The sequence below is a fragment of the Bos indicus genome, chromosome 3 (assembly GCF_029378745.1).
Source record: "Bos indicus isolate NIAB-ARS_2022 breed Sahiwal x Tharparkar chromosome 3, NIAB-ARS_B.indTharparkar_mat_pri_1.0, whole genome shotgun sequence".
NCBI lineage: Eukaryota > Metazoa > Chordata > Mammalia > Artiodactyla > Bovidae > Bos > Bos indicus.
The window spans coordinates 8,747,458-8,995,264 of NC_091762.1; the positions used below are offsets into that span (position 1 = coordinate 8,747,458).

At 42.6% G+C, this 247,807-nt stretch overlaps 5 protein-coding genes and 6 pseudogenes across 17 annotated transcripts in view; 6 read left to right on the plus strand and 5 right to left on the minus strand.

Moving 5' to 3' along the window:
- Window positions 1–2,495, plus strand: part of LOC109556961 (intelectin-2-like) — a 6,984-nt gene extending 4,489 nt beyond the window's left edge. Inside the window, exon 8 of the mRNA XM_019958324.2 lies at window positions 2,240–2,495. Coding sequence (XP_019813883.2) covers window positions 2,240–2,392 — 153 coding nt within the window. The 3' untranslated portion in view covers window positions 2,393–2,495. The remainder of the gene's footprint in view (window positions 1–2,239) is intronic.
- Window positions 2,496–5,491: 2,996 nt separating this feature from the next.
- On the minus strand, window positions 5,492–10,591 carry LOC109556676 (large ribosomal subunit protein uL13 pseudogene; annotated as a pseudogene).
- A 4,213-nt stretch (window positions 10,592–14,804) lies between these two features.
- LOC109556677 (voltage-dependent anion-selective channel protein 2 pseudogene) lies at window positions 14,805–15,395 on the minus strand (annotated as a pseudogene).
- Window positions 15,396–29,857: 14,462 nt separating this feature from the next.
- LOC139180786 (STAM-binding protein pseudogene) lies at window positions 29,858–31,401 on the minus strand (annotated as a pseudogene).
- Window positions 31,402–39,256: 7,855 nt separating this feature from the next.
- Window positions 39,257–48,141, plus strand: LOC109556678 (intelectin-1-like; annotated as a pseudogene).
- A 15,209-nt stretch (window positions 48,142–63,350) lies between these two features.
- Window positions 63,351–68,404, plus strand: LOC139180797 (polyadenylate-binding protein-interacting protein 1 pseudogene; annotated as a pseudogene).
- A 19,541-nt stretch (window positions 68,405–87,945) lies between these two features.
- Window positions 87,946–126,077, plus strand: CD244 (CD244 molecule). 3 transcript variants are annotated; one of them, XM_019987677.2, is made up of 10 exons: window positions 87,948–88,342; window positions 114,525–114,863; window positions 114,953–115,228; window positions 116,984–117,091; window positions 117,536–117,600; window positions 117,737–117,850; window positions 119,789–119,842; window positions 121,543–121,608; window positions 123,461–123,517; window positions 124,812–126,077. In XM_019987677.2, exons 1-10 carry the CDS (start codon window positions 88,282–88,284, stop codon window positions 124,890–124,892), a joined length of 1,221 nt encoding a protein of 406 aa, XP_019843236.2. In that variant the 5' UTR covers window positions 87,948–88,281; the 3' UTR covers window positions 124,893–126,077. The 3 variants fall into 3 exon arrangements, 2 of the variants coding, with proteins under 2 accessions (XP_019843236.2, XP_019843246.2); XM_019987687.2 differs by lacking the exon at window positions 117,737–117,850 and having other exon boundaries at window positions 87,960–88,342; XR_011565081.1 differs by lacking the exons at window positions 123,461–123,517; window positions 124,812–126,077 and having other exon boundaries at window positions 87,946–88,342; window positions 117,737–117,942.
- An 883-nt stretch (window positions 126,078–126,960) lies between these two features.
- LY9 (lymphocyte antigen 9) lies at window positions 126,961–157,788 on the minus strand. Of its 8 annotated transcripts, none has more exons than XM_070783402.1 (10): window positions 157,589–157,788; window positions 148,470–148,793; window positions 142,294–142,569; window positions 141,452–141,790; window positions 140,021–140,281; window positions 138,701–138,808; window positions 137,676–137,729; window positions 133,914–134,086; window positions 133,319–133,390; window positions 126,961–130,780 (listed from the first exon to the last, which is right to left on the minus strand). In XM_070783402.1, the coding sequence occupies exons 1-10, from the start codon at window positions 157,710–157,712 to the stop codon at window positions 130,712–130,714; spliced, it is 1,800 nt and encodes a 599-aa protein (XP_070639503.1). In that variant the 5' UTR covers window positions 157,713–157,788; the 3' UTR covers window positions 126,961–130,711. The 8 variants fall into 8 exon arrangements, with proteins under 8 accessions (XP_070639503.1, XP_019843256.2, XP_070639491.1 ...); XM_019987697.2 differs by having other exon boundaries at window positions 133,764–134,044; window positions 157,589–157,787; XM_070783390.1 differs by having other exon boundaries at window positions 133,764–134,086; window positions 157,589–157,787.
- A 2,794-nt stretch (window positions 157,789–160,582) lies between these two features.
- Window positions 160,583–185,824, plus strand: LOC109578501 (SLAM family member 9-like). 3 transcript variants are annotated; one of them, XM_019987784.2, is made up of 6 exons: window positions 172,427–172,444; window positions 172,676–172,807; window positions 180,357–180,698; window positions 182,858–183,130; window positions 183,856–184,122; window positions 185,403–185,824. In XM_019987784.2, the coding sequence occupies exons 3-6, from the start codon at window positions 180,380–180,382 to the stop codon at window positions 185,480–185,482; spliced, it is 939 nt and encodes a 312-aa protein (XP_019843343.2). In that variant the 5' UTR covers window positions 172,427–172,444; window positions 172,676–172,807; window positions 180,357–180,379; the 3' UTR covers window positions 185,483–185,824. The 3 variants fall into 3 exon arrangements, with proteins under 3 accessions (XP_019843334.2, XP_019843325.2, XP_019843343.2); XM_019987775.2 differs by lacking the exons at window positions 172,427–172,444; window positions 172,676–172,807 and adding an exon at window positions 160,583–160,840; XM_019987766.2 differs by lacking the exon at window positions 172,676–172,807 and having other exon boundaries at window positions 172,310–172,444.
- A 29,629-nt stretch (window positions 185,825–215,453) lies between these two features.
- On the plus strand, window positions 215,454–217,687 carry LOC109556679 (nucleolin-like; annotated as a pseudogene).
- Window positions 217,688–218,460: 773 nt separating this feature from the next.
- Window positions 218,461–234,542, minus strand: SLAMF7 (SLAM family member 7). 2 transcript variants are annotated; one of them, XM_019987798.2, is made up of 7 exons: window positions 234,386–234,542; window positions 226,145–226,477; window positions 225,755–226,027; window positions 225,426–225,542; window positions 224,433–224,536; window positions 220,298–220,360; window positions 218,461–219,468 (listed from the first exon to the last, which is right to left on the minus strand). In XM_019987798.2, the coding sequence occupies exons 1-7, from the start codon at window positions 234,432–234,434 to the stop codon at window positions 219,397–219,399; spliced, it is 1,011 nt and encodes a 336-aa protein (XP_019843357.2). In that variant the 5' UTR covers window positions 234,435–234,542; the 3' UTR covers window positions 218,461–219,396. The 2 variants fall into 2 exon arrangements, with proteins under 2 accessions (XP_019843357.2, XP_019843366.2); XM_019987807.2 differs by lacking the exon at window positions 225,426–225,542.
- Between the last annotated feature and the right edge of the window lie 13,265 nt (window positions 234,543–247,807).

Genomic DNA, 247,807 nt, shown 5'->3' on the forward strand with positions numbered 1-247,807 from the left:
GAAAACTTGATTGGGATGTTTGAATGTAAATCTCCTTCTTTTGCAGGTATTTTGTGGACATACTTTTAAAATTCTTACTATTGCTTTTAAATTGAGATTCAATGGACATAAAACATTTTATTAGCTTCAAGTATATAACATAAAGATTCTATATTTTTATGTATTTTGAAATGATCATCACAGTAACTCTAGTCAACACCCACCACCACAAATAGTTTCAAATTCCTTTGTCTTGTGATAAAAATTTTAATATCTACTCTCTTCGTAACTTTTCAGTGTACAAATCAGTATTATTAACTACAGTCACTAGTCTATACTTTACATCCCAGGACTTAGTTTATAACTGAAAGTTTGTACCTTTGTCCAGTGGATATAATTTCCTGTATTGAAGTCCAATTTATCTGTATTCTCATATATGATTAGTACTTTGAAGCTGTGTTTAAGAAGTATTTTCCTATGTCGAGATCATGATGATATTCTACATTCAATGGAGAAACTTTATTCTTTTATTTTTTCCCAGTATTGAGAAGCGAGCACCGTAGTTGTGGTTAGTGGAGACTGTCTCTGAAGGACATTTATGGCTGGGGGGCAGGAGGAAGAGAGAGTCAGAGCGCTAAGAGCAAGAGTATTCATTCACTACCTTTTCCTTCCACACCTGTCAGTCTGGGAAACGTGACCCTGAAGTCAAGGACATCTTCACTTCCCTGTTCAGTTACCAGTTGTCCATTTCTCAGTCGAGGTGTAATAGCTGTGTCTTCATGGAAGGGTCCCTAGATGATTTGGAGGGTGATGCAGGTGTGGGCTCTGGGAGTAGGGTAGGATGTGTTCCCCCTACACTGGCTTCCAAGGAACCTTATCTTGCTCATTAATGCTCATTTGCATGTACCCTTGCAAGCACTGATTCCTTAAAAATACATGCTAGGGAACCTACAAAGTGCAGCTATTAGAGATGCAGAGCTGACAGAGTCATCTTAAGGAACTCAGACTGAGTGGGAGAGAGATATAAACGCAAGACTGCAATCTCATGTGGTATCGCCTGTGATAGCAACATAAAAAGGGGCTCTGGGAACACAATCCAGAAGCTTCTACCTGTACTAACGGCACACAGTTGATTCTGCAGGAAGGTGACATCTTTGCTGAATATCGAAAGATGCGTGTAGAGTTCAATAGGCAGCAAGGGGCAGAGTAGTGTCCTTGAGCATGAGTGACTGACATGTTCAAAATCACTGGGATTTAATAGACCATGGTATGTTGAGGGGGCAGTGAGCTGTTGTGTAAATTGTATCATGGTATGCACATGGTGTAGAATTAAGAGCTGATGCTGGAAATACTTGCAAGAAGTAGGGCAAAGAGGGGCTTTTGCATTATGTCCAGGACACAGAGTTTATGTTATAGGTGATGGGACACCTATAATCTGATGTTATGGGACACATCAGAGGAGTTTGACCAGATTAGTGACTTGATCACTTTGGTTTAGCAAGGAGGGGGACATGGATTCAAGAGCAGGGAAATAAGAGTCAATGAGACCATGAGGCAGGTGTAAAGGTACAGATGTGAAATAGTGAGGACCTGAGCCAGGGTGGCTTTGATAAATTTGAAAGAGCAAGCATGGATGCATAGACAGTGAAATCAGCAGTTCTTGAAGATTAAATGGACGTGGGGGATGGGAAGTGAAAGAGGCAACAGACTTCAGGGTTTTGTTTTGGGTGATTGGCTATCAGTTAAGATGGGTGACAAGAAGATAAATAGATTCAAGGGCAGCAAGAGAGTGAATTAGTTTTGTTTTGCTTAAGTGGAGTTTTAGATCTAGTGATATGTAGGTGGAGACATTCAGAGGGCAGCTGGATAGGGGGTTTCAAGCCCAGAAAATACCTGGCTGGTCATTCAGATTTAGGAGTATATCTTGGCAATATATGATTATGCTGGTTCTAGCAAAAGTCATGGGTGAAGACAGACCATCATTGTGAGAGTGAGGTGTGGACAGAACTGTGAGCAATAAATAGCCTTTGGGGGATCCATTGAGGAAAAAGGGTGGTTGAGGGGCCTGAGAATAAGCATGAAGGAAGGTAGAAAGGAATTCAGGAAAGCATGGTTTCAGAGTCCACTGGAGGGAAAGGTTTTTTCAGGGGAGGGGTCAAGGCGAGTAGGAAGAAGACCAAACTTACAGGGGATTCGGCCATTAAGAGCTCACTGGTGTGTTTACAGCCAACTCCTCACTGTGTCTTCTCCTGCCCCCCAGCACTGCATCGGTGGAGGAGGATTCTTCCCAGAGGGCAATCCAGTGCAGTGTGGGGATTTCTCCTCCTTTGACTGGAATGGATACGGAGCTCACCAGGGTTACAGCTCCAGCCGGGAGATCACTGAGGCAGCTGTGCTCCTGTTCTACCGCTGAGAGCTGTGTGGTGTGAGGCACGGAACCCAGCTCCTAAGCCCAGACCCTCAGAGATGGAAAAATGGAATGCTAACAAGGAGGGGAAGGGAATAAATTACATCACTTTGTGCACTTTGTGACTCTCACTGTCTTTTAATCCCTTTTACAAATTGAAACCTGGACTGATGTTTTACAATGATGCCTCGTAAGCTGGTGATTTCCACTTTAGAATTCCAGAGTTTGGAACTTCTAGTCTCAGGTATCCCAGACACATATTTGCTTCTCTTTCTAGGGAACCCCTATGGGAGACTGAGGAGCAGGGAAAAATCATTCTTAATTTTACTACCATTCTATTATTGGTTAGCCAAATCAAGCTCTCTGCATGAGTATCTTAAAGAGGAAAAGCTGATTATTATTTAGTTTCAGTAGGAAAAAAAGAAACTGATGTCACAGCTGTCCATTTCCTTTATTCCTCCAGTTTTGACAGTTGGGACAGTGTCTCTAAAATGATTGGGTACTATTTGCAACATCTCTGTTTTGGGGAGGATTCTCACAATACCAAGGAATTCACTGACAGCTGGTAGGGTGTCCTACAACTCAACTCCATTCTGACCCAGTCTACCAGGAGACAGCGTCAGATCCCCATGTGAAGGGCTCAGTCCTACCAGTCTGCCCCTGAATCCCCTACTCCAGACACCGGTTGCAAGTCCAGATTGTCACCTGTGCTTTGAGTGGCTGGCTGTAGATGGGAGGTCCCATTAAATCCCTCCTTGGGTTCAATTAAATTGCTAGAGTGGCTCAAAGAACTCAATGAAACAGTTTATCTACTAGATGATGAGTTTATTAGAAAAGGGTGTAACTCAGGAACAGCCAGATGGAAGAGACAGCTGGAGCCAGTACAGGTGAAGAGCCCAGAGCTTCCTTGCCCTCTCTGAGTGCAGCGTTTCTCCCTAGTCTCCACATATTCACCAACCCTGAAGCTCTCTAAACCATATCCTTTTGGGGTTTTACACAGACAGGTTTGATTAAATCATTGACTAGGGAAATTGATTCAACCTTCCAACCCTTTTCTCTTCAGGAGTCAGGGTGAATGGGCTTGAAAGTTTCAACCCTCTCATTTCAAGGCAGATTCTAACTTCACTAACATGACTGAAGATCTCTGAGGCAGAGTCTGAAAGTAGCCCATTCCAACTGAACTAGAATTGTTGGTTTTTGCAGAAACAGAAGCAGTGGGTTCCGACTGATATTATCTGCGAAGTTCAAATAAGTCCAGCTGGTACCTAGTGCCCAAGCAAGATTCACCCAAGTGTCAAGATAAATTTCTTTTGGATAAATTGATCCTCCAAATTCTGTCCACAGAATCACACCAGAGCTTGTAGCTGGATGTCCCCAGTCTTTAATGCATTGTAAAGTTATCCCTTGTCAGCTTGGATTTGGCACTGTCCCAGGTCATGGGCTGGAATCCAAAAGCTAGACCTCACAGTCAAAGACAGTTGAATCATGGATTGCAGGTTCATCAAAATTCTGGTCAACATCACAAACACACTCTCTTGTAAGAAGACTTGATTTTACCATTTTTCTTTACCACGTTAGTGTGAGAAGGTAGTACCAAACTCAGATTCAAGCTTTGACGAATCTGGTTCTCATTTGTAATTGAATTCTGCATTGTTCTGTGATTGATCATACGGTGTGTGTCTTTGGTCTGCAAGCCACCAGGATCATGACCCATGTATTAGATGATTCGAGTGCTGAGCATGCCTTGTCAGTGCGTCATTTTGCTTTCACATCGTGACAACACCAAACCAAATCCTTCATTGAGAATATCTCTGGCAGATTTGCCAAGGTCAGCATATGTAGATGAATGCACATTGCTCACACACAGAGTTCTGTGTATATGTCTGATGGCAAGACTGTGAGAAGAGGTGGTCCGGTGTCTCCTTGGTGAGTTCTGCAGCCACAGCTGAGGCCATGGGGTTTGCTCTGGGTTGAGCAGCAGCTATCCTGGTTGGAAGGTGAAGTGAAAGCCATGTGGTTGTTCTTGGCTAAACCTGATTTTCATAGTAGTTGGTCAACGATGGTTAATGCACAGTTGACCCTAGAACAATGTGTGGGTTGTGGTCACCAATCCTCCAAACAGTCTAAAATCCACATATAACTTATGGTTGATCATTTGTACCCATAGTTTCTTCATATCTGCAGTTCCTCTGGGTCTGTGTTCCACATCTGCAGATTCAACAAGTCATGAATTGTGTGCTGTGCTGTGCTTAGTATCTCAGTCATGTCTGACTCTTTGTGACCCCATGGACTGTAGCCCGTCAGGCACCTCTGTCCATGGGAATTCTCCATGCAAGAATACTGGAGTGGGTAGCCTATCCCTTCTCCAGGGGATCTTCATGAGTTGTGTAGTACTATATGATTTAATATTGGAAAAAGCCAAAATATAAGTGGATGAGCACAGTTCAAACCAGCTTTACTCATGGGTGAGCTGTGTTTGCTTTTTTCCAGTATCTTCTCTTTTTTTCTCCTCCCTAATAAATCTTTCCCCCTTACTAGCTCATTCCAGATTTCCATCCTTCTCCTTTATCCCTTCTTTCTTACTCCTTTTTGTTACCTTTTGCCTTATTTCTCTCTCTTTATGTCAGATTGCTACAAATCCCAGCTTGAATCTGCTAGATGTGTAAAGCCAATCTACTGATGCAGGATTGTGGTGAAGGAAAGTGCAGCATTTACTGCAGACTCTAAGCAAGGAGTTTGGGTAGCTAATGCTCAAATCCTGGACCCTGAACTCCCAACTGGCTTTCAGGGAAAAGTGTTTAAAGGCAGGATAGGTAAGAGGGTTGCTGTATGCAAGATCAACAGGTGGACACTCTTCTGATTGGTTGTTGGTGGGGTGATTGGGACTCAACATCATCAACCTTCTCCAACTGATCTGGAGCCCGCCCACCTACTTGTGGTCAGCCCCCAGTTACCTTCTTCCATATGTTGTGGGTTTCATTATCTGCAAATCATCTTTAAGGATATGGCTCAGAAGAGATTTGTCATCTGGAAGGAATATGTTTGGAGTCCTGGCAAACTTCTGTTTCTTTTCTCTTGAAAACTCAACAGTCAGTTTTATGGGTCTCAGGCTAGGAATCCCTGGGTCTTGAAGACCTCTGTGAATTTGTCAGTTTTCTTCTCTATGTTCTTTTCAGTTTGCTTCTGTAGCCTCATGAGCTGCTTCCCCCTCCCTCTCTCCACTAATGGATGTTGCTCTTCTTTCTCTTCTCCTCCAGGGTGGCTGCTACTGCCTCATACTTCCAATCAGCCTCATGAGCTAGGTGCCCTAGGCAGGAAAACTTGCACATAGGTGTCAGATGCACATGGATGTCAAGATGTCACCTTGAGGATGGCAGGCATCACTGTCCACTTTTTCATGTCATAGGGTGGTGGGATCCCATCAAGTACCTTGAGGTGGTCCAGAGTGGCCTGGCCTTGCCCCGTCTTGGGGGTACCATGTCTCACACTGTCAGCCAGAAGATGCAGTTGAGGGTTCGGATTTGGGAGGGGTTGGTGTTCATCTGCTTGCAGAGGAAGGCCAGGTACTTCAACTTGTTTCTGTAGAAACTGCCAGGAAATATTGATTCCCCAGCAGTGCAGGAATACCACCTTCTGGCCCAGAAGCACCTTCTTGGCCAGGGTGGCTGCCAGGTAGGCCAGGAGATGGCCTCAGCTATCAAACACCAGGACCTGCCCTTCTGCCGTCTTTGGCAGTTGTGTGGGAAAGAAACGTTTGTTACTTAAACAGGATACTGAGTCTATAGCTGTTTACTTTTGTAATTCATTAAACTATTTATGCTTCCAATCCTTTTCTGTAAGTGTATTAATTTTTTATAATAAAGTATTTTTTTAAACAATAAATCCTAAATAGTTCACAGGGAGAAGCTCGACTGGATGCAAGTTTGGAATGGGGTAGCTTTAAGTCACACTATTCTCTCTCCACAGACACAGACTGACAACTTTTTTTCCTAAAGTAGATTTTGAATTATGCTGTTGTGGACTGGTGATTGGTGATGAATCTAAATTCACAAAAAACAATACTCTCTCATAATCAAATATTTATTTACTCTTTTACATTGACTGTGAGGTTCACAACAAACTGTGGACAATTCTTCAAGAGATGGGAATACCAGACCACCTGACCTGCCTCTTGAGAAATCTGTATGCAGGTCAGGAAGCAACAGTTAGAACTGGACATAGAACAACAGACTGGTTCCAAATAGGGAAAGGAGTCCATCAAGGCTGTATATTGTCACCCTGCTTATTTAACTTATATGAAGAATACGCCATGAGAAATGCTGGACTGGATGAAGCACAAGCTAGAATCAAGATTGCCAGGGAAGTATCAATAATATGCAGATAACACCACATTTAGGGCAGAAAGCAAAGAAGAACTGAAGAGCCTCTTGATGAAAGTGAAAGAGAGTGAAAAAGTTGGCTTAAAACTCAACATTCAGAAAACCAAAATCATGGCATCTGGTCCCATCACTACATGGCAGATAAATGCAGAAACAATGGAAACAACGAGGGACTTTATTTTTTGGCTCCAAAATCACTGCAGATGGTGACTGCAGCCATGGAATTAAAAGATGCTTGCTCCTTGGAAGAAAAGTTATGAAAAACCTAGACAGTATATTAAAAAGTAGAGACATTACTTTGCTGACAAAGTCTATCTAGTCATAGCTATGGTTTTTCCAGTAGTCATGTATGGACGTGAGAGTTGGACTATAAAGAAAGCTGAGAGCTGAAGAAGTGATGCTTTTGAAGTGTGGTGTTGTAGAAGACTCTTGAGAGTCCCTTGGACAGCAAGGCCATCCAACCAGTCCATCCTAAAGGAAATCAATCCTGAATATTCATTGGAAGGACAGATGCTGAAGCTGAAACTCCAATACTTTGGCCACCTGATGCGAAGAACTGACTCATTGGAAAAGACCTTGATGCTGGGAAAGATTGAAGGCGGGAGGAGAAGGGGATGACAGAGGATGAGATGGTCGAATGGCATCACTGACACAATGCACATGAGTTTGAGTGAACTCCAGGAGCTGGTGATGGACATGGAGGCCTGGCGTGCTGCAGTTCATGAGGTCAAAAAGAGTTGGACATGACTGAGTGACTGAACTGAACTGAGCATTCCTCCACCCTGTAAAGATTTCCAGCATGTTCCCCACACAGTCCAGCCACAAACTCTTCCACGTCTCCCCAGCTGAGCCTGTCCTGTACTGGAAGATCTGTTGGCTGCAATCCCCACCTCCTAGCATCTCCCTCGCTTTCCCCAACTCCTCTTCACGGCCAGTGCTTTAATGTTCCTTGCTGCTTCTACAGTTTCCTTCCTAGCTTCTCTCCCTGATTCCTAACTTCTGGTGCACGGGAAGTTCAGAGATGAGAGAAATTGATCTACAGGGCACAAGGGCACAAAATGGGGAAGAGAAAAGTGGAGAGGGCAAGTGCCAGGCGTTCTCATAATCCCACTGACCAGCGGCAGTGGGTTGCTCTTCCTTTCAGGTATGTGAGAAATGTGATGCTAAAGCCCATCCTGACAGCCTGTTTCCAGCACCACTTCTGATGCTTTTTATCTTAGCCTGTGTCCTCCACACATGGAAACCTGAGGCAAAGATGAAAGTGCCAACACACGAGTTGCTATATGCCAATTCAGAAAGATAAGGACCAGGAAAAAAAGAACGCAATGAAGAAAAGCCTCAGGAACTCTGTGATGTATGATCACTCTGCCTGTCTTTCTCTCTTTCTTTGGCAAATTAGAATTCTTTTTATACATACATGCTAAAATACCCACGTGGTTCTGCTGTGTTATTTGCCCTAAAAAGGCAGGGTGAGGCAGAGTGAAGAATCCCAGTGCATCTGAGGGGGGCTTTCCACAAAGTAGAGAATGGTAACCCTGTCCCCAGGCTACTGTCCCTCTTGCTGTTCCCAGTCCCCAATTCCTGCAGCAGGAAACCCCTGTGGTCTGGCCCTGGCACTGGGAGAGTAGAAGGTACCTGAAGGGCCAGGTGAGTGAATGAGGACGTATGACCTTTGAAACAAAAATACTGCAGTGTTGGGAGCGGGCTCTCTGTGGCTCGGGCAGCTGACTGGGCCTCCTGCTCTGTGGCACAGGTGGGTGGGTGTGGGATGGCCACTCCTCCAGGAGCAAGGAAGGCTCTGTCTCAACAGAATACTTTCTCAAAATTGCTTCTGGTACAAAATGAATGTACCGGAGATGTGAGGTGTGGAGCTGCAGAGGCCAGGCCAGCCACCCTCCCCAGACCTCAGGTCATGGCAGCACAGGTGAGGCGGGTGGGGGTGCTGCTGCTCTGGGAGGACTCGCAGGCACATCTAGAAGGAAGCACAGTGAGTTTGTGAGTTTGTGTGTGCATTTAGAGAGAGGGAATACATGATAAGGCAAACGGGGTGAAATACGAAAAAATATAATTCACATTCTTACTAACCCTCCTCCACCCTGTAAACATTTCCTGTGAATATTTATTTTTCAAAACAAAGATGAATTTAGGTAGAAACTATACGGATTTTTTAAAGTAATATTGTTATTTTGGCAATGTTCTGTAAATTTTCAATTATTTCTAACCCAAAAGTAAATAAAAGAAATACATGACAGTGTGGCATGCCACAATTGGGGGTTGGAGAAAGTCCAGTAGTAGGACAGTGAAGCATCCATCAGCCTTGCCTGGGGTGGGGGTGTCAGGGCAGGCTTCATGGAGAAGTTTCAGGAGAGACTGGAAGGATGACGACCTGACAGAGGTGTGTGAGGCCCTGGGGCACCTGACTCAGGTGGGAGCAGGACAGGCTGCAGGGGAGAACCGTGAGGTCCCGTCCATCCCGAGAGTCTGTTAGGAAGGGAGCACTGTGTGTGCTCTGACCCCGCAGGGCTCGCCCTCCTCATGGTGAGTGTCATCTGTGTGCCCAAGAGTGCTGCCTCCTGCCCCTCCAGACAGTCACTCATTCCTTCTCATTGCCGGGGCCGAGCCTCAGGAACCTTCAAGGGAAGACAGCTCGACGGTGGGGCCTGTGGCCCAATGTGGGCTGGGATGGGCAGGGCCCACACTTTGCTCTCCCCAAAGGCTCAGCATTTCACCCACCTCAGACTCTCTGCAGAGGCGGTACTCTAAGTCTCCACCTGGAAGGGAACTCTCTGCTCCTGTCATCTGCGAGGATGGAAGGAGGGAGCTCTCTGTGAAGTGACGAATCTGTTCTGAGTCTGAGACAAGATCCGGGTGTGTGAGGAACCACAATTCCAGCTCCCTGGTCTTAGTCTCAGGGATGAAGAGATTCAGAGAAAGAAATGCATGGCCCCTTAAGGCTTCGTAGGGTTGGATGGCGTGGGGGCTATTTCAGGAGGTTCCAGAATGCCTAGAAAGCCATCACTTTCTGTTGAGTTTTCCTTACTAGGAAGTTGACGGAACAAGATGAGGGCAAGAGAATGAATGGAATCACCGTTTGCATGTCCTTGAGAGGACACGGCCCAGATTCTGCCTCCTGCTGTTCCTCTCTGTGGCCACCAGAGGTCCCAGTGCAGGTAAGTCACTCAGGAGCTGCTGCTTCTTCAGCTCACGCAGGTGTGCACCCAGGTAGAGCAGAGGGAGCAGAGCTGGGTAGGAGGCTGATGTTCTGGCCCAGAGAGGGAGTCGTGCAGATGCAGAGAAGTCACATTTTGCAGCTGACAGAACTGTGGTCTGCGTGCTGCTTGCCTGGCCTCTCTGGATCTGATCTGAAGCTAATGCATGTCTTGGGGCCCCACTCTATGCCTCTGGGTGGCTGAGGGAGCTCAGGGAGCTCAGGGGAGCTATGGAGAAGACAGCGCTTCCTTCCAGTTGCTCCTGCTCCTATTGCCTTGGCCTCGGGGTTCCCAGAAGGAGCTGGTGAGGGTTGTGGCAACGAGCAACCTTGTCTAGTTTTCCATCCTCTCAAGTCCAAAGGTCACAGTAGAAGTAATGATACTTTTTATTTTTAATTAGCTGAGCAGAAGAATGCAAGTGTCAAGCATGTACTAGATCATGGTCAGCTAGTCTTACCCGAGAGCATCCTGACCTTTGTGGCTTCACAGTCCAGTGATGAACTGGTAAAGTGGGCAGGGACTGGGAGGTGATGGCCTGGAAGGCTGGTGTGAGCAGCTTCAGACTGTTAGAGAATTATACTTGCATCCTTTAGCAGCATCCCGTTCTCCTGAGACATTTTGCAAGAGCAGAACCTGTGCCCCTTTCCAATCTTTCCTGCCTCAAAGCAGCAAGGAAACCTAAGAAAGTTGTGGTGAAGCAGGTAGTCAGTAATAAACCAATCCAGGATCCTCTCATTTTAAACACTTTTAAGCTGAACAGATCCCCGTAATGGAGATAAAGAACAGTGCGCCCATCTCTTCTGTTTATCCTGGTGACTCTTGAGCAGTGATGAGTGTAAGATTTTCCCCTTTTTCTAAGCTAAAGAATTAGCCACTCACAGTTTCATAGATGCTGGCAGAAAACAGGAATTTCCTGGCAGTGTGGCAAGGAAATTCATTATTCATAGCAGTCGCCAGAGTTTCAGAATTTTCTTGTGCTGGTTTCCTGAGCCTCAATCCCAACAGAAGAATGGCAAGAGGGCCAGGAGGCAGCTGCACAGAAAGTTTGTTTGCCAAGCAGGCTGACAAATTTGTCTTGTCAAGAAACAGCAAGAGTTTTTCCTATCAGAGAATTTATTCTCTGAAAGATTGGGTCCAGGAGAGGAACTCTGCACTTAGAGAATCTGAATCTCATATAATGTGCAGTGACCATGAGAGAGCAGCCAATGCCCATGTGCTGGAATGAAAGTCACCAGCTGCAACAATGAGCAAGTGAGTTGTTGGACAACACAGACAACAACCTGTCTGTGTGTGTGCATGAGCGGGCACCCACCCTATGGAGTATGATGCTATGCTTCTCCGTGGCTTGTAGTTTTACTCTTTTGCTGATACTTCGTGAACATAATTTTTAAAGTGTTACTATCACTTTTTAATTGAAATTTGATTGACATTTAACATTATATTAATTTCAAGTGTATGCCATAATAATTCTATATTTTTATACACTGCATATGATCGGTATAATAAGTCTAGTCCACGCCCACAAGCATATGTAGTTACAATTTTTTTTCTTGTGATGAGAAATTATCTATTCTCTCACAACTTGTCAATGTACAATATAGTGTTAGTTACCATTCTGTACACTATATCCCCAGGACCTATTTCATAATTGAAAGTTTTTCTCTTTTGACCGCTGGACATAATTTCCTGTACTGAAGTCTAATTTGTTTGTATTCTCATGTATGATTAGTACTTTTATATTGTATTTAAGAAGTATTTCCATATGTTGAGGTCATGAAGTTATTCTCCAATATTCACATTAACTTGTAGAAGCTTTACATTTTTGTTGTTTTTCCAGTCTTATAGAAGAGAGCACCATAGTTGTGGTGACTGGACACTGTCTTTGAGGGTCATGTCTTGGCTGAGGGGGAGGAGAAAGAGGGAGTCAGAGCTCTAAGAATAATAAAGTTCACTTAGCACATCTTCCTCCCACACCTGTCACTCTGAGAAACATGACCCTGAAGTCAAGGACATCTTCACTTCCCCCTGCAATTATTAGTTTGTCCACGTGTCAGTCAAGAGGCAGCAGCTGCGGCCTTGTGGAAGGGCCTCTCGCTTATATTCAGAGGATAATACAGACGTGGGCTTTGGGAGGTAGGGTGTTTTCCCCCCACTCTGGCTTCCATGGAGCTCTATCCCGTGCATCCGTGCCCATTTGCATGTGCCGTGAGCTGTGTGTGTGTGCTCAGTCGTGTCCAGCTCTCTGCAACCCCATGGACTGTAGCCAGACAGGCTCCTCTGTCCTTGGAATTTTTCAGGCGGAAGTACCGGGGTGGGTTGCCATTTCCTACTACAGTGGATCTTCCCGACCCAGGGATCCCACTCCTGTCTCTGGCGTCTCCTGCATTGGTAGGCAGATTCTTTACCACTGGGACACCTGGAAAGCCCCATTTGCATGTACCCCTGCAAAAACTGATCTTTCAAAATGCATGACAGGTACTTACAAAGCAACAGATACTAGACATGCATAGCTGACAGAGTCTTTAAGGAAATCAGATGAAGCGGGACAGAGATATAAATGCATGATGGCAATCTTCATGAGGTACCACCTGTGGTAGCAACACAAACAAGGGGCCCTGGTTTATGAAGATGAGCCATCATCCAGATAGTGAGGTGTGGACAGAGCCCTGAGGAAAAGCATTTATGGGGAAAGGTAGGCTAGCAGCCCTGAGGGTTAATATGAGGGAAGTTGGAAAGGAATTCAGAGAAGTACATGGTTTCAGAGTCTACTGGAGGAGTGGGTTTTATGGACAGGGGAACAAAGCAAAGTAGGAACAGACTAAAGATTCCAGGAACAGACTAAAGATTCTGATTCGAAGATTCAGAGCTTGTTGGTGTCCACAGCCAACCCCTCACTGTGTCTTCTCCCTGCCCCTCAGCACTGCCTCGGTGGAGGAGGATACTTTTCAGACAGCAGTCCCTTGCAGTGTGGGGATTTCTCCTCCTTTGACTGGAATGGATACGGAGCTCACCAGGGTTACAGCTCCAGCCGGGAGATCACTGAGGCAGCTGTGCTCCTGTTCTACCGCTGAGAGCTGTGTGGTGTGAGACGCGGAAGGAAGCTCCTAAGCCCAGATACTCAGAGATGGAAAAATGGAATGCTAACAAGGAAGGGAAGGGAATAAATTACATCACTTTGTGGTTCTGAGTTTCTCTGAATTCATTTTGCAAATTGACTGAGACCTAAACAGAGGTTTTACAATAATGCCTTCTTTGGGTTGATTTCCATTTTAGATGTTCTGAGTTTGGAACTTCAAGTCTTGGGTCCCAGACACAAGTTTGCTCCTCTTTCTTTGGACTCCCTGAGGGAGATAAAGAACAGGGGATGCCATTCCTTAATTTTCCTACTCTACCATTATTGGTCAGTCAAATTAAGCCCTCAACATAAACATCTTAGAGCAGAAAAGATAACTATTATTTAGATTCAGTAGGAAAAAAAGATTGAGGTCACACCTGCTGTGTCCTTTATTCCTTAGGGCAGTGTCCCTAAAATGATTTTAGCACTAATTGCAACATCTGTGTGTTGGGGTAGGTTCTCACAACATCAAGCAATTCACTGACAACTAGCTGAGTGTCCTCCACCTCGACTCAAATTTGACCTGATCTACCAGGTCTAGTCAAGGCTATGGGTTTTCCAGTGGTCATGTATGGATGCAAGAGTTGGACTATAAAGAAAGCTGAGCACCAAAGAATTGATGCTTTTGAACTGTGGTGTTGAGAAGACTCTTGAGAGTCCCTTGGACGGCAAGGAGATCCAACCAGTCCATCCTAAAGGAGATCAGTTGTGGCTGTTCATTGGAAGGACTGATGTTGAAGCTGAAACTCCAATAGTTTGGCCATCTGATGTGAAGAACTGACTCATTTGAAAAGATCCTGATGCTGGGAAAGATTGAGGGCAGGATGAGAAGGGGACGACAGAGGATGAGATGGTTGGGTGACATCACTGACTCAGTGGACATGGGTTTGGGTGAACTCCGGGAGTTGGTGATGGACCGGGAGGCCTGGCGTGCTGCGGTTCATGGGGTCTCAGAGAGTCGGACACGACTGAGCGACTGAACTGAACTGAAGCGAACCAGGAGCAATCCTCAGATCCCCATGTGAAGGCTGCCTCTCGATGCATCCACTGCAGACGCCAGTTGATATGGGGTGACACGAGCACTACTGGGTGGAGGCCAGCCCCTGCTGTGAAACACCGGACGTAGTACAGGACGCCTTCCCAAATGCAGAGTGATCTAGAACGTCAACAGTGCTGTGGCTGAGCAACCCTGGATAGAGGGTTTTGTCTTTACTTTTTTAAAAACAATTTTCACAAAGGTCAGTTTCATTTTGGTGGTTAGTACATTTAACAGTTAAACAGATTTAAAAATGCAAGGTGAATGCATTTAAAAATGTTCCATGAATGCAACATTGATAGCTAGATAGATAACCAATTTTACAAGAGACCAGGTAATATGAAATTGTCTAAACATTTAAAATATGGTTCTTGTGTAGATCATCCTTTGTTTTGATCACTGGCATTCAGGGGTGTGTGGTTCATGCTAAGTCGCTTCAGTCGAGTCCAACTCTTTGGTTTCCCATGGACTGTAGTCTGCCAGTCTCCTCTGTCCATGAGATTCTCCAGGCAAGAATGCTAGAGTGGGTAGCCATGCCCTCCTTTAGGGGATCTTCCTGAGTCAGGGATCGCACCTGCATCTCTTATGCCTCCTGCATTGGCAGGTGGGTTCTTTACCGCTAGTACCACCTGGAAGCCCAGGAGGGGTAGTTAATCCTACTGGTCACAGGGTAATTGTGTTAAGACCCAATCTTCTGATATCCCTTTCCGGAGGTTTCTACAGCTGGATGAACTTCCAACCCCAGAGAAATGTCAAGTTCGTGGCCTCCAGGCAGTATGCTCTTCCTGTTTACCAGGACAGTGTTAGGTTCACACCAGGCACAGAGGCTGAGTATGTCCTCCTCCAACTAAACTAGAGTTGTTGGTTTTTTTCAGAAACAGAAGCAGTGAGATCCAAGTGATATTTAATTGTAATGCCCAAATGAGTGCAACTGGTACCTAACGTCTGAGCAACATTCACCCAAATGTCAAGATGAATTTCTTTCTGATACATTGATGCTTCAAATTCTGTCCCCAGAATCAGTGACATTGTGTTTAGCTGGAAGTCCCCAGTCCTGTAGTGCCCTGCAAAGTTATTCTTTGTTAGCTTTGATTTGGCACTGTCCCAGGTCATGGAACCCAGCAAGCCAGCCCTCACAGTCAAAGACAGCTGAAGCATGGATTGCAGGTCCGGCAAAATCCGCAACATCACAACCAAGGTGTATAGACTCCCTCTTGTAAGAAGACTTGATGTTCCTATTCTTTACCGTGGTAGTGTGAGAAGGCAGCATCGAGTCTCAGACTCAAGCCTTGTCTAATCCGGTCCTCACTGGCAATTCGGTTCTGCCCCCAGAGCTCTGTCAGGTTGCGCTGCTCTGTGACAGGTCACACTGTGTACGTGTCTGCTTTCCAAGTTCCCAGGGGCTTGTGATAGTCGCTCAGTCATGTCTGACTCTTTGAGGCCCCATGGACTGTGGACTGCCAGGCACCTCTGCCCCTGGGGTTCTCCAGGCAAGAGTACTGGAGTGGGTAGCCATTCCCTTCTCCAGTCCCAGGAACTTGACTGGTGTCTGTATTAGATAATCCAGATGTCGAAAACTTTGTGTCTGTGCATGACATTGTTTTCTCATCCAGATGACCTGAAACCAGTCCTTCCTTGAAAATATCTCTGGCAGATTTGCCAAGGTCAGCCCGTGAGAGAGGAACACACATTGTTTGCCCACAGCTCAGTGTGTTGGTTTCAGGACTATGAGAAGGGGTAGTCTGGTGTCTCCTGAAGGTACAGAGTGCAGCCACAGCTGAGGCCATGGGCTTGCTATGGCTTGAGAGGAAGATGGCCTGGAGAAGGGTGAACTGAAAACCTCATGGGTGTTCCTGGCTAAACCTGACTTGTGTGGTGGTTGGTAAGCTACTGTTAATGTACAGTTGACCCTTGAACAACATGTGGGTTGTGGGCACCATTCTTCCTCAGAATCTAAAATCTACATGTAAGTTATAGTTGATCATCTGTACCCCTAATTCCTCCACATCTGAGGTTCCTCTGTGTTTGTGGTCCACATGTGCAGATTCAACGTCATAAATTGTATAGTCTACATTATTTACTATTGGAAAATAAAACCCATGTGTAAGTAGACCAGTACAGTTCAAAGTTGCTTTGCTCCAGGGTTAACTGCATTTGTTTTGTTTTTCTGGTGTCTTCTATTTTTTAACCTCCTTATTAAATATTTGTTCTTACTCAGTTCAGTTCAGTTGCTCAGTCATGTCCAACTCTTTGTGACCCCATGGACTGTAGCACGCCAGTCTTCCCTGTCCATCACCAACTCCCGGAGCTTACTCAAACTCATGTCCATTGTGTTGGTGATGCCATCCAACCATCTCATCCTCTATCGTCCCCTTCTCCTCCTGCCTTCACTCTTTCCCAGCATCAGGGTCTTTTCCAATGAGTTAGTTCTTCACATCAGGTGGCCAAAATTATGGAGCTTCAGCTTCAGCATCAGTCCTTCCAATGAATATTCAGGACGGATTTCCTTTAGGATCAACTGGTTTGATCTCCTTGCAGTCCAAGGGACTCTCAAGAGTCTTTCCAACACCACAGTTCAAAAACATCAATTCTTCAGCACTCAGCTTTCTTTATGGTTGAACTCTCACATCCATACATGACTCTTGGAAAAATCATAGCTTTGACTAGGTGGACCTTTGTCGGCAAAGTAATATCTCTGCTTTTTAATATGCTGTCTAGGTTGGTCATAGCTTTTCTTCCAAGAAGCTAGTGTCTTTTAATATCATGGCTGCAGTCAAAATCATCTGCAGTGATTTTGGAGCCCAATAAAAGAAAAGAAAAGTAGGGAAAAAAGAAAATTTGTTCCTTACTAGCTCATTCCTGATTTTCCTTCCTGCTAATTTATTTTTTCTTCCTCTGTTTATTTTAGTTACCTCTTGCCTTATTTCTGTCTTCTCATGTCAAGGGGTTACTGGACCAAATTTGAGTCTGCTGGCCTGTGTGCAAAAAAGCCAATCTACTGACACAGGATGATGGTGAAGGAAAGTGCAGCATTTACTTCAGGCGACAGCAAGAAGTTTGGGTAGCTAACGTCACCCTCCTCCCCCCACCCATAGCTCTGATCTCCCCACTGGTTTTCAGGGAAAGGGTTTTAAAGACACGGTGAGTAAGAATGTTGTGTGGTGCAGGATCAGCTAGAGGACGTTCTTCTGATTGGTTGCTAGTGAGGTAGTTGAGGGTCAATGTCATCAATCTTCTGGTTTCAGTGATCCGGACTCTACCTGCTTGTATCAGCATATGGTTAACTTTTTCTACCGATTGGAGGTTTTTGTATCTGCAAATGATCTTGAAGGATATGTCTCAAAAGGGATTTGTCATCTGGAAGGAACAAGTTTGGAGTTCTGACAAAATTTTATTTCTTATGGAGGTTAGTGAATCCATAGCATTTGCTTTTAAAAACCCATTAAATGGTATATTTTTGTTTTATATCCTTCTCTGTATGTGTTAATTTTTACAATGAAGTTTTCTTTTTAGCATAAGACATAAAAATTCACTTGGAGAAGCTGGGCTGGATGTGAGGTGAGGAAGGGGGAAACATTTCATTTTCTCTCTATGCACACACATACTGTCAATTTTCTTTTTTAGCCTTAAGTACATTTTAAGTTCTGTTGACAAGGACTCCTCTTTGGTGATGCATCTGAATTAAAAAAAGCAGTAGTCTCTCAGAATCAATTATTTATTCCTTCTTTTGATTCTTCCAAACCTCCTCCACCATCTAACAATTTCCAACCTGTCATTACACACAATCCAGCCTCAAATTCCACCCTGTCTCCCCATTTTAGGCTGTCCTGTATTGGGATGATCCCTTGGCTGCAGTCACTACCTCCTAATATTTCCCTCACTTTCCCCTGCTTCTCCTCATGGTCAGTACTCTTGCTTCTTTTTCTATAGTTTCCTTCTTAACTTTCCTCCCTGTTTCCTATTTTTTGGTGCACAGGGATGTTCAGTGTGAGAGAAATTGATCTACAGGGCACAAAGGCACAAAATGGGGAAGAGAAAGGTGGAGAGGGCAAGCACCCTGCGTTCATACAATCCCACTGGCCAGCAGCTATGGGTCACTCTTCGTTTCAGATATGTGAGCACTTTGATTCTAAAGTCCATCCTCACAGCCTGTCTTCAGAAGCATTTCTTTGGTGTTTATCTTAGCCTGGGTCCTCCACACGTGGAAACCTGAGGCAAAGATGAAAGTGTTAACTCTTGACTGTGGACCTGCCAGTGCAGAGAGATGAGGAGTAGGAAAAAATGGGAGAGATGAAACATATTAGAAGCTGTGTGATTTGTGATCATTCTGCCTGTCTCTTTACACTGATTCTGGAAGAGACATACATGAGGCAGAGGACTGACCCGAAATCTGTCCCAAGTCGCATGGTGCAGTGTCTAGAATGGGACAGTGAGTGGGTGATGACAGCTAATTCCACATGAAAAGCAAGGACAAGCGTGAGAGAAAGAGGAAGGAGAAAAGGTGGGAGGGGTCAGGGGATTGAAAAAAGCAAAGAGAGAGAGAGAATCTAGGGAGAGTCAGGAAAGAGATGGTAAAATTGAGGTCTTGGGAAGGAAGGTCACTGAGGGAAGAGAGGAGAGAGAAGGTCTTCAAATGTCCCAGCGACACCACATGCAGTAGGAACAAGCCGTCCCCACTGAGTTCTGCTCAAACTGCAGACTCATGAGCAACAGAAGTGATTGTTCTTTGTTTCACCAGTGTGTATGGAGTGGCTTATTTTAACTGATCCAACCTCCATGGTGTGGAGTCTGAGCCTGGTGCTCTAGCTGAAGACGTGGGTATTTTGTTGGGACTGTGGATTTGATTCTGCTTTACAAGACCCTTGCTGGCAGCAGTGTGGGGAAGGTGTTGCAGTGGCCAACACCGGACACAGAAGACTAGGAAAGGGCAGGAGGCCGCTTCAGGGATGGAGGCTTCAGCTGGACCTTGACCTACGGTCACCAGCATCATCCCGGAGGATTAACGTGAAGCAATAAAGGTTGTTTCATTCCTGGCCAAAGGCTGATTCAGGAATGGTCATGTGTCCTGTCTCTGGCCAATGAGAAATGAGGAAAAGTGTACTGGGGCCTCTGGGAAAACCTTCATTTCTTCTCAAAAATAGCCAGAGGAAGAGAATCTCCTTTTCTCTCTGGATGTGTTTTAGTCTTGTAGATTATTATAGGTTGTACTTTATTCTCCCGAAATTCATACCAGAATCCTAACCCTAAGTACCTCAAAACATGACTGCATTTGAGGGTCAGGCCTTTAAAGAGATTATGCACTTAAAATGAGCCCATTAGTGTGGGTCTAATCCACTCCTTTATATCCTTAGAAGTGCAAGCACTTCGACAACACACGTCACTAGGGATGCATGCAGAGAGGAAAGGCCACGTGAGGATGCAGTGAGAAGCTGGCCATTTGCACATCAAGAGGAGGCCCCTGAAGGAACTCGACCTGCCAACACTTGCTCTTGGAATTCTACTTTCCTGAACTGTGAGAGAAAAAAAATCTGTTGCTTAAGTTCCCTCCTCCTTATGAGTCTGTGGTATTGTGTTATGGCAAACCTGGAAAGTGAAATTATTAGTCATGTCTGACTCTGGAGTGTAGCCCACCAGGCTCCTCTGTCCATGGGGATTCTTTGCTGTGTGAGGTGGGTCAGATGGTAAAGAATCCGCCTGCAAGGTGGGAGACCCAGATTCAATCCCTGAGTTGGGAAGAGCCCTTAGAGAAGCGCTCAGCAACCCACTCCAGTATTCTTGTCTGGAGAATCCCCATGGACAGAGGCGCCTGGCGGGCTACTGTCCATAAGGGCTGCAAAGAGCTGGACACAACTGAGCGAGCAAGCACAGACCTAGAAAAGTATTGCACATCAGCAGACATTTTAGCCTCAGCCAGAGGATTAGCCAGGGTAGAGAAGCTGAGGGTGCCCAGGTCCTTGAAGACACTGAGCTGGTGCCTAGTCAATCAAGCCTGAAACTGCCTTGCCTCTGAATTTCCTGTTTCATGAGGTGATGTATATGCTTTTTGTTCAAGTCGCTTTGAGATAGGTTTTGTATTAGTTCTAGTTAAAAGCCTTATAACTGACCTGAAAGTGAAAGTTGTTCAGTTCGGTTCAGTCACTCAGTCGTGTCCGACTCTTTGCGACCCCATGAATCGCAGCACGCCAGGCCTCCCTGTCCATCACCAACTCCCGGAGTTCACTCATACTCACATCCATTGAGTCAGTGATGCCATCCAGCCATCTCATCCTCTGTCGTCCCCTTCTCCTGCCCCCAATCCCTCCCAGCATCAGAGTCTTTTCCAATGAGTCAACTCTTCGCATGAGGTGGCCAAAGCACTGGAGTTTCAGCTTTAGCATCATTTCTTCCGAAGAAATCCCAGGGCTGATCTCCTTCAGAATGGACTGGATGGATCTCCTTGCAGTCCAAGGAACTCTCAAGAGTCTTCTCCAACACCACAGTTCAAAAGCATCAGTTCTTCAGTGCTCAGCTTTCTTCACAGTCCAACTCTCACATCCATACATGGCCACTGGAAAAACCATAGCCTTGACTAGACAGACCTTTGTTGGCAAAGTAATGTCTCTGCTTTTCAATATGCTATCTAGGTTGATCATAACTTTCCTTCCAAGGAATAAGCGTCTTTTAATTTCATAGCTGCAGTCACCATCTGTAGTGATTCGTGTCCAACTCTCTGCAATCCCATGGACTATACAGTTCATGGAATTCTCCAGGCCAGAATACTGGAGTGGGTAGCCTTTCCCTTCTCCAGGGGATCTTCCCAACCCAGGAATCGAACCCAAGTCTCCTGCATTGCAGGCAGATTCTTTACCAGCTGAGCCACAAGGGAAGCCCTGCAACTGATCTAGACCTGAACTAATCAAATGTCAGGGGCAGTAAGGCTTAAGGGCAGTGGTGTGGGAAACAGATTAAAGAGGAAGTAGGAGGTAGAATGAATGGGACACAGTCACTGGCTGTGACTGGATGAAGGTGGTTAGAAGGTGTGATGTCCCTAACGTTAAGTGTACCATTTCCCTAGATGCCGTCAACTGTAGTTTGCTCCTTAACTTCACGCTACATAGGGTGAAATGCAGAACTAAATGGAAGATGTCAAAATATGAAAAGTTATGTCTTAGAAGTAATAAAAGAACATACTACAAGCATAAGTTTTCTTTGGAGTTTTCTTCTTGGGCAGTGTTTTCTTTCCTTTATCAATCTGTCTCGTATTTTGTGTAAATCAGTGCTTTGAACCTACAAAGACGGGAAATGTTGGCTTAACAACAACCATAACAAAAGGTTCAGTCTTTTCCCAAGGCTTGAGATATGATCAGTGGTATAATAAAGTTATGTATTAGGTATGTGATACCACTGTGGAGGAATGGATCAATTCTATTATAGCTAAAGGAAGAATCTGAGAACAGAGGAATGCCACTGGAATAGAAATGATAGAGGAAGCTTGAAGCATCAGGGTGGTTTGTACTGACTTACCCTCTGTAGTGTCTGCATTTGTTCATCTGTAGTAAATGTTCACTAGTTTGTGTGAGAAAATGAGAAATTCAAAGGTAAAGTAGTGTCACTGTGAAAACAGTTTATTTCAACTGAAGATTTTTATGTATTCTGAGATGATCATTTCCAATTTTGTTTTTAAAATGTGTTTTTTTCTAGGAAATGGTGATGATGGTCGATGTTCAATTAAAAACATTTTTGTGTGTGTATTTTTCCAGAAAGAAAGATACAAAGAAAAAGCCAAAACCATCACCACTCTTATTAGCCTTGGACTCATATGTTTTCACTCGGAAAATACAGAGGTCCACGAAATTCTCGGATCTGACACTATGCTGAGGTGACCTTTAACATGTGTCTTTTAGAGCCTGTGGTGTATCAAGAGAGAAAGCTCTCAGTGTCCACCTGGATGTCGGCTCTCAGCTCCTGGCCCCAGTGTGGAGAGAAAAGAGGGCATCTCTGGCTGGAAGCAAGTGCTACTGAGACTCAGACAAGGTGTGTGAGTGCAGGAGCCCGGATTCCAGGTCAGAGATGTGTGGAGGACAAGGGATCCTTAGCCTTTGCGTCTCTGTGGGACTGGACAGGAATTAGGGGGAGAGACTGAGAGGTCATCAGGAAGGCAAACCTTTGTTTTGTTTTTTCTTAGATTACGAGGATCCCACCCAGCTTCTTGCTATTTCTCATATTGGCCGCTAGAGGGTGCGGTGCAGGAGACTGTCTCCTAGAACAGCACTTCTCCCCTCTCAAGTGTCAATAACAGAATTGGGCTGGGCGGGTCCAGCGTCCTAGTGCCTCTGGGGCAGAGGGGTTGTCTTTGAGCTGCTCAGAAGCCACTTTGTGCTCAGACTTGAGATGTCTGTAGGCCGAGTGCTGATTTCTGTTGGCCAGTGGGACCTAACATGGAGACGTAATGTGCTTGGTGAGGAATGCTGTGGGTTCCACCTTTGTGCCTCTGACTGGCCCTCAGGGGCCTGTGTTAAGAACTGTGTTCCCTCCCAGTCTCTCCCCACTCCAGTGAGCTTGGTCTTGCGATCTCCAGAGGGAGTTGAATGATCTGTTTTGTGCCTGGGACTGCTCCCTTCCCGTCTTCCTCCCCACAACAAGAATAACAATGGCATTTAGAAATATGTGTTCCTCTTCATTTTCATTTATGCTTTTTATAAAAAAGTAAACTATGTTTCTAAATATCATGTCATCTGATCTTTAGTAAATTCTAATTACTGTTTACTAGCTTCATTTTTGGTATAAGGAAATAGGCTCAGAAATGCTAAATGTAATTGTAAGTCCCTTGACTGTTGTGAATAATGTTGCAATGAACACTGGTGTATAAGCATCTGAGTCTTTGTTTCCTTTCTTACATCTTTTAAAAGTTGACTCACATTTTTATTTTGGTTGCATTGAGGTGGAATCTTATTTTCTATTTCCATGACCAGGGATTTGAACCCATTCCCCCTCCAGTGGAAGCATGGAGTCTTAACCACTGGACCATCAGGGAAGCCTGAGACAAGGGTCTTTATCTGTGGCAGGTGACTCTCAAGATTTATCTCTTCTTCCTCCTCAGCCTTCAGCCTGTCCCTCTCCCAGTCAGGATGAGGCAGCTTCCCTGTCAGGGAGAACCTCAGGTCTGATGGGGGAGTGATGAGTGCGGGGGCACAAAAGGGACAGTTTTGTGCATTCCTCCTCCTTGTGCCAGTCTGGTCCCCATGGTTGCCTCCAGTCATGATCCAAAGCAGGTGTGAGGTTGTGTGCACATGTGCCTGCATGCACCTTAGCAAGTGTGCAGGGGGCAGCTACCCTCTGCTGTTGTGGGAGAGAAAAGCACAAGAATGGCATGTGACTTGCTCAGTGTTTGGCAGGACAGACATCCATACAAACACATAATTATCATCTGAAGCATATTAATATAACAAAAATATTACTGAGTGGTTACCATGACACTCTAACTCTTCTGGAGTGTGGAGTGGTGATGACTCATGAAAGGTAACTTCTGAGTGTGTCTTGGAAGATGTACAGGAGTCTATGGGAAATCAGGGCAATTTAGGTTGAGTGAATAGTCTATTTAGAATCATGACTATTTTAGAGAGATCATGTTATGGCAGCAACTTGGTTTTCAATTTTGGAGCATGGAATGTTTGTTGGGCAGATGCAGGAGGTGATGCTGGAAATATTAACAGAACCCAGGTGATGGGGGAACTTTTTACATGATGCCAATGATTTTGGGTTCATGCTGTATGTGATGGGAGCATTAAAGAATTTTAAAGGAAAGATTGACCTGGTCATCTTTGTTTTACAAAGATCATGTTGGTATCACAAAGGTGACAGTTCCCAGGGAAAGAGACTAGGAACAAGGAGGTCAGTAATGAATACGTTCAATAAGCCACATGAAGGCTTGAGTAGGACAATGCCCATGGAGAGGAACGGTGGGATTTGATGAAGTCAAAGATTTTTACATTTATGACCAGTGGCACAGGGGGAAGATGGGAAGGGAAGAAGTTTAGAATCACCACTTGGTTGTCATTTGGGTGACTGAGAGTTAGGATGTCTAGACAATGGACTGGTATGAGATCAGTGAGGGATAGAACTGACTGTTTTGGTCACATGTGGAACTAAGCTGCCTTGAAGATATCTAGGTGGAAGTTGAATTTCGAGGTTTAGCCCAAGAAACCTCTGTATCAGAGACAGCAGTTTGGGGGCCATCGGTGAAATTTTTTGAAGCCAGGGGTTCATGCAGTCTATAAAGGAAGGAATATGTGTCATTTCTTGGGGAACAGTACTTGAGGAACACATGAAGGAAGAGTCTAGCCAAGTAACCTGAGAATAAATGTTCAGAAATGTTGAAAGGATGTCAGGAGAACCCCAGGAACAGTATGAAAAGGCAAAAAGATAGGACACTGAAAGATGAACTCCAGTAGGTGCCCAATATGCTACTGGAAAAGAGCAAACAAATAGCTCCAGAAGGAATGAAAATCCTGAACCAAAGCAGAAACAATGCCCAGTTGTTTGGAGGTGAAAGCAAAGTTTGGAGGTGAAAGCAAAGTCCGATGCTATAAAGAACAATATTGCATAAGAACCTGGAATGTTAGGCCCATGAATCAAAGTAGATTAGAAGTGGTCAAAGAGGAGATGCAAGGGTGAACATAGACATTTTAGAAATCAGTGAACTAATATGGATGGAAATGGGTGAATTTAATTCAGATGACCATAATATCTACTACTGTGGACAAGAATCCCTTAGAAGTAAAGGAGTAGCCCTGATTGTCAACAAAAGGGTCGGAAATGCACTGCTGCTGCTGCTAAGTCACTTCAGTTGTGTCTGACTCTTCGTGACCCCGTGGACAGTAGCCCACCAGGCCCCTGCATCCATGGGATTTTCCAGGCAAGAGTACTGGAGTGGGTTGCCATTTCCTTCTCCACTGAAATGCACTGCTTGGACACAGTCCCCAAAATTGCAGAATGATCTTGGTTCATTTCCAAGGCAAATCATTCTATAGCAAAGTAATCCAAGTCTATGTCCCAACCACTAATCCCGAAGAAGTTGAAGTTGAATGGTTCTATGAAGGCCTATGAGATCTTCTGAAACTAACACCAGAATGTTGTCCTTTTCATCATAGGGGACTGGAATGCAAAAGTAGGAAGCCAAGAGATATCTGGAATAACAGGCAAGTTTGGCTGTGGAGTACAAAATGAAGCAGGACAAAGGCTAACAGAGTTTTGCCAAGAGAATTCACTGGTCATAGCAAACACCCTCTGCCAACAACACAAGAGAGACCTGTAAACATGGACATCACCAGATGGTCAATACCGATATCAGATTGATTGTATTTTTTGCAGCGGAAGATGGAGAAGCTCTATACAGGCAGGAAAAAGAAGACCGGGAGCTGACTGTGGCTCAGATCATGAACTCTTTATTGTAAAATTCAGACTTAAATTGAAGAAGTTAGGGAAAACCATTAGGCCATTTAGGTATAACGTAAATCAAATCCCTTATAATTGTTCAGTGCAGGTGATGAATAGATTCAAGGATTCGATCTGATAGAGTGCCTGAAGAACTATGGATGGAGGTTTGTAACATTGTACAGGAGGTGGTGATCACAACCATCCCCAAGAAAAAGAAATGCCAAATGGTTTCCTGAGGAGGGCTTACAAATTGCTGAGAAAAGAAAAAAAGTGAAAGGCAAAGAAGAAAAGGAAAGATATACAAGAATAGCAAGGTAAGATAAGAAAGCCTTCTTAAGTGAACAAGGCAAAGAAATAGAGGAAAACAATAGAGTGGGAAAGACTAGAGATCTCTTCAAGAAAATTAGCGATATCAAGGGAACATGTCATGCAAAGATGGGCACAATAAAGGACAGAAATGGTACGGACCTAACAGAAGCAGAAGATATTAAGAAGAGGTGGCAAGAATACACAGAGAACTATACAAAATAGATTTTAATGATGCAGATAACCATGATGGTGTGATTACTCACCTAGAGCCAGACATCCTGGAGTGCAAAGTCAAGTGGGCCTTAGGTAACATCTCTATGAACAAAGCTAGTGGAGTTGATAGAATTACTGCTGAGCTATTTCAAATCCTAAAAGATGATGTTGTGAAAATGCTGCACTCAGTATGCCAGCAAATTTGGAAAACTCAGCAGTGGCCACAGGACTAGAAAAAGTCAGTTTTCATTCCAATCCTAAAGAAAGGCAATGCCAAAGAATGTTTAAACTACCACACAATTGCACTCAATTCACATGCAAGCAAGGTCATGCTCATAATCCTCCAAGCTAGAATTCAACAGTACATGAACCAAGAGCTTCCAGATGTACAAGCTGGATTTAAAAAAGGCAGAGATCAAATTGCCAACATCCATTGCATCATAGAAAAAAGCAAGAGAGTTCCAGAAAACATCTGCTTCACTGACTTTGCTAAAGTGTTTGACTGTGTGGATCACAACCAATTGTGGAAAATTTTTAAAGAGATGGGAATATCAGACCATGTTACCTGCCTCCTGAGAAACCTGTATGCAGGTTAAAAAGCAACAGTTAAAACTGGACATGGAACAGCAGACTGGTTCAAAATTGGTACAGGAATAAGTCAAGGCTGTATATATCACCCCTGTTTGTTTAACTTATATGCAGAGTACATCATGCAAAATGCTGGGCTGGATGAAGCACAAGCTGGAATCAAGATTGTCAGAGAAATATCAATAACCTCAGATATGCAGATGATACCACCTTTATGGCAGAAAGCACAGAGGAACTAAAGAGCCTCTTGATGAGGGTGAAAGGGGAGAGTGAAAAAGCTGGCTTAAAACTCAACATTCAAAAAACAAAGATCATGGCATCTGGTCCCATCACTTCATGGCAAATAGATGGGGAAATAATGGAAACAGTGACACACTTTATTTTCTTGGACTCCAAATCACTGCAAATGGTAACTGTAGGCATGAAATTAAAGGATGCTTGCTCCTTGGAAGAAAGCTATGACAAATGTAGACAGTGTATTAAAAAGCAGAGACTTCACTTTGCTGACAAAGGTCCATATAGTCGAAGCTTTTGTTTTTCCAGTAGTCATGTATGGATATGAGAGTTGGATCATAAAGAAGGCTGAGCACCAAAAAATGGATGCTTTTGAACTGTGGTGTTGGAGAAGACTCTTGAGAGTCCCTTGGACAGCAAGGAGTCAAACCAGTTAGTCTTGAAGGAAATAAATCCTGAATATTCATTGGAAGAACTGGTGCTGAAGCTGAAGCTCCTAAACTTTGGCCACCTTTTTCGAAGAACTGACTTATTGGAAAAGACCCTGATGCTGGAAAAGATGGAAGGCAGGAGGAGATGGGGACAACTGAGAATGAGATGGTTGGATGGCATCACCAATTCAATGGATCTAGGTTTGAGCAAATTCCAGGAGAGGGTGAAGGAGAGGGAAGCCTGGTGTGCTGCAGTCCATGAGTTCACAAAGAGTTGGACATAACTTAGGGACTGAAAAACAAGAAGGTGAAGAACTCATATAAGGAATAATGAGGGCCAAAATGTCCACTCGATTTGGCCACTTAGATGTCATTGGCCACAGCAGCAGATGTCTCATTGTCATATCTTCCTCTCCTTGTTTCTAAGCACTGGATCAGTGCAGGAGTAATCTTCCCAGAGTCTAACCCCTTGCAGAGTGGGGGTTTCTCTGGTTTTGGTTGGCATAGATGTGCAACTCAAACTAATTTCAGCAACACCTTGGGGATAAGTGAGGCAGCTATGCTTGTTTCTATTGTTGAGAGCCTTGTGATATGAGATCCAGAGCTCTCCTCCCGATTATGGGATTCCAGGATGGAGAACAACCCACCTACTAACTAGAATGTTATTGGTTGAGGACACAAGAGTCATGCCATGCGTTCAAGGCTTGGTGTTTCTGAGACGGCTTTTCCTTAGAGGCAGGAACACTGTAGGGCATTTCCAAAGAATGTGCATTGTTCGGGTTGATTCTCCTTTAATGACGCTTATGCTTGGATGTTAGGGCCCAGGAATCCTGACTGAGGAATATGCTGCTCCTCCATTCTCCTTTCAGATTGCCTTTAAAATAACCAAAATATTAAGGCTGGAGGAGAAGCATTTTATTCTAACCTTTCCTTACTCACCCACATGAATTGATCAAATTTATGTCCATCACCTGAAGACCCTAAAGAAAAGAAAGTGTTTAATTTGAGGGGACACTAATGCAAATGGGGTATATTGTAGCTGTGGTTGCTGGGGCTTTCTCCTTAAGGATAGATGGGGTTGGTGGGCCTGTCATGATGGTTACCCTTCTTGGAAAGTGGGTTGACAGCGTCTTGTGTTCCCTCTTCAGGGACTTATTGAGAAGGAGCCAAGTGGCCAAATCACCCTTAGTGTGTTATCAGTACAGACAGGATGTGGACAACTTCAGTCCTGACCCAAGACTAAATCCTAGGCATCTTACGGTGTTTTCTTCTTGGATGCAAATCTCTTGATAACACGCACTCCCGATTTTCTCCCCTTTCAGGTGTCAGTTATTTCTTACTGGCTAGAACATGAAGCGCCAAGTCCTTAGGCCTTGGGGAAATTAGAAGATGAGGAGGAAGGAGAGGAAGAGGAAGGACAAAACAGAGAGGAAAGGGGAGGGAAAGAGAGAAGTTTCCTGGGATGTTTATCTCTCTTTAAACTAGATTTATTTGGCCCTGAGTCGGGAAGCGTTGGTATTCCCTCTGCAGGCTGTTTTCCTCTGTTTCTTCGCCTTTCCTCGAGCACTTATTGTCTGTTCCCTGTTCCTTCCTGCCTTGTCTCTTCTCCCCATTCTCTTCACCTTCCTTGCCTCTTCTCGCCATTCTCTATCTCCAAACATAGATGTCTCTGCCCCTCATTGCTCTCAGCTGCCCTTCCTCTGCCTGCAGAGGATGACAGGGAACATGAATCTGTTTTGCCTGTTGTTGGTGCTTCCCCGTGTGTGACTCACCTCTGTGCCAGGGTGTGCAGAAAGAGGTGGAGAGATAAGGATAGTTTTTCTGTTCCTGCCTTCCTTTATGAATCCATTCCAGCAATATCTACTGAGCATTGTGCTAGTTCTTGGGCTACGTGTGGGGGTGCAGTGGTAGAGAAAACAGATGCGCTCCATTCTAGAAATGTTGTGTTGGAGCCCACAGGCTATTTCTTTGCAAGGTGGTAAGTGCTCAGATGAGGACAGGCAAAGGAGCTGTGGGAGAACAGAGCACTCACAAGTCCAGAAAAGAATGCTAGGGAGTACGTCTCTGAGAAGGCGACTTGACTTTGATTGTGATCCCTTCCACCCTAGAGGGACCAGAGAACTCTGAGGTGGGAAAGTTTTCACTTGTCCTTGTTTTTATTGTGCCCCATACCTGTCATCTGAATGTTTTTTTTTTTTTTTTATAAGTTAATTGTTATTTTATTGTAGAAGAAAAAATATCCTGAAATATTTGTTAAATAACAATAATTTCTGACAAAATCATTCTTTAGGGTTATTGAGCCTCACCATCTGGTCAGACATAGCAAGCTGACCTTCAGCCTTATAATAAGCTTCATTAATCTTGCCATAAACCACAGAAAAACCCAAAGATTTTTTAAATGGCTTCCAAACTTCTGCATAGATGCTCTTCATTAGTCCAAAGGTAAACAATAAACAAGTTGGCAAAGAAATTAGAAAGATACATGACAGGGAAAAAATGTTAACAATTGGTGAATCTTGAACAAAGCACATGTGAGTCTTCATTACACAGTTTTTCAACTTAATTTTTTAGTTACAGGCACACTGAAAAGTTGCTTTAGCATGACCATGCTATTTTCCAGATGTGCCTAAAAAACATACTTGATTATTTCTTTTCAAACCAGAAATAGAAAATCAGTTCTCCCCTGGGTGATACTTCCTATTGTTTTAAAAAGCTTCCAGAGCTTTCTGGAAAGTTTAAATTAAGGGGCTACAGTACACTGATATGGTTTTACAATTCTTGGGAGGCGTCTGAGTCAAACTCTCATCGAAGGTCTGTGACGGTCACAGCTCTGTCCACAACAGTCACGTGGCTGCAGCTACAGAAGAGGGGTGGGTCCTTGCTGTGGGGATGAAATCCTTTCTGGCGACAGGAAGAAATCTCCTCTAGGCCATGGTCAGTGAGTCTAAAGAATCCAGTTTCCTGGAATTTGGGGGAACAAACAATGGCTATCGACTCTGGCAACATCATCTGGTATGAGCAGTGAGTGTGTAGGTCAACACTGGAGAGGAAGGCTGTCTGCATGGGATGAGTATGAATCCAGCCCAGTGTGATGAGACCCTGCTGATCCTGTATGAGGAAAAGCTCTTCTTCATTCTCGGTGTTGCAATAATCAGACCCAGCACTCTGCTTGGGGATGAGAACATGGGTAATGGTAAATTCGTTCCTCATCAGTTTTCCACAGAGAATTCCACATGTCTCCACTCCCCGGGTAGTGTTGGCACCGGCCAACTGGAGAAACTGTGGGCAGAGCTTCCCGGGCACCACCATGTGGCGCAATCCATCGATTGTAGGAGCTTCCAAGTTGTTCAGTGCTCCAGGTTTCAAGGATCTGTCCACCACCGGTGGCTTGGCAAGCCTTACAGCTGCATTACAGTCTGAAGGCTGTGTGGGTATAGCAGGCACCGTGGGGAACACATCTAGGGAGGGCGTCTCCAGGTCAGGCACCAGTGAGCCCCCCAGGCCAGGGTCCACCTTCCCAAACTCCTGCACAATCTTCAGTCGTTCCTTTTCTAGCTCCTGGTTCCGGATCATCTCCTTGAAGGCATGGAACTGCTCCTGCTCCAACTGCTGCTGCTTCTGCTGGGCCACCCTCTGTCTTTCCTTTTCCAGCTCTTCCTGCATGGCTACATTTTGGGCAAATTCTTCCACTTCCTTCTTTTTTTCTTCATTATATTCTAAATATTCTTTGGTATATCGTTTTAACAGTTCTGCCTTCAGTTCTTCTGCTTTGGGAAATGCAATCTCCTTTAATTTCTTTACTGTGTCTTTCTTTTCAGGAATGACAGCTGATTTGTAATCTCGATGCTTTGGTAGTTTCTCAATAAAGAGCGTGATATACTTGTTGTAGAGGATGAAGGCATATTCGATGTTGCCTTCCTCACAGTAAACAGACGCCATCCGGATAATCTCCACTCCGGAGCGGAAGTACCGGCGGGGTGGAATGTCTTCATTTATCTCCACGGCGCTGCCCCTGTGGGACAGGGCCCTCACCCGGTCTTTGGGTGGGAGGCTCACATCTCCATGGTCAGACATGAGGACCAAGAAGTCCTGCTAAGTCGTTTCAGTCCTGTCCAACTCTGCGACCCTATGGACTGGAGCCTGCCAGGCTCCTGTGTCGTTGGGATTCTCCAGGCAAGAATACTGGAGTGGGTGGCCATGCCCTCCTTCAGTGAATCTTCCTGACTTAGGGATCAAACCTGCATTATGTCTCTTGCATTGGCAGGCAGGTTCTTTACTACTCCATCTGAATGTTTTAAAGTCCAAGCTCTGGAACTAAATGTATTTAGTCCAAATATTTGTTGTTGTTGTTCTGTCACTGTCATGTCTGACTCTTTGTCACTGGATGGACTGCAGCACGCCAAGCTTCCCTGTCTTCTTGATCTCCCGAAGTTTGCTCAAACTCATGTGCACTGAGTCAGTGATGCCATCCAACCATCTCATCCTCTGCTACCCTCTTCTCCTATTACCTTCAGTCTTTCCCAGAATCAGGGTCTTTTCCAGTGAGTCAGCTCTTTGCAACAGGTGCCCAAAGTATTGGAGTTTCAGCATCAGTCCTTCCAATGAATATTCAGGGTTGATTTCCTTTAGGACGGACTGGTTTGATCTTGCAGTCCAAGGAACTCTCAAGAGTCTTCTCCAGCACTGTAGTTCAAAAGTATCAGTACTTCTGTGCTCAGCCTCTTTATGGTCCACCTCTTATTCCATATATGGCTCCTGGAAAAACCATAGCTTTGACAGTATGCACACTTGTTGGTGACAGAGGACAACAGAAGATGAGGTGGTTGGGTGGCATCACATATTTAATGGACCTGAGTTTGAGCAAACCCTGGGAGATGGTGAAGGACAGGGAAGTCTGGCTTGCTGCAGTCCATGGGATTGCAAAGAGTCAGACAGGACTGAGCAATTGAACAACAACAGCTCTTGTTGGCAAAGTGACATCTCTGCTTTTAAATAAGATGTCAAGGTTTTTCCTAGCTTTCCTTCCAAGGAGCAAGTGTCTTTTAATTTCACACCTGCAGTCACCACTGCAGTGATTTTGGAGCCCAAGAAAATACATTCTCTCACTGTTTCCACTTCTTCATCTTCTAATTCCCATGAAGTAATGGGACAGGATGCCATGATCTTAATTTTTTGAATGCTGAGTTTTAAGCCAGCTTTTTAACTCTCCTCCTTCATCCTCATCAAGAGGCTCTTTAGTTCTTCTTCACTTTTTGCCATTAGAGTGATATCATCTGCATATCTGAGGTTGTTGATATTTCTCTTCTAATTTCGATTCCAGCTTATATTTCATCCTGTCTGGCATTTACAATGATATACTCTGATTGAAGTTAAAGAAGCAGAGTGATGATATACAGTCTTGTCCTACACCTTTCCTAATTTTCAACCAGTCAGTTTTTCCATGTCTAGTTCTAACTGTTGCTTCTTGATCTGCATGCAGGTTTCTCAGGAGTCAGGTAAGATGGTCTGGTATTCACATCTCTTTAAGAATTTTCCACAGTTTGCTGTGATACACACATTCAAAGGTTTTTGAATAGTCAATGAAGCGGAAATCGATGCTTTTCTGGAACTCTCTTGCTTTTTCTATGATCCACCAGGTGTTCGCAATTTGATCTCTGGCTCCTTTCCCTTTTCTAAACCCAGGTTGTATACCTGGAAGTTCTTGGTTCACGTACTGCTGAATCCTGCTGCTGCTGCTGCTGCTGCTAAGTCGCTTCAGTCGTGTCCAACTCTTTGCAACCCCATAGATGGCAGCCCACCAGGCTCCTCCATCCCTGGGATTCTCCAGGCAAGAACATTGGAGTGGGTTGCCATTTCCTTCTCCAATGCATGAAAGTGAAAAGTGAAAGTGAGGTCGCTCAGTCATGCCTGATTCTTAGCGACCCCATGGACTGCAGCCTACCAGGCTCCTCTGTCCAAGGAATCCTAGCTTGAAGCATTTATAGCATAACTTTGCTAGCATGTGAAATAAGCACAATTGTATGATAGATTGAACATTCTTTGGCATTGCCCTTTTTTACAATGAGGCCTATACTGTCTCCAAGCATCTCACTTTAGATCTGAAGATGTAAATAGGTTGAAAGTGAATAAAAATGAGGAGAGGGGAAAAAGGTAACCTATGAAAATGACAATAAAAAGAAAGCAGGGCGGTATACTAATATCAACAAAAAGAATGGAAATTTGCAAGAGACAAAGGACACTATATATTAACAATTGTTCAAAATAATAAGAAAGATCCAGCATTTGCAAACATTTGTGCAACTAACAACAGACCATTAAAATATATAAAGCAAGGATGGACATAATTGAAAGAAGAGATGGTTCTACAATAAGCCTGTAACCCCAAAGGGAAACGAGTGGGAGACTTAGTTGCCAAAATAGAACAGCCCCTGCATTCTCCTTCTAAAGGGTGAAGGAGCTTTCCCTTATCTTTCTCTCCTTCTATGAGCTTCTTGGAATGAAGAGTTCCTTGCCAAGTTGGGATCTTTTCTTGTTTTGTAAATTCTCTAGGATTGCTTCTGTGTCCTTTAGGAGGAAAGCTTAGTGGTGCCTCTGCCCAAATACTTTGTCCAATAGAGATAAGGACTTTGGTTTTCTCAGGGCTAGATTAGGCTCAGCACAGAGTCATAAACTTACCACTTACATAAAAGTCATTTACTTCCATGGGAAACAATGTAAAGTTACCAAATTTAAAAAATTCCCAGTTAAAGACTAAGAAGCTGAAATCGAACATCTGTTATCCATAGAATTTTGCATGAAAGACATTAAAAAAAATTTTTTTTTATTGGTGTATAGTTGATTTACAATACTGTGTTAGTTTCAGGTGTATAGCAAAGTGGAAAGATATATTTTAACAATAACAAAATAGAAAGGCCTTAACCACAGAATAAATATAGTTCTTTAGCATGAATATATCTAGTTCCTGGGAAAAGAATTTTGTATTATGTATGCCAACCACTGGAAGTATCATTACCTGCCACAATCTTTAGATGACACTCTGTGAATATTTGATTCAGTACAACCTCCTCCCACTCATAATCTAAATATTTGATATTATTCATATTATTCATCTCACACGCTAGTAAAGTAATGCTCAAAATTCTCTAAGCCAGGCTTCAGCAATATGTGAACCGTGAACTTCCATATGTTCAAGCTGGTTTTAGAAAAGGCAGAGGAACCAGAGATCAAATTGCCAACATCCACTGGATCATGGAAAAAGCAAGAGAGTTCCAGAAAAACATCTATTTCTGCTTTATTGACTATGCCAAAGCCTTTGACTGTGTGGATCACAATAAACTGGAAAATTCTGAAAGAGATGAGAATACCAGACCACCTGATCTGCCTCTTGAGAAACCTGTATGCAGGTCAGGAAGCAACAGTTAGAACTGGACATGGAGCAACAGACTGGTTCCAAATAAGAAAAGGAGTACGTCAAGGCTGTATATTGTCACCCCGCTTATTTAATTTCTATGCAGAGTACATCAGGGGAAACGCTGGGCTGGAAGAAGCACAAGCTGGAATCAAGATTGCCGGGAGAAATATCAATAACCTCAGATATGCAGATGACACCCTTATGGCAGAAAGTGAAGAGGAACTCAAAAGCCTCTTGATGAAGGTGAAAGTGGAGAGTGAAAAAGTTGCCTTAAAACTCAACATTCAGAAAACGAAGATCATGGCATCTGGTCCCATCACTTCATGGGAAATAGATGAGGAAACAGTGGAAACAGTGTCAGACTTTATTTTGTTGGGCTCCAAAATCACTGCAGATGGTGACTGCAGCCATGAAATTAAAAGACGCTTACTCCTTGGAAGAAAAGTTATGACCAACCTAGATAGCATATTGAAAAGCAGAGACATTACTTTGCCAACAAAGGTCCGTCTAGTCAAGGCTATGGTTTTTCCAGTGGCCATGTATGGATGTGAGAGTTGGACTGTGAAGAAAGCTGAGCACTGAAGAACTGATGCTTTTGAACTGTGGTGTTGGAGAAGACTCTTGAGAGTCCCTTGGACTGCAAGGAGATGCAACCAGTCCATTCTAAAGGAGATCAGCCCTGGGATTTCTTTGGAAGGAATGATGCTAAAGCTGAAACTCCAATACTTTGGCCACCTCATGTGAAGAGTTGACTCATTGGAAAAGACTCTGATGCTGGGAGGGATTGGGGGCAGGAGGAGAAAGGGACGACAGAGGATGAGATGGCTGGATGGTATCACTGACTCGATGGACGTGAGTCTGAGTGAACTCCAGGAGTTGGTGATGGACAGGGAGGCCTGGCGTGCTGCGATTCATGGGGTCGCAAAGAGTCGGACACGACTGAGCGATTGAACTGAACTGAACTGAACTGATACACTGGAGTCAATGATTTTTTTCGGAAAAAAGATTTACCTCACTTTCCCAGTGACAGAATCAACCACTTCCTCCAATGTATTTTCATAATTTTGAGGCAAGTCTTTATTATACAATTGATAACATTGCATTCAAATATTATTTTTCTCTTACAGGATTTCTCAGTAAAAGTTGATAGTTTCCCTTGTCTGATAACCTAATATTTTCTATTTTGAGAATGTCAAGGATGAATTACTCAATATATCCAGATTAATTACCTAAGAAAAGACATCCTCTGATGTCTGGAAGTAAGACTATTTAACAACTCCAATAGTAGACTATAGGCAGCTCTAAAACCTGAGTCTGCAACCAGGATGTTGTGACTAGGAAGCAAGTTTTCAGTACACCATTGTTGTTGTTTTTCAGTTGCTAAGTCGTGTCTGACTCTGCGACCCCATGGACTACTGCAAGCCAAGCTTCCCTGTCCCTCACTATCTCCTGGAATTTGCTCAAACTCATGTCCATTGGGTTGGAGATGCTATCCAACCATCTCATCCTCTGCTGCCCTCTTCTCCTTCTGCCCTCAATCTTTCCCAGCAGCAGGGTCTTTTCCAATGTGTTGACTGTTCTCATCAGGTGGCCAAAATATTGGAGCTTCAGCTTCAGCATCAGTCCTCCCAATGAATATTCCGGGTTGATATTCTTTAGGATTGACTGGTTTGATCTCCTTGCAGTCCAAGGGACTCTCAAGAGTCTTCTCTAGAACCACAATTTGAAAGCATTAATTCTTTAGCTCTCAGCCTTCTTTATATACAAACTTTCAGTATTCCAGTACACTGTGATATTCTGTAAATTGAAATGCTAGTGTACTTACTGGGATAAAATCAGGATGGGCTTTTAAATGAGGAACAGATATGGTGACTTTTTAAAAAAGGAATGTAGTTTTATTCACTTTGAAATTTTAATGCAAAGTGTTCCTCGAGATATATACTGATTATAAATTCAGATTTCACATTTTTTAAAGACACGAATACAGGTTATTTTACCCCAAATATTAGCATTTTGGTTATTAAGCACACTTTATTTCAGAACGTCAGCACATGCCCAACCTGTACTGCAGTCAGAACCCCTCCTCCCCAGGCTGAGCTTAATGGGCTGCTGAAGATCTCATCCAGTAGTCATGAACCCTTTTGGTAGAGATCCCTGAATATACATTTGGCCACTTGTTCTAAATACTCCCATGTTAGAAACAGTATTCAGCAGAGGATAATGCCGTGTGTTGATGCCCAAAGATTGAACATCTGGAAGATGACTCATCCAAATGTATTGCTTTATTTTCCCAAATTTTGCTAGTCAAATTGTAGAAGTTTGATATATCATGTAGGAACAATATATATCCCTCCCAAAATACATCATGCTTGGATGTGTGTGTGTGTGCGCCTTGACTGAAGATGATGTATGAAGAAAAATTTCCACAGCATTTGCCTATTGAAGACCCAGAATTTGTTATTCCTTTCACTTCTGCTTGCAAAACAGAGCAGTTTTTCTCCCAGACCCTCCCCTCTGTGATACAGAACCAAGACAGCTGACACGCAGCGCTGACGTTGTTTCCCTGAGGGCTTCCTTCAACGCCCCGGTGCAGTCTGTACATCACACGCCTCCTGAGACACCACAGGCAGCACATTCAGCATTTCCCCTAAAACAGAGCACAGAACACCATCCTTCCAACCTCGAAGATTAGTTTCCTCACCAGACATAAACATACCACCAAGCCAGGGCCCCGTATTTTATGGGGTCATTTCCTGAGGCTGGAAAAAGGATGGTGTGGACTTGTGCCCTGCCTGGTAAAGGCTTCAGCCTGAAACTGACCCTTTCTGCTCACATTTCTTGGCTAGGACAAATCCCATGGCCCACTTAACTTCACAGAGGAGAGGTGCGGTCTTTCCTGTGCCTCCAAAAAGAAGGGAGTTAATCACAGTGAACACCCATATGACTACCTGAGAAATTGCCTGCTTAAGTGGTATTAGTGGTCATTTCCTTATGGCTGTAGCAAACAGCAGAGATGTATGGGAGACAGGTCAGTCCTCTCTCCATCTCTCCCTCCAACTCTGTCCTCTCTGAAAACAAATTCAGATGGTTGTGATGTAGTAGAGTGCACAGGTAAGTGTAAGTTATTAATAACATTCCAGGCCTTGGATAGATAGGGTTTTGTACAGGTGTAAGGCATTTGCCTTCCTCTGCACTGAACAAGCATGATGGCTCCTGCACCTTGGACATCAAAGAGATGTGGGGCTGGAGGCCCAGGAGTGAGAGGAAGCGGTTCCCTGAACATCAGCATCTGACCCCGAGAGCAGCCCCAGCAGCAGAGGTGATGGAAATGAGGTGTCACAGGGTCAGTTGTCAGTGCTCTGAATCCTTGACATTGATTCTTTCAAGGAATTGGGCTGGCTTGGGTGTGGAATGGGGAAATTCAGTTGTCAGCCAGTGTAAAACATCCCCTAGGGATTATGGGCTTCAGTGTGGACAGAAATCTCCTAATAATGGGAAGAAATGAAAGCCAGAGAAATTTTAGTCTGATGAATGCCAGCTGAGCTGAGTAGAACTCCCAGGTTAGTGGACCCTAGAAAAACACCTGTTACATAAAAAGAGTTAACGATACATAATTGATAATTTCACTGTGGTTATATGTGAGAAATCCCTACTAGGAAAACACATATTTATCTAGAGAAAGGGTCTTCATATATGTAACTTACTCTCAATTTGTTTTTACAGAAGCAGCCTGTGTGAGTTTGTGTATGCGCATAGAGAGAAGGCACACGTGCTAAGGCAAATTGGGTAAAACACAAACTATAGCTGAATCTAGGTAGAAGCTATCTGTGCCTTTGCACTATTTTTGCAATATTCTGTAAATTTTCAATTATTTTAGCGTCAAAATTACAACAGAATGACATGACAGTGTGGCACATGTCATAATTAGAGTGACAAAGTCCCTATTAGGCCAGGGGAGTATCCATCAGCTTTGCCTGGGGTGGGGGTGTCAGGGCAGGCTTCATGGAGAAGTTTCGGGAGAGACTGGAAGGATGACGACCTGAGGGAGGTGTGTGAGGTCCTCAGGCATCTGACTGATGTGGGAGCAGGACAGGCTGCAGGGGAGAACCGTGAGGTCCCGTGCATCCCGAGTCTGTTACGGAAGGGAGCACTGTGTGTGCTCTGACCCCGCAGGGCTCGCCCTCCTCATGGTGAGTGTCACCTGTGTGCCCAAGAGTGCTGCATCCTGCCCCTCCAGTTACACAATCCTTCTCATTGCCGGGCCGAGCCTCAGGAACCTTCAAGGGTAGAAAGCTTGAGGGCGGGGCTTGCAGCCCAAAGTGGGCTGGGCCCACATGCTTTATTCTCTCCACAGGCTCAGCACTTCACTCATGTCAGGACTCTCTGCAGAGGCACTAGCTCTGAGATTCCACCTGGCAGGGAACTCGCGGTTTCTGGGATCTGTGAGGAAGGAAGGAGGAAGCTCTCCGTGCTGTGGGGAAGCTTTCTGTGCTGACTCTGAGATAAGATCCGAGTGTATGGGGCGCCACAATGCCAGCTCAGGTCTGGTCTTGGTCTCAGGAATGGGGAGTTTCAGAGAAAGGAGCCTGTGGTCCCTTAAGGATTTAAGGGTTATTCCAGTAGGTTTGAGAATGCCCAGGAGGCCATAACTTCCCATTTGAGGTTTCCTTACTCATAAAGTTCAGGCAGCAAGGATGGGGAGATGAAAAATGATGGATCGGCCAATGATGTTGTGCATCATTTTCTTCTTAGGGGCCAGGGGCCAGATTCTGCCTCCTGCTGTTCCTCTCTGGCCGCCAGAGGGCGGGGTGCAGGTAGGTCACTCAGGAGCAGCCGTTTCATCAGCTCACCCAGGTGCACAGTGGAGCAGAGGGAATAGAGCTGGGCTGGATGCTGAGGTCCTGGCCCAGAGCGGGAGTCGTGGAGATGCAGAGAAGCCACACTTTGCAGCCAAATTGAGCTGTGGCCTGAGTGTTGATTGCTGGTCTCTCTGGATGTTTGGTCTGAAGCTAAGGCCTGTCCTGGGGCTCCATCTGTGCCTCTGCATTTGGCTGAGGGGGCTAAGGGGAGCCATGGTGGTGAAGATTGTGGTTCCTTCTAGTGGCTCCTGCTCCTATGGCCTTGGCCTTGGGGTTTCCAGAAGGAGATGGTATTCAGGGCTGTGTCCAGGGAACAACTTAGTCTAGTCTTCATCCTCCCAATTCCCTTCCTTGTAGCAGGCACTATGATAGTTTTCATTTTTAAACAGTTGAGCAAAAGAATGCAAGTGTTAAGCCTGTAGTAGATTGTGGTCAGGTATTCTTAGCTGTGAGAATCCTGACCTCTGGGGCCTCACAGTCCAGTGATAAAATGGTAAAGTAAGAAGGGGCTGAGAGTTGATGGCCTGGAAAGCTAGTGTGAGTAGCGTGTGAGTAGCATCTGAATATTAATGAGAATTATTCTCCCATCCTCTAGCAATGATCCCTTCTGTTGAGAAGTTCTGGGAGGATGAAAAATGTGCTCCTTACCTGTCTTTCCTTCCCAGAAGCTGCAAGGAAATCAAAGAAAGTTGTAGTGAGGCAGATGGTGAGTAATAAACCAACCCAGTACCCTCTCCTTTCAGTTACTTTTTAGCTAAGCAGATCCCAGTTATGGAGATCAGGAGGGCTGTGCTCACCACTCCTGTCTGATCTGACTCCAGCGTCCAGCCAAGGAGATTTCCAATGGGAATTTTGAGGGTTTGGATCATGTTACGGGAGACATCTGTACATGTAGTGGGTTTTCCAAGGAGGTTGACAGATAGGGTTGGTAAAGAAACTACAAAATTCATATCAGAGAGTTTATTCTCCTTTAGGGCTAGGTCTAGGAAAGGAACTCTACGCTTAAGGAATCTGAATCTCATAAAATTGGCAGTGACCATGCCTCTCCTTTGCTCTGAGTTGCAGAGGCCACATCCTGATGTAGACTTGAGATGTGGTTGGGCACTATTATCAGGCCTTGAGTGGTCAGAAGGAGGCTCTATCCAGAGGGAGATACCATCTCTGTCTTCTTGGATATTTGCTCTACAAAATCTTTGAAAAGGTGCCTTTGAACAAAGGCAGTCAGTGTTTCTGCTCTTAGATGACCCATAGAGAATTGTCCTCTAATAAGCAGGTATGTGTGAGAGCCTTCAGGATACATTTCTGACTTCCCAGAGCCTTTCTGATTGTGAGGCCTAAGATGGACCCTGTGGTCTCAGAAAGGGGGTCTCTGGGCTCGTTCCCTTTGCAGATGGCCTGTATCACCTCTGCACTGAGAATGGTGTCATCTACCAGACCTTCTGTGACATGACCTCTGGGGGTGGCGGCTGGACCCTGGTGGCCAGTGTCCATGAGAACCGCATGCTCAGGAAATGCACGGTGGGCGATTGCTGGTCCAGTCAGCAGAGCAACAGGGCTGACTACCCAGAGGGTGACGGCAACTGGGCCAGTTACAACACATTTGGGTCTGCAGAGGCCGCTACCAGCGATGACTACAAGGTGGGTGGCACTGAATTTCCAGGTGGGAAAGGGTGGTAGCGGGGTGTGGCTGGAGCAGAGCATGTGGAAGGGAGGGTGGGAGATGGGGATGTGGAGGTGAGGCTGGAGAAGGAAAAAGACAGAAGTCCATGTCTTGAATCACAGCTTCTTCCCACCAAGGCTGTTTGGGTGGTGGGGCCTCATCATCTTCTGGAAGGGTGGGGGTCTGAGCATGCTGAGCACCTGGCCTCCTGGAGACCTGAGCTCTCAGCTCAAGTGAGGGCTGTGTGTGGGTCTTTGGCTGGTGGCACCTCCTGGGCTGGTCACACTGAGTGTGTGTCCCTCTGCAGAACCCTGGTTACTACGACATCCAGGCCCAGGACCTGGGCATCTGGCATGTGCCCAACAAGTCCCCCCTGCAGCACTGGAGGAACAGCTCCCTGCTGAGGTACCACACTAAGACTGGCTTCCTCTGGAGACTGGGGTACAATCTGTTTGGATTCTACCAGGTACATGGTGCTGCTGGCTGGGGGTGGGGGCACTTCTTTTGGTGAGCTGAGAGCCAGGAGTTTTTGGTGAGAATAAATCTGGTCTGGGTCCCATATCCCTAGCAGGTGCTTGTTCTTGGCTCTTTATTCCAGCTCTGGGTCAAGTGAACTCACGGTCTATCTCTCTTGGGAGTTCTGAGCCAAGCAAGGGAAGAAGCATATGGCGGAAGAGAGAGGGACTTGAGGTTGTTGGACACAGTTATCATGGTGGGCGGGTGGGGAGGAATTAGTATTTTAAGGCTGATCTGAAAATGACACCTGAGGGCATTACATCTCCTGCTTGTCCTCACACAATCTGTATTTTGGTCTCTGTAGAAATACCCAGTGAAATACGGAGCAGAGAAGTGCTGGACTGACAATGGCCCAGCCATTCTGTTGACTATGACTTTGGTGATGCTGAGAAAACTGCATCTTATTACTCACCAGATGGTCAGCGTGAGTACTTCTTTCCCAAGCCCAGTCATCAGCTCTTCCCTGCTCTCTTAGGGTAAGTGTAACTAGCAACAGTTAATGATTGCTAGCATGTATTGAACACATACAGTGTACCATGGTGTAATATAGGAACTTAACATGATTTTGTGTTATTTTATCATCATGAGAAAAGAATGAAGTTAGTATTACTCTTCTCCATTGCAGAGGATACAAGCTCAGTCTTCTTAACCAATACCCTTTATGACTCTTATAATAGTTAAGGAAAGAGGTAAGTTAAAGTTCAGAGGCAAAAACAAATAGCAAAGTGGTGTGAAAAATTTGTTTTTGTAATGATGAATAGAATAGAGAAGCTGAAGTTGACCAGTTCCATGAAGACCTACAAGACCTTCTAGAACTAACACCAAAAAAGATGTACTTTTCATCATGGGCATTGGAATGCAACAGTAGGAAGTCAAGAGATAACTGGAGTAACAGGCAAGTTTGGCCTTGGAGTACAGAATGAAGCAGGGAAAAAGCTAACAGAGTTTTGCCAAAAGAACACACTGGTCATAGCAAACACCCTCTTCCAATGACACAGAACACAACTCTGCACATGGGTATCACCAGCTTATCAATACCAAAATCAGATTATGTTCTCTGCAGCCAAAGATGGAGAAGCTCTATACAGTCAGCAAAAAGAAGACCTAGAGCTGACAGTGGGTCAGATCATGATCTCCTTATTGTAAACTTAAGGCTTAAATTGAAGAAAGTAGGGAAAAAACATCAAGACATTCAGGAATGATTTAAATAAAATTCCTTATGATTATACAGTGGAAGTTACAAATAGATTCAAGGGATTAGATCTGGTAGACAGAGTGCCTAAAGAACTATGGACAGATGCTCATAACATTGTACCAAAGGTGGTGACCAAAATCATCTCAAAGAAAAAAAAAATGCAAGAAGGCAAAATGGTTGTTTGAGGAGGCCTTTTCTAAATCCAGCTTGTACATCTGGAAGTTCTCGGTTCATGTACTGATGAAGCCTAGCTTGAAGGATGTTAAGCATTACCTTGCTAGCATGTGAAATGAGTACAATTGTGCAGTAATTTGAATATTTTTGTTTAGAAAATAGAGTTTAGAAAATAGCTGAGAAACAAAGAGAAGCGAAAGGCAAAGGAGAAAGGGAACAATATACCCAACTGAATGCAGAGGAACAAAGAATAGTAAGAAGAGATAAGAAAGCCTTCTTAAGGGAACAATGCAAAGAAATAGAAAAAACCAATAGAATGGAAAAGATTAGAGGTCTCTTCAAGGAAACATTTCATGCAAAGATGGGCACAATAAAGGATGGAAACAACAAGGACCTAATAAAAAGAGAAGAGATTAAGAAGGGGTGGCAAGAATACATAGAAAAACTATATTAAAAAGGTCTAAGTGATCTGGAAAACCATGATGGTGTCATCACTCACCTGGAGGCAGAAATCATAGAGTACAAAGTTAAGTAGGTCTTAGGAAGCATTACTATATAGAAAGCTAGTGGAGGTGCTAGAATTCCAGCTGAGCTGTTTGAAATCTTAAAAGATGATGCTGTTAAAGTGCTGCACTCAATATGCCAGCAAATTTGAATATCTCAACATTGGCCATGGGACTGAAAATGGTCAATTTTCATTCTAATCCCAAAGAAAGGCAATGCCAAAAATATTCAAGTTACTGCCCAATTGTGCTCATTTCACACGCTAACAAGGTAATGCTCAAAATCCTTCAAGCTAGGCTTCAATAGTACTTGAACCAAGAACTTCCAGGTATACAAACTAGATTTAGAAAAGGCAGAGGAACCAGAGATCAAACTGCCAACAGCCACTGCATCATAAAAAAAGTAATGCAATTCCAGAAAAACATCTACTTCTGCTTCATCGACTATGCTAAAGCCTTTTTGTGGATCACAGAAACCCGTGGAAAATATTTACAAAGATGGGAACACCAAATCACCTTACCTGTCTTCTGAGAAATCCGTATGTAGATCAAGAAGCGACAGTTAGAACCAGACATGGAACAACAGCCTGGTTCAAAATTGGGAAAGGAGTAGGTCAAGGCTATATATTGTCACCCTGCTTATTTAACTTTTATGTAGGGTGCATCATGTGAAATGCCAAGCTGGATGAATCAACAAGCTGAAATCAAGATTACCTGGAGAATTATCAACAACCTCAGTTATGTCGATGATAGCACTTTAATGGCATAAAGTGAAGAGGAACTAAAGAACCTTTTGATGAAGGTGAAAGAGGAGAGTAAAAAAGCTGGCTTAAAGCTCAGCATTCAAAAAACTAAGATTATGGCATTCTGTCCTATTACTTCATGGGAAATAGAAGAAGAAAAAATGGAAAGAGTGACAGACTTTATTTTCTTGGGCTCCCGTATCACTGCAGACAGTGACTGCAGCCATGAAATTAAAAGACGCTTGCTCCTTGGAAGAAGGAAAACTATGACAAACCTAGACAGTGTATTAAAAAGCAGAGACATCACTTTTCAGACAAAGATCTGTACAAGCAAAGCTCTAGTTTTCCCAGTAGTCATGTATGGTTGTGAGAGTTGGACCATAAAGAAGACTGAGTGCTAAAGAATTGATGCTTTTGCACTGTGGTGTTGGAGAAGACTCTTGGAAGTCCCTTGGGCAGCAAGGAGATCAAACCAATGAATCCTAAAGGAAATTGGCCCTGAATGTTCATTGGAAAGGCTGATGCTGAAGCTGAAGTTCCAACAATTTGGTCATTTGATGGGAAGAGCTGACTCATTGGAAAAAACTCTGATCTGGGGAAGGATTGAGAGCAAGAAGAGAAGGGGATGACAGAGGATGAGATGGTTGGATGGCACCATCTACTCAATGGATACGAGTTTGAGCAAACTCCGGGAGATGGCGAAGGACAGGGAAGCTTGGTGTGCTGCAGCCTATTGGGTTGCAAAGAGTCCAACGTGATTTAGTGACTGAACAACAAATGATGGATAGCTATTATTTTAAAGAAGCCACAGACTTAAGTTTTTGGTGGGAAAATGAGTCATTTTATGTTAACGTCATGGTAATTGGATGAGAAGTGTGCTAGCAGAAACATATGGCCACTTCTTATAATTGCTTATTCCTGCTGGACCTCTGAAGGTCTTCTTGCTGATCTCTCAGTGGATTATTAATTTCACCTATGAGCTTTAGGCAGACAAGTGACTCTTGTGAACACGAGCCTTGGTCCTGTTACTCCAGATGGAGGGAAGGTCTCTTCCAGCAAAGTTCAGAGCCAGGATGTACTGGGTTTCATCCCTGCAGCTTGGAGTGCTAGGCTATAACCTGACCTGTTGATTTAGGGAATCCTTGGGCTGGTCAAAAGGAAGCTGTTTTCAGTTCATCCTTTGAATCCTTGACCCTTTCTCTGCCTCTTCTTTTCCAGGAGAATTTGTTGCAGGATTTATCCAGTTCAGGGTGTTTAACAATGAGAGAGCAGCCCATGCCCTGTGTACTGGGATGAGAGTTACTGGCTGTAACACTGAGCATGTGAGTTTTGGGAAGAATCATGGCTTGTGTGTGTGTGTGTGTGTGTGTGCTTGTGTGCACAACCCCTTATGGGGTATATTGGTGTATGTCTCTGTAGCTTGCATTTTTCTTCTTTTGCTGGTATTTTGTGGACATAATTTTAAAATTGTTACTATTATTTCTACTTGAAATGTAATCAATATGTAATATCATGTTAGTTTCAGGTGTGTACCATAATGATTTTATATTTTTATGTATTGTGAAATGATCATCAGAATAAGTCTAGTCAACATCTACTACCACACATAGCTACAAATTCTTTTTTCTTCTGAGGAAAACTTTTAACATCTACCCTTTTATAATTTTTCAATGTACACCATAATATTATGACTATAGGAAGCATACTGTATATTACATCCCCAGGAACTGAATTTATAAGTGATAGTTTGTACCTTTAACCATTAGACATAATTTACTTCATCAAAGTACAATTTATCTATATTCTCATGTATTATTAGTACTTTTATGCTGTGTTTAAGTAGTATTTTCATATATTGAGATCACAAAAATATTATCTAGTATTCTTATTAACTTCGAGAATCTTTATGTTTTTGTTGTATCTTCCGTCTTGTAGAAGTGAGCAGCAGAGGTATGCCAGCTGGAGAGTGTCTCTGAGGGACGTTTTGTGACTGGAGGGGCAGGAGGAAAAGGGAGTCAGAGCTCTAAGGACGAGCATGCTCACTCACAATGTTTCCTTCCACACTTGTCAGGCTGAGAAATGCGACCCTGAAGTTAAGGACATCTTCACTTCCTGCTGCAATGATCAGTTTGTCCATGTGTCAGTCAAAAAGAGGCAGCTGTGCCCTCACGACATGGCCCCTAGATTCTGATCTGGAGGATCATGTGTGTGTCGGTCCTGGGAGTGGTGTTGGGTGTGTCCCCCACTACTGTGGATTCCGTGAATCCTTATTCTGTTCATAAGTTCCCATTTGCATTTACCCCTGTATGTACTGACTCAAAAATACATGGGAGGGTACCTACAAAGTGCTGGGTATTAGAACTGTAAGCTGACAGAGTCATCTTAAGGAACTCAAGTGGTTAGGATTTGTAAACGCACGATTGCAATCTCATGTGGTATCGCCTGAGATAGCAACATAAACAAAGGGCCCTGGGGACACAATACAGGAGCTTCTACCTCTACTAATGACACATAGTTGATTCTGCAGGAAGGTGACATTTTTGGTGAATATCAAAAGATGTGTGTAGAGTTCAACAGGCAACAAGGGGCAAATAGTGTCCTTTGAGGATGAATGACTAACATGTTCAAAATCACTGGGATTTGATACCATGGTGTGTTGAGGGGGCAGTGAGCTGTTGTGTAAATTGTATCATGGTATGCACATGGTGTAGAATCAAGAGCTGAAAATACTTGCAGGAAGTAGGGCAAGGAGGGGCTTTTGCATTATGTTCAGGACATAGAGTTTATGTTATAGGTGACGGGACACATCAGAGGAGTTTGACCAGATTAGTGACCTGATCACTTTGGTTTAGCAAGGAGGGGGAGACATGGATTCAAGAGCAGGGAAATAAGAGTCAATGAGTCCATGAGGCAGGTGTAAAGGTGCAGATGTGAGACACCGAGGACTTGAGCTAGGGTGTTGTTGATAAAGCTGAAAGAGTAAGGATGGGTGGATAGATGGTAGAATCAACCGTTCTTGATGATTAAACGAATATGGGAGATGGCAAGTGATGAAGACCAAACAGACTTCAGGGTTTTGTTTTGGGTGACTGGATGCTATCAGTTAAGATGTGTGATGAGAGAGGAATAGATTCAAGGACAGCAAGAGATAATTATTTTGTTTTGCTCAAGTGGAGTTTTAGATCTAAAGATATGTGGGTGGAGACATCCATGTGACAGTTGGATATGGGGTTTCAAATGCAGAAAATAACTGGCTGCCCTCTGAAATTTAGGAGCATCATGACAATGTATGATTATGCTGGTGTTAGCAAAAGTCAGGGGAGAAGATGAACCTCATTGGGAGAGTGAGAAGTGGACAGAGCTGTGAGGAATAGCATTGGGGGAATGATTAAGGAAAAGAGGTGAGCTGAGGGGCCTGAGAATAAATGGGAAAGAAGGTAAAAAGGAATTCAGGAGAACTTGATTTCAGAGTCCACTGGAGAGTTAGTTCTGTGCAGGGGAGGAGTCAAGGCCAAGTAGGAGAAGGACCGAAATTACAGGGGATTTGACCATTAAGAGCTCACTGGTGTGTCCACAGGCAACCCCTCACTGTGTCTACTCCCTGCCCCCCAGCACTGCGTCGGTGGGGGAGGATTCTTCCCAGAGAGCAGTCCCTTGCAGTGTGGGGATTTCTCCTCCTTTGACTGGAATGGATATGGAGCTCACTGGGGTTACAGCTCCAGCCGGGAGATCACTGAGGCAGCAGTGCTCCTGTTCTACTGCTGAGAGCTATGTGGTGTGAGACACAGAAGCCAGCTCCTAAGCCCAGACCCTCAGAGATGGAAAAATAGAATGTTAACAAGGAGGGGAGGGGAATAAATTATATCACTTTGTGCATTTTGTGGTTTTGAATTTCTTTGACTCTATTTACAAATTGGCCGGGACCTGAAGACCTGAAGGGATGTTTTGAAACAATACCTCTCATTCTGGTGAATACCTCTTTGAACATTCTGAGTTTGGAACTTCAAGTCACAACTCCAAGTTCTTGAACACAAGTTTGCCCATTTCTGGAGACCCTAGTATGAGGCTGATGGGCAGAGGAAAATGATTCTTATGAATTTTTTGTAACATACTGTTATTAGCTAATCAAGTAAAGTCCTCAACATAAACATCTTAAAGAATAATAGATTACTTAGATTCAGTAATAAAAGAGAGATTAAGGTCACAGCTATCCATTTCCTTTATTCCCCCAGCTTTGACACTCAGGACAGTGTCCCTACAATGATTCTAGTATGTGTTGCAGTGTTTGTGTGTTGGGGAGGGTTCTCACAATACCAAGACATTCACTGAAAAGTAGCTGGGAGTCCTCCAAGTCAACTCAATTTTGACCCAATCTACTGGGAGACAGTGCCAGATCCCCGTATGAAAGGCTGAGTCCTACAAGTCTGCCCCTTGAATCCTTCTGAGGGGACAACTGCAGCCACAGCTGAGTTTTTGGGGCTTTTTTTGGTTTGGACAGCAGCTGTCCTGGCTGGAGGGTGAAGTGAAAGCCCTGTGGTTGTTCTTGCCTAAACTTGGCTTGTATGGTACTAGGTCATCTACTGTTAATATATAGTTAACCCTTGAACAACCCGTGGGCACCAACCCCCTGCACAGTTGGTTAGCTCATACTTGGCCCTCTGTACCATGGTTCCTCCATATCTGCGGTTTCTGAGTTTGTGGTCAGCAGCTGCAGATTCAGTGAGTCATGGATGGTGTAGTATTGTGTCAAGGAAACCTGCATTTAAGTTGACCAACACAAATCAAATCTGTATTGTTCAAGAGTCACCTGTATTTGCTTTTTTTCTAGTATCTTCTTTTGCTTTCACTTCCTTAGTAAATCTTTGTCCCTTACTAGCACATTCCTGACTTCACATTTTGCTCCTTTATTCTTTTTTTCTCTACTCATTTTTTGTCACCTCTTGCCTTTTTTCTCTCTCCTCATGTCAGGGTGTTATAAAACCAAACTTGAGTCTGCTGGCCTACGTGCAGGGAAGCCAATCCGCTGACATGGAGCTGTGGTGGGTGAAGGAAAGTACAACATTTACTGCACGTGCTCAGCAAGGAGTTTAGGTAGCTAATGCCCACAAAATGCCCGAGTTCCCCAGTGGCTTTCAGGGAAAAGTTTTTAAAGACAGGGTGAGGAAGGGAGTTGCAGGGTGCAGGATCAGCGGGTGGACTTTCATCTAATTGGTTGATGGTGAAGTTACTGGGAATCAACATCATCCACCTTCTGGTTCCACCTGGTCTGGGGTCAATATGCTTGTGGTTGGCATACAGTTAAATTCTTCCACCTGGTGGAGTTTCAGTATCTGCAAAACAGCTCCAAGGTATGACTTAGAAAGGGTTTGTTATCTGGAAGTACTATTTTTGGAGCTCTGGAAACCTTTTTTTTCTTAAGCAGGATGGTAGTTTCATAAGTCTTTGCTTTTTTTGTAATTCACTAAACTGTATATTTATGCCTTATATCCTTTCCTGTATTTGTGCTAATTTTTACATTCTTTTTGTTATTTTTTTTTTTAACAATAAAGCATAAACAATTCACTTAGAGAAGTTGGGCTGGAAAGGGTGACAGGGGTCAGGGCTTTTATCCCCACTATTCTCTTTGTAAACACATGTGTTTTCTTTTGCCTAAGGTACATTTTGAATTATCTTTCTATGGACTGGTGATTGATGGTGAATTTAAATTCACAAAAAGTAATAATATATCAGAATCAATTTTTATCCTTCTTTTACATTCTTACTAACTCTTCTGTACATTTCAACACTTCCAGCTTGCTGCCAGACACAATCCAGTCTCAAACTTTTCCTTGTCTCCCCACTTTAGGATGTCCGGTAGTGGAAAGATCAGGGGCTACAATCACCACCTCCTAACACATCCCTCACTTTGTCTATCCCTTCTTCATGGCCAGTGTTCTAATGTTCCCTGCTGGGTCTACGTTTCTCTCTTAACTTCTCTCCCGATTCCTATCTTCTGGTTCACAGGGAAGTTCAGTGTGAGAGAAATTGATCTAAAACTCATAAAATGCACAAAATGAGGAAGAGAAAGGTACAGAGGGCAAGTACCAAACATTCACAGAATCCCAGAGACCAGCAGCAATCGGTCAGTCTTTCTATCAGATCTGTGAGCCATTTGACTCTAAAGCCCATCCTGACAGCCTGTTTCCAGAACCAGTTCTAGTGCTATTTATCTTAGCCTGGGTCCTCCATACAGGAAGGCCTGAGGCAAAAATGAAAGTGCTAACTAAGACTTGAGTTAGGAGCTGCCAATTCAGGAAGATAAAGATTAGGGAAAAAATTGAAGAGATTGAGAGAAAAAACAAACCTAGAAGCTGTGTGATTTGTGATCACTCTACCTGTCTCTTTATAATAATTCTGGAAGAGATATGGAGGAGGCAGAGGCCTGATCTGAAATCTATCCCAGGTCCCATGGTGCACTGTCCAGGGTGGGACGCTGAATGATTGATGACAACTGATTGCTTATGAGAAATAGGGACAAGGGGGGCCAGAGAAAGAGGAAAGGGAAAAGGTAGAAGGGGTCACGAAAGCAAGGAGGAGAAGAGGAAGGGAGAGTAGGAAAAGAGAAGGCACAGTTGAGGTGCTGGGGGAAGAAGGGCACTGAGGGAAGAGAGAAGGAGTGAGAAGGCCTTCAAACGTCCCAGTGACACCATGTGTGGCAGAAACAAGCTGTCCCCACTGAGCTCTGCTCAAACTGTAGACTCAGGAGCAAAAGAAAGGGTCCTCACTGTGTTAAGCCCCTGGGTTTAGACTGGCTTTTTGTGCCACAGTTGATAACTGATCCAACTCCATGGCGTGGAGGTTGAGCCTGGTGCTCCAGCTGATGCCATGCGTATTCTTAGTAGGACTGTGGAGGAGCTTGTGGTTTACAAGGACCCTTACTGGCAGCAATGTGGGGAAGGGGTTGGAAGGGGCCAACACTGAACACAGTGAGGATTAGGAAGGGTCAGGAGGCCATTTCAGGAATGGAGACCTCAGCAGGACTTTGTTCTACAGTGCCATCCAATGTCCAGATGATTTGTTTGAGGCAGTCAAAGTAGTTCCAGCCTTCTGGCCAGAGACTGGCTCAGGAGCAGGCGTGTGTCCTGTCTCTGCCCAATGAGACCTGATGAAAAGTGTGCTGGGGCCTCTGAGAAAAACTTCATTTCTTCTGCAAAAGAGCCAGAGGAAGTGATCCCTGTTTTTTCTCTGGATATTCCTTAGTCTTATAGTTTATTACGGGTTGTCTGATAGAAAAATGGACAGAAGATCTTAATAGACATTTTTCCAAAGAAGACATGCAGATGGCCAGGTAGTATATGGAGAGATGCTCAATATCACGAATTATTAGAAAAATGCAACTAAAACTACAGTGAGGTACCACCTCACACCAGTCATCATTAAAAAGTCTACAAACAACAAATCCTGGAGACTGTGTGGAGAAAAAGGAACCCTCTTAAACCGTTGATGGAAATATTAGTTCAGCCATGATGGAAAACAGTGTGAAGGTTTCTCAAAAAACTAGAAATAGAATTACCATATGATCCAAGAAGCCCACTCCTGGGTATATATCTGGACAAAACTACAGTTCAAAAGGATACATGCATCCCTGGGGACTTCTCTGGTGGTCCAGTGGTTAAGAATCCACCTTGCAATGAACTGGATGTGGGCTTGATCCCTGGTCAGGAAGCTAAGATTCTCACATGCTACAGAACAACTAGGCCTGCATGCCATGACTAGAGAGCCCACATGCCACAACTTCTGACCCTGTGTGCCACAATGAAAGATCCCTCATAATGCAATGAAGATTCTGCTTGCTGCGCCCAAGATCTGAGGAAGCTAAATAATAAGTAAGTAATCAAAAAATGTATCCAAAACTGATTTGAAAAAAAAAATGCACCCTTGTGCTCACAGCAGCACTATTCACAATAGCCAGATCATGGAAGCAGCTTAAATGTCCATGGACAGGTGAATAGATAAAGAAGATGAGGTACATATGCACCATGGAATACTACTCAGCCACAAAAAGAACGAAATGCTGTCATTTGCAGCAACATGGAGCATCTAGAGATGATTATACTAAGTGAAGTAAGTCAGAGAAAGACAAATACTATATGACACCACTTACATATGGAGTCTAAAATATGGCACCAGTTCAGTTCAGTTCAGTCGCTCAGTCGTGTCCGACTCTTTGCAACCCCATGAACCGCAGCACGCCAGGCCTTCCTGTCCATCACCAACTCCTGGAGTTCACTCAAACTCATGTCCATCGAGTCGGTGATGCCATCCAGCCATCTCATCCTCTGTTGTCCCCTTCTCCTCCTGCCCCCAATACCTCCCAGCATCAGAGTCTTTTTCAATGAGTCAACACTTCGCATGAGGTGGCCAAAGTAGTGGAGTTTCAGCTTTAGCATCAGTCCTTCCAGTGAACACCCAGGACTGATCTCCTTTGGAATGGACTGGTTGGATCTCCTTGCAGTCCAAGGGACTCGCAAGAGTCTTCTCCAATACCACAGTTCAAAAGCAAAATATGGCATAAATGAACATATTTACAAAACAGAAACAGACTCACAGACATAGAGAACAGATCTGTGTTTGCCAAAGGGGAGAGGTGTGGGGAGGGAAGGGCTGGGAATTGGGGATTAGCATTTTTAAACTGTTATGTATAGGATGGATAAAAAAAAGGCACTACATAGGAAACTATATTCAATATCCTGTGATAAACCACAATGGAAAAGAGTATTTAAAACATCGCCTCTATGTGTATAACTAAGTCAATTTGCTGCACAACAGAGAGTGGCACATCATTGTAAATCAACTATACTTCAAAAAAAAATTATAAAAATAATATAGATTATTATGGGTTGAACTGTGTTCTCCCCAAATTCATGCCAGAGCCCTAACTATGAGTACCTCAGAACATGACTGCATTTGGGGATCAGGCCTTTAAAGAGGTTATGAAGTTAAAGTGAGGATCCAATCCACTCTCATTCATATCCTTGTAAGAGGAAGCATTTTGATGACACATAGATCACTAGGGATTCATGCACAGATGAAAGATCCTGTGAGGACACAGAGAGAAGGTGGCCATCTGCAAGCCAAGAAAGAGGCCTCTGAAGAAATTAGCGCTGTCAACATTTGACCTTGGATTTGAACCTTCTAGAACTGAGAAAATACACTGCTGTTTAGGCTCCCTGTCCCCACCTTTCTGTGGTATTCTGTTATGGTAGACCCATAAAACTATTGCACACATGCTGCTTAGAACACCAGAGGACATTTTATCCTCAGCCAGAGGATGAGCCAAGTCAGAGAGGCTGAAAGTGCCCAGGTCCTTGAAGACACTGAGCTGGTGCTGAGTCAATCAAGCCAGAAACTGCCTTGCCTCTAAATTTCCTGTTTCATGAGGTGATGTATTTACTCTTTGCTTAAGCCAGTTTGAGGTGGGTTTAGTATTAGTCTCAGTTGAAAGCCTCATAGCTGATCTAGACCTGACCTAATTAAGTGTCAGGGGCAGTAAGACTTGAGGGTAGTGATGTGGGATACAGATTTCAGAGGAAGTAGGAGGTAGGTCACTGGCTGTGACTGGATGAAGGTGGTTAGAAGGGGTGATGTCCCTAAAGTTACTAGTACCATTTCCCCAGATGTTTATGTGCTATCGACTGTAGGTTGTTCGTAAATTTCATACCACATATGATGAGATGCACAGTGAAATTAAATATGTTAAATATGAAAAAATATGTCTTAGAAGGAATAAAAGAATGTATTACAAGAAGCATAACTTTTCTTTGGAGGTTTTCTTCTTGGACCGTGTTTTATTTTCCTTTATCTATCTAATATTTTGTATTGTACTTCGAACCTACAAAGACAGAAAGTGTTAGCTTAATGACAATGACAACAACAACAAAAAGCTCATTTTCACTTATGGCTTGAGATGTGATCAACAGTATAATAAAGTTATTATGTATTAGGTATGTGGTATCACTGTGGAGGAACTGATCAACTCTATTATAGCTGAAGGAAGAATCTGAGAACAGAAGAGTGCCGCTGGGAGAGAAATGATAGAATAAGCTTAAATCATCAGATTGGTTTGTACTGACTTATCTTCACATGTAGCCCTTTTAAAAAAAAAATTATTTATTTTAATTGGAGTCGAATTACTTTACAATATTGTATTGGTTTTGCCATATATCGACATGAATCCACCACGGGTGTACACTTGTTCCCCATCCTGAACCCCCTTCCCACCTCCCTCCCCATACCATCCCTTTGGGTCATCCCAGTGCACCAGCCCCGAGCATCCTGTATCATGCATTGAACCTGGACTGGCGATTTGTTTCACATATGATATTATATATGTTTCAATGGCACTCTCCCAAATCATCCCACTCTTGCCCTCTCTCACAGAGTTCAAAAGACTGTTCTATACATCTGTGTCTCTTTTGCTTTCTCACATACAGGGTTATCGTTACCATCTTTCTAAATTCCATATATATGCGTTGGTATACTGTATTGATTTTTTTTTTTCTGGCTTACTTCACTCCATATAATAGGTTCCGGTTTCATCCACCTCATTAGAACTGATTCAAATGTATTCTTTTTAATGGCTGAGTAATACTCCATTGTGTGTATGTACCACAGCTTTCTTGTCCATTCATCTGCTGATGGACATCCAGGTTGCTTCCATGTCCTGGCTATTATAAACAGTGCTGCGATGAACATTGGGGTACACGTGTCTCTTTCAATTCTGGTTTCCTCGGTGTGTATGCCCAGCAGTGGGATTGCTGGGTCATATGACAGTTCTATTTCCAGTTTTCTAAGGAATCTCCACACTGTTCTCCATAGTGGCTGTACTAGTTTGCATTCCCACCAACAGTGTAAGAGGGTTCCCTTTTCTCCACACCCTCTCCAGCATTTATTGCTTGTAGACTTTTGGACTGCAGCCATTCTGACTGGCATGAAATGGTACTTCATATTGGTTTTGATTTGCATTTCTCTGATAATGAGTGATGTTGAGCATCTTTTCATGTGTTTGTTAGCCATCTGTATGTCTTCTTTGGAGAACTGTCTGTTTAGTTTTTTGGCCCATTTTTTGATTGGGTCATTTATTTTTCTGGAATTGAGCTGCAGGAGTTGCTTGTGTATTTTTGAGATTAGTTGTTTGTCAGTTGCTTCATTTGCTATTATTTTCTCCCATTCTGAAGGCTGTCTTTACACCTTGCTTATAATTTCCTTTGTTGTGCAGAAGCTTTTAAGTTTAATCAGGTCCCATTTGTTTATCTTTGCTTTTATTTCCAATATTCTGGGAGGTGGGTCATAGAGGATCCTGCTGTGATGTATGTCAGAGAGTGTTTTGCCTATGTTCTCCTCTAGGAGTTTTATAGTATCTGGTCTTATGTTTAGATCTTTAATCCATTTTGAGTTTATTTTTGTGTATGGTGTTAGAAAGTGCTCTAGTGTCATTCTTTGACAAGTGGTTGACCAGTTTTCCCAGCACCACTTGTTAAAGGGATTGTCTTTAATCCATTGTATATTCTTGCCTCCTTTGTTAAAGATAAGGTGTCCATATGTGCTTGGATTTATCTCTGGGCTTTCTATTTTGTTCCATTGATCTATATTTCTGTCTTTGTGCCAGTACCATACTGTCTTGATGATTGTGGCTTTGTAGTAGAGCCTGAAGTCAGGCAGGTTGATTCTTCCAGTTCCATTCTTCTTTCTCAAGATAGCTTTGGCTATTCGAGGTTTTTTGTATTTCCATACAAATTGTGAAATTATTTGTTCTAGCTCTGTGAAAAATACTGTTGGTAGCTTGATAGGGATTGCACTGAATCTATAAATTGCTTTGGGTAGTATACCCATCTTCACTATATTGATTCTTCCAATCCATGAACATGGTATATTTCTCCATCTATTAGTGTCCTCTTTGATTTCTTTCACCAGTGTTTTATAGTTTTCTATATATAGGTCTTTAGTTTCTTTAGGTAGATATATTCCTAAGTATTTTATTCTTTTTGTTGCAATGGTGAATGGAATTGATTCCTTAATTTCTTTTTCTATTTTCTCATTATTAGTGTATAGGAATGCAAGGGATTTCTGTGTGTTGATTTTATATCCTGCAACTTTACTATATTCATTGATTAATTCTAGTAATTTTCTGGTGGAGTCTTTAGGGTTTTCTATGTAGATGATCATGTCATCTGCAAACAATGAGAGTTTTACTTCTTCTTTTCCAGTTTGGATTCCTTTTATTTCTTTTTCTGCTCTGATTGCTGTGGCCAAAACTTCCAAAACTATGTTGAATAGTAATGGTGAAAGTGGGCACCCTTGTCTTGTTCCTGACTTTAGAGGAAATGCTTTCCATTTTTCACCATTGAGGATAATGTTTGCTGTGGGTTTGTCATATATAGCTTTTATTATGTCGAGGTATGTTCCTTCTATTCCTGCTTTCTGGAGAGTTTTTATCATAAATGGGTGTTGAATTTTGTCAAAGGCTTTCTCTGCATCTATTGAGATAATCATATGGTTTTTATTTTTCAATCTGTTAATGTGGTGTATTACATTGATTGATTTGCGGATATTTAAGAATCCTTGAATCCCTGGGATAAAGCCGACTTGGTCATGGTGTATGATCTTTTTAATGTGTTGTTGGATTCTGATTGCTAGAATTTTGTTAAGGATTTTTGCATCTATGTTCATTAGTGATATTGGCCTGTAGTTTTCTTTTTTTGTGGGGTCTTTGTCAGGTTTTGGTATTAGGGTGATGGTGGCCTCATAGAATGAGTTTGGAAGTTTACCTTCCTCTGCAATTTTCTGGAAGAGTTTGAGTAGGATAGGTGTCAGCTCTTCTCTAAATTTTTGGTAGAATTCAGCTGTGAAGCCGTCTAAACCTGGGCTTTTGTTTTCTGCAAGATTTCTGATTACAGTTTCAATTTACATGCCTGTGATGGGTCTATTAAGATTTTCTATTTCTTCCTCGTCCAGTTTTGGAAAGTTGTACTTTTCTAAGAATTTGTCCATTTCTTCCACGTTGTCCATTTTATTGCATATAATTGCTGATAGTAGTCTCTTATGATCCTTTGTATTTCTGTGTTCTCTGTTGTGATCTCTCCATTTTCATTTCTAATTTTATTGATTTGATTTTTCTCTCTTTGTTTCTTGATGAGTCTGGCTAATGGTTTGTCCATTTTATTTATCCTTTCAAAGAACCAGCTTTTGGCTTTGTTGATTTTTGCTATGGTCTCTTTTGTTTCTTTTGCATTTATTTCTGCCCTAATTTTTAAGATTTCTTTCCTTCTACTAACCCTGGTGTTCTTAATTTCTTCCTTTTCTAGTTGCTTTAGGTGTAGAGTTAGGTTATTTATTTGACTTTTTTCTTGTTTCTTGAGGTATGCCTGTATTGCTATGAACTTTCCCCTTAGCACTGCTTTTACAGTGTCCCACAGGTTTTGGGTTGTTGTGTTTTCATTTTCATTCGTTTCTATGGAAATTTTGATTTCTTTTTTTATTTCTTCTGTGATTTGTTGGTTATTCAGCAGCATGTTGTTCAGCCTCCATATGTTGGAATTTTTAATAGTTTTTCTCCTGTAATTGAGATCTAATCTTACTGCATTGTGGTCAGAGAAGATGCTTGGAATGATTTCAATTTTTTTGAATTTGCCAAGGTTAGATTTATGGCCCAGGATGTGATCTATCCTGGAGAAGATTCCGTGTGCGCTTGAGAAAAAGGTGAAATTCATTGTTTTGGGATGAAATGTCCTATAGATATCAATTAGGTCTAACTGGTATATTGTATCATTTAAAGTTTGTGTTTCCTTGTTAATTTTCTGTTTAGTTGATCTATCCATAGGTGTGAGTGGGGTATTAAAGTCTCCCACTATTATTGTGTTATTGTTAATTTCCCCTTTCATACTTGTTAGCATTTGTCTTACATATTGTGGTACTCCTATGTTGGGTGCATATATATTTATAATTGTTATATCTTCTTCTTGGATTGATCCTTTGATCATTATGTAGTGTCCTCCTTTGTCTCTTTTCACAGCCTTTGTTTTAAAGTCTATTTTACCTGATATGAGTATTGCTACTCCTGTTTTATTTTGGTCTTTATTTGAGTGGTATATCTTTTTCCAGCCCTTCACCTTCAGTCTCTATGTGTCCCTTGTTTTGAGGTGGGTCTCTTGTAGACAACATATATAGGGTCTTGTTTTTGTATCCATTCAGCCAGTCTTTGTGTTTTGGTTGGGGCATTCAACCCATTTACGTTTAAGGTAATTATTGATAACTATGATCCCATTGCCATTTCCTTTATTGTTTTGGGTTCGAGTTTATACACCCTTTCTGTGTTTCCTGTCTAGAGAAGATCCTTTAGCATTTGTTGGAGAGCTGGTTTGGTAGTGCTGAATTCTCTCAGCTTTTGCTTGTCTGTAAAGCTTTTGATTTCTCCTTCATATTTGAATGAGATCCTTGCTGGGTACAGTAATCTGGGCTGTAGGTTATTTTCTTTCATCACTTTAAGTATGTCTTGCCATTCCCTCCTGGCCTGAAGACTTTCTATTGAAAGATCAGCTGTTATCTTTATGGGAATCCCCTTGTGTGTTATTTGTTGTTTTTCACTTGCTGCTTTTAATATTTGTTCTTTGTGTTTGATCTTTGTTAATTTGATTGATATGTGTCTTGGGGTGTTTCGCCTTGGGTTTATCCTGTTTGGGACTTTCTGGGTTTCTGGGACTTGGGTGATTATTTCCTTCCCCATTTTAGGGAAGTTTTCAACTATTATCTCCTCAAGTATTTTCTCATGGTCTTTCTTTTTGTCTTCTTCTTCTGGGACTCCTATGATTCAAATGTTGGGGAATTTAACATTGTCCCAGAGGTCTCTGAAATTGTCCTCATTTCTTTTAATTCATTTTTCTTTTTTCCTCTCTGATTCATTTATTTCTACCATTCTATCTTCTACTTCACTAATCCTATCTTCTGCCTCCATTAATCTACTATTTGTTCCCTCCAGAGTGTTTCTGATATCGTTTACTGCTTTATTTATTATATATTGACTCTTTTTTTAAATTTCTTCTAGGTCCTCGTTAAACCCAAGAAAGGTTTATTTCTTGCATCTTCTCAATCCTTGTCTCCAGGCTATTTAACTGTGATTCCATTTTTTTTTTCAAGATTTTGGATCATTTTCACTATCATTATTCGGGATTCTTTATCAGGTAGATTCCCTATCTCTTCCTCTTTTGTTTGGTTGGGTGGGCATTTATCCTATTCCTTTACCTGCTGGGTATTCTTCTATCTCTTCATCTTGTTTATATTGCTGTCTTTGGAGTGGCCTTTCTGTATTCTGGCCGTCGTGGAGTTCTCTTTATTGTGGCGTTTCCTCACTGTGGTTGGGGCTGGATGGGTGGCTTGTCAAGTTTCCTGGTTAGGGAGGCTTGTGTTGGTGTTCTGCTGGGTGGAGCTGGATTTCTTCTCTCTGGAGTGCAATGAAGTGTCCAGTAATGAGTTATGAGATGTCAGTGGGTTTGGAGTGACTTTGGGCAGCCTGTATATTGAAGCTCAGGGCTATGTTCCTGTGTTGCTGGAGAATTTGCATGGTATGTCTTGCTCTGGAACTTGTTGGCCCTTGGGTGGTGCTTGGTTTCAGTGTAGGTATGGAGGCATTTGATGAGCTTCTATCGATTAATGTTCCCTGGAGTCAGGAGGTCTCTGGTGTTCTCAGGATTTGGACTTAAGCCTCCTGCTTCTGGTTTTCAATCTTATTTTTACAGTAGCCTCAAGACTTCTCCACCTATACAGCACCACTGATAAAACATCTAGGTTAAAGATGAAAAGTTTCTCCACAGTGAGGGACACCCAGAGTGGTTCACAGAGTTACATGGAGAGGGAGGGAGGGAGATAGAGGTGACCAGGATGAGATGAGGTGGAATCAAAAGAGGAGAGAGCAAGCTAGCCAGTAATCACTTCCTTATGTGAGCTCCACAGTTTGGACTGCTCAGAGATGTTCAAGGAGTTATACAAAGAAGAGAAGAGGGAGGAAGGAGACAGAGGTGGCCAGGAGGATAAAAGGGGGGAATGAAAAGGAGAGAGACAGATCCAGCCAGTAATCAGTTCCCTAAGTGTTCTTCACCATCTGGAACACACAGAAAATCACAGAGTTGGGTAGAGCAGAGAGGGGTTAGGGAGGAGACACAGGCAACCAGGTGGAGAAAAAGGAGAGTCCAAGGGGGGAGAGTGCAGTCAAGCCACTAATCTCGCTCCCAAGTAAAAATGGGTACTGAAGATTGGGTTCTTAAAGGTACAAAATTGATAACAAATACCAAAAAGCAAAGATTAAAAATCTACAGTAGAGGTTGGATTTTCAAAAATACTATATTAAAGAGAAAAAAAGTCACAAAAATTATTATATATATATATATATATATATATGAAGTTTGCTTTAAAAAAATAGGGTCTCTCGCTCTTTTTTTTTTTTTTTTGCAAAGTAATAGTAGGTTATAAAGATGAAAATTAAGGGAGTAATAGAGGACTTAAAAATAAAAAAAAATTTAAAAATTAAAGAATCATAGTAAAAATAGTAAAAACTATATCTAGGACCTTCTCTGGTGATATTGTGGGCAGTGTGGGTCAGTTCTTTTTTGGATAGTTCCTTGATCCGGCTTATATTTCTCAAGATCTATAGGCCCCTTTCTATGTAGTTGGTACTAACTACAGGGTTTTAATCTATTGCACCTGTCACTTCCAAGGAGGTTCTCTCTGTTTTAGCTTCTTCTGTTTGCTGGTCTCTTCAGTGTCTAATTTTTGCTTCCCTGGTGGCTCAGAGGTTAAAGCGTCTGCCTCCAATGTGGGAGACCCACGTTCAATCCCTGGGTTGGGAAGATCCCCTGGAGAAGGAAATGGTAACCCACTCCAGTATTCTTGCCTGGAGAATCCCATGGACGGAGAAACCTGGTAGGCTACAGTCCATGGGGTCGCAAAGAGTTGGACACGACTGAGTGACTTCACTTTCACTTCCAGTGTCTAATTTCCACCCTGACACAAGGGGGCGGTGGTGGACACTTTTTTTAGGCTCCATTGTTCAGTCGTGCTGTGGGGAGGGAGGGACGCTGCAAAAAAATAACACTGGCATGTGCTCGCAGTGTCTTGGCCACACTGGGTTTGACCCTGCTCACGGGGTGTGTGCTTTCCCTGTCTACACTGCTCAGGCTCTAGGTTCCTCTGCCGGGAACTGTCTGAAGCTGGCCCTGGGTTGTACGCACTTCCCGGGTCTAAGCCGCTCAGGTTCAGGCACTCAGGTACTCCTCAGAGGCACAGAATCGGTTGATATGCCCTTCCCAGGTCCGTGCAGCTCAGATGACCAGGTGTTTGGCGAGCACCGTCGCTGCGACTTATCTCCTCTCCTGTCCCTGCAGCTCGGTTTTCTGGGTGTACAACTGGCACACCTTCTCAGGCGGATGTCTACCATCCCGAATCCCAAGAAGTCTTAGCAACAAAGCCTGCTTGCGGTTTGGTAGATAATGCCTCTCTGGGGCCGCGATTGCCCGCTTCCGGGTCTGGCTCCCTGTCACTGGAGGGGGATGGTCTGCAGCCGGCTAGCTGCGTTCAGTCCTTCGTTCTGTGAGCGGGCCTGACGGTGTCTTAGGTTAGGGCTTTGCGCGTGGTAGCTATCCCGCAGTCTGGTTTGCTAGCCCAAGTTAGTTTGCTCAGATTGCCCTCAGGCATTCAGGCCCAGTCCTTACTCTAAGCAATGCAGCCCGCTCCTCCCTGCCCAGCCCCCGCTTGCTAGTGGTGGGTGCAGGCGTCTGCGCTGCTTCTCCGCTGGGGGAGTTACCATTGGGCAAGTAATCTGTGGGTTTTAATTATTTATTTTTCCTCCCAGTTATGTTGCCCTCTGTGGTTCCAAGGCTCACCACAGACTCGGCAGTGAGAGTGTTTGGAAACTTCTGTCTTTTTTAAGACTCCCTTCCCAGGACAGAGCTCCATCCCTACCTCTTTTGTCTCTCTTTTTGTCTTTTATATTTTTTCCTACCTGCTTTTGAAGACAATGGGCTGCTTTTCTGGGGGCCTGATGTCCTCTGCCGGCATTCAGAAGTTGTTTTGTGGAATTTACTCCGCGTTCAAATGTTATTTTGATGAATTTGTGGGGGAGAAAGTGGTCTCCCCGTCCTATTCCTCTGCCATCTTAGGACCGCCCCCCAATGTTTAATTTTAAATAGTTTTTTTATGTGTGTGTTTTGCCAGAAAGAGAGACATAAGCAAAAAATCAAAATGTTCACCGCTCTTATTAGTCTTGTTCTCATGTATTTTCATTTGGAAGATACACAGGTCCATGAAATCCCCAGATCTGAACACTGTGCTAAGAAGTGACCTTTAACGTGTGTCTTTGAGAGCCTGTGGAGCTTCTACAGAGAAAGCTCCCAGTGTCCACCTGGCAATACAATGCTCAGCTCCTGGCCCCAGTGTGGAGAGAAAGAGGGGGTCTCTGTGCTAGAAGCGAGTGCTGCTGAGACTCAGACAAGGTCTGTGAATGCAGGAGTCTGGATTCCAGCCCAGAGACAAGTGGAGAACAAGGGATCCTTAGTCTTTGAGTCTTTATAGGACGGTAGGAATTGGGCATAGAGACTGAGAGAAAAATGATGATCAGGAAGGTAGCTTGCATCTTGTCTTCCTTAGAGTGTGTGTGTGTGTTAGTCATTTAATCGTGTCTGACTCTTTGCGACCCTATGGAGTGTAGCCTGCCGACGCTCCTCTGTCCATGGGATTCTCCAGGCAAATATACTGGAGTGGATTGCCAGTCTCTTCTCCACGTCCCTAGATTACAGGGATCCAGCCCAGCTTCCTGCTATTTATCACATTGGCCACTAGAGGGTGCGGTGCAGGAGATTGTCCCCTGGAGCAACACTTCCTCCCGTCTCCTCTAAGTGTCAATAACGGAACTGGGTGGGGGCTGCGGCGGCGCGGGGCGGGGCGGAGAATCGGAAAGCTGAGGCTAGCCGCGGGGGCGGGCGCTCAGAAGCGGCGGGTTCGGCGGGTCCATTAGCTGCCGTCCGCTCTGCCCGCCCGAAGCGCTGAGGAGCCTAGCGGGGACACCCCGTCCTACTCCTACATGAGGCCTGAGTGAACGCCGCGTCGAGAGCTTCTCTCCCGAGCGCAGCAGCAGCGGCCCCCGCAGGAGGAGGAGGAGCATGTCGGACGGTTTCGACCGGGCCCCAGGTGCTGGTCTGGGCCGGAGCTGGGGCCTGGGCCGCGGAGGGGGCGGGCCTGAGGGCTCTGGTTTCCTGAAAGGAGCGGGGCCTGCTGAGCTGCCGTGCCACCAGCCGCCGCCGCCGCCTCAACCCAAAGCTCCGGACTTCCTGCAGCCGCCACCGCTGTGCCAGACCAGGACTGCCCCGCCGCCAGGGGCCGAGTGCGAGGTCCCCGCCGGCCCCCAGCGGCCTGCCCGGCCCGGGGCGCTCCCGGAACAAACGAGGCCCCTGAGAGGTCCATCTAGTTCGCCGGATAACATCACACAGCAGAATTCGCAGTCAGCAATGGCTAAACCCCAGGTGGCTGTAGCTCCTGTATTAATGTCTAAGCTGTCTGTAAACGCCCCTGAATTCTACCCATCAAGTTATTTTTCTAATTATACAGACTCCTATGAGGACGGCTTTGAGGATTATCCTACTTTATCAGAATATGTTCAGGATTTTTTGAATCATCTTACAGAACAGCCTGGCAGTTTTGAAACTGAAATTGGACAGTTTGCAGAGACCCTGAATGGCTGGGTTACAACAGATGATGCTTTGCAACAACTTGTGGAACTCATCTATCAACAGGCCACATCTATCCCCAATTTCTCTTACATGGGAGCGCGCCTCTGTAACTACCTGTGTCATCATCTGACAATTAACCCACAGAGTGGCAGCTTCCGCCAATTGCTACTTCAAAGATGTCGGACTGAATATGAAGTTAAAGATCAAGCTGCAAAAGGGGATGAAGTGACTCGAAAACGATTCCATGCATTTGTACTCTTTCTGGGAGAACTCTATCTTAACCTGGAGATTAAAGGGACAAATGGACAGGTTGCAAGGGCAGACATTCTTCAGACCGGTCTTCGGGAGTTGCTGAATGCCCTCTTCTCTAATCCTATGGATGACAACTTAATTTGTGCAGTAAAATTACTGAAGTTGACAGGGTCAGTTTTAGAAGATGGCTGGAAGGAAAAAGGAAAGACTGACATGAAAGAAATTATTCAGAGAATTGAAAATGTTGTCCTAGATGCAAATTGCAGCAGAGATGTAAAACAGATGCTTTTGAAGCTTGTAGAACTCTGGTCAAGTAACTGGGGTAGAGTCCACGCAGCTTCAACATAGAGGGAAGCAACACCTGAAAATGATCCTAATTATTTTATGAATGAGCCAATATTTTATACATCTGATGGTGTTCCTTTCACTGCAGCTGATCCAGATTACCAAGAGAAATATCAAGAGTTACTTGAAAGAGAAGACTTTTTTCCCAGATTATGAAGAAAATGGAACAGATTTATCAGGGGGTGGTGATCCGTCCTTGGATGATATTGATGATGAGATGGACCCAGAGATAGAAGAAGCTTATGAAAAGTTTTGTTTGGAACCAGAGCGTAAGCGAAAACAGTAAAGTTAAATTTTCAGCATATCCGTTTTATAAAGCAGTTCATGTTATAGTGATTTAGCAGAACACAGGAAAGCAAAAAAATGTGTCACACTTATACCAAATTAAGGATGTTGAATTATGTTACTAATGTTTGCAACTTTAATTTTGTTTAACGCTTTCGGCTAAAATAAACTTTATTCCCTATAACTTAAAAAAAAAATAACGAAACTGGGCTGTGCGGCCCCAGGGTCCTCGTGTCTCTGAGGCAGAGGGGATGTCTTTGAGCTGCAGAGAGGCCACTTCATGCTGCAGACTTGAGATGTCATGAGCTGATGTCTGATTTCTGGTGTCTGGTGGGATCTAACCTGTAGCAGTAGGGTGATGGTTGAGGCATGTCCTGGGTCCCAGCTATGTGCCTCTGTGTGAACCTCAGCGTGGCCTTCAGAGGCCTGTGTTAAGAACTGTGTCCCCTCCCAATCTCTTCCCAGTTCAGTGGGCTTGGTCTTGCAATTTTCAGAGGAAGTTGAATGGTTTGTTTTTGTGCCCAGGACTCCCAGTCTTCCTCCCCACAACAAGCATAATAATGGCATTAAGAAATTTGTCTTCCTCTTCATTGTCATTTATGCATTTTTAGAAAGAAGCAAAACATGTTCCTAAATATCATCTCATTTGATTTTCACCAAATCACTTTTTACTAGCTTCATTTTAGTTATGAGCAAACAGGCTCAGATATATTAGGTATAATCACGAGGACTCTCAACTCTAAGTGTTGAGCTACTTATAATTGAATACCTCTGACCTCAAAAGCTTGGAATGATCTTCTCAGGTGACTCAGTGGTAAAGAACTGCCTGTCAATGCAGGAGACATGGGTTCGATCCCTAATCCAGGAAGATCCTATATGCCTCGGAGCAACTAAGCCTGTGTGCCATAACTACTGAGCCTGTGCTATGGAGTCCAGGAGCTGTAAGTACTGAGCCCGTGGTTGCAATTACTGAAGCCTGTGCACCCTAGAGCCCATACTCCACAACAAGAGAGGCCGCCACAGTGAGAAGCCCGAGCGCTGCAACTAGAGAGTAGCCCCTGCTCATAGCTACTAGAGAAAAGCCTAAGCAGCAATGAAGACCAGCCCTCTCTTCGTCAAAGAGAAAAACAGAAACAAAAAAACTTGGAATGTTTTGTCCTCCCATTCTTTTAGAATTGTCTGCAATTTCTTTAAAATTTAGGCTAGTACAGAAAGTTCTTCATTTAATACCTCTATTAGCCTGTTGGCCTGCTCTCACCACTTCCTACCCTATACCTCCTGTTTCAGCCGCATTAAACTACTGACACTTCCTGACAGGTAGCTGAACGCCACAGGGCCTTACATCCCAGGCAGTGAGGCTTTGCTCCAGTGGAGGAATGGGGTTGGGGTGGGAGCAAGGAGAGCCTGGGCTTTGTGTCAAACCAGTAGTAAGAATAAAACTCTGTGTATTATCTAGCTGCGGTCAATGCTTTGGTTATGACATGGAAAGAGAAATGGACCTGTCATTTTTCTCTCCATCTCTACTCAGAAGCTACAAGAAAATGAGAGCGAGGTGCTACAGTGCGTGTGGTGGGTGATAAAGTGTTGACACTGAGCCCAGAAGGACAGTAAGGTCTATGTCCACTGAGAGGTTTTTTTTTTTTTTTAAATTTTGCTTATTTATTTATTTTTGGGTCTTTGTTGCTGAGTGAGGGCTTTCTCTAGTTGCAATGAGTAGGGGCTCCTCTCTAGTTGTGGAGCACCAGTTTCCCATTGCAGTGGCTCCTCTTGTTGTGAAGCGTGAGCTCTAGGGCATGGGGGCTTCAGTAGTTGTGGCACATGAGCTTAGTTGCCCCGTGGCATGTAAAATCTTCCTGAACCAGGGACTGAACCCGTGTCCCCTGCATTGGTAGGTGGATTCTTAACCACTGGGCCACCAGGGGAGTCCCACTAGGAGATTTTTAAAAATTGTGATAAAGTTTAGATAGCTTAACAATTGCTATTTTATCACTTTAAGTATACAGTTAAGTAGCATCGTCTACACAGTGTTGTGCAGCTATCATCATGATTTCCCATACTCTTTCATCACCTCAGACAGAAACTCTGTACTCATCCACAATAACTTCATATTCCTCTCCTCCCCCAGTCCCTGGTAAATTCTATTCTACTTTATGTCTCGATGACTCTTCTAAGTATCTCATATATATGGAATAATGCAATATTTGGAGAAGGAAATGGCAACCCACTCCAGTATTCTTGCCTGGAGAATTCCATGGACAGAAGAACCTGGCAGGCTATGTAGTCCATGGGGTCACAAAGAATTGGACATGACTGAATGATTAATACTTGCTTTTAATGTCTCAGTTTACTTGATGTTTTCAAGGCTTATCCATGTAGCAGTGTCAGAACCTCATTCCTTTTTAAAAATAATTTATTTATTTACTTTTGATTGCACTGGGGTCTCTGTTGCTGCACAGATTTTCTCTAGTTGTGGCAAGTGGGCCTACTCTTCACTGCAGTGGCTTCTTTTGTTGTGGAGCACAGGCTCTGGGTGTATGGGCTTCAGTAGTTGTGGCGCATGGGCCTAGTTGGTCTGTGGTATGTGGAATGTTGATGCTTTTGAACTGTGGGGTTGGAGAAGACTCTTGAGAGTCCCTTGGACAGCAAGAAGATCCAACCAGTCAATCCCAAAGAAAATCAACCCTGACTATTCATTGGAAAGACTGATACTGAAGCTGAAGCTCCAATACTTTGGCCACCTGATGCGAAGAGCTGACTCACTGGAAAAGACCCTGATGCTGGGAAAGATTGAGGGCAGGAGAAGAAGCGGGCAACAGAGGATGAGATGGTTAGATGGCATCATCAGCTCAATGGACATGAGTCTGAGCAAACTGTGGGAGATAGTGAAGGACAGGAAAGCCTGGTGTGCTGCAGTCCATGGGATCACAAAGAGTCAGACAAAACTTAGTGACTGAACAACAACAACAACAACATATGGAATCTTCCCAGACCAGGGATTGAACCTGTGTCCCCTATATTGGCAGGTGGATTCTTATCCAAAGTACTACCAGGGAAGACCTCCTTCTTATCCATTGTATGTATATACCACAGCTTGTTTATCCACTCATCTGTTGGTGGGTTCTTGGGTTGTAACCTTCTTTTAGCTGTTGTGAATAATTCTGCAGTGAACACTGGTGTACAAGCATGTAAGTTTCTGTTTTCAATTGCCTTGGGTATATATCTAGGAGTGGAATTGCTGGGTTTCAATGTTTAAATTGTTGAGGAATATCATTGGAAGTTTTGATAGTTCTGTGCTCTGCCTCAGTCATGGGGCATGGTCTTCTGAACTCAGGGAAGCTCTTGTGCCAGTAGGGACACTCAGTGATAAGACTCAGTAAAGGAACCCTTTGGCCATGTTTCTGGTTCGCTGGATCATTTTGATTGTGGGCCTGAGATGGACCCTGTGCTCTCAGACAGGGGGTCTCTGACTGGTTCCCTCTGCAGATGGCCTGTATCACCACTGCACTGAGAATGGTGTCGTCTACCAGACTTTCTGTGACATGACCTCTGGGGGTGGTGGCTGCACCCTGGTGGCCAGTATGCATGAGAACCGCGTGCTTGGGAAATGCATGTTGGGCAGTCGCTGGTCCAGTCAGCAGGGCAACAGGGCTGACTACCCAGAGAGTGATGGCAACTGGGCCAATTACAACACGTTTGGGTCTGCAGAGGTGGCCACTAGCGATGACTACAAGGTGGGTGGCACTGAGCACCCAGGTGGAAAGGGTGGGGAGAGGGGTGTGGCTGGAGCAGAGCACGTGGAAGGGAGGGTGGGAGATGGGGATGTGGAGGTGGGGCTGGAGAAGATAGACAGAAGTCCATGTCTTGAACCACAACTTATTCCCACCAAGGCTGTTTGGGTGGTGGGGTCTCATTATCTACTGGAGGAGGGTGGGTATCTGTGACTGCTGCCACCTGCTTCCCTGGAGCCCTGAGCTCAGCTCAAGTGAGGGCTGTGTGTGTGGGTCTTTGGCTGGTGGCACCTCCTGGGCTGGTCAGGCTGAATGTGTGTCCCTCTGTAGAACCCTGGTTACTAGGACATTCAAGCTCAGGACCTGGGCATCTGGCATGTGCCCAACAAGTCTCCCCTGCAACACTGGAGGAACAGCTCCCTGCTGAGGTACCACACCAACACTGGCTTCTTCCAGAGACTGGGGCATAATCTGGACTCTACCAGGCACATGGCACTGCTGGATGGGGCTGGTTTCCTGAGTGTAGAGACTGAGGAAGTGACTAAGGCTGGGCATGTGGTCCTATGGTCCGTGTTCCCCTGACCTAGATTCTCTGATGGCTCCTGTCCTGCTTCTCTCTGAAGTTCTGAGCCAGGCAAGGGAAGAGACCTATGAGAGAGGAGCATTTAGTGGAGGCTGGGGGTTAGGGAGAGAGAGAGTACGCCGAGGATGAGTAAGAGCATATATGGTGCCCTAGGCTGTTGGGCAATGGCAGCCCACTCCAGTACTCTTGCCTGGAGACTCCCATGGACAGAGAGGCTTAGGCTGCAGTCCATGGGGTCTCAAAGAGTCGGACACGACTGAGCGACTTCACTTTCACTTTTCACTTTCATGCATTGGAGAAGGAAATGGCAGCCCACTCCAGCGTTCTTGCCTGGAGAATCCCAGGGACAGAGGAGCCTAGTAGGCTGCCGTCTATGGGGTCGCACAGAGTCGGACACGACTGAAGTGACTTAGCAGCAGCAATAGCAGCAGGCTGTTGGGAATGCAGGGCTACTGACTGAATCCAGGAAAATGGAAAGATCTTACTTTGACTGGTCTTGAAATGGTATCAGTTACTGAACAAGCACTGTTTCCCCTTTTCCCTCAAAGAATGGCAGAATGTATCGGAGAATGAAAGCTAGGGTCCTCATGTAATGACTTACTGGTACCTCATAAAAACTCCCTGTGAAATGTGGGGGGAAATGTACTGATAACAGCCTGGCAATACCTGTGGTCTGATTTTGTGATGCCCAGAAAGCTGCATCTTTTTACTTACCCCTTGGCTATCGCGAGTCATTTTGCCCTTCTGACATAATGGAAAAGGCATAAAATTCAGTTATGTTAGGTAACCTTTATTTTACTACAGCCTGATTCTCAGCTATGGATATTATGTGTATTGTCTCATTTAATCTACTCTTGACCCCTGAGCTTTTACCAGATCCATTTTATAGATGAGGAAGCTGAAGCACTGTGAGGTTCAGGAACGTGCCCCACATCCCAGGGTATACATGGAGGAGTTGTGGTTTGGAATGAAGAAATTTGGCTCCAGACTCCTTATTCCTCACCTTCAGCCCCTTGGTAACTTGTTAAGACCAGCCTGGAGTCATGTGCACAGAGAATAACCAGCCCAATGGAGAGGCAGGTTTATTTCTATTGTAATGGGTAATAGTTAATTTCAGTGAACCAGAAGGTGGCAGCATAATATCCTTCGTGGGGGCTGAGCCTTTGATATAAAATGCAAAGCAGTCATAATTTATTGTTGAGAATCTGAGGCTTTAAAGGAGAACAAGAAAAGTGTGGACAGGGTCAGAGTGAGTCACGGCGCCTTCGTAGGTGTTTGGGGATATTCTTCCTGTACACGTGAGTTTTTCCTTTCAAGCCTCTGGCAGACCAGGGGCCCTCTTTGAGGACTGGCTCTTGGTCTCAGGGTGGGGAAAAGTCCAAGTCTGAGGCCAGATGCACCACCACTGTCCACAGAGCGAATGGGTTCCAAGTCAGGCTGGAGTACTGGGCACAGAGAATCTCCAAGGCGACCTAAACAGGCTGTTTCTAGCACATTTCTTAATACTGTTTTCTGCCTCTTGTTTTCAGAGGAATTCACTGTGGATTTGTCTAGTGCATGTATTTAATAATGAGAGAGTAGTCAGAGCCTTGTGTGCTGGAGGCAGAGTCACCAGGTGTAACGTGGATCATGTGAATCCTTGCGGGGCTCACTGGGTGCTTAGGGATTGTCTGTCCATGTGTGTGAGTATGGTATGACCATGGTGTGTGAATGTGTGTGGGAATGTGATCTTTCTTTACTCCTTTCTGGGTCTCCGGGGCCAGGGCTAAAGGATCCTCTGTCCAGGCACTGACACTGTGTACCTTTGAGGACTGAACTGGAAGGGTTGGGGCTTCAGAAGCACCACTGTTTTTGCTCAGCCTTGGGATAAGCTGGTCAGTTACCTGAGCTGGGTGAGGCTTGTGTGCAGGAGCATTCTGTGGAAAACTTTTGGAGCCGAGATTGCTTGAGAAACGCAAGATGTTGTCATTTTTGATCTGAGGTTTAGCTTTTCAGAGCAAAACTTGACCTCTTTGCTCCTGACCAGTGTCTGCACAGATTCTCACTGGGTCGGGGGCTTACTGGAAGAATCCTGGACAGCCCTGGGGCCACCCTCCTCCCAACTGTGTACTCTCTCTCTGGTCATCAGTCACAATGTGCCCTAATGTCAAGGGCACGTGGACTCAGCTCTCACCTGTGGCAGCCTCCGTGTCCGCCCAGGCCAGAGATCATTCAACTCCTGTTTTTCCTAGTCGCTGTGGGATGCCTCATGGCCAGAGGCAGGATAAGCAGGGAGCCCTTGGGCTGCTCAGGGTCTGAGTTGTCAAGAGTAAGCGAGTTTACTTAGGACCCATCCCTTCACAAGTGTACAGTCTGAGACAAGGGTCCTTAGCTGCTGGCATGTGATGCTGAGATCCTGTCTCTTCTTCCTCCTCAGCTTGTCTCTCTCCCAGGCAAGATGATGCAGCTCACCTATCAAGGAGAAACTCAGGTCTGATGGGGCAGTGATGTGTGTGTGGCACCCCCCATGAAGGATATTATGCTGCCAACTTCTGGTTCACTGAAATAAACTATCATCCATTACAATAGAAATAACCCTGTCTCTCCATTGGGCTGGTTATTCTGCTCTGTGCACATGACTCCAGGCTGGTCTTAACAAGTCACCAAGGGGCTGAGGTGGGGAATAAAGAGCCTAGAGCCAAATGCGTGTGCATTCCTCCTCCCTGTGACAGCCTGGTCCCTATGGCTCCTTCCAGCCACGGTCCAAAGCAGATGTGAAGTTGTGTGCACATGTGCCTCCATGCGCTTTAACAAGCATGCAGGGAGCCACTACACTCTGCTGGTGTGGGAGACACAAAGATTGCACGTGCTTTGTTCAGTGTCTGGCAGGACAGACATTCACACAAAAACAGAAGGATGAGATGAAGGATCTTAGGTATAACAGAAATATTAGTGAGGGGCTACACGACACCTAATTCTGCTGGAGTATAAGGGCTGGTGACCACAGCACTTCTGAGCTGAGTGCCGAGAGATGTATACTAGTTTATAGGGCAAAAGCTTCACAATGTTGAATTTGGCAATGATTTGTTGGATATAATACTAAAGGAACAGGCAAAAAAAGTAGACAAATTGCACTTCATGAAAATTTACAAAATTATATAAGACTGTTAACAGAGCAAAAAAAGGCAGAATGGGAAAAATATTTGCAAATCTTATATTTGATATGAGATTGATGTCCAGTATACATAGAGAACTCCTAAATAACAGCAACAACAATAACAAACTCAATTCAAAGATGGGCATAAGACTTGAATAGACATTTCTCTAAAGAAGATATAAAAATCCGATCAAGCAAAGAAAAGATGTCCTACACAACTAATCACTAGGAAAATGCTAATCAAAACTATAATGAGATAATCACCTCATATCCTTAGGATGATCTTTATTAAAAAAGAAGAAAATAAAAATAAATAAATAAAAAAGAAGAAAATAATAAATGATGAAAAGAATGTGAGGAAATCGAACCCTTATGCACTGTTGGTGAGGATGTTAAATGGTATGGCCACTATGGAACAAAATATGGCAGTCCCTCAAAAAAATATTGGTAGAATTACCATATGATACAGCAATTCCACTTTGGGTATATACCCCAAGGAATTGAAAGCAGGGTCTTGAAGACATATGTACATCTTGTCCACAGAAGCATTCTGCATGGTAGCCAAAACAGGAACACAACCAAATGTCCACTGTTAGATAAATGAATAAGCAAGAATGTGGTAAATACAGATAATGGAATTACTCAACCTTTAAACGGAAGGAAATTCTGAAATGCTGTAGCATAGATGAACCTTGGGGACATCATGTGAAGTAATGTAAGCCAGTGATGAAAAGAAAAGATTCTGTACAGATTTGCTTAGGTACTGAAATGTATTTAAATCATAGAGACAGAAAATAGAATGGCAGTTCCTGGGGACTGGAAGGAGGATGAAAATGGAGAGTTGTTATTTAATACAGATAGAATTTCAGTGTTGCAAGACAAACAGTGCTGACTGTTGAGCTGACTGTTGTACAGCAGTAAGAATGTAATTAATACCACTGAAACACACTCTTAAAATGGTTAAGGTGGTAAATTTTGTTATGTGTATTCCAATAGTTTCAAATTCCCATTTTTCAGAGTCCTTCCACTCTCCAGGAATGTGGAATTTTTCCAGAGCTGTAGTTCTCAAACTGTAGTGCATCAGAATAATCTAGAAGGTGCCTTAGAATACCCCCAGGGTTGCTGATTCAGCAGATATAGAGGAAGACCCAGGAATTTGCTTTTGTAGCAAGTTCCAGGTGATTCTGATGCTGCTGGTCTTGGAACCACACTTTGAGAACAATTTCTTTTCTCTAGTTAGGATTCTGTATCAGATTGTTGGGGCTGCTGTAGAAAAACACCACAAACTGGGGGCTCAGATAGCAGACAGTGGCTGAGATGGTAAAGAATTTGCCTGCAATGCAGGAGACCTGGGTTAGATCCCTGGGTCAGGAAGATCCCCTGGAAAAGGAAATGGCAACCCCCACCAGTATTCTTGCCTGGATAATTTCATGGATGGGAGCCTGGTGGGCTCTTTGGGAGGTTTCAAAGAGTTGAACACGACTGAGGACTAGTGTGTATGTGTTGTTTCATAGTTCTGGAATCTGAAAGTCTGAGATCAAGATTTCAGAAGAGCTAGTTCCTTCTGAAGGGTGTGAGGGAAAATCTGTCCCATGCCTCTCCCCTAACTTTCGGTTGTTTGCCACCAAACTTTGGCATCCCTTAACTTGTAGATGCATCACTGAGGTTTCACCTTCAACTTCACAAGATGTACCTGTCTCTGTGTCCAAATTTTCCGTTGTCATAAGGACATCAGTCATATTGGATTTGGGCTTACCCTAAAGACATATCTTAATGTGATTTTCTCCAAAGACTCTGTTTCTGAATAAGGTCCTATCCTGAGGTACTAGGGATTGGTACTTCAGCATCTTTTGGAGGGGACAAAATTCAACCCATAATAGGTCTCATATATTTTAGTCTCCACATGGCTGAGCATTTCACTCAGCAGCACATTAAGCCTTTTCACAGGCAATTTTGTTCTTTCCTTTTCTGCAATCCTGTCCTGGACTCAGCCATTTTTTAACTGTAAGATGCCTTTGTCTTCCTTCATATGTTAGGCTTGCAACAGAGTTGGGTTTCTGGTTCTGCTTTCTTGGAATCTTAGAGAAGGAATACTCTCTTCTTTGTATATTATTTCTATGCCTTTAGAATCAAGAAAAAACTGCAAACCATCACAGTGGGGCCATGAGACAAAACTGTATGTATGGAAATCAATAACTCTCCCTTTTATTTAAATAACAAGTTAAAAAACATAATGGAAGAAAAGATTCCATTTATGATAACAATAAAAAATAAGATATTTGGGGATAAATTTAACTAGCAATATGTGAGATCTAGATGACAAAACTATGAACACTGAGATATTTTAAGGAGAAAAGTGGTTCAGTCTTGGAATAACTGGGTGAAGGTGCCAACAAAGCATACTGACAGATGTTATATGGAGCCAGCCTGTTGTGGCAGTCTCTGCAGTTAAAATAGCCAAGCCTTCTGAAATTGTTTCTATTGATAATCCAGAGAACAAAAGAAGTAAGGAACAGAAAAGAACAACAAAAACAACCCCAAAACAATGAACACAATGACACTGAGTACATCAGTTCAGTTCAGTTTAGTTCAGTCGCTCAGTTGTGTCTGACTCTTTGGGACCCCATGGACTGCAGCACGCCAGACCTCCCTGTCCTTCATGAACTCCCTCAAAGTCATGTCCATTGAGTTGATGATGCCATCCAACCATCTCATCCTCTGCTGTCCCCTTCTCCTCCCACCTTCAATCTTTCCCAGCATCAGGGTCTTTTCCAAGATCAGTTCTTCATATCAGGTGGCCAAAGTATTGGAGTTTCAGCTTCAGCATCAGTCCTTCCAATGAACATTCAGAACTGATTTGTTTAGGATGGACTGGTTTGATCTCCTTGCTGTCCAAGGGGCTCTCAAGAGTCTTCTCCAACACCACAGTTCAAAAGCATCAGTTATTCAGCTTTCTTTATAGTCCAACTCTCACATCCAAACATGACTCTTGGAAAAATCATAGCTTTGACTATATAGACCTTTCTTGGCAAAGTAATGTCCCTGCTTTTTAATAAGCTGTCTAGGTTGGTCATAATGTTTCCTTTGAGGAGCAAGCATCTTTTAATTTCCTGGCTGCAGTCACCATCTGCAGTGATTTAGGAGCCCCCAAAAATAAAGTCTGCCACTGTTTCCCCTGTTTCCCCATCTATTTGCCATCAAGTGATCAGACTGAATGCCATGATCTTAGTTTTCTGAATGTTGAGTTTTAAGCCAACTTTTTCACTCTCCTTTTTTATTTTCATCAAGAGGCTCTTTAGTTCCTCTTCACTTTCTGCCATAAAGGTGGTGTCATCTGCATATCTGAGGTTATTGATATTTCTCCCTGCAATCTTGATTGCAGCTTGTGCTTCTTCCAGCCCAGCGTTTCTCATGATGTACTCTGCATAGAACTTAAATAAGCAGGGTGACAATATATAGCCTTGACATACTCCTTTTCCTATTTGGAACCAGTCTGTTGTTCCATGTCCAGTTCTAACTGTTGCTTCTTGACCTGCATACAGATTCTCAGGAGGCAGGTCAGGTGGTCTGGTATTCCCATCTCTTGAAGAATTTTCCACAGTTTGTTGTGATCCACACAGTCAAAGACTTTGGTGTAGTTAATAAAGCAGAAGTAGATGTTTTTCTGGAACTCTCTTGCTTTATCAATGATCCAACAGATGTTGACAATTTGATCTCTGGTTCTTCTACCTTTTCTAAATCCAGCTTGAACATCTTGAAGTTCACAGTTCATGTACTATTGAAGCCTGGCTTGGATAATTTTGAGCATTACTTTGCTAGCTTGTGAGATGAGTACAATTGTCCAGTAGTTTGAGCATTCTTTGGCATTGCCTTTCTTTGGGATTGGAATGAAAACTGACCTTTTCCATCCTGTGGCCACTGCTGAGTTTTCAAAATTTGCTGGCATATTGAGTGCGGCACTTTCACAGCATCATCTTTTAGGATTTGAAATAGCTCAACTGCAATTCCAATACCTCCACTAGCTTTGTTTGTAGTGATGCTTCCTAAGGCCCACCAGACTTCACATTCTAGGATGTCTGGCTCTAGGTGAGTGATCACACCATAGTAATTATCTGGGTTGTGAAGATCTTTTTTGTGTATTTCTTCTGTGTATTCTTGCCACCTCTTCTTAATATCTTCTGCTTTTGTTAGGTCCATACCATTTCTGTCCTTTATTGTGCCCATCTTCCATGAAATGTTCCCTTGGTACTTCTAGTTTTCTTGAAGAGATCTCTAGCCTTTTCTGTTCTATTGTTTTCCTCTATTTCTTTGCATTATTCACTTAAGAAAGCTTTCTTATCTGTCTTTGCTATTCTTTGGAACTCTGCATTCAAATGGGTATATCTTTCCTCTTCTCCTTTGCCTTTTGCTTCTCTTCTTTTCATTACTGTTTGTAAGGCCTCCTCAGACAACCATTTTGTCTTTTTGCATTTCTTTTTCTTGGGGATGGTCTTGATTGCTGCCTCCTGTATAATGTCATGAACCTTTGTCCATAGTTCTTCAGGCACTCTGTCTGTCAGATCTAACCCTTGAATCTATTTGTCACTTCCACTGTATAATCATAAGGGATTTGATTTAGGTCGTACCTGAATGGTCTAGTGTTTTTTCCCTACTTTCTTCAATTTCAGTCTGAATTTGGCAATAAGGAGTTCATGATCTGAGCCACAGTCAGCTCCAGTCTTGTTTTTGCTGACTGTATAGAGCTTCTCCATCTTTGGCTGCAAAGAATATAATCAATCTGATTTTGGTATTGACCATCTGGTGATGTCCATGTGTAGAGTCTTCTGTTGTTTTATTGGAAGAGGGTGTTTGCTATGACTGGTGTGTTCTTTTGGCAAAACTCTGTTAGCCTTTGCCCTGCTTCATTCTGTATTCCAAGGCCAAATTTGTCCATTACTCCAAGTGTTTCTTGACTTCCTACTTTTGCATTCCAGTCCCCTATAATGAAAAGGACATCTCTTTCATTTGTTAGTTCTAGAAGGTCTTGTGGGTCTCCATAGAACCATTCAACTTCAGCTTCTTCAGCATTACTGGTTGGGGCATAGATTTGGGTTACTGTGATATTGAATGGTTTGCCTTGGAAACGAACAGGGATCATTCTGTCTTTCTTGAGATTGCATCCAAGTACTGCATTTCAGACTCTTTTGTTGACCATGGTGGCTACTCCATTTCTTCTAAGGGATTCTTGCCCACAGTAGTAGACATAGTGGTCATCTGAGTTAAATTCACCCATTCCAGTCCATTTTAGTTTGCCGATTCCTAAAATGTTGACGTTCACTCTTGCCATCTCTTGTTCGACCACTTCCAATTTGCCTTGACTCATGGACCTAACATTGCAGGTTCCTATGCGATATTGCTCTTTACAGCATCAGACTTTACTTCCATCACCAGTCACATCTATAACTGGGTGTTGTTTTTGCTTTAGCTCCATCTCTTCACTCTTTCCGGAGTTCATTTTCCCTTGATATCCAGTAGCATATTGGGCACCTATCGACCTGGGGAGTTCATCTTTCAGTGTCCTATATTTTTGCCTTTTCATACTGTTCATGGGGTTCTCAAGGCAAGAATACTGAAGTGGTTTGCCATTCTCTTCTCCAGTGGACCACGTTTTGTCAGGACTCTCCATCATGACTTGTCCATCTTGGGTGGCCCTACATACCTATCAATAATTACTTTAAATGTTTAAATGGTCTAAATGGTCCAATTAAAAGACATAGAATGGCTGAAAGGATACAAAAACAAGGCTCATGTGTATGCTGTCTACAAAAGAATCACTTCTGATCTAAAGGCACACCCAGACTGAAAGTGAGTGGATGGGGAAATGTATTCCATGCAAATGGAAATCAAAAGAAAACTGGGGTAGCAATACTTATGTCTAAGTAGATTTTAAAACAAAGACTGTAACCAGAGACAAACCATTACCTAATGATAAAAGGATCAATCCAAGAAGATGTAACACCTGTAAATATATACACACCCAACATAGGAGCACCAAAATACGTAAAACAAATATTAACAGATAAAGGGCGAATTTGACAGTCTTATTTTGTTGATTAAATTACTCTTAACAATCACACTCACATGCTGACAATCATGACAGTGAAAGCCTCTCAGTCACCTTTCTGAGACCTCGTGGACTATATAGTCCATGGGATTCTCCAGGCCAGGCTACTGAGGTGGGTAGCCTTTCCCTTCCCTAGGGATCTTCCCAACCCAGGGATCGAGCCCTGGTCTCCACATTGCAAGCAGATTCTTTACCAGCTGAGCTGCAAGGGAAGCCCAAGAATACTGGAGTGGGTAGCCTATCCCTTCTGCAGCAGATCTTCCTGACCCAGGAATCAAACTGGGGCCTCCTGCATTGCAGGTGGATTCTTTAGCAAATCATGCCTAAATGACACAGTGTTTAATTTCTGTTTTCAGCCTGTATAAAATCATATCATATGTTGTCTTTTGGGAGCATACTTTTTTCCTAAGTTATATTGCTATGATTCCTCTATGTTGTTGTACAGTTGTTCACTTATTTGTAATGTTATTGATGTTCCATTGTATGGATATGCATATGTGCTTAGTCACTCAGTTGTGTCTGGCTCTTTGTGACCCCATGGACAGTAGCCCACCAGGATCCTCTGTCCCTGGGATTCTCCAGGCAAGAATACTGGTGTGGGTTGCCATTCCCTTCTCCAGGGGATGTTCCCAACTCAGGGATTAAACTTGGGTCTTCTGCATTGCAGGTGAATTCTTTACCAGCTGAGCCACCAGGGAAGCCCTTATATGCATATGCCACAATTTATATTTCTACTGTCTCATTATTGAGCATTTGTTTTTCTGATTAAGAACAATGCTGCCAAGAACATTGTTGTATGCGTCTCTGCGTACATATGTGCTAAAGGTCTCTTGAGGATATGACTAGAATTCAAATTTCTGGGTCATCAGAATTTGTGAATATTCAACTTTACAAGATAATAGTCTTCACCCTCCCAAGTGTACCAATTTATATTTCCATTAGCATATATAACAATTTCAATCAGTACATAACTTCTTGAATACTTGGTATTATCAGACTTTATTTTTTATGAATTAAATATTCATAATTTGAATTTTCTCATTCCTAGTGAGGTTGAATAAGTCTTCATGTGTTTATTGGCTATATGTATCTCTTTTTCTGTGAAATCCTTGTTCATATATTTTGCAAAATTCCTATTAGATTGTTTATCCTTTTATTAATTGATTGATTAATAAAATTTCTTTATATAATAGTATTAACTAATACTACTGCAGCCATGAAATTAAAAGACGCTTACTCCTTGGAAGAAAAGTTATGACCAACCTAGATAGCATATTCAAAAGCAGAGACATTACTTTGCCAACGAAGAAAGCTGAGCGCTGAAGAATTGATGCTTTTGAACTGTGGTGTTGGAGAAGACTCTTGAGAGTCCCTTGGACTGCAAGGAGATCCAACCAGTCCATTCTGAAGATCAGCCCTGGGTGTTCTTTGGAAGGAATGATGCTAAAGCTGAAACTCCAGTACTTTGGCCACCTCATGTGAAGAGTTGACTCATTGGCAAAGACTCTGATGCTGGGAGGGATTGGGGGCAAGAGGAGAAGGGGACGACAGAGGATGAGATTGCTGGATGGCATCACTGACTCGATGGACGTGAGTCTGAGTGAACTCCGGGAGTTGGTGTTGGACAGGGAGGCCTGGCGTGCTGCGATTCATGGGATTGCAAAGAGTCGGACACGACTGAGCGACTGAACTGAACTGAACAGAACCTTTTGTTGGTTATACATGTTGCAAATATGTTCTTTCAATGTGTATCATGTATTTTTACTTTAGTTATAGTATATTTTAAGGAACAGAAGTTTTCAGTGTCAAAGATTTTCAATCCATCCTTTTATGATGAGCATAGAATTAGGAAATAAGAAAGGTGTTATAGTCTGTATTAATTGCTGTTATTTCCTGTGCTCAGGATCTTTTGCTGGTCCCATGAAGAATTTAGTATGATCTTTACTATGAAAAATTCTGATTGTCAGAATAGTTCATTCCACATTTCTCGAGATTTTGATGATTCAGAGGAAAAGAGATTGGGTAAATCTGTTGGTAACTGATATACCAAGTTCACTTAAAGAAAGCTTGAAGTCTTCTTGGGATCATAGGGAAGGTGAGAAAGAAAATGAAAGGATGAGAGTGTCTCTTTTACATTGTTTTGAAAGTTCAAGGAAGTGATTAACCATAGAATCCTATAGCAAATTCCATAGACAATGGGAAAAAACAACTCATCAAGATTGTACTTCCCTGATTCTCTTACATGACTTCTCTGAGCTACTCCCTCCGGGCGGAACCCCACAGCTTTCATTTTTCGTGAGGTAAATATACAACTAAATTGGAAAGCTACTAATGGTTGAAATGGTAGAAAAAGAGGAAATTTTATTGTCTTTCTTTAAGCATTACCTGTAGATAATGTTATTTCATTGGTAATATCTAAAGATTCAGACTGGTGGAATTCTAACTTGTTTTTCCCACAAGTGGGGTGGAAGTTTTAATTAATCAAAATGGGCTAGATGTGAAAAATAAAATGGTATTTTTTCAGACTTGAGGAAGTGAATAGGAGTAAAATTTATGGGGTCTAAGACCCAAAAGTTATCCTTTGATATAGGCTGGAAAGAACTACTAAAATTAAGACACAAGACAGCAAAAGTCTCCACTTAAGGTTTGTAAATCTGAAATGATACTTTATTTTTTTAAATCTATGTAAAGTTTTTAATCTAAAAAAAAAAAAAAAAGGATTTCTGAACCAATACAACATTGTAAAGCAACAGTTCTCTAATTAAAAACAAATTTAAAAAATGGCGTTCTGGAGAGATACTTTAAAACCATCAGTTGGAATGAGACTGATGTACTTTTAGACACTTAATGATGTGTCTAACTGCCTGAGCTTGTGCGGGATTGCCCTGACTGGGGTAGGAGATGGAAACAAAGTACTAGATAAGAGATTGGGGCAAGGGGAGGCCCCAGCACATAATCCCCAAGACTCTATCCTCACAAGAAGAAAGCACATAGGGGTGCTAAGGAATACCAGCAGAGACAGCTAGAACAGTCTGCCAGAAAGACTGAGAGAACTCATGAGAGTTATGTAGGGAGTGGTATTGGGGGGGGAAGGTAGAGAAAAGGGGAACTCCCAGGGATCGGGAAATCCCATCTAGGTGCTTCATTTTTTGTGGTCTAGTGAGTGGGTCTGTGGGCACATGAAACCCATGTGGTAGATACAACTGCACAAAGAATCAGGGAATCTGTCAACACTGATATGGATTATACATGAAAGACAAACAACAACGTGAAGAAAAGAAAATATTCCAGAACAGGGTTTATCAAATCAAGAAAATTTCATTTATGGTTAATTGGTTAATGAATGCTCATGTCATTAAAATGACAAGATAACTTGGCTATAAGCTTCGAACTGCAAGTTGAAAATTTGATCACATGCATTTGTTTTCAGAAGTGACAGTATGGCGATCCATTCAGTGTCACAGCAATCCAAGTCTGTACCCCAACTACTAATGCTGAAGAAGATGAAGATCTTCTAAAAGATGTACCAAACCTTCTAGAACTAACACCAAAAAAAGATATCCTTTTCATCCTAGGGGACTGGAATGCAAAAGTAGGAGTCAAGAGATACTGGAGTAATAGGCAAATTTGACCTTGGAGTACAAAATGAAGCCAGTCAAAGGCTAACACAGTTTTGCCAAGAGAACACGCTGGTTGTAGCAAACACCCTCTTCCAACAACACAAGAGATGACACTACACATGGACATCGCCAGATGCTCAACACTGAAATCAGATTGATTATATTCTTTGCAGCCGAAGATAGAGAAGCTCTATACAGTCAGCAAAAACAAGACTGGAAGCTGACTGTGACTCAGATCATGAACTCCTTATTTCAAAATTCAGGCTTAAATTGAAGAAAGTAGGGAAAAAACACTAGACCATTCAAGTATGACCTAAATCAAATCCTTTATAATTATACAGTGGAAGTGACAAATAGATTCAAGGATTAGATCTGATAGACAGAGTGCCTGAAGAACTATGGATGGAGGTTTATAACATTGTACAGAAGGTGGTGACCAAAACCATCCCCCCTGCCAAAAGAAATGCAACAGTGCAAAATAGTTGTCTGAAGAGGCTTTCAAATAGCTGAGAAAAGAAGAGAAGTGAAAGGCAAAGGAGAAAAGGGGAGATATAGCCATCTGAATGTAGAGTTACAAAGAATAGTAAGGAGACATAAGAAAGCCTTCTTAAGTGAACAATGCAAAGAAATAGAGGAAAACAATAGTATGGGAAAGACTAGAGATCTCTTCAAGAAAAGTAGAGATACCATGGGAATATTTCATGCAAAGATGGGCTCAATAAAGGACAGAAATGGTATGGACCTACTAGAAGCAGAAGATACTAAGAAGAAGTGGCATGAATACAAAGAAGAATTGTACAAAAAGATCTTAATAACTCAGATAACCACAATGGTGTGATCACTCACTTGGAGCCAGACATCCTGGAGTGTGAAGTCAAGTGGGCCTTAGGAAGCATCACTACAAACAAAGCTAGTGGAGGTATTGGAATTGCAGTTGAGCTATTTCAAATCCTAAAAGATGATGCTGTGAAAGTACTGCACTCAATATGCCAGCAATTTTGGACAAGTCAGCAGTGGCCACAGGACTGAAAAAGAAGCTTTCATTCTAATCCCAAAGAAAGGCAATGCCAAAGGATTGTAGTTCAAACTACTGCACAATTGGGCTTAATTCACTTGCTAGTAAGGTAATGTTCAAAATCCTTCAAGCTAGACTTCAACAGTACATAAACAGAGAACTTCAAGATGTACAAGCTGGATTTAGAAAAGGCAGAGGAACCAGAGTTCAAATTGCCAATGTTCGCTGGATCATCAAAAAAGCAAGAGAGTTTCAGAAAAACATCTACTTCTGTTCACTGACTACATGAAAGCCTTTGACTGTGTGGATCACAACAAACTGTGAAAAATTCTTCAAGAGATGGAAATACAGACCACCTTACCTGCCTCCTGAGAAACTTGTATGCAGGTTAAGAAGCAACAGTTAGAATTGGACATGGAAGAATGGACTGGTTCAAACCGAGAAAGGAGTAGATCAGTGGTGTATAATGTCACACTTTTAAATTCTATGCAGAGTACATCATGCAAATTTCTGGGCTGCAGAAATCACAGGCTGAAATCAAGATTTCCAGCTGAAGTATCAACAACCTCAGATATGCAGACAACACTGTTTCACAGAAAGATGACACTGCTTCACAGAAAGCGAAGAGCAACTAAAGAGCCTCTTGATGAAGGTGAAAGGGGAGAGTGAAAAAGCTGACTTAAAACTCAACATCAAAAAACTAAGATCACAGCATGCAGTCCCATCACTTCATGGCAAGATGGGGGAACGATGGAAACAGTGACAGACTTTATTTTCTTGGACTCCAAAATCACTGCAGATTGTGACTGCAGCCATGACATTAGTAGATGCTTGCTCCTTAAAAGAAAAGCTATGACAAACCTAGACAGAGTGTTAAAAAGCAGAGCCATCACTTTGCTGACAAAGGTCTGTGTAGTGAAAGCTATGGTTTTTCTAGTAGTTGTACGAATGTGAGAGTGGAACCATAAAAAATGCTGAGAACTGAGGAATTCATGCTTTCAAACTATGGTGCTAGGAATGACTCTTGAGTCTCTAGACAGTAAGAAGTTCAAATCAGTCAATCCTAAAGGAAATCAACCCTGGATATTCATTGGAAGTACTGATGCTGAAGTTGAAACACCAATAATTTGGCCACCTAATGTGAAGAGTTGATTCATTGGAAAAGACCCTGATGCTGGGAGAATGAAGGCAAATGGAGAAGGGGACAACGGAGGATGAGATGATTGTATGGCATCACCGACTCAGTGCACATGAATCTGAGCAAACTCTGGGAGATAGTGAAGGACGGGAGGCCTGGTGTGCTGCAGTCCATGGGGTCACAAAGAGTCGGACATGACTGAGTGACTGAACAACAAGTGAGCACAGTTTTAATAAGTAAAAGGGAACACTGGCTTGCACAAATTGCCTTACATTCAATTTTGATCTTCTGAATTTATAATTCACAAAATAGATGTAATTCACAAACTGGTGGCAGGGGACCTAGAGTCATATTTTCTTTCCATTTTTGTAAAACACTCTGATATATTATTGTCAAATGTAACAATTTAAGTATATAACTTATGCTAAATCAGATTTTGCTTTCTATACAGATGATCCTTGAAAAATGAACAATGTCGGGGTGAATGGTGCTGATTCTGCCCCCATCAGTCTAAAATCTGAGTGTAACTTTATAGTTGGCTCTCCTTTCAGGCGGTTCTACATTCGTAGATTCAACCAGTCACAGATCATGTAGTACCACAGCACCTTTTTAATGGGGCAGGGGCGGGGGGAAGGTTTACTCTCCCCCGAGTAAAAGAAAATTCTCCTGCCTAAGGACCTTCAAACTGAGTCATTAGCTCGGCAGATTTTGGATTTGTCAGTCTCCGTACCTGGTTGAATCAGTTCTCTTTATCTCTTTCCATCTCTATCTGCCTATGTCTATATATCTTGTCTTGGTTCTGCTTCTCTGGAAAGTTCCATGAATACATTGATCTTATGTAATGTAGGTGAAAATCTAGAAACCTGGGGAACTGATATATTATACACATATTTTTCACATTCTTTTTTGTTTTGACCACAACTCAAGGCATGTGGTATCTTAGTTCCCCCACCAGCCATGGAGCTCTTGTGGAGTCTAAACCACTAGAGCACCCAGGGCAGTCTGAGAGCTGATATTTTAAATCATTGCACATGTAATATAGTCATTGTAAAAAGTTCTGAACAGGAAGCATATGTGGAATAAAAAGTAAAACTCACTCTCTTACTTACATCTACTCAAAATTCTATTTCTTTATCTAAAGGTTATCATCATGAATATTTTTTTCCCCAGGCATGTTTCCCTACATTTACAACCATTCAGAGCACATAAATATACACACATTCATTTTGTCCACCTAAACAGAATTATATTATGCAGAAGGTTTTGTGAATGCCTTAGAGCTCTTTTCATATGAGTATGCAGACATTTATTTTACTCTTTCATTTTTTTTGTTTTTAATTGAAGGATAATTGCTTTACAGTATTGTGTTCGTTTCTGCCAAACATCAACATGAATCAGCCATAGGCATATATATGTCCCTTCCCCCTTGAACCTCCCTGCCACCTCCTTCCACACCCTACCTCTTTAGGTTGTTACAGAGTTTACTCTTTTAAAAGGCTTCTTAATATACTATAATATAGAATGAGTATACCATATTTGTAAAATTGTTCCCTATGATTAACATATAGATTATTTCTGATTTTTTACTTAACAATGCTATAAGGAAGAACCTTTGAGCCATGTGAAAATACTTTCATGCATTAATGGCAGTATTTCTGTGGATAAACTCAGAGTGGGTATTGCTAGTTGAAAGGGCCTGTTTTTCTTTTTTGGCTGTGTTGCAGTGCACAAGCTTTTCATTGCTGTGCACAGATTTTCTCTAGTCTTGGTGAGCAGGGCCTATGCTCTAGTTGCAGTGCATGGGCTTCTCGTTGAGTTTGGGTCTCTTCTCATGGAACACAGGCTCTAGGGCTTCAGCAGTTGTAGCATGCAGGCTCTAGAATATGGGCTCAATACTTGTGGTGCCCTGGCTTAATTGCCCCATGGCATGTGAGATCTTAGAGACTGAATCTGTGTCCCCTGCATTGGCAGGCAGACTCCCAACTACTGAACCACCAGGGAAGTCCCAGAGTATATATATTTAACACAGTAATGATTTCTATTAAATTGTCTTCTAGTAAATTACCAAAATTGAAGGTAGTCCTAGGGATCCCAAATTTACAATTAGTCTCAGAACTGGGACTATTCCATCTTTCATGGGAGAAAATTTATCCTTCCTACTGTATCATGCCTTGAGCACCATCTCAAGGTCAGGGGCACGGCCAGATCAACACTGAGGAAACTTCCCGGGGCTAAAGGGCTGCCTCTTGGGAGGGGAAAAAAGAAAGAAGAGATGATAACCATTAGATCAACGGGAAAAATCTGTGTAGGGTCTGCATTTAAAAAAATAAACAAAATTTTATTGTTCATATTTTTTAATATTAATACTCTCAGGTACAGTTTTTAATTTGATTCTTTTTTAAAAATACATTTGTTTGTGTAATATGCATATACATATTAAAATAACTTGTTAACCTGCTTGTTTTTCTTTACTTCAATTAATGGAGATTATACATCTAATTTGATTCTGAAAACTACCTTATGAGGGATGGGAGCCAAGTGCTGTTGGCCCCACAGGCTCAGAAAATAATTTGGTCAGGATCGCACAGGCTGTGAGTTGCTGAACTGGAGCTCAAGTCTACATGCGTGTGTGTGCCAAGTCGCTTCAGTCGTGTCCAACTCTGTGCGACCCTATGGACTGTAGCCTGCCAGGCTCCTCTGTCCATGGGATTCTCCAGGGAAGAATATTGACCTCCTCCAGGGGATCTTCCCTACCCATGGATCAGACTTGTGTCTCTTAGGTCTCCTGCATTGGCAGGTGGAATCTTTACCACTAGTGCCACCTGGGAAACCTACATTCTTGACTGCAAATCCAGTGTTCGACCCAGAAAATCATTGCTGCCTTTTTTTTTTGGCAGGCAAGTCTTGCATTCTGCCTCCCCTCAGCCCAACTTCAGACACAGTGACTGGAAATGGATCAACAGATGAAAAAGGAGAAGGGCTGAACTGAAGGGAACTGAAAATATTTTCTGCTGAGGGGAAAGCAGAAGAAAAAGGGCATAGAACTCTGGGTGCGGCCTCAAAGCTATTGAGTTCTGGGGAAAGTGGGATGCCTCCACCCCTCCATGGCGGTGTGAAGAGTCAAATGCCGTCTGGCCTTTCTGGAGGGTGGGATCAAAGTGTGTGTTGGGGGGCAGCAAAAATGGGTCTGCATGCTGTCTGGGTGAGAGAAGGTGAGAAGAAAGAACTATTATGGGAAAGTAGAAAAAGAGTAAGGGAAGGAATTTAAAAGTACAGATCAGAAACTAGGCAAAAGGATATTATTATGGAAACATTTTAATTTGGATGTGCTTAAGGTTGAAACTTTGGTATCAACCTTCAGAAAATCCCCAGGCCTGCTGGATTTTTCTAGTGCCTTTACTTGTCTCCTTCAACATTTCACCTATTTGTCTAGTGATCCACTTTTCAATCTACATCCTTCCCAAACCCTCTCTCTTTCGCCTTCACAATGTCTGTTGGGATTGGACAGGCTTACATAATGGCTGTTTGGTCCCCATATAGTTTTCTCTATATTGCCAGTAGGGTGCAGAAGATTGAAAACTTTCTTGGGCATCTGTCCTTTAAATAAAGCAGCTGGGCTGGGGCAGAGCTCAGGACAAGATTTATAAGTTGGTTTTGTGAGTCACAGTGTATGCTGAGCATCCGCCCACTTGAGGCGAACTTCGCAAGTTTAGCTTGTGGGAACTATCAGACCAGGTCCAGGGACTGGGGCTTCCTCAACAACCCTGCTAGCGTTCAGCTGATGAGAACATCCTCAAGCTGAGGAAACTGTGGCTGAAGCCCGACAGAGTTCTGCTCCCTGTCACCCTTCTGCTGATGGGTGGCTGCTGAGCTTGTGCAAGGCAGAGTATCTGGTGGGAGAGGAGCTGGCTTGACCCCTCTGTCAGCGTCTCACATCTGTTCTGTGGGCATGCTGGGGCAAGTGCTTGCCCTCACACTCCTCCTGCTCATCAAGGGACATCAGGGCCAAGGTAAGGAGGCCCAGCCTGGTAGGGGTGGGCTGGCATGGACCAGGAGCTGTGGCCTTCAGGGAAATCAGGATGTGAGCCTCTGGATTGTGCTGCTTACATGGTCACCTGGACCTGTGACTCGGAGCAGCTCCCTGAAGCTCTGGGCAGGCTGGGTCAGACAGCAAAGGCTGGCAGTGGGTTGGGAGGTCCTTGAGAAGTGTGCATCTGGCCATGCCATCAGCAATCCAGGCCACCTCGGCAAGGTGAGTCCTTCCCACCAGCTTCAGTTTTCCTTTCTGTCTAGGGGGGAGAAATTGTCCTCCCTGCTGTCTGTAAGAATGAAATATCCTCTCGTTTGGTGCAGTTGCCAAAAGAGACAAGAAGCGGCCATGAACTTGGGTTTCTCAAAGGAAGTCGGGTGGTTCTGGAGCTCAGAGACCGACAGATTATTCGCTGAGGCAGAAAAGTTGAGCCCTGGCAAGCAATAGGCGGTGTGGAGGGCGGGGAGGGGGATAGGAGGCGTGAGACAAAGGCCCGAACAGAGGCTTTATTTGCAAGGGCTGGTCCCTCCATCAACTCTGTCAGCAGCCCAGAGGCCAAGGGAGCCTGAAAATTATTAGGGAAATGTTGGCTGGGGGCTTCCCTAGTGGCTCAGTTGGTAAAGAATCTGTCCACAATGAGGGAGACTGGGGTTTGATTTCTGGGTTGGGAAGATCCTCAAGAGAAGAGAATGGCTACCTGCTCCAGTATTCTTGCCTGCAGAGTTTTATGCACAGAGGAGCCTGGCAGGTAGAAGTCCATGGGATCACCAAGAGTTGAACACGACTGAATGACCTACACTTTCACTTTGGCTGGGGGCAGGGGGCGGAGAAGGGAAGAGAAGGAGACATACTAGGAAGTTCCATAGCAAACTGAAAACTCTCAGCTGGGCCCTGAGCCAACAAATGAGGGGGCAGGGAATCTCAGTGAGGGGTGCTCCCCCTTTCTCTCCAACCTTGTCTAGGATGCTCTGAAACTTGGAGCCTGCATTTTAAATCAGTAACTCTTTGCGGGGCATGGTGAATGGAGGTGGAATGAGAGGAAGGCACACTTGGTTGCAAAGGGAGGAAACTGAGGTACAGGGAAATGTTTGTTTAGGGCCTGTTACAGGCTGTCCCTGGGTACCCAGTTCAATCACTGAGCCCCTGGCACTCAGATATCCTTCAAGAAGATACATTCTAGGCTCTGGCATTTGTATGAGTACAGGTGGAGTAGGGCAGGGTGTGATGAGGAACAGGGAGCAGAGAGAGAAGTCTGGAGCCTGGGGCTCATGTGTGTGGGCTAGGGGGATCCAAAGATACAGGATCCCAGGTAAGAAAGCTAGATTAGAAACTTGAAAGCCAAGGTAGGGCCCACAGGGTTTGATGCCTGGCTTTGGGGGTGCAGGAACAGAAGGTCGGGGCTGACTCTGAGATCATGAGCCTATGTGTTGCTCCCTCCATCCTTGTGGCACTGTCTCTGGGCATGGCCATGCTAAATCCATTGCAGGGGGAAGCCAGGTAGCGATTCTTTGAGCACTGGAAGGGATGGACTTTGGCCTCACGGAACTTTTCTCTCATCTTGCTATACACTGTGTCTGTGGGGCTGGCCTTGTATAAGTTGACTGAAACTGCTATAATTATTTGTTTCAATTTTTAAACTTCTTAGTTTAAAATAATTTTGACATTTCAGGGAAGTTGCAAGAATAGTACAAAGAATTCTTGTATTTCCTTCATCTAGATTCACCAGTTGTTAACATTTTATCACATTTGCTTTATTTCTCTTTCTCTCCAAATATATGCATGTGTGAATAGCTGTATAATAATAATTATTTTTGTGGAATATTCAAGGGTAAATTGCAGACATCACCCCTTTTTACTCTTAACTATTTTAGCACACATCTTCGAAAAACAAGAATGTCCCCATATCATGATATCAGCACAGTTATAAAATGTAGTACATTTAACATCAATGCAATCAAATATATAATACATATTTAAATATTACCAAATGTTCCCCCAGTGCTGTGTGCGTGCTTGCTAAGTCACTTAAGTCGTGTCCTACTCTGTGTGACATAGACCATTGGGCTCTTCTGTCCATGAGATTCTCCAGGCAAGAATACTGGGGTGGGTTGCCATGCCCTCCTTCAGGGGATCTTCCCAACCTAGGGATCGAACCCACGTTTCCTAGTCTCCTGTATTGGCAGGCGGGTTCTTTACTATTAGAACCACCTGGGAAGCCCCAGGTGTGCTATAACATCTCTTTTCCCATCCAGAATCCAACCAGGATCATGTATTGCCTTCAGTTATTATGTCTGTTTTTTAAGTTATTTATTTATTTGGCTGTATTGGGTCTTACTTGTGGTGCAAAGATCTTCTTCGCTTCATGTGGATCTTTCATTGCAGTGCATGAACTAAACTTTCTACTAGCAATTGTGTCTCTCGGGCTTCAGCACCTGAGACATGCAGGCTTAGTTGCTCCAAGGTACGTGGTAAATTAGTTCCTCAACCAAGGATCACATCTGCATCACCTGCATTGCAAGGCAGATTCTTAACCACTGGACCAGGGAAGTTCCAGTTGCTGTGTCTTTTTGGTCATCTTTAATCTACAGTCATTCCCTAAACTTTCGGCATATTTTATAACATCAACATTTTTGGAGTACAAGTCAGTTGTTTTCTAGAGAGTTCTACAATCTGAGTTTGTCTGATGTTTGGTCATAAGATTCAGGTCATGCCTTTTTGGCAGGAATACCACAAAAGTGATAGCATGTCTTTTTCAGTGCATCCAATCTGGAGACACAATGAGAGTGAAACCTTTTTTTCTAAAACTTGGTTTACTGAAGAATTCAGTATGCATCACATATGTGTAAGAAGTTCCTATTATGCTTTGCAAAAGTCTTCCAAAGCTCTCTCACTTCTCAGAGAGTAAAAGCCATACATTTCACAATGGTGCGTGGGATCCAGCCTCCCTGACCATTACCTCTTCTTCTCTGCCCCTCTCACTGCATTTCAGTCTTGCTGACCTGATGGCCCCCACACTTGTTTCACTGGGGCTTTGCACTGTTTTCTATGTGGAATGCTGCTTCCTCCTCATTTTCTGTGAGGTTTGAGTCCTTATTCTGCTCAGGCACTACCTCCGCAATGATATCTTTTCCACTAAAAACAGCCCCTCCATCTTGCAACTCCTTGTCTCCCTCTTGGCTTATTTTTCTCTGTATGCTCGTCTCCATTTTACATACTATATGTTTATTTTTGTTGTATTTTCTGTCTCCCAGTTTCCACTTCACCTTATTAGAGTGTAAGATCCATGAAGGCAGGGCTTTTGTTTTGTTCACTCCTGTATCTCCAGCATCTTGAGCCGTATCTGGCACAAGTATATCCTCAATAAATATTTATTGAATGAGTGAATACTTTATTTATTTTTTTTTGAATGAGTGAATACTTTAAATAATCCATAGAATAAAGTGAGTTTATTGGCCTACCAGAGTTTCTTTGGGAAAACTGTTTTAAATTTTATTTTTTTAATTTATTTTTAAAATTTAATTTATTTTTTTTTAACTTTACAATATTGTATTGGTTTGGTAAATTTCATTTATTTATTTTTAATTATTTATTTATTTTTTCTTAATTAAGACCAAATAGTTTATTTAGTATTCAAACTTTCATTATTCTCTCATAGTTTAAAAAATGTGTTATTTTATGATATTTTTCCTTTCTTTCTTTTTTTTTTTTAATTTTAAAGCATGTATCATCTCTATGGCCTTGAGGAAGTTAACCAACCTCTTGTTTCTCAATTTTTCATTCAAAACATGAAATTAACACTGGTGCCTGCTTCTGAGGAGATGTGTGAGGATTAGATGAGAGATAGTATATAAAGTGCTTAGAGAAATGTTGAGTTATTACAAGAACTCCAAACTGCAAGTTTATGTTATTCAGCTCTTTGGAAGCAGGGCATGTATTTCACTTAGTTTTGTAGTCAGAGTGAAGAAGAGAGAGATTATTTGGTAATCCTTTGTTGAACTCTCATTAATGGAATAGAAAGTGAGTTAGAGCATGCCAAGATAAGATGATAAAGTTTTAAGTGTGACCCTTTTCTCAGGGTTTCTCGTTGTCATAACCAAGATCTTAGGGAGACTTCAACATTTTTTCTTTTACTATTGGTATATGAAAATATTTTTGACATAAAAATCTTTGAATGAGATGAATAGATTGATATTGCACAGTCTTAAAAGAACTTTTATGTTTTCTTAAAATAAGACAATATCAAAGTTTTCAGAATGCATTAACTCTTTCTGTCATGAGTGGTTTTTCTGGAGTATATAATACAATTTGATAGCATCTTAGAGCAGAACTTTTTTCAAATTTGAAGTCAATTCTATCAAAGTCAGCTGCTACTGTCTTCTACATGGCTTCTCAGGTTGCACCATCTTTGGTGTCATTTCAATAATCTTCAGAGCATCTTCTTCATGAGTAGATTTAATCTCAATAGATAGCCAGTGGGGATTTTCTGTTGACTCAGGGATTTTCTGGTGCTCTGTGACAATCTAGAGGGGTGGAATGGGGTAGGAGGTGGGAGGGAGGTTCCAAAGGAAGAGGACATATGTATACCTGTGGCTGATTCACATTAATGTATGGGAGAAACCAACACAATGTTGTAAATCAATTATTCTTCAATGAAAAAAAAAGAATTTTTTAAAAACTGAAAAAAAAAACAAGTATTTATTAAAGCTTATTTTGAGTTTTCACTGAAAAAACACACAGATAAGCAGTGCACAGGCATTTGTTATTCAAAAAATGACTAACACATTTATTTCTCATAGAGTCCTGTGTATGTAATTTCATAGGCAGGTATGCTCTGTAAATTTGTGTTTTTATTCTCTTAAAGTTTCTGACAATTTATCAAATATGCCTTCTAGATGGCTACCATGTTAAATATTTTTGGAAAATGTTTTAGCAGTTTGTGTCACTTGCTTCTCTTTTTGCTTTAATTTTTTCAATTGGAGGATAGTTTCTTTACAATGTGTTAGTTTCTGCTGTACAACAGCTTGAATCAGTTATAAGTACACATACATAGACGTCAACATTTTTAACTTAAGGCAACATGTATTCAAGACATTGAAGCACGTGATTATACTGTATTGTAAAATAGTCTGTTTTCACAACAGCATCTCCCTCTCTATTCCCATTCCTTCCCTGGATATGCTTTGAGTAGCTCTGCACCAGGTGCTGGGCTAGAAACTGAGGATTCAGATGTGAATAAGCACACAACTCGTTCGTTCATAGAGCCTACACCATTTACACCAATTAACATACAGTTACAGTTGTGGTTAGCGCACAACAAAGTGCCTAACACAGCAAGTGCTCAAACCACGTTAGTTGAGAAAATAAATGAATTATTTTCAGACATCTTAGAGGAAGATTGGGATGATTTTTTGGGTCAGTTGTGTTGGGGAGCAAGGAACTTCAAATCACTGCTCATAAGAGTGGACTTGAGCCCTAAAGTTCACTTTGAATCCTAAATTCAGATTTTGGCTACGCATTCAGAGGAAACTCCAAAGGACACACCAGAGACTGTCAATGCCCAGGAGCTGCAAGGTTTGGGGTGAGATGTGCTGGACAAAAAAATAAATAAATAAGGTCAGGGACAGCATCTTACAGACAGCTCTGAAGGCTGCAGACTGTTCCTGAAGTTTGTGTTGAAACTTTCACTTCTCAGGTGGGAGTCACTGATTGCAAATGCTTTGGCTGGGATCCAGGTAAGTTCTAAGAAGACTGGATTCGTTTTTGTCCATCTTTTCCTCTTTATACTTCCCCTTAAACAAAGCATGAACAGTGAAGTTCCTGTGTATAGGAGAGAGATGAGGACTCAGGAAACTCAGGGCTGCAGCACTACCAGAGGGAACCAGTTCTGTAGAAATATCTCCAGAGGTAGCTGGACCATTGTCTTAATGAGATGTGTGCAGAGATGTGCACAAAACTATAAACATACATGGTAATGAGTTATTGTTAAGTGAATACACCCATGTATCTACCACATGCTCTCTCCCTTTGTTATCTCCTCTGTCTTCCACAAATATAACTACTCTTTTGACTTCTAACATCATAGTTAGTTTTGCCTGTATATAAATGGAATCATAATTATGTACTCTTGCATTTGGCTTCTTTTGCTCAACAGCTGATGAGATTTATCTCTGTTTTCACTTGTAGCTGGTTGTTTTTATGGCTGTATTCTATAGAATGACTGTACAATAGTTTATGCATGTATTCTACTATTGATGAACCTTTGGGTTGTTCCCAAAGTTTTTCCCTATTATAATCACACTGCTATCAGCCATTTTTCTTTCTTCTTTCTTTGGCTGTGCTGTGTGGAACTCAGGATCTTAGTTCTTGACCAGGGATCAAACTTGCACCTTCTGCAGTGAAAGTACAAAATCTAAACCACTGGACAGCCAGGGAAGTCCCCTATGAGGCTTTTGGTGCATGCATGCCTGTTGGGTGTATCTCTGGGGGTAGAATCCCTGTATGTATATATACATATAGCAGATGCTGCCAAACTCTTTTGCCAAGTGGCTGAACCAAGTAGTGTGTGAGAGTTCCAAGTAGCTTCAGGGTCACCAGCTTTGTGTTCTCAGACCTGCAAATGGGAAATGAAAGCTCAGGGCTGTGACGCCTGAAAGGTGAAAGTCAAAGCCAGGGGAACCACATATCTGTGGCTTCCCTGGTATTCTGCACGAAATTCCTACAAAGAGTCATTTCTGGGAACTGAATTTAATTAATTATTTAATCAACTGAACATTTCATTAAACCCTTCCTATGTTCCAAGAACTATGTAAGATTTTGTAGAGGAAACAAAGATGAAACATTAAGAATCTTTCAGACAGAGGAAAATAGGCCTGTATAATATCAACTCTAAGGGAGGACAGAAAATGCTACGTGTCACTGACAGGCAGATTAATCTCAAGCACAAAGGGTGCAAAGAAGATGGAAATTCCTTCTAGGTAGGGACACTGGGGAAGTGGCCTTGAAGGATAAGCAAGAGTTCAGGATGAGACTTCTCTGGTGGTCCTGTGGTTAAGAGTTTGCCTTGCAATGCAAGAGACACAAGTTCAATTCCTGGTCCCGGAAGATCCCACATGACACAGAGCAACCAAGGTCCTGTGCCACAACTACTGAAGCCCGAGCACCTAGAGCCCATGATCTGCAATAGGAGAAGCCACTGCAATGAGAAGCCTGGATACCACAACTAGAGAGTGGCCCACACTCAACACAGCTAGAGAAAGCCTGAGCATAGGAACAAAGACCCAGCACAGCCCCAAATAAATAAATAAATAAGAAGAAGAAGAAGAGTTCAGGAGAGAGGAGTAAGGTAGAAGGACAAGATAAGCAGAGGAAGAGCCAAAACAGAAGAAGGGAAAACACAGATTTGAATAAGGAACCATGAGAAGCAAATACACATTTATCTTGGAGAAAGACAGTATTACAAATGGGATGATTCAGTTAACTGATACAAAGAGTGGGACCTAAGCTAGGTAAATTTCACATGGGGTGGGGGAGGGGATGGGGGTGGGTTGGGGAGGAGAAGTTGCTTTATCTGAGAGGAGAAGTCAGTAGGAAGCTCCCAAGGGTGGGGCTAGACTGAGAAGAGAGGTGATAAAGTGGGTTGTGGAACTGGAGGATATTTTATGTACTTCATAATTTTGCCTTGACTACAGCCAGACCTGCCCCAGCACTTTGGGGAACTCACTGAGCTTTTTCCACTCAGTCCACGTCAGGAACCCCTTCTGTTGCCTCACCCCAAGCCTGGTGTCATAACCCAGAACTGAGAAAACCTCAACATCCTTTGCTGGCTAGGGGAAGTTAGACTTTTCTGAAAGTTGTATGTTCTCTCTCCTGCCCCCTCTCCCGGGGCTCAAGCCACACCCTTCCTCCCACCTCCCCTTCCTCCCACCTCCACTTCCTCAGATCAGCACGTCCACATCAGAGGAAGCTGGGCTGATGTGGACACTGCGTGGTTCTGCAGGCAGCAGCTCTGTCCTCCCTTTGCAGAGTTGTTTTACCCCATTCTTTCTTAACCACCGGAAAAGGGGCCTCGAAGTTGCTGAGTGCTAACAGCGGGGGCGGCAGCAACCCCGGGGGCCTCCTCTGGCCACCGGAACCTGCTGCGGCCTCTCCCCTGCCACTTGTTGCGGCCACCTCTACCTCTCACTAAGCATGTGAGAACTTCTGTTGAGTTACCTTTCCACACTGGCATTTATTGTCTCTCTCTTTGGCACGCATGGCCCTCAGGGACAGGGACCAGGTCTTTCTGCATCAGTTACACGCCCACTCACCTTTTTGCTGTATCCCTCCCAGGGCAACCTCACCCTATCTGCCTCCCTGTCCAGCCCTGCCTCACCCTGAAATATCTTCCTTTCCCCCACACTGGGCTGTTGAGGGCTGCAGAAGAATATTCAACAAGAAAGAGCAACTACAGACTGAGAGTCTTCAATTTCAGCTGGGTCCACAGGTGTCCTGGGAATCCTTGTTTCTGATCTACAGCTTTCCCCATTCTCCAAAGGGGTGATTCCAAACCTTCACTGTCTCTTCAAGATCCTTTTCCATCATCACAGCCTCTGTTGGCCTACACTCTCCTTCTCCAAGGAAATGGAGATCCCGGTTAGGAATTCTGCCAACCCCATCAACAATCCCTTAATGTCAGCTGACCTCACCTTATCTCCCTTAAGCAACCACACTCGCCTCTGCTCCGTGTTTAGGGAGCTCTCCTCCTGTCCTTGGTCAGTCCTTGTGCTCTGGACAGCATGGCTTCTTCTAGGAGGCCATCCAGGACATGCCCAGTCCATGATACCTCTGATCTTTCTTCAGCTGTTCCTTTTCTGTTGGTTCTCTGCTCTTAGTTCATTATCCTGCCATTTAAAAATCTATGTTGGAATACCACCCAGCTTTCCTCTGCTGTGTTTTTCTTTCCCAAGTGTCTCTTTTACTACTCATACAGAACACTTTCCTTCTGGTACCTCTGGTCACTGAATGTGTATGTGATTTTTTCCCCACACCAACAAATCTTCTGTGACACCAGCTGGGTGTCCTACAATTTGGCTCGGTTCTGACACCATCTGCCTAGAGACAGAGTTAGAGCTCACAGGTTAAGGGCTCTGTTCCCACAAGATTGCCTCCCCCTGATATTTGAGACACCAGTCTCAAGCCCGGGTTGTAGATCGGAGATTCCAGTGACCTCGTCTTCTGGTTCAATTAATTTGCTAGAGCAGTTCATAGAACTCAAGGAAACACATTTCCAAGTTTATTAAATAATATGAAAAAAAGGTACAGATGAACAGCCAGATGAAGAGATACACAGGGAAAGGTCTGAAAGGGAGCTTCTGTTTTCTTGGAGTTGGGGTTCACCAAGCTGGAAGCTCCACTAAACTCATGCTATTGGGATTTTGTGAGGGCTTCTTCATTTAGATGTGATCAGTTATTAACTATTAGCTCCTATTAACTCCATTTCCATTCTCTGTCCCTCCTCTGAAGGATGGGGAATGTGGCTGAAAATTTCAAGCTTTTAATCATGGCTTGGCCTTTTGTTTTTTTTTGCCCAACCCCTCCCACCTGAGTCCACCTTGAGTCACCTTTTAAAATTTTTTAAAAAATATTATTTAACTTTTTGGCTGCACTGGGTCTTCATTGCTACCTGCAGGCTTTTCTCTAGTTGTGGAGAGTGGAGGCTGCTCTCTAGTTGCAGTGCGAGGCTTCTCATTGCAGTGCCTTCTCTTGTTGCAGAGCATGGCCTCTAGAGTGTTGGGCCTCGGGAGTTGCTGTGCATGGTCTTAGTTGTCCTGCAGCATGTGAGATCTCACCCGAGTAGGGGTTGATCTGTGTCCCCTGCATTGGCAGGTGGATTCTTAACCACTGGACCACCAGGGAAGTCCCCAGAGTCATTTTAATAAAATAAAGGATGGTCCTGGTGCTCTTCTTACTAAGGAATTTACAAAGGTTTTAGGAGCCCTGTGTCAGGGATGGGGATCAAAGACTAAATACTAAAGCAAAAGATGCCTTTATCACTGGGAAATTACAAGTATCAGAAACTCTGTGCCAGGAACAGGGGGTGGAGAGAGACTTTTATGTATATAAAAATGACATATATATGTGTATATAAATATATATAATGTACATATGTGTATATTTCCATTACCTCACAAAAACCAAACCAACAAAGCAAAATAACACCTGATGTTCTTCCTCTGGTAGTTTCTTTCCTAGCCCCTTTTTATTTGGAGACAGACCCTTTGTAAGTGTACAAACTGATACAATTCACATGAAAGTAAAAGAAAATAGAACAGTGTAATTTAAAAATGACCACAAAGGCAGCATAGCATCAGAAGTGTAGATCACACATTTGATTCCTTAAGTATTTAGTAGTCTAGTCTATAGCTTAATCACTCCTTGTGTACTTTCTATTCAATTTTGTCACAGTGAAAGAGAACTAGAATGAAGGCTCTAGTTCCTTTATTTTATTTTTTGACTTGCATACACTGTCAAATACATTTATTTTAAATTCATTTTATTTTTTCATTTTTGGCTGCGCTGGGTCTTTGCTGCTTGTGGGCTTTCTCTAGCTGTGCAGGGTGGGGGCTATTCTCTAGTTTCGGTATGCGGGCTTCACATTGTAGTGGCTTCTCTTGTTGCAGAGCACAGGCTTCAGTAGTTGCAGAACACCGGCTCAGTAGCTGCGACTTGCTGGTTCTAGGGCGTGTGGGCTTCAGGAGTTGTGGCACAGGGTCTCAGCTGTGGCTCACGGGCCCTAGAGCCTGCAAGCTTCAGTAGCTGTGGTGCACCGGCTTGGTTGCTCCTCATCATGCGGGATCTTCCAGGATCTGGGATCAGACCTGTGTCCCCTGCATTGGCAGGTGAACTCTTATCCCACTGTGCAACCAGGGAAGTCCTGAAGACTCTATGTTTTGATCTGGTGGTGGTTATATAGGAATTTATAATTATTCATTATATTATGTTTATATCTTAGGTACACTTTAATTTTGTGCTACCTCTCAATTTAAAAAAAAGGTAAAAGTAAAATAAAACCATCACAACCCTCTAAAATTAAACTCATGTTCTATCATTCCACTCTCCAAACCTGTTGGAGAGAGCTTTTGACCCATCCTTAGCAGACCTGTAAGTCAGAGACATGGGTATCCACACATATGCGGCTGCTCTGTCTCTGATGCCCTATTCCATACACCTTTCGCTATCTCCCTGGCCGGTGTGGGTGCCCCAAGCAACAGCTAGGTCACCTCCTCTGGGAAGCCATTCTTAATGCCCCAGGGAAAAATAATGCACGCTTTCCTTATTCTTGTGTCACACCTTGGCATACCCTCATAGCACAGCTCACATCAAGTTTTTGGCTCTTTTCCTCTAGACGGTATGCATAGTAAAACAGAGACTGTAACTTTTTTTTATGTCTTTGCCCAGTGCCCTTAACAATCCTATTCTCTAAAATAGGAGTGATATTGCAAATACCTTCTTGCAGATATGATATGAGCAACAGTAATCGTAACAGCTCTGAGCAACATGGAGAGCTTTCTTTGGTGTATTGGCTGAACTTCTTCCCCGCCTTTGGGCCAGTAAGATGCCTCCGTGCATGCACTAGTAACTGTGGCTCTTCACAGCTTCCACATTATCCTTACATGCTTCTGTTTTGATCCTGTTCTCTTCTTATTATTTGGCTTTCATTCCTTATTGAAAATCATGCCCTGCCCTATAAATTTTGGTTTTGTATTAAGGACTTCTGGCACCCATGCTTGAGAGCCCTTAAACTTGTTTTTTTCTTTTTTGGCTGCATTGGGTCTCAGGTGAGGTATGTGAGATCCTTCTTTGTGGCTCCTGGGCTTCTCTACTTGTGGCCCATGGGCTTAGTTGCCCCACGGTGTGTGCTATCTTAGTTCCCTGACCAGGGATCAAACCCACGTTCCCTGCACTGGACGGCGAACTCTTAACCACTGGACCACCAGGAAAGTCCCAAACTTGGCTTTTATTATTGCTCTTGGAGTTACCACCATGGAATACTCAGGAGCCATCTGCAGCCTGAGTTCTTTACTGCCTTGCGTGTGTGCTCAGTTGCTACAGTCATGTCTGACCCTTTGCGACTCTCTGGACTGGAGCCTGCCAGTTTCCTCTGTCCATGGGACTCTCCAGACAAGAATACTGGAGTGGGTTGCCATGCCCTCCTCCAGGGGATCTTCCTCACCCAGGGATCAAACCTGTGTCTCTTCTGTCTCCTGCATTGGCAGATGGATTCTTTACCACTAGTGCCAGCTGGGAAGCCCTTTACTGCCTTAGGTGGGGTGGAAATTTGGATACCCATTACTTAGCCCAGTGCCTGGCCAATGAAATGTGTCTCCATTGATGTGGTTCCCTCCCCACTGGGTCTTACCCTTTACCCTTCATTTGACTGATACTGCTATTGTCAGTTAAGCAGTCTTGGGAGTTCTATATCTTCCTTTGTGCGTGTCCCTGTGTACTCAGTCATGTCTGATTCTTTGCAACCTCATGGACTGTGGCCTGCCAGGCTCCTCTGTCCATGGGATTTGTTTAGGCAAGAATACTGGAGTGGGTTGCCATTTCCTCCTCCAGAAGATCTTCCTGACCCAGGGATTGAACTCACATCTCCTGCATTGGCAGGAGGATTCTTTACCACTGAGCCACCCGGGAAGCCCTTCCTTTAGCATCTGCTTGTGATATACTGGGGGCATTTCCATCTTTCCCTGTACCATTCTATTCACAATTCTCCCCAACTCTACTTGCCTGGGCTAATCTCTTGGATGTAATTTTTTAAAAAAATTGTGTCCTGTTTCCATAGTCTGTGAACGTGATGTCCTGTTTCTGGAAAATTAAGACTTATGATATATATGTATTTCCATCTCTCTTAATTCTATCTCTAATATTCTGCCTAAGGGCTGCATCTTCTGCTTGATTCCCTGTCCCCAGAGGGCCCTTGAAGCTGTGGTTCCCCCTACTTGGAATGCTTTTTCTATAGCTTCCCTCCTGCTTGAATTCTGCATATCTTTCATTTCTTAGCTCAAACGTCACCTTCTCTGGTCATGAATCTACCAATTACTGTTATATTATCTTTTAAAACTACTTTCATGGCACTTATGCTTCTCTGAAAGGATCTTGTTTCATTTTTCTCTTATTTACGGTGTGTAACTGAAGTTTAAACTTCACAAGTGCAGGGATCTTATCTTTCTTGCTCACTTTTCTAGTTCAATGCCCCTGAACAGTGGGTCTCAATTTTGCCCCCCAAGGGACAATTGGAAATGTCTAAAACATTTTTTTTGTTGTTGTTATGACTGGGGCAGGGGTGCTGGCATCTAGTGGGCAGAGGCCAGGGATGATATCACATACCCTTATGAGTCACAGGCCATCTCCCCTGTCCCCTGCAACAGGGAATTAACAGGCCCCAAAGATCAAGTGTTGAGATTAACATATCTTCCCTAGAACAATTTCTGACACATAGAGATTATTCAGTAGATACTTGTTGAGTACAGGAGTGAATAGTCTTCTCATTGTCTCAAAGGAGCTCACTGATTCTTATAGATGTACTATGGGTTTAGGAAATCTTCATCAACCTGTAAATTTACCTAGCCTACTTTCTAGTCGGTTTTACTTGTGAAAGTTTCCAATCCACTGATTTCTGGTTGTCATTTGAGTTACGTATCAGGAAGACTTTTCTAATAATTAGCTTGCTAGTAATTCCACTCTTGCTCTGGTAGTGTTTCCACAAGTGGCAATACCACACTTTGCTCTTATCAAAGTACATATTACTTAGTTAAATGATCAAAACAGCTCTCTGAAGGGTAGTAATAACTCCTTTTTCATATTTTATCAAAATATAAAATATAGTAATATACAAAAAGTTTACATAAACAGCTTGAACTGAAAAAAATTTATATTATGTTATATTATTTTCTGCTGTGCAGCAAGGTGAATCAGCCATAAGGATATATTTATCCCCCCCTTTTTAAAATTTCCTTCCCATTTGGTCACCACAGAGCACTGAGTAGCGTTCGCTGTGCTATACAGTAGGCTCCCATTAGTTATCTGTTTTATACATAACATCAGCAGTGTCTTTATGTCAACCCTAATCTCCCAATTCATTCCTCTCTCCCTTTCCCTGCTTAGTGTCCATACATTTGTTCTCTATGTCTGTGTCTCTTTCTGCTTTGCAAATAGGTTCCTCTGTGTAATTTTCTAGATTTCACATATATGTGGAATGTGTTAGTATGTGTGTTAGTATATGATATTTGTTTTTTTCTTTCTGACTCACTTCACTCTGTATGACAGTCTCTAGGTCCATCCACATCTGTGCCGTCTGTCCAAATGGCACAATTTCATGCCTTTTTATGGCTGAGTAATACGGCATTGTATATACATGCCTCATCCTCTTTATCCATTCCTCTACTGATGGACATTTAGTTTGCTTCCATATCCTGACTATTGGAAATAGTGCTTCAATAAACATTGGGTGCATGTATCTTTTGGAATTATGGTTTACTCAGGTATATGCACAGGAGTGGGATTGCTGGGCCATGTGGCAGCTGTATTAAGAACCTCCATACCATTCTTCATAGTGGCTACGCCAAACCACATTCCCACCAACAGTGTAAGAGGATTCCCTCTTCTCCACATCCTCTCCAGCATTTATTGTTTGTAGATATTTTAATGATGGCCATTCTGATCAGTGTGAGGTGGTAACTCATTATAGTTTTCATTTGTGTTTCTCTAATAATTAATGATGTTGAGCATCTTTTCATGTGTTTATTGTCCATCTGTATGTTTTCTTTGGAGAAATGTCTATTTAAATCTTCCAGTCATTATTGATTGTTGATTGGATTTTTTTTAATATTAAACAATGATTTTATGTTTTGGAGACTAATCCCTTGCTTCATTTGCAAATATTTTCTCCCATCCTGAGGATTTTCATTTGTCTTATTTATGGTTTCTTTTGTTGTGCAAAAGCTTTTAAGTTTGGTTGGGTCTAATTTGTTTATTTTTATTTTATATATTCATTACTTTAGGTGGTGTGAGAAAAGATCTTGTGTGATTTATGTCAGAGAGTGTTCTGCCTATATTATCCTCTGAGTTTTATAGTGTCTGGCCTTACATTTAGGTCTTTAATCCATTTTGAGTTTATTCTTATGTATGGTGTTAGGGAGTATTCTAATTTCATTCTTGTACATGTAGATGAACTTTTACATATATATGTACATGTAACCACCACCCATCTCAAGAAGTAAAACATTTCTTTATTAATAACCATGTTGATAAGATCCATCCACATTTTTGCTTGTAGAGTAGTTTATTCTTTTTCATTGATGTTTAATTTTCCATTATATGAATATAACATGATTTATTTACTCAGCTAATGATGACTGGTATTTGGGATTCCCCCCCCTTCTTGAATTATTATGAATAAAGCCATTATGAGCTTTCTTGCATACATTTTCTTGAGTATTCACAAGAAATACTCTTGTGGGCCATAGGGCATATGTAACTTTAGTTTTCAAGCTGGTTTTAGAAAAGGCAGAGGAACCAGAGATCAAATTGCCAACATCCACTGGATCATCAAAAAAGCAAGAGAGTTCCAGAAAAACATCTATTTCTGCTTTATTGACTATGCCAAAATCTTTGACTGTGTGGATCACAATAAACTGTGGGAAATTCTGAAAGAGATGGGAATACCAGACCACCTGATCTGCCTCTTGAGAAATTTGTATCCAGGTCAGGAAGCAATAGTTAGAACTGGACATGGAACAACAGACTGGTTCCAAATAGGAAAAGGAGTTTGTCAAGGCTATATATTGTCACCCTGTTTATTTAACTTATATGCAGAGTACATCATGAGAAACGCTGGACTGGAAGAAACACAAGCTGGAATCAAGATTGCCGGGAGAAATATCAATAACCTCAGATATGCAGATGACACCACCCTTATGGCAGAAAGTGAAGAGGAACTCAAAAGCCTCCTGATGAAGGTGAAAGTGGATAAAGCTCAACATTCAGAAAACGAAGATCATGGCATCCGGTCCCATCACTTCATGGGAAATAGATGGGGTAACAGTGGAAACAGTGTCAGACTTTATTTTTCTGGGCTCCAAAATCACTGCGGATGGTGACTGCAGCCATGAAATTAGAAGACGATTACTCCTTGGAAGGAAAGTTATGACCAACCTAGATAGCATATTCAAAAGCAGAGACATGACTTTGCCAACAAAGGTTCGTCTAGTCAAGGCTATGGTTTTTCCAGTGGCCATGTATGGATGTGAGAGTTGGACTGTGAAGAAAGCTGAGCACTGAAGAACTGATGCTTTTGAACTGTGGTGTTGGAGAAGACTCTTGAGAGTCCCTTGGACTGCAAGGAAATCCAACCAGTCCATTGTGAAGGAGATCAGCCCTGGGATTTCTTTGGAAGGAATGATGCTAAAGCTGAAACTCCAGTACTTTGGCAACCTCATGCGAAGAGTTGACTCATTGGCAAAGACTCTGATGCTGGGAGGGATTGGGGGCAGGAGGAGAAGGGGTCGATAGAGGATGAGATGGCTGGATGGCATCACTGACTCGATGGACGTGAGTCTGAGTGAACTCCGGGAGTTGGTGTTGGACAGGGAGGCCTGGCGTGCTGCGATTCATGGGGTCACAAAGAGTCCGACATGACTGAGCAACTGATCTGATCTGATCTGAACTTTAGTTTTAAAAGATATTGTCAGTTTTCCAAAGTAACTGTGCCAATTTGGACTCTCCCTAGCAATGAATGAGAGCCTCAATTGAATCTCATCCCTGCCAACACTTGGAATTTTCAGTCTTTTAGCCATTTTGGTGCAGATATAGTATTCTCATTATTTTCTGATAACCAACAATGTTGGGGACCTTTTTGCTGCTTGTTTGCCAATTGGGTATCAGGTTTTTATCAAGTGCCTGCCTGCCGGTCTTCTGCCATTTTTTGTTGGGTTGTCAGTTATAAATAGGCATACCTTGTTTTATTGAACTTCATGTTATTGTAGGTTTATATCAACCCTGTGTCATAGAAGTCTGTTAGCTCTGTTTTCCCAACAGCAGCATTTGCTCACTTTGTGTCTCCTTGTCACATTTGGGTTATTCCCTCAATATTTCAGATGTTTTCATTATTATTATATTTGTAATGATGATCTGTGATCAGTGACCTTTGATGTCATTATTGCAATTGTTTTGTGTTGCCACAAACTGCACTCATAAGAGATGGTGAACACAATCAGTTGTTAAAACGACAGCAAAGGATTCAGAATATTACATAAATTTAGTTGATAAAGAAGCAGCAGGGTTTGAATGGATTGACTTCAATTTTGGAAGAAGTTCTACTGTGGTTAAAATGCTATAAAACAGCCTTGCCGGCTACAGAGAAATCATTTGTTAAAGGAAGAGTCAATCCAAGTGGCAGAGCCTGACTCTCATTCTCTAACCCACTAACCCGCATCTGAGTGGAGACTACTCTGATGTGCATGATGGTGTGAGGGTGTGTTCTAACTTCATTGATTTGTATTCAACTATCAAATTTCCCAGTACCACTTACAGAAGAAGCTATCTTTTTCCCATTCTATATTCTTGCCTTCTTTGTTGAAGATTAATTGACTGAAGATATGTAGGTTTATTTCTGGGCTTTCTAGTCTGTTCCATTGATCCATATGTCTGTTTTTGTGCCAGTACCACACAGTTCTGATTACTGTAGCTTTGTAGTGTTTATCCGAAGCATGGAGGGTTATGCCTCTTGCTTTGTTCTTTTTCTTGAGTATTGCTTTGGCTATTCTGGGTCTATTATGATTCCATAAAATAATTTTAAGATTATTTGTTCTAGTTTGGTGAAAAGTGTCATGAGTAATTTGGTAGAGTTGTATTAAATCTGTAGATTGCTTTGGGTAATATGGGCAGTTTAACAATAATTAATATTTTTAATTAATTAATCCAAGGGTATGAGATATCTTTCCATTTCTTTGAATCATCTTTAATTTCCTTTATTAATGTTTTATAGTTCCCAGCATATAAGTCTTTTACCTCTTTGGTCAGGTTTATTCCTAAGAATTTTTTTTTGTGTGTGTGTGTGTGGGGGGGGTGATTTTAAAAGGTATTGTTTTTTCTTTTTTACATTCCCTTTCTGATATTTCATTGTTAGTGTAAAGAAATGTAACTGATTTCTCTGTATTAATCTTACATTCTGTTACCTTGCTGAATTCAGATATTAGTTCTAATTGTTTTTGTGTGGAATCTTTAGGGTTTTCTATATATAGTATTTTGTCATCTGCTAACAAATTTACATCTTTCTTTCCAATTTGGATACCTTTTATTTGTTTTTCTTGTTGGATTGCTGTGTCTAGGACTTCCAATACTATATTGAATAGAAGTGGGGAAAATCGGAATTTTTTCTTATTCCAAATTTTAGCAGAAAGACTTTCAGCTTTTCACCATTGAGTATTATGTTGACTATGGCTTTGTCATAAATGACTTTTATTATGTTGAGATATGTTCCCTCTATAACCAGTGTGGTAAGAGTTTTTTTTTTTTTAATATCATGAGTGGATGTTGAATTTTGTCAAGTGCATTTCCTGTGTCTATTGAGATAATCATGTTTTATCTTTCCTTGTATGAATGTGATGTATCACACTGATTGATTTATGTATGTTGAACCATCCTCATGACGCTGGAATGAAAGCAACTTGGTCATAGTGTATGATCCCTTTTTATGTAATGTTGGATTCAGTTTGCTAATATTTTATTAAGGATTTTTGCATCTATATTCATTAAAGATATTGGCCTATAATTTTCTTTTGTTGTGTCTTTGTCTGGTTTTGGTATCACGATTATGGTGGCTTTGTAGAATAAATTTGGGACTGTTTCCTCCTCTTAAATTTTTTGGAATAGTTTGAGAAGGATAGGTAGAAATTCTTTTTGGTATGTTCGGTAGAATTCCTTAGTAAAGCTGTCCAGTCTTGGATTTTGTTTGCAGGGAGTTTTGTTAAATTATAGATTCTATTTCACTTGTAGTGATCAGTGTGTTTGAATGGTCTGTTTCTTCTTGACTCAGTTTTAGCTGGCTATATGTTTCTAGAAACTTGTTAATTTCTTCCAGGTTGTCCAACTTGCTTACATATAAACTATTCACTGTGTTCTCAGTTTTTTAAAAAATGTTTTTTTGTGGTTTCAGTGGTTAAAATGTCTTCTCTTACATTTCTTATTTTGTTTATTTGGGTCCTCTCTCTTTTCTTCTTGGTGAGCCTGGCTAGAGATTTGTTGATTTTGTTCACCTTTTCAAAAAATTAACTCTTGGACTTATTGATCTTTTCTTTTTAAAAATTTATTTATTTTAATTAGAGGCTAATTGCTTTACAATATTATATTGGTTTTGCCATACATCAACATGAATCCACCACAGGTGTACACGTGTTCCCCATCCTGAACCCCCCTCCCACCTCCCTCCCCATAACATCCCTCTGGGTCATCCCAGTGCACCAGCCCCAAGCATCCTGTATCCTGCATCGAACCTGGACTGGCGATTCATTTCACATATGATATTATACATGTTTCAATGCCATTCTCCCAAATCATCCCCCCCTCCCTCTCCCACAGAGTCCAAAAGACTGTTCTATACATCTGTGTCTCTTTTGCCATCTCCCATACAGGGTTGTCATTACCATCTTTCTAAATTCCATATATATGCGTTAGTATACTGTATTGGTGTTTGTCCTTCTGGCTTACTTCACTCTGTATAATAGGCTCCAGTTTCATCTACCTCATTAGAACTGATTCAAATATATTCTTTTTAATGGCTGAGTAATACTCCATTCTGTATATGTACCACAGCTTTCTTATCCATTCATCTGCTGATGGACATCTAGGTTGCTTCCATGTCCTAGCTATTATAAACAGTGCTGCGATGAACTTTGGGGTACACGTGTCTCTTTCAATTCTGGTTTCCTCGGTGTGTATGCCCAGCAGTGGGATTGCTGGATCATATGGCAGTTCTATTTCCAGTTTTTAAAGGAATCTCCACACTGTTCTCCATAGTGGCTGTACTAGTTTGCATTCCCACCAACAGTGTAAGAGGGTTCCCTTTTCTCCACATCCTCTCCAGCATTTATTGCTTGTAGACTTTTGGATCACAGCCATTCTGACTGGCATGAAATGGTCCCTCATTGTGGTTTTGATTTGCATTTCTCTGATAATGAGTGATGTTGAGCATTTTTTCATGTGTTTGTTAGCCATCTATATGTCTTCTTTGGAGAAATGTCTATTTAGTTCTTTGGCCCATTTTTTGATTGGGTCATTTATTTTTCTGGAATTGAGCTGTAGGAGTTGCTTGTATATTTTTGAGATTAGTTGTTTGTCAGTTGCTTCATTTGCTATTATTTTCTCCCATTCTGAAGGCTGTCTTTTCACCTTGCTTATAGTTTCTTTTGTTGTGCAGAAGCTTTTAATTTTAATTAGATCCCATTTGTCTATTTTTGCCTTTATTTCCAATATTCTGGGAGGTGGGTCATAGAGGATCCTGCTGTGATTTATGTTGGAGACTGTTTTGCCTATGTTCTCCTCCAAGAGTTTTATAGTTTCTGGTCTTATGTTTAGATCTTTAATCCATTTTGAGTTTATTTTTGTGTATGGTGTTAGAAAGTGTTCTAGTGTCATTCTTTTACAAGTGGTTGACCAGTTTTCCCAGCACCACTTGTTAAAGAGTTTGTCTTTTCTCCATTGTATGTTCTTGCCTCCTTTGTCAAAGATAAGGTGTCCATAGGTGCGTGGGTTTATCTCTGGGCTTTCTATTTTGTTCCATTGGTCTATATTTCTGTCCTTGTGCCAGTACCATACTGTCTTGATGACTGTGGCTTTGTAGTAGAGCCTGAAGTCATGCAGGTTGATGCCTCCAGTTCCATTCTTCTTTCTCAAGATTGCTTTGGCTATTCGAGGTTTTTTGTAGTTCCATACAAATTGTGAAATTATTTGTTCTAGCTCTGTGAAACATACCATTGGTAGCTTGATAGGGATTGCATTGAATCTATAGATTGCTCTGGGTAGTATACTCATTTTCACTATATTGATTCTACCGATCCATGAACATGGTATATTTCTCCATCTACTTGTGTCCTCTTTGATTTCTTTCTGGAGAAGGCAATGGCGCCCCACTCCAGTACTCTTGCCTGGAAAACCCCATGGATGAAGGAGCCTGGTAGGCTGCAGTCCATGGGATCGCTGAGGGTCGGACATGAATGAGCGACTTCACTTTTACTTTTCACTTTCATGCATTGGAGAGGGAGATGGCAACCCACTCCAGTGTTCTTGCCTGGAGAATCCCAGGGATGGGGGAGTCTGGTGGGCTGCCGTCTATGGGGTTGCACATAGTCGGACATGACTGAAGTGACTTAGCAGTTAGCAGTTGATTTCTTTCACCAGTGTTTTATAGTTTTCTATATATAGGTCTTTAGTTTCTTAGATATATTCCTAAGTATTTTATTCTTTTCATTGCAATGGTGAATGGAATTGTTTCCTTAATTTCTCTTTCTATTTTCTCATTATTAGTGTATAGGAATGCAAGGGATTTCTGTGTGTTGATTTTATATCCTGCAACTTTACTATATTCATTGATTAGCTCTAGTAATTTTCTGGTGGAGTCTTTAGGGTTTTCTATGTAGAGGATCATGTCATCTGCAAACAGTGAGAGTTTTACTTCTTCTTTTCCAATCTGGATTCCTTTTATTTCTTTTTCTGCTCTGATTTCTGTGGCCAAAACTTCCAAAACTATGTTGAATAGTAGTGGTGAAAGTGGGCACCCTTGTCTTGTTCCCGACTTTAGGGGAAATGCTTTCCATTTTTCACCATTGAGGATAATGTTTGCTGTGGGTTTGTCATATATAGCTACTGATCTTTTCTATTGTTTTTTGATCTCTATTTTCTCTCTGATCTTCATTATTTTCTTCCGTATGCTGACTTTGGGTTTTGTTTGTTCTTCTTTTTCTAATTCTTTTAGGCTATAGGTAGCTTTTTTGAGATTTTTCTTATTTTTTTGAGGTGGGCCTATATTGCTATGAACTTCCCTCTTAGAACTGCTTTTGCTGCATCTCATAAGGTTATGTTTGTTAACTCATAAGGTTATGACATCATTATCTTTGATAACTCTAAAGGTTATCTCATGAGGTTATAATCTTTGTTATAAAACATAATCTAAGACTATGTTTTCATTTTAATTTATCTACAGGCTTTTTCTGATTTCTTTTTTGATTTCATTGTTGACCCATTGGCTTTTTAGGAGCACGTTGTTTAGTCTCCATATGTTTGTTCTTTTCTCATTTTTCTTTCTGTGAAAAAAGAAACAGTTTTCATACTGTTGTAATCATAAAAGTTCTCAATTGAGTTAAATTTTCAGTTATTTTATGTTTTATTTCTACAATTTTCATTTTTGCTGTTGTTCAATCACTCAGTCACGCCCAACTCTTTGTAACCCCATGGACTGCCACAAATCCAGGCTTCCCTGTCCTTCACCATCTCCCAAAGCTGCTCAGACTCATGTCCATTGAGTCAGTGATGCCATCCAACTATCTCATCCTCTGACGTCCCCTTCTCCTCCTGCCTTCAATACTTCCAAGCATCAGGGTTTTTTCTAATGAGTTGGCTCGTTTTCATTTGGCTCTCAGATCTTAGGGTTAGAACTAACAGAACCTAAAAAATTTCATTTTTTCAGGTAATTATTGCTGTACAATGAAGCACCTCCAATCTTATTAGTTTAAAACAACCACCACTTATTTAGTCAATGATTCCACTAGTTGGCAACTTGGGCAGAGGTCAACTGAGTTACTCTTTTCATTTCAGCCTGCACCATTTATGCAAATATGGTGAGCTGCCAGATTGGCTGGTGATGGTGGATCCAAGACGGCCTTAGCTTGCCCCGTGTGAGCTCTCATCCCCCAGAAGGCTATCCGAGTCTTGTTTATATGTCAGCTAGACAGGTTTCAAGAGAACATGTAAAGGCACATTCCAAGAGGCATGTGCAATGCCCCTGTAGATTTAGGCTTAGAACTAACAGAACCTAATTTTTGCTGCATTCTCTTCAAAAGGCCAGCCTGGTTACAGAGATGGGAAAGGGAACTATCTCTTGATGATGGAAAGAGCTACAAAGTCACATTGCAGAGAGCATGGCCACTTTTGCTTTCTATCACACTTGTTCTTTGCTATAATTCTCAAGCATATTTTATTTCCTTAAACATGTTAAACAAAATTACTTTAAAGCTTATGATTGATAACATTATTATTTAAATGTCCCTTGGGCCTAGTTCTCTTGGTTTATGGACATGTTTCTTCTTCTTACGTCTGTTTATCCTTTATTTCATTTTGGACATTGTTGTATGAAAAATTTTAGAAATATGTAATGTGCTGGCTTTTGTTATTTTCCTACAGGAATAATTTATATTTGTCTCTAATAGGCAGCTAGATTAGAAATACTGGAGATTTTTTATAATGTTAATCCAATCCAGGGTTGAGATTATTCAAAATTTGGCTTTAATCTCTATGAGAGCTGGCCTATTCCTTATTCACCCTTACTTTTACTGTGTACCTCTTTGTGGTACCAACCCCAAATATGATGAATTTAGGTGTACCCACTTCCTATCAAGATGTTCTGAACTCCATGTTCTTTTAGATCCTCGAGTTTACTGTAAACTCTGCTCAGCTTCTCAGCTTTTCAGCTGCTTTTTATGGACTCAGAAGATGCCTCTAAGGAGCAGGAGTCAAAAATGCTGGTCTCACTTCTCTGAATTTCCTTCCTACAGATCTTGGACCTATAACTTTATATGACTTTATTAGCTCTCTGATGCTGTTAACAACATATGTTTATACTTTGCCCATTTTTCTAGTTATTTTCAGTGGAAGCATTGGCTGCATGTCTTAATCTAGTCTTCCATTAGTGGAATTAGAATTGCTTAGATGATTATTTATCTCAATGTTGACGTGTATGGTGCAGAATGAAAACATGTTCTATTTCCAGATCATAAATTCTCTGGCATCAAGAATCGTATCTTATTCATGAAGAGGCTCTGCCTTTTTAGGGGCCTGGGTACAGTAGGGATTCAGTAAAGGCTACATAATTGGTGAGTACAGTGCATGTCCTTTTTGTAGGTTTAGTAATTATTTTATTGTTCACCCTTGTTCTCAAGATCTTTAGATAGTGGCAGGATCTCAAGAGACAGTCACGGAGGTGTATAGCATAGTCTCTGCTTTTGGTCTGGTAATGAGCAGAGCCAGTTCAAGTCATAGGAATATGAATAGGATCTCCATGTGTTTTACTTTTAGGAGTGTCAAATCAGAGAATCATATTATATTCACCAAATAGTAATTATAAGTCTTTTAATTGTTTACTTAGTCTCTTGAGAAAATGCCAGTGTGAATGTATGGTTAGGAGTGAATGTTTATAATGCATGTGGACATCTAGAAATCTCTCTCCAATGCTCTATTCTCAATGTTCTCCATTTGAAAAAATATGTTTGTATAACTACCTCCATCTTCTGTTCTCTCCTGCAGATTCTCCCTGACCCTTTTCAACCCACTCAGACAGGCATCCACCTGTCCCTGCATCCACTGGGCCATGCTGCATAGCTTCCCTGACAAAAATGGCCACAGGAATTTCCACTTGTTTACGTTGATTGCAGTGGGGTGCTCTAGCATAGGCAATGACAAGCAGCTCTATGTCGCACTCCCATGGTCATTAGTCCCCTTCTTTGTCCTTTGGGAGGGATGTACTGGGATATACTTTGGTAGTATAGTTTTATTTTTCTCTCTTGATTTGTTTTCTATGGAACAATCCTGTGGATAATTTCTGGTAACTAAAAATTTGACAAACCTTAATGAATAATGATCACAGTCCTAAAACGAACACTTTAAGTGCTAAAAGAAAGGATTATGAATCTAGTTCTAGTTCTATGGGAGGACAGATGATGGAGCTATGAGTTCAGCTTGAGCAGTTAACCTTACTGGGTCTGGTCATTTGAAACCATAATTGAAAAGACACATGTACACATATTCACTGCAGCACTGTTTACAATAGCTAGGGCATGGGAGCAACCTAGATGTCCATCAACAGATAAATGGGCAAAGAAGTTGTGGTGCATATATACAATGGAATATTACACAGCCATAAAAAAGAACACATCTGAGTCAATGCTAATGAACGTAGAGCCTATTTATACAGAGTTAAGTAGGTCAGAAAGAGAAAAACACATATTAACACATGTATGTGAAATCTAGAAAGATGAAACTGATGAACCTATTTGCAGAGCATTAATGGAGATGCAGATATAGAGAACAGACTTATGGACACAGTGAGGGAAGGAGCGGGAGATGAATGGAAAGAGTAACATTAAAACATGTATGTTACTGTATGTAAAATAGATTGTGGGAATTTGCTGTATGACGCAAGGAGCTCAACCCGGGTGCTCTATAACAACTTAGAGAGGTGAGATGGGGTGGGAGATGGGAGGGAGGTTCAAGGGGAAGGGGACATGTATATATATCTATGACTGATACATGCTGATACATGGCAGAAACCAACACAGTACTGTAAAGCAATTATCCTCCAATTAAAACTGAAAATTAAAAAATAAAAAGAATTCCCAGTAGTCACTGCTGGCCACTGTTGCTTACCTCAGCCCTACAGGGAAAGAGAGACTTCATATACGATATTTAAAACATACTGGTTAAGGATTTGTCCTCTAAAGCCAAATTGACTGGATTTTGGATTCATCTTTCTCTGTGTAACTTGGTCCAATTACTTTTAAGTTCTTTCTAACTCAGTTTCCTCATCTCTAAAATGGGGCTAAGACCCTTTTTGAGTCATTGTAAAGTGAAAAAGTAAAAATATGTACAGTGTTTAAAATCTTCCTGTCCCATAATAAGCAGTCAAGAAATTGTCACTGTTGTTACTTGTTTGTGGGCTCTTCAGACGAGGGCACAGAGCGTGGGGTAGGGGAGGCAGATAAGGGAGATAGACTTTCAGGTTTTCTTAGACTCCGGGCTCTTCATATGCATTTCCATCCTCTTGGTTTAAGGGAGGTCACATCCAATAATCCACATTGCTCAGGCTTGATACCCTTTCTTCCAGCTCCAGCATAGGTTCTCTTTCCTGTAATTCCTAGGTTCTACTGATCATGTGGTTGGAATCTCAGGAGAGCCTGTCTGGTTACGCCCCCGCAGCTTACAAACAAATACATACTCTGTTAAATGGAAGATTCAACCATACTCAAATTCAAGTAATTGTTTTACATGGTCTTGGAGCAATTATTCTGGCCGGATCGAAGTAAGGAGAACTTTGGGTCAGAATCCAAACTGTTTCAACAAAAGCTTCAATTTTACAAGCAAAGACTTCACTCTTCTCATCGAGGCAGCTCAGCCACAGGACAGTGGCCTCTACATCCTGGAGGTCACCAGTCACGCTGGGAATGTTTGGAAACACCGGTTCAATGTTTCTATATTTGGTGAGTCCTCAGGACAGCTCATCTTGCCCCTGTAACTCTTGCAGGGCTTGTATTTCCAGCATCTTTCTGATCAGAATCTCTGCTTCTAGATCGTGTTGAGAAGCCCCATCTGGTGGAGAAGTGGAAGGTCCTGGATGGGGGCATTTGTCAAGTGACTCTGTCCTGCTCAGTCGCCAGAGGTGGTGATGTGAGCTATGCTTGGTATAAAGGGAGTAATCTGATCCAGATACCTGGGAACATCACAGAACTGGTGGAGAACATTGATGTCAATGCTTCACACGTATATACCTGCAATGTCAGCAATCCAGTCAGTTGGGCAAACCACAGCCTCCAACTAACTCAGGGCTGTCAGAGTGACCACCAAGGTAAGTGGAGCACTTTGGGCAATAAGAGGGGCTGAAGGTGTGGAGCCCCACAGCCAGGCTCATTGCAAAGGAGACTTGATATGAGATCCCCTGACTGGCTCCTACAGAGCTTTGCAGCCCTTCCCAAGGTAAGCCTTGACCTCTAGGCATACAGTCCCTGTAAAACCAGGGCTGTCTTGGTTGAGGAAGAATTCTATCCCCATAAAGAACTTCCTTCTGGGAGATGTGAATTTCTCCTTCGTGTAGGGAATGCTTAGTTGTTTGATGAGTCACTGCCCTGACGTGGGTGCTGATCATTACATTCTTTTTCTGAGAGACTGATGGAGACCTCCTTCCTCCTCCTGAGTGATAACTCCCCCAAGCCATATAGTTTCCCAAGAGGTAACTATGCTCTGCACTGTACTCTGGGTCACGTGGTCATCAAGATCATCTTGGGGGTACTTAGAAGAGTTCGTGTTTTTTCTTTTTTTGCTTATGCTCATTCTAAGAGTTATCCTGAGTTAAGTTTTTTTTTCTTTTTTTCTGAGTTAAGTTTACACCACTTTTAATTATATAAACAAAGACTTAATGTGTGATTAGCATAGGTATCAGCATAGGGGACACAGGAAAAAACCTGCTGTCCCCATCCTCAAGGAACTTCTACCCAAATACAGCAACAAACTAAACACTCATGAGCAAAAAAGAAACAAGCTGAAGGAATATGGCGTGACAAGGACACTGGAGTTTTGTTCATGCCAACCATGGCTTCATCATTCACTAGCTCTCTGATCTCAAGCTGATTCATTACATCTCTGCACCTCAGTTTTTCTTTTGAGTAAACTAGGGATGATCGGAGAAGGCAATGGCACCCCACTCCGGCACTCTTGCCTAGAAAATCCCATGGACAAAGGAGCCTGGTAGGCTGCAGTCCATGGGGTCATAAAGAGTCAGACACGACTGATCGACTTTCACTTTCACTTTTCACTTTCATGCATTGGAGAAGGAAATGGCAGCCCACTTCAGTGTTCTTGCCTGGAGAATCCCAGGGATGGGGGAGCCTGGTGGGCTGCCGTCTCTGGGGTCGCACAGAGTCAGACATGACTGAAGCGACTTAGCAGCAGCAGCAGGGATGATAATAATAAGTATCTCACAGAAGTGCTGCTAAGATTATAATTATGTTTGTAAGGAGGCTAGTCAGCTGGCACCTGGAACATCAGCTCATTTCCCTTCTCCCCATGTTGGTTGGGTTATGTATCAGGCTACATTTGTGACACAAATGTTAAAGTTTGAATGAAGAAGAGCAGTGAAGGCAGGAATAACAGAAGGTGATATGGAAGATTGCCTGGCACATAGTAGGTGCCCAACAAATGTTTGTTGAGTTAAAAACAAAAGAATGAATGGATGTAACCTTTGCTGTGCCAGATGTTTTACATATATTAAAGTCATAATTAACCCCCATGTGTAGATAACATTATCTCCTTTCTCTAAGTGAGAAAACAGGCTCAGAGAGGTTAAGGACATTATCCAAGAGCACGGAGTCTATAGAATTAGAATCGAGCCAGGTCTGTGAGATACTAATACCCATGATCTTAGCATCACTCAAGGGAGGTTGCCCAAATGAGTAGGGAGGTGACTTTGATGGTGAATTCACAGGGTGGGAGGAGACCAGCCACCTGAGAGGGGAGTGTGGTTCTGAAACAGATTCCGCAGCAGATGGAGGGAAGGGAGAAGAGAGAGGGCTTAGCACTCAAGGCTCGTGTCTTTCATATCCCTCAGATTTCACCTTTCTGATCATTTTGGTGAGCATCGTGATTCTCCTCGTGGCACTGTTCCTGAGCACCCTCACCTACATCTGTGTGTGGAGGAGGAAGAGGAAGCAGTCACGTAAGTGCAGAATCCCTAGATGTGTCGCCTGATTTGACATCGCCAGTGGCATGTGCCTGGGCCCCCAGTAAATTGAGCAGTGTGTGTGTGTGTGTGTGTGTGTGTGTGTGTGTGTGTGTATGGTTGGTGGAGGGGTGGCAGTGGCCGCTGGGCCCTCTTTCTGTTCTTGCCCTCTGGGGTAGCTGCTGAATGCCTACAGCCTGTTCCCCAATGTGCAAATGTGCCTGCAGTCTGTCTGGCCTGATAGAATAGGTATGTCAGGCGAGGTTGCTGCCACTGTGCTTTTCAGGTATCCTGGAAAAACAGTAACCTGCCTACTTTCTAGAACTTTCCTCAAGGTCTAAGTCATATGGGATGGAGATGGGACTGCCAGAAGTGGAAGCCTGGATGGAACATCTTCTGGAGATCTCTGCAGCTCTTTTCTTTGCTTCCCTCCTCTAACAGGGACAAGCCCAAAAGTTCTGACAATCTATGAAGATGTCAACAACCTGCGAACCAGGAGTAATCAAGTACGATATGCTAGGGGCTGGGATTTCTCTCAGTTAGTCTGAGAGATATTCTTTGGAGGATGGCCATTCTGGGCAGGGGGAGAGTGAGGACCAGAAAATTGTCCTCAGTCCTCCCCATATATCTTTTCTCCGTTAGCCTCTTAGCTCTGGCCATGGAGAAGAAGAGGAAAATAAGGGGGCAGAGAAGACAAAGGAAGCAGAAGGGGATCTTGGTGCCGAATTGTACCTACTGGGAAAGGATGCTGCCCTGGTATCCTCATTTCTGCCTGGTCTCACCAGCCAGGATAAGCTCCAGGAAGAGTCCAACCTGCTTGCATTTTGTGTCTGACCACAAATTCTTAGGTCCTTGCAAATCCAAGTTTATTTTTGTGGGTTTCTTAATCATTGCCCAGGCTGGGTAGGATGCCAGTCTGACTAGACAAAGCGCAGCAGTTTCATAGCTGGCTCTGTGACCTATGCTCACAGTATTTTTGGAAGAAGATGCCTGAGTCTGGCTGAGGTGCTAAAGAGTAACCAGGTTGGGGCAAAGGTTAGCTCCTCTGGGAACGTCTCTGGCCAGTCAGTATCTGCAGGCTGTTGGGCCGACTCCTCCTGTTGTCCAGGGGGTGTCAGAGAGGAGGAAACCGCAGGGGGCTGTGCTGCCCCTGAGCAGGGCAGGATGTGGGGACAGGCCTTGGGGAAAGGCAGTGCCCAGCTGAAATGCCAGGAGGGAAGGGTGATGGGTGTAGGGAGGAAGGGCCCTCTTCCCACTCCCATTCCTGATACTTCACTTCAGGAGGAAGTCCCAGCAGTGGAGCTCCTCTTGGTGACCAGTGTGAGGCCCTGTGAGGCCTCACAGAACAGAGAAGCAGCTTCCTAAAGGTCTAGGCTTTGGAATTAGGGAATTTAGAATTAGAGCAGCTCCCCTGGCCTCTTTCCTTGGAAGAATGGGGCATGAAAAACTGCAGGAGACTTTGTTTCTCCCATCACTATTGGATGCTGGTACAGTTCCCGGGAGCAAGTGCATCTTCCAACAGTCACTGATGCCCAAATACTCAGTAAAAATAGGCTTTCCTCCCCAGCAGAATAAAGATGACTTTAAATTAGGTAAAAGGAGAACGCAGGGGAAACTATTTAGAGTGAAAGAGACCTGTTGGGGACTGAAGCCTGTTACTCTGCTTCTGACTCAGGTCTTCCTCCTTTGTGGCCCCATCTCTCCACGGCCTGTCGCTAGTGTCCCCAGGGTTCTGCTTGAAGGCTTATATCTCAAGCTTCACGTGGTCCTGGCTTTGACCTTTCTGGAGATACTTTAGTCCGGTCTGGGCAGAAGAGAAAAGCATAAACTTCTGTTTCTTGCCAGATGCCTTGAGTCTAGCCTCCGAGGATGGCTGATGCTTCCCTGCTTCTCTCAGTGCCGTCCTGCTTCCAGGGAGCTCAGCTTGTCCCTTGTCTAATGGACTGTAATGGGCTCCATGGGCTCTCCCCGAGCCAGAGCTGGCAGTGTGTACTCAGGGCATCATGAAATGCCACTTCCCCAGTCTCCTGTGGGGCAGGGCTGAAGAGGGGAGCAGGGAGGGAGTGTGCTCCCTGCCCTGGGCCTTGGCCAGGGCTCCACTCAGCACTACAGCTGCATGGGGCTGGATTGAAGCCAAGGGCAAGCTGGCCACCAAAGCTGGGTCTAGAAAGGAGGATTTGGAGCAATTAGGGTCCCCAAATTTGTGTCCTTTGGAGTGGGTTACCATTTTCTTCTCTAGGGGATCTTCCCGACCCAGGGATTGAACCTGGGTCTTCTGCATTGTAGGCAGATTCTTTATTGTTTGAGCCACCAGGGAAGCCCCTTCTTAATAGGTAAGGCTCAGATTAGAGCCCCACCCAAAGCTCAGCCCATTGTCAATAATTACACTGCAAATTTAATCAGAAAGTCAGCAAAGGCAAGTTTCTAAGTTACCAAAGTAAAGCAAGTTACAGGAGACTCCGTTATGCAGGGTAATTTGATGCAATTCTTTCACATTTGGGTGGTTTCTCACTCATGACACTAACTGCTCCATGGTGAGTATCTGTCCCCATCCTGAGATGTGCAAGGACCACCTCCTTCCCATGCTCCCCGGAGCCCCTTTTCTTATCCTGTTTCTCCCCAGTCAATTCAAGTCCAGACAGACACAGCTGTCTGCTCATGTCACCATATGTCCCTTTACTATCTTTTGTGCAGGAGCAGAAACCCCTTGGAGAAGGGAATACCATCTACTCCACGATCCAGGCCCAGGTACCACTCTGGTTTTTAGAATCCATCCCATGCCTGCCCATGGGGGTTTCCTAATGCCACCCTAGAAACTCACACCCTTGAATGGCAGAGTAAGACCTTGGTGCTCCTGGAGTCTGGAAGACAGCTTGGCCTCAGTTGCGTTACGTTGTTTGTATAGATGAATGCAGTTCTGGAATGTCTTGACAGCTGAACAGGGCTGGAAAGTCGGACACAGACATTCTTTTCTCTTCCATGCTCGGTAGCAAGGGTGGTCCCGTGGGAGGAGGAAACTTGTCAGGGGACTCAACTTCTGTTTTCTCTTCCTGATGCTCCCTGTACTTGGGACTTTGTACTTTTCATTCTCGCCCTTAACTATACCTGTTTTCAGGAGAAAATGCATCTGTGTTGTTCTTTATCTAATTATGACCTAATAATAACATTTCCTAAGCACATAACATGCCGTTTTCTTATTGAATCTCACAAAACAACCTCACGAAATAGGTCTAATAGAAACCTCATTTCGTAGATGAGGAAACAGACTGTCTAACTAAACGTGCTCAAGGCCGCATAGCTCTGCTGTGACAAAGCTGAGCCAAATGATTTTCGAGTCTTCTCTCTACCTCTACCTACTTCATCTTTAACATTTTGGGGTTGTAGGACTTCGTCCATAGACTAGAGAAGCAACCTCTAATAGTGACTGCTAAAGTGACTGTTGATAATCCAGGGTGGGGCATCTTTTTCAAAAGAAATGCTGCCTCCTGGCAGCCAGTGATGAAAATTCCTGATAAAAATGACTTTTTTTTTTTTAACACTAAGACTTCAAGCAACAAACTCTTTAGCTTTGTGGCTAGGTTGCAGGGCAAAGAAAACTCCTAGGGGATGATGATAAGCTTCAGAGGAAGATCAAGAAATGAAGAAAGAGAAGAAAGGGAAGGGGAAGAGGACAAGGAGAGGCAATGCAGGGAGAGGAAGAGAGGAGAGAAATGGAAGAGAAAGAGGAAAGGAGGGAGGGAGGCACCCAACCACTCAGAGCCACTCTGGAATTCCCAAGCTGGGTGTTGCTTTCTCTTGTTCCCCTGAAGATGATGTTATTTGCTGATAATGGGTCAGAGTGTGTCAAAGAGAGATGTAAGGACAATTTCTGGCTTCAGCCACTCTGAATTATAACAAGAGGAATTTAAATAAATGCAAGGGAAGAGCTCCTCTCAGACTGAGATGCTGGTGAGAATGAGATTTCTCCTCTGAGCAAAAAGAGGATGGTTACCTGCCTTTGAGAACACCTGGTTCAGGTCCAAAGAGGGAAGGTGTGATGTCAAAGGGAGCTATTGAGGTGTTGAAGAGAGAATCTTGGAGAGTCTGAGGTTTAAATCCTGCTTCTATTGTGAGCACACTGTCTGACTTGGGCTATTTACCCTTTTGGAATATCATCTGTAGAATGGGGCAAATTATGATCATTCTTATTTTGTAGGAGTGTTATAAGGGTTAGGGGAGGATGCATATACAGAATAAGCACTCAGCAACTAGCAGCTATCTTTAATGGCAAAGCAGGACTAGCATTCAGGTTGTCTGACCTCCCAACTAGTCTGGGGTTCTTTTCACTAACATCTCGAGCTTCCATCTGGGGAAGATTGAGGGTGAGGAATGGAAGAGATAGATGCCTGCCTCCCTAGGATTGTGCTGGATGTGTGCTTCTGAAATGGCTTTGTTTCTGTTTTCTTTAGGCTTCTGCTTCCACATCACAAGATAATGCAAATACACTGTATTCATTGGTACAGGCTTCCTGGAAGGTAAGTCTTCTCCATGGGCTGCTGTTTATACAGATATGTATTTTGTCCATGCATATGCAGGTATGTGTTTGCAGAGGGTGTGTTGTGTGTCTGCGTGGGTGTACTTCCAAGTGAGTTGTCTTCCACTGTGTGTATTTGAGTAGCTTGTGTGAAATGACTGTTTAAATGTTAATGGGTCAACTAGAAATGCCTTTCTGGTTCTGTTTGGGGAAAAAGAACAGCTCTGAGATTAGGAGGAGAGTTGGTTTCTCTGTGAGTTTTTGTGAGAGGCAGTAGACCATCAAAGACAGAAAGGAGATGCTTTAGACCTCCTTTCTGCTTTAGTCCTCATTAGACCAGCTGAGGCTATGCTGAGAGGTCCTGGAGAGGTTTTCAAGGCAGGGGCATATAATCTACAGCTGGAGGAGTAGACTGGGCCAAGAGAGACACAGTGTTGACTTTTAGATGAAGGTTCTGGCCAGTCACCTGCTGCTGGTGGTCTCTAGACTGAGGTAACCCATCACAGGCCCCTTGAAACCTGCTCCAAGCTGAGCTCATGGCTGTTACCTGTGCCTGGGACCATAAAGTAGGGCATCTTAATGCCCCTGGCCATATTTCTACCTTGGAAGAAAGAGGGTGGGAAGAAGGTTAATTCCAAGGCTGGAGTCACAGTATGAAGCCAAAACCTTGCCACTGTAGTGTGGAAGCTGGGAATCTGCCAAACTGTGGGAGTGTTGCACTCATATGGGCCAAGGCTCCTGTGTTTGTGTCAAATGGAGGAGAGGGTTTGGGAAGATCTTTAGATTTTTCTTTCACTCCCCTTCTAATAAGTCATTAAGTCAACTTGGATTCTACCATGCATGTGTACTAAGTTGTTTCAGGCCTGTCTGATTCTGCGATCCTATGGACCACAGGGTCCTCTGACCATTGGATTCTCCAGGCAAGAATACTGGAGTGGGTTGCCATGCCCTCCTTCAGGGGATCTTCTTGACCCAGGGATTGAACCTGCATCTCTGATGTTTCCTGTATTGGGAGGCAGGTTCTCTACCACTAGTGGCACCCAGGAAGCCCAGATTCCATGAGAGATATTTATATTTAAATTATGTTGTTGTTTGGTTGTTAAATCATGTCTGACTCTTTTGTGACCCCAAGAACTGTAGCCCACCAGGCTCATCTGTCCATGGGATTTATCAGGCAAGAATACTGGAGTGGGTTGCCATTTCCTTCTCCAGGGGATCTTCCCAATCCAGGGATCAAATCCTCATCTCCTGCATTGGCAAGCAGGTTCTTCACTGCTGAGCCATGAGAGAAGCCCATATTTAAATTATACACTGTAGTTTATGAACATATAGTCACAGACACGTGATCATATGCTTTGGTATTAGGTTTTGAAAGCTCCGTATACTACTGAGAAAGCTTCTGAGTTCCCACGTCTCCAGTGTTTCTCCGTGTTCAGGGTATGGGCTAGGACTGGTACTTAAGTGTGTGGCAGAACTGTTTACATGAACCGTGCGTATGTATGCTATGTGTTGAAAAGATACACAGTTTGAGGCAGTGTTTGAATTAGATTTGTCTGAAGGGTGTGTGTCTGTGTGGGTGCTGGGAATACGTGTATGTGTGAATTTCAGGGGTGTGTGAGTGTGGTTGACTTTGGTTCAGAAATATCATATCATAGGCAAGTGTGTATTGTGCCTTCTTTGGAAACCATGGGCACCATTGTTTACTCCCGGGGTAGAAAATTCTAGACCATTCTGGGTGAGAAAACTTCAGGGACTTTCCGGGTTCTGAGTCTCCTTTGGGACCTCTCACATCAGTTAAAAGTAAGACACTTCTTAACTTGAAGTTAAGCATTCTTTCCCCTCTGAAATTCCAGACTGGATCCAAGAAGACAAAACAAAGCCCATCCTTCGATAAAACTATCTACGAAGAGGTAAGATTCTGGAATTCTTTCTGAATGGGTTTAGTGCTTACAGCATAGCCCTGAAATCACACGTGAGAAAAGTCATCCATAGCATCTCAGAGTTGGAGGGATTTCAGGGATCTTCTAATGTGAATCTTCATTTTAGAGATGAGGAAGCAGAGGTTCAAGAAGAGCTATGGTCTAACCCGAGATCTTATCATATTTTGGGGATTTGATTCCTTTTGGGGAGATCTTTCCCCAATATTCATTTATTTATTTGGCTGCTCCAGGTCTTATTTATGGCATGTAGGATCTTCAATCTTTGCTGCTGCATGTGATATCTTTAGTTGCAGCATATGAACTCTTAGTTGTGGCATGCGGGATCTAGTTCCCTGACCAAGATTCAAACTCCAGCCTGCTGCATCGGGAGTGTGGAGTCTGAGCCACTGGACCACCAGGGAAGTCCCCAAGACCGGGTTTTAAACTAGGGATGTCCCCAGACTGGTTTCCCAGCTGTGGGCCACACATTGGATCTCTCTCTCTCTTCCATGGATATGTGTGTGTTGGGAAGTGGGGAGCACAGAAGGGAGGATAAGTGAATCTTAATGATTTCCCCAAGTTAGCAAGTAATCGGGCATCACTCCAGGACACATATAATCTTCAGCTGCTGCTGGGATGGACACTGCACAATGGTGACCATTGAGCCTGGCAGCTGGATTGATTCTCATCAAGCCTTTTAGGGAATGGAAAGTAGGCACTCAATGTTTATTGGAGGTTTATTGTGTATATATATGAGTGGTAGCCTGCCAGTGACTTCACGTGCACTATCTCATCTAATCTTCACAGAATGCTACAAGGTAGTATAATTACATTTCCTATTTATACCCAGAGAATTTAAGGCATGGAGAGCACCCTGCTCATCAGCCTCATATAACACTTGAGCTTCCACCTGTGGCCTGATAAAGATGTTGCCACGGGTCACAAGGGAGAGTGTGGATGGGTGCCTGCTGGAATTTCTGGCATTGGGCTGCGGCCCCACATTTAAGTCAGCTGGACAGTCAAGGTGTGTAGAGGGCACTGTGTGGGCCAAGGCAAAGTGGGTCATGAAGAAGTATGGTGTCCTTAAAAAGCACTAGAAACGGAGCCAGAAGAACTGGATTCAAGCCTCTTACTTCTTACTAGTTGTTGACCTTGAGTTATTTCCCTTACCTAGCTGAGCTTCCTTTTGTTATGAATGAGGAATGCGGATAATAATTTATAGCCCACAGGGCTGTTATAAGGATCTCTTAGTGGGACAGTCTGAAGTTCTTCTTTTCTTCTGCAGGTTGGAAAAAGACCTTCCAAAGCTGAGAACCCTGCTCGACTGAGTCGCAGGGAGCTGGAGAACTTCTGCATATATTCCTAGTTGCCATGGCTGTTCTCACCCCTCTTACAGCCCAACTTCTGCTTTGGGAATCAGCACAATGGATGATGCTTCATGATTCTCTGCAGAGTGGTTCCTTGTCTGGAGATGATATGAGTTTGTGCGTGGTCTATATTTGTTTGAAAATGATTTCTTTTTTTTTAACATTACTTTTATTTTTGTAAAATATAAATTTATTTATTTGAAAGTGATTTCTAACAGCTGCTTTAAGAACAAGGCTGTTAAATAATATCTCAACTTACAGACAAGACAAGAACAGATAGAGATGTTGGGTAGTTTCCAAAAGACAACACAGCATGTCCAAGTGCTGGTCATCTTCAAGTGCTGTGTAAATATGTGATGCTATTACTATCACATTAAGATTCTGTTTGCCTGGTTTTCCCCTGGTGACTCATCTTCACTCCTCCCTAATCAATGATGACCACATTTCTAGACCCTTTCTTTGCCCAGATCCATCTTCCAAAGAGGAAGGAAAGATAGTGGGGGCTCAGAGGAGAAAAAAGAGGTCTCTCTGTGAAGGTATACTGGCAAGTTCTCCAAGGAGGCCAGGCCTGGGCTATATAAATACAGAGGAAAAACTTCCCTACTACATATTAAACTTTACCTCTAGCCATCTGGTCACAAAGGGGTGTGGGCAGGAGCAAGAGTAGATGATGCAGATCAAGCCCACCGCTGAGTGGAAAAATCACCCAGAGTCCATGCCATCCTAATAATCGGGCAGTGGAAACAGCTTTGCCTACAGAATGATGTTTGATTTACAAAAACACATTATTAGACATCTATTTTGGCTTCTTTACACATTCCTCACTATTAGAAACAGTATCATTTAAACTCTGAGTCCTGATGCGCCCCATGGCAAACACTGGAGGGAGGGCTCAGGCAGCTGAGCACTTAGGAACCAAGCACCTTGCTGGGCTCCCCTGAGCCTTCAAGCCAGACCCTTCCACAAGACTGTGGGGAGCAGGCTGAAAGTCTGGTTGAGCCCAGGAAAGGGGGAACTGGAAGAGGGCCTGGTCAGAGACCCCAACGGGTAACATTGCACAGAGCCTGATTCTTCAATTGCCCCAGTCTGTGTTTAAGGTATGAATTTAATATAGAACTGTGCTATTACTTAAAGGCAGTTTAAATTTCTTCTCTGAAATTTAGGAAATAAAATGTAAATGGGTCTCTGCCCTACTCTGTACTTTCCCTCTCCCAGCCAAAGGAGAGGCCATCAATTGTGGGCCATCAATAAACACACGCTGTTTGACTCCTGCTGGAGAGGAGTCTGGACTCCTAGGGAGCTGTCAGTTGTCTCCTAGCCCTGTTCACACTGGAACAGCAGATTCTAGGAATCCCAGATCCCAGGGGCCACTTAGTTTTGGGGGATAGCCACTTGCTCATGCCCCTCAGATCCTTCTCCCCTGTGGGTGTGTGATTGGTCAAGCTAGCTTCTTCCTGGAGACTAGTTGATAGATCACATCTGGGAGAAAGTGTTGGGGTACAAATTGGAGGATATATGCAAAAGGATGGGAAGAGGATCCAAGGCAACTGTGGGCAGCTGAGCAGCTGAGTCAGGAGTTTCGTGAGAAGAAGGAGTAGCAAATTATAGGGGTCACAGCAATTCAGATGAACAGCAGAGATACTAACCATTGCCTACTGCTGGCCTTTTACATGTCCTGAGTTGCACAGATATTGAATTGGGCAGATTTATTTAAGGAGCACATGAGATCCTATGGGTCCAGGGACTTCTGGGATGCTCTATTCTGAAGTATAATAATGATTATCATTATCATCTTATATGTCTTTGTTGAACTCTGTGATAATGTCTTAAAAAGATAATTATCGGAGAAGGAAATGGCAACCCATTCCAATATTCTTGCCTGGGAAACCCATGGACAGAGGAGCCTGGTGGGCAAAAAAGACACGACTGAGCAACTAAACAACAACCAGCAATGGAGGAGCCCAGCCTGTGCCTGAAGGAGAGGAAAATCCTCCTTCCCCCTTCTCCCCCCTTATTGTGCCCAGTGTGGAAGCAGGGTTGTTGCAAAAAAAACAAAAACAAAAAACAAAAACCAAGAAAAGCTTCATTGATCTACATTAGTTATCACTGATCTACAAACGTCATGAGATGCGTGGGAGAAAGAAGACTGGGGGCAGGATGGGTGCCTGAGGAGGAAGAGGGAAAAGTTGGAGCAGAAAGGGAAGGAGTTTGGAGTGACTACAGAACTTTAAAGATGAGCGATAGCCACAGAAGTGGTAGGAAATCTGAATGTATTTGTAACTGCACCCTCCACCTCTTCTGTACCCTCATTAACAAAAACAGAATGAAAACATCAGTTACTACTCCTCAGTGCTTAGTGGAGTTGGATTTATGTTCTTTTCTGTGTATGGTGCTGGGCTGACATGGGTTTTGAGTTGGAAGCAAGAAAGCTTCATGTTTGAGGGGGTTGAATTATTCAAATTGAGACTTATTTCAACTTATTGAAACAAATGGAAACTTATTGAATTATTCAAGTTGAAAATGAACCCAGGACACTTTTCAGTATATTTGATGTCTGAGGCACTTGACACCAGCATTTACTTACCAATGGTCATCAGAGGCTTTACAGACCTCTGAGTTGCCAGGTTTTTGTTCTTTATTTTATGAAAGGGGCCACATGGCCATGGTCTTCTATAGTGGGGTCAACTCATACTCAGGGAGTGAAGCTGCAAAATGCATGTGGAAAGCAAAAGTGAAGTATAGTCAAAATTTCCATTTAAAATACTGGAATTCAGGACTTCCCTGACTGTCCAGTAGTTAAGAACCCATCTTGCAATGCAGAATACCCAGATTCAACCCCGGTCCAGGAACTAAGATCCCACATGCTGCTGGAAATGAAGCCCATGCACCACAACAAAAGATCCCACATGCCACAACTAAGACTCAATGCAGCCAAATAAAAAAACAAATAAATAAGTATCCATGCAATGGCCAGCCAATAAACAAAGCAGTAATTAAGCTCCTGCTGTGTATGAAGCACTGCCTGGCTCCCCGGGAGTACCCACGGCAGGCCACAGAGGACATTCTGATTCCACAGACTGTGTGCTGGGGCAGATGACAGTGGAAGCACAGTATTAAAAAACACAAATGGGCCGCAAAACACATGTAACACAAGTGCACACAAGAGTATCATGAATGTAAGTCAAGAGCGGTGTAACTTATAGGCAGGGAGACGGGATGGAGGCGACTATTTGGGGGAGAAGAGAGATATGGCTCGTATACATCTGGACATGAAAAAAAGGAGGAAAATTCCTTTGGGGTAAATACGGGAATCTTATACAGAAGGGGCATTTTAAGCGCTTCAGTTCAGTTCAGTCGCTCAGTCGTGTCCGACTCTTTGTGACCCCATGAACCGCAACACGCCAGGCCTCCCTGTCCATCACCAACACCCAGAGTCCACCCAAACCCATGTCCATTGTGTCAGTGATGCCATCCAACCATCTCATCCTCTGTTGTCCCCTTCTCCTCCTGCCCTCAATCTTTCCCAGCTTCAGGGTCTTTTCCAATGAGTCAGCTCTCCACATCAGGTGGCCAAAGTATTGGAGTTTCAGCTTCAACATCAGTCCTTCCAATGAACACCTAGGACTGATGTTGGACTGATCATCAGTCCAACTGATGATTGATCTCCAACCATGATGGACTGGTTGGATCTCCCCACAGTCCAAGGGACTCTTAAGACTCTTCTCCAACACCACAGTTCAAAAGCATCAATTTTTCTGTGCTCAGCTTTCTTTATGGTCCAACTCTCACATCCATACATGACCACTGGAAAAACCATAGCCTTGACTAGACGGATCTTTGTTGGCAAAGTAATGTCTCTGCTTTTTAATATGCTGTTTAGGTTGGTCATAACTTTCCTTCCAAGGAGTAAGCATCTTTTAATTTCATGGCTGCTGTTACCATCTGCAGTGATTTTGGAGCCCAGAAAAATAAAGTCAGCCACTGTTTCCCCATCTATTTGCCATGAAGAGATGGGACCAGATGCCATGATCTTCGTTTTCTGAATGTTGAGCTTTAAGCCAACTTTTTCACTCTCCTCTTTCACTTTCATCAAGAGGCTTTTTAGTTCTTCTTCACTTTCTGCCATAAGGGTGGTGTCATCTGCATATCTGAAGTTATTGCTATTTCTCCTGGCAATCTTGATTCCAGCTTGTGCTTCCTCCAGCCCAGTGTTTCTCATGATGTACTCTGCATATAAGCTAAATAAGCAGAGTGACAATATACAGACTTGACGTACTCCTTTTCCTATTTGGAACCAGCCTGTTGTTCCATGTCCAGTTCTAACTGTTGCTTCCTGACCTGTATACAGGTTTCTCAAGAGGCAGGTGAAGTGGTCTGGTATTCCCATCTCTTTCAGAATTTTCCACAGTTTATTGTGATCCACACAGTCAAGGGTTTTGGCATAGTCAATAAAGCAGAAATAGATGTTTTTCTGGAACTCTCTTGCTTTTTTGATGATCCAATGGATGTTGGTAATTTGATCTCTGGTTCCTCTGCCTTTTCTAAAACCAGCTTGAATATCTGGAAGTTCATAGTTCACATTTGCTGAAGCCTGGTTTGGAGAATTTTGAGCACTACTTTACTAGCATGTGAGATGAGTGCAATTGTGCGGTAGTTTGAGCATTCTTTGGCATTGTCTTTCTTTGGGATTGGAATGAAAACTGACTGTTTCCAGCCTTGTGGCCACTGCTGAGTTTTCTGAATTTGCTGACGCATTGAATACAGCACTTTCACAGCTCATTTTTAGGATTTGAAATAGCTCAACTGGAATTCCATCACCTTTAAGTGCTTAAAAATATATAAAAAGAGTAATGTGAAAGTGAAAGTCGCTCAGTCGTGTCCGACTCTTTGCGACCCCATGGACTTCTCCAGACCAGAATACTGGAGTGGGTAGCCTTCCCCTTCTCCATACAATCTCCCCAACCCAGGGATCGAACCCAGGTCTCCTGCTTTGCAGGCAGATTCTTTACCAGCTGAGCCACAAAGGATTAACCTAAGAATACTGTTAAAAAGAGTAATACACACAAATGGTTTAAAAAATCCAGCCGTACAAAATATATGCAGTAAAAAAATCCTCAAACCAACCCAGCTTCCTCCCAGAGGCAGCCACTGATAATTTTTTTGTATTTCCTTTCAGAATTTTTCTTTTTGTAAACATACAGCTATCTATTTCTTTTTTATTCAACTGGTGACATATGATACACCAGGACTTTGTTCTGTCCATCAAATGACTTATCTTATTACGTCTCCTTCTATATTGGCGCATATTAATCTCTACTTTCCTTCTTTAAAAAAGTGGCAGGCTTTGCCATTGCATGGGTACACTTTCATGCATTTAATCAGATTCCTACTAAATGCACACTTAGGTTATTTCTAGTCTTTTATTTGAAAAATACTACAGTGGTCATGATTTCACCTAGATCTATGTGTTCATAAGTGAGACTATCTGTTGGATTTATTTTAGCAGCTGTTTATAGGACCACATGAAGATCCTGGTCCCCTTCGATGATATGACAAGCCTTGGCAGAATCTTCAGGCATGCATCTGAGCTGAGAGGTTGTACAGTATGAGCATAGAAGGAGACAAACGGAGCCCAGAGGCTGTCTGATCTGTTAATGGATTTGGGAAGTCACGAGGTGTGAGAAAAAGAGGAGGCCCAAATCCAGGCATATCTGAGACAATGAAGGAAATTCTGAAGTTCTTCTGTCTTCAGGGGCCTGGGCCTTATTAGGTCTAGCAGCCTCTCCAACCTCACTGAGGGAGGTAGCTGCTTTTCTTTTCAGGGGACATTTTCATAGGTAGGTATTTCAGGAGACTTAAGGTCATTCTGTTGCGATGGTGGCACAACCTGTGAGCCAAAAGACACACAAGGATATGGTTAATAAAGCCTAGAAGGTACCAGTTTTCTCAGCCTTGTGCTGGCAGGAGAGAGGAAGGTGAGGCCAGGCTGTGATTGGTCCATCCTGTGAAGTAAGGTCATATGGATTGGCCTAAGGATGGAGCAATCATTCAAGCTGATGATAAGCATTTATGGAAAGTCTCCTAATGGTAAGCGCTATGTGCCACGCTCTCTGGAAGGGAGATTTAGGACAGTTTTGTGCAACAAGTTGAAGGGGTTCATAAATAAATAAAAGGCCTTGCTCTCAAGAAGCTATAGTTTGGGATCCCAGTCTTCACCCTAGCGAGAGAAACATTTATATAAAGATGATTCAAGTTTTAGAGGTTGAGTTCCATAGTAATAGTCCAAACCATCAGACCTTCATGTTCCAAGGGTTCTGGGAATCCCCTGTTTATGAGTGTTCAGGAAAGGCTCAAAAGAGCAGATGAGACATAAGCTGATGCAGAAGGAAGGTCTGTTGTTCTTTAGTCGCTAAGTCGTGTCCATTCTTTTGCCACCCCATTGGCTGTAGCCCGCCTGGCCCCTTTGTTCATGGGATTTTCCAGGCAAGAATATTGGAGTGGGTTGCCATTTCCTCCTCCAGGGAATCGTCCCAATCAAGGGATCATACCTGAGTCTCCTGCATTGTAGGTGAATTCTTTATCACTGAGCCACCTGGGAAGCCCAGAGAGGAGGTTAGGTACCAGCAATAGCTTGGGAATAGCACAACCTTCTTTGAGATATCATGCAGATACAAGTGTCAGAAAATAATAATTAAGGAATACTTGAGGATTTCCTGATCAAGTGGGAAATAGTGGCTTTAGGAAACCCAGAACTAGGATTCCTTAAAATTCTGAAGGTAAAGGATAAGTTCTATCTGGAGGCTGGCTCAGGAAATGCATTGATTTTTCACTTATATTGTGGGTGAGGGTGGTTTTAGGGATCTTAAGCTCCTAGAGTGGTGTAGGAGTCATTCAGGACTGATCAGACAAAGGAGGTCTCATGACCTGTCTGAAACTCGGAGCAGGGATTGATGTCCATGGCTTTGAGATTGACTAGAATTGACCGAAACACGAAGGGCCAGTCCCAAGCAGCTTTGGGAATGTAGTGAATAATACAGATTTGGCTTCAAGGCCAAAGATAAAGTTCTTAGCTGGTTAAGCATTAGGCCATGTTCTAGAAATCAGGACATGAGGCAGAAGATGGTTGAATCAAACTATATAGTTGCACAAGTGTTTACCAAGCAGATTCTATCAGTCTTTTAAGGTCTAGTCCAAACTATTTTTTCCATGAAGTCTTTCCTGTCTACCTCTGAAGTCGTTCCTATCTACCATTTCCAATATATGAAAAACCCTTGGAAACTGCTTACATAATATGTAGTCATGAAGAGTATTTTCTCTCCCCATCCAAGTTACTAAATCACTCCAACTCTCCTAGATCAAAGATAGATAATATAACAAGTCTTAAAAGTCAAGGTTAGTGCCTTAAACATATCTGAATCCCCAGAGCACTCAGCCCAGTTCTGGGCAAACAAAAGGTATTCAATAAATATCTACTGTTTGATTCATCAACTATAGAGAAGGAGCATAACTGAAAAACTTTGAGAGCTAAAAAAAAATCTTATTTGAACATTTTACAAGGAGGGAATTCTGGGGGAGACTTGAAAGCTAAAGTATGAATGGGCCCAATATTTTCAGGAAAATGAAAGTGGAGCAGACAGCCAGATTCAGATCAGAGTTAATTGTTTAAGAGTTTTCAGGGTTAATTAAAAACTCTGGTTTCCTAACCACTAGCTCTGTGTACTTAGGCAAACTTAGTATCTTCAATTTCAGCTTCTCTGGCTATAAAATTTGCATGATAGCACACTTACAGAGGTATTATAAGGATCAGATGAGACTATGTTTGTCAATGTTTTATAAACTATAAAAGTTTATATGAACTTATTATTAACGGGAATTTCTATGGTTAGTGCTCAGTCACTCAGTCGTGTCTGACTCTGTGCGACCCCAAGGACAGTAGCCCACCAGGCTCCTCTGTCCATGGGATTCTCCAGACAAGAATGCTGGAGTGGGTTGCCGTTTCCTTCTCCATTTCTATGCTTAAGGGATCTTTTAACACTATAATGAGACCAATGTGCTGTAATTAATAGCACATTTTCCAAAAAATCTTGACATTATACTGTTGGTTATATTCCAATTGTTTTGGAAAGTTTCCATTTTGGTGGATGAGAGAGAGATTTAGAAACATATATGGACAATGTAGTGTTTGTGTTTACAGACTCTCTTTCTCGTCAGCGTTAAGACCAAGCGATATATTATTAAATTAATTAGAAATGTTCAGCTTTTGGCTGCACAGATGTAAATCAGGAATAATTGTTTCAATATCTCTATGGACCAAGGAGTGTGTCAGGGAGTGCACAGTGGGTGGAGCTTAAGTTCCTCTGCTTTCGGATAAAATGGTCTGGCTTTCACTTTATGGACCTCAGGATGCAGAGAAAATTGTTCTCACCTTCTGAGGTTTCTGTATAGAGCAGTAGACTGTGGCTGAATTCTCTTTTTTCTGAGGAACTGGAGTCTTTCCCTGTAACAGATCAACACCAGACTGTCCATAATCACCCAAAAAGAGTTTTCCAGAGATTTGCCCTCAGTCCTTGAGGTGAAGGAACACCTCTCCAGGTTCTGATTTCACACAGAGGGTGGCACTGCCTTAGTGCAGTGGAGACAGCACCTCTGTTTTCCCAGCACCTCCCTTATTTATGGCAGAAGATTGGGAGCTGAGGGATGGGTTCCTTTGCTTTGAGGGCCCCTGAGGTTGGTAAACATGGATAGAATCACAATTCTCTACCCACGCATCACTGTGTCTGTCCCCCAGTTTGGAGGGATTAGCCTTCCAGGATATTGGATGGTCCTCGAAGGGAAGGGCAAGGGAAGGTGTACTGATGAAAAGAGCTCACCGGCAAGTGAAGGAACACTTGAGTGTACACTGTTTCCCCTTCAACCGCAAGTGCTGGTGCCATGTTATCTGGAGTGACTTGATCGTACTCTGGTTGGCCCTCAGAGTCCGAGTCAAGTCCGGCGTCCTCCCGAGTGACTGAGTCACACACCTGGTCTCTTCCATTGACGGGCTGGTGCATCCCTGTCCTCTCCTCATCCTCCTCAGTCGTTCCATTGCTGTCAGAGCTGCTGTCGGAGGCGTGCCTGGCAGTCTTAGGGAAAGTGTCCAGCTTCTCATACCCTTGGGAAAGCATGGAGTATAGTGTGTGGCCAGCAGTGGGCTCTGGAACACATTGTTCAGGGCTGGTAAAGGATGTACCAGTACCCTCCTCTCTCTTGCTTTGTGTAAGGATTCAAGCTGCTCTGACTCCTACCCCAGATGAGGCCTAGAGAACTGGAGGAGAAGAAAGATGTTTTCCTGTCTTCCCTCATGGGGCTCCATTCCCCTCCCCCTTCCGCCTTTCTTTCAAGCACTCACTTATTCATTCATTTGATAAGCATTCATCGAGTGTGACATGTGATGGACTTAGCATCTCTCAGTGAGCAAAACTGGCCGTGTTGAATAAAGTTAACTAGGTATTCTGGGCAAACATACAGGTGAATTAGACCTGGTGTTGAAGGAGTACACTGTCTAGCTGGGAGTCAGATACATACATAAATCAAATTATGTCAGGCCAGCTCTGACAGTGTCATAGGAAAACTAGGAGAAAAGTGTGTGAGTGGACATAGTCTCCAGTTCAGGAGCAGAGAAGAGCTTATGAAAGGACGGAATTAAGGTGGGCCTTCACACTGGGACTTCGATGAGTGAAAGTGGATTCTTGGTGGAAAGAACAGCATAATTAAAGGCAGATATGAAACTTGAGGCACCCTCTCTTTTGGGAAAGGATGATATTTAAAATATTTAGCAACCACCTGGTTTGGGCATAGGACAATCAGAATGGGTGGCTGCTTTAAACAACTGGGTGGACCTCTACTGCCTTTAGGGCATATCAATCGATCCATTTGATCTACATGTAGAATAATAATGGCTTACACTTTTTAGGTGCCAACTGTGTGTCAGGCAGTGTTCTAAAAACAATGCTTTTCATGAACAAATTCATTCAACCTGCATAAAACCTCATTAAGCATAGATAATAACTATCCTTATTTATGTTTCACAGGTTAAGAAACGGAGCACATTAAGGTTGAATATTTGCCCAAGTTTAAGTGGGAGGGCCAGGATTTGAATGCAGGTAGTCTGGTCCCTGATGTTCTTACCTGCTACTCAATACTTCCCCCTAGGAGTTTTACATAGGAAAAAAGTAGACTAAAGGTGACCTGGCCCAATATTGAGTGATAATAGTACTTATCTACCTGGGAAGCCAGGTAGTGCTAGTGGTAAAGAACGTGTCTGCCAGTCCAGGAGACACAAGACATGCAGGTTCGATCCCTGGGTCAGGAAGATCCCCTGGAGAAGGAAATGGCAAGCCACTCCAGTATTCTTGCCTGGAGAATCCCATGGACAGAGGAAGCCCCAGCTTCTGCGTCCATGGGGTCTCAAAGAGTCAGACATGTCTGAGCCTCCCTACCCCGACACACAGAGTTATCTCCTAGTGAGTGCATACTGTGGACTCCCTGTTGTCCCTTGCAGTCCTCACAGCAATGCTGAGAGGTTGCTGCCCTCATTTTGCAAAGTAAGGAAACTAAGGTTTAGAGACTGAAATGCCCAAGATCACTAAAAAGGAGGAGAGCTAAGATTGAAACACAGCATTATCTGACCTCAGATCTTATACACCTGGGAATTCCCTGGTGGTCCAGTGGTTAAGAATCTGTCTTCCAACTGGGGGATGCAGGTTGGATCCCTGGCTGAGAAACTAAGATCCCACAGGTCACAGGGCAACTAAGCCTGTGCACCACAACTCCTGAACCCATGCTCCACAACTAGAGAGCCTGCATACCACAAACTGCAGAGCCCACATGCTCTGGAGCCTGCACCACAGCTAGAGAGAAGCCTGTGTGCCATGACGAAGATCCAGCATCTGCAACTAAGACCTAACGCAGCCAAAAATAAATACATAAATAAATATTAAAGAATTTACACACATGACCACTAGGTTACCTTGTCTTTTGAATAACAGACAAAGACCACAAGGAGCCATTGATGGTTATAGAACAGTTATAAATGGGCTTTGCAAAGTGAGATCAGAAGGGCTAAAAAGGAGAAAATCTGAAGAGTGAATGGCTAGTTAGGAAACTATCATAATATTTTAGAGAAGAAGTTACAAGGAATGGGAATGTCTGTTAATAAAGACTTGTTAAGGTGTATCTGTAGAATGGAATAAATGAGAGTCAGTCTTAATTTACAATTAAGTTAAAAAAGCAGACTCAGAAAAATGTGATAGATTACTCTCGCATATGCGATCAAAGGAAAAATATACAGCTTGTAAATGCATGAAAATGCTCTCAAAGGATGTAAACATACATATATCTTACCAAAGGGGTCTTTTCAGGGAAATACCCGGGCATTGGGATTTAGAAGGAGGGGATTATTTATATATTTTTTTTTAATTTTATTTTTTAACTTTACAATATTGTATTGGTTTTGCCTTAAAGCAACATGAATCTGCCACAGGTATACACGTGTTCCCCATCCTGAACCCTCCTCCCTCCCTGTACCATCCCTCTGGGTCGTCCCAGTGCACTAGCCCCAAGCATCCAGTATCGTGCATCGAACCTAGACTGGCGACTTGTTTCATATATGGAGACAGCAAAAGAGACACTGATGTTTAGAACAGTCTTTTGGACTCTGTGGAGGAGGGGATTATTTTTAATTTATACCATGTGAATATTTGACTTTTCAATTAAAAAAAAAGAACCTATTCAATAAAACAAAAAATTGGTGACAGCATGAACTCAGGCAGTGGCAGAGTCTTTAGAGAAAAGGCAGCTGAAGCGATAACGGAGGAATGAAAGAAACAGGACTTGGGCACTGAGGAGAGGTGCTGGGGGAGGCAGGAGGGCCATGGATGGCAGTGGTGTCCCTAGTACTTTTTCACTCTTCCTCTTGTGCCCAGGATGCCAAGGAAGGAGACTTCAGGCTAGCGGAGACCAAGATTTTTTTTAAAAGAAGGGTTTGACTGAGTGGCCAGGGTTTGGGGATTCCTTAGAACTCCAGAACTCCAGAGTTCAAGGTGGCAATTTAGAACACTGAGATTCCAGGGTGGGAGAGTAGGGTACAGGCATCTCAGCTCTCCATCCCAAAGCTTAGCAGAACAGCTCCACTTTTACATGCATTGTACTTTTGGGATGTTGCCTAATATTTTGTTTGAAGAAAGCATTCCTTAGCTTTTTCAAAAACCAAAAAACCACTGCCTCAGTAATACTCTTGGGTAATAGGTAACTAGAAAGTCTTATGAATTTTAATTTCAATGAAGTGTTAATTTTGCTTCTGTCACAGATTTACTATTGCATCTGGTCTTTGTTTCTCCATTCTTGGAGTGGAGCCAATAACTTCATCCTCATCATGGGGCACACTGCAGTAATGACAGTCAATGCCTGAGGAATCCTAGAGATGCCAGAGGACAGACAACTTTCCTTAGCTCTGTTTACCATCTTTCAGGAGTCCAGCCTCCTTGTGTCTTTTGTTCCCCAAATCACCTTCCTTTAGCACGTTGCTTCTCAAACTTGAACAGTTTTGTGATTCACCTACAGATCTTGTTAAAATACAGATTCATGTTCAGTGTTATGGGGTGATGCCCAAGATTTGCATTTCTAACGAGCTCCTGGGGACACTCATGTTGCTGGTCACACATGCAGATCACACTCTAAGTAGCCATGCTCTGGAGCTTCCATGTGGCCTGAGGCCCCAGTCTGTGTCATTGGTGACATATTACCTGGTGTGTCAACTGAGGTCTCAGCTTGACTGGAACTGAAAGCTGGGGCTGACCCTGGGAAACCAAGTTAGAGAAGGAGTGTCAACAGGGCTGTGAGAGGAGAGAGTCTCTGATTTTGTGAGAGTCAGAGGAGAGGGAGAGAGATTTCTGAAGATGTAGACAGGGAAAAGGCTTTTGGGAGGAAGGTGAACCCTGATGTGAGTACAAGCCCACAGGAAGGGATGGCCAGAGTCTAGGGTCATTTTCAGCTGAGGAGACTGCTCTGCAGCCTCCTGCCATCTCTCTGGAAGGGAGAGCTATAATCCCTCTGTGGTAGCCACTTATCAGTTTGGTTTGCTGACTCACAGTAATTCTTCCAGGGACCCTGTGTTCTAACCAATCTATTCTTCCTGGAAACTACTCCATCTCCCTTCAATATTCCAGAAAGAGCTGCCAATCACAAAAGTTCATCTTATTGCCCACAGTGATTAGTCCAAGCAATTGTCACATGACTTCAGTGGAGCCAATCAGGTTTCTAAGGTTCTTCAAATTTGAGTTGGTGGGGAAACATCTTTCTCCCCGTCCTGGTGTCTGAACTACTAGTACATGTGAGTCTGGAGCTACTAGCTGCTCTGTTTTGGTACATTTTACCCACCCTGCCCTTCAGTTGGCTGAAGAAAGAGAGCTAAGCTGGCTCAAAGGGAAAAATAGGGATGAAAGATGGAGCGCTCTAGTGACTTTGGAGTCTCCGGTGATGTTTGTCTCTAGGCCAGCTCTTCTCTTCCTTCCCCAAAGACTGACCATATAAGCCCTCATATAACAACTCACTCCCCTTGTGCTTCTCCTCACCCTTTTTTGTCTAAGCTAGTTTGAGTTGGGTTTCAATTATTTGCAACTAAAGAGCCCCCACTGACACCCCTCCCTGATCGCTCTGAGAAGAAATGAGGTCTTGAGAGAGAAGGGGATTACAAGAGGACAAGGACGTCTCCAAAGGTCCCAAGGAAATGGCCTAGTGCTGGCAGATGTCACTGAGCTCAGAAACTCACATTGTCTTTGTTGCTTCCAAAAGCACCAGCCAGAGATCCCAAGGCTCAGAAGGATGAAAAGAACCACCAGGGAGAGCCCGATCCAAAACTCTGTGCTTCTCTCAGGTCCTGTGAAGAGGAATTGGGGGATATTAGTATAAGTAATAACAAGAGAATTAGGGCAAACTGTGGACAGAACAGAATGGCCATCCTACCTGTCTCTTAAAATCCCACACTATTGCAGAAAATATTCCTTTTCATTCATTCATTCTACAACTGTGTATTGAGCAGTCATCCTCTAAGCAAGAAATTATAGCAGTAAGGCAGGCGCCGCCCCTGATGGAGAGGTTTATCTTGCCCAGCATCACAGAGAACCTGAGCTGGGACTTGAATGTGGGCTGCCAGACTCTAAAACACCCTTATCCATCACACCACTGCCCTTCTCTAAAAACAGCATAAGAAGAGTTCTAGGTAGTGAGTCCAGATTACTATTGATCAGAGCTCTAACCCCATTTGCCAGTCACAGCCTGACTCAGCATTTTCACACCCTGGGTAAATTTCCTTTTTTCCCCCTTCTGCTTCTCCTTAGGGAAGAGCAGAGCACAGAATGTTGAATCTCAATTCTGCTTTTGCTGTGTGATCTTGGTTAGTATGACTGAAGAATTAAACTATTTAATTTAAATTAATTAAAATTTAAATTTAAAAACAGTTACTCAATTCCTAATTGAAAAACTGTTAAGTATATTTGGAACAAGTTGGATATAAATATATTTTTTCAATGGCAAATTTTATGAAATCTGAATCCAGATCAAGTACTTCCTATGAGAATTTAGCATCTTCATTGAGATGTGCCATAAGGGTAAAGTACATCCTGGATTTCAAAGGCTTCATACAAACTGAAATGCAAATTATGTTATGAATAATTCTTTGTATTGATTACATGTTGAAGGATGATATTTTGGATATGTTGGGTAAAATAATATATGTGATTAAAATTAATTTTACCTTTGCTTTTGCCTTTTCCATATGACTTAAAAATTTAAATTACCTATGTGACTTTTATATAGAGAAGGCAATGGCACCCCATTCCAGTACTCTTGCCTGGAAAATCCCATGGATGGAGGAGCCTGGTGGGCTGCAGTCCATGGGGTTGCTAGGAGTCAGACACGACTGAGCGACTTCACTTCACTCACTATGTGACTTTTGTTATATTTCTATTGGCATGTGCTGCTTTAAAGACTCTCACTCTGCTTGCTGCACTTCATAAAGAACCACTCGGAAGGAAAACTCTTGGGTCCAAGGACCCCTCTGAGGTTTGGCTGAACAAAGATGGGGAGCAACCTGGACAGAGGTCCCTAGAAAGAAACTGCTGGGAGCTGTTGCTGACAGGGTTGCTGGCTGTGCAGGTGAAGTTGGGGTGTTTTTCTCCACTTCTCCAGGACATGCTGAGGTGAGCGCCCCCTTGGGAAATGACAGCTCCTTTAGGCAGAGGGGTCCACACATTGTGTCCACTGTCCTCCACTGAGCATGTCAGGCTGACCTTGCAGATGCCGTCCTTTGTGAGCCTGAGGCTCCTCATGACATTTGGCTTCTTCAGCCTCTCTGTGTGAGGAGAAAGGCAGACCAGATGTGGAGTCAGGCCTGCCTACTGGGAAGGGACCATTCAAAATATATTCATGAAGTTATGTGTTGACACTGCCTTAGGGCTGGGAAGGTTCACCTGGCCTTTCCTTTGGTTGCTATGAAATCTCAGCTTATCACTTGATGCTCAGATATGTGAAATAGAGGAGTTAATGAAAGGTGAAAAAACATACCGCATCATTCTATATGGTATACCGCAAAGAACAAGCAAACCAATCAGCGCAGATAAGCACAATGCTTCCACCTGCCCTGAGACCCTCCAAGGCTTACATTCTGAGGTCCCATCATCGAATTTGTTTACTTACACAAGATAAGGAATACAGAAAGGAGAGCAGAGCACTGTCACAGAGTAAGTACTTAATAAATACTAGCAATTTTAAAAGCAACATATGGCTGGCACCCTTTGTTCCCAGTTTCTTATTCCTTTTACTAGGTTTTCTTCCTGCTTCTTTGATATTTGAGTCACAGTAGGCAACAATAGATGTGAACTAGCTGACTTACGTATTTTAACAGCATCATGGATTGTGACTCCTTTCCCAAGTACTGAGACACCAAGATGCCCACGCATGAAATAGGTTGACCATGTCTGAATGGTACAGGTGAAGGAGCTGGCAAATACAGATTACACAAACTGTCCAGCCAAGCTCCAGTGAAGCCCAAGGTGGAGGAGGGAGACTGTGAGTTCTGTCCCTCACACTTAGGGAAGGTGAGTACCCTTCCAAGCTCTTGGAGCTCACAGGAAGACTTTCTCCACAGTCTTCTATGATTTTATCCCAGCCAGCTTTGCCTTTATACAAAATTGCAATGTTCTATAAAAATACAGGTTGGAGAGTTCCTGGTCCCACCATCAATGAAGGACAGGGCAAGTACTGAAAGTTGCTTGGTTGAGGGTTAACTGGAACTCTCTTCTAGGCTATATATACCATATAGCCTAGAAGAAGAGGGCTCCGAGCAGGGAGATTTTGCCTATCTGCTGGTTGTATTGTCCTCCCGTGAACTGACTGGTGTGAACTGAGTAGTCGTCCTAGTGGTCTGAGGCATTTTGTAGGAGGAGGGAGGTGGGATAGGAAGCAAAGAGAGAAATCTTTCAGGAAAGGAATCTAATGATGGGTGTTCAACTCAGAAACTCACGGTAAATGCGCAGATTGATGTGCTTCACACTGGCAACTCTGGCATTTGAGCACAAGTAAGCTTGGTAGAGGCCAGCGTGCTCCATCTTCAGCTGGACAATCTTTAGAGAGTAGTCTTGGCTCGAGACCCACACTGTGTTCTGATCTGGATCCTTGAACTCAATGAGCTGATTGGCTGTTGCTTCTTCTCTCCACTCTTTGCTGATAATAGACGTGTTAAATATCCAGACAACATTGTCTATGTGCTGACTGTCCAGGAGTGCCAGGGACAGGGTGATGGACTCCCCCAGGACCCCCAGAACCGTCTTCCCCATTGGTCCTCCTCGGGAGGCTCCTAGATCTGTAGTCAGAGATGAGATATTGCAAATTCAGCCACTGGTCCTGACCCTTTGACCCTCAGCCTGCCTGAAGGGACTTAAGTCCCAGAGACCCTCCTGCCCAGGATCCCTTCCCCCACTTTTCTGATGAGGCATCCCTGCTGCTTTCACATGGCCACTTGTCATGCACAAGTAAGCACCTGGCTCTGCCCAGGGCATACCCAGGCCTCTCCTGCCTCTCTGCCCTTTTGAGGACACCTAGGAGACACCCCTACCCCAGCAAAGAGCAATCTAGATTTCTGCATCTATACTTTCTTTCCCTCTCTCTGCAGACTCTTAGGGTTTCACAGTGCCCTGGGAGTGCCTAAGTCCCCTGTCAGTCTCTCTTAGCCTCTTGAGGGTAGAGAAAAAGGAATCTGCAAGTCTGTTCTCTTACCTTGCTACTTCATCTGTGTCCTGCCAGAATCCTGGGGTTTAGACTCTATAGCTGCTTAGACTATTTCTGGGCCTTAGTGGAGCCAGTTACCTGTACAGAACTTCGAGACATGGACAGGGTGGGAGCTGCTCTGGCTGACCGGGTTCTTGGCTGTGCAGCTGTATGGTAGGTCTGCATCACAGGGCAACCAGGAGATGGTGAGAGTAGGGTGCCCCCAGGATTCAGAAGCATGAGGATCCCTCGAAGTCCATTTGTACTGGATATCTCCCCCTGCCCCCTCCACAGAGCATACCAGGGTGATGGTACAGGAGGCGTTCTCAGACACGTTCACAGACTGTATGGTGACTTGGGGCTCCTGCAGCTGTTCTGCAAGGACAATGGCAATGAAAATACTCTGACTGCTTCCCCAGCAGGAAAGGGCTAAAGAGAAAAGATGGGGATGGTAGAGCAGCAGAGGGAGGAAGGGAGAGGCCAGCACTGTCTGTTCCTGTGGGAAGTTTTTCTTTCTTTTTTACTTAGTTTCCCACAAAGGTTGAGTGCCTTTCCTCTGTGCTTACCTAGTACCCTCTACAGGGGTTATCACTGTGACTCAACATGATGATAGTCTGAATACTCTCTCTCCCCCACCAGTCTGTGAATTCCTCAAAGACAGAGCCAGAATCCATACCTGAACATCCAGCACCTGCCTGACCCATGAAAGGCACTCATGAATCTGGTAAATATTAATAAATGAATGAATTGAGCTAGCTTCAGACTCTAGGGAGTTGGAAGCTCTGCGTCTATAATTTGAGTTGCCCTTGCTTTTGGTCTAAATTTGGAACCCATTTTGGTTTCGAACTTTTTTCCTGGTCCTCTCCTTCCCTTTTGTGCCACCTCCTCTGTTCACAGTGTGTGTGTGTGTGCATGTGTGTGTGTAAGTTCACTTTCTTTTTTTTTTGGAATAGGCAATATATAAAATTGAAATTGCAAAGATACAAAAGGTATACACACACACACAAAGAAACAAGCTCTCTTGCCCCTAGCCACCTAATTTTTCTCCTTACGAATTATTGTTCCTGGAGGGAATTAATGCTATGAATTTCTTGTTGATCTTTTCAGAGATATTCTAGTTATAGATACATGTATGATAGCATATTATACATATAGTCCTGAAGCTTTAAAAATTTTTAATAATATATTTTGGAAATTGTTGTATATTAGTATATATTAAGTTGGTTCTTTCTGTTTCTCTTAACTGCATAGAATTCAACTTCCTTAATATACACAGAGCTCCCTACAAATCAGTAAAAAAGGTCAAATGATATGATAGAAAAATTAAGCCATAGGCTTAATTTTGTGCCCCCTCCAAATGCATATGTTGAAGTCTTAACCCCCAGTACCTTGGACTGTGATTGAATATAGAACTGTATTTGGAAACAAAGATAATTAATTTAAAATCAAGTCATTAGAATGGTCCCTAGTCCAACATAACTGATGTCCTTAAAAAAAAAGTTGCAGGATATAAAATTAACACACAGAAATCCCTTGCCTTCCTATACACTAACAATGAGAAAATAGAAAGAGAAATTAAGGAAACAATTCCATTCACCATCGCAATGAAAAGAATAAAACACTTAGGAATATATCTACCTAAAGAAACAAAAGACATATATATATAGAAAACTATAAAACACTGATGAAAGAAATCAAAGAGGACACAAATAGATGGAGAAATATACCATGTTCATGGACCAGAAGAATACATATAGTGAAAATGAGTATACTACCCAAAGCAATCTATAGATTTAATGAAATCCCTATCAAGCTACCAATGGTATTTTTCAGAAAACTAGAGCAAATAATTTCACAATTTGTATGGAAATACAAAAAACCTTGAATAGCCAAAGCAATCTTGAGAAAGAAGAATGGAACTGGAGGAATCAGCCTGCTTGACTTAGGGCTCTACTACAAAGCCACAGTCATCAAGACAGTATGGTTCTGGCACAAAGACAGAATTATAGACAATGGAACAAAATAGAAAGCCCAGAGATAAATGCACGCACCTATGGACACCTTATCTTTGACAAAGGAGGCAAGAATATACAATGGGGAAAAGACAAACTCTTTAACAAGTGGTGCTGGGAAAACTGGTCAACTGCTTGTAAAAGAATGAAACTAGAACACTTTCTAATACCATACACAAAAATAAAGTAAAAATGGATTAAAGATCTAAATATAAGACCAGAAACTATAAAACTCCTAGAGGAAAACATAAGCAAAACATTCTCTGACATAAATCACAGCAGGATCTTCTATGACCCACCTCCCAGAATGGAAATAAAAGCAAAAATAAACAAATGGGACCTAATTAAACTTAAAAGCTTTTGCACAACGAAGGAAACTATAAGCAAGATTTAAAGACAGCCTTCAGAATGGGATAAAATGATAGCAAACAAAGTGACAAAGAATTAATCTCAAAATGTACAAGCAGCTCCTGCAGCTCAATTCAAGAAAAAAAATGATCCAGTCAAAAAATGGGCCAAAGAACTAAACAGACATTTCTTCAAAGAAGACATACAGAAATGGGCCAAAGAACTAAACAGACATTTCTCCAAAGAAGACATACAAATGGCTAACAAACACATGAAAAGATGCTCAACAACACTCATTATCAGAGAATTGCAAATCTAAACCACAATGAAGTACCATCTCACGCCAGTCAGAATGGCTGCTATCAAAAGTCTACAAAACAATAAATGCTGGAGAGGATGCAGAGAAAAAGGAACCCTCTTACACTGTTGGTGGGAATACAAACTAGTACAGCCACTATGGAGAACAGTGTGGATATTCCTTAAAAAACTGGAAATAGAACTGCCATACGACCCAGCAACCCCACTGCTGGGCACACACACCAAGGAAACCAGAATTGAAAGAGACCCGTGTACCCCAATGTTCATCACAGGACTGTTTACAATAGCCAGGACATGGAAGCAACCTAGATGTCCATTGGCAGAAGAATGGATAAGAAAGCTGTGGTATATATACACAATGGAATATTACTCAGCCATTAAAAGAGTGCATTTGAATCAGTTCAAATGAGGTGGATGAAACTGGAGCCTATTATACAGAGTGAAGTAAGTCAGAAAGAAAAACACCAATACAGTATACTAAAGCGTATATATGGAATTTAGAAAGATGGTAATGATGACCCTATATGTGAGACAGCAAAAGAGACACAGATGTAAAGAACAGTCTTTTGGACTCTGTGGGAGAAGGTGAGGGTGGGATGATTTGAGAGGGTAGCGTTGAAACGTGTATATTATCATATGTGAAGTGGACCACTGGTCCAGGTTCAATGCATGAGACGGTGCTCAGGGCTGGTGCACTGGGATGACCCAGAGGGATGGGATGGGGATAGAGGTGGGAGGGGGGTTCTGGATGGGGAACACATATGGGCCTGTGGCTGATTCATGTCGATGTTTGGCAAAAACCACTACAATATTGTAAAGTAATTAGCCTCCAATTAAATAAATAAATTAATTAAAATTAAAAAAAACTAAAAAGGAGACTGAGATAAAGACAATACAGCCAGAGACAACCATCTGAGGACATAGGGAAAGAAGGTGGCTGTATGCAAGCCAAGGAAAGAGGCCTCAGAAGAAACCAAACCTGCTGACATCTTAACCAACCTTCTGACTTGTGAAAAAAAATAAATCTTTCTTGTTTAAGTCACTCGGTCTGTGCTGTTTTGTTATGACAGCCCTAGCAAACCAATACAGACTTTTGCACCAGACCTGGGGTGCTATATGACAAATTCCCAAAAATGTTGAGGTGACTTTGGGATTGATTAATGGATAGAAGCTGGAAGAGTTTTAAAATGCATGTGAGAAAAAGCCTAGACTGTCTTCAAGAGACTGTTCATAAAAATAGGGATGTTAGGGTTAGGTGATTCTGGTAAGAGCTTAAAAGGAAAGAAGACAGCTGTAGAGAAAGCCTCTATTATCTGAGAGATAGACATATATTATAATCAACATAACAATGGTAGAAATATAAACATTAACGGTATTCCCGGTAAGGTATTAGTTGAAAATGAAGAACATGTTATTGGAGGAAAAGTGATACTTACTATAAAGCAGCAAAGAACTTAGACAAATTGTGTTCTACTTTTGAACATTTAAGTGATGAACTTATTGTTCAGTTAAGGAGATCTCCAAGCAAAGCGCTGAGGGCACTACTTGTTTTCTCCTTTTGTGCTGTGCTTAGTCGCTCAGTTGAGCCCGATTCTTTGCGACACCATGGACCATAGGCTGCTAGGCTCCTCTGTTTGTGGAATTCTTCAGGCAAGAATACTGGAGTGGGTTGCCATGCCCTCCTCCAGGGGATCTTCCCAACCCAGGGATTGAACCCAGGTCTCCTGCATTGCAGGTGTATTCTTTACCAACTGAACTACCCCAGAAGCCTGTTTTCTCCTTTTGCTAATAGTAAAATGTCAGAAAGGAAAGATAAATTGAGGAAGGAATTGTTAAGCAAGAGAAACCAGAATTTGAAGATTTGGAAAAGTCTCAGCCTAGCTATTTTGCAAAAAAAAAAATGAGAATTTGTGTCTGGAGAAAACACTGAGAGTATGGATAGACAATGGTGTGATTCATGGATCCAATTAACTATCCAAGTAGAAATTCTGCCAGCTTGGACTAAACAGACAGAGATGGCGCTAAATGAAGGAAGGCTATCAGATTTGGGGGGTTTTCAAGAATGAGCCAGTAGAGATATCTAGCTGATATCATCCTTTATCCTTGAGGAAAAGAGGAGAATGACCCCATGGGAAGTTCAGAGGTTAATGGGTCTGCCACTGGCATCATGGGCCTAAAGGATGTAGGCCCGGGGAGTGTTGGTGGGGGTGGTTCTTGAACCTTAAAAAGATGTGGTACTCAGTCATAAAAAAAAGAAAGAAATAATTCCATTTATAGCAACATGAATGGGCCTAGAGATTGTCATACTGAGTGAAATAAGTCAAACAGAGAAAGACATCATATGATATTGCTTATACATGGAATCTTAACAATGAACTTATCTGTAAAACAGAAATAGAGTTACAGATGTAAAAAATAAACTTCTGGTTACCAGAGAGGGTGAAGGATAAATTAGGAGATTGGTATTGACATATACACAGTATTACATATAAAATAGATTAACGAATAGGGACCTACTGTATAGCACAGGGACTCTACTCAATATTCTGTAAAGGCCTATATGGGAAAATAATCTAAGAAGAGTGGATATACATACATGTGCAACAGATTTACTATGCTGTACATCTGAAACAAACACTACATTGTAAATCAACTATACCCCAATAAAATTTTTAAAAATCTAATGGAATTTGCCTTAATAGGGTTAGACTTGCTTGGGACCTGTGACCCCTTTCTTCTTTCCAATTTCTCCCTTTTGGAATGTAAATGTCTATCATGTCCCTGTGCCAACATGAAAGCAGGTAACTTGTCTGGTTTCACAGGTCTATAATTGGAGGGGAATTTTGCCTCAAATCTCACTTACATATGATTTAGATGATATCTAGATAAGATTTTGAATTTGATGATGGAATGAGTTAAGACTTTGGGGGCTGTTGAGATGAGGCGAATGTACTTTGTGACAAAGACAAGAGTTTTGGGGACCAGAGACCACAGTGCTATTTTTATTTTTATTCAGTGGGATGAATAAAAATTCCTATGTTGAAGTCATAATCCCTAGTGCCTCAGAATGTGGCTGTATTTGGAGACAGAGCCTTTAAAGAGATAATTAAGTTAAAGTGGGGTTGTAATGTGGGCCTTAATCCAGTACGATTGGTGTCCTTGTAAAAAGAGGCGAGTAAGACACAGACCGTGCAGACAGAGGGACACCATGTGAAGACACGCCAAAATGGTGGCCATCTGCAAGCCAAGGAGTGAGGCTCAGAAGAAATCAAGCTCGCTGACACCTTGATCTCAGGCTTCAACCCTCCAGAATTGTGATAAAACGAATTTCAGTTGTTTAAATGACCCAGTCTGTGATATTTCGTTATGGCAACTCTAACAAGCTAATACAGATGGATAAAGGATATTAACAGAGAGAAAAATCCAAATGGCTCTTAACCATATTTTGGTTGTTTTTTACTCTTGACATCTGTATTTATATTGGGTGAAAATGGCCAATATCATTGCTCTCTTCATCTTAGATAAATTCCTGAAGAGGAAAAAAGACTGCTTTTAAAAATAAAAGGTCAAAGCTCACACTCGCTCTTTAGAACTCACCATAGATATATAAGATGAATCTCTCATTGATGTCTTCAGATCCCTTTTGGTTTATCCGGGCTTTGTATGAACCAGCATCTTTCAGAGTCAGTTTGTTAATAGACAAAGAGTTGTTTTTTGGGATGTTTATTCGCCCTTTGTAGCTTTTGTCTAAAAACAAAATCTCTCCACTTGGGAATGCTAAAACCAAAGCGTCTTTGGGACCACTCCAGGTGATTTGCTCAATTTCTGCATCCACTGAAATGTTGAGGGAGAGAATCACTGAACCCCCTACAATGGCTTTCACCACTGTTGAGGCTGAGTCTTTTTCAGAGGCTCCTTGCCCTGCAGAGACAAAAGAGGGACTTGGAGAAGCAGCTGGGATCCTCTAGCCAGCATTCATTCATTTGTTTGTTTATTCATGCATGCATGCACGCAGTCATTCATTCATTATAAAAACACATGCTGATAATAAATGCTAGATGTTGAGAAATGAGATGATATTTTGTCCGCCCTCCCTCTAGATCCATTGCTTAGCAAAGTTATTCATTCACTCACCTGACGTTCTCTCTCATGAATGTAGCTACAATAATCAGTACAAAAGACTTTATAGGCTTCTATTCCACAAAGAAATGAGAATAGTGACTTTGGATGAATTTCTGAATTTCCCTGAGAATTAGTTTACTCATCTATAAGCTAGAAATGTCCCACCTGTACCATCTTCCTCCAGAAATGTGTTAGAGATGAAATAAAATCAGGTTGCTGTAAATCATAAAGGACTAATGAAGTAAAAAAGCAGCACCTTAAAAAAAAAAAAAAAAAACCAAGGTGTATTGATGGGTGACTAAACTGGTGGATAAATGAATAGGTGTGTGATATACCAAGAAAAGTAAAACCCCAATGGGAGAACTGAGATGGGAGGTATCTGAATGTTCACTGCAAAATACTTTCCAGTTTTCTGTATGTTTGAGAGTTTTCATAATAAAATATTGGGAACAAAAAAAGCATCTTTCACCTCTATTATCACCTTACCTTTTCCTAAATGTCCAGGGAATCTCTAACTTAACTTTGGCATGGCCAGGAAAATCTGGTCTATCCTTAGAAAAAAGACTTGGGGTTGGGAATAGTAGGTAGCATTGATTAAGCACCTGATTTCCTCTTCTCAGGAAAGACTCAGATCGCTGATAACCATTATTTCCAAGGCTTCCAGAGGCCTGACATTTGGCTACAGCAGCTTATTTCCTTGGAGAGGCTTTGCGTGTTCTGCTGAGTGACTCCAGCTTGGATTCCCAGATTCCAGGCTTCTAAGGCTCTCAAGAGTGCTTAACCCTAGACTAAGTCAGATGGGTTCAGGACTCAGACTATTCCCACCAGGAATTTTGGGTCGAAAAATATGTAGAGAGGGGTGGTCCTTAGATAGCGGAGTAATAGGATGGGGAGACCACTTTCTCCCCAACAAATTCATCAAAAGAACATTTGAACGCTGAGTAAATTCCACAAAACAACTTCTGAATGCCGGCAGAGGACATCAGGCGCCCAGAAAAGCAGCCCATTGACTTTGTAAGGAGGTAGGAAAAAATATAAAAGATAAAAAGAGAGACAAAAGAGGTAGGGACCGAGCTCCATCCCTGGAAGGGAGTCTTAAAAAAGAGAAACATTTCCAAACACCAGGAAACACTCTCACTGCCGAGCCTGTGGTGAGCCTTGAAACCACAGAGGGCAACATAACCGGGAGGAAAAATAAATAAATAATTAAAACCCACAGATTACCTGCCCAATGGTAACTCCCCCAGCAGAGAAGCAGCGCAGACACCTGCATCTGCCACTAGCAAGCAGGGGCTGGGCAGGGAGGAGTGGGCTACATTGCTTAGAATAAGGACAGGGCCTGAATGCTCTGAGGGCAATCTGAGGGAACTAAATTGGGCTAGCAAACCAGACTGTGGGATAGCTACCACGTGAAAAGCCCTAACATAAGACACTGCCAGGCCTGTTCACAGAACAAAGGACTGAACAGAGCTAGCTGGCTGCAGATCATCCCCCTCCTGTGACAGGCAGCCAGAGCCAGAAGGGGGCAATCATGGCCCCAGAGAGGCATTATCTACCAAGCTGCAAGCATGCTTCATTGTTAACCAAGACTTCTTGGGTCAACATCCGCCTGAGAAGGTGCGCCGGATGTACACCCAGAAAACCAAGCAGCAGGGACAGGGAAGGCGATAAGTTGCAGCAACCAGGCTCGCCAAACACCTGGTCATCTGAGCTGCTCTGAGCTGGGAAGGGCACAAAATGCAGGCCCAACTGAGTCTGCGCCTCTGAGGAGTACCCGAGTGCCTGAACCTGAGTGGCTTAGACCTGGGAGGTGTATGCAGCCCAGGGCCAGCCTTAGACAGTTCCCGGCAGAGCAACCTAGAGCCTAAGCCTAAGCTGTGAGAGGTGGCAAACCTAGTGTGGCTGAAATACTGCAAGCACACACCAATGTTATTTGTTTGCAGCGTCCCTCCCTCCCCACAGCAAGACTGAACAAGTGAGCCTAAGAAAAGTGTCCACCACCGCCCCCTTGTGTCAGGGTGGAAATTAGACACTGAAGAGACCAGCAAACAGAAGAAGCTAAAACAGAGGGAACCTCCTTGGAAGTGACAGAGGCAATAGATTAAAACCCTGTAGTTAGTACCCACTACATAGGAAGGGGCCTATAGATCTTGAGAAATATAAGCCAGATCAAGAAACTATCCAAAAATAAACTGACCCCACACTGCCCACAACAACACCAGACAAAGTCCTAGATATATTTTTACTATCATTCTTTAATTTTTAAATTTTTTTAAGTCCTCTATTATTCCTTTAATTTTCATTTTCATAACCTACTATTACTTTGCAAAAAAAAAAGAGAGACCCTATTTTTTTTAAAAGCAAATTCATATATATATATTTTATAATTTTTGTGACTTTTTTTTCTTTAATTTGTATTTTTGAAAATCCAACCTCTATGCTAGATTTTTAATCTTTGCTTTTTGGTATTTGTTATCAATTTTGTACCTTTAAGAACCCAATCTTCAGTACCCATTTTTACTTGGGAGTGAGATTACTGGCTTGACTGCTCTTTCCCTCTTTGGACTCTCTTTTTTCTCTACCAGGTCACCTCTATCTCCTCCCTCCCCCTTCTCTTCTCTACCCAACTCTGTGAATCTCTTTGCGTGTTCTGGGCTGTGGAGAACACTTAGGGAACTGGTTACTAGCTGGATCTGTCTCTCTTCTTTTGATTCTTCCCTTTATCCTCCTGGCCACCTCTGTCTCCTTCCTCCCTCTTCTCTTCTCTGTAACTTCGTGAATATCTCTGAGTGGTCCAGACTGTGGAGCTCACATAAGGAAGTGATTACTGGCTAGCTTGCTCTCTCCTCTTTTGATTCCACTTCATCTCATCCTGGTCACCTCTATCTCCCTCCTCCCTATTCTCTTCTCCATGTAACTCTGTGAACCTCTCTGGGTGTCCCTCACTGTGGAGAAACTTTTCATCTTTAACCTAGATGTTTTATCAATGGTGCTGTATAGATGGAGAAGTCTTGAGGCTACAGTAAAAGTGAAACTGAAAACCAGAAGCAGGAGGCTTAAGTCCAAATTCTGAGAACACCAGAAAACTCCTGACTCCAGGGAGACTTCAACATAATAAAAGCTATATATGACAAACCCACAGCAAACATTATCCTCAATGGTGAAAAATTGAAAGCATTTCCCCTAAAGTCAGGAACAAGACAAGGGTGCCCACTCTCACCACTACTATTCAACATAGTTTTGGAAGTTTTGGCCACAGCAATCAGAGCAGAAAAAGAAATAAAAGGAATCCACATTGGAAAAGAAGAAGTAAATCTCTCACTGTTTGCAGATGACATGATCCTCTACATAGAAAACCCTAAAGACTCCACCAGAAAATTACTAGAGCTAATCAATGAATCTAGTGAAATTGCAGGATATAAAACCAACACATAGAAATCCCTTGCATTTCTATACACTAATAATGAGAAAATAGGAAGAGAAATTAAGGAAACAATTCAATTCACCATTGCAACGAAAAGAATAAAATACTTGGGAATACATCTACCTAAAGAAACAAAAGACCTATATATAGAAAGAAATCAAAGAGGACACTAATACATGGAGAAATATACCGTTTTCATGGATTGGAAGAATCAATATAGTGAAATTGAGTGTGCTACCAAAAGCAAGCTATAGATTTAATGCAGTCCCTATCAAGCTACCAATGGTATTTTTCATAGAACTAGAACAAATAATTTCACAATTTGTATGGAACTACAAAAAACCTCGAATAGCCAAAGCAATCTTGAGAAAGAAGAATGGAACTGGAGGCATCAACCTGCATGACTTCAGGCTCTACTACAAAGCCACAGTCATCAAGACAGTATGGTGCTGGCACAAAGACAGAAATATAGATCAATGGAACAAAATAGAAAGCCCAGAGATAAACCCACACACCTATGGACACCTTATCTTTGACAAAGGAGGCAAGAATATACAATGGGGAAAAGACAAACTCTTTAACAAGTGGTGCTGGGAAATCTGGTCAACCACTTGTAAAAGAATGACTAGAACACTTTCTAACACCATACACAAAAATAAACTCAAAATGGATTAAAGATCTAACTGTAAAACCAGAAACTATAAAACTCTTGGAAGAGAACATAGGCAAAACAGTCTCTGACATAAATCACAGCAGGATCCTCTATGACCCACCTCCCAGAACATTGGAAATCAAAGCAAAAATAAACAAATGTGACCTAATTAAAATTAAAAGCTTCTGCACAACAAAGGAAACAATAAGCAAGGTGAAAAGACAGCCTTCAGAATGGGAGAAAATAATAGCAAATGAAGTAACTGACAAAGAATTAATCTCAAAAATATACAAGCAACTCCTGCAGCTCGACTCCAGAAAAATAAAGGACCCAATCAAAAAATGGGCCAAAGACCTAAACAGACATTTCTCCAAAGAAGACATACAGACGGCTAACAAACACATGAAAAGATGATCAATATCACTCATTATCAGAGATATGCAAATGAAAACCACAATGAGGTACCATTTTATGCCAGTCAGAATGGCTACAATCCAAAAGTCTACAAGCAATAAATGCTGGAGAGGGTGTGGAGAAAAGGGAACCCTCTTACACTGTTGGTGGGAATGCAAACTAGTACAGCCACTATGGAGAACAGTGTGGAGATTCCTTAAAAAACTGGAAATAGAACTGCCCTATGATCCAGCAATCCCACTGCTGGGCATACACACTGAGGAAACCAGAAGGGAAAGAGACACGTGTACCCCAGTGTTCATCGCAGCACTGTTTGTAATAGCCAGGACATGGAAGCAACCTAGATGTCCATCAGCAGATGAATGGATAAGAAAGCTATGGTACATATACACAATGGAGTATTACTCAGCCATTAAAAAGAATACATTTGAATCAGTTCTGATGAGGTGGATGAAACTGGAGCCTATTATACAGAGTGAAGTAAGCCAGAAGGAAAAACACCAATACAGTATACTAATGCATATATATGGAATTTAGAAAGATGGTAACGATAACCCTGTATACGAGACAGCAAAAGAGACACTGACGTATAGAACAGTCTTATGGACTCTGTGGGAGAGGGAGAGGGTGGGAAGATTTGGGAGAATGGCATTGAAACATGTAAAATATCATGTATGAAACGAGATGCCAGTCCAGGTTCAATGCACGATACTGGATGCTTGGGGCTGGTGCACTGGGACGACCCAGAAGGATGGTATGGGGAGGGAGGAGGGAGGAGGGTTCAGGATGGGGAACACATGTATACCTTTGGTGGATTCATTTTGATATTTAGCAAAACTAATACAATTATGTAAAGTTTAAAAATAAAATAAAATTAATTAAAAAAAAAAAAAGAATATATTTGAATCAGTTCTAATGAGGTGGATGAAACTGGAGCCTATTATGCAGAGTGAAGTAAGCCAGAAAGAAAAACACCAATACAGTATACTAACGCATATGGAATTTAGAAAGATGGTAACAATAACCCTGTATGCAAGACAGCAAAAGAGACACAGATGTATAGAACAGTCTTTTGAACTCTGTGGGAGAGGGCAAGGGTGGGATGATTTGGGAGAATGGCATTGAAAGATGTATAATATCATATGTGAAACGAATCACCAGTCCAGGTTTGATGCATGATACAGGATGCTCAGGGCTGGTGCACTGGGATGACCCTGAGGGATAGTATGGGGAAGGAGGTAGAAGGGGGGTTCAGGAAGGGTAACGCGTGTACACCTGTGGTGGATGCATGTTGATGTATGGCAAAACCAATACAATATTGTAAAGTAATTAGCTTCCAATTAAAATAAATAAATTTATATTAAAAGAAAGAAAGAAAGAAAGAAAAATATGTAGAGAATGTTGGAGAGAGTGGAGAGGCCAAAGAATAGCTGGGAAGGATGGGAAAATTTGAAGTATGTTCTTAAAGCTTAAAGGTCACAGAAAACATAGATGCAGAGTAGAGCCTGGTGCAGGCCAGGGGAGTGGTTTCTGTTCAGACCCCCATCAGCTGAGCACTTGGACCTTCTGGAGAGGCTGCCAGGTAGGACACAGGACTAGACACCCTGGATGTGAAGGGGTCTGTTCAGGTAGACTCTGGGGCAGATTCAGAAGACAGAAGCTCAGCTGATGTTATGGTGATTTGGTTGCCTAAAAGAGAGCTCTTGTCATCCAGAACACCCTGCTTATGATTGCTATGTGTGTATTAGGCACTTTGTAGAAATCATTCATTTGAATTCTCAAAATTAATCTCATAAGAAGCCCTTTTTTTTCTGATAAGGAGCTGAAATTTAGAGTTTAAGCCACTTGCCTGAGATTACAGGGTTGATCAGTGGCAGAACCCAGATTCTGGGTAGATGATACCCTGGGGTATAGAGGCTGGAAGCACTGACTACCCCATCCTGGGAGCCCATAAGGTGGTAGATCTTGGCTGGGAGCATATGAATATGTCTTGACCTTGTCTGTCCTCACAGCAATGGTAAACAAAAACTCACACATGTCAGTGGGAGGAGGAGCAAGATGTGGTTCCTACAGGTCAGATCTTATTGCAGCAAGCAGTGCTACATAGGTCCCATAGAGGAGTTGCAGGTATCATCCATCTTATCTTAAACTACATTGTTTGACAAGTTATTAAAGGGAAGGTTTAAAGATTTTGATAACTGAATTTGACTTGCCCATCCTTTAATATTTATTGAATAATGTACTTATAACAGTGATTATTATAATAACAAACACAGCTTCCACCAGCTGTATGCCAAGCACTTACACATACATCCTTAATCTATAAAACAGTCTTGCATAGTACATTTTATTGTTTGTATTCTACACTTAAGAAATAGAGGCTCACACACCTGATAAATGATGGAACAAGGACTTAATTTTGAATATTCCTTATATTAAACCTGGGGGCAGGGGGTTGGACTTGTTCACGCTACTGCCTCCTAAGTTCCTGAAATCACTCCTTGGAAACACAGAAGAATCAAGAAAACTGCCTTCTAGACCAAAACAGTGAGGCTTGAGGTCGCCCTAACTGGTGGTGTCAGGCAGAGGGAGATGCCCTGAACTGTTTGAAATTCACTGTGTTGACCATCTGGATGCCGTTGAATGTGGCTAATTCCAGGTTTATCCAACACAACCAGGAAGCACCCCAAGAGTTGAGTGTGAATATAAATAGCTTTGCTGCTACCTGTGTTCTTATGGTGAACAAAGATGAAATAGAAAGTGAAGACAGGTTAGACTGAAATCCAGCCTGAGGTCTAGGGTCCCTCTACCCCTACACATGCATCTGAGAGTTTTCTAGAATTCTCCTCACTGCTCGGCCACTAACTTCATCCTTACTGCTGTCAGGCCCTTAGTGCTCCTGCATTATCCTCTCTAAATCCCTGATGAGGAAGCAGAATTCCAGAGGGACAGTAGCTACCACTGTGTCAGTGGTTGAGACCCATTCTGGGTACTGGGTCAGCTCTGCCCACTGGAGAGAGGTGGCTCAGGCCATGCTCCTGAGAAAAGTTCCCAGAAACTAGCAGAAATTGGGCCTTCATGGGGAGGTAGAATGTTGGGGAGAAAGGATATTCAGATAGAAGCCAACTAGCTGAGGGCCACCAGACCATCTTGAGATCCCCAGTGAAGCCTCCAAACATGTGATAAACAAGGCAGGATATAAAAAGAAGCTCCAGCAGTCCTATCTGGAGAAGGCAATGGCACCCCACTCCAGTACTCTTGCCTGGAAAATCCCATGGACAGAGGAGCCTGGTAGGCTCTAGTCCATGGGGTCGCGAAGAGTCAGGCACAACTGAGCGACTTCACTTTCACTTTTCACTTTCATGCATTGGAGAAGGAAATGGCAACCCACTCCAGTGTTCTTGCCTGGAAAATCCCAGGGATGGGGGAGCCTGGTGGGCTGCCATCTATGGGGTTGCACAGAATCGGACACGACTGAAGCGACTTAGCAGCAGCAGCAGTCCTATCCCTCCCTTGGAAACTGGTAGGTGATTTGTTATCAGGACAAGTTTCTGGTATCCCTCTGCAGGTCTTACCCACATTGCATAGGGAACAAACTCATTGTGCAGCATTTCTTATCCTGAAAATGTAAGAGCAAGAGGAATAGAGTCTGAACCTGGGGTTATTTGAGTCTGGGGCTAGAAATTCACCTACTCATGGTGTGTAACTATGTATATTCACACACACACACACACACAGCTCACAGTAAGGTGGAACCCGCAGAAAAATTACCAAAAGGAGACAGTTTCCTGGTTTTAACAACTAGTGCTGTGTGCCATGCTCAGTTGCTCAGTCATGTCTGAATCTTTGTGACCCCAAGGACAATAGTCCACCAGGTTCCTCTGTCCACAGAATTTTTCAGGCAAGAATGCTGGAATGGGATGCCATTTCCTCCTGTAGGAGCTCTTTCCAGCCCTGGGATGGAACCCACAGCTCCTGCGGCTCCTGCATTGGCAGGCAGATTCTTTACCACTGTGCCACCTGGGAAGCCCTTAAATAACTAGAATCCCCAGAAAAAATGTGACCAGCTTCACTGGAATACCAGTGGCCACAGTGTGGACTTACCCAAGAGCAAGAAGAGGAGAAGGGTCCATAGATAGGGAGAGAATACGTGTGGTTGACTCTTCGGTGGCTTATTGGAGAAAGGTTGCGGAGCCCAGTCATCTGTATGTCTCCTTGGGCTCGCCATGATGATCTACTTTCAGATCATGGGCTGAAGGAGGAAGCACTTACCACAGCTTCCGCAAACTGTGTGTGTGTGCATGTCCCAGCGAGGGCTGTTTATACCGAGCACCACAGACTCCTCCCATATGCTCAGGCTGGGGTAGAGCTCCAAAGTCTATTATAAACCTTTACAGTACTTGCAAACCTATAACCGGCATAACTTGCTTCAGTCTCAGGAGACTTAGGTTCTAAACTTGGCTCTGAAATGCCCCTTAAAGATCTCTACCTCCAGGTAGAGATAACTAATACATGCCCTGGTGTAATCAACTCTTCTTGAGTATGAGATGGATTTAGTGACTTGCTTCTAGTGAGTAGAATATGGCAGAAGGGATGGGATTTGGCTTCCATTTTGGGCTGACCCTCTCTACCCTCCCTTCACACCCCCATCCTTCCCTGACCTCATGCAAGGAGATAGGTATTATGTTGTAAGGATGGCCTCCAGCCAGCAAGGAACTAATGTCAATAGTTGATGAGACCTTGAGGCTTTCCCAGAGCCATGGAGGTGAAACTGGAAGTGAATCCTCCCCCGGGAGGGCCTTGAAATGACTATAGTCCTGGCCGACACCTTTACTGTATCTTAGTGAGGGACTATGAGCCACAGGTGCCCAGCTAAGCTGTGCCTAGATTCTTGATCCATAGAAACTGTGAGATAATAAATGTTTACTGTTTTAAGCTGCCGAGTTTCATAATTGGTTACCTAGCAGTGGATAAATAATACAATGATCCAACAAATTCCCTACTTTGTTTAAGCCAGTTTGTGTTGAATTCCTGGCAATGCAACTGAAAGACTTTTAACTAATCTGGAAAAAGCACCAGGGAAACTGCCCTGAGGATGGATATTGTAAGTGACAGTTGTATAATCGAGTTGAGAAGGTAGGTTGTCAGTTCAGTCACTCAGTCGTGTCTGAATTTTTGTGACCCCGTAAACAGCAGCACCCCAGGCTTCCCTGTCCATCACCAACTCCCAGAGCTTGCTCAAACTCATGTCCATCGAGTCGGTGATGCCATCCAACTATCTCATCCTTTGTTGTCCCCTTCTCCTGCCTTCAATCTTTCCCAGCATCAGGGTCTTTTTCAATGCTGTCAGTGATGTCAGTTCTTCGCATCAGGTGGCCAAAGTATTGGAGCTTCAGCTTCAACATCAGTCCTTCCAATGAACATTCAGGACTGATTTCCTTTAGGATTGACTGGTTTGATCTCCTTGCAGTCCAAAGGACTCTCAAGAGTCTTCTCCAACACCACAGTTCAAAAGCATCAATTCTTCAGTACTCAGCTTTCTTTATGGTCCAACTCTCACATCCATCCAAATATGACTACTGGAAAAGCCATAGCTTTGACTAGACAGACCTCTGTCAGAAAAGTGATGTCTCTGCTTTTTAATATGATGTCTAGGTTGGTCATCGCTTTTCTTCCAAGGTGCTAACATCTTTTAATTTCATGGCTGCAGTCACCATCTGCAGTGCTTTTGGAGCCCAAGAAAATAAAGTCTGTCACTGTTTCCATTATTTCCACATCTATTTGCCATGAAGTGATGGGACCAGATGCCATGATCTTAGTTTTTTGACTGTTGAGTTTTTTTTTAACTTTACAATATTGTATTGGTTTTGCCATATATCGAAATGAATCTGCCACAGGTATATACGTGTTCCCCATCCTGAACCCTTCTCCCTCCAAATGTTGAGTTTTAAGTCAGCTTTTTCACTCCTCTTTCACTTTATACAGGAGGCTTCTTAGTTCCTCTTTGCTTTCTGCCATAAGGGTGGTGTCATCTGCATATCTGATATTATTGATATTCCTTCTGGCAGTCTTGATTCCAGCTTGTGCTTCATCCAGTCCAGCATTTCTCATGATGGACTCTGCAAGATGGACTTATATAAGTTAAATAAGCAGGGTGACAATATACAGCCTTGACATACTCCTTTCCCGATTTGGAACCAGTCTGTTGTTCCATGTCCAGTGCTAACTGTTGTTTCTTGACCTGGATACAGATTTCTCAGGAGGCAGGTCAGGTGGTCTGGTATTCCCATCTCTTGAAGAATTTTCCACAGTTTGTTGTGATCCACACGGTCAAAGGCTTTGGCATAGTCAATAAAGCAGAAGTAGATTTTTTCTGGAGCTCTCAGCTTTTTTTTTTTTTTTAAGATTCAACGGATGTTGACAATATGATCTCTGGTTCCTCTGCCTTTTCTAAATCCAACTTGAACATCTGGATGTTCTCAGTTCATGTACTGTTGAAGCCTGGCTTGGAGAATTTTGAGTATTACTTTGATAGGGTGTGAGATGAGTGCAATTGTGTGGTAGTTTGAACATCCTTTGTCATTGACTTTCTTTGGGATTGGAATGAAAACTGACCTTTTCCAGTCCTGTGGCCACTTCTGAATTTTCCAAATTTGCTGGCATATTGAGTATAGCACCGAAGGAGGAAACCGTAGGGCCTGGACTCCATCGTAGGCCTGTTCAGTGCTGGCCAAGCTTGGCCACCTTTTCCGTGGACTCTGAACTCTGTGCTCAGTGCCTATGGAAACGACATACCAACAGAAGGATAAGACCCCCTCCGGACAAAGGAACCTTGAGAGTCGTATCTAGGTTACTCATCACCTAAGAGAAAACATATACTAATCACCCCTGTCTCCGGACAGGTCATAAATTTTTTTTCTGTACTTATCAGAGTATAACCTTGGCTTATTGATTAATGACCAATTGTTTAACTGTTTAAGCACATGACACATGAGTGATGGGGCTATTGTGATCGTATCTACCTTTCTTTGTTTATGCAGGTTTCAAGGAATTTGGGGAGATGGGTTTGAGCACCTACACATAGGGTATAAAAGGTTTTCACAGAAGCTGATCAGGGTCCTTGGCTAAGAGGAGATTACCTTGGGCCCACCAGTGTAATAAACTGCTCTTCACTATCTGCATCATCCTTCTGAGTGAGTTTGTTTCCCGGAAGGCGTGGCTACAACAGCACTTTATAGCATCATCTTTCAGGATTTGAAAGAGCTCAACTGGAATTCCATCACCTCCACTATCTTTGTTCGTAGTGATGTTTCCTAAGGCCCAGTTGACTTTGTGTTCCAGGATGTCTGGCTACAGGTGAGTGATCACACCATCATGGTTATCTGAGTCATTAGGACTTTTTTTTTTGGTATAGTTCTTCTGTGTATTCTTGCCACCTCTTCTTAATATTTTCTGCTTCTATTAGGTCCATACCATTTTTGTCCTTTATTGTGCCCATCTTTGCATGAAATGTTCCTTTGGTATCTCTAACTTTCTTGAAGAGATCTCTAGTCTTCCATTCCATTATTTCCCTCTATTTCTTTGCATTGATCACTTTAGGAGGCTTTCTTATCTCTCCTTGCTATTCTTTGGAACTCTATATTCAGATGGGTATATCTTTTCTTTTTGCCTTCGCCTTTAGCTTCCCTTCTTTTCTCAACTATTTGTAAGGCCTCCTCAGGCAACCATTTTGCCTTTTGCATTTCTTTTTCTTGGGGATGATCTTGATCACTTTGTTGACTATGTACAGTTGCCTCCTGTACAATGTCACAAACCTCCAGCCATAGTTCTTCAGGTACTCTGTCTGTCAGATCTAATGCCTTGAATTCATTTCTCACTTCCATTGTGTAATTGTAAAGGGATTTGATTTAGGTCATACCTGGATGGTCTAGAGGTTATCCCTATTTTCTTCAATGTAAGTCTGAATTTTGCAGTAAGGAGTTCATGATCTGAGCCACAGTCAGCCCCTGGTCTTGTTTTTGTTGACTGTATGGAGATTCTCCATTTTCAGTTGCAAAGAATATAATCAATCTGATTTCAGTATTGACCATCTTATGATGTCCATGTGTAGAGTAATTTCTTGTGTTGTTGGAAGAGGGTATTTGCTATGACCAGTGCATTCTCTTGGCAAAACTCTGTTAGCCTTTGTGCTGCTTCACTTTGTACTCCAAGGCCAAACGTGCCTGTTACTCCAGGTATCTCTTGACTTACTACTTTTGCATTCCAGGCCCCTATGATGAAAAGGACATCTTTTTTTGGTGTTAGTTCTAGAAGGTCTTGTAGGTCTTCATAGAACCATCCAGCTTCAGCTTCTTCAGCATTAGTGGTTGGGGCATAGAGTTGGATTACTGTGATATTGAATGGTTTACAGTGGAAACGAACAGAGGTCATTTTGCCATTTTTGAGATTGCACCCAAGTACTGCATTTCAGACTCTTGCTGACTGTGAGGGCTACTCCATTTTTTTCTAAGGGATTCTTGCCCACAGTAGTATACATAATGGTCATCTGAATTAAATTTGCCCATTCCAGTCCATTTTAGTTCACTGATTCCTAAAATGTCGATGTTCACTCTTGCCGTTTCCTATTTGACCACTTCCAATTAACCTCAATTCATGGACCTAACATTCCAGATGGCTCTGCATAATTTTCCTTTACAGTATCAGACTTTACTTTCATTACCAGTCACATCCACAACTGGGCGTTATTTTAACGTTGGCTCTGTCTCTTCATTCTTTCTGGAGTTATTTCTCCACTGCTCTGCAGTAGAATATCAGGCACCTACCGACCTGGGGAGTTCATCTTTCAGTGTCATATCTTTTTGTCTTTTCATACTGTTCATGGGGTTCTCAAGGCAAGAATATTGAGGTGGCTTGCTATTCCCTTCTCCAGTGGATCACATTTTGTCAGAAGTCTCTGCCATGACCTGTTCATCTTGGGTGATCCTACACAGCATGGCTCATAGTTTCATTGAGTTAGACAAGGCTGTGATCCATGTGATCAGTTTGGTTAGTTTTCTGTGATTGTGATTTTCATTCTGTCTGCCCTCTGATGAAGGATAAGAGGCTTATGGAAGCTTCCTGATGGGAGAGACTGACTGTAGGGGAATCTGGGTCTTATTCTAATGGACGGGGCAATGTTCAGTAAACCTTTAGTCCAATTTGCTGTTGATGGGTTGGGCTGTGTTCCCTCCCTGTTGTTTAGCCTGAGACCAAATTATGGTAGGAGTAATGACGACCTCTTTCAAAAGGACTTACTCCTGCACTGTTGTATTCAGTGCCCCTAATCTCACAGCAGGCCACTGTCAACCCATGCCTTCGCTAGAGACTCCTGGACACTCACAGGCAAGTCTGGCCCAGTCTCTTATAAGGACACTGCCTCTTTCTCCTGGCTCCTGGTACACACAAGGTTTTGCTTGTGCTCTCCAAGAGTCTGTTTCTCCATTCCTGTGGGAGTTCTGTAATCAAATCTCACTGGCCTCCAAGGTCAAATTCCCTGGGATTTCTCAGTCCCTTTACCAGATTTCCAGGTTGGGAATCTGTTGTGGGTTCTTAAGAACTTTCTTAACAGTGCAAGAATTTCTTTGGTATAATTGTTCTGCAGTTTGTGCATTGTCTGCTCAGCAGCTTTATGGTGGGGCTAATGGTGACTTCCTCCAAGAGGGCTTATACCACATGCTTCATGTCCCAGGTCTGCTGCAGCCAGACCCCCTGTCCCCGTGGCAGGCCACTGCTGATCTGTGCCTCTGTAGGAAACACTCAAAAACTCAAAGTCAGGTCTGGCTCAGTATCTGTCGAGTCACTGGGTCCTGGTGGTTGGGGGTGAAATAATTCCTTTCATCTTGCCTTGGGAAGCTGGCTTCTTTTTAATTGACAGTGTAATAGCTGCAACTTCTTGTATCTTGAGATTCATATATTTACTTAGGCTGTAACATTAGGGGACTTGAAAACTTCAGGATGGTGGAGTGTGTAGTTTTAGTTAACATTCAATGAGTGCTTCTTGGGTGCTAAGTTCTCTTCTAATATTTGACATGTATTAATTCATTAGTCCTCACAACAGCTTTATGAGATGGATATTTTAAAAAATCATTTCTACTCTATGGACAGAATGGACACTCTATGTCCCATGGTCAGAGAAGCCTGGTGGGCTACAGTCCATAGGGTAGCAAAGAGTCACACAACTGAAGTGACTTAGCTTGAATAGAAGAGGAAACTGAAGTACAAAGAGATTAAGTAGCTCGCTCTGAGTTTTGTAGTCAATGAGAATTTTAACCCAGGAAGTCTAAGAGGAAGGAGAGGAAGGGGAGGACAATTAGAATAGCACCTCTGCCCATGGAGAGCTTCTCCAGAGGCTGTTCATGCTGATGATGTGCAATCCAGAGAGACAGAATGTCTCCTTAAATTTGTGTCTCCTTAAATTTGGGGATCAGTGGTCCTCAATCTTTTTGGTACCAGGACCGTTTTTGTGAAAGACAATTTTTCCACAGAGCGGGGGTTGGGGGATGGTTTTGGGGTGATTCAAGTGCAGTAGGGTTTGTGCTCCTTTGAGAATCTAATGCCACTGCTGACCTGACCAGAGGTGGAGCTCAGGTGTTAATGCGAGCGATGGAGAGCTGCTGAAAATACGGATGAAGCTTTGCTTACTTGCCCACTGCTCACCTCCTGCTGTATGGCCCAGTTCCTAACAGGCCATGGACTGGTACTGGTCCATGGCCCAGGGGTGGGGAACCCCTGCTCTAGGTGCCTCTCTCACTTCACTCTAGTACTGGACCTGTGGCTAGAACATAGCTGTCTAGAGAGGAGCTGCAGGATGTGGGGCCAAGAATGGTTGCCAAGTCCAGATAAAAGGTCTTACAACCTAGGAGCCAGGGACTGAATATGTCTCCCCAACATTTACATGTTGAAATCTAACTCCAAATATGATGGTATTAGGAAGTGGGAGATGATGAGGTCAGGAGATTGGAGCCCTCAAGAATGGAATTAGTGTCCGTATACAGGAGATCCCAGAGTTTGTGCCATGTGAGGACACAATGAGAAGATGATTGTCTATGAATCAGGAAGTAGACTCTCACCAGACACCATATCTGCTGGTGACTTAAACCTTGACTTCTAGCTTCCAGAACTGTGAGAAGTAAATTTCTTATTTATAAGGAACCCAGTCTATGGTATTTTTGTTTTAATGGCCCAAATGGACTAAGACAACAGACTAAAGGCAGTGGTGATCCAGCAGGTGTTTTTAAAAAATAATTTAATTTATTTTTGGCTGTGCTGGGTCTTCATTGTTCCTTGGACGTTTTGTCTAAGTGTGGCAAGTGGAGGCTACTCTAGTTGAGGTGCACAAACTTCTTATTGCATTGGCTTTTCTTGTTGTGGAGCACAGGCTCTACGGTGCTTGGTCTTTAGTAGTTGTGGCATGTGGGTTCAGTAGTTGTGGTGCATGGGCTTAGTTGCTCCACAGCACATGGCATCTTCCTGGATCAGAGATCAAACCCATGTCTCCTGCATTGGCAGATGGATTCCTTACCACTGAGTCAGCAGAGAACGCTTTAACATGTGTTTTTAAACAGAGGCATGGCATGATTCAAGGACTTGTAGAAAGCTTACTCCAACAGCAGTAGTGAAAGGTGGATGGAAGGAATGAGACTGCAGTATAAGAAGACAGGTAAGGGGCTTTTAGGGAGCCCAGGTAAGAGCATAAAGGGACAGCCTGCGTGGGAGGAGAGAACAAAGGTATTGATAATAATAAAAATAATCACTAAGGTAAGGCTTTGTACTTGGAGCTTTTCCTCCTTTTCTCTTTTTGTCTTTAATTTCTTTCAAAATTTTAATATGTTTTCTCTTTTAATTCTCAAATCAACCCTACTTCACTGATGCTCCTGTTATCCCCATTTTAGAGATGAGGAAAAGTGTAAGTGAAGCCGCTCAGTCGTATCCGACTCTTTGCAATCCTATGGGCCATAACCTACAGGGCTCCTCCATCCATGGAATTTCCCAGGCAAGAAAACTGGAGTGGGTTGCCATTTCCTTCTCCAGGGGATCTTCCTGACCCAGGGATCAAACCTCGGTCTCCCGTATTGCAGCCAGATGCTTTACCGTCTGAGCCACCAGGGAAGCCAACTGAGGCTTATTGAGGGAAATGTCATTGGAAGGACCTTCTCTGAAGTTGTGAACATAGATGAGTCTTGTGATACATAGACTCCAAATGAAGCATCATTTAAGTATAGTAATTAAGTACAGTAAAAATCTAAAGTAATGTGAATTTTGATATAATGTAGTCAGCAAATGGGGTCTTGTATTATCCTAGTCCTTGTGCTCATACAGGGAAGGCTAATGTTCTCATTGGGCTGTGGATGCAAAGGCACCTAGTGCTGGGAAGCAGAGAGGAGGGAGGTTGGTCCCAGCATCTCCAGTTTCTCTGTGTCCTTGAACCAAACCAGCAAAGGGCACAAATGCCTGGAAAATGTCTCCAATCCCAGCTGCTGTCCTGAATCCAGCCAGCCATAGGCTTTTATCTACTGGGCATTGCCCTCAGATAGCATCAAACGCCAGCCTGGGCTATGATTTGGTTCCTGAAGCCACAGTGCTAAATTTAGTTGCATAGACTCAACATGAACCCCTAGTCAGTTCATCATGAACTCTGCAATTAAAGTGACCCTGCATTTTACACAACTGCACTTTTTTGGGACTTTACTTTTAACGTTGTGTGGGGTTTTAATATGAATAAACTCCTAAAGATTGGAATAATATGAAAAGAGTATAGAATTTTGACAAGTTCAAAACTCTTTATACCTAAATGGAAAGGGAGTTAAATATCTTAAGAACAAAAGAAATGCAAAAGAAAAATCAAGTTCTGTAGCTGTAGGTAGGGGAAGAATTAGGTAATACCACAGCGAGCAAGTTGAATCTAGAGGACACAAGCCATGAGACCAGCATTTTAGAGGGCATCAGCAAAGCAAGTAAATAGAACCTCAGCTAACATCTCAGTGATGCCTGGTCATTAAGCAACTGTCTTTGGCTGAGAGGACTTCCTTGATAGCTCAGTAGTAAAAGAATTTGCCTGCAATGTAGGAGATGCAGGTGTGATCCCTGGGTCAGGAAGATCCTCTGGAGAATGAAATGGCAACCTACTCCAGTATTCTTGTCTGGAGAATCCCAAGGACAGAGAAGCCTGGTAGGCTACAGTCCCACTCCAAAGAGTGGGACGTGACTAAGTGACTAAACCACTTGGCTGAGAAGGTTCCCCAAGGAATAACTGGTCTTGAGACTATTATTTCCTTTGTAGTTATGAATCTTTCAGTCCTGGAAAGACAAAGGATTCAGAATAGACATGTTCAAGACATTAATTAATACACTTGTTTAAGCATATGTATTGTTTGAGAAATTTAGCTTATTAAAGTAATAATTAACTTTGTGGTTCTGATTTGAACTATGTAGTTGAGTAATTGATTTACATTTAGGATTTTAGTTGGAATTATATATGAGGTATTGAGTATTTTAAAGCAAATTAAGAATTATCATAATTAAAACTTTAATGGGTTAGATTTATAAGCCTTCTTTAAGTATTTGGGAGGGCTTATTTGTTGATCAGAACTTTAAAAGGAAATTAAATATATAATACTTGATAGTGAGATTTGAAGTTCTTGTTGTTCAATTGCCTGGTCTTGTCCAACTCTTTGCTACCCCATGGACTGTAGCACACCAGACCTCCCTGTCCTTCACCTTCTCCCGGAGTTTGCCCAACTTCATGTCTATTGCATCAGAGATGCCATCGAGCCATCTCATCCTCTGACTCCCTCTTCTTCTTCTGCCCTCAAGCCTTCCCAGCATCAGGGTCTTTTCCAATGAGTCAGCTGTTCACATCAGGTGACCAAAATATTAGAACTTCAGCCTCAGCATCAATCCTTCCAATGAGAATTCAGGGTTGATTTCCTTTAAGATTGACTGATTTGATCTCTTTGCTCTCCAAGGAACTCTCAAGAGTCTTCTCCAGCACCACAGTTCAAAGGCATCAATTCTTTGGTGCTCTGCCTTCTTTACAGTCCAGCTCTCACAACCATACGTGACCACTGAAGAGACGATAGCCTTGACTATACAGACCTTTGTTGGCAAACCGATGTCTTTGCTTTTCAATATACTGTCTAGGTTTGTCATAGCTTTCCTGCCAAGAAACAACCATCTTCTGATTTCATGGCTGCAGTCACCATCCACAGTGCTTTTAGAGCCCAAGAAGAGGAAATCTGTCACTACTTCTACATTTTCCCCTTCTATTTGCCATGATATGATGGAGCAGGATGCCATGATCTTAGTTTTTTTAATATTTAATTTTAAGCTGGCTTTTTCACTCTCCTTCACCCTCATAAAGAGGTTTAGTTCCTCTTTGTTTTCTTCCATTTAGTTCAGTTCAGTCGTTCAGTCATGTCTGACTCTTTGCAACCCCAAGGACTGCAGCACACCAGGCCTCCCTGTCCATGATCAACACCCAGAGCTTACTCAAACTCATATCCATTGAGTCGGCAATGCCATCCAATCATGTCATCCTCTGTTGACCCCTTCTCCTCCAGCCCTCAATCATTAGAGGGGTATCATTTGCATATACAAGGTTGCTGATGTTTCTCCAGTCTATCTTGATTTCAGCTTGTAACTCATCCAGCCCAGCATTTCTCATGATGTGCTCAGCGTGTAAGTTTAATAAACAGGGTGACCAAAAAAAAAGCCTTGTACTCCTTTCTCAATCCTGAATCAGTCAGTTGTTCCATACAGGGTTCTAACTTACTTCTTGACCTGCATACAGGTTTCTCAGGATACAGGTAAGATGGTCTGGTATTCCCATCTCTTTAAGAGGGTTCTATAGTTTGTTATGAGCCACACAGTCAAAGGCTTTAATGTAGTTGATGAAACAGAGGTAGATGTTTTTCTGGAATTCCCTTGTTTTCTCTATGATCTAGCAAATGTTGGCAATTTTTTCTCTAATTCTTCTTTTTTAAACCCAGCTTAGACATCTGGAGAAGGAAATGGAAACCCACTCCAGTACTCTTGCCTGGAGAATCCCATGGAGGGAGGAGTCTGGTAGGCTACAGTCCATGGGGTCGCAAACAGTCGGACACGACTGAGAGACTTCACTTTAGACATCTGGAAGTTCTTGGTTCATGTAATCCTGAAGCCTAGCTTGTAAGATTTTGAGCATGACCTTACCAGCATGGGAAATGAGTGCAATTGTCCCATGATTTGAATATTATTTAGTGCTGCCCTTCTTGGGAAATGGAATGAGGACTGACTTTTTCCAGTCCTGTGGCCATTGCTGGGTCTTCCAGATTTGCTGACATATTAAGTGCAGCATTTTGATAGCATTGTCTTTTAGGGTTTTAAATAACTTTAAAGCAATTCCATTAGCTTTATTGACAGCAGTGCTTCCTAAGGCCTGCTTGACTTCATGCACTAGAATGACTGTCTCTGGGTGACTGACCACACTGTCATGCTTACTGGGGTCATTGAGATATTTTTTGTACAGGTCTTTTGTGTATTCTTTCTGTCTCTTCTTGATCTCTTCTGCTTCTTCTTTGTCTCTACCATTACTGTCCTTTATTGTGCCCATCTTTGGGTGAAATGTTCCCTTGATATATATAGTTTTATTGAGGAAAACTCGAGTCTTTCCCCTTCTGTTGTTCTCCTCCATTTCTTTGCATTGTTCATTGAAGAAGGCCTTCTTGTCTCTCCTTGCCATTGTCTGGAACCCCGTGTTTAGTTGGGTGTGCCTTTCCCTTTCTCCCTTGCTTTTTGTTTCTCTTCTTTCCTCAGCTATTTGTAAAGCCTCCTCAGATAACCACTTTGCCTTCTTGCATTTCTTCTTCTTTGGGATGACTTTGGTCACTGTCTTCTGTACAATATTATAGATCTCCATCCATAGTTCTTCAGGCACATTTGTTACTGGATCTAATTCCTTGAATCTATCCTTCATCTCCACTGCATCTTCATAGGGGATTTGATTTAGGTTTTACCTGGCTAGCCTAGTGGTTTTCACCACTTTGTTTAAACCTGAATTTTTCTATGAGAAGCTGATGGTCTGAGCCACAGTCAGTTCCGGGTCTTATTTTTGCTGACTATATACAGCTTCTCCATCTTTGGCTACAAATAATGTAATCAGTTCAATTTCAGTATGGACCATTTGGTGATGTCCATATATAAAGTCATCTCTTGTGTTGTTGAAAAAGGGTGTTTGCTATGACCAGTGCATTCTCTTGGCACAATTTTGTTAGCTTTTGCCCTGCTTCCTTTTGTACTCCAACGTCAAACTTGCCTGCTACTCCAGGTATCTCTTGACTTCCTACTTTTGCATTCCAATCCCCAATTATGAATAGAACATCTTTATTTTATGTTAGTTCTAGGTGGTCTTCTAGGTCTTCATAGATCTGATCAACTTTAGCTTCTTCAGCATTGGTGGTAAGGGCATAGACTTGAATTGCTGTGATGTTGAATGGCTTGCCTTGGAAAGGAACTGAGATCATTCTTTTTTTTTTTTTTTTGAGGTTGCACCCAAGTACTGCATTTCAGATTCATTTGTTGATTATGAGGGCTACTCCATTTTTTCTTTGTGATTCTTATTCCAATAGTAAATATAATGGTCATCTGAATTAAATTAGCCAATTCCTGTCCATTTTAGTTCACTGATTCCTAAGATGTTGATGTTTATTCTTATCATCTCCTGTTTGACCACATCCAATTTACCTTGATTCATGAACCTAGCATTCCAGGTTCCTATGCAATACTGTTCTTTGCAACATTGGATTTTACTTTCATCATCAGATACATCCACAATTGAGCATTATTTCTGCTTTGGCCCAGCCGCTTCATTCTTCCTGGGGCTTAGTAGCTGTCCTTTGCTCTTCCCCTTTAGCATATCGGACACCTTCAGACCTGGGAGACTCATCTTTTGGTGTCATATCCTTTTGTCTTTTTATACAGTTCATGAAGTTCTCATGGCAAGTATAGTGGAGTGGTTGCCCATTCCCTCCTCCAGTGGATCATGTTTTGTGAGAATTCTCCACTATGACCCGTCCATCTAGGGTGGCCCTGCATGGCATGGCTCATAGCTTCATTGAGTTATGCAAGCCCCTTTGCCATGACAAGGCAGTGATCTGTGAATAGGTTGAAGTCCTTAAGAGAATCAATTTATACATTTGTAAAATCAGTCAAATATTATCAAAAGTCCCTAAAAAGGTTTGTTAAAAGTTTCTTGATTAGTAACTAGACCAACATGATTTGTAAGCTGAACTGGCCTTAAGGCTGACCAAGGTTTTTAATTTATTTTTAATAAACTGAATATGAATTCTTAAAAATATAGCCTATGAATGATTTTCTATGCACTAAAACCATCTTTAGGGAAATAAATGGTAATGGGGGAGTCTTATTGATTGGAAAGTAGTTTGCTAAGATCACAGGGCTAGGAAGCAGCAGAGGCAGGATTCAGATCAAAAAGTTTCCCACCTATCCCACTGCACCCAATCCCCAGGCTAAGTCATCCACATCGCTTTATTTTTCTATTGATGTGACTTTCTTTCCCACTAGCCTATGAGCAACATGCTTGCAGAGACTTCTTTTCATCTTTGAATCAGCAGTCTCAGCGCAATGTCTTGAATAAATGAGTGAGGAGAACCCAGTGAGAATAGCATCCTGGAGCACCCCCAAGAGAAGGTTTCAAGCAGGGAGGGTTGCAATATCAAATTCCACCAAGCAGTCACATAAGATAAAAGCCAAAGGGTCTATGTGACCAATGGGAGACCACTTGTGACCCTTTAAAAGCAGCATGGATTCTCTTCAACTCTTGTCAGGACATATAGCCACCATACACTGATGACTAGGGAGATGCTTTTCAAAATTTGAGAAGTAAAGGAGCCAATGGGGGACACTAGTCAAATCACATCGTCATGGAGATGTCAGTGGAGTTTGCATAGCCTCGCAAAGCCATCGGGACTCTTAGGTGTGGAGAAGAAGGGAGGGATCTCTATACCTGCCCCAGCTCTACCTTTTCCCTCCATCCACCCATGGATCAGGAATCAGGCCAAGAGAGCAAAATAATATCTGGTAGTCCTCGTGGTTGGAGGTAGATGTGGGCCCAACAGTCTTTTCTCCTGGATCCTTCCAGCCTTGTTTCTGTGCTAAAGAAGGTACAGTATGTAGGAACTAAATTCATATTATATGCTGATACTGAGCTAGTCACTAGGAACTAAAAGATGAAAAAGGTAGACCCTACCATCAAGGAGCTGAGAGTATGCTGGGGAAAGAGTATGTGAGTAAGCAGACTTTTATAGTAAACAAAGTGAATGGGAGGAAACCGAGAGGCCCAGAAGAGGGCACCTGCTCTAGCCTGGGGTTTCAGGGAAGTCTTTCCCAAGGTGGTCACAACTTTAATGAGAGAATGGGAGGGCGGTAGAGAAAGGTGAACTAGGTGGCAGGGACTAGGGTAGTCCAGTAAACCAAGTTGCAGCAACCATTTCCAGCAGTAAGAAATCGTGTGTGGGGAGTCCTAGATGGGAGACTTGGTGACAGAACATGAGACCAAGCTCAAGACGGGAAGCCAGCAGAGACTAAAGGATTTTGTCCTCCAGGACTGTGACCTTAGTTAGACTTTAGCTTATAAGGGGTGGGGGACCTTGGAAGGCTTTAAAGCAAGGTCGAGACATTGTCAGCTTTGGCTTTTAAATAGCTTACTCTGCTGCTTCTCATGCTTCTTTCTTTCCTGTTCATTTTTACATCCTGTGACTCAAAAGCTACATGTGATTAAATTGAGCTCTAAAAATGGGAAATGAAAGTCTGTGGGCTGACATTTACACGCATACAGTCCATTGGCCATCCTGAGGTGGGCCAGTCTGCTGTATAGAATGGGTTTTTCTTTCCTGTGGTCCTTGCTCCTCCTTGGTCTTCTCATTGGTGAGTCTGTCCCTGCTACTACCTCCCAGGCACCTCTACCTCCTTACACATTAGGTTTCTCTAGCAATAGGTCATTTTCACTGAAGATTTTGCTTTCCTGGGAGCCAGGCTGTGTGTAAGTGCTGGTATATGTGTGTGAGGCGGGGAGGGAAGTAGTGTGTGTGAGGTGTGTGTACTATCATCTCAGATCATGAAAACCCTGATTGTGTCTTGTCACTCTCACACTGCTAGTGAGTCACAAGGAGCCTGGACGTCCCCAGAGAGACTGAAGCTGGGGACTTGAGATAGAGGATCTGCCACAGTCAGTTCCTGGACCTCATCTGCATCTGCCATCTCAAGCATAATCTCTTCCCTTCTGCCCCTGTGAGTCACCTTTATTGTGAATTGGGCTTTCCTGTCCCACAAATGACATCTTTAGGTGATCTCGAACCTAGCACCTTGTGACAGGTCCTGTCCCTCTGAGTTCTTACTGCTCCTTCCCCTGTCCCCAAGGACCTGAGTGGTGGCAGAAGACAGGCTTGGGAATTGGAGGCCAGGGGAACAGAGCTCCTGAGAAACCCACAGTGAGGGACCAGGTTCTGCTCTTAGTCATCCGAGTTTCAGTCTTTCTTTCGTCCTCCTTTGGGAGGAATGCAGCTTGTATTAGTTATCAGGGTCACCTGACTTCAGGGTGGCCCCCACCCTAGCCTTTAGGATGTGCCCTAAGCCTGCCATGGAATCCCTTGCTGCTGCTGCTGCTAAGTCACTTCAGTTGTGTCCAACTCTGTGCGACCCCATAGACGGCAGTCCACCAGATTCCCCCATCCCTGGGATTCTCCAGGCAAGAACACTGGAGTGGGTTGCCATTTCCTTCTCCATTGCATGAAAGTGAAAAGTGAAAGTGAAACCGCTCAGTCGTGTCCGACTCTTAGCAACCCCATGGACTGCAGCCTACCTAGAGGTGTTTAAAACTTGGCAGTTTATAAAGAACTTTTACTCAAATTTAAAATAGTCTGATTCCCCCAACAATCTTGTGGTATAGGCAGAAAGTATTAAGCCCATTTTACAGAAGATGAACTAAGACATGAGGCGACACCTTCTGGCACACAGCTGGTGACCTGTGAGAATGGAAGTCAGTGCAGCTGTTGGAATGCAGAAGCAACAAGGAAACTCAGACCATACTGTCTCCAGCCACATTCACAGAACTGAAAACTCAGAGAACGGATTCCTGTCAGGTTCCCCTTGCCGCCACTTTCCTGTCCTCCCACAGAGTAAATGAATCAATGAGCTTCGCTTCCTCTGTGGTGTCCAGGTCAGGCCCTTGGAGATCATTGTCCATGGGGGCTTCCTTTGGGCACATGAAGAAATGGGTGAGACAGATCTTGCCTTAAAAAAAAGTTCATATTTCTTGCGTTCAGTTCCAGAACTATCTATTGAGGCCTCTCGTGTGCTGGTGCTGGGCTATGTGTGATGGGGTAGAGGTGAGTGGTACACAGGGAGGAATGAGGTGGGGTACAGTCCTGCTGTTGGCAGCACAGGGTAGTCGACAGAGCATCAGCTTTGCAGGCAGGCGAACTTGGGTTTCATGTGGACTCTGCTGCTTCCAATAGACAGTGACTCTGGGCAAGTAGGCTTTTTAAGCTCTTTGAGTCTCATGGTCTTCATCTGTGAAGTGGGAATAAGATATTGACCTTACTAGATTGCTGTGAAGGTTAAATTAAATAATGTGCTTAATGCACTTGGCAGAGTGTCTGGCACCAATGATTCATGTCCTGAGCTGATCCTTTTCTGTCTCTTTCCCCCACTTGAATCCAGAAACAGGATTCAGAAAAGGAAGCTCTGCACACATCCCACTGCACCTAGCCACTTGGCTAAACCATCAGCCTTACTCAACTTTATTGCCCAGATAACAATTCCCTTCTACCTTCTCCTCTCCTTGGGGAACTCATGAGCTATGGGGAAAGACAAACAACACAGCTATTTGTATGAAGCAGAATGAAGTAAGCCAACAAACAAGCCAACAAAAAGCACAGTTTAGTTCAGTTCAGTCGCTCAGTTGTGTCTGACTCTTTGCGACCCCATGGACGGCAGCATGCCAGGCTTCCCTTTCCATCACCAACTTCCGGAGCCTACTCAAGCTCATGTCCATTGAGTCGTGATGCCATCCAACCATCTCATCCTCTGTTGTCCCCTTCTCCTCCCACCTTCAATCTTTCCCAGCATTAGGATCTTTTCCAATGAGTCAGCTCTTCACATCAGGTGGCCTAAGTATTGGTGCTTCAGCTTCAGCATCAGTGCTTCCAGTGAATATTCAGGACTGATCTGCTTTAGGATGGACTGGTTTGATCTCCTTGCAGTCCAAAGGACTCTCAAGAGTCTTCTTCAACACCACAGTTCAAAAGCATCAATTCTTTAGAGCTCAGCTTTCTTTATAGTCCAACTCTCACATCCATGCACGTCTACTGAAAAAAACCATAGCTTTGACTAGATGGACTTCTGTCGGCAAAGTAATATCTATGCTTTTTCATATGCTGTCTAGGTTTGTCATAGCTTTTCTTCCAAGGAGCAAGCGTCTTTTAATTTCATGGCTGCAGTCACCATCTGCAGTGCTTTTGGAGCCCAAGAAAATAAACTCTGTCACTGTTTCCATTTTCCCCCCATCTATTAGTAACAGGCAAATTTGGCCTTGGAATATGGAATGAAGCAGGGCAAAGACTAATAGAGTTTTGCCAAGAAAATGCACTGGTCATAACAAACACCCTCTTCCAACAACACAAGAGAAGACTCTATACATGGACATCACCAGATGGTCAACACCGAAATCAGATTGATTATATTCTTTGCAGCCAAAGATGGAGAAGCTCTATACGGTCAGCAAAAACAAGACCAGGAGCTGACTGTGGCTCAGATCATGAACTCCTTATTGCCAAATTCAGACTTAAATTGATGAAAGTAGGGAAAACCACTAGACCATTCAGGTATGACCTAAATCAAATCCCTTATGATTATACAGTGGAAGTGAGAAATAGGTTTAAGGGCCTAGATCTGATAGACAGAGTGCCTGATGAACTATGGAATGAGGTTCGTGACATTGTACAGGAGACAGGGATCAAGACCATTCCCATAGAAAAGAAATGCAAAAAAGCAAAATGGCTGTCTGGGGAGGCCTTACAAATAGCTGTGAAAAGAAGAGAAGCGAAAAGCAAAGGAGAAAAGGAAAGATATAAACATCTGAATACAGAGTTCCAAAGAATAGCAAGAAGAGATAAGAAAGCCTTCTTCAGTGATCAATGCAAAGAAATAGAGGAAAACAACAGAATGGGAAAGACTAGAGATCTCTTCAAGAAAATCAGAGATACCAAAGGAACATTTCATGCAAAGATGAGCTCAATAAAGGACAGAAATGGTATGGACCTAACAGAAGCAGAAGATATTAAGAAGAGGTGGCAAGAATACACAGAAGAACTGTACAAAAAAGATCTTCACGACCCAGATAATCAGGATGGTGTGATCACTGACCTAGAGCCAGACATCCTGGAATGTGAAGTCAAGTGGGCCTTAGAAAGCATCACTATGAACAAAGCTAGTGGAGGTGATGGAATTCCAGTTGAGCTATTCCAAATCCTGAAAGATGATGCTGTGAAAGTGCTGCACTCAATATGCCAGCAAATTTGGAAAACTCAGCAGTGGCCACAGGACTGGAAAAGGTCAGTTTTCATTCCAATCCCAAAGAAAGGCAATGGCAAAGAATGCTCAAACTACCACACAATTGCACTCATCTCACACACTAGTAAAGTAATGCTCAAAATTCTCCAAGCCAGGCTTCAACAATACGTGAACCGTGAACTTCCAGATGTTCAAGCTGGTTTTAGAAAAGACAGAGGAACCAGAGATCAAATTGCCAACATCCGCTAGATCATAGAAAAAGCAAAAGAGTTCCATAAAAACATCTATTTCTGCTTTATTGACTATGCCAAAGCCTTTGACTGTGTGGATCACAATAAACTGTGGAAAATTCTGAAAGAGATGGGAATACCAGACCACCTGATCTGCCTCTTGAGAAATCTGTATGCAGGTCAGGAAGCAACAGTTAGAACTGGACATGAAACAACAGACTGGTTCCAAATAGGAAAAGGAGTTCGTCAAGGCTGTATATTGTCACCTTGTTTATTTAACTTACATGCAGAGTACATCATGAGAAACGCTGGACTCGAAGAAACACAAACTGGAATCAAGATTGCAGGGAGAAATATCAGTAACCTCAGATATGCAGATGACACCACCCTTATGGCAGAAAGTGAAGAGGAACTCAAAAGCCTCTTGATGAAAGTGAAAGTGGAGAGTGAAAAAGTTGGCTTTAATCTCAACATTCAGAAAACTAAGGTCATGGCATCTGGTCCCATCACTTCATGGGAAATAGATGGGGAAACAGTGGAAACAGTGTCAGACTTTATTTTTCTGGGCTCCAAAATCACTACAGATGGTGACTGCAGCCATGAAATTAAAAGACGCTTATTCCTTGGAAGGAAAGTTATGACCAACCTAGATAGCATATTCAAAAGCAGAGACATTACTTTGCCAACAAAGGTTAGTCTAGTCAAGGCTATGGTTTTTCCTGTGGTCATGTATGGATGTGAGAGTTGGACTGTGAAGAAGGCTGAGTGCCGAAGAATTGATGCTTTTGAACTGTGGTGTTGGAGAAGACTCTTGAGAGTCCCTTGGACTGCAAGGAGATCCAACCAGTCCATTCTGAAGGAGATCAGCCCTGGGATTTCTTTGGGAGGAATGATGCTAAAGCTGAAACTCCAGTACTTTGGCCACCTCATGTGAAGAGTTGACTCATTGGAAAAGACTCTGATGCTGGGAGGGATCGGGGGCAGGAGGAGAAGGGGACGGCAGAGGATGAGATGGCTGGATGGCATCACTGACTCGATGGATGTGAGTCTGAGTGAACTCCGGGAGTTGGTGATGGACAGGGAGGCCTGGCGTGCTGTGATTCATGGGGTCGCAAAGAGTCGGACATGACTGAGCGACTGATCTGATCTGATCTGATCTGATGAGACTGGACGCTGTGATCTTAATTTTTTGAATGTTGAGTTTTTAGCCAGTTTTTCCACTCTCCTTTTCACTTTCAACAAGAGGCTCTTTAGTTCTTTGCTTTCTGCCATAAGAGTGGTGTCATCTGCGTGTCCATGGTTATTGATATTTCTCCTGGCAATCTTGATTCCAGCTTGTGCTTCATCCAGCCTGGCATTTCACATGATGTACTCTGCTGCTGCTGCTAAGTCATTTCAGTAGTGTCCAACTCTGTGCGACCCCATAGATGGCAGCCCACCAGGCTCCTCCATCTCTGGGATTCTCCAGGCAAGAACACTGGAGTTGGTTGCCATTTCCTTCTCCAATGCATGAAAGTGAAGAGTGAAAATGAAGTCGCTCAGTTGTGTCTGACTCTTAGCCACCCCATGGACTGCAGCCTACCAGGCTCCTCCGTCCTTGGGATTTTCCAGGCAAGAGTACTGGAGTGGGTTGCCATTGCCTTCTCCGATGTACTCTGCATATAACTTAAATAAGCAGGGTGACAATATACAGCCTTGATGTACTCCTTTCCCAGTTTGGAACCAGTCTGTTGTTCCATGTCCCGTTCTAACTGTTACTTCTTAACCTGCATACAGATTTCTCAGGCGGCAGATCAGGTGGTCTGGTATTCTCATCTCTTGAAGAATTTTCCACAGTTTGTTGTGATCCACACAGTCAAAGGCTTTGGTGTAGTTAATAAAGCAGAAGTAGTTATTTTCCTAAACTCACTAGTTTTTTTGATCATCCAACAGATGTTGGCAATTTGATCTCTGGTTCCTCTGCCTTTTCTAAATCCAGCTTGAACATCTGGAAGTTCTCGGTTCATGTACTATTGAAGCCTGGCTTGGAGAAATTTGAGCATTACTTTGCTAACATGTGAAATGAGTGCAATTGTGTGGTAGCTTGAACATTCTTTGGCATTGCCTTTCTTTGGGATTGGAATGAAAACTGACCTTTCCCAGTCCTGTGGTCACTGCTGAGTTTTCCAAATTTGCTGGCATATTGAGTGAAGCATTCTAACAGCATCATCTTTTAGGATTTGAAATAGCTCAGCTGGAATTCCATAACCTCCACTAGCTTTGTTCCTAGTGATGCTTCCATAGGCTGAAGGAAACTGGGAGGTAGGCATGGCTGGACCAGAAGTATGGAGCTCAGCTAAGGCCCCAGAAAGGAAGCAGCTCTTGAACTAAGCTTAAGGAATCACTGTACTCAAGGGTGAGCATAGCTCCTTGATCAAGGGTGGAATTCTTCCAAGCTGGACTGAAGGTTCTGGGCCAACTTGGGACAGGAAGATCCATCTGGTGTCAGCACTGCCTTGGCATGCTTCCAGTCAACTTGCACATTCCTCCAAGTGGAGCCAGAAGAGCTGCATGGGAAGAAGGAACAGCAGGTCATAGGGTGGATTCTGTGGTGGGCACATGGGACACTGCATGTCCCCCAGTGTGGAGTGCCCACCCACAGCATAGCAAGCTCTCTCCTACTCCTCGTCACCACAGCTACTATCACAGGACTTCTCAGTTCAACTTTCAGCAGAAAAGCCTGCACCAACTAACTTCAGTGACATTGAAAGAGTGAGTGAGTGTTAGTCGCTCAGTCGTGTCTGACTCTTTTCAACCCCATGGACTATAGACAGCCGGGTTCCTCTGCCCAGGGAACTCTCTAGGCAAGAATCCTGGAGTGGGTTGCCATTCCTTTCTCCAGGCGATCTTCCCAACCCAGAGATTGAACTCAGGTCTCCTGCATTGCAGGCAGATTCTTTACCATCTGAGGCACCAGGGAAACCCTCAGTGACATTAAGTATCTTGAATAATACCATAATGAGGTATTTATGTGATTGTCTCATTTAACACAAAATCCTGCAAGATGACAATCCTGTTTCACAGGTTAGAAAACTTGGACTCAGAGAGGTTAAGTAACTTGCCTAAGATCACACAGCTAGCACTTGGTAGAGCAAGGGCTTGAACTCGGGCAGTCTGACTAGTGCCCTGGAGTTACACTCTTCTCTCAAGTGCATTATAGGCTGGTATCCAAATGCTTGTCCCTCTCGCCATGCTTAACGTGGCCTGGCCAGCACAACACTAGCCCTCCTGCTCTAGAAAGATATGTTCCCAGATTCTGGCTGCACCTTAGAGGAGCTGGCTTTTGTCTCAGAAGTGGCCAAATAAGCAATTATGGGGGATACTGCAAGGCAATTCTTGCATGGATGTGACTGGGCTGGATGATTTCTGTTCCTTTTCCCCAAGAGATGGACTCACAGAAACAGTAGAGATTATCCAGCTCCCTCCCCCCACACCAGAGCCCCTCCCAAGGATTTTGCTTACTCTCCAGGACACTTAGTACCTGCAACCTTTAGGACAGCCTTCATTGATTATTTCCTTATATGTTAATTAATTAATATAAATGTGGAAGGAAACCATTGTGGTGCGGAGGTTGTTGTTTTTCAGTCACTGTCATGTCCGACTCTTTGCGATCCCAAGGACTGCAGCACACCAGGCTTCCCTATCTTCTACTACCTCCCAGAATTTGCTCAAACTCATGTCCATTGAGTCGGTGATGGACTCTCTCATCCTCTTACATCCCCTTCACCTTTTGCCCTCAATCTTTCCCACCATCAGGGTCTTTTCCAATGAGCTGGCTCTTTGCATCAGATGGCCAAAGTATTGGAGCTTCAGCTTCTGCATCAATCCCTCTTGAGTTCTAGTTCTGTCTATAACTAGCAATGTTGTCTTGAGCAAGGCACCTATATTCTGTGGGTCTCTATTTTCTCACCTATAAAATAGGAATACTAATCATGGCCCTGACTCTCCTTCAGACCTGCTGTGAGCCTTCAATGTAACAGGCTGTTCTCTGTCTGCAGGACCAGGGGCTTCCAGAGCCCCCATGGTGGTAACTGGGACCCTGGGGGGCTCTGTCACTCTGCCCCTGCAGCTGCAGGATGGACAGCAGGTGGAGAGCATCTCCTGGGTAAGTCGCTCAGTCCCTGGGGCAATAGCCACAGTAACCTTGGTAGAAGCTGGAGGACCAGACACCTTTCACCAGGAAGAATCACGGTACTGGGGTCGTCTGAGTGTGGTGGGCCCAGACCGCTCCCTGCAGATCAGCCACCTGAACTGGGCGGACGCGGGGTCCTACCGAGCCCACATTAATCTTCGGAGCTCCCGCCTCACCCACACCAGGGAGTACAGCCTGCATGTCTATGGTGAGTGTCCGGGGTATGGCAACAGGTGCGTGTGTGCGTAGCCTGTCTTTCAGTCACTTTTATAGCCTTTCCCACTTCCCTTTTAGAAACAATTATAGTTTTCTTTCTAATTATGAGACTAACATGTGCTTAACTGAGAAAAACATGGAAAGTAGAGTTGCCTGGGAGAATATCCTAAAAAATGTTGATGGCTGGGATGTGTCCCAGACCAATTGCAGTTAAATCCCTGCGTTTGGGCAGAGAATGGGATTCTGGGCCCTGAGAACCAGCTTCTGCCACAACCGACTCATGAGGTCTCGAGCCTCCTCCTTGCTAAAATAGAACATTACCTTTCGTGAGAATAAAATTCACGGGAAAAACGCTTTGTAAAGCTCTGCACAGATGCAGGAGAACACTACTATCATATTCCTCAAGGAAATGTCAGTGATTGTTTTAGCAGGGGAAACTACAAAGAATACAGTGGGGCGGGGGTGCCAGGCACACACAGCAGCAATGTTGGCCAGTGAAGACACAGTCAGGTACTTTTAGATTTAGCCTGCTTATTACTTATGTAGAGAGGGAGAGGGGCCAAAGGGCTCAGATCCCTGGGTCCTCATCCCACAGCCCAGAAAGGATGACCCTGAGGCTAAAGGGGCCAGATGACTGTAATGGGAGTTGCTGAGAAACCAGTTCTAGACTGCAGAGAAGTTTCATAGTCAGCAGCTCTGTTCTGTGGGGATGGAGCAGGAAGCCTGGGACCTCAAGACAAAAACAGTCTCATGACAGCCTCCCAGGAGAGACCAGTGCGAGGCCTGTGGGAGATGGCGTCAAAGAAATGCCTCACAGGCCACCCACTTCTCATGTTCTGGGAGGATCACAAGGCCTTTGCAAGACTTGGATTAGATGTGATTCCAGTCTTTGCCTGAGGAACAAGGTTGCTGTGGATGGTAAGTTCACCAGGCAAGGTCACCAGGATGCTGTGGCTGGAAGGTACCAATGAATCATGAGGATGAACACAGGAAGATGAGTGATTGCAGGAAAGTGGAGAACCTTCTCATACAACTTCCTGGGTTATGGAACAGGGAATATTCCTATTATTAATAGATGAAGGGTTTTTTTTGTTTTTGTTTTTTTTTAAACTTGGGTTGACAAAATTGCCCTGGTCAGGTTCACACAGTTGGGGTGAAAGCATTTCTGTCATAAATTGGCTTGGAATGACTATGGCCCATTCCTCAGACAGAGCAAGGGAACACTGGGTGGTGGGCTGTTGGGACCTGGGGTAGGGCTGTTCACCCAGAGATGGTGGGAGAGCCCCTCTCACTGTGCTGATGGCTGTTTTGGTAGGACAAGCTCAGTGTGGATTCTGAACAGGATATAAGGCTGTGCTAACTGATCAGAGTTGGGGTCTTCCAGAGATGGTTTCTGGGGCAACAGTTATGATAAAAGTCCAGATTTTAATGCTTCAAGGGCATTTCCCAAGTCACGGTTGTCCCATGACAGCTTTGCTGGCAGGTAGGAAAGTGCCAGTCACTCAGTGGTGTCCAACTCTTTATGACTCCATGGGCTATACAGTACCTGGAATTCTCCAGGCCAGAATACTGGAGTGGGTAGCCTTTCCCTTCTCCAGGGGATCCTCCCAACCCAGGGATTGAAGCCAGGTCTCTGCATTACAGGCAGATTTTTTACCAGCTGAGCCACAAGGGAAGCCCAGGTAGGAAAAAGGGTTTTTATTTCTAGGCTAAAGAGATAGATAGCATATTAAAAAGCAGAGACGTTACTTTGCCGACAAAAGCCCATCTAGTCAAAGCAATAGTTTTTACAGTAGTCAGGTATGGATGTGAGAGTTGGACCATAAAAGAAAGCTGAACGCCAAAGAATTGATGCTTCTGAACTGTGGTGTTGAAGACCCTTGAGGGTCCCTTGGGCTGTAAGGAGATCAAACCTATCAATGAAGCTACTACTTCATACTATTGTTCTGAGAATCAGAGGAGATATTAAGTGACACGTCTTATAAAGCCCAAAGCTCTAGAATAGATGTGGGCGGATTCTACCTCTGTTGCTTGTTATGTGTATTCAAGGTGGTGCAGGGTCTTGGTGGCAGCACTTCTTACTTCTGCCCCATGAAGGGAAGGCCCAGAGCAGTTTCCCAGTCCTCAGCTGGTTCTTTTTCTGACACACAGAGCCGCTGGCCCAGCCCCGTGTCACAGTGAGCACCAGGATTAGTGGGAATGGACACTGCCTCATCATCCTGACATGCGTGGCAGAAAGCAGAGGAGGCACTGTGACCTACAGCTGGGCGCCCCTGGGACCCCAGACCACTGTGTCCCATGGAGGGTCTGTCCTGAGTGTCAGCTTGCGGCCTGGGGATAGCGTGCTGAACTTCACCTGCATGGTCAAGAACCCAGTCAGTAACAGTAGCTCCCTTCCCATTTTGGTGCCGCCTTCATGCACAGGTACCTGGAATCCGAGCATGTACCCTACTTGACAACTCTGAAATGGAAGGTGGAGGAAGGAGTCCTGTCCCCTTCAGGCCCCGAGGAGAAAGGCAAACACTCAAGAGAGAGTGGGTGGGCCAGAGTGTGTCTCAGTGGTTGGGGAGAGGGAGACCCACTGGAGTCGAGGGGGAGGCTGGAGGGGTCTGGGCAGGAGGGGCTGGCTAGGATCTGTGGCTGCCCTGAACAGGCAGGGAGGCCCTGACGCAGAAGCTGTGGTTTTCTCTCTCCATCTGCAGGGCCAGGAGTCCAGGGTGGTGAGGAATCAGTAGGGGAGACAGTGATCGGCATCCTTGGGAAGTCAGGCACTCTGCCCCTGGAGGTCCCAGTGGGGCAGGAGGTAGAAAAGGTTACCTGGAGCTCTCGAGGCCTTGTTGCTATTTTGCGACCAGGACCAGCAGGGGAGCCAATCCTGGTTGCTGGGACTCAGGGACCCTACAGCTAGCGACTGAGCATCCCCTGCCACAACTACTCTCTTCAGATCAGCTCCCTGAGACTGCAGGACTCTGGCCCCTATAGAGCCTGGATAACTCTGCATAGTCCCCCAGTCAACATCACCAAGGATTTCATCCTGCATGTCTATGGTGAGGGGGTTAGAGAGCTTACGTTTGAACTTGATCTTCCCTCTCCTCTGCTTGGCCAGCCTGGAGCCTTCTCATAGCTTGAACTTTCCTTTCTTGGCACAGAGAGACCGCAGGAGCCCAAAATCACAGCCAGCTCTCAGATCATGAAGGATGGGACCTGCTTCATCACTCTGGCCTGTTTGCTGGACCAGGCTGGAGAGGATGTTCAGTACAGCTGGGACCCCCAAGGCCAGGGGGCGGTTGTGTCACACGGGGGAACCACTCTCAGCATCTCCTGGAGATCTGGGGTCAGCGATAGCTATCACTGTACAGTCAAGAACCCCGTCGGCCAGAGCTCCAGCTCCATCTCCATCAAGCCCCTCTGCTCAGGTAACCGCTTCCTTCTGAGAACCCTTCTTTCCCAGTCCAGATTCTCAGCATGCCTGCCTGCCTTCCTTGGGGTTCTGGGAATGATTGAAGAAAAGGAGGGCTGGGTTAGTTTGCAACAGGGAGCATCTCTGGGGTGGCCGGAGTTGAGAACCTGAGAGCTCTGCTCACCTTCTGTCAGCCCTGTGCCTAGATGTGCAGCAGGCTCAGCTGGGTAATGGCTCATTCCTGGGGCTCCCTGAGGAAAGCTGCTTCATTCACCCCATTCAGTGCTGCAGAGCCCCTGGAGGAGGGGCCCCAGACCTCCTCGCCTGTGAAGCTTCTGCCCTTCTCCTTGCCTGTAGCTTCTCTGAGAGGGCATTGGGACTGTGTTCCTCTGGTGGGCAAGGGTGGCTTCTCCTGGCTTTCACAGGCCACGGCAGGAAACCAACTCAGTCCCAACACACCTGTCCCTCTTGTCTTCTCTGCTGACTTCTGAAGAGGTTGTCTCTGCTTCCTGTCTCTTGTTCCTCACTAACCATCCACTCTTCAACCCCTTGTGGCTGGTTTGTTCCAGGGGCATCCTGATGGCTGAGCTCATGGGTTACTCCTCAATTGTTATCCTTGACCTGCTTTCCTCAGCCACCTGGGCAGCTCTCTCCTGGACTTTTTCTTTCCAGCCATCATCCTTTTCAGGACTGATGCTGTCCTTTTTCCAGGCCTCTCCCTGCACCTCTTCTTTTCTTCCTGTTGCCAAAGGCAGAAAGTCAGACATTATTTAGAACACTTATCTTCCCCGTGCTACCTGCCCTTACTCACACCTTCCTTGCTTCACATATTCTTCACCTGGTCTCCTAACTTCTCTCCCCTCCCAATCACCCTCCTGATGGTGCTGCTAGGGGACTTCTAAGTGAAAGAAATGCTTGTGTTTCTTTTCTGCTTCAAACACTTTGGTGTCTGCCCAGTATCTAAAGTACAAATATTTTAGCACCTCTTTGTTCATAAGCAACACACATTTACAGAGCATTTTTAAGGCCTGTGTTGTTCTAGTCATTGAAGATACGGTGAAGAAGAGGTCTGGATAAATTCCCACCCCTTGGGGAACTCACAATCGTCACCACCTTCAGCTAACTCTAGTAAATGACTTTAGAACATGGAGCATGCTGTAAAATGGCCTTTGTACATGCGTGTCTCCTCAACTGAATCATGACAAAGCCCATGCTTACCTTTCTCTGCACCTCCAATTCCCAGCTTGTAATAGATGTTTAAACTGTGATCCTAACCTGTGATCATTGTCAATTCAGGTTCCTTCCTACCCTGCTGCCTGAGGAAAGAGTTTCTTCTCTTTTTGATCCTGGGAGCTTTGCAGATTAAACAGATTTGAACTTGACATGTGGAAAAGCCAAGAGTAGGAATGTGAAAAGAAGGTCACTCTGTGAAATACAGATAAGAAAGTCTACACAGAGAAAGAAAGGGGAATGTGGCCTGATACCCAAATCTGCAGGTGTGAGAAAGAAACACTTGTATTGCTTAAAGCAGGAAACCAATTTTGTTTGCAAACTGAGTTCAAAACAATGAAGAAACAGCTATGTATTTTCTGTTTAAAACCATCTGCTTATGTTTTGTTTAATTGTGTTTTAACATGTTCAGAAAGAAAAGAGGCTTATTCAATTTAAGAAAAATTGAATGGTTTGAAATATAATGATAATAAAATTGTTAAATATTGTGCATAGATATTATTTTTTGTTAAAATTTATGTAAATGGGCTCAGAGGGCCCAGATTCAACTTAAATTTTGTCTCCTTGGAGCATTCTTTCACCACCTGATTTAAGCAAATCTTCCTGGGTCATTGTACCCAGTTGGTTTTGTCGAATTATCACAATTTGTAAGTATATATTAATTTGTTAGTTTACTTGTTTTTTGTCTATCTCCCCCACAAGACATTCAGCCATTGAGGGTTCTTGGCTCATGGTAGACATTTCAATATATATATATTTTTAACACATGAATGACTAGGTGGATCAGAGTTGAGAAAATTCTTTTTAAGATTTGAGGACTATTAGGAAGCTTCATAAAAATTGGAGTCCTATATGATTGTGTTTTTTTTTTTTCCTTCCTGCTTTTGATAAAAGGAAGAAGAAAATGGAATCTTTAACCTAAAATTTCCTTGAGTGTTCAATAGCTAGCAAAAGAAAGAAGTTGGAGGTTTTGACAGCAAGCTGCTTTGAAGTGCTAAATAGATTGCTCTAGAATTAGAACCATGTGCAAACAATGGAGCCAAAAGTATAATTTAGATGAGAGAATGACCTTGAACATCTCTTTTTTTCACTCTCAACTGATTACTTTAGTTCCTACTTCACTTACAATGAGGATTGACACTCCATCCAGTACAAAGATTCTAGTAAAGTACTTGGTGATATATCCTGAAATATAAATAGGCAGCCAAGATCGCAAGATATTTGAGGAAAACTGTGAATGAGAGTCTCCAGACAAACAGAATCAATTAAAAAAAAAAAAAGAAAAAAACTTGAAAGAGAGAGCATGCAGGGAGCAAGAGAAAAAAAAATAACTCCCCCCAAATCTGTATTTAATATTCTTAGAAACATGAGAAGATATTACATTTTTAAAAAGGAATAGAATGGAGTATGATGGAGTAGGAAGACCCTGAACTCTCTTCCTCCCATGAAGAAAGAAGGAAAGTGAAGTCATTCAGTCATGTCCGACTCTTTGCTACCCCGTGGACTGTAGCCCACCAGGCTCCTCCATCCATGGGAGTCTCCAGGCAAGAATACTGGAGTGGGTTGCCATTTCCTTCTCTAGGGGATCTTCCTGACCCAGGGATTGACCCCAGGTCTCCTGCATTGCAGGCAGTCACTTTAACCTCTGAGCCACCATGGAAGCCCATGGGCACACAAATTATAACTATTTACAGAGAACTATCAATCAATGAGAAAAGCTGGAAGACTAGCAGAAAAGATCTTCTACAACTAAAGAGGCAAGGAAGTAACCACAGTGAGACACGGTATAGTCAAGACCAGTATCCTCAGGTAGACAATCCACAGATGAGAGGACAATGGCAATTACAAACGTTCTCCCCAGGGAGTGAGTGGTCTGAGCCCCATGTCGAGATCCCCAGAGCAGAGGTCCTGCACTGGGGGGAGATGAGCCCCCAGAATGTTTGGCTTTGAAGATCACTGGGGCTTACTTGTGGGAGAGCTGGAGAGCTGTGGGGAATAGAGACTCCACTCTTTAAAAATTTTTAAATTTTACTTATTAATTTTTATTGAAGTATAGTCAGTTATAATATTGTGTTAGTTTCAGGCATACAGCAAAGTGATTTATCACCCCCTCCACCTTCTCCTTTGGTAACCGAAAGTTTGTTTTCTATGTCTGTGAATCTGCTTCTGTTTTGTAAATAAGATTTGTGGTTATCGGAAGCAGTAAGGTAGGAGGAGGGAGAATTGGATGAACCGGAGTTTAGAAAGTACAAACTTCCAGTTATAAGATAAATAAATATAGGGATGTAATATACAGCATGATAAACATAATCAACATTGATGTATGTTACATGTAAAAGTAGTTAAGAGGATAAATCCTAAAGTGACATTTTTTGAGGTCACATATTATGAAGCCCTACTGGCAGGATTCAGAGTTCTGAAGGCACAGGAAAAGTGGAGTTGCTAGATTACTTGATGCCTGTGTTTGACCACATTAAGCTAAGTTTTACCAGTGGAAATGATTGGCTGGAGGAAAAACCAAGAGCTGTTAGAAAGGAAATGGAGTCATAATGCTCTATGTGACTCACAAGCAAGAATATATTATCTTAAATATTGAATATTAGTTTAACAAAAAGGTATGTCACCACTCTCCTGGTAGACTTTGTGGAAAGTTTTTTTGTGTTGTTAAGGGCTATAGGGAGGATGTGGGGTGGCAGTGGGCAAGGTGAAGAAGCATAGGGTATAAGACAGCCAAACACCCATTCCCGTAGCATGAAGTCAATAAATAGTGCCTGAACTCAAGAAATAGCAGAACCAGATATATTATTTCTATATATCAAGGGAATACAAGAAACAAAGAATTGATGATAGTTACCTATGTGAGAGAGAAGTTCTGTCCTGTGGCAGAGGTTGACTATTTTTTGTTATGTTTTATGTTACTAAGTTGAACTTTAAAGGCCATATGTGTGTATATATGTAATATTTTAAAAAATTAAAATACTAAAAAACATAAAGAGATAAGGAACAACAACAAGACAATTGAAAGTTCTAGGAAATTGGGGATGGGAAGACTTAGATCGGAGATGGGAGTTCCTCAGAACAGTTTAAACAAAGATGCAGGGATAACCAGTGGAGCTTTAGTTGAAACAAATAAACTTAATCACTGTTGGATATCTTTTCAGTAAATCCAGCTTCAATTATGCGTTCAGCATAATTCAACATTATTAACGAGTTAATATTTATGCTTATTATAAAGATAATGAAATGTCCTAACTGAAGAAGTCATTCTGGGGTGGCCAGTGATCTTGTGTACTGCTCCACACCGCTATCAGGCACCCCACACAGCATGCTCTGTGACTGGACATACAGTGATTGACGGCACAGACTTAGAATGTGAACCTGTGTCACAACGCACTGTTCACTCTCTGCATCTGAAGAGAACCAGCACCCTTCACTCATGGGCTGTAGGCTGGCACTGGAATATGGAGGAGAAGGCAGAATTTGTTCAGGGTCTGTTTTAGAGATCTTGCAGAAGTCACCAGTGTTTGTGGGAGTGGAGTACTTCATCACTAACCTCAGCTGGGTAGCAACATGGGAGGCTTATTCCTGATAGAAACGATCCTGAGGGACTCCCCTTGTGGGGCAGTGGATGGGAATCAGCCTGCCTGTGAGTGCACATATGCTGCAGAACATGCACCACAACTACTGAAGCCCAGGTGCTGGACCCACAAGCCACAATTACTGAGCCTGTATGTTGCAACTACTGAAGCTCTTGCACCTAGAGCCTGTGCTCTGCAATGAGAGAAGCCACAGCAGAGAAACTTGCACACCACAATGAAGAGTAATCCCCACTCGCTGCAACTAGACAAAGCCTGCGAGCGGCAACAGAAGACTCAGCACAGATCGTGTGTATATATATATATCCTGAGTTATTGTAGCCCTCAGAAATCTAGATGAGAAAAGGCTCAAACTCTGGTCTTTACCCACAAAAAGCTGAGGAAAGTGGGTGTTTATTACACTCTATTTTATGTGTGAAATGTGACCTGAGTGTTGTCTGAGTGTTAGGTACAGCCAGAAGCACTTCCTGTGTTGCAAAAAGAGGTGAGAACATGAAGGAATGACTGACCCTCAGAAGTAAATTAGTTACAGTTGTATTATTGTTCTTGTTCAATTGCCCAGGTGGGTCTGACTCTTTGTTACCCCATGGACTGCAGCACGGCAGGCTTCCCTGTCCATTACCAACTTCTGGAGCTTGCTCAAACTCATGTCCATCGAGTTGGTGATGCCATCCAACCATCTCATCCTCTGTTGTCCTCTTCTCCTCCTGCCTTCAATCTTTCCCAGCATCAAGGTCTTTTCCAATGAGTTGGCTCTTTGCATCAGGTGGCCAAAGTATTGGAGCTTCAGCTCCAATTCAGTATCAGTCCTTCCAATGAATATTCAGGATTGATTTCCTTTAGGATTGACTGATTTGATCTCATTGCTGTCCAAGGGACTTTCAAGAGTCTTCTCCAACACCACAGTTCAAAAGCACCAATTCTTTGGTGCTCAGCTATCTTTATGGTCCAACTCTCACACTCATATGTGACTACTGGAAAAATCATAGCTTTGACTATATGGACCTTTGTAGGCAAAGTGATCTCTCTGCTTTTTAATACACTGTCTAGTTTGGTCATAGCTTTTCTTCCAAGGAGCAAGTGTCTTTTAATTTCATGACTGCAGTCACCATTTGCATTGATTTTGGAACCCAAGAAAATAAAGCCTGTCATTGTTTCCATTCCCCCGCCCACCCCCCCGCCCCCCCCATCTAATGTGCTACGAAGTGATGGGACCAGATGCCATGATCTTAGTTTTTATGAATGTTGAGTTTTAGGCTAACTTTTTCACTCTCCTCATTCATCTTCCTCAAGAAGCTCTTTAGTTCCTCTTCACTTTCTGCTATAATGGTGATGTCATCTGCATATCTGAGGTTATTGATATTTCTCCCAGCAATCTTGATTCCAGCTTGTGTTTCATCCAGCCTGGCATTTCTCATGATACATTCTGCATATAAGTTAAATAAGCAAGATGACGATATACAGCTTTGACATAATCCTTTCCCATTTTTGGACTGGTCCATTGTTCCATGATTGGTATGAAAAAGTAAATTGACAGTCTAGACTATGGAGCAACAAATTGTTGGGAAAGCCTCCTTAGTTTTTCTCCATTGAAAAGTAAACAGATTTCCACAATGTGGCTGCACAGCTTTCCCCACCTGTTCTGTCTCTGCACTCCAAAGTACAGCCATTAATGCCCCGTGGCTGCTGTGGTGCCTCTGTGCTATCATACCTGCTTCTCCCTTTGCCCAGAAGGCTGGTTGCCCTTGCTCCATCTGGCTGGCTTCTCTCTTCTCTGTTCCCTTAATTCTTTATCCAAACTCAAATCTGTCTAGCTGCTTCTTGACTCATTTGCTTTTCTCATCAGATCAGAGCTCTTAGAGGTTAGGAGTCACGCCTTATTTATCTGTTTCTTGACTATAGCACACAGCACCATTGTTGTTCTTTCGTTGTTAAGTCATGTCCGACCCTTTTGTGATCCCATAGGCTGTAGCCCAGCAGGCTTTTCTGTGCATGTGATTTCCTACTCAAGAATATTGGAGTGGGTTGCTATTTCCATCTCCAGCGGATCTTCCCAACCCAGGGATTGAACCCACGTCTCTTACATTGACAGGCAGATTCTTTACCACTGAGCCACCAGGGAAGCCCATAGAACACAATAGGTGGTCATTAAATGCTTCTTGAGTGAGTGAATTAAAAAAATGAATGAGTGGATTATTAATAAAATCTCTGTGGAAGAAGGAGCACAATCATTTCTGTTTGTCTACACTGCAGCAGGTAGAGTCTAGTTGGGCAGTATCCACAACTGTACAGATGTTTATTTTAAATTTTGAAGCAATAAGAAAGTTCAGAAATAGACATGAAATTCCAGAGTATCTAAATCCTCTATCCCACAGTTCTTATCAGTCTTATATGGCAATTATGTGTCTTCTAGAACAATTACATTCTGCCTTCTTTTCTCTGTGTTCTTTTTAGACTTCTTTCCTGATTATGTTACCTCAATATTCTTCCCTCAGAAGGATTAAGTAGATACAATTTGGCAGCTTTACTCCATGAAAACACTGTATGTTTTTTCCCAGTTCTCATGAAGCTTAATGTACAGATATTTTTCATATGCTTTTATATTTCATTCAATGAGCAAATATAAAAACAAGTGACTATAATAAGAATCTATGATCAGCAGTCTATTAAAATGTTCGTAGTTCAAATAAATACAATCCTCAGTTCAATTCAGTTCAGTTCAGCCGCTCAGTCGTGTCCGACTGTTTGTGACCCCATGAACCGCAACACGCCAAGCCTCCCTGTCCATCACCAACTGCTGGAGTCTACCCAAACCCATGTCCATTGAGTCGGTGATGGCATCCAACCATCTCATCCTCTGTCGTCCCCTTCTCCTGCCCTCAATCTTTCCCAGCATCGGGGAATTTTCAAATGAGTCAGCTCTTTGCATCAGGTGGCCAAAGTATTGGAGTTTCAGCTTCAACATGAGTCCTTCCAATGAACACCCAGGACTGATCTCCCTTAGGATGAACTGGTTGGATTTCCTGCAGTCCAAGGCATGCTCAAGAGTCTTCTCCAACACCACAGTTCAAAAGCATCAATTCTTTGGTGCTCAGCTTTCTTTACGGTCCAACTCTCACATCCATATAGGACCACTGGAAAAACCATAGCCTTCACTAGATGGACCTTTGTTGGCAAAGTAATGTCTTTCCTTTTTAATATACTGTTTAGGTTGGTCATAACTTTCCTTCTAAGGAGTAACCTTCTTTTAATTTCATGGCTGCAATCACCATCTGCAGTGATTTTGGACCCCCAAAAGTAAAGTCAGCCACTGTTTCCACTGTTTCTCCATCTATTTCCCATGAAGTGATGGGACTGGATGCCATGATCTTAGTTTTCTGAATGTTGAGCTTATAATCCTAGTATCTAAATATTTCAATTTCTTTTTATTGTGTTTTTAAATAAGAGATGGGGCTTTCCATGTGGTGCAATGGTAAAGAATTCGCCTGCTAGTATAGGAGACACAAGAGAGCTGGGATTGATCCCTGGGTGAGGAAGATTCTCTGGAGCAGGAACTGGCAACCCACTCCAGTATTCTTGCCTGGGAAATTCCATAGACAGATGAGCCTGGTGGGATAGAGTCTATGGGGTTGCCAAGAGTCCAACATGTCTGAGAGACTGAGCACTCAGTAAGAGACTTTTCCTAAATAGAATTTTTATTTATTTTTTTAAATTTAATTTAATTTTTTAACTTTACAATATTGTATTGGTTTTGCCATATATCAAAATGAATCCACCACAGGTATACATGTGTTCCCCATCCTGAACCCTCCTCCCTCCCCATACCACCCCTCTGGGTCGTCCCAGTGCACTAGCCCCAAGCATCCAGTATCGTGCATCGAACCTGGACTGGCGACTCATTTCATATATGATATTATACATGTTTCACATACACATGAGAAGATGCTCAACATTGCTCACTATTAGAGAAACACAAATCAAAACCACAGTTAGGTATCATCTCACACCAGTCAGATTGGTCATCATCAAAAAATCTACAAACAATAAATGCTGGAGAGAGTGTGGAGAAAAGGGAAACTTCTTACACTGTTGGTGGGAATGCAAATTGATACAACCACTATGGAAAACAGTATGGATATTAAAAAACTGGAATAAAACTACCATATGACCCAGCAATTCCACAACTGGGGATATACCCTGAGGAAATCAGAACTGAAAAAGACACATGTACCCCAATATTCATTGAAGCACTATTTACAATAGCTCAGACATGGAAGCAACCTAGATGTCCATCAGCAGATGAATGGATAAGGAAATTGTGGTACATATACACAGTGGAATATTGCTCACTGTAAAAAGGAATGCATTTGAATCAGTTCTAATGAGATGGATGAACGTAAAGCCTATTATACAGAGTGAAGTAAGTCAAAAAGAGAAAGACAAATACCATACTTCAACGCATGTATATGGAATCCAGAAAGATGGTACCAACAATGCTACGTGAAGGGCAGCAAAAGAGACACAGATGTAAAGAATAGACTTTTGGACTCAGGAGAAGGAGAGGGTGGGATGATTTGAGAGAATAGCATTGAAGCATAATACGTTACCATATGTAAAATGGATAACCAGTGAGTGAGTGATGAATGATGCAGGGCACCCAAAGCTGGTGCTCTGTGATGACCTGGAGGGATAGGGTGAGGAAGGAGGTGGGAGGGGTGTTCAGGATGGAGGGGACCCATGCATACCTATTGCCGATTGATATTGATGTATGGCAAAATCATCACAATATTGTAAAGTAATTATCCTACAATTAAAATAAATAAATAAAAAATTTTAAGAAAAGAATCATATACCATGATCAAGTGGGATTTATCCCAGGGATGCAATGATTTTTCAGTATTTGCCAATCAATCAGTGTAATACACCACATCTACAAATTGAAGCATGAAAACCGTATGATCATCTCAATAGATTCAGGAAAAGCTTTCAACAAAATTCAGCACCCAGTTATAAAAAAAAAACTCTCCAGAAAGCAGGCATAGGGGAAACACTGTTGTTGTTAGTTGCTAAGTCATGTCCTACTCTTCGATGACCCTATGGACCCTGGCCCACGAGGCTCCTCTGTCCATGGGATTTCCTAGACAATATTACTAGAGTGGGTTGCAATTTCCTTCCCCAAGGGATCTTCCTGACTCAGGGATTGAAACCATGGCTCCTACATTGCAAGCAGATTCTTTATTACTGAGCCACCAGGGAAGCCCCAGGTTTGTCATATATGGTCTTTATTACATTGAGGTATGTGTCCTCTGGCTTTCCTAGTGGCTCAGCAGTGATGAATCTGCCTGCAATGCAGGTGATGCGGGTTTAATCTCTAGGTCAGGAAGATCCCCGGGAGAAGAGATTGGCAACTCACTCTGATATTCTTGTCCATGGAGAATCCCATGGACAGAGGAACCTGGGGGGCTACAGTCTTTGGGGTCACAGAGAGTCAGACAGGACTGAAGTGACTGAACACACACACACACTGGGACCCATGACCTGGAGCCAGTTCCTCTGGGAGAGCATACAACTGGCTTTAGGCTGTAACATCTGGCATGTCTTTGCCACCCCAGGCACTCCCTGGTACATCCTGATTGTGGCTGCCATACCCACCCCTCTCCCCAGCCTGGAGGAACAAATTCTTAAAAATTTGCCAAGGCTTGATTTAGTATCCAAGATGTGATTTCCCCTGAAGAACGAAAGTTCCACGTGCACTTGAGAAAATGTGAAATCTGCTGTTTTTGGATGAAATGCCCTATAGATAAAAATTTGGACCAACTGGTCAAGTGTATATTATTTAAAGCTTGTGTTTCCTTATTAATTTCTCTGTGGATGATCTGTCCATTGGTATTAATGGGGTATTAAAATCTCCCACTGAGGAGGAGCTAAGATGGCGGTGGAATAGGATGGGGAGAACACTTTCTCCCCCACAAATTCATCAAAAGAACATTTAAACGCTGAGTAAATTCCACAAAACAACTTCTGAATGCTGGCAGAGGACAACAGGCACCCAGAAAAGCAACCCATTGTCTTCAAAAGGAGGTAGGAAAAAATATAAAAGACAAAAAAAGAGACAAAAGAGGGAGGGACAGAGCTCCATCCAGGGAAGGGAGTCTTAAAAAGGGAGAAGTTTCCAAACACCAGGAAACATTCTCACTGCCGAGTCTGTGCCGAGCCTTGGAAGCATAGAGGGCAACATAACAGGGAGGAGAAATAAATAAACAATTAAAACCCATAGATTACGAGCCCTACGGTAACTCCCCCAGTGGAGAAGCAGCGCAGACGCCTGCATCCGCTATTAGCAAGCGGGGGCTGGGCAGGGAGGCGTGGCGCAGGCTGAATCGCTTAGAGTAAGGATCTGGCCTGAATACCCCGAGCGCTATCTGAGCGAAATAATTTGGGCTAGCAAACCAGACTGTGGGATATCTACCACGCGAAAAGCCAGCCCTAACCTAAGACACCGCCAGGCCCGCGCACAGAACAAAGGACTGTACAGAGATAGCTGGCTGCAGACTGTCCCCCTCTGGTGACAGGCAGCCAGAGCCGGAAGGGGGCAATCACAGCCCCAGAGAGACAATATCTACAAAACTGTAAGCAGGCTTCTTTGCTAACTAAAACTTCTTGGGGTTCTGGACAGTCAACATTCTCCTGAGAAGGTGCACTGGTTGTACACCCAGATAACCGAGCAGCGGGGAGGTGATAAGTCGCAGCAACTGTGCTCGCTAAACACCTCATCACCTGAGCTGCTCGGACCTGGGAAGGGCACAGAACGCAGGCCCAATTGAGTCTGTGCCTCTGAGGACTACCCGAGTGCCTGAACCTGAGCGGCTTAGACCTGGGAGGTGCAAGCAGCCCAGGGCTGGCCGAGGATGGTTTCTGGCAGAGCAACCTAGAGCCTGAGCAGTGTGGGCAGGGAGGCTACATGAGCCCTGAGCAGGGGCAGACCCAGTGTGGCTGAGGCACTGCGAGCACACGCCAGTCTTATTTATTTGCAGCGTCCCTCCCTCCCCACAGCACAACTGAACAAATGAGCCTTAAAAAAAAAAAAAAAAAAAAAAGGTGTCCACCACCACCCCCTTTGTATCAGGGCGGAAACCAGACACTGAAAAGACCAGCAAACAGAAGAAGCTATAACAGAGGGAACCATCTTGGAAGCGACAGGCAATAGATTAAAACCCCGTGGTTAGTACCGACTACATAGGAAGGGGCCTATAGATCTTGAGAAATATAAACCAGAACAAGGAACTAGCCAAAAATGAACTGAACCCACAATACCCACAACAACATCAGAGAAAGTCCTATATATATTTTTACTATTTTTACGATCATTCTTTTTTTTTAATTAAAAAAATTTTTTTAAGTCCTCTATTACTCCTTTAATTTTCACTTTTGTAACCTACTATTACTTTGCAAAAAAAAAAAAGACCCCCCCCTTTTTTTTAAAAAAAAGCAAACTTCATATATATATTTTTTATAACTTTTGTGACCTTGTTTTTTTTCTTTTTCTCTTTCTTTTTTTTCCCCTTTCTTTTCTTCTTTTCTTTAACATTGTATTTTTGAAATTCCAAACTCTGCTCTAGATTTTTAATTTTAGCTTTTTGGTATTTGTTATCAATTTTGTACCTTTATTTTTTTTTTTTTAATAACTTTTGTGACTTTTTTTTTTCCTCTCTTTCTTTCTCTTCATCTTTTCTTTAACATTGTATTCCTGAAATTCCAAACTCTACTCTAGATTTTTAATTTATGCTTTTTGGTATTTGTTATCAATTTTGTACCTATATCTTCTTTATAATTTTTGTGACTTTGTTTTTGTTTTTTTGTTTTTTTTTCTCTTTCTTTTTCTTCTTCTTTTCTTTAACATTGTATTTTTGAAATTCGAAACTCTACTCTAGATTTTTAACTTTTGCTTTTTGGTATTTGTTATCAATTTTGTACCTATATTTTCTTTATAATTTTTGTGACTTTGTTTTTTTTCTTTCTTTCTTTTTCTTTTTCTCTCTTTCTTTTCCTTCTTCTTTTCTTTAACATTGTATTTTTGAAATTCCAAACTCTACTCTAGATTTTTAATTTTTGCTTTTAGGTATTTGTTACCAATTTTGTACCTTTAAGAACCCAATCTTCAGTACCCAATTTTTTACTAGGGAGCGAGATTACTGGCTTGACTGCTCTCTCCCCCTTTGGACTCTCCTTTTTTTCCCACCAGGTCGCCTGTGTCTCCTCCCTAACCCCTCTCTACTCTACCCAACTCTGTAAATTTCTGCATGTTCCAGACGGTGGAGAACACTTAGGGAACTGATTACTGGCTGGATCTGTCTCTCTCCTTTTCATTTTCTCCTTTTATCCTCCTGGCCACCTCTGTCTCCTTCCTCCCTCTTCTCTGTATAACTTTGTGAACATTTCTGAGATGTCCAGTTGTGGAGTGCACATAAGGAAGTGATTACGGGTTAGCCTGCTCTCTCTCTATTGATTCCATCTCATCGCATTCGGGTCACCTCTAACTCCCTCCTCCCTCTTCTCTTCTCCATGTAACACTGTGAACCTCTCTGGGTGACACTCATGCTGAAGAAACTTTTCATCTTTAACCTAGATGTTTTATCAATGGTGCTGTATAGAAGGAGAAGTTTTGAGACTACTGTAAAAATAAGACTGATAACTGGAAGCAGGAGGCTTAAGTCCAAACTTGACTCCAGGGAACATTAATTGACAGGAGCTCATCAAATGCCTCCATACCTACACTGAAACCAAGCACCACACAAGGGCCAACAAGTTCCAGGGCAAGACATACCAAGCAAATTCTCCAACAACACAGGAACACAGCCCTGAGCTCCAATATACAGGCTGCCCAAAGTCACCCCAAAACGATAGACATCTCATAACTCATTACTGGACACTTCATTGCACTCCAGAGAGAAGAAATACAGCTCCACCCACCAGAACACCGACACAAACTTCCCTAACCAAGAAACCTTGACAAGCCACCTGTACAAACCCACACACAGTGAGGAAACGCCACAATAAAGAGAACTCCGTGACTGCCAGAATACAGAAAGGACACCCCAAACTCAGCAATTTAAACAAGATGAAGAGACAGAGGAATACTCAGCAGGTAAAGGAACAGGATAAATGCCCACCAAACCAAACAAAAGAGGAAGAGATAGGGAATCTACCTGATAAAGAATTCCAAATACTGATAGTGAAATTGATCCAAAATCTTGAAATCAAAATGGAATCACAGATAAATAGCCTGGAGACAAGGATTGAGAAGATGCAAGAAAGGTTTAACAAGGACCTAGAAGAAATAAAAAAGAGTCAATATATGATGAATAATGCAATAAATGAGATCAAAAGCACTCTGGAGGCAACAAATAGTAGAATAACAGAGGCAGAAGATAGGATTAGTGAATTAGAAGATAGAATGCTAGAAATAAATGAATCAGAGAGGAAAAAAGAAAAACGAATTAAAAGAGGACAATCTCAGAGACCTCCAGGATAATACTAAACGCTACAACATTCGAATCATAGGGGTCCCAGAAGAAGAAGACAAAAAGAAAGACCATGAGAAAATACTTGAGGAGATAATAGTTGAAAACTTCCCTAAAATGGGGAAGGAAATAATCACTCAAGTCCAAGAAACCCAGAGAGTGCCAAACAGGATAAACCCAAGGCGAAACACCCCAAGACACATATTAATCAAATTAACAAAGATCAAACACAAAGAACAAATATTAAAAGCAGCAAGGGAAAAACAACAAATAACACACAAGGGAATTCCCATAAGGATAACAGCTGATCTTTCAATAGAAACTCTCCAAACAAGGAGGGAATGGCAAGACATACTTAAAGTGATGAAAGAAAATACTCTACAGCCCAGATTACCATACCCAGCAAGGATCTCATTCAAATATGAAGGAGAAATCAAAAGCTTTACAGACAAGCAAAAGCTGAGAAAATTCAGCACCACCAAACCAGCTCTCCAACAAATACTAAAGGATATTCTTTAGACAGGAAACACAAAAAGGGTGTATAAATTCGAACCCAAAACAATAAAGTAAATGGCAACGGGATCATACTTATCAGTAATTACCTTAAACGTAAATGGGTTGAATGCCCCAACCAAAAGACAAAGACTGGCTGAATGGATACAAAAACAAGACCCCTACATATATTGTCTACAAGAGACCCACCTCAAAACAGGGGACACATACAGACTGAAAGTGAAGGGCTGGAAAAAGATTTTCCATGCAAATAGGGACCAAAAGAAAGCAGGAGTAGCAATACTCATATCAGATAGAATAGACTTTAAAACAAAGGCTGTGAAAAGAGACAAAGAAGGTCACTACATAATGATCAAAGGATCAATCCAAGAAGAAGATATAACAATTATAAATATATATGCACCCAACATAGGAGCACCGCAATATGTAAGACAAATGCTAACAAGTATGAAAGGAGAAATTAACAATAACACAATAATAGTGGGAGACTTTAATACCCCACTCACACCTACGGATAGATCAACTAAACAGAAAATTAACAAGGAAACACAAACTTTAAATGATACAATAGACCAGTTAAACTTAATTGATATCTATAGGACATTTCATCCCAAAACAATGAATTTCACTTTTTCCTCAAGCACACACGGAACCTTCTCCAGGATAGATCATATCCTGGGCCATAAATCTAGCCTTGGTAAATTCAGAAAAATTGAAATCATTCCAAGCATCTTTTCTGCCCACAATGCAGTAAGATTAGGTCTCAATTACAGGAGAAAAACTATTAAAAATTCCAACATATGGAGGCTGAACAACACGCTATTGAATAACCAACAAATCACAGAAGAAATAAAAAAAGAAATCAAAATTTCCATAGAAACGAATGAAAATGAAAACACAACAACCCAAAACCTGTGGGACACTATAAAAGCAGTCCTAAGGGGAAAGTTCATAGCAATACAGGCATACTTCAAAAAAACAAGAAAAAAGTCAAATAAATAATCTAACTCTACACCTAAAGCAACTAGAAAAGGAAGAAATGAAGAACCCCAGGATTAGTAGAAGGAAAGAAATCTTAAAAATTAGGGCAGAAATAAATGCAAAAGAAACAAAAGAGACCATAGCAAAAATCAACAAAGCCAAAAGCTGGTTCTTTGAAAGGATAAATAAAACGGACAAACCATTAGCCAGACTCATCAAGAAACAAAGGGAGGAAAATCAAATCAATAAAATTAGAAATGAAAATGGAGAGATCACAACAGACAACACAGAAATACAAAGGATCATAAGAGACTACTATCAGCAATTATATGCAATAAAATGGACAGCGTGGAAGAAATGGACAAATTCTTAGAAAAGTACAACTTTCCAAAACTGGACCAGGAAGAAATAGAAAATCTTAACAGACCCATCACAGGCATGGAAATTGAAACTGTAATCAGAAATCTTCCAGCAAACAAAAGCCCAGGTCCAGAAGGCTTCAGAGCTGAATTCTATGAAAAATTTAGAGAAGAGCTGACACCTATCCTACTCAAACTCTTCCAGAAAATTGCAGAGGAAGGTAAACTTCCAAACTCATTCTATGAGGCCACCATCACCCTAATACCAAAACCTGACAAAGATCCTACAAAAAAAGAAAACTACAGGCCAATATCACTGGTGAACATAGACGCAAAAATTCTTAACAAAATCTAGCAATCAGAATCCAACAACACATTAAAAAGATCATACACCATGACCAAGTGGGCTTTATCCCAGGGATGCAAGGATTCTTCAATATCTGCAAATTAATCAATGTAATACAACACATTAACAAATCGAAAAATAAAAAACATATGATTATCTCAATAGATGCAGAGAAAGCCTTTGACAAAATTTAACATCCATTTATGATAAAAACTCTCCAGAGAGCAGGAATAGAAGGAACATACCTCAACATAATAAAAGCTGTATATGACAAACCCACAGCAAGCATTATCCTCAATGGTGAAAAATTGAAAGCATTTCCTCTAAAGTCAGGAACAAGACAAGGGTGCCCACTTTCACCATTACTATTCAACATAGTTTTGGAAGTTTTGGCCACAGCAATCAGAGCAGAAAAAGAAATAAAAGGAATCCAAACTGGAAAGGAAGAAATAAAACTCTCACTGTTTGCAAATGACATGATCGTCTACATAGAAAACTCTAAAGACTCCACCAGAAAATTACTAGAATTAATCAATGAATATAGTAAAGTTGCAGGATATAAAATCAACACACAGAAATCCCTTGCATTCCTATAGCCTAATAATGAGAAAACAGAAAGAGAAATTAAGGGAACAATTCAATTCACCATTGCAAGGAAAAGAATAAAATACTTAGGAATATATCTACCTAAAGAAACTAAAGACCTATATATAGAAAACTATAAAACACTGGTGAAAGAAATCAAAGAGGACACTAATAGATGGAGAAATATACTATGTTCATGGATTGGAAGAATCAATATAGTGAAAATGAGTATACTACCCAAAGCAATTTATAGATTCAATGCAATCCCTATCAAGCTACCAATGGTATTCTTCACAGAGCTAGAACAAATAATTTCACAATTTGTATGGAACTACAAAAAACCTCGAATAGCCAAAGCAATCTTGAGAAAGAAGAATGGAACTGGAGGAATCAACCTGCCTGACTTCAGGCTCTACTACAAAGCCACAGTCATCAAGACAGTATGGTGCTGGCACAAAGACAGAAATATAGAGCAATGGAACAACATAGAAAGCCCAGAGATAAATGCACACACATATGGACACCTTATCTTTGACAAAGAAGGCAAGAATATACAATGGATTAAAGACAATCTCTTTAACAAGTGGTGCTGGGAAAACTGGTCAACCACTTGTAAAAGAATGAAACTAGAACACTTTCTAACACCATACACAAAAATAAACTCAAAATGGATTAAAGATCTAAACATAAGACCAGAAACTATAAAACTCTTAGAGGAGAACATAGGCAAAAGACTCTCCGACATACATCACAGCAGGATCCTCTATGACCCACCTCCCAGAATATTGGAAATAAAAGCAAAAATAAACAAATGGGACCTAATTAAACTTAAAAGCTTCTGCACATCAAAGGAAACTATAAGCAAGGTGAAAAGACAGCCTTCAGAATGGGAGAAAATAATAGCAAATTAAGCAACTGACAAACAACTAATCTCAAAAATATACAAGCAACTCCTACAACTCAATTCCAGAAAAATAAATGACCCAATCAAATAATGGGCCAAAGGACTAAATAGACATTTCTCCAAAGAAGACATACAGATGGCTAACAAACACATGAAAAGATGCTCAACATCACTCATTATCAGAGAATGCAAATCAAAACCACAATGAGGGACCATTTCACACCAGTCAGAATGGCTGCAATCCAAAAGTCTATAAGCAATCAATGCTGGAGAGGGTGTGGAGAAAAGGGAACCCTCTTACACTGTTGGTGGGAATGCAAACTAGTACAGCCACTATGGAGAACAGTGTGGAGATTCCTTAAAAAACTGGGAATAGAACTGCCTTATGATCCAGCAATCCCACTGTTGGGCATACACACTGAGGAAACCAGAATTGAGAGAGACATGTGTACCCCAATGTTCATCGCAACATTGTTTATAATAGCCAGGACATGGAAGCAGCCTATATGTCCATCAGCAGATGAATGGATAGGAAAGCTGTGGTACATATACACAATGGAGTATTACTCAACCATTAAAAAGAATACATTTGAATCAGTTCTAATGAGGTGGATGAAACTGGAGCCTATTATACAGAGTGAAATAAGCCAGAAAGAAAAACAGCAATACAGTATATTAACGCATATATATGGAATTTAGAAAGATGGTAACAATAACCCTGTGTACGAGACAGCAAAAGAGACACTGATGTATAGAACGGTCTTATGGACTCTGTGGGAGAGGGAGAGGGTGGGAAGATTTGGGAGAATGGCATTGAAACATGTATAATATCATGTATGAAACGAGTTGCCAGTCCAGGTTTGATGCACGATACTGGATGCTTGGGGCTGGTGCACTGGGACGACCCAGAGGGAGGGTATGGGGAAGGAGGAGGGAGGAGGGTTCAGGATGGGGGACACATATATACCTGTGGCGGATTCATTTCGATATTTGGCAAAACTAATACAATATTATAAAGTTTAAAAATAAAATAAAATAAAATAAAAACAAAAAAACAAAACAAAACTTGAAATATAAAAAAAAATAGAAAGCAGTGGTCATATACACAATGGAGTATTACTCAGCCATTAAAAAGAATACATATGAATCAGTTCTAATGAGATGGATGAAACTGAAGACTATTACACAGAGTGAAGTAAGCCAGAAAGAAAAACACCAATACAGTATACTAACGCATATATATGGAATTTAGAAAGATGGTAACAATAACCCTGTGTACGAGACAGCAAAAGAGACACTGATGTATAGAACAGTCTTTTGGACTCTGTGGGAGAGGGAGAGGGTGGGATGATTTGGGAGAATGGCATTGAAACATGTATAATATCATATATGAAACAAGTCCCCAGTCCAGGTTCGATGCACGATACTGGATGCTTGGGGCTGGTGCACTGAGACGACCCAGAGGGATGGTATGGGGAGGGAGGAGGGAGGAGGGTTCAGGATGGGGAACACATGTATACCTGTGGCAGATTCATTTTGATATATTGCAAAACCAATACAATGTTGTAAAGTTAAATAAAATAAAATTAATAAAAATATAAAGTCTCCCACTATTATTGTGTTACTGCTAGTGCCCTTGTCCCCATGGTGAGTCCCTGCCACCCCATGCCTCTGCAGGGTACCTTCCAATACTAGTATGCAGGTTGGTTCAGTCTTCTATGGAGTCACTGCTCTTTTCCCCTGGGTCTCAGTGTGCACAAGATTTTGTGTGTGCCCTCCAAGGGTCTCTTTTTTCCCCTCCCTTGTAGAAGTCTTGCAATAAATCTTGCTGGTCTTCAAAGTCAGATTCCCTATGGACTACTACTCCCATTGCTGGCCTTTCTTGGGGCTCAGAATCTTCATAACAGTGGGAGAACCTGTGTGGTATAATTGTTCTGAGTTTGTGGGTCAAAAATAGAACAGGTATGGGATTTGATTTTATTGTGATTGTGTCTCTCTTACCATTGAGATCTCAACTGAATCCTCACTGCAATGGAGAAGGCTTCCTAGACCCTTGCAAAATCCCCCTTTATAAGGTTGTCATAGTACCATGCACCTTTCTTTCATAGTAGTCATCACTGCTACAATGTTATTTGAGGAATAATTTGATTGTTGGCCTCTAAAAAGTGAAGTCCCTTTTCTCTCTCTGTTGCACCAATGAAAGGGAAACTTCTCTATTTCCTTTTATGGACAACCAATACATCTGACACCAAATGTGTGGCCTTTTTTTCCCCACACCAAAAAATTGGCTTAAAGTTCAATATTCAGAAAACTAAGATCATGCCATCTGGTCTCATCACTGGCAAATAGATGGATAAACAGGGGAAACAGTGGCTGACTTTATTTTGGGGGGCTCCAAAATCACTGCAGATGGTGACCACAGCCATGAAATTAAAAGACTCTTACTCCTTGGAAGAAATTTATGACTGCATATTAAAAAGCAGAGACATTACTTTGCCAACAAAAGTCTGTCTAGTCAAGGCTATGGTTTTTCTAGTAGTCATGTATGGATATGACCATTGGCCCATAAAGAAAGCTGAGTGCTGAAGAATTTATGCTTTTGAACTGTGGTGTTGGAGAAAACTCTTGAGAGTCCCTTGGACTGCAAGGAGATCCAACCAGTCCATTCTAAAGGATGCATGTTGATGTATGGCAAAACCAATACAATATTGTAAAGTAAAAAAATAATAATAATAAAATTTAAAAAAAAATAAAGGAGATCAGCCCTGGCTGTTCTTTGGAAAGAATGATGCTAAAGCTGAAACTCCAGTACTTTGGCCACCTCATGTGAAGAGTTGACTCATTGGAAAAGACTCTGATGCTGGGAGGAATTGGGGGCAGGAGAAGGGGACGACAGAGGATGAGATGGCTGGATGGCATCACCGACTCGATGGACGTGAGTTTGAGTGAACTCCGGGAGATGGTGATGGACAGGGAGGCCTGGCGTGCTGCGATTCATGGGGTCACAAAGAGTCGGACACGACTGAGCGACTGAACTGAACTGATAATCTATACGCATAAGATGGATGCATCTCCAAAGACATATGCATAGACAAGGTGCTGCTGCTGCTGCTAAGTCACTTCAGTCGTGTCCGATTCTGTGCGACCCCATAGACGGCAGCCCACCAGGTTCCCCCGTCCCTGGGATTCTCCAGGCAAGAACACTGGAGTGGGTTGCCATTTCCTTCTCCAATGCATGAAAGTGAAAAGTGAAAGTGAAGTCGCTCAGTCGTGTCCGACTCTTAGCAACCCCATGGACTGCAGCCTACCAGGCACGTCTGTCCATGGGATTTTCCAGGCAAGAGTACTGGAGTGGGGTGCCATTGCCTTCAGTAGTGAATTATTGTGACTCCTTACACTTTGACTTTTCACTCTCATGCATTGGGGAGGGAAATGGCAACCCACTCCAGTGTTATTGCTTGGAGAATCCCAGGGGTGGCCGAGCCTGGTGGACTGCCGTCTAGAGGGTCACACAGAATCAGACACGACTGAAGCGACTTAGCAGGAGCAGCAGTAACAGGATTTAGAAAGGAATATTATCTTCTAAGGAGTGATATGGCTGGTCCCAGAAAGAGAAAATTTTATCTTTATGGTTGATCTCAGCCATTGGTTAGATCTGGTTAACACATAATGCAGCAGCAGGATGCACACTAGAGGTTGGGGGCGGACTGTGAGGGGATGAGAAGTTCAAAGGACAGAGGAAAAAGTATATGCTTAGTTTTCTTCTTGTCTTGCCTTAAAATGTGAATTTTTATTTCATCACTGGTTTATTATAAAAGATACATTTCAGGAACAAACAAATGGAAAAGATGGACAGAGCAAAGTATGTAAGAAGGAGTGTGAAGCTTCCATGTCCTCTCCAGGCTCACCACCCTCCCAGAACCTCCATGTGTTCACCAGCCGGGAAGCTCTCTGTACCCTCTTGGTTGGCAATTTTTTTTTAAATAGAAGCTTCATCATGTAGGCATGATTGATTAAATCGTTGAACATTGGTGACAGAATTCTGTCTCTAGCCCCTCTCCCATCCCTGGAGATTGGAGGTGGATGGGTAGGAGAACTGGGGGATCATAGGCCTGAAATTCCAACCCTCTAACCATGTGGTTGGTTACCCTGGTGACTAGCTAAAGTCCTGAGACTATCCAGGAACTTCAGTCATATGATTATAATAAGATCAGTCATCTTATTACATACACACACACACACACACACACACACACACAGCCTATCACTTTGAAGATTTCAAGGGTTTTTGGAGCTGTGTATAAGGAAGTGGGAGAAGAAAAACATATATTTTTTATTATATCACAATATCACAGCTTCTCACATTAGAATATAAGCACTCTGATGGCAGAGACCTCTGCTTTGGGCTCACTGCTTTATTTTGTGTTCAGCACAGTTCCTGGCACTGTGTGATGCTCAATAAGTCCTGCTGAATGAGTAAATAATGAAGGCATGCATGAATGAATAAATATCTGCCTGAAATGGTATAGATGCATTTCTTGTATTTCTATTTCCACTTAAGCACCTGTGATCTACAGCTCACAAGCCCTAAACTACACAGCTTTGGGGGCTGCAAGTGTTGGACCTTGATGTAAAAGGTGATTTCCTGTCCTTATCAGCTGGTGATTTCCTTTGCCTGCTGGTTGAACTCTTGAGGTGAGGTGGCTTTCTGCATCTGGCCTTGGGAAAGATCTTGCATGTTGGGATTCCAGATCTATTGGCATCCCTGGGCCCAATTTCAGCTCTGGTGGGAAAGAAAAAGAAGAAGTAGGGAGGGTAATTCTAACTGTTTCAGCACGTGAACTGGCTTAGAGGAGAGAGAGTGTGGGGGAACGGATGCAGTTACTATTCTCCCCCTGCTAATCGTCACCCCTTCTGAAGCTCCTCCAACCTCAAGCCGCCCTCTCATAACCTTTTCCTCTGATGAGTGTGGAGGGGCTTCTTCCCACCCATCCTCCTTCTGAGAAGGCACTTTCCATCTTCCGCCATCTCATCCCCAATAGGTGGGTCTCAGACTTTCCCTTGCCCCTCACAGTGGGTAACACTTCTGTTTTTCCTCACTGAATGTTTATTTAAAATTTCTTCCACTCCATTATGTAATATGCGCCTTCCCATTAAAGAACATTTGAACAATGAAGACAAGCAGAAGAAAATGATGCTACCTACCACCCCTCCCCTCAAAAGACTGTTAATATTTTGACGGTTTTTTTCTGATGAAAAAAATTCATATTTTATGGCAAGAAAAAAAAATTACTTAAACATAAAATTTTTCTTTGCCCACTTGGGGCTTCTCCTTCCCCCTTACTGTGTATTATGCATCTGCAAAACCAGACCTCCTAAGGAATAACGCTTCTTTTTAATATTATAAAGCATCATAACTCCTTAGGAGATAGTCTTCCTTCTTAATCTTATAAGGGGTCAGGACCTATGACTCACTTACTTGCTTTGTATGCATAGATCTGGATTGAGTAAACTGTCAATAAGCCATCATTTGACTATAACCGTTTATCTCAAAATCATATGTAACTGTGGTTTGACTTCTACAAGGGATGAACAGTTCTCAGAACTTTCTTAAAGAGCATCTTCTGGGTTATAATTCTCAGTTGGCATGAATAAAATTTTCTATTTCTTAGGTCAACTATTGATTAATTTTTTCATTGACACAATTTTTTTGCATAGGCGGCCTTTTAAAATGCAATTGTAATCATACAACATATTAAAATTTGCATTCTACTTTTTATACTTGTGATGTTGTAAGGGAGGAAACCCAATCTTCTACTCTCTCTCTTTCTAGGTTCTGTGACTGAGACCCTCCCCTTAATCAAAGATTAACAAGAGAAAAATAAAAGTGTAATAACAAGTATACCTCTATATACATGTGAGATACCTAGGAAAACTAAGTAACACCCCCTGCCCCCAACATGGCCCCTTCCATCTCCACCTCTAGCTAAAGAGAAAAGATAATGTGAAGGGCAGTCATGGGAGGTTTGGGCAAAGCACAGTAATGCATGGTTGTTATGCAGTTTCAGATCACTGCCTTCTTGCCTGGATGGGAGGGGAGTTTGGGGGAGAATGGATACATTCCCTGAATGTGTCCCTTCCCTGTTCACCTGAAACTATCACAACATCGTGTGTTAATCGGCTATGCTGCTGCTGCTGCTAAGTCGCTTCAGTCGTGTCTGACTCTGTGCGACCCCACAGACCGCAGCTCACCAGGCTCCCCCGTCCCTGGGATTCTCCAGGCAAGAACACCGGAGTGGGCTGCCATTTCCTTCAATGCATGAAAGTGAAAAGTGAAAGTGAAGTTGCTCAGTTGTGTCCGACTCTTAGCCACCCCATGGACTGCAGCCTACCAGGCTCCTCTGTCCATGGGATTTTCCAGGCAACAGTACTGGACTCTATTACAAATGAAAAGTTAAAAAAATTAAAGAATCAACTATGAGTAACATGTTATTTTATTGGACAGAGAGGTTTACTGGTATTTGAAACTGTTGTCTGCTCGTCTGTCACATGCCCGTGGGTGGCCCTATTCACAGGGAAGTCCAGGTTCTGGTTTAAACTTGATCCTTCCTTGCTTTTCTCTCCATGATTCTGGAGTCAGAATGAGGAGGCTGTTTTGGGGAAACCAAGATTGAAGGATCCGTGAGGGTGGTAAGATGGAGATGTACATTGGTGGTTCAGGGGAACTTTCCAGAGCCAAGTCACAACATTACACTGTTTGGGGAGTAGTCCTAAAAACTAATGTTGTCATGGTTCCGTCTTAGTTTTTACCAGCTGGATGTGAATGAAGCTTCATTGTCATATACTTATTGTGTTTGCTTAGATCTTTGGCTAACCAACGTTTTTTCATGACTTTCTGACAGCTATTTTTGTTCAATAATGAATAATGAAGTGAGATTTACTGTAAAAAATAAATCACCGCCTTTTCCATTGATAAGAGTTTTTAGAGATTTAGTCACCCTCCTCTTCCTGGTACAAAGAGGAGACACCCTTCACATGGAGATTTCCTTTATAAATATAAATGTCCCTTACAAAAGGATAACGTCTGCTTGGTTTTCAGAGCTTCTCCTGTGTCTGCTGTTTCTTAAAAATAAACAGCTCAAGGAAATTCCCTGGTGGTCCAGTGGTTAGGACGCTAGACGTTCACTGCCAAGGGCCAGGGTTCAATTCCTGATCAAGGAACAAATATCCTACAAGCTGTGTGGTGTGGCCAAAACAAACAACACACACACACACACACACACACACACACACACAGCAAATCAGCTCAAAGTAATCATGCTCAAGAGGCGTAATTTTGGGTGGTAAAGTTGTTATCCTTTATAACATTTTCTAGTTTTATAGTGCATAATTCTCTATTGTAAGTTTTAAAAATTACTGATTCAATTTCATTACTGGTAATTTATCTGTTCACTGAGTGACCGAACAGCAACAGCAGCAACAGAAATTGATCTGTTCATATCTTCTACTTCCTGGTTCAGTTTTGGGAGATTTTCCTTGTCCATTTCTTTCTAGGTTGGTCACTTTGCTGTCATATGGTTATTCACACTAGTTTCTTATGATCCTTTATATTTCTGTGGTGTCATTTGTAACTTCTCCCTTTTTCAGTTCTGATTTTATTGATCTTGGCCCTTTCTCTTTTTTTCTTGGTAAGTCTGGCTAAAGGTTATCAATTTCATTTATCTTTTCAAAGAACCAGCTTTTTTTCCCTCTTTCTTTCTTTTTTTAAAAATTTTAATTGGAGGCTAATTACAATATTGTGGTGGTTTATGCCATACATTCACATGAATTATCCATGGATGTACATGTGTTCCCCATCCTGAACCCTCCTCTCACCTCCCTCCCCATCCCATCCCTCAGGGTCATCCCCGTGCACCAGCCCTAAGCACCCTGTCTCATGCATCGAACCTGGACTGGTGATCTATTTCACATATGATAATATACGGGTTTCAATGCTATTCTCTCAAATCATCTCACCCTCACCTTCTCCCACAGAGTCAAAAGTCTGTTCTTTACATCTGTGTCTCTTTTGCTGTCTCACATATAGGGTCATCATTACCATCTTTCTAAATTCTATATGTATGTGTTAATATACTGTATTGGTGTTTTTCTTCATGACTTACTTCGCTCTATATAATAGGCTCCAGTTTCATCCACCTCATTAGAACTGATTCAAATGCGTTCTTTTTAATAGCTGAGTAATATTCCATTGTGTATATGTACCACAGCTTTCTTATCCATTTGTCTGCTGATGGACATCTAGGTTGCTTCCATGTCCTGGCTATTGTAAACAGTGCTGCAATGAACATTGGGGTACACGTGTCTCTTTCAATTCTGGATTCCTTGGTGTGCGTGCCCAGCAGTGGGATTGCTGGGTCATATGGCAGTTCTATTTCCAGTTTTTTAAGGAATGTCCACACTGTTCTCCATAGTGGCTGTACTAGTTCGCATTCCCACCAACAGTGTAAGAGGATTCCCTTTTCTCCACACCCTCTCCAGCATTTATTGTTTGTAGACTTTTGGATAGCAGCCATTCTGACCAGCATGAGATAGTACCTCATTGTGGTTATAATTTGCATTTCTCTGATAATGAGTGACGTTGAGCATCTTTTCATGTGTTTGTTAGCCATTTGTATGTCTTCTTTGGAGAAATGTCTGTTTAATTCTTTGGCCCAGTTTTTGACTGGGTCATTTATTTTTCTGGAATTGAGCTGCATGAGCTGCTTGTATGTTTTTGAGAGTAATTCTTTGTCAATTACTTTGTTTGCTATTATTTTCTCCCATTCTGAAGGCTGTCTTTAAACCTTGCTTATAGTTTCCTTTGTTGTGCAAAAGCTTTTAAGTTTAATTAGGTCCCATTTGTTTATTTTTGCTTTTATTTCCATTACTCTGGGAGGTGGGTCATAGAGGATCCTACTGTGATTTATGTCAGAGAATTTTTGGCCTATGTTTTCCTCTAAGAGTTTTATAGTTTCTGGTTTTACAGTTAGATCTTTAATCCATTTTGAGTTTATTTTTGTGTATGGTGTTAGAAAGTGTTCTAGTTTCATTCTTTTACAAGTGGTTGACCAGTTTTCCCACCACCACTTATTAAAGAGATTGTCTTTTCTTCATTGTATATTCTTGCCTCCTTTGTCAAAGATAAGGTGTCCATAGGTGCATGGATTTATCTCTGGGCTTTCTATTTTGTTCTATTTATCTATGTTTCTGTCTTTGTGCCAGTACCATACTGTCTTGATGACTGTTGCTTTGAAGTATAGCCTGAAGTCAGGCAGGTTGATGCCTCCAGTTCCATTCTTCTTTCTCAAGATTGCTTTGACTATCTGAGGTTTTTTATAATTCCATATGAATTGTGAAATTATTTGAAAGAACCATCTTTTAATTTCATTGATTTTTTTTTCTATTGTGTTTTAGTCTATATTTTATTTATTTCTGCTCTGATCTTTATGATTTATTTTCCTTCTATTTACTTTGGGGTTTTTTTTTTTGTTCTTCTTTCTCTAGTTTATAATCCTTAATTCCTAATGTAAACATTCATGTATCTTTCCCTTGTGGTCAGACTCTTAGGTGTTTTCCAGAACTTCACCATCACACATGGCAAAATAACACGTTTCTGTAGGTAAGCCTTACATTCCTTTTTGAGACGAGATAACCCTCAATCCAACTTCTTCAAGAAGCATTGTTTTTAAGTTCTTTTAACACTTGGTAGGGGGAGAGATTAATTCCCATTTCCTCCCTCTCTTCCTGCTCCTTTTTGCTGTAAGTCAGTGTTAAAATAAATTTCTTGGTCCAAGATGGAGCTGCTTCAGCTCAGGATGTCAAGTGAGCAAAGTGAAACTCAGATAACTTGTGTCTCTCCAAATGTTTCCCTTGATCAGAAATGCAGTATATCTGGTCAGCCAATCCCCAAAGGCCAAGCCAGCTTTGGGTCTTCTCAACCTAAAGAAGGTTGATGATGTGGCTCCAGCCAATCAGATATTTTCTGTTTCCTTGTTCTTTATTGTTTATCCTATAAAAGTGTCCTGTCTCCTGCCCAATTTGCAGTTCTCCAAATGGAGACTGTACACTTGATGAAGTGTTTGTTTGTATCACCTAAGCTGTTCATTTTTTAATGCCAGTAAACAGGACTAGAATAGGCCACCTTAGAATGTGCCACTTTGGCAGGTGAATTATTTTGTGTTGAAGTCAACTAAGTTTCAGCCATCCAGGAAAAACTTTTTACCACCCCTTAAAATTGCCTAAAATAATTTAGAAATGTGGTCTGTACCTGAAAGAGGGTTATTACCAGAGACAGCTTTTTCATCTGAGACACTTATCTGTACAGCAGGCAAATATCTGTTAACCAAGTATTTGCTCTTCTCATCTTCATGTGAGCTGTCTTCTACCCCTATGAAGTCCTAGCTCCCCATTTCTTTTATTAGCTTAGGATGGTATATAAGCCTTAATTGCCTGACTGCCTTTGAGTCTCATATTCCTATGGGTCTCCTGTACATATAAATTAAATTTGTTTTTGTCTTGTAACTCTGTCTTCCATTGATCTAATTATCCCAGCCAATAAACCTAAAAGATAAAAAGAGGAATTTTTTTCTCTCCTACAATAGACATCTCTCTTTTAAGGGCTGAGCATTCACTTTAATGCTTCTGTTATCTTATCCTGAGTTGACTTTTGGGAAATTAACCATTTTTTTAAAAAGTACTATTGTCTTTGCTAAGCATCAGTATCATATATGAATCTGACTACAGACCAAGAGCTTGTTTCATATAATCCCCACCACTGGAAGCACTGTAAGGGTTTTAGAGATAAGAAGCTAGAGGCTCATGGAACCCAAGTCTTTGGTGAGAGTTGCTCTGCTAGTAAATGCTCTCAACCCCAGGCCTGCCTGTCTCCAAAGCTATGTCATTTTCTCCATCTAAAGCTGGGAAGAGGGGGATTCACCCTTCTCAAGCTTTGAACCACATCTTCCTCTGCAGTGGCTAATAGGTGGTGGAGAGGGCTTTGGTTTTTTTCTAGCCTTAGTTGCACTCCGAAGTGTGGAACTTTAGCAGGTCTCCTAGTTTGGTTTCAGTTTCAACATCTGCAAACTGAATACCCCAGAATAGCTTGCCTCATAGAAGTCATATGAGGACCCAATGGGACAAAATTTATGTGGAAGTAACTGGCCCTTAGTGAGGGATTGTTGGGTGAGGAAGCATGGGGAGAGAGGGGAGTCTAAGAAGACTCACTTGTTGAGAGGTTTAGGTGGGTGTAAAATGCTAGTGGAATCTCAATGACACATTTTCTCCAGTGGAGTCAGGCAAACACCCTGAGAGGTTGTCATCTCAGTCTAGGGAATACTGTAAGGTAGTATTTTTTCCAGTTAGAATAATGGAGTCACACTCTTGCCTAAAGACCCACCTGACTTTGGACTGAAGGAGAGAGAACAGCCCAGCTCAGAAAATAAAGTATCAACATTTTAATTAAAGACAGAATCAGTATTACTAATCTTTCCTCTTCCTTTGGTCTACAATCTGCCTTGGCAAGACATGCATTTATTTAAAATTTTGATATTTTGTCCATCACAGTGATGGGACTGAGAGCAAGCCACCTTAAGATGTGCAACTGTGTCCAGCAGATTATTTTAAGCTGAAAATTAATCATCAGTTAAGGAGGTTAGTCATCAGTTAGGTCTATTAAACTGTAACTTGTCTTCTGATCAAACTTGCTTTAATTGTTTTTACAAAAACTTCCATGTCCTTCAAGCATCATGCAGCCTAAATAAAACGTTTGCCCTAATTGCTTTTTAGGAACTTGGAGTCAGCTGTTCAGTTGGAGATTGAGACAGTTAAGACTGATTAAGATCTCTGGTTCTCCAACTGGGCATGCATGAGTATCCTCTTGATGACATTTTAACATTCAGTTCAGTTCAGTTAAGTTGCTCAGTCATGTCTGACTCTTTGCGACCCCATGAATCGCAGCACGTCAGGCCTCCCTGTCCATCACCAACTCCCGGAGTTCACTCAGACTCACATCCATCAACTCAGTGATGCCATCCAGCCATCTCATCCTCTGTCGTCCCCTTCTCCTGCCCCCAATCCCTCCCAGCATCAGAGTCTTTTCCAATGAGTCAACTCTTCGCATGAGGTGGCCAAAGTATTGGAGTTTCAGCTTTAGCATCATTCCTCCCAAAGAAATCCCAGGGCTGATCTCCTTCAGAATGGACTGGTTGGATCTCCTTGCAGTCCAAGGGACTCTCAAGAGTCTTCTCCAACACCACAGTTCAAAAGCATCAATTCTTCAGCGCTCAGCCTTCTTCACAGTCCAACTCTCACATCCATACATGACCACAGGAAAAACCATAGCCTTGACTAGACGGACCTTTGTTGGCAAAGTAATGTCTCTATTTTGAATATGCTATCAAGATTGCTGGGAGAAATATCAATAACCTCAGATATGCAGATGACACCACCCTTATGGCAGAAAGTGAAGACGAACTAAAAAGCCTCTTGATGAAAGTGAAAGTGGAGAGTGAAAAAGTTGGCTTAAAGCTCAACATTCAGAAAATGAAGATCATGGCATCTGGTCCCATCACTTCATGGGAAATAGGTGGGGAAACAGTGGAAACAGTGTCAGACTTTATTTTTCTGGGCTCCAAAATCACTACAGATGGTGACTGCAGCCATGAACCTAAAAGACACTTACTCCTTGGAAGGAAAGTTATGACCAACCTAGATAGCATATTCAAAAGCAGAGACATTACTTTGCCAACAAAGGCTCGTCTAGTCAAGGCTATGGTTTTTCATGTGGTCATGTATGGATGTGAGAGTTGGACTGTGAAGAAGGCTGAGTGCTGAAGAATTGATGCTTTTGAACTGTGGTGTTGGAGAAGACTCTTGAGAGTCCCTTGGACTGCAAGGAGATCCAACCAGTCCATTCTGAAGGAGATCAGCCCTGGGATTTCTATGGAAGGAATGATGCTAAAGCTGAAACTCCAGTACTTTGGCCACCTCATGCGAAGAGTTGACTCATTGGAAAAGACTCTGATGCTGGGAGGGATTGGGGGTAGGAGGAGAAGGGGATGACAGAGGATGAGAGGGCATGTCATGACTAAGTCGATGGATGTGAGTTTGAGTGAACTCTGGGAGTTGGTGATGGACAGGGAGGCCTGGCGTGCTGCGATTCATGGGGTCGCAAATAGTCGGACACGACTGAGTGACTGAACTGAACTGAACAGTTGTCCACTTGTAGTCTGCACTGAGAAACAGTTTGGTGAAGCAAGGTTCAATTCTGGCTGGAGGTGTAATTTTTAAAATGCTTGTGCTTAAAGAACGTAGCAAGAAGAGAGTAGCCTTTTTATCCAAAGCAAAGGCTGGTAAAAATCAAGGTGACTCCAAGAAAATGGCTCCTCCCCCAAAGGAGGTAGAAGAAGATAGTGAAGATGAGGAAATGTCAGAAGATGAAGATGATGAGAGGAGTAGAGAAGAGGTTGTTATCCCTCAGAAAAAAGGCAAGAAGGCTACCACAACTCCTGCAAAGAAGATGATGGTTTCCCCAACAAAAAAAGGTTGCAGTTGCCACACCGGCAAAGAAAGCAGGTGTCACCTCTGGCAAAAAAGGCAGCAGCTACACCAGCCAAGAAGACAGTTACACCTGCTAAAGCAGTAGTAACACCTGGCAAAAAGGGGGCCACCCCAGGCAAAGCATTGGTAGCACCTCTGGTAAGAAGGGAGCAGCTTCCTCAGGCAAGGGAACAAAGAACGGCAAGAATGCCAAGAAAGAAGACAGTGATGAAGAACATGAAGATGACAGTGAAGAGGAAGACTAAGATGATGAAGAGGAGGATAAGCCAGCTGTGAGGAAGGCAGCTGCTGCTTTTGGTGCTGCTCCTGCCACAGATGATGACGATGATGAGGATGACGATGACGAGGAGAAAGAGGAGGAAGAGGAAGGGCTAAGAGTGCTGCTGACGATGATGCTGATGAGGAGGAGGAGGAGGATGATGAAGAGGAGGAGGAGGATGACGATGATGAAGAGGAGGAGGAGGAGGAAGAAGAAGAGGAGAAGGAGGAAGAAGAGGAGGAAGAGGATGACGATAATGAAGAGGAGGATGATGAGGAGGAGGAAGAGGAGGAAAAGGAAGAGGAAGAAGAGCCTGTCAAAGAAGCACCTGGAAAACGAAAGAAGGAAATGGCCAAAAAGCAGCTCCTGAAGCCAAGAAACATAGAACCAACTACATCTTCCAATCTGTTTGTTGGAAACCTGAACTTCAATAAATCTGCTCCTGGGTTGAAAATAGGTATCAGTGACCTTTTTGCTAAAAATGATCTTGCTGTTGTCGATGTCAGAATTGGTGTGTCTAGAAAGTTTGGCTATATGGATTTTGAATCTGCCTGAGACCTGGAAAAAGCCTTGGAACTCACTGGTTTAAAAGTCTTTGGCAATGAAATTAAACTATACAAACCAAAGGGAAACAGTAAGAAAGATTGAGATGCAAGACCACTTTTGGCTAAAAATCTGCCTTACAAAGTTACTCAGGATGAATTAAAAGAAGTGTTTGAAGATGCCGTGGAGATCAGATTAGTCAGCAAGGATGGAAAGAGTAAAGGGATTGCTTATATTGAATTTAAGACAGAAGCTGATGCAGAAAAAACCTTGGAAGAAAAGCAAGGAACAGAGATAGATGGGTGATGCAGGCGGATTCATGTTGATGTATGGCAAAACCAATACAATATTGTAAAGTAATTAGTCTCCAATTAAAATAAATAAATTTATATTAAAAAAATAAAATAGAACATAGTTAAAGGTCAAAGTCAAGACCATATAGATGGAAAGAATAGCACTTGCAGTGGTGAATCAAAAACCCTGGTTTTAAGCAACCTCTCCTATAGTGCAACGGAAGACAGTCTTCAGGAAGTATTTGAGAAGGCAACTCATATCAAGGTACCCCAGAACCAAAATGGCAAATCTAAAGGGTATGCATTTATAGAATTTGCTTCATTTGAAGATGCTAAAGAAGCTTTAAATTCATGTAATAAAAGGGAAATTGAGGGCAGAGCCATCAGACTGGAGTTGCAAGGACCCATGGGATCACCTAATGCAAGAAGCCAGCCATCCAAAACTGTTTGTCAAAGGTCTCTCTGAGGATAAAAACAGAAGAGACGTTAAAGGAGTTGTTTGATGGCTCTATTCGAGCAAGGATAGTCACTGACTGGGAGACTGGATGCTCCAAAGGGTTTGGTTTTGTAGACTTCAATAGCAAGGAAGATGCCAAAGCTGCCAAGGAGGCCATGAAGATGGTGAAATCGATGGGAACAAAGTCACTTTGGACTGGGCCAAACCTAAGGGTGAAGGTGGCTTTGGTGGCCTGGAGGAGGAAGAGGTGGCTTTGGAGGCCGAGGTGGTGGCAGAGGTGGCCAAGGTGGATTTGGTGGCAGAGGCCAGGGAGGCTTTGGAGGGCCAGGAGGCTTCCGAGGAGGCAGAGGAGGAGGAGGAAACCATAGCCACAAGGAAAGAAGACGAAGTTTGAATAGTTTCTTCTATCCCTGTCTCCTCTCTCTCTTCCATTAGAAAGAAAGGACTCTGGGGTTTTTACTGTGTTACCTGATCAATGACAGAGCCTTCTGAGGACATTTCAAGACAGTATACAGCCCTGTGGTCTGCTTGGAAATCCGTATAGATAACATTTCAAGGGAGATAACCCTGGTGGTGTTGACTGGATATTCGTATAAGCTTTTTAAAGAGACGAGTGATAGAGCTAACCCTTATCTGTAAGTTTTGAATTTATATTGTTTCTTCCCATGTACAAAACCATTTTTTTCTTATGGAGTTTTTTTGTTTGTTTGTTTTGTTTTGTTTTTTTTTTTTTGCGTTGGGGGTGTAAAGGAAAGCAGAATGTTTTATCATGATTTTTGCTTCAGCAATTTTGGGACAAATTAAAAGTCCTAGAACTCTGAAAAAAAAAAGTAGTAATAAATACAATCATTTACAATATTTACCATGTGCATATCACTCCACTGGGTGTGGTGTCTCAGAAAGGACACATCTATGAAGGGGAACTGGAGAAGGCAATGGCACCCCACTCCAGTACTCTTGCCTGGAAAATCCCATGGACAGAGGAGCCTGGTAGGCTGCAGTCCATGGGGTCGCTAAGAGTCGGACACGACTGAAGCAACTTAGCAGCAGCAGCAGCATGAAGGGGAACAGAATTTGTCATCTCAAAAATATGTCTCTTTAGCATAAGTATTATTTTGTACTGATTGTTTTCACAGAAATAGCAAAAGCTCTGAAAATGAATAGACCTTCCTCTTTATAAGTGACATTTATTTTTACACTTCCCCAATGCACAAGTTGTTTTCCCTTAAATAAAGGAGACACTTCACACCCCCAGACCTGGGATCTCAGATTTGTTCCCAACATTTCCATTCAAGTTGTGTATCCAGAAAGATGTCCAAAAGCAATGTTCTCTCTCGGCATGTTCCTTGTTTGAGTTTCCAGTCAGCCAAACTGTCTTCCACCAGGCTTCTCTTTCCTTGTGCATTTTGACTCCCAAGTCTTGTGTATCCACACTTGACTCCCTGGGTTTCAGAAATCTGTGGTCAGGCCTGCTGCCACTGCCCAGGGAAGTAGTTCCTGAAGGGTCAGTTTCAGGGTCACAGAGAGCACATCTGACCAAAATAAGTGTGAGCTCAGCACAGCACTCGTGAGCTCAGCATGTCACTGATGAGTCAGTAAATCAATCCCCTCTGATTGTTGTCTTCTGCTTCTGCTGCTAAGGTCAGCTGGCCACCCTGAAGTTCTTGCCCTCTTGGCAACCAAGCACTTGGTGTATTCCTCATCTCCAAGCCCTGGAAAGGGAGCTGTTTGAATCTGTGTTAACATTTCAACAGAGATGCTTCTAAGCCCCTTGCTTTGAATTGGCCAATAAATTTCTAGTCAAATTTCCAGGGAGGGATTTGGGGTTTGAGATTTGTCAGCAGTGGATAGGATGTTGGACTCTTTTTTTTTTTTTTGCCTCACCCCATGGCTTGTGGGATCTTAGTACCCTAACCAAGGATTGAACCTGGGCCCTCAGCAGTGAAAGCACAGAGTCTTAACCACTGGACCACATGGGAATTCCCAGATTAGGAACTCTTAACTCTGAAGGAGCATAAGGGATAGTTTATTATCGAAGAAAGTCAGTGTTCTTCATTCTTCCTTGATGTGAATTCTTGTGATCATTTTCTTTGGAGCACATGTCTGTTTACATGACATTGTTATAGATAGATGCCGTTGGTGTATCTGACAACATGGGCAGGGAGTAGGGTTCTGTTACCTGTCGGGCAGACATAAAGATGAAGAATGCTGTAAGGGAGCAGGGCTCTGGATCCTCCCAGGAGACCCCACCATCCCAGAAACTTCACTGCCAAGGGTACTCAACCCAACCCCTGCCACTGTGCTTGCTCCTCTGTTTAATCATTTTGACCTTAGAAAAACTATCTCTCAAGCTTAACCCACATTTATCTTGAATGCTTAATGGACTGAACTTTCCTTCTAACAATCTATCCAAACCAACCTTTCCTATTACTAAGCACAGTGCTTGCCCCATCCTCAATTTTCTGATCTGGTTTGAAGATGAGAAAGGAAGGTATCCCTGCTTCCACCAAGTGTGATCTCTGAAGGAATAAGATTTACAAACTTACTGTGTTGGTAGTAATTTGACTGTGGGGGGAGGTGCAAACTAGATGTAACATAGCTAGACCTTGGAAAAGAAGAGGAATGTTCTCCTGCCTCCGGTTTACAAGTGACCCGAAATAAGCTGGAATTGTCTCCCCAGCCATCCATCCCTTTCTCCCAGGCACAGCTGAAGCCGTGGACCTTTCCCCATGCCCTCAGTAAGGCTCTTGCTGATTTTCCCTATCAGTCCTACCTGGAACCTCTCTCCTACTCTATTTGTTCCACTTTATCCCCACTTCAACTCCTAAAACACAATTCTCCCCTTTTCCCCACATACTTGTAAACTTAAGCAACAGGAATGGGATATACTGGGTGCCTTTTAGTACCAGGGAAAATGAAATCCCTGGGGCCCAAGAAATTCTAGGTAATCTTGAATAAGAAAAGAGGATGGGACACCTAAGATGAAACTCAGCCCTAAGGGTTCTTACCTTTGGGGCTATGTGCACAGTGGAATAGATGGTATTGGCTGGGTTTTCCTCTGGAATAGTGCCCTGTTAGAAAACAAAGACAAAGAAGGCAATGGCACCCCATTCCAGTACTCTTGCCTGGAAAATCCCATGGACGGAGGAGCCTGGTAGGCTGCAGTCTATGGGGTCGCTAAGGGTCAGACACGACTGAGCGACTTCACTTTCACTTTTCACTTTCATGCATTGGAGAAGGAAATGGCAACCCACTCCAGTATTCTTGCCTGGAGAATCCCAGGGACGGGGGAGCCTGGTGGGCTTCCGTCTATGGGGTCGCACAGAGTCGGACACAACTGAAGCGACTTAGCAGCAGCAGCAGAAAACAAACAAAAGAAATCATCACCTACACCCTGGGTCCTTGGAAGAAAAGTTATGATCAACCTAGACAGCATATTAAAAAGTAGAAACATTACTTTGCCAACAAAAATCTGTCTAGTCAAAGCTATGGCTTTTCCAGTTGTTATGTATGGATGGGAGAGTTGGACTATAAAGAAAGCTGAATGCCAAAGAATTGAAGCCTTTGAACTGTGGTGTTGGAGAAGACTCATGAGAGTCCCTTGGACTTTGCAAGGAGATCAAACCAGTCCATCTTAAAGGAAATCAGTCCTGAATATTCATTGGAAGGACTGATGCTGAAGCTGAAACTCCAATATTTTGGCCACCTGATGTGAAGAGCTTACTCATTTGAAAAAACCCAGATGCTGGGAAAGATTGAAGGCAGGAGGAGAAGGGGATGACAGAGGATGAGATGGTTGGATGGCATCACTGACACAATGGACATGGGTTTGAGTAAACTCTGGGAGTTGGTGATGGACAGGGAGGGCTGGAGTGCTGTAGTCCATGGGGTCACAGAGTTGGACACGACTGAGCAGCTGAACTGAACTGAACTGAACACCCTGGGTCACATAGACAAGGCTAAAGAGGCATCCAGAATCTGGAGAAGGGAAAGCAGAGGTGGGAAGAGATGGTGAGAGGGAAGAGAGGGTTCTGGAGCAGGAACAGGGAGTGAGAAGTATTCTTGCCCGTGACTGCCATTGTAATTATTAATGACTTTTTTCAAGAAGCAACTGCATTATTTTTAAACTGTGTTCTGTTTAAATCATCTAATAAATATGTAAGATAAATAAGTCCCGTGAGCTATGAATCTCCCAAGTGATTAAAGAATAATTTGAAATAACACTGCTAATGTTGCAAACAAACTCAAATCAGAAAGGGATAAAACAATGATGACAACAGTAACAAAAGCTCCTCCCAGGCCAGAGACAGATATCCTGGGTCAGTAAAGTTTATTCTTGAACATCGAGGACAGTACTGTGGTCTCCAGGGAATGTGTCTTGAGCAGGAGAAGAGGGGGATGTTAGGAAAGTGATTAGTTTTGACAAAAGTCAGGCTGAGTGGAGCACAGAGAGGTCTCTCCTGTAAGGAAGGAAGGAGCTTTCAGAACATCAACAACTTGGAAGAGGAAATGTAATGACTCCTCTTGGAAAAGTTGTGGATAAGTGTAAGAAGATGCATCCTGATCCAGAGGCATTGATGGCTGAAGTAACACTAAGATTTTTGAGGCTCTAAAGTGCTTTAACTTTTTCATTAAGTGGGCCAATGTGGAAAGAGCACTATGACCCCTAAGGAGCAAGCCCAGCCTTGGCTACAATGATTGCTCCCAGGGGACCTTTTGAAGCTGTCTATCTAGTTCTTGTCTCAAAACTGCCTCTCTCTCTCATTTTTCTATAATCAGTTAATCAATTTGGCTCTTCTGGATCTTAGTTGTGGCACACAGGATCTTCATTGCTGGCTGCAGGCTCTCTTAGTTGCAGCGTGTGGGATCCAGTTCCCTGACTAGGGATTGAACCCAGGCTTCCTGCTTTGGGAGTGTGGAGTCTTAACCACTGGACCACCAGTGAAGTCCCCAATTTGTCTCTTGTTATTTGGATTTCTTTCAACTTTATCTTGGGATTTTCTTTTCAAAGAGTTTTCTTTGAATTAACCTTGTGGTCACTGAAGCTTGATGACCCACACATGGGAAGTCTTGGGTGTGGAACATCTGAGCCTCCTCCTGCTGGTTCCTTGAATTGCCTCAGAGGAAAAAGCATCTCTGAAGCCCACCTTCTGACACCATAACTCAAATATGTTAAAGGAACACGTGTACACCCCTGGTGGATGCATGTTGATGTATGGCAAACCCAATATAATATTGTAAAGTAAAAATAAATAAATAAATAAATAAATCACATTTCTATCTCCACTGCCTATACAAAAGGGATCAGGCCTGCTGAGTGGCCATTGTGCCAGGGGGAAGGAGTGATTCCATGGATCACAGTGTTAGCATTCCTGGCTGGGTCAGAACCAAAGGCCATCAATTCCTGCACAGGAAAGAATCCATAAAGATGGAAGAGATATTGAAGAATCCTTGCATCCCTGGGATAAAGCCCACTTGGTCATGGTGTATGATCTTTTTAATGTGTTGTTGGATTCTGATTGCTAGAATTTTGTTTAGGATTTTTGCATCTATGTTCATCAGTGATATTGGCCTGTAGTTTTCTTTTTTTGTGGGATCTTTGTCAGGTTTTGGTATTAGGGTGATGGTGGCCTCATAGAATGAGTTTGGAAGTTTACCTTCCTCTGCAATTTTCTGGAAGAGTTTGAGCAGGATAGGTGTTAGCTCTTCTCTAAATTTTTGGTAGAATTCAGCTGTGAAGCCATCTGGACCTGGGCTTTTGTTTGCTGGAAGATTTTTGATTACAGTTTCAATTTCCGTGCTTGTGATGGGTCTGTTAAGGTTTTCTATTTCTTCCTGGTCGAGTTTTGGAAAGTTGTACTTTTCTAAGAATTTGTCCATTTCTTCCTCGTTGTCCATTTTATTGGCATATAACTAATTAAACTTAAAAGCTTCTGCACATCAAAGGAAACTATTAGCAAGGTGAAAAGACAGCCTTCAGAATGGGAGAAAATAATAGCAAATGAAGCAACCGACAAACAACTAATCTCAAAAATATACAAGCAACTCCTACAGCTCAACTCTAGAAAAATAAATGACCCAATCAAAAAATGGGCCAAAGATCTAAATAGACATTTCTCCAAAGAAGACATACAGATGGCTAACAAACACATGAAAAGATGCTCAACATCACTCATTATCAGAGAAATGCAAATCAAAACCAATATGAGATACCATTTCACACCAGTCTGAATGGCTGTGATCCAAAAGTCTACAAATAATAAATGTTGAAGAGGGTGTGGAGAAAAGGGAACCCTCTTACACTGTTGGTGGGAATGCAAACTAGTACAGCCACTATGGAGAACAGTGTGGAGATTCCTTAAAAAACTGGAAATAGAACCGCCTTATGATCCAGCAATACCACTGCTGGGCATACACACTAAGGAAACCAGAAGGGAAAGAGACACGTGTACCCCAATGTTCATCGCAGCACTGTTTATAATAGCCAGGACATGGAAACAACCTAGATGTCCATCAGCAGATGAATGGATAAGGAAGCTGTGGTACATATACACAATGGAGTATTACTCAGCCATTAAAAAGAATACATTTGAATCAGTTCTAATGAGGTGGATGAAACTGGAGCCTATTATACAGAGTGAAGTAAGCCAGAAGGACAAACACCAATACAGTATACTAACGCATATATATGGAATTTAGAAAGATGGTAATGACAACCCTGTATACGAGACAGCAAAAGAGACACTGATGTATAGAACAGGCTTATGGACTCTGTGGGAGAGGAAGAGGGTGGGAAGATTTGGGAGAATGGCATTGAAACCTGTGAAATGTCATGTATGAAACGAGATGCCAGTCCAGGTTCAATGCACGATGCTGGATGCTTGGGGCTGGTGCACTGGGACGACCCAGAGGGATGGTATGGGGAGGGAGGAGGGAGGAGGGTTCAGGATGGGGAACACATGTATAATTTTTTTTTAATTAAAATTGAATAAAAAAAAAAAGATGGAAGAGATAAAGTGCATTGGGTTCAAGGGTTATACATTCTCATTTCTCATGTTGTCCAAATCCTTGGAAAAAGCTCAACTAAACAAAGGAGGGACTCAGAGGAGAATCAGGCCCCAGAAAAAATGGGAAAGAACTCACATTAAAAGTAGAGATTGTATCATACTCGGGCATCTCTTCAGGAATGGGAGGGAAGGGAAGAGTTTTCTGATGAGTGTCCAGTTCCTTCTTCTCTTCAATGATCTCTGAAAACAAGTTGAGAAAGAATCAGAGCTGGTCCTCCTTCCACTGGCCACCCTTATTGGTACACCATCCTATTTGAATAACCCACTTAGGGTGATTTTCAAGCATCCTGATTTTCCTGTAACTGAAGGGTTTTCCAGAACATGAGACTTTTAATGCTAAACCCAGGAAAACTCCAAGATGAACTGGTAACCCTCATCACTTTGCTTCCCAAACTCTAAATAGGAAGCAGAGGAGATCATAAATGATTCCTCAGTGTTTCCAGGAGGGAAAGAAGATCTCAGTGTCTGCAGTTCATTCCTAACCAATGCTTAGGTCCCTCCCTGATACCCTCAGTGGACGGTATCAGTGGGAACCCAAAAAGACAAATCAGCAGGGTTTAGGGACATGGGATATAGCATGGAGAAAGACAGACAATGCCTTCTCCAAGAGGAATGTATCTAGACTGAGGTGGGGAGTGAAGAGAAATCTCTGGAGTTGATCCAGTGGAGGGACTTGGGATGGGCTGGGGGCTCTGACAGGGATGGGCTGACTGGAGTGTGCTGGTCTGTGGACCTCAGTGTTGGAGGCCATGGCCTTCTGGTCAGGGGAGCAGAGTCAGCTGTGTGGGGCCTGTGTCAGCAGAAGGGCTACACTAGTAAGTCCCTCTAGGGGGAAAGAGAAGGCAGGCACTGGAGAAGGGACTGATAAGACCTTAGGATAGAAATGAAAGTATTCTCTCCACTGCAGAACCAAGTGCCAATGGATGGTCCTGTCCTTTAGGACAGACTGTGGCTTCTTCATTTCTGCATCCTTAGTGCCAGGCACGAAGCTTGACACACAGTCCAACATATGCTTGTTAAATGAATGAGGGAAAAGATGCAAGATTGAGGTAAACAGTACATACTCTACCTTTTTTTCTTTCTCTTTGTATGATAAAAATAATTAACACCAGTGCGAGGGAACAGAGCAGGAAGAACGACAACAGGACGTAGAGGACCACGTAGGGAGCCTGGCCCCCAGCAGCACCTTTAGAAAGAGAACGGGTGGAGGCACAGCCAGGGAGAAGCATCAGCTAGGGAAAATGGCACAGCTTTTAGAGCAATTGCAACCTTCCTCCCAGTCTGATGATTTCCCCAGGGCTTCTAGTTTTCACAAAAGGTTTGTTCACATGGGAACCAGGAGAAGAAGATATAGGTCTTAAGAACAGGGGCTCCCGGAGAAAGAGGAGAGACAGTCACCTTCACAGAGATTCTGGGCAAAGATAGGGTTTGAGGAGTTGCTGCTGATGGGGTTACTGGCCATGCAGATGAAGGTCATGTCACTTTTCTCCCACCTCCAGGATATGGGGAGAATGGAGCCCCTGTGGGATTCATTGGTTGTCTGGTCCAGAGACTTCCAGCTGTAAGTTACATCCTCTTCTCCATGTTCCATGGAACATGTGAGATTGGTTACACAGGTGCCATTCTTATTCTCCTGCAGACCTATGACGACTTTGGGCTTTGACAGGTACTCTGTAAGAGAAATAGACAACCGAATAGACATCCAGTCTTTGTTTGAACAGCTTCAATATCAGGGGGTTCACCACTTTATGAAGGCAGTCATCCGCCTTCGGACCTGATTCTGCTCACCATAGACATGCAGCTCATACTCCTGGGTGAGGGGATCCTGGAGGGTTGAGCTGTGTATCTCCACACGGTAGATACCTGAGTCGTTCTTCTTCAGTCTGCTGAGCTTCAGGGAGTAGCCTTCATGTGGGAAATTCACTCTTTCCATGTTACGCTTTTGGGTCACTATGACAAGGGCTTTTTTGCCTGCTGTTTTTGGCTGTATGGTAACGAGAGTGGTTGAATTGAAGACCCAGATAATGCTGTCAACTAGATTTACTGAGAGATTCAGAGGGAAAATCACAGACCCACCAATGGCACCAACCAGCTTCTTTGGGATTCCAGAGGCTGCTGGCCCTGCAGAAACAGAGAACCATAAAATAAACCCGAGTCCCTGCCTTTGCCACCAATTACTCACTCCCTTTGGGTCTCGGAAAGGTCCCAAGAAACCCTTTCAGTCTAACCTAGCCAGCCCCAGGAAACCTTTTGGGACCTCTTCACACAAAGACATTGAGGTCAGAATTCTCTGCCTGAAAGGGGTGATGGCAGGTAAATCCACCCCATTTCCAGAGACCTCTGGTTGAAAAGACCAAGCTCTGAGGTACACCGTGAAACCCAGCTCCAGTCTTGACAAGTTCCCGTAGAAGGACAAGTAGGGAGGTTACTGTTTAAGCTCCATGTAGGACTTCCAGGCTGCTCCTGGGAGAGCCAATTTTGATGCAGATGAGGAAGGTGACAGTCTACATGACCTGGGACAGAGGTTCTCAAGCACAAGCCAGAGCACTGACAAGAAAGCTATAAGTTCTTAAAGACAATGGTAACATAGAATTTTGAGGATGATTTATTTTTCTATTTTTTAAAATTAATTAATTTTTTCATTGAAGGATAATTGCTTTACAGAATTTTGCTGTTTTCTGTCAAACCTCAACATGAATCAGCCATAGGTATACATATATCCCCTCCCTTTTGGAGCTCCCTCCCATCTCCCTCCCTATCCCACCCCTCTAGATTGATACAGAGTCCCTGTTTGAGTTTCCTGAAACATACAGAAAATTCCCATTGGCTATCTATTTTATGTATGGTAATATCACCTCACACCGGTCAGAATGGCCATCATCAAATAGTTTACAAACAATAAATGCTGGACAAGGTGTGGAGAAGAGGGAACGCTCTTGCACTGTTGGGAATGTAAACTGATACAGTCGCTATGGAAGACTGTATGGAGATTCTTTTAAAAAAACTAGGAATAAAACCACCATATGACCCAGGATTCCCACTCCTAGGCATATACCTTGAGGAAACCAAAATTGAAAGAGACACATGTATCCCACTGTTCATTGAAGCACTATTTACAATAGCTAGAGCATGGAAGCAACCTAGATGTCCATCAACAGATGAATCGATAAAAAGTTGTGGTCTATATACACCACGGAAAATTTTTCTATTTTATAATAGAATGGAGGGAATTCAAGATCATCCCTAAATGAGGTTCTCATTCACTTGAGTTCCAGTATCCTTTCTTGAGTGAAAAGGAAAAAAATGGGTGACTGGGAGCTCTGAAATATGCCCAGGCTACCTTGTGATGCTTACTCTGAACTATCAGGAATTGTAGTAGGGTTTTAATGCCCACTGTTTCCCCAATTTTTATTTCACTGCAATACTAATTCACCTCAAAAAGCATGACTTGCAAACAACCATCACTGATTTTTTTGTCTCCAGGTGAAAAATAGCTAAGAATGGCTGCTGAAAAAGCTTCCAGAAGTGGTCAAGTGAGTATTTCTAGTAAACAAGTATGAGGAATGAGTCACCTTCTACCTATTAAGATCTGAAGGTTGGCCTCTGGATGTAGCAGTGAGGGAACTTAGATAGGGATTAGCTGTTTGAAAGCCCCGACTCTGATCTCATGTAACCCAAACCAATGCTTACAGGAAGAATTTTTTTTTCTTTCACAGTCTCATTTTATAGATCAGGAACCACAGCCACAATGAGGTTAAGTGACTTACTGAAATACATGGTAAGAGGCAGACGCTACCTCAGTACTCACAGGGTTAAGACCTTATACAGCATATTTTACAAATGAGAAAACTCAATAGTAGAAGTTATTCAAGGTTCAGAAATAGTGGAAAAACTAAAATCAGAACCAAAGTCTTCTCCTTAAAGATGTTCTCTGTAAAAGTAAAAACCCAAAGTTATTTTTCCTTCCTAGTTGGTCATTCTTCCATAAAATATTAAAATTTATATTTTGTGCTGTGTTGGTATAAAAATGGATGTAACACCTGTTAGATTTGTTACTACATAGTCATTATTATTGCAATATTTTTTTTCCTTCAGATTAAAAAAAAATCAAAATGAAAACTAATGTGGGTCCCAGGCACTGTGCCTGCTTGGGCCTGTGCTGATTGACCAATCATTCAGGCTCTTTTTTGTTTCACAGCTAGATCTCTTACCATAGTATTTTCTACCACCCCAGCACTCATGTAACTCATAACTCTTCTAGTAAAACCCAAATTCCTGCAACTGGCTTATTCAGATATCTAAAATCATGAAAGCCTGAAAGTGAAAGTGTTAGTCGCTCAGTCATGTCTGACTGTTTGCTACCCCGTGGACTATAGCCCGCCAGGCTCCTCTGTCCATGGGATTCTCCAGGCAAGAACACTGGAGTGGGTAGCCATTCCCTTCTCCAGGAGATCTTCCCAACACATGGATCAAGCCCAGGTCCTCCATATTGCAGGCAAATTCTTTACCATCTGAGATGCCAGAAGAAGTTTTTATCTAAAATTATAATTCCTGTTAACACTCAATTACCCTAGAAAGTATTATTCCCAAATAACTATTTTGCTGTTACTAAGGGTTTATTCTGTGTCAAATTTTTTTTTGTAAATATTACACCTGTGACTTAGAGCAATCCTGAAAATTAGTTTTGGTCCTTTTATTAGGGATCAGCAACCTTATAGGCCATGGGCCAAATCTGTTCTGCCCCTGTTTTGAAAATAAAGTTTTATTGGAACACAGCCATGTTCTTTCCATAGCAGCAGTCTATGACTGCTTTTCCACTACAAAGGTTGAATTGGATAGTTGTGATAAAAATCATACTGCCTGCAAAACTTAAAATATTTACTATTTGGCCCTTCATAGCAAAAGTTTGTAAACTGGATTTGATTTAAACAAAACCAAACCTCAAGTAACTTGTCCAAGAGCACAAAGCTAGCAGGTGATAATTTGAGGGTTTAACCCAATGTCATTCCAGCCCTGGAGCCTGAACTCTTTACACTGCAGCTCAGTTTGAAGGTCCCTTGGCATTTGTTACAGCTCCAGCCCTTTCCATTACTCCCCATCCTCAGTTCCCTCAAGGGTTTAGGTGTCCACTCTGAATCCCAGAGCCTCACTGGATCCCAAATTCCCATTCAAGTCCTTTCTTGACCATCCTTCAGGTGCAAGCAGTTCTATCAATGCCCCAGAGTAAGGGAATCTGTTGCTACCAAATGTTGACCTAGTCCTCTGATTACAGGTCTTGACCAACTTATTTGCTAAATTTATCTCTGCAAGAACTGGTTTCTCTTCCTGGGTGAATGCTCTTTAAGAGTTGGTTTTTTCTTTCAAACTTTTTCCTCTCTATATCAGTCAGTGGATATATACTTTGGATCGCTCAAGCCTTTGTCAAATCACCCTGTTAAGTAAGCAGGTTTTTTTTTTTAACTGCCCTCCTTGCTTCTCTAATACTAAGGGAAAGATGATTTTTCATTGCTTTCTCTTTGGTCATCTCATGAGGTGTCAGAATAGTCCCAGTAAATGTTACAGACAAAAATTAATTTTATTTTGAATTTTTGATTTATCAATTAATGCATTCATTCTTTTACTTCAATCGCAAGATGAAAGGGGTGAATATTTTGAAGTCAAGTAAAGACTGGCTATGACTTGCCCCTAAGTAGGTGAATTTCCTGGATTAGGGTACATTTCAGTATATTTTTTTTCATTTGATGTGTTGGGGTGATAAAACTGTAAGAGTTTGACTTTCGTGTTTTAGCACTCATGCAACACTTAAGCCACAAGTAAATAATTGTTCTTTTTACATCTCTACATATGTAGTTCTATCTCCCCAGGGTACATTTTAAGAAATGTGAATTTTGTGAATATATAAAAACTGTCTTCAAAATCGTTGTTCCTTGTTAGAATGAAACTGGAGGGCATTACAGTGCAAATTGCCAACGGGAACCTAGATGGAGGACATTGTTCTGTCTTTATTGTATCTTCAGGATGAGAAGAAGCATCATAAAGGAGAAAAGTGGTTCCATGCCATTCCTGTATGTGAGCTCAGAGGTTAGGGGGCTGGACTGGCAAATCCTAACCAATTTTGCTTCCTCTTCCCAGTTGACTGTTTCTTGATCCAGAAACAAGACACTTCTCTTCTCAGGTTTTAAGACAGAACTAAAGCTTCCCTCTCTTGGATGGCTTCCCCACCTTCAGTGTGTGGTCCTCTATAGTTTTACTACATCTAGGTAGGTCATGCTCTGCTCATTCAGTCATTCCTTCTTTTAACAAGAGTTTGTTTAGCTCCATATTTTGGCCAGATACTGTTTAGGAATTGGAGGGTATAAATGGGGAGCAAAATAATCATGATCCTTGTACTCATGGAGTTGGAAGAGAGTCATTAAATAAGTAACAACATGTGTTGTGAAAGGAGAAGTGACAGGTACTTAGGGAACACACAGTGGGGGATGGGGGATGTAACATGTATGATCAGAAGAGCCTAGAGAATGGGTGGCTATTCCCATTTATCTATAAGGCCTGGAGGTTTGGATCCCATGAGATTCCCACCTGGATCAGTGCAGTAAATACTGTAACTTGCCTCCTCTGCATCCATTTCACTCCCTCCTCATTTTGTAGCAGCAAAATGGTTTGGATAAGACTGACAGGCACTCAACTCAAGTAGTAGCCTTCCTCTGGCATTAGTTCAGGGGTATTACACGTCCCAGGTTGACTGTATCTAGAGAAGCCCAGGATTTTTGCTTCTAGGCAAGCAAAAGTTGATGCTGTGGGATGATTGAAGCCTTGGATGGCCACTCACTTAACTACCAGACATGCAACCAGGACTCCCTCCTCAGCTGATCCCCTGTTTATGTCCTAACTCACAATTTTTTTTGGTGCTTTATCCTTTTCTCTGTCTATCGAAATCATGTTTAATACTCATAAAGCCTACTTCAAAGCCCTTCCCTGAGAAAGTCTTCAACTCTTTCTCACACTTAACCCCTTGAAATTCCACCATGATTGTCATTTTATTTTCCACTTTAAATTCCCCAGAAGGAGCTATTCCCCTAGCAGTTGACTAGACATACCATTTTGCTGTGAATTAGCAGATGACTGATCTACAGGCATTAGGTTCCAGATCCTGTGGTGATGGGGTCTGGGATCTCATCCAGGGATGAGTGGAGATGACCTCTCCTCTCAAGCAGCTTGGGGCAGTGTAAAACAGAACTCTGGGCTAACTGGGTGTCAGGAGACTTGGGTTCCATTCTGGTTCCTCTGTAATAATAACTCCAGCAATGAATACTTGGTATAATGAGTATTCCCTTTCTTGATCCTCAAAGCAACTCTGTGTGATAGAGGTTAAGGTGAACTTTATAGATAAAGAAATTGGGGCTCCAAGATGTTGAGTCACTTTCCCAAGACCCCAAACTGGAAAGTGGCAGATGTGACAAGAGGAGACTGTTTGTTCCTCGGCCTTCTCTAAAGACCTCATTCTTTCCACTTCTGCCTCCCACTACTGCTTTGAGTTTCAGTATTCTAAAGTCTCACAGGAGAAAAGGCATAACCTTTGTTCACCAGAGTTTGGGTGAGGGTGAAGGGTGAATACAGATGTGGAGGTTGTTTTTGAGAAGCACACAGCAGTCTGAACCATGGTGGGGGGCACAGGGGAAGCAGGCAGTAGTGGTATAAGAGACAGGCTTTGAGAACGCTTCCTACTTTGGGGTCTCATTTCTACAAGAATGACTAAAAGTGAGATTTCCCAAAACCTCTTTTGGGCGGCTTCTTTCAAGGTAAGCTTCTTAGAAGGTGGTCTGGACCCTAATGCATACACATCAGTAACTGGTTAATGCACAACAAAAGAGTATGTCCAGCCACTGCACAGGGAGATAGCTCCTACAGTGAGCATTCCCAGCTACTTTTGGAAGTGGAGGGAGCTGGGAGAGAAGACCCTTTGCTTTTTGCCATGGCCAAGTCTCAGATATTTTTTGCACCAGGAGAGTCAACCCTAAGATGCTCTTCATAACAAGAAGGGACCACAGCTCCTCCCCTTTGCTACACGCCTTTCCTTTGGGTTGTGACCTCCCAAACCTTTTTTCTTGTTTTTCTCTTCTTGTCTTTTTCAACATCTCCCCAATACCATTTCACCCACTTTTTCTAATTTCATTTTATTAACTTTCTCCTCAACACTATTGTATAATAGAATCACCACAAAATTGTGCCCATTTTCCAGATGAGAATACTGAGGCTGCAAGAGTTACTCCTTAGTCCCTCTGAATTTGGCTAGGGTGATTCTTGGTTGGTGCATCCACATTCTGACAATGGAGTTACCTATTCTTCTTGGGCATTTCCAGCACCTACCTTGGCTTCGTGTACCTGGAGAGAGAAGGAATCCCTGGGGAAGATTCAGCTCAAGTACATGTTTATCAAGCACTTTTCCTGGGAGTACAGTGTTAGCCAGTTAGTTTGCTGTGATGAAATGAGCACTAGCTTTGGAAACTCAGTCTCTGCTCTACCTCCTCTTGCCTAAGACATTTGACTTCTCAGAGCCTACATTTTGGGGATAATAATACCTATCTCAAAAACTTGTGAAGAAATTGTATGAAAAATGCCCTGTGTAATACGAGCTTAATAAATGGTGATTTATTATTTATTGTTCTGCATTTGATATCTCATTTAAAACACCACGATAATTTGCAAGTTAGGTTTCATTTTCTGCTATGAATTTGTAAGCAAAAAGTTTCAGAGGCCAAGAAACCTATTCACAATAATATAGTTACTATCAAACTCAGGACTTCTTGTCCAGGGGCAGCACTCCTTCCATGGTCCTACTTCCTGGAAGGTCTAGAACAATCTTGGATTGTCCTTTCAATCACAGGAGGTATAGCATGCAGGCTGCCACAGTCTCTTGGAGCAGGGCTGCTCCAACCAACCTGCTGCCCCAGGTCAGGTTTCAGGCGAGCACCTGGGTTTTGAAAAGTCCTGCCATGTTTCCCCTCCACATCACCATCCCCAAGTTCCACTTCTGATCACCATTTCCGTTCAGGAGAGGTTTTAAAGTGGGGGTCTATACCAGGACCAGGTGCTTCCTAAAAACAGAACCTTTTAAAGAACTCAAGGAGGGTGAGAGTCTGTTGATGCAAAACACTTCAAGAGCTCTGGTGGTGGGGAGGAAAGGATTGGTTTTCTAAGTAGACACTGATTGCATTGCTTGGGTTAAGAGAGAAAATTCAAAAGTTCTCTGCCATTAAAATGATTGTTAAATGCATAATCATTTAAAATATTTTTCTAAATAACATATATTTATATTGATGTAAATATGAAACATGGGCTTCCCTGGTGGCTCAGTGGTAAAGAAACTGCCTGCCAGTGCAGCAGATGCAGGTTCGATCCCTGGGTCAGGAAGATACCCTAGAGACAGAAATGGCAGCCTACTCCAGTATTCTTGCCTGGGAAATACCACGGATAAAGGAGCATGGCAGGCTACAGCCCATGTGATCACAAAACAGTTGGACATGACTTAGCGACTAAACAACAATGAAAATATAAAACATAGAAATACATGTATAAATGTTATAAATATATTTAAATAAAAATATTTAAAATACATATTTCTAAGTAAAGAAATTTACACTTGTACCATCTCAGCATCTCATTTTGTTTTTAAAATTACTCTCAAAATGAGGAAGAGCTGAGGTCTGGAGAAGATGACATTTTTCATCTAATTCACGGCAGACTCCAGGTTAGAACACAGGTCTTCCTGATACCCAACACCACTTCGTTCAGCCCTTCCTTCCCTGGGACAGTCAGAAGAGCAGTTAACCCCCAAAGTCATTCCTTCTCCTGTCCCTGCAGTCTCTTTCTGCCATATGTGATTCAGATACCACAGGAAACAAAACAATATTACATGAGAGATAGAGCCTGCTGAGTTGAGCCAGAGATCCAGAGTGGAGCCAGGAGCTTGGAGCTACACCCAGGATGGGGTAGACAATCAGGAAAATAAGAGGATCTGGTTGCACTCACCTGTGAGCTGGCAGAGGAGAAAGATGAAGCATGCTGGGGCACCAAGCATATTGCTTTCTGGGTGTTAACCACCGAAATAAACGCACTTCCCTTCTGTAGTGTTTATATTTCTTCCCCAGTTAGAAGGTGGGGTCATGGGATAGTGAGTCACGTTTAGTGACTTTTTTGCCTATGTTCACAAAGAATGACTAAATCACTAATGATTAAAGCTATATGGTCAACTGTTTCTGCTATACCACAGGACCTCTCAGAGATTCAGAAGAGAGAACATGGAAGGAAATAGAAGGTTATGGAGAATGAGAGAGTTGCACTGGAGATAAAATAATATCTCCTGAGCTTTTCAGAGTACCAGGAGTACCTGAATTCTTTAATGTATCCCTCATAACAATCTTGTGAGTAAAATACTTCCACAATCCCTAGTTTTACAGATGAGAAAATGAAGGCTTAGAGTATATTACAGCAAAATTAAGTACTTCTTTAATCAAAAGAAATCATTATAATAGTAAAAAGAAAAGCCATGTGGTGGGAGAAGATATTTGTATTCAGTTCAGTTCAGTTCAGTTGCTTAGTCGTGTCCAACTCTTTGTGACCCCATGAATTGTAGCACGCCAGGCCTCCCTGTCCATCACCATCTCCTGGAGTTCACTCAAACTCACGTCCATCAAGTCGGTGATGCCATCCAGCCATCTCATCCTCTGTCGTCCCCTTCTCCTCCTGACCCCAATCCCTCCCAGCATCAGGGTCTTTTCCAATGAGTCAACTCTTCACATGAGGTGGCCAAAGTACTGGAGTTTCAGCTTCAGCATCATTCCTTCCAAAGAACACCCAGGGCTGATCTCCTCTAGAATGGACTGGTTGGATCTCCTTGCAGTCCAAGGGACTCTCAAGAGTCTTCTCCAACACCACAGTTCAAAAGCATCAATTCTTCAGCACTCAGCCTTCTTCACAGTCCAACTCTCACATCCATACATGACCACTGGAAAAACCATAGCCTTGACTAGACAGACCTTTGTTGGCAAAGTAATGTCTCTGCTTTTGAATATGCTATCTAGGTTGGTCACAACTATTCTTCCAAGGAGTAAGCGTCTTTTAATTTCATGACTACAGTCACCATCTGCAGTGATTTTGGAGCCCCCCCCCCAAAAAAAATAAAGTCTGACACTGTTTCCACTGTTTCCCCATCTATTTCCCATGAAGTGATGGGACCAGATGTCATGATCTTCGTTTCCTGAATGTTGAGCTTTAAGCCAACGTTTTCACTCTCCTCTTTCCCTTTCATCAAGAGGCTTTTGAGTTCCTCTTCACTTTCTGCCATAAGGGTGGTGTCATCTGCATACCTGAGGTTATTGATATTTCTCCTGGCAATCTTGATTCCATCTTCTGCTTCTTCCAGCCCAGCGTTTCTCATGATATACTCTGCATGTAAGTTAAATAAGCAGGGTGACAATATACAGCCTTGATGTACTCCTTTTCCTATTTGGAACCAGTCTGTTGTTCCATGTCCAGTTCTAACTGTTGCTTCTTAACCTGCATATAGGTTTCTCAAGAGGCAGGTCAGGTGGTCTGGTATTCCCATCTCTTTCAGAATTTTCCACAGTCTATTGTGATCCACACAGTCAACAGAATTGGCATAGTCAATAAAGCAGCAATAGATGTTTTTCTGGAACTCTCTTGCTTTTTCCATGATCCAACGGATGTTGGCAATTTGATCTCTGGTTCCTCTGTGCTGCACTCAATATGCCAGCAAATTTGGAAAACTCAGCAGTGGCCACAGGGCTGGAAAAGGTCAGTTTTCATTCCAATCCCAAAGAAAGGCAATGCCAAAGAATGCTCAAAGTACCACACAATTGCACTCATCTCACACGCTAGTAAAGTAATGCTCAAAATTCTCCAAGCCAGGCTTCAGCAATACATGAACCATGAACTTCCAGATGTTTAAGCTGGTTTTAGAAAACGCAGAGGAGCCAGAGATCAAATTGCCAACATCTGTTGGGTCATCGAAAAAGCAAGAGAGTTCCAGAATACATTTATTCTACAAGGGTCTTGTATCCATAACACTTGGTTGTCCCACTGTTCCAACACCATTTATTGAAAAGACTGTCCTTTCTGTATTGAATTGCTTTTACACCTCTTTCAAAAAGCAGTTAATCATACCTGTGTGTGTATATTTTGGGGTTCACTATTCCATTCCTTTGGTTTATATAATGTAGTTATTGATTTATCATGGCTTAAGTCTGCCATTTTACTATTTGCTTCTGGTTTCTTCTGATTTTTTTGTTCTTTTGTTTTGCTTTCCTGGCCATTCTATAGGTTACTTAAATTAAAAAAAAATCATTTTGATTTGAAACTAAGATCATGGTATCTGGTCCCATCACTTCATGGGAAATAGATGGGGAAACAGAGGAAATGGTGTCAGACTTTATTTATGGGGGCTCCAAAATCACTGCACATGGTGATTGCAGCCATGAAATTAAAAGACGCTTACTCCTTGGAAGGAAAGTTATGACCAACCTAGATATTATATTCAAAAGCAGAGAGATTACTTTGCCAACAAAGGTCCATCTAGTCAAGTCTATGGTTTTTCCAGTGGTCATGTATGGATGTGAGAGTTGGACTGTGAAGAAAGCTGAGTGCTGAAGAATTGATGGTTTTGAACTGTGGTGTTGGAGAAGACTCTTGAGAGTCTCTTGGACTGCAGGGAGATCCAACCAGTCCATCCTAAAGGAGATCAGTCAGTCCTGGGTGTTCATTGGAAGGACTGATGCTGAAGCTGAAACTCCAATACTTTGGCCACCTCATGTGAAGAGTTGCCCCATTGAAAAGACCCTGATGCTGGGAGGGGTTGGGGGCAAAAGGAGAAGGTGGTGACAGAGGATGAGATGGCATCACCGACTCGATGGACATGAGTTTGAGTGAACTCTGGGAGTTGGTGATGGACAGGGAGGCCTGGCGTGCTGTGGTTCATGGGGTCCCAAAAAGTTGGACACGACTGAGCGACTGAACTGAACTGAACTGATAGTGTGTCTTGAATGTATCTCAATAGATTTTTAAATGACTGCTTAAAGCATTACATTGTTGCTGTTGTTTTTCAGTTGCTAAGTAATGTCCAACTCTTTGTGACCCCACAGAGTGCAGCATGCCAGGCCTCCCTGTCCATCACCAACTCCCAGAGCTTACTCAAACTCATGTCCATCAAGTTGGTGATGCCATCCAACCATCTCATCCTCTGTCATCCCCTTCTCCTCCTGCCTTCAATCTTTCCCAGCATCAAGGTCTTTTCCATTGAGTCAACTCTTCACATCAGGTGGCCAAAGCATTGGAGCTTCAGTTTCAGCATCAGTTCTTCCAATGAATATTCAGGGTTGATTTCCTTTAGGATTGAATGGTTTAATCTCCTTGCTGTCCAAGGGACTCTCAATAGTCTTCTCCAACACCACAGTTTAAAAGCATAAATTCTTCAGCACTCAGCCTTCTTCACAGTCCAACTCTCACATCCATACATGACCACTGGAAAAACCATAGACTTGACTAGATGGACCTTTGTCCGAAAAGTGTCTCTGCTTTTTAATACACTGTCTAGATTTGCCATAGCTTTTTTTAAAATTTCATGGCTGCAGTCACCATCCACAGGATTTTGGAGGCTAAGAAAATAAAATCTGTCACTGTTTCCCCTTTGTCCCCATTGAGGTTTTAAGCCAGCTTTTTCACTCTCTTCTTTCATCCTCGTCAAGAGGCTCTTCAGTTCCTATTTGCTTCCCAACATTAGAGTGGTATCATTGTATTATCTGAGGTTGTTAATGTTTCTCTTGGAATCTTGTGATTCACCCCACCCATCATTTCACATGATGTACTCTGCATATAAGTTAAGTAAGCAGGGTGACAATATACAGCCTTGATGTACTCCTTTCCCAATTTTGAACCAGTCCATTGTTTCATGTCTGGTTCTAAGTGTTGCTTCTTGACTTGCATATAGGTTTCTCAGGAGGCAGGTCAGGTGATCTGGTATTTCCATCTCTTTAAGAATTTTCCTCAATTTGTCATGATCCACACAGTCAAAGGCGTTAGTGAAGCAGAAGTAGATGTTTTTCTGGAATTCCCTTTCTTTCTTTATGATCCATTTACTAGTTCAACTAATGTGTAGAAACATTATCTGTACTAGACTCTTTTACCATCACTTTTTATTATCTTATCTTAAATAAAATCTTTCCACACATTGAGAATCATGTCAGGTAAAGTTATAATTTTTGCTTCAATTATCAGACATAATTTAGAAAACTCCAGAGGAGGATAGGAAATTATCTATTTGTCCAGTGGTTAGGAGTCAGTGCTTACACTGCAAGGGCTGGGTTCAATCCCTGGTTAAGAACTAAGATCCTGCAAGCTGCATGGAGTGGCAAAAAAAAAAAAAAAGGAAAGAAAAGAGAAATATAGTCCATTATATTTTCTCATGTATTTTTACTCTTCCCATTGCTTGTTCTTTCTTTTTTCTTTCTGTTTCTAGATATTCCTTTAGCCATTCTTTTAGGGTAGGTCTGTTGGTGACAAATAGTGTTAGTTTTCCCTCACATTGAGGATGTCTTGATTTCACCTTCATTCCCTGGGTACAGAATTCTAGATTGACCGTTCTTTTCTTTCAGCACTTGAAAAACATTATGCTACTTCTCTTGCCCATATGAGTTTCTGATGAGAAATCACCAGTCCTTTAAATTACTTTTCCCTGTAGCTTATATGTTGTTTCTCTCTGTTGTGAAGATTTTTTTTTCTTTTTTGTTAGTTTTCAGCTGGTTGATATTACTGTGTTTTGGTATATATTTCTTTGAGTTTCTCCTGTTTGGGGTTTATTCAGTTTGTTGAATCTGTGGGTTTGTGCCTTTTGCCAAATTTGGAGAAATTTAAATGTTTCTTTGAATACTTTTTCTTGAGACAAGAAAAATAAAAATATGTGTGGATTATAAGAGGAGAGACAAATTATCATATTTTCAGATCATATTACTGCTGATGTAGAAAATCCAAAGGAATCTGTAGACAAAGTATGAGAACTAATAAGGCAGTAAACAGGACTCAAGCAAACAACCGTATTGTATACAAGATATTCTTCTAACTTGGCGCTCTCTTATTTACTAATCTTGACCTAGTTCAATTAAGAGACTAAGAGGTATTTTCCCCATGGTAACACAGCATTTTATTAGCAGAATCTAGATATTGTGGCTTTTCTTGTTCTAGAAATGACCATGCCAAGGCTTCTGGGGAAATAAAGAGAAAATATTTTTGAAATGGGAAAGGGCATGGATGGGCTGGAATGAGATCAGTAAAAAAAATCCTAGGGATGCCCCATTAGGACACAACTGAAAAGAGGAACTAAAAGAAGTTTATGCTTTTAAAAACAGAAAGTAATTACATTTGAAGAGTGAAACTTAGCAGCAGAAACTTATTACTCAGTAGTCACCCCCTCAAATATTCATGGAATATTTTTGCTCATGGAACTTTGTTCTTTCTTGGTTTTCTCCTACCCCAGGCTTCTCTTATATAAATTTGTTGCAAATTTCTCCCATCTATAAATATTGAAATGTCTCTGAGTTCAGTCCTTGTTGTTATTGTTGTTTAATTGCTAAGTCATGTTTGACTCATTGCAATCACATGAACTGTAAGGGTTCCTCTGTCCATGGGATTTCCCAGGCAAGAATACTGGAGTGGGTTATCATTTCCTTCTTCAGGGGGTCTTCCCGACCCAAGGACTGAAACCACATCTCCTGCTTGGCAGGCAGATTCTTTACCACTGAGCCACCTGGGAAATCCTCAGTCCTTAGACTTACTCATTTCTTTATCTATCCCAATTCCTTAGTCCATCTCATTCAGTCTCCTGATTTGAAATGCCCAATTTTATTTCCAGGCCTGACTTTTTCCTTAATTCTTGTCTTGTATATTCAGCGACTTACTCAGCATCTCCATCTGAATGTCTGACAGGTGTCTAAATACCAAATCAAACTGTTGCTTCCCTATCTTCTATTTCTTTCTCCTCCTATCTTCATCTCAGTAAATTGTCACTCATTCTTCAAGTTTGCAAGCCAAAAGTTTAAATTATTCTTGACTCCACTTTCTCCTATGCTATGTCCATTTATCAAAAAATTCTATTGGCTCTACCTTGAAAAATACTCAGAACCGAATCACTTATCACCTTTACCAACTTTTGCCAACAGCATCTCTTCCTGCACTATTGCTGCAGCTACCTAGCAAATCTCCTTACGTGTACCTTGGCCCTCTGTAATCTACTCTTCACAGGCTAGAGTGATATTCTAGATCACTAGATCACTGAAGTGATTTTTATATCAGATCATCTCATTTTTCTGCTTGCTGGTTGTTTCCTATATTACTTGGGATAATGTGCAAACTCCCTTTCAGGGCTTCTTATTAGGCTCTATGATAGCCCTTGGCTATCTTCTGATACAATTTCCTAGCTCTTTCCCCAACTTATTTCACATCTATGACACTCACCACCTCATTGTTCCTAAAATTCTCCACCACACTCCCACCTCAAGGTCTTTGCAGTAGCAGAAAGCTCTTCTCCTAGATGCCCACATGGCTATCTCTTCCTTAAGATTCACTCAATGTTACCTATTAAAGAGAGCCTCCTGACTCCCTTGATATAACAGCAATGTTTGATCTTTTAGTCTCTATCTCTTTATCCTGCTTTATTATTTTTTTCTATGAAAAATTAATAAATAGAAATCTCAATTAGAGTTGTGATACCAGAAGGGGGAGCTCTCATGTCCGGAGACGAAAACAGCCCAAGAGGAAAAACAAAGACTTCCTTCCCTGGCAAGGATCAGCCAGTGAAAAGACATGAACTTTGTTTAGAGCAGCCCTGCCAAATTATCTTTACTCTTTTTAAAACCATTCTCCTTCTTTGGCTGTGTGGGGACTTGCACATGGCTTGCCATGATTGCAGACCCCAAATTTCAATTTTCTACTAATTTCTAAATAAACCCATCTTTGCTAGAGAAATATTAGGCAGTCTATCTATTTCAGGTCAACATTCTATAGGATCTACCATGCTAAAATTTAAGAGTTCTAAGAAGAGAGACTTTCTCTGCTTGTTCAGAACTCTATTCTCAGAACTGGAATAGTACCTGGTACACAGGAGATCTTCAACATGTAGTTGAATAAATGAGTGAGTGTCCTGAGCATTAAGAGTTGAGTAATTATGAATGATACCCAGAATTTCCCTCTTTCTATTTGGAAAGTAAAATTGAGAGCAGAAAATGTATGGGATTTCTTAGTAGCTCAGGACTCAGCCTTCTGTGAAGATTGGTACAGTGGCAGAGAAGAATGTGAAAGGAAGATTCCCTCAGTCTAGAGAGGTGAAAGAAAATTTATTAAAAAATAGAATGCATGTATATTTCCAAAAGGAAATCTATGTCATCTGAAAGTGAGAAACGGTTATTGCTTTAAACCATGACTGTATTGTTAAGACTCACTTATTTTAAAAATAGCCTTTCAATAGTATTTTATTTTCAAAACATCAATAATTAGAATATATTATGCAAAAATAGCCACAAAGCAAGCACAGCAGTCACATTTCTTATGGTGTGATTTTTCATTCAATTGTTATTAAATTTTTTCATCATAAAATAACTAAGCATGATATTAAAATGTGAAATAGCCTAAAATTTCAAGTTAGAAAATGCAAGAACATCTTGATACCTTTATCACTAACATGTTAATCACAATTTGGCCAAAATTTCAAACATTTTCATTAGAGTGATTCTTCGAACTCACTCTGAAATGTTTACATTAGTGTTAAAATGTCTCTGGGAATGCACATAATTTTAATCATATAGTACTTTGAGACTTCATAGAAACCAACTGCAGTGAGAGTGTCATGTTTTCACTGGTCAGTGGCTCCCTGGTTGCACCACCACACAGTGCACTCCTACTGACAGAGCTACACAAGGAAATCTTCAAGTCCAGTGCCTAAAGATGGAAGCACACCCACATTCCTCTGTGTGCCCTTGTTCTCCTCCTGCCTACTCGGCCAGGTTTGGACTCTGCTGATTGTCATGTCCTGTGCAGATTAGTTGGATATGAACCTGTGACTGTACTTTCCTGGAATTGCCCCCCATTTTCTACAAGTGGGAAGAGGTAAGAGAATCATTAATAGATCTCACATCTCTATTGTGCATTCCAGTCTTCACACTTATTAACTTACATTCTCTCTCTGGGTCACACCAATCACATGGCATGTCCTTGGGGGAAGGCACCTCTGGGAATGAAGGTAATCCCTTTTTTGTCCCAATTACCATGGCCAGACCACTCCACCCCCACATGCTAACCCCAAACACCCAATGACCTACAGCAAGTACTATGGTGAAGGGTCCTGAACCAAAACCCTGGTGCTCCTCATTTGTCATCAACATAACCTATGTCACTCACTGTATTATCTGTTGAAAATACAGTTGAAAGACTTTTCTTCTTTCAAATAAACCATGCTTTATTGGGGAAATCCACACATAAGGCAACAATGACAAAGCAGAAGGCAAGGACTGCAATGAATATAGTCTAAGGGGCTTTTAGAGTACAGAGTAGTTCTAGTAAACACTGCCTCCTCTTAATGACTTCATGGGTTGTTGTAGGGTCAATATTGTAGAATGGATGTGAAAGCACTTTGTAACTCTAAAGGGAAATACTATTGTGACTGCAAGACATTGCTCCTGCTTTAATGGATGGTAATTTCCAGATATACTTTGTCCAGGAAGACAAACCAATTACACGTTTTCTCTGCTATCTCTCCATTCAATCTCTTTGAGAAGATGGGACATAGGAGGGGAATGATGTAAGAAATGCTCAATGTGCTCTTGTCAGTCCATTTACCCAGGGATTGTCCACATTCCTTGTTACTCACAGAACAGCCCTCCTTCTCACTTCCCCTGGTATAACCCCTGCCTCTCTCGCTCTCTCACTCTGAAAGTATTACCCAGTGAGTGGATGAGCACACAGATGCTCCAGCCACACTTTCTAGACTTGAGTCCTGATTATGTCCCTTCTCCCTGTTTAGTCTTGGCCACAATGACTTTAACGCTCTATACCTCAGTTTGCTCACATAAGAAATGGAGATAACTATAGTTCTTAGTCCACAAGATTATAAATATTAAAAGAGATAATGAGGGACTTCACTTGTGGTCTTGTGGCTAAGACTCCATGCTCCCAATGCAGAAGTCCTGGGTTCAATTCTGGTCAGGTAACTAGATCTGACATGCAGCAACTGAGTTTAAATGCTGCAGCTAAAGATCTTACAACCACAAGGAAGATCCTGCATGCTGCAACCAAGACCTGGTGCAACCGAATAAATAAATATTTTTAAAAATAAATAAATAAAAATAAAAAAATAAATGTGTTAAAAAAGAGGTAATAGATACTAAAGTGGCATAGAGACTACCTCCTAGTAAGTCCTTAGTAAACATTAGCTATTATGTTAATTAATTCATTTAAAATATCTTCTAATCAGTTACAAAGAGCCAGGCCTTGAGCCTTAAACATAAATAGATGAAGTCTCAGCCTTTATGTGAGGAATGCTGGTGAGCCATATGCCAACTGTTCATCTCCACTTGCCCTCTGTCCTCTCTTTTGCTGTTCCAGCTTCCTCCCCACTGCAGAAAAGCCACCTGACCCCTTTCAGACAGGCCATAGCACTCCTTATCGATACCTCATCTCCAATTCCCTGACTCTTTGCTGCTCTCTGCTGGCACAGATACATGTGCCGTGTGCCATATGCCAGGCTTACATAAGATGACAGGGGGACGTAGGTGGGAGACTGTAGGTGTGTGTAAGGTGACAAACATGGAGATGTCTGCTATACCTAGTCTCTGCCTTCACATAGCTCATGCCACCAATTATAAATTATGACACTATATTCATATACAGCTGTCCCTTGGTATCATGGGGGGCTGGGTCTAGGACTGCCCACCTCATACCAAAATACCCTGGTTTCTTAAGTCCCTTGATCATCCTTGGTACCTGCATGTTCTGGAGAATCACAGATATGGAAGGCTGACTGTGATGTAAATCTTTTTCAGAAAAGGTAGGGAGTCGGGGGAACTTATTAGAAGGTAAACATTTGTCAGTTACTTAGCTGTGCAGATTAGTATAAAGAGACTTATAAATCACTTTGGGAGCCATTTTGTGGAAATTAAGGGTGATTTTTTTAATAAAATACTATATTTTGAAGTAAAGAAGGCAGGCTAAGTTAGCACATTAAGATGATTATCACATCAAATCGATACAAGACTAGAAAGCACACTGGAAGGGCTTGCCACCATGTGCCCCTGACAAGCTGTGACCAGCTCTGATCTCATATAAGTTGTTGGTATTGACTCCACAGCTTAACTGAGCAAATGAATACAGTTAGTAAAAACTCACAAAAAGAACACAAAGGTATTGTGAATCAGCAAGTGTATAGAAAAGTTCTGTCTTCGAAGAGACAGGAGTAACATTAACAATATGGATGGTATATTTCAGTGTAGCTGATTTATGATGTTGTGTTCAGTTCAGTTCAGTTCAGTCGCTCAGTCATCTCCGACTCTTTGTGACCTCATGAATCGCAGCACACCAGGCCTCCCTGTCCATCACCATCTCCCGGAGTTCACTCAAACTCACGTCCATCGAGTTGGTGATGCCATCCAGCCATCTCATCCTCTGTCGTCCCCTTCTCCTCCTGACCCCAATCCCTCCCAGCATCAGGGTCTTTTCCAATGAGTCAACTCTTCACATGAGGTGGCCAAAGTACTGGAGTTTCAGCTTCAGCATCATTCCTTCCAAAGAACACCCAGGGCTGATCTCCTCTAGAATGGACTGGTTGGATCTCCTTGCAGTCCAAGGGACTCTCAAGAGTCTTCTCCAACACCACAGTTCAAAAGCATCAATTCTTCAGTGCTCAGCCTTCTTCACAGTCCAACTCTCACATCCATACATGACCACTGGAAAAACCATAGCCTTGACTAGACAGACCTTTGTTGGCAAAGTAATGTCTCTGCTTTTGAATATGCTATCTAGGTTGGTCACAACTATTCTTCCAAGGAGTAAGCGCCTTTTAATATCATGGCTGCAGTCACCATCTGCAGTGATTTTGAAGCCCCCCCCCCAAAAAAAAAATAACGTCTGATACTGTTTCCACTGTTTCCCCATCTATTTCCCATGAAGTGATGGGACCGGATGCCATGATCTTCGTTTCCTGAATGTTGAGCTTTAAGCCAACATTTTCACTCTCCTCTTTCCCTTTCATCAAGAGGCTTTTTAGTTCCTCTTCACTTTCTGCCATAAGGGTGGTGTCATCTGCATATCTGAGGTTATTGATATTTCTCCTGGCAATCTTGATTCCAGCTTGTGCTTCTTCCAGCCCAGCCTTTCTCATGATATACTCTGCATGTAAGTTAAATAAACAGGGTGACAATATACAGCCTTGATGTACTCCTTTTCCTATTTGGAACCAGTCTGTTGTTCCATGTCCAGTTCTAACTGTTGCTTCCTAACCTGCATATAGGTTTCTCAAGAGGCAGGTCAGGTGGTCTGGTATTCCCATCTCTTTTAGAATTTTCCACAGTTTATTGTGATCCACACAGTCAACGGCTTTGGCACAGTCAATAAAGCAGCAATAGATGTTTTTCTGGAACTCTCTTGCTTTTTCCATGATCCAGTGGATGTTGGCAATTTGATCTCTGGTTCCTCTGCCTTTTCTAAAACCAGCTTGAACATCTGGAAGTTCACGGTTCACGTATTGCTGAAGCCTGGCTTGAAGAATTTTGAGCATTACTTCACTAGCGTGTGAGATGAGTGCAATTGTGCGGTAGTTTGAGCATTCTTTGCCATTGCCTTTCTTTGGGATTGGAATGAAAACTGACCTTTCCCTGTCCTGTGGCCACTGCTGAGTTTTCCAAATTTGCTGGCATATTGAGTGCAGCACTTTCACAGCACCATCTTTCAGGCTTTGAAATAGCTCAACTGGAATTCCATCACCTCCACTAGCTTTGTTTGTAGTGATGCTTTCTAAGGCCCACTTGACTTCATATTCCAGGATGTCTGGCTCTAGGTGAGTGGTCATACCGTCGTGATTATCTTGGTCATGAAGATCTTTTTTGTACAGTTATTCTGTGTATTCTTGCCACCTCTTCTTTATATCTTCTGCTTCTGTTAGATCCATACCATTTCTGGTATGTTGTGTTACTTTCTGCTATACAACAAAGTGAATACACTATACACATATCCACTCTTTATTAAATTCTTTTTCTATGTAGCCATTACATAATATTGAGTAGAGTTCCCTGTGCTGTATAGCAGGTCATTATCAATTATCTATTTTATATATAGTAGTATGTATATGGGAGAAGGCAACGGCACCCCACTCCAGTACTCTTGCCTGGAAAATCCCATGGATGGAAGAGGAGCCTGGAAGGCTGTAGTCCACGGGGTTGCTGCGAGTGGGACACAACTGAGCACTTTACGTTCACTTTTCACTTTCATGCATTGGAGAAGGAAATGGCAACCCACTCCAGTGTTCTTGCCTGGAGAATCCCAGGGATGGGGGAGCCTAGTGGGCACAGAGTTGGACACGACTGTAGCGACTTAGCAGCAGCAGCAGCAGCAACAGTATGTATATGTCAATCCCAGTTTCCCAATTTATTTTTCCCCTCCTCTCTTCCCTGGTAACCACATGACTGTTTTATACTTCTGTGACTCTATTTATTTTGTAAGTAAGTTCATTCATATCATTTTTTAGATTCCACATATAAGTGATATCATATGATATTGTTTATTTTTGCTTTTGTTATTATGCTATTGCTGTCATATTAAAAAATTCATTATCAACACCAACATTAAGGAGATTTCCCCCTATGTTTTCTTATAGGAGTGTATCTATGTTCTCTGTCTGACTTCCTTTACTCACTATGACAACCTCTGGGTCCATCCACGTTGCTGCAAATAGCGTTTTGTTCTTTTTATGGCTAATATTCCACTGCATATATGTACTACATCTTCTTTATCCAATCTTCTGTTGATGGATTTTTAGGTTGCTTCCATATTATGGTATTGTAAATATTGCTGCAATGAACAAATGGTGTGTGGGTTGCATGAATTTCTTAAATATTTAGATGTTAATCCCTTATCAGATAGATGGTATTCAAATAGTTCCATTCAGTAGGTTGCCTTTTCAATTAGCTGATGGTTTCTTTTGCTGTACAGAAGCTTTCTAGTTTGATGTAGCCCCACTTGTTTATTTTTGCTTTTATTATTTGTGCTACTGCTGTCATATTGAAAAAAAAATCATTACCAAAGCAACTTCAAGGAGACGTTCCCCTATGTTTTCTTATAGGAGTTTCACAGTTTTGTATTTAAATCTTTAATCCATTTTCACAGTTTTTGTGAGTGGTATAA

Coding starts and splice junctions, on each gene's coding strand:
- CD244 (XM_019987677.2), top strand. CDS start 88,282: ATGCTGGGGCAAGTGCTTGCCCTCACACTCCTCCTGCTCATCAAGGGA. Junction 117,851..119,788: donor TGGGAAAGGATGCTGCCCTG/GTATCCTCATTT, acceptor TCTTTTGTGCAG/GAGCAGAAACCCCTTGGAGA. Junction 121,609..123,460: donor TGGTACAGGCTTCCTGGAAG/GTAAGTCTTCTC, acceptor CTGAAATTCCAG/ACTGGATCCAAGAAGACAAA.
- LY9 (XM_070783390.1), bottom strand. CDS start 157,712: ATGGCGAGCCCAAGGAGACATACAGATGACTGGGCTCCGCAACCTTTC. Junction 140,282..141,451: donor CATCAATCTGCGCATTTACC/GTGAGTTTCTGA, acceptor CTCCTCACACAG/AGAGGCTGAAGAAGCCAAAT. Junction 137,730..138,700: donor TTGGAAGCAACAAAGACAAT/GTGAGTTTCTGA, acceptor TTGGTTTCCCAG/GGTCAGCCCCAGCTTTCAGT.
- LOC109578501 (XM_019987766.2), top strand. CDS start 172,396: ATGGGTTTTTCTTTCCTGTGGTCCTTGCTCCTCCTTGGTCTTCTCATT. Junction 180,699..182,857: donor GTACAGCCTGCATGTCTATG/GTGAGTGTCCGG, acceptor TCTGACACACAG/AGCCGCTGGCCCAGCCCCGT. Junction 184,123..185,402: donor CATCAAGCCCCTCTGCTCAG/GTAACCGCTTCC, acceptor TTGTCAATTCAG/GTTCCTTCCTACCCTGCTGC.
- SLAMF7 (XM_019987798.2), bottom strand. CDS start 234,434: ATGCTTGGTGCCCCAGCATGCTTCATCTTTCTCCTCTGCCAGCTCACA. Junction 225,543..225,754: donor TGCCCAGAATCTCTGTGAAG/GTGACTGTCTCT, acceptor CTCTTTCTAAAG/GTGCTGCTGGGGGCCAGGCT. Junction 219,469..220,297: donor CTGTGCACATAGCCCCAAAG/GTAAGAACCCTT, acceptor TCTGCCCGACAG/GTAACAGAACCCTACTCCCT.